Raw genomic sequence first — 288,358 nt, forward strand, 5'->3', positions numbered from 1 at the left:
GTTTCCTGAGTATACTAACCATAATCAAAGCCAAAATCACTTTGAGGCTCACCAAAAGACTTTGTTTCACGACCTTGCCAAATTCTTTCCACACCTAGGTTTTTGCTTCAGCTACTGCCAGGGCCACTCTCCACTTGTCCTGCAAGTCTTTCTTAGCTGCCTCTGGAGTCCCACAAGCTAACTAAGCTTGTGGGACTCATTCAACTTGATGACTCCCTTCAGCACTTCTCCATTACTTGGTTTGGAGAAAACTGCCACAACAGACACTTAACACCTGCGCTGAGATTCGTTTATCTTTTACCCAGAGATCTATAAGGCGTAGAAGTCCAAGAACAGAACAGCACTTAATTCTAGGGCAGCACGATTAATTGTTAGAAAATCGCGATCTCGATTCATACTTATGTGCGATCTCATTTCCAAATGACAACGATTTAAAAAAAAAAAAAAAAAAAAAAGACAACGACGATTGTACCACATTTTGATCCGGGATGTACTCTGCATGAAAACAAGCGCTCACTCTTCCTGCTCAACAAATGACAAGGGCGGAGCCTTATACCACGTGATACAGAAGCTGTGCCGTGTGATGCTAAAATTAGCAGGGAAAAAACAATGGAGAGCACGACAGGGATGACGAGAAAGTGACAGGAGAAAATCCGTCCTGGTCCACCACCCAAACATCAATAACGGGAACCTTATACAGCGCTTCGCTATACACGTCGAACTCCCGCAGGCACAAAGAAATTACGGAGGCTATCACTTATCACCTGACCAAAGATATGGCTGCCATCAACACTGTGCAAAACGAGGGATTTAGGAAAATGATCAACACCCTAGACAAACGCTACACAGTGCCGTCCCGCAACTATTTTTCTATTGTTGCACTACCTGCTCTATACACGCAGTGTCGAGCAACGGTGGAGACGGAATTTCAAGCAGTACAACATTTTGCGGCAACAACAAAACGTGAGACATTTGTTGTTTTATGTTTATTTATTGTTTTTATGTTCAGTCTCAACTGTTACGAAGTTGATGTGCAGTTAATAAGTGCAATAAATATTTATACTGGAAAAGAAAATCGTGAGGGAATCGTGATCTCAATTCTAAGCCAAAAAAATCGTGATTCTCATTTTATGCAAAATCGTGCAGCCCTACTTAATTCCACACTGGGCATTCTGGTTCTTCTAGCTATTGCCCCCAGGTTTTACCATCATTGCCCATGGGAGTGTTGTGGTCCCCAAGCAGAACACTGAAGTCCTCAGATGGGATACTATGGCGTGAATAAGGCACAGCAGGACCAGCTCTCTGCTGGCAGCCGCACATAGATCAAACCACAATCCTCACCAACCCCTGACTCCCCGTGTTTTAACAGGCGGGCGTGATTGCGGATGCCATGCAGGTGCGTCCGCACGGCACCACTGACCATGCCTCACCACAGACACTTTCCAGCACCCCACCCATTGACTTCCAGAGGGTGATGAACTCTGTGTATTTGTGCAGAAAGACAATTCAAACAAGTCAAGATCTATTTCCTGACACACAGAGAAGCAGGGAAGCAACCCCCTCCTCTATTTGCAGGCTTCAAACTTACTTGATACCAAGAATGGACCCACCAGGGCATTCACCTCTAAATGCTATCTGATCCACATTGCACCACACTTCTACAGCACCTCCGAGGTAGGGATGGGTATCGTTTAGGTTTTATCCGATACCAGTACCAAACCGGTACATTTGAAATGGTGCCGGTGCTTAAACTGTGCTCGAACCGGTGCTTAAAGAATGGAGAACACAGACTTTGTCCAAAAACCTCTCATGTTCAGCTGGTTTTTTTTGTAAAAAGATAACAATGTTAGCCTGCTGTTTTTGTTTGTTTTTTTTGTTTTGTTTTTTTTTGTAAAAAGATAAAAAACATTGTAAAAAGATAACAATGTTATGTAACAAGGGAGCATCTGCCATCAAACAAGAAGACAGCCTCATGTAACTACGCCGGTGTTTGCTAGTTCACCTTGCATGCATTAATGTAACAATGTGGTTAGCCTACTCAACGTAAATTACACACGGACAACATTAAGCTACTCGCCCAGAGAAGAATGGCTGCTGCTGCCATCATCATCCGTCATCACTTCTGCTACACTGGCAGGGCTAGGGGCCAGGACTCTCCTCTTCGGGTTTTTGGGGGATGTTGCAAACTCTGGGTCCGATAACAGGTAACAGAAAATGTGAAGAGAAAATTATTAGAAGGCAAAGAAACTCAAACTCAGGATATCTTTTTCATGCACACATGGACGATCCCCCCCCCCTCATCGCCTGATCCATCCTGCAGCAATGTGTGCAGGACAGATGTGACACAGAGGAAAGACTGCCCAGGGCTTTCAGAGCTTTCTTTATTTATAAAACATTTCCATAAAAGGAGAGACTGTTCGCTTGTCAGCTGAAACAGGAGATAACTTGGTATGTATAGAAATGCAGACATTCCCATATATGAGAGAGAGAGAGAGAGAGAGAGAGAGAGAGAGATAACACAAACTAAAAAATCTTATATCACACCTGCAGTAGATGTGCTCGGTGTGAGGTCTTGCAGCAAGCTATCAAATATGGCGCATTTCTCGGCTTTTAACAAAATGCTATACGTTGCCAGGTGTTTCATCAGATTCGAGGAGTTGCCTCCTTTGCACAGTATCACCTTAAAGCACTTGTTGCAGGCTGCTGAGTTTGCATCTTTTGCTGTGAAGTACAGCCAGACTTTAACCGCTTCGCCTTGGGCATTTTTAATCTGTAGCTCTGCTCTAAAAGAACGTACGTACCTGGGCCCGCCTACTACACTTGCAAAGGTAAAATGATTGGCTAGAATCCAAAGTGTATGACATCTCAGGGAAAAAAAAGCACCGAAATAAAGCACAGAAATGTGGTCTGGTTACTACCGTTTATGTCAGAACGATACCGGTACCCATCCCTACTCCTGGGTCCACAATAGGGCTGGCAAATGTGGCTTGTTTTGTTTTAGTCTCAAGTCTTAAAGCATGTCTTCAGGTTTTTGCAGATGATCCCTTCTCCCGGCTCCAGGGCATGCCCCTTTCAACCAGATTTGGGGAAAAGTAGTATTATCAATTTAAATAAACTAATGACCAATTTTCTAAAGGGTTTTCAGACAAGTATGGCTGCTATGACTCAAAAGTCGCAACATAAAAAAAGGAGACAAATACCAGAGTCTTAGTAATAAGAGGTTTTATCTTAAAATGGCATAGTAGGTTGGCTAAAACTGCTGAGCCACCAAAGCAAAGACTAGTGAGCCTTCTGGAAAGCCTGTCTCAGGTATGCTTTTATCAACACCTGACTAGGTGGGGCCAGTTAGCACCAGCTGAACACACTGAGGAGATTAGGGTTGCAGATGGGTGTTACACCACCTCCCTCAAAAAGGTTCTTCTAGGACCCCTAAAATAAATTAAAACCCACTCTGAAGCTTTCTGGTCATTGATCCCCAAACCTGAAAGAAAAGTAAAAGCTAGCAGAAGCTCAGCGTTCACATTACTATAGTTCGCATCTTTAAGCATGGATGCCCCTGCATGAGGATTTGAAGTTGCCACACTGAACGTACAAAAACTAATATGACCCAACACAAAGGAGGACAACAGTCAAACCCAAAATGATTACTTGACCTGCTACAACACAAAACAAAAGTATCAGCTGTTAAATATAAACACTTCACTGCATTCTTCTGATTCCTCATCCAATGGAAGACAACACACACACACTGCTCAGTAGACCATTTCACACTATTCTCTTACACAATTGCTTCTAAAAGGGAGATGCGTCCTGCATGACACGTTGCTGCAGATCTCAAAATGGAGACGGCCCTTGACAGTTTTATTACCGGGCACCCTGTTCTAGTCTAAACAACAGCATTTCACCAAGTTTCCACTAGAAGATAGTTCCCTGTTATCTACTGTTCTGCAGGCAAACGTGGGCGGGAGTCTACAACTGAAGGACATGTATTCTAATGCCTTTATTGTTCTGGGCTGTGTCCACTTAATACTACAATATATGATTATATGGCCGTTTTGATTAATATGAGATTAATGTAAGGTACAGTATTAAAGCACTTCAGATAATACCATTCTAACACAAAAGATAATAACCACAACCAAGTGATCTGTTGTCTCCACCACACAGGTGGTCACATACCACAACAAGTTACTTTAATCTCCAAAGTTCAGTAAAGCAAGCATGCTAGTGACCAACCACAAATGGAGAGCTATGTCCACAGAATGATCACAACAAGGCTGAATCACCACCCCACATTGTTATTGCCATCACCTGGCCAACAACACTCACAAGTGTTCCAACTAAAGTAGCCAAATTCTCCACAACACTAAAGGTCACAGCACAAAACACTCACCTCCTCATTTGGCATCCATCAACACTGATATATTAGATACAAACACAACATAGTGATAGAATGACCCACGTTTCTCTTTCTCTCACTGTCCTTTAGATCTGCAGTTTGAAGATGACTGAAACCAACGTGGTGATACACAAAACTTCACAAGCTTCATTCACCACTGAAACACTTCACCTATGAACTCAAACTAGGTTACCATCTACAAAATAAATGCTCACACACCTACTGTCACTGAGAGGATAAATGGCACAGCAAGGAGTTCAAGTGGATCGAGAAACCATCACTTGTTCCATCTGTTTGGATCTACTGAAGGATCCGGTGGCTATTCCCTGTGGACACAGCTACTGCATGAACTGTATTAAAATGTACTTTGATGAAGAGGAACGGAAGGGAATCCACAGCTGCCCTCAGTGCAGGAAGATTTTCATACCAAGGCCTGTCCTGGTTAAAAACATTGTGTTAGCAGATTTAGTGGAGCAGCTGAAGAAGACTGGACTCCAAGCTGCTCCAGCTGATCACTGCTATGCTGGACCTGAAGATGTGGCCTGTGATGTCTGCACTGGGAGAAAGCTGAAAGCCATCAAGTCCTGTTTAGTCTGTCTGGCCTCTTACTGTGAGAAACATCTCCAACCTCACTATGATGCAGCTCCATTAAAGAAACACAAGCTGGTGGCCCCCTCCAAGAAGCTCCAGGAGAACATCTGCTCTCGTCATGATGAGGTGATGAAGATTTTCTGTCGTACTGATCAGCAGAGTATCTGTTATCTCTGCACAGTGGATGAACATAAAGGCCATGAAACAGTCCCAGCAGCAGCAGAAAGGACTGAGAAGCAGAAGGAGCTCGAGGTGAGACGACTAAACATCCAGCAGAGAATCCAGGAGCGAGAGAAAGATGTGAAGCTGCTTCAACAGGAGGTGGAGGCCATCAATGGCTCTGCTGATAAAGCAGTGGAGGACAGTGAGAAGATGTTCACTGAGCTGATCCGTCTCCTCCAGAAAAGAAGCTCTGATGTGAAGCAGCAGGTCAGATCCCAGCAGGAAACTGAAGTGAGTCGAGTCAAAGAGCTTCAGGAGAAGCTGGAGCAGGAGATCGCTGAGCTGAAGAGGAAAGACAGCGAGCTGGAGCAGTTCGCATACACAGAGGATCACAACCATTTTATACACAACTACCCCTCACTGTCAGCACTCAGTGAGTCTACACACTCATCCAGCATCAATATTCGTCCTCTGAGCTACTTTGAGGATGTGACAGCAGCTGTGTCAGAGACCAGAGATAAACTACAGGACATTCTGAGAGAGGAATGGACAAACATCTCACTGACAGTCACTGAAGTGGATGTTTTACTGTCACTACCAGCGCCAAAGACCAGACCTGAATTCTTAAAATATTCATGTGACATCACACTGGATCCAAACACAGCAAACAGATATCTGTTATTGTCTGAAGGAAACAGAAAAGTAACAGTAACAAAACAACCATTACATTCTGAACATTCAGATAGATTCACCTTTTGGTATCAGGTCCTGAGTAGAGAGAGTTTGACTGGACGTTGTTACTATGAGGTGGAGTGGAGTGGGAAAGCGGGAATTTATGTAGCAGTTGCTTACAAAAATATCAGTAGAGTAGGGCGCTCAGATGAAAGTGGATTTGGATGGAATGACAAATCCTGGGCTTTAAGTTGTAAAACAGAGCGTTATCAGTTTTTGTACAACAAAAACAAAACTCGCCTCTCAGGTCCTCGGTCCTCCAGAGTAGGAGTGTACCTGGATCACAGTGCAGGCATCCTGTCCTTCTACAGTGTATCTGAAACTATGACCCTTCTCCACAAAGTTCGGGCCACATTCACTCAGCCGCTCTATGCCGGACTTTTTCTTTTTGACTGTGGTGTTACTGGCGAGTTTAGTAAACTTAAATAGAAGGCTTTTTTGGTTTTAACCTTGTTAATCATGTTATGTCTACATGAAGACTGCATGCTGTTTTGGGACCAAATATAATGTTGAAGCAAATGCTTTGAGTTCTTCTGAAATGATGTGATGGTATAGTTTATCTGGTATAGTGTGCTACAGCTGCACTCTTTACAACACTGTCAGCATTTACTGCAAGCATGTGTGTCAATATATGCATTACAACTAAGTAGACAGTAGTAAAGTGACTTCATAATACTCAACAAACCATCGTTCTCTCCTCAACTCCAACATCTTCGTAAGGCCGAGGAGGATGCCTACACAAGTGGTGACAGGGCCCTGTACAAGCAGGCCAGGAACACACTGACCGGGGTGAAAGCAGCTGAAAGGATCTACTCCCAGAAGCTGAAAGAACAGCTCTCAGCCAACAACCCTGCGTCAGTGTAGAGGGGCCTGCTGGAAATCACCAAATACAGACGTCCCCCACCCCCTGTTGAAGCAAACAAAGACCTGGCCAATGAGTTGAATACATTCTAATGCAGGTTTGAGATGGACAGACTCCCACACCTCACCCTCCCCTCCCCAGAGACATTTTTTCAGACATTGACCCCCAACACCTTCCCCCCTCCCACCTCACATTCCCCAATGCAGAATCAACGTCCACCACCACCCTCCCCAATGCAGAATCAACGACCACCACCACCCTCCCCAATCCAGATGCAACGACCACCACCACCCTCCCCAATCCAGACTCAACGACCACGACCACCCTCCCCAACCCAGACTCAACAACTACCATCACCCTCCCCAATCCTGTCTCAACGACCTTCATCACTGCTCTCACCCCCCTTTCCTTCTCCCTGAAACTCAGAATACACACTCAGGATGTGAGCTGACTGTTTCAGAAACAGAAGTCCAGGAAAGCCCCCGGACCAGACGGTGTTTCACCCTCCTGCCTCAAAACCTGTGCTGAACAGCTGGCTCCCATCTTTACTCGCATCTTCAAAAGATCCCTGGAGTTGTGTGAAATTCCCTCCTCCTTCAAACACTCCACCATCATCCCGGTCCCCCAAGAAACCCACCATTACAGGACTGAATGACTACAGACCTGTCGCTTTGACGTCTGTGGTCATGAAATCCTTCAAACGACTGGTGTTAGCCCATCTGAAGGACATTACAGGCCACCAGTTGGACCCTCTGCAGTTTGCCTACCTGGCAAACAGGTCGGTAGATGATGCAGTGAACATGGGGCTGCATTACATCCTGCAACACCTCGACCACCTGGGAACTTATGCCAGGGTCCTGTTTGTGGACTTTAGTTCGGCTTTGAACACCATCGTGCCTGAACATTTCTCCTCCAAACTCTCCCAGCTCACCGTGTCACCAGCTATCTGTCAGTGGATCACCAGCTTCCTGACAGACAGGAAGCAGCAAGTGAGGCTGGGGGAGATCACCTCTGAAACCCGGTCCCTCAGTATTGGTGCCCCTCAAGGATGTGTACTCTCACCACTATTGTTCTCCCTCTACACCAATGACTGCACCTCCAAGAACTCTGCTGTTAAACTCCCAAAGTTTGCAGATGACACCACTGTCATTGGCCTCATTCAGGATGGTGATGAGTCTGCATACCGGCAGGAAGTTGAGCGGCTGGTACTCTGGTGCAGTCAGCACAATCTGGAGCTGAACATGCTTAAGACTGTAGAGATGACAGTGGACGTCAGGAGACATCCCTCAACTCTGCTCCCCCTCACCATATCAGACAGCCCGGTGTCGACTGTGGAGATCTTCAAGTTCCTGGGTACCACCATCTCCCAGGACCTGAAGTGGGAGACCAACATCAACTCCATCCTCAAAAAGACCCAGCAGAGGATGTACTTGCTGAGACAACTGAGGAAATACAGTCTTCCACAGGAGCTGCTGATCCAGTTCTACACTGCAGTCATTTACTGTCCTGTGCTCCTCCATCACAGTCTGGTATGGAGCAGCCATCAAACAGGACAGGCGCAGACTGCAGCAGACTGTACGGGCAGCAGAAAAGGTCATCGGCACCCCCTAGCCCTCCATCCAGAACCTATACCTCTCAAGAACCAGGAAACGGGCAGGGAAAATCATCACAGACCCCTCACACCCTGGACACAGACTTTTTGACCTACTGCCCTCTGGCAGACGGTACAGAAGCCTGCAGACCAGGACCACCCGACATAGGAACAGTTTCTTTCCCCTCGCCATCTCCCTCCTGAACAGTTGAATTGTCACACTGCTCCCACTGCCAGAGTGCAACTGCACCTTATGTGCATTCTGTGGTATTCATTTCACTTTGTTTCACTTCTGTCATCCTGTATTTTATGTATTATTTATGGTTGGTTTACACAGCTTTGTGTATGCATGTGTACATGCATATATCCATACGCGTGTGTTTTTTTTTTTGGGGGGGGATTGTGTTGCTCTTACATTGTTGAGATTTATTTACACTGCTGTGCTTGACAGTCACCATCTACTGGAACCAAATTCCTTGTATGTGTGTGTGTGCATATACATGGCCAGTGAACGCGATTCTGATTCTGATCAAAAAGTCCCCATTAATATAGATTGTTTACTGTGGTATTCAAATACAAGAAAAAACTTAAGGTTACTCTTATAAGTAGGGAGTCACCAATTGTGTAATTGTTTTTTTTTCTTTGTCATTGCTCGTGTTGGAACTGTTAATATTGTTCTGTTGAAAAATGAATTTTAAAAGGGAGAAAATGTACTCAGGATGCTGTAGTAATAAAATGTCATTTTAATGACAGGCTGCATGTAAAAGATGGACGTTACTTGGAGTTCTACGAAGTGAATGCCGTAGATCTGCTTTGTTTTTAATGGCCAACAGGGGGAGTCTTAGGTGGACGTCCACGAGAAAATGAAACAAAGATTTATGAAAACTCATCATGAACACTCTATTATGAACACCCTTTTCTGTCTTGTTGGCCATATGAGTGATTTACAATATTTTTACAATGTTTTAGATTAAACAAAACACTTTCTTTAAACTACACTTCCCAAATGTTTCATTTGAGGACATAGAACATTGTTACTGCTAAATGAGTGAGAACTGCATGGTTAACATGTGTACAGAGGTTTGGTTTGCAAGCTAAACTTTGACCCTTTGTACAGGGTGGGCCATTTATATGGATACATTCTAATAACATGGGAATGGTTGGTGATATTAAAGTCCTGTTTGTGGCACATTAGTATATGTGAGGGGGCAAACTCCTCAAGATGGGTGGTGACCATGGTGGCCATTTAGAAGTCTGCCATCTTGGATACAACTTTTGTTTTTTCAATAGGAAGAGGGCCATGTGACACATCAAACTTATTGGTAATGTCACAAGAAAAACAATGGTGTGCTTGGTTTCAACGTAACTTTATTCTTTCATGAGTTATTTACAAGTTTCTGACCACTTATAAAATGTGTTCAATGTTCTGCCCATTGTGTTGGATTGTCAATGCAACCCTCTTCTCCCACTCTTCAAACACTGATAGCAACACCGCAGGAGAAATGGATCCAGGCATCCAGTATCCGTAGTTTCAGGTGCTGCACATCTCGTATCTTCACACCATAGACAAATGCCTTCAGATGACCCCAAAGATAAAAGTCTAAGGGGGTCCGATCGGGAGACCTTGGGGGCCATTCAACTGGCCCACGACGACCAATCCACTTTCCAGGAAACTGTTCATCTAGGAATGAACGGACCTGGCACTAATAATGTGGTGGTGCACCATCTTGCTGGAAAAACTCAGGGAACGTGCCAGCTTCAGTGCACAAAGAGGGAAACACATCATCATGTAGCAATTTCAAATATACAGTGGCCTTGAGGTTTCCATTGATGAAGAATGGACCCACTATCGTTGTACCCCATATACCACACCAAACCATCACTTTTGTTGTTCCAACAGTTCTTGGAGGGATCCATCCAATGTGGGTTAGTGTCAGACCAATAGCGGTGGTTTTGTTTGTTAACTTCACCATTCACATAAAAGTTTACCTCATCACTGAACAAAATCTTCTGCATGAACTGAGGGTCCGGTTCCAATTTTTGTTTTGCCCATTCTGCAAATTCTGTGCGCTGATCTGGGTCATCCTCGTTGAGATGCTGCAGTAGCTGGAGTTTGTAAGGGTGCCATTTGTGAGTAGCTAATATCTGCCAAAGGGATGTTCGACTAATGCCACTCACCAGTGACATGCGGCAAGTGCTACGCTGTGGGCTCTTGCTGAATGAAGCTAGGACAGCCACTGATGTTTCTTCATTAGTGACAGTTTTCTTGCGTCCACATTTTGGCAAATCCAACACTGAACCAGTTTCACGAAACTTAGCAAGCAGTTGGAGCATGGGAAATGGGTGGTCTCGTAGGGTGTCTTGCATTGAAATCTGCTGCAATGACCCAGTTACTGCGTTCATCTGATATCAACACAATTTTGATCCGCTCCTCATGTGTTAACCTCTTCGACATGTCAATGGCTGTGAACAAAGAGAAACTTGTAAATAACTCATGAAAGAATAAAGTTACGTTGAAACCAAGCACACCATTGTTTTTCTTGTGACATTACCAATAAGTTTGATGTGTCACATGGCCCTCTTCCTATTGAAAAACAAAAGTTGTATCCAAGATGGCTGACTTCTAAATGGCCACCATGGTCACCACCCATCTTGAGGAGTTTGCCCCCTCACATATACTAATGTGCCACAAACAGGACTTTAATATCACCAACCATCCCCATGTTATCACGGTGTATCCATATAAATGGCCCACCCTGTAGATTTCAACATGTCCAGTGTCCATCATGTTATCAAAGTGTCAAGCTGGTCCAGGTCATCATAATTGTGTTAAAACTTAGCGGCGAAGAAGAGAAGAAAATCTGAAGGGTCAACACCAAATGCAAAACATGACGGGCCTGGATACCTTTAACAAAAACAGACAGCCATTGGCTGTGGGCTCCAGAAAGAGAGAGAATGATGGAGCAGTCCCCAGGTAGCATGATAGAATGAAGGTAAATTTTTACATAGCTTAATTAAGTATGCTACAATAACTATACAAATAAATATGCTCATTCCAAAGGCATCAAGTGGTAACTTTTATTAGGTTTGACTGATTATGATGAGATGTGTTATGACACACATGTACACTGAGCTATACAAAATGTAATTTAAAAAAGCAAAAAAGAACTTTATAAAATGACAAAACAAGCTATTGTTTCTGTGTGAACTGCACATAGAAAGGCCCAGCCAGCAGGCAAGTCCCTTGTGAGGCAACCATGCTGTTGGTCCTTTGGTCCCAGGATCCATTTATTACGTTTTACATTTTATTTTTCCATTTTTCATTCTCCTGCTGGTATATTACTAGCACTCCAGCTATAATGGCCTGTTACGGTCACCAGTAGGTTTAACTTTTAAGAATTGGGAGGTGTTTATTGGCAAAACGTCTATAGACTGCAGATTTCAGTCAACTGATATCTGTTTGTACCCCAGCAAATCAGCTGCATAATTCTAGCCAGGATTATGCAGTTATGCTATATGACATATATTTTTTTTTGTCAACCAAGAGAGATTGAAAACAATTTAGATGTAGACTGTTTACCAAATTGGCTGCCCAGTGTATATCTGCTGTTATTTGGAGTAAATTGGGATCTGCCCTGGAGTTTTCACCCTATCTGTGGAAGGCTGTCACGCCACCATTTACCTCAGCTGTCAATGCTGTGTGAGAACTGCCCACTTTTATTTAGTCAGTAAGAAGCTGTAAAGCTCTAAGAAAGGAGTCTGATATGAGTTGATGAGTCAGTAAAGGTCACGTCTGGCCGATGACAGCCAAGTCAAGGTTTTCTGTTGGTAAGCGCTGCTGCTGTCAGCCTCTATTACTTGCTGTTCGCCAGTGTTAGTGACTGTTTCTTTACAGAGAATCTCACATTGTGCTCTGATGATCAGTGAATAAACTTTCAATTGATGTGATGATGTAATCAAACTGTTTATCAGAAGGAAAGTGAGACACTCAAGCCTTAGCTAAGATTATGTTAGCCTATAACCAAATGGTATTGTTGGGATTTGCATGTGCTAGAGCTCTGACATCAGTTCAGGAAATGAGGCTTGAGGTGAGGAGGAAGTGAATGACATTTTGTTAATAGGAATAAATTAACCTATTAATAGGTACAAGTTTTCATTTCTTTGATGAAGAGAACCCCTGGCATGAGGATGAAAAGTGGAAGACAGGACTTAAATACACAGGAGGGTAATGAGGGAAGTGGAAACACCTGAGGAGACACAGCTGACAAAAATGATCATGACGCCACAGGGAAAAGTAAAACTAAACACACTGAACATGGAAACACCAGAGCTTTCAAAATGAAACAGGAGACAGGAAAGACAGATGTGATAACACAAGCTTGACAACATGGAACACGCAGACATGAAACACATGACAGAGTGGACAGGAAACATGACATATAGTCCAGGGAGCACGGATGATAAAATTAACTAAACTAAAACTGACCTGGACCCTAACTAATAATGACACAAGAGCCTCACATTATATCAATGTAACATAAGAAATCAAAATCAATTGAAAATTCTGGGTCGCAGACCCAACCCCCTGACATGCCTGTGAACACAAACGTGAACTCAAAAACACTGCTTTATTGCAGGCTTAAATACACACATGAAGTGAGAAGTGGCAATACATGGGGGAACAGCTGAAACAAATGAACATAATGTCACAGGGGAAGTGTAAAACTGAACACAACGAACACAGGACCTCTTTCAAAATAAAACAGGAAACATAATGAAACGCAGACATGACAACATGAATTTGACAACAAAAGACATGAAGACATGAAACACATAAAGGACAAGGGAGACTTAACACAGGGGTTGAAAACACAAGGGGAAACTAATAAATAAGTGAACTTAGAAAACCCAGTGAACTTAAACATAAACCATAAACATCAAAATAAACTAAAACCCAAAACGCTGGGTCAAAAGATCCAGGATCGTGACAGTCACTCAGCTTATGAGTTAACAGTTTTTGAGAAGAATTGTCATATACAAAAACAAAATGCACTAATGTAGTCTGACTTCTGATCACTCTGTAATGTTTACATTTTGATTCAGAGAAATTTTGATGTACAGCTTGAAACTCTTTTCTACTGTTCATGCTGTGGTTCCTGAATGCAACATTAGCGTTGTAAGCCGTGAACAAATGTAAGATGGTTCTTTTTTTTCTCTCTTTTCTCTTGAAAACTGAAGCTGCCAAAGTGTCAGTGACATTTTTTGTAAGTTAATCTAAACCCACTTGCTGTAACTTTGAAAACAAAGAGATCTCAAGATTAACCTTGCACATGAAGAGAAATCTTAAAATTTGTATAGAATGTGTCAAAACCTGAAAACTACTTCAGATTCTTGATGAAATAAGGCACTTCCTCTCCGTACAAGTTTCCTCTTTGCCTTCCTCACAGATCTGCAGTTTTCAAGATGAATGAAATCAACATGCGGTGTTGTGTAAGTGCTCAGAGGCTCCATTTCCTACAGAAACACATGTTGTTCAGATCAGCGCTCAGACTAGTTTCACTTCTACAGAACAGAAACTCCCACAGTCACTGACACTGAGAGGAGAAATGGCGCAGAAAGGAGTTCAGCTGGACCGAGAAACCTTCTCTTGTTCCATCTGTTTGGATCTACTGAAGGATCCGGTGACTACAGCCTGTGGACACAGCTACTGCAGGAACTGTATTAAAGGTTTCTGGGATGAAGAGGACAGGAAGGGAATCCACAGCTGCCCTCAGTGCAGGAAGACTTTCACACCGAGGCCTGTCCTGGAGAAAAACACCATGTTAGCAGCTTTAGTGGAGCAGCTGAAGAAGACTGGACTCCAAGCTGCTCCAGCTGATCACTGCTATGCTGGACCTGAAGATGTGGCCTGTGATGTCTGCACTGGGAGGAAGCTGAAAGCCATCAAGTCCTGTTTAGTCTGTCTGGCCTCTTACTGTGAGAAACACCTCCAACCTCACTATGATGCAGCTCCGTTAAAGAAACACAAGCTGGTGGCCCCCTCCAAGAAGCTCCAGGACAACATCTGCTCTCGTCATGATGAGGTGATGAAGATTTTCTGTCGTACTGATCAGCAGAGTATCTGTTATCTCTGCACAATGGATGAACATAAAGGCCATGAAACAGTCCCAGCTGCAGCAGAAAGGACTGAGAAGCAGAAGGAGCTCGAGGTGAGACGACTAAACATCCAGCAGAGAATCCAGGAGCGAGAGAAAGATGTGAAGCTGCTTCAACAGGAGGTGGAGGCCATCAATGGCTCTGCTGATAAAGCAGTGGAGGACAGTGAGAAGATGTTCACTGAGCTGATCCGTCTCCTCCAGAAAAGAAGCTCTGATGTGAAGCAGCAGGTCAGATCCCAGCAGGAAACTGAAGTGAGTCGAGTCAAAGAGCTTCAGGAGAAGCTGGAGCAGGAGATCGCTGAGCTGAAGAGGAAAGACGGCGAGCTGGAGCAGCTCTCACACACAGAGGATCACAACCAGTTTCTACACAACTACCCCTCACTGTCAGCACTCAGTGAGTCTACACACTCATCCAGCATCAATATTCGTCCTCTGAGCTACTTTGAGGATGTGACAGCAGCTGTGTCAGAGACCAGAGATAAACTACAGGACATTCTGAGAGAGGAATGGACAAACATCTCACTGACAGTCACTGAAGAGGATGTTTTACTGTCACCAGCAGAGCCAAAGACCAGAGCTGGATTCTTAAAATATTCACGTGAAATCACACTGGATCCAAACACAGCAAACAGACGTCTGTTATTATCTGAGGGGAACAGAAAAGTAAAAAGAATGAAGCAACAACAGTCTTATTCTGATCATCCAGACAGATTCACTGACTATTCTCAGGTCCTGAGTAGAGAGAGTCTGACTGGACGTTGTTACTGGGAGGTGGAGTGGAGAGGTAGAGGAGTTGGTCTCGCAGTCGCATACAAGAATATCAGCAGAGCAGGGAGCTCAGATAACTGTGGATTTGGATATAAAGAGAAATCTTGGGCATTATATTGTGACACAAATTATTTTCAATTTTGGCACAACGATGTCCAAACTGTCCTCTTAGATCCTCGGCCCTCCACAGTAGGAGTGTACCTGGATCACAGAGCAGGTATTCTGTCTTTCTACAGCGTCTCTGAAACCATGACTCTCCTCCACAGAGTCCAGACCACATTCACTCAGCCGCTCTATGCTGGACTTTGGCTTTTAGATTATGGAGCCACTGTAGAGTTGATTAAAGTCAAATAGAGAAGACAGGTTCATGTTGATCCCTGACCATTATATGTACTTGTGTATTTTCTAAATGAGGCTTTACATTTTATCTCAATGACCTTGTAGTACCATATCACCCTATTAGAGCACTTCGCTCTCGCTCTGCAGGCCTACTTGTTGTTCCTAGAGTATTTAAAAGTAGAATGGGAGGGAGAGCCTTCAGTTTTCAGGCCCCTCTTCTGTGGAACCAGCTTCCAGTTTGGATTCGGGAGACAGACACTATCTCTACTTTTAAGATTAGGCTTAAAACTTTCCTTTTTGCTAAAGCATATAGTTAGGGCTGGACCAGGTGACCCTGAATCCTCCCTTAGTTAAGCTGCAATAGATGTAGGCTGCCGGGGGATTCCCATGATGCATTGAGTTTTTCCTTTCCAGTCACCTTTCTCACTCACTATGTATTAATAGACCTCTCTGCATTGAATCATATCTGTTATTAACCTCTGTCTCTCTTCCACAGCATGTCTTTATCCTGTCTTCCTTCTCTCACCCCAACCGGTTGCAGCAGATGGCCGCCCCTCCCTGAGCCTGGTTCTGCCGGAGGTTTCTTCCTGTTAAAAGGGAGTTTTTCCTTCCCACTGTCGCCAAAGTGCTTGCTCATAGGGGGTCATATGATTGTTGGGTTTTTTCCTCTGTATCTATGAAGCGCCTTGAGGCGACTTATGTTGTGATTTGGCGCTATATAAATAAAATGGAATTGGATTGAATAGAAGCTGAGAAGTTCAGTGGTCCATTGATGTGTGAAAATAATATTGCACTGATTCAAACTGTACTTACATTTATATACCTTACATCAATATAAATCTGAATTTGTTCTTATGGCTGATAATCATGTGAGTTTATATGATACTACTCTTCATATTCAGCATGTTTGAAATCTGTCATCAGTCTGGTTAGTGGTTTTATTCTGTAGTTGCTGTAGTGGGTTGTCAAATGCAACAATATGTTGGAGCTGCAGTGATTCATCAGTTAGTCAATGATTAGAGAATTGATTGTTTTATCATTATTTTAGTCACATTTAAAGCTGGTTCCAGTGTCTGAAATGTGAAGATTGTTGGTTTTCTTGATCATATATGACTGTAAACTTAATGTCTTTGAGCTTTGAACTTTTAAAATGCAACAAAAAAATTAATCCTTGAGGTTTTTGATATTATATTATCATTATTATTATTATTATTATTATTATTGTATCTACAGTGATGACATTTAATGTCTTTTTGAGATGAAAAGCTTGATCACACTCACTTATTTATACATTTAAATATAAAAAACCAAATCAGTGTTCCCCAACCCCCGGGCCCCAGACAGACCAGGCAGCAAGAGAAGAAAACATTTTTTTGTACCGATACTGGTTTTATTTTGTTGTATTTATCAACAACACCTTAATAGCCGGTCGGTGACACACAAAAAGGTTGGGGACTGTTGAACTAAATAACACAGGCCTGTATGTTGTGGAGGATAGACATGTTTCTTTGCCCTGAGCTGTGTCTGGCAGGCAGAGCGTCTCCACAAATCTGAAGCTTCTGATTTGGAGAAAATGAGCTGAGGGAGACACCTGGTGGACAAACACAGACATGACAGGAAGAAAGACTAAAGTGCAGAGTGGAGACAAACAGCTGGAAACACTTGTTGGAAAGGATTGTCATGCTTCAGACAAACACACAGCACACACTCTAACAGTCCTTTATTTGCACTGAAGGAGACACGTGAAGAAGCCAAATCACACAATAATGAAGTGAACACATTTATAGTCAGTGTTCAAGATGATGGATAGAAATGAGAATCATGAAGCATTTGTTCACTTTTAGGTCTGTTTCTTACAGCAGAAGCAGCATTTACATGAACTCACTGGCCTTTTTCCACTGAACGCTCTCTTCTTCATCACCTCATCTTCCTCTTCTGACTGATGCTGAGCTCCAACCCTTTTTACTTCCTGGAGATGATTCATACTCACTGAAATTTCACTCATGACACAGAAACTGTTCAGTTATTCTTCATTTATTAGTCTGTTTATCAGGAACCTCTGTTGATTTTATATGTAAAGGATTTTTCTTCTATCACTGAGCCTTTTAAGGGTTTTCTCTTAGTAGTTTTGGGGCGTTTTTAATTAGATTTACAGCTTCAGAATAACTTTGTGATGTCAGATTAGAAAGTCTGTGTCCAACCCTGGTGTTTGATCAGATGTTTGATCCCTGCTGGGCTGGATTTTTTATATGAATGTTGAATTTGTTGTTTTGGAACTGAGTTAGATTTTTATTGATGGATGATTCGTTGTAAAAAGTGGATCTACCAACAGTTTATTTCTTTGTTATTAACCAGCAAGTAGACTTTTCCCCAGAAACAGAGTTTTGATTAGTGGAACTGACAAACAGTTTGAGGCTGATTTGGCTGATATGGGTGAATATTGAGCAGATAATGATAATGTGAGACACTTACTGACATGTACAGATGGATTTTCCAAGTATGCATGCAGGTGTCTTCAAACCAAGGCAGCAGCATCTGTTGCATCTGCTTTTGAGGATGTTCTGAGTGAAGGACGTGTACCTGTTAAACTTCAAATAGATGAAGGCGAGGAGTTTAATAATAAACATTTCCATCAGCTGAAGGTTCAGTTTAACATCACACATTGATTAAACCAAGTTTTGTGGAACGTTTTAACAGAAGCTTTAAGGACCGTATGTGAAAATACTTCACATCTGTTAACTTATGAAGACGTGTAAACGTGGTCCAGGACCTTGTGCTGTCAAGGCCAAGCAGCCGGTGTAAAGAGGTTGGAGCCAAAAGCTGACTCAGTACATGTTTGTTTGATTTGAATGAAAACTTGATTTATAGCAGGGATCATGAAGGTCGAGGCGAGACATGGAGGGAATGACATGGGAGCAGGACTCACTCACTATTAAATGCTGAAGCAAAGCTACAGAGAGGGGCGTTTCTCCAGGATTGCGGTGGAGTGAGGAAAAGAACAACATGTCTGAGGTGAGTTTCTGGACTTACACTAGGAAAAAGGCTCTATTTTTTGTTGCCTACATCGTAGAAGGTGACTTTGTCTCTAAACAGGAAAATGAGCAGTCAGGGGTTAAAGTGGATTCAGCAGGTGGAGGAACCCTAAAATCAGTTGCAACAGCTCAGTGTGGGGAAAACATTCACGACTCAGTATAATTACTGCTGAGAGCTCCAGTAGATTTTCTGAATGGACAGGCTGTGATCAGCTGACCTGCTGCTCTTTGTGGATTTACACAAGTGAATTCAACCAGATGTCAGCAGATGTTTTATGAGTTGAACTGCTTTCCATCCTCTACACTGACAGTAAACTGTTTATGCTCTTTTTATTAGACACTATTCAGCTGGTATGAAGGTGAAATTCAGTGAATCTTAACTGCAAATTCATCTCTGCTACACTTGATGTAACCAAACTCTGAGCATGAAACCACAGCCACTGTGCAGCAGTCACACACTGTTCTGCAGCAAACTAACCTGTTTATCCTGCACTAACCTGCAACCTTTAAATAGCACAGTTAGTCTGCCTCAGTTTGTTTAGCAGCACGTTTCAGGATATGAAAAAACATAATGTCACATGTACAGAACCAATATCTGATTTAAAAACATGAAGACTTACATGTGAGCTTTACAATCAGTCGTTGGGCCAAAAGCAAGAAAAAGGAAACACTTTAAGCCCTGACTATGACACATAGTTTTGCCACTTTTATTTCTTTTTCTGTGATATTGCTGGTGATTAATACACCAACAGGAATGAATTTCATGTGTTACTGTTTAATCTCAAAGCAGTTTGATTTGAGGCTCGCAGTGACAAAATAATAACTCCCCTTAAAGGTGTTAAACCTAAAGTAATGAAGGTCTCCTAAAGGTCTCTTAGCATTAGACTCTTGCTATTTCTGTGCCTTCATTCTAATGTGTACACTCTGTGTTTAGTTCCCCTGGACGTGGCCCTGTTTTCCTGGAGCAGATCCTTAGTTTTGAATGACTGGAGAGTGGCTATAGCGAGCAGTGAGTGAGCGAAGAGAAGCTTTCCCTGTCCTCCCCACCTTGGATTTCCTGGAGCCTGGACCCCGTCACACTTGTATATAGCACAATTCCCTGCACTGTCTGTACACATACCTGGTGTAATAAACTATTTCTCCTCAAAGTGAAGAGTCCTGCGTGTGAGTCCTCAGTGAACGGTGACATCATTACAGTAACAAAGTATTTGTACTTCATTACTTCCTTCCTCATGCTGTAACCCTCGATTTCATTTGGTGTGTTTTTTTGATGAGATGCAGCTTTCCACACCATCTTTTCACCTATTGCTGATCACCACACTGTGTTTGTGTGCTAAAAGAGAAATCATTTCCTGCATGGAGACTAAACGGAAGCACAATTACATTAACTCAGAGGGTACAGCAACTGTTGCAGTTTGTCTTGAAACAACTGTAATCTCCACATCTGGACTTTTTTCTCAATTGAATTACGATTTTAATCTCAAAATTGAAACTTTATTTTCAATGTTATCTATAATAGTTTTTCTTAATGTGGCCGTAATACTCATTCGTACAGCAACATTGCCAGCAAACTGAAATTGGAAAAAAAGATGTAAGCAAAAAAAACACAAAGATGTAGGTTTCAAAACTTAGTTAATAATAGAAAATAAATTTATTCGCACATTTTACAGTTTCAATTCACCTTTTTTTCAGTTTCATTTTTTCCCCTTTCGATACAACATTTTCGTGTTAATTATTCTCAGTTTCATTTTAAGGTGGCATCATTTTAACTCCACGCACACACAGAGGGTCCATAACACTCACATTTCCAGAGTGTAACAACCAACCACCTGTGTGACATCTGAAATGCCCATGGTGTTGATTCTATAATATATATTTAGCTAAAATCTACACATTTATTTGGGGGAAAAATGTTATCTGGCTGTGGTTCTAAAGATCTGTGATCTTTACGTGTTCACTGACACCTGATTTATGCACACACCGTTATTGTGGTTCATTTCATTATGTCTTGGATTTGTCTGAATGTTGTGCCTGCTCCTTTATCAGTCTTTGCTTCCTGCATGTACAGCTTATGTGATTATTGACCAGGAGGGTTTGCAGTTTCATCAAAACATGAGTTGTTTGTTGCTTTCATTATGACTTGGCTGACTATGGCTGCTTACACATTGCAGACTCAGACTATTACATTAATAAGCAATTATTGAGCCTGGATAGCTCAGTCGCTAGAGCATCAGACTTTTAATCTAAGGGTCCAGGGTTCAAGTCCCTGTTTGGGGGCCGATCTTTACAGAATTTCGCAGAGGAACCCACCCGAGAGATTAATAAAGTTTTATCTTATCTTGTGTAATGTAGGGGGGGAAATTCTTATAGTGAGAAATATTTGACATGATTGCCAAGTTGTCAAAGCACCGTGTCAGGTCTTTGAAAACTGTAATGCCCTTTCAGCTTCCCGCTGGACTAAACATGCCTTGTTGTTTCTTTCAAATCTGTCTAAACACATGCATCTTGTATTAGTTGATGAATTAAAATGGAAAATGGTGCTTTTGCCACTGAAGTCTGAATATGTGCCACTGACAATGCAGTACTAGTTGACTTCTTTTTGCTTTCCCCCCAGTATGCTATGATTTGCAGTTGTTGATTTTCGGGTGGAGGTGGATCCAAAATTATTTGCAATTGGTTTACAGGACTGGTGAAGGACTCTTGTTTCTGGTCACCAGGGAGAGTCCGTATCACAAAGGCTGTGAAGGATGCAGCTGCTCTAGATCAGAGGTGTCAAACTTAATTGTACAGGGGGCCAAAACTCAAAGCACACTTTAGGTTGAGGGCCAAACAGGGTAAGCATTTATTGAAAACACTAAAACAATGTTTTTTGAACATAAATATGAATAAAAACAGACAGGAATATTGTTTCAGAATAAATAGACTTAGAATAAAGAATAACTTCTAATAACCGTCGTAAGTTTTCAAACATGTCTTTTCCTGTCGTTGCATCGATTTAATGTCCAATATTTCCTCTGAAACGGGCATATTGGAGTTCAGTTCATGGATGAAGATGGCCAGCTGTGTAATGTCCATCATGTCTGTACTTTTATCCACAGCAAGACAGTATGCTATAAAGTATTTGCTTCTTTCACACGACTGTGTTCTTAAATCAGTGGTCATCTCACAAACCCGATCAGCAACCGTATTTCTACTCAAGCTCACATTTGCCAATATCTGGGTTACCGTTACAGTTAACCCTAACACTAGCTCTTCTACTTTCTGTATGAGAACTATGACTACATGGAAGGAGGTAACACAGACGATCCGACAAAGAAAGAAGGCACACAGACTAAATACACACAAAGGAGATTAGGGAAAGTGGAAACACATGAGGAAACAGCAGACACCACAGGGAAAGTGACACTAAAACACGCACACACACAGCAAGCTTGTCAACATAGGAAACACGGACATGACGAACCAACAAGGGAGACTTAAACACAAGCATACTGAAAGTAAAAGACAGACCGCATAATGCTGTGAACAAGAACAGACACAAGGGCATAGAAGAAAATCTAAACCATGATGAAACTCAGCTAAAACCTAAATGATGATCAACACCAGAACTTAACATATGTTCATTATCATGGGAGAGAAGAAAAAACTATAAAAAGAAATCAAAAAGATGGGTCGCAGACCCAGACCCTGACACAGAACAGAGACTGGACTTGATTGACACTCTGAATTATTGAATCTGTAGCTTTTGTCTCATTAGCGCTTCATTTTGCCGAGCCATGAATAACAATAATAACTAGAAAAATTTACATTTCCTGCAAAAATGCTGTGTGCATGCCATAACGCTGAAGCTGTCTGCTGAAAATAGCTGAAAAAGATGAAAAGTTGCAAAAATTGTATGGCGGTGAAGAAACTGAAAATTCTGCTGAGCACAGGTGAAGAAGCAGAAATCTTTGCTGAAAAGTGGTGAAAAGCCAAAAATTCTACTGAAAGGGGTAAAGACGGAGAAATTTTTGCTGAAAAGTGGTGAAAAAAAGTTGCCATGAGCAGGATTTGAACCTGGCCGTCCTGGTCTAAAGGCAGCTACTCATCTCACTGAGCCAAACTCATTCTCACAAAGAAGAGGTGGAGTGACTGACAATTCTACTGAAATGAGCAGAAGCTGCTGAGAATTGTGCTGATAAGAGTTGAAAATTTTGCAGAAGAGGTGAATGAGCAGAATTTCTGAAGAAAAGAGTTTTTTCTGAAAACAGCAGAAATAACTGAAAATTTTGCTGAAAAGGGGTGAAAAAGCTGAAATTTGTGTTGAAAGGAGTTAAAAAAGTTATAGTGTTAACTGAAAGAAATGCTGCCATAAGCGGGATTTGAACCCGGCCTCCCAGTCTGAGAACGGCTGCTCATCTCACTGAGCTAAAACACAGCTCAACCAGGCAAGGAAAACTAGTGACCAGACTGATAATGTGGAAGAAATGGGCAAAAAATATTGCATAAAAAATTCAATATCTCAAAAAGTATAGAAGTTATGATTACCAAAAGTCATAGCACACATTAGCAGAAAGAGCAGAATTTTTTGTTTGAACGGTGAAAATAGCATGAAAACTGAGGGAGTAGTTAAGCGGTAAAAAACGTACGGAAGCAACCAGAAGTCAAGTCAAGTCAAGTCAAGTCAAGTCACCTTTATTTGTCAATTCTGCCACATGTACAGGACATACACAGAATAGAAATTGCGTTACTCTCAAACCCTAGTGATTAGAAAAATGCAAATAAAATAATTAAAAAGTAAAAATTTAAATAAATACAATACAATTTTACGTATAACAAAAAAAAGCTATGCAATATACAATATACAATAGAATAAAGTATAATAAAGTATAAAGAGAAACAGGAACTCAATAGTGTGGATCCTCAAAGGCATCCACAGAATGAATCTATATAAAAAGGATCTTGCAGGCATATAAATGTACGCTGGGCTGGATGTGGCCCACGGGCCTCGAGTTTGACACGTATCCTCTAGATACTGAACAACTACAGAAAACTACATTTCTCCTGTGGCCTGCAGGTTCTGCATCTCACCGTCTGAAATACACAACGTAAACATCACTTTAATACTTTTTGCTTGTTAGAATAATGAACTACAGAAAGACGTCATCTTACCTAATAACTGCTGAGCACTGTTTGACTGGGACACAATGGGCACCTCTGCAGTCGACTCTGAATCTATATAGAAATGATCTCGTGGGCCGGATATAAATATACGTTGGGCCAGATGTGGCCCGCAGGCCTCGGGTTTGACACACATGATGTAGATTGCAGTTGTCCAAGCATTTCACTACATATCGTACTGTGTATGACTGTGTACGTGACAAATAAAATTTGAATTTGAATTTGATTGATGGGTTTGTAAACGAGATAATGAAAGATTATATTAGGTAAACCTGTACAACTGCTCACCGATGCAAATATTTAATTAGCCAATCACATAGCAGTAGCTCCACGCATTTATGGACGTAGAGATGGAAAAGAAGTTTAACAGGTTTGGTTGTTGGTATTACACAGGCTGCTCTGAGTATTTCAGAAACTACTGGGATTTTCTACACACAGCCATCTGTAGGGGTTACAGAGAAGGTTTTAGACTTGACAAATATTCAGAGAACAGCAGTAACACCTGAAAGCACAATTCTTATTACAGTGTTTAAAGAAATCAAAGATACTTGTAAAGGATTTTTTTAACTCTAATAACACATTCAAGATGAACACGTTGGCAGTGATGTTGCCACAGAGACGTTTTCCTCTACACAAATCACTACAGTTACTTTAGCTTCAGCGTTGTTACATCACTACAGAAAACCTAGAAGCAAAAACACATTTGTGCTTGTTTCTTGAACTCTAAGAACTATAAAAATGGATGATTTTGAGATTGACGATGGTCTCGATTGCTTTAGTTTCTCTGTTTTAAATATGATACAAGACCAGAATTAATGAGAGGTGCAGACACAAAGAGGTTCTGCTCAAGATTAGATACAAAATGCAGCTGTAAGAATAGGAAATGTGGATATAGTTTCAAATGTGCTTGGTTTTAAAGTGAATGTTTCCAGACATTCATCCACTTGAAGCCAGATATTTCAGTCTATTTCAATTAAAACATTGTCTTCTGGCAGGAAAAAGTGCAATACAGTCTTTGAATGAAGTGCGCAGAGTGACTGAGGAACAATGCTTTATTAATTAGTAGGGAAACATTACATACATACATAAATAAAGACAGATCAACATAAAAATGTCCTCATATGAAAACACAACTTGAATTTTCCAAGTCAGACAGAAAGTGTCTGTTTTTAATCAGAGTTATAAATATCTCCTTGTTTAAACTGATTGTGTTTTTTAAAAAAGACACCACCGCTCTCAAAGATTAGTTATGTCAGGCTTTATAAAAACACAATTAGTAATATTATTATTTCTATATAAGTCCAGCCTGGATTAAAGAGATTCTGCAGCACGGTTCGTGCAGTTAAAGGTGCTTGTGAATCGAAAAGGCATTCAGTCACATGACCTTTAAAAACTGCAGAATTTTCAGGATACTCCAAAGATGTACATCTTTATAGCTGCAGATATTTCTCTTTCAAAAAAGAAAAAAAGTACCACAGGAATAAATCAAAGGGAGTACAAATAAAATGAAATTAGATTTTATTCACTCTGTTTTTTAGCTCCCCTCCTTTCAATTCAGTGTTTAACTTTGCAGTTTGTATGTTGGTCGTAATAGTTTCTGTCATACAATACGGCGTACCCCTTACTCTCATAGTAGGAGCCTTTAGTCTGTGGATTAACGGACAGACTGACTCAAGTGTCTGTAGGCCTAATAGGAGAGATCAAGTCATGGCTACGGCCACCAAATTATTCAGAACTGCTAGTGTTAGTGTGGTTTTGACTGAAAGCTTGTTAGCAATCACGTCACAGGCTGTAGTCATTTCCCGACTCATCCAGAGATCTCAGAGCTTCACTCTGACCAAAACAAAAAGGTCTGTGATTTCTGATAAGACATCGGCTTTCCTGAGGTCGTGAGGAGAGGTCATTATTGTCATTAATCTTGGAATGTACTCTCAATTAATAGATTTAGAAAGAATACAAATATACCTTGAAAACAAGTTGTTTTTCCCCTCTGTGGTTGTTTAAAGTGCATTACAAGGACAATATAGTACAAAGAAAACGTAGTGAACTTTTCAGCTCCGCTGCACTTAAACCTTATAATAACAAACAAACAAGGTAACAAACAAGATTTAAATCCATACGAGACAATCACATTGTATCTTCCTTTGTTACTCAAATTAAACTTGAACATTTTAAAAGGTATCTACATTTCATAATGGAGTGTATCTCCTGGCTTTCCTGAAGGAGGAGTGATTAGGAAAAAATCCTCAAAATGGTAAAAATGGCCTGTATTTATACATATTTATACTTTACTAGTCCCTAAGGACCCCAAAGCGCTTTACATATCCAGTCATCCACCCATTCACACACGCATTCACTCAAAACAAAACAACCAAGAGTTTATCTCCAGCGCGGCCTTGTGGGCAAGACCGAGTCCTGAGAATGAGCGGACTTGTCACTGTCACTGTCATTCCGTCTGTGGCCTTTAGGGGGAGCCAGCAAGTTGTGGCGCGATGCACGAGGAGATGATTTGACGCTCTGAGACTTCCTCTGTGAGGAGGGGGAGAGTTTTTGGACATCTGAGGATCTTGCTGACGCATGGACTCTTAGTGATCTTGATCGCGTAATAGGCAAGGAGGTGCTGGATGGGGTAACAGGGGAGGAGGTCTTGGAAGAAGGTTTGGGGGAGGGGTCTGACCCAATGTTGGGGGAGTGGGAAGCAGCAGGAACAGCAAGGTTGGTGTGAGTACGTCTGAAAGAAGAAGAGGCTGTGCTCCGTGCAAAACCCGGAAACACGGATGATGAAGAGCTAGTGGCTTTGCACAAAGGAGTGGCAGGAGCACTGACGCTGCCTCCCGCTCCACTTCTTCCACCCTGAGAGAGTGCCCGCAGTGTGGAGCGACAGATCTTCTCCTCCTGCTGGGCTTTAGGTTTCATTAAGGGCTTTTGGCTGGACATCTTTCCTTGAAAGTCCTTGTTCTGTTCTCAGGCAGATGGCTGAGTACCTGAAACATTCTGGTTCTTTGAGTCCTTTGGATCCAAAGTCTTGGGGATCCCAGATTGTTGGGATGAAGGAGCATTTGCAGGCCTCGCTACTCGTCGAGGGGAAGCACTGCTTCGTTTTGAGGGAGTCAGACTGGTGGGCACTGCGGTGCTGGAGGAGCCTCGATTCTTCTCTGTATGTTTGATTCTGGATGGACTTCTGTTGGTCCTGGATATTGGCACAACCCTCCTCATGTCCTTGTTCTCGGAGGTTGTGAGGGTCCGGATAGATTTGGATTTGCCAGATGCAGAGATAGTGTTTGGGGTAGGTTTCCTCCCATTAGTTTGGACTTTAGACGTAGGAAGGCTCTTGCTGGGTAGTTTAGATGGAGTTGCTGGTTCTGCTTTTACTTTGGTGGAAGAAGCTGCTTTTGCAGTTTTACTGGTTGAGTCTTTAGAAGCCATGTTGTTTTTGCTTTTCTCTTCTGTTGATTGTTTTGAGACGGTCACTCCATCACTGTTCCTGTTGGTGGACACTTCTTCCTCTTCCTCCAGCTCTTCATCTTTCTCAGAAGCATCTGCTGTGAGAGCAGGCACTACATTAGGTGTTGGAGGTTCTTTCAGGCGCCACACAGAGGAAGAAACAAGCAGTGATGTGTTAACACAGCGGGGGACAGGCACTGGTTGGCTGCTGATGGGTACAGGCACTGGTTTTTCATTGGCCGGTTGAGGTTCTGAAGGCATGTCATTGGCTAAAGCAGAGGAAGTTAGTTTGTTTCCTCCTTGGTTGTCACCCTTATGCTGATCTTTTTCAGTTTCTGCATAGGTGCTTTGTGTGTCACGTGTAGCCTCGCACACACCCGTCACACACCATACAACCACCTTATCCTCTTGCCCCCCATCGCCCTCTCTTGGTGTTGAAGAAGAGCTGAGCTCACCGACTTGCTCATCAGATTGTTTTGGATTTACAATCAGTTGGCAATTATTATGCACCTTATCAACTTGCAATTCATCCCCTTTCTCTTCTTCCAAATCTGTGATTGTCACATCATCTTGATGAAGACCGACATGTCTGTTTTCGCTATGACTTGTGAGGGTGTCGTCACTGCCAAAAACTTTTAGCTCAGGAACCAACGTGCATTTGTCTAAAACCACCACCATGTTTCCTGTAGCAGTGGTGCTCTGCTGAAAGCTCTTATCAGTGCAGTCAGTCTGCTGAGTTAAAACCAGTTCAACATCTTTTGGTTTGCTTGTTGTAAGTGTTGCATGGCTGCTTAAACCCATGCCAGGTTGATCACTGCTGCTTTTGTTGTTGTGTTCAGATTGCTGGTTTGAGTCAGAGGTAGGTTTGACTGCAAGTTCATTTGCAGGATTAGTGGCATTTGCACACGTCTGGGTAGCATTTTGGCTGAGGTAAGTGGCAGTTGCATGGTTTTTGTTTTTTGGACTCCTTTTGGAAGGTGATGAGGAGTTTTGTGGTGCCGTCTGGGTGGACACTGGGAATCCTGGACTTGAGGGAGATGGAAAACTGCTCCCTTTGCCTCTTTGCTGAATGTTTTTGCGATCAGTCGCCTTTTCCAGGAAAGTGCTTAGTTCCTGCTCAGCAGCAATAGATGGTGAGCAGGATGGAGACTTTCGGGAACGACGTAAGCTCACAGCACGTCCTAGAGGACTGTGGGAGTTGTTCACTGGTGAGCGAGGGTGGGACCTAGGGGTCAGGAGCTCCATCAACAGTCCGGCCTCGTCATGCCGCGACAAAGCAGTGGACATGTCAAGCTCACTGTGGCAGCGCAGCCCAAAGACTCCATCCACCTATAACGGGAACAGAGAGTGGATCATCGTTAGACATCTTTGATTGATTTTGTTTTACAGTGTCTGCGTACGTCATCCTACCTTTTCTCCTCCAGCCCAGGAGTGCCTCTTCTTCTCCTCCAACTCTTGTATCCGCTGACGACGAGCCGCCTCCTTCGCCTCCCTCTCCATGTTCTCCTTCAAAAAGAGAAAGAGAAGTTATTTTCCTGATGCACGTGACTCTTCTGGTCCTCCATAGCCTACAGATATTATGCATGTTGAAAAAAAATTCAGATCCTGATGGACAAATCAAAGCAAACAAAACAAAAAAATAAAACAAACTGTGAACTCTTGGGCCTTAAATACAACATCTCCTCTTATGCCTGATTTATGGTCTGGTATTTGTGTCTCTGTCATGCCCCCAGAAATGTGTTCTTTGTGTTCTCTTTATCTCGCTATCGTAGCTTAGAGCGGTGTGTGTATTTTCGTAACCATGACAACACGAGAGCAGTTTACGCTGAGAGTCAGAAAGTGAATCTACTGTGTGACTTGGGATATTAGCGTGTGGGCTCATTCAACCGCCGTTACAGGATTAATCCTTTTCTCTTCGCTAAGGCATAGTCTGTGAGTATAATTCATTTTGTACAATTAAGCGGTGAAGCGTTTTGAACCGTTGTCTGTTATTCGGTTAACTTTATTGTGTCTCATATAAGCTATGCGGCTAGGCTGTCAAGCTGTGATAATTAGCCAGATGCTTTGAGCTTATTGCATCTATAATACATTTCATATATTTCATTGTATTGTGTTTACAGTATATTTCATTGTATTGTGTTTACAGTATATTTCATTGTATTGTGTTTACAGTTTCACAAAAAGTGCCCAGTAAAAACTTCTGGAATCCAATCGTCTGAGTCCTGGAGATTTTCTTGGGAGTGTTTAAGCTGAATGGAAACTTAGCCCATTACAGTGAAAAGACTGCAACGCAGCTAATAGGGATACGAGGATCGCCGCTGTACGGAGCTACTCATTATCGAGAGATAAGCAGCCTCCAATATAGCCTCGGAAAACTTCGCCGCAGCCGACATCTCCCGATACTGGAGACCCAACGACACGCAATGTCACAACGTAGCAATGCTGACAAAGGAAATGGAGACAACCAGTCAGAGTGTGTGCGCTCAAGGAGCAGTCGCTCATCTGGTACATCGTCTGGCTCAAAAATCAGCATAGCCATTGCCATGGCAAAAGCAAAGGCTGAAGCCGCGCAAGCTAGAGCGGCACATTCAAAAAGAGAAATCGAGCTTAAAGTGGAGCAAGCACGTATTCAAGCCAGCCTCGACGCACTAATCGATGAAAAAGAAAGGGATGCCGCCGTTGCTGAGGCGAACTCCCTAGTAGCTGGTCTGCAGGATATGGGTCTCGAAGTACGCAGCGAAGTTAACAGCCTGGTCCGCCAGTCTGTCAAAGACCAGCGCGTAGCCGCCTTTGTCTCCGAACAGGCCAGCCTGAGCGCCAAGGGTCTATCGGCTACAGAAAATAACCTTCCCCCTTCTCAGCCAGTCACTCACCCGCATAACGCGGCTCAGACCCAAGCTGCCGCTCCTGCTGCTATTACGCCACACCAAGCTCTTCAGGGCCCTTGGAGAAGCGACGCACCAACACGACAGAGCTCCAAGTCACCCTTCTACCCCCCTCCAACTCCACTCCTACAGCAGAACCTCAAACGAGATTCTACGTTTCCCACGCATCAGCCCATCCACGGGACACTCTACGGAGGTGATTACGACCATTCTACAACCACTGACCTTATCAAATATCTCGCTCGTAACCACTTGGTGACTTCAGGTCTCACCGCATATGACGACCAGCCAATAAACTATTGGGCCTGGAAAACATCATTCCAGAACGCCATTGCCAATCTAGACCTGTCTGCTGCAGAAGAACTCGACCTCCTAACCAGACACCTGGGAAAGGAGTCAACAGAGCAGGTAAGAAGAATAAAAACGGTCAACATCAGGAATCCAACTATTGGACTGTGCTCAGCATGGGGGCGCCTCGACGAACTATATGGCTCCCCAGAAGCCGTCGAACAAGCTCTGTTCAGCAAACTAGAAAGCTTCCCAAAGCTCACGACAAAAGATCCACGGAGACTCCGGGATCTAGCCGACCTGTTGTCAGAGCTACAAGCCGCTAAAGAAGATGGCTACCTCGCGGGCATGTCGTACTTGGATACCTCCAGAGGAATTAAGCCCATCATCAAGAAACTTCCATACAGCATACAAGAAAAGTGGCTATACCACGGGACGAGATACAAACAAGAACATTTCGTCAGCTTCCCACCTTTCTCCGTGTTGGTGAACTTCATCCGCACCGAGGCGAAAGCACGTATGGACCCAAGTTTCAACCTCTTCACGCCAAGCCCCCCAAACGAGAGAATGAATAAATGGGAGAGGCCCACGAAGACGTCCGTTCACACCCACAAAACACAAGTCTCAGGCACTGCCAAGTTCGAGTCTAAGGAAAGCAGGGAACGTATTGACCCGAATAAACATTGCCCCCTGCACAAAAAACCCCATCCTCTGAGGAAATGCAGAGGTTTCCGCGAGAAGAGCTTAGATGATCGCAAACAGCTTCTGAAAGAACACTACGTCTGCTTTCGCTGTTGCTCGTCAACAGAACACTTTGCAAAGAACTGCACAGCCAAGATAACATGCACCGAGTGTGGTAGCGCTGCCCACGTGACAGCCCTCCACCCTCACCCACCTACCTGGAAATCTAAATCGTTCCCCTCCATCTCAGAGGATAGCGGGGAGGAGGACAAAGCTGATAACCAGGAGGTCAACGCAACGTGCACACAGGTATGTGGGGAAGGTCTGAGTGCTAGAGCGTGTGCTAAGATCTGTCTCGTCAGGGTGTTCCCAAACGGACGAAGAGAGGAAGCCAAGAGAATGTACTCTATATTGGATGAGCAGAGTAATCGCTCCCTCGCGCGGTCAGAGTTCTTCGAAGCCTTCAAGATCTCCGGGCGCTCGTACTCATACACACTAAAGACCTGCGCGGGACGTACGGAGACATCAGGAAGGAGAGCCAGCGGCTACACCGTAGAGCCGTTGGACGAGAAACTGAGTATCTCTCTGCCTACACTCCTCGAGTGTAACCAAATTCCCAACATCCGCGCGGAGATTCCCACCCCCGGTGTGGCCTATCATCATACCCACCTAAAACGCATCGCTGACAAGATACCACCTCCGGACCCAGACGCCAGCATTCTTCTCTTACTGGGCAGAGATATCTTACGGGTCCACAAGGTCCGAGAGCAAATAAGCGGCCCAGGAGATGCTCCCTTCGCCCAAAGGCTTGACCTGGGATGGGTCATCGTCGGAGACGTGTGCCTCGGAGGTGCTCACAGACCACCGGAGGTGAGAAGCTACAAAACAGCCGTTCTAGGGAACGGTCGTACAAGCCATCTCCAGCCATGTAACAACCAGATGAAAGTAACAGAGGTGTTTGAACAAGCACGTGACTATCAACAACATCCAGCGCGAACCCCGACGACGCTAATCGGAGACAATTTGGGGCAAACCGTCTTCGCTCGCACTCCCAACGACCACAAACTTGCTCCATCCAGGGAAGATTTGGAGTTTCTAAGGATAATGGAAGCCGAGTGTTGCCAAGACAGCTCCAACAGTTGGGTCGCACCTTTGCCGTTTAGGTCACCGAGGCAGCGACTCCCTAACAACAGGAAACAGGCTCTCGAACGCCTCGTCTCACTTCGGCGCTCACTGGAAAAACGACCACGGATGAAAGCCGATTCCTAGAGTTTATGGAGAAGACGCTCAAGAAGGCGCACGCAGAAGCTGCCCCTCCCTTGCAACCCGGTCAGGAGCGTTGGTACTTGCCCCTGTTCGGCGTGTACCACCCCCGGAAGCCGGACAAGATCCGCGTGGTCTTCGACAGCAGTGCATCCTATGAGGGAGTATCGCTCAACGATGTCTTACTCATTGGTCCCGATCTTAATAACAGCCTACTAAGTGTTCTTATGAGGTTTAGGAAGGAACAGGCTGCGATCACCGCCGACATCGAGCACATGTTCCACTGCTTCATCGTGAAAGAAGACCACCGGGATTTTCTCCGCTTCCTGTGGTATAGAGACAATGACCCTACCTCTGACGTCGTGGATTACAGGATGCGGGTGCATCTCTTTGGTAACAGCCCCTCGCCTGCCGTCGCAGTGTATTGCCTGCGGCGGGCGGCTAAGGCAGCAGAGGCCGACTACGGCAGCGATGCTAGGAGATTCGTCGACCGCGATTTCTACGTCGACGATGCCTTAAAGTCTTTCAGTACAGAGGAAGAAGGCATCGCAGTTCTCCAGCGAGCGCAGAAGATGCTCGCGGCTTCCAACCTCAGGCTGCACAAGGTTGCATCAAATTGTTCCGCGGTCATCAGAGCATTCCCCTCCCAGGACCGCTCTCAGGATTTCAATGGCCTGGATCTCTCCATCGATGATCTGCCTATCCAGCGTAGCCTGGGACTGTTCTGGAACATGCGCACGGACACTTTCACGTTCCAGATCGAGATCGATCAGAAGCCGTTCACCCGCAGAGGGGTACTCTCGACCGTGAACAGTCTATACGACCCCCTAGGGTTTCTAGCACCCATCACAGTTGATGGAAGACGGATCCTAAGAGAACTCACCTTGCAAGCGGAAGATTGGGACGCACCCCTTCCCAAAGACATGGAGACCGAGTGGACTAGATGGAAACAGTCTCTTCAAGACCTGGAGGGGCTCCAAATACCACGGCCTTATACGTCCCTCTCCACCACAGGAGCCCTAAGGAGAGAACTCTGCGTCTTTGCCGACGCATCCGTCAGAGCAATAGCGGCCGTAGCCTACATCAGGGTAACTGGCAAGCAGGGACAAACTGAGATTGGGTTTGTCTTTGGGAAATCGAAGTTGGCTCCCCAACCTAGCCTAACTGTCCCTAGACTTGAACTTTGTGCTGCTGTGCTCGCCGTCGAGATCGCCGAGATGATAGTCGCAGAGATGGACACAACGTATGACAACATCACCTACTACACAGACAGTAAGGTCGTACTGGGATACATCCATAACCAGTCAAGGAGATTTTATGTCTACGTACACAATAGGGTCCAACGTATCCTTCAGTCACCCTGTCCCGGCCAGTGGAAGTACGTTCCAACGCATCTTAACCCAGCTGACGTTGGGTCAAGAGCTGTAGCATCAGCCCTGCTCAGCAGTACACCATGGCTCAAAGGACCAGCCTTTCTTTGCGACGCATCAGGGCATCCATCCGAGCTTCAAGAGACGTACAATCTTGTCGACCCCGACATCGATGCCGAAGTGCGTCCACAGGTGACAACGAAACTCACCCATGTTGCTAAAGGCGTGGTACGCCCTCAACGCTTTGAACGCTTCTCCAAGTTCAGCACACTCCATGCAGCCATTGCACATTTGATCCACGTAGCTAGCTCCTTCGCTCGCTCGACGCAGGGCGAATGTCGAGGCTGGCACATCTGTCGTCCTACAGAAGAGGAGCTGCTGAAAGCCAAAGTGTGCATCGTAAAGAGTGTCCAGGGTGAGTGCTACGCGGAAGAGCTCAAGTGTATCGGTTCTGGAGTCGACATACCATCTTCCAGCAGCTTGTGGAGATTGCATCCCATTATGGACCAGGATCGACTACTCAGGGTAGGAGGTCGGATCGAGCAGTCAGGCTTAGGCATGAACGAGACTCATCCCATCATCATTCCTGGCCGGCATCACCTCGCAACTCTGCTTGTGTCCCACTATCACGAAGCAGTAAAACACCAGGGGAGACATCTTACTGAAGGTGCCGTTCGGGCCGCAGGTTTTTGGCTCATGGGAGCCAAACGCTGTATCAGCAGTCTGCTCTACGGATGCATCACTTGTAAGAAGCTGCGAGGGAAGGCCGAACATCAACGGATGGCAGCCCTGCCGGCAGAACGGTTACAAGTAGCACCTCCCTTCACCTACATAGGTGTCGATGTCTTTGGACCGTGGGGCATCGTTTCACGCCGCACAAGAGGAGGAGTTTCGAACTCCAAGCGATGGGCGGTGATGTTCTCGTGTATGTGTTCCAGGGCAGTGCACATTGAGGTGATCGAAGCCATGAGTGCCAGCAGCTTTATTAACGCCTTGAGGAGATTCTTTGCGGTCAGGGGCCCCGCGAAGCAGATACGCTCGGACTGCGGAACTAACTTCGTCGGCGCTTCCCGTGAGCTGGGGATGGACAAGGAAAACTCAGGGTTCGACAGGGTGGAGAAGTACCTCAGTAAACAGAGCTGCACCTGGGTGTTTAACCCACCCCATGCATCCCATATGGGTGGCGCATGGGAGAGGATGATCGGCATTGCCCGCCGTATCTTGGACTGCATGCTGCTTGAACAGAGAAAGTCTCGCCTGACGCACGAGGTTCTGACCACGCTTATGGCCGAGGTAGCAGCAATTATGAACGCAAGGCCGATCATTCCAGTGTCATCCGACCCCGAGTCGCCCTGCATCCTCACACCAGCCATGCTCCTGACTCTCAAAACAGGCCCCGCGCCTCCTTTGCCGTCAGGCAAGTTCGAGGAAGCAGATCTCTTCAGGGAGGAGTGGAAACAAGTTCAGGGCCTGGCAGACATGTTTTGGAACAGATGGAGGCGTGAATACCTCAAAACACTGCAACTTCGACACAAGTGGCAAGGGAAACAGCCGAATCTTCAAGAAGGGGACGTAGTTCTCTTAAAGGATGATCGGGCAGAGAGAAATGAGTGGCCCATGGGCATCATCACGAAAGCCTTTCCAGGGAAGGACGGTCTGGTCCGGAGAGTCGAAGTGGAGGTCGTTAAAGATGGAAATAGAAGAGGATTCTCTCGTCCCATTACAGAAGTAGTTCTGCTTCTTTCGCCAAAGTCTGACTCTGCCAATTGAGGTGGGCTCTTAAAGACCCCAAGCGGGGAGTGTTATGCCCCCAGAAATGTGTTCTTTGTGTTCTCTTTATCTCGCTATCGTAGCTTAGAGCGGTGTGTGTATTTTCGTAACCATGACAACACGAGAGCAGTTTACGCTGAGAGTCAGAAAGTGAATCTACTGTGTGACTCGGGATATTAGCGTGTGGGCTCATTCAACCGCCGTTACAGGATTAATCCTTTTCTCTTTGCTAAGGCATAGTCTGTGAGTATAATTCATTTTGTACAATTAAGCGGTGAAGCGTTTTGAACCGTTGTCTGTTATTCGGTTAACTTTATTGTGTCTCATATAAGCTATGCGGCTAGGCTGTCAAGCTGTGATAATTAGCCAGATGCTTTGAGCTTATTGCATCTATAATACATTTCATATATTTCATTGTATTGTGTTTACAGTATATTTCATTGTATTGTGTTTACAGTATATTTCATTGTATTGTGTTTACAGTTTCACAAAAAGTGCCCAGTAAAAACTTCTGGAATCCAATCGTCTGAGTCCTGGAGATTTTCTTGGGAGTGTTTAAGCTGAATGGAAACTTAGCCCATTACAGTCTCTGTCAACAGCTCATCGTGAGAGAAGGGTTTGGGAATTCAAACTACTCAGAGGCAATGGAGACACACTTGAGCCAAAAAGCCAACAATGGTGAAATTGTTGGCAATCACATAAAACGGAAGGTTTAGAAACTAATATGTTTCACTGTAAATCAGAAGCGTTATGAAATATGGGATGAAGACTAATGTATCAGTTGAAGTATACCAACAGTTTTAACCACATCTACTGGATCTTGTGTGGATTGTTGTACAGCTCGTGTTATGGATTTGCATTCATAGTTGTACCTTGACAGCATTTGTGAACCTGGAGCAGAAGGTGTGGAAGATGCTGAAACAGTCGTCCAGCCTGAAAGTGTCTCTGTCCTCGCAGAAAAAGTCGATCAGCTCGCTGCCTTCCCTCTTTAGCTGTTGCCGACTGCCACGGAGTGAGCAGAGAGATGATGTGGCATGCTGAGACAAACATAATAGGCACGAAATTACTTTTTAAACTACACACTTATTTAAAGATTATATAAAACTAAAATACTGTTATGTGTGTTACCTGCAGAAAGCTGTCCAGTTGCTGCAGCAGCTCTGTGTCTCTCTGGATGCTCTCCTCCACTGAGTGTGTGCGAGATGTCAGCAAATGCAGCTCAGCATCCAATGTTTCCAATGAGATCCTACCAAAGGAAGGAAAACAAATCCATGTAGCCTCATTTCTGCTTTGGTTTCATTCATTTTGTGTCTGGTGTAATTTAAGTATCAAATGAAGGACTGAAAAGAAACCAGCAGGGGGCGGTGTTCACTCAGATTCTGTAGAGATGTAATAAAATGATGGAAAGAAGGAGTATAATAAATAAATCCCCACCAAACAGGTTGATGGAGAAATGTAGTGGTGTATGTGGACAACTGTAGTATTTAATATGTGAATAATATGAAGTGATGTCTGACCTGGCTGCAGCCTGGATGTGACTCAGCTTGAGAGGAAACTCCAAGAGCTTCTCATCTTTTTTATGGGCTTCCTATAGAAAAACAAAAAAACAAAACATGAGACCCCCTCTTTCCAGCTACCTCCTCTTGCTCATTTTGGTGGTACAGAGGTGCTCTCAATCCACATAAAGAGACCCATTCTCTGTCCCAGGGTCCCCTTCTGGTAGACATTGCATGAAATCACCTTAAAGACATAATCTCACCAGCATGTTTAGGCCTTCTACCAGTAGGACTTGCCTGCAGCTCTATTCTGAGCCCCTCCTGAACTACTGAGCATCTCACTCTCTGAAGCTGAACCAACAACTTGTCAGAATAAACTAATTTCCACCTCTTGTATCTGCAATTTTATTCTGAGGGTTCAAATTTATATCAACTAGTTACTCAACAGCTTCCCCTTCAGCTTCAGGTCTCTCTTCACCACTCAAACCATTAAGACGTGGATCTGCTAATTTTCATTGTAACCACTTCACACTGAGCTTCAAACTCTCTCAAACTGTCTCAAGAGCTGATTTCATTAATAGATTAATCAAAAAAAGGATTGTATCATCTGCAAAAAGGAGAGACGTGTTTCTGAGACCACCAGATCTGAAAGAGTCTGTACAAAACCAGCAGTGGCGGAGTCCACCACTCTCCAGGAATAAGTATGACTTATTGACTGTAATGTGAACCAAGCTCTGGTTGCAGTTGTCCAGGTACCAAGTAGCCTGTAACAATGGCAAACACCCAAAGCAACACCAGGATGACAACCACATCATAGCATAGATCTTCCCTGGAAACTCTAAAGGTGTGATTCCCCATGAAAATAGGGTCTTTAGGGTCTTCCTCCCTAAAAAAAAAAGAAAGAAAGAGGGACCACATCTCCAGCCTACCCATTCGGAAGTAGTGTCCCTGACCTCCTGCCAATGAGTGCCAACCAGCACAGCCGACTACATCCAGAACCTTGATCAAATTCAGATGAATCTCATTCACCAATGGTGCCTGACAACCAAAGAGCACTTTAACTGTTTTTGTGACTTCAGCCACACTGGCGTATGTGCAAAAATGAAATGAACAATGATGTTACTCACCAGAGCGACAAAGTGCAGCAGGTTCATGCCTGGTTTGTTAGCTTTGGTGTCAGCCAGAGACAGGAGGGACGACAGCTTGAAGCCTACTGCGTTTCCTGCATAACCTCCCTGCAACGCACATAGCACAGAAATTAAACTCATAGTGGTGAACATTCAAACACTTGAACAACAGAATCTGAAGCTATAAAACTACATTTCCCACAAAGCAGTTGGTCTCCATAGTCTACCTGATAAGAGAGAGTAGAGACAGCAAGTCTCCAGTTTGACTGTACACCTAACATGTATCGCCCAATTATCAGCTCATTCTGTTAAACATTTATCAATTAAATGAACATAAATACACTTTTTCTGCAATCATTGTGTCATGACAGTCAAATGAGCTCATGCATTCAGACCCTGAGATTTTAAATGACAGATACTAAGATTGTGTAAATAAGCTAACACTAAAATACAACTTCTGCTCAAACTAGCAAACTAAACCATCAGAAATAAAAGTAGTACTTCAACAGCAGAGTGACTGGCTGTGATTAAAACTGCAGATCAACCTCCGAACAATTTAACACAGACAAACATTTTTAAATGTGCTCTGCTGTGTGAAAAATGACCACACGCTGTCTGCTTGAAACCACTTCTCCTCTTGGAATAAGTCAAGGCCTCATAACCACTCCCACTTCCTGTTTCTGAAAAACACCCAAATCTTTTCCTGTATTGCATCAGTATTAGAGAAACTCACACAGTCACTGACACTGAGAGGAGAAATGGCACAGAAAGGAGTTCAGCTGGACCGAAAAACCTTCTCTTGTTCAATCTGTTTGGATCTACTGAAGGATCCGGTGACTACAACCTGTGGACACAGCTACTGCAGGAACTGTATTAAAAGTTTCTGGGATGAAGAGGACAGGAAGGGAATCCACAGCTGCCCTCAGTGCAGGAAGACGTTCACACCGAGGCCTGTCCTGGAGAAAAACGCCATGTTTGCAGCTTTAGTGGAGCAGCTGAAGAAGACTGGACTCCAAGCTGCTCCAGCTGATCACTGCTATGCTGGACCTGAAGATGTGGCCTGTGATGTCTGCACTGGGAGGAAGCTGAAAGCCATCAAGTCCTGTTTATCTTGTCCAGCCTCTTACTGTGAGAAACATCTCCAACCTCACTATGATGCAGCTCCATTAAAGAAACACAAGCTGGTGGCCCCCTCCAAGAAGCTCCAGGAGAACATCTGCTCTCGTCATGATGAGGTGATGAAGATTTTCTGTCGTACTGATCAGCAGAGTATCTGTTATCTCTGCACAATTGATGAACATAAAGGCCATGAAACAGTCCCAGCTGCAGCAGAAAGGACTGAGAAGCAGAAGGAGCTCGAGGTGAGACGACTAAACATCCAGCAGAGAATCCAGGAGCGAGAGAAAGATGTGAAGCTGCTTCAACAGGAGGTGGAGGCCATCAATGGCTCTGCTGATAAAACAGTGGAGGACAGTGAGAAGATGTTCACTGAGCTGATCCGTCTCCTCCAGAAAAGAAGCTCTGATGTGAAGCAGCAGGTCAGATCCCAGCAGGAAACTGAAGTGAGTCGAGTCAAAGAGCTTCAGGAGAAGCTGGAGCAGGAGATCGCTGAGCTGAAGAGGAAAGACGGCGAGCTGGAGCAGCTCTCACACACAGAGGATCACAACCAGTTTCTACACAACTACCCCTCACTGTCAGCACTCAGTGAGTCTACACACTCATCCAGCATCAATATTCGTCCTCTGAGCTACTTTGAGGATGTGACAGCAGCTGTGTCAGAGACCAGAGATAAACTACAGGACATTCTGAGAGAGGAATGGACAAACATCTCACTGACAGTCACTGAAGTGGATGTTTTACTGTCACCACCAGAGCCAAAGACCAGAGCTGGATTCTTAAAATGTTCACATGAAATCACACTGGATCCAAAGACAGCAAACAGACGTCTGTTATTATCTGAGGGGAACAGAAAAGTAACATTGATGAACCAACAACAGTCTTATTCTGATCATCCAGACAGATTCACAGGATGGTTTCAGGTCCTGAGTAGAGAGAGTCTGACTGGACGTTGTTACTGGGAGGTGGAGTTTATGTACCAGTCGCATACAAGAATATCAGCAGAGCAGGGTTTGGCAATGAATGTTTTTTTGGATATAATGAAAAATCTTGGGCATTAGATTGTGACACAAGCAGTTATACATTTCGGCACAACAATATCCCAACTGTCCTCTCAGGTCCTCGGTCCTCCAGAGTAGGAGTGTACCTGGATCACAGAGCAGGTATTCTGTCTTTCTACAGCGTCTCTGAAACCATGACTCTCCTCCACAGAGTCCAGACCACATTCACTCAGCCGCTCTATGCTGGACTTTTATTTTTTGAAGGCGTCTCTGCAGAATTCATTAAACTGAAATAAATGTCACTGAGGGACAGTTGATTAAAATGTGATTTAGTTTTGACTTTCCTTTGGTCTCCATCATTGTTAATCAGACCACATTGTCACTAATGCCCACTTTGTTGCCTCTGACATGGGATCCCTCTCTACACTAGTCCATTTACATTTACATGCTTCCCTTAGGCAGTATTATTAGAGTGGATAGCATGTGGGCATATTCTCATTATTATGCAGTGAAATGTTGATTTACTTACAAAACAATGTTGGTTAAAATGTCTGTTTTAGTTTGCAGTTTCTTTGGTCTCCACATTTTTGCAGAGCACTCATCGTTGTGCAGTTTCCTGTCAGTCACACTTTACAGATACTATTTTGATATCTTATCATTTATTGTTTAATTAATAACTGACTTTGTTTGAACAAAGACAATTTTCATTACATTTACATATATTTGTTGTTGTTGAAATAATCAATCAGTTCAAGAAACAGCTTGCTTTGGGTTTTTTACATTGATAAATGCAGCTTTTTATGCTAATTAATGAATTTGCAGTTATTTGGGATCTAATTTTCTTTCACCTTTAATTATACCTACATATACATACAGCATACTCTGATTTTATTAATTGATGTGTAGCTGTGTTGGTCATATCGTTATTGCCATGTCGTTCAAAATTAATAACTTGATTTAAATATCCTCTTTGGAGGCTGCTTAATTTAGTGCACCTACCTGTTCTATGCATAAAATTTTGTTTAGATCCACAATTTGAACTTTTACTCAGATTCATAAATAGTTTTTGTCTGATTTTCTTTCATCATTTTCAGTCACTGTTACATTTTGCACGAGTCTGATTTCTGCATCTGTTCACCAATGAATGCATGTCATTGGTCCACACTGTGTATAAGACAACCAACAGTTATGAATTAAAAACAAATCATTTTGAAATTTAAAACCTTTAGAAGACATTATATTATTTCCAATCAATTTGTGAGTGATAAATTGTTCAGTGATAACCTGACTGTAATTAAATGATGGATTTAGCCACCATGCTGTCACGCATGGTTTTGGCCGCCATCATGTCAGTTTTTAAAACAAGAGCCTATATTTGGATGATAACTTGAAGTCTAAGGCTACGTTCACACTGCAGGCGAAAGCACATCAAATCCGACTTTTCTGACCCTCTGCGACCCATATCCAATCGTGGTATGACAGTGTGAACGGCACAAATCTAATATTTTCAAATCCGATCTGGGTCACTTTCGTATGTGGTACTGAATCCGATACATATCTGATGTTCTAGAAAGCGACTGCTGTTTGAACGGTCACGTCGCATTAAATCCGTCTTTTACGTCACTGACACAAGACAGACGCCGATTATCAGCGCCGGAGAAGACATCGCGAACGCTTCCTGGCCATCCAGAGAAACTGTTGGGAAGACAACGTTGGAGAAACGTGAACATTTTATTTGTACTGTATAATCTGCAGATTCTGACAGAAATCTGCAACTTTCCTTTGAAGCACCGCTTCTCTAAAACAGCAATAAGGATCATTATTAGGCCATATGTAAATAACAAAATAACTTTATAATTTAAAGCAAAATTGGGAAACGTAAAGTCTGAAACAAGTCTTTATATTAACGGCCAACAGTCAAACAATACTGTTCAGTCTGGGTGTAAACAGAGCGCGTTGTGTGAGACGTCTTCTTTTGCACATGCGGGCCACTTTGAGGGTTCACACTAGAGCGCGTTTGCTGTCAGATTTTATCTGCAGTGTGAACAAGCAGGCAAAAAAATCAGATTTGATCAAAAAAATCAGAGTTGAGCATTAATAAGACCTGCAGTGTGAACATAGCCAAAGTTACAGTTAATCTCATGGTTAAAACTGTAGATATGAATCTAAATCTACTTGTAGCAGTAAACATGTTTAATTCTGATCTAAAGTTGAACATTTAAACATGAGTTTTTTTGGGACTGACTCAATTTTGGAGCCAGCCTCCAGTGACCACTTGACACTCGTATTAATATATGTGAGTGTTTTTAAAAAGAGTATATTACGTCTGATTATAATAAGGAAGAGAAGTTCTATGAAAACACTGCTTTGTTTTAGTGTCGTCTTAGCATTTCTTTTTTAATTTGCAGCTCACCTTTTCATCTTGACTCACTCTAATAAAAAGTGTCCATGCAAAGTTTTAGGTTATGTACAGAAACAGGAAATAAACCAGAATTCTAATATTAAATTACTGTCACGGAAAAAAAGGGTGTAAACTAAAAAGCCTTTTGTTGCCTCTTCTTCCTTCTTGTATTTCTTTTTCTTCTTCCACCATCTATCCACTTTTTTCTCCCTCATCTAATTATTCATTGATGCTGTACAATGTTTTTTTTTTTCCTACTCACAGCGTTAAGGAGGTTTCCGGCCTGCAGCACCAGGTGGAGAACAGCATGGAGCTCCTCGCAACACATTAATTCTGGAGGACGGAGACAAAGTAAAAGAAATGATGTCTTCATTTGTGTCAGTACATAAAGGATAAACCAATGCAAGAGCATCACCTGCTGGAAATAACTGTGTAAAAAGAGAGTAAAGAGAGAAAAAACACAAAACCTGTGCAGTAAAGATACAGATAACATAAGCTTATGATGCTAAAATCCCACTGGGTTTGCTGTTTCATCACATGCAGTGTTAGCATGTGGAAGGTTAGTTAACAGTTCAGGCAGTTATCAAGTTCACACACACACTGCTAAAAATACTGAAGGTGTTAGTCTGTATTGGGTGGAGGGTGTAAACGAGGAGGAGAAGGCTTTACTGCAGGTATTTCTGCACCAACGACATTCAGTCCAGATTTATTGCGTTTTATTTCTTTTCATCTTTTTTATTATTATTTTATTCCAGAGTTTCATACACAGATCTCTTTTCTTTCTTTCTTTTTTTACAACTTCTGAATCAAACGGCTCACTCCTTCACTTAAAGGTGAAAGTACTGATTCTGAGACATTGTAACACAATCTGTGTAACAGAATCTGCTAAATCTGTGAAAGTGTTTCTAGAAGCTTCTTGGTTACACCTCTGCGTGGTGATTCTGAAGCTAAATGAATCCTCTGAGATCGATGTCATCACTGATGACGACCCCAAACAGAACCTTATGTTTGGAGTCAAGAAAAATAACTTTTCTGGAGGTTTTTAATGTTTTTGATGGATGTGAGTCGGTGTGATTTCTTTGTTGTTTGTTCATTGCCGAGACACAGAGATAAGGTTCATCAGCAGCAATGAGCTGCATCTCAGAGTAACTATTAACATGCTCTATGCAACTTTTAACACCTATTATTTATTGTATATTTGACCAAACCCTACTTTACCTCAGTGCCCTGATCCCAGTGTCAGGAGTCAAACGTTACTTTTTTTTTTAAAATGTAAAATTAATTTTAAAAAGTTGATGAGTTTGCTCTAAAAACTTTTACAGCTCCACCACCATCGTTGGTGTTCATGCCATTCTCTCAGTAACTTCAGTTCATACAACACAGATAGAAGCAGTCTGGCCACACAATCTCTACCTGCCTCCTGCAGCACATTTGCTTGTGGTAAGGAATAAAACATTGTAACACACTCAGTGTTGGTTCTGGTCCTTCTCTGCTCTGCGTTGACACTGAGACAATAAGTAAGAGAAGAGAAAGCAGAGCTGTGGCCTGTGTGAGCTCCCAACAGCGGCTGCATGCAGAGAGCAGCTCATCCGTGTGCCGCTGATGCTGCGAGCGTGTTACCTTTGATGGCGGCGCGAAGGATCTTAATGTCCCGTTTCATGGCCTCGCACGCTGCCGGAAAATCCTCCTTTAAGAGCATGGATTCAATGCGGACTGTGTAACTGCAGACCGAGAGAGAGAGGGGTGAAAATGAATTGATTAATACATTTTTATTTTGCATCCAAGCTGGTACACATCACTAAATACAGCTAATGCTACTACTTTACATACTCTCGTAGTAACTGTATACCAGCAGCTGGCAATTAGTTTGAACTGTGGGACTATTTTTAGCGCATCTCATTAAGGAGATGTTGTTATTGGTGTGTGGGGGAGCTGCAGGCATGTAATTGATTCAGCTTGATGTTTTTGAAATGATCTGAAGGCAGATGTCACATTACCAGCGCTCCAGCAGCAGCTACTTACTAACATTTGTTTGTTTTGTTGAGCACAAATTGATGCATTAACGGTTATGATTCCTGAGTCACTGAGTCAGCTCTGTTAACTGTCACAAGGTCCTGTTTAGTGATACAAAAACATTTTCCCCCACTTAGAGCTAGAGCTGGTACACAGGCCACTTTTACCCAACACTGTTTCACACCAGTGCATCATGTTTTCAAAAATTCAAAGTAACCACTGTACAGCCAGTAAAAGTATTTATGTTTAATGTTGTAAGTATACAAGTACAAGTACTACAAAAATGTACTGTTTTGGTGCAGTATTTCAGTGAATGCAACGGTGAAACTGTACAGACAGTGGAAGCATTTTCAGTGTAAAACTGTTTCATGGATCTTGCATGAATATCGGAAATGTTAAAAAAAAAGATCATAAAGGTTTAATTCTAATTTCTGAAACTTGCAGTGAAAGTTGAACGCAGCATAAATCGGAATAATTAAGTAAAAGTTCAGCGCTCACCTGGGCACCTGAATCAGCCGGTACATGAAGGAATCGGCCAATGAGAGCTGAGAGACTTCGCCGCGGTGTGCCTTCAGTTTCTTCACCTTCATGAGTGCAAAAAGATGGATCAGATAAAAAAAACACATCAGTGTGTGTGTGTGTGTGTGTGTGTGTCTCACCTCTTCAGACTCTGGCAGCAGTTTCAGCATTTCTCTCAGACGCTCCACCCCAAAAGCCTCACTGTTGCCATGGCAGATTTCATCTACTATAGTCTCATTGGACCTGGAGGAAGAAGATGTTTAAATTTAGTGTGAGCAGCGATATAAAAAACAAACACTCATTGTGCTGAAGTTAAGAATTAAAATGGCATCAAAATAACATTACACTAAGCTGATCTGGGTTTTCCCCCCACAGAGATTTAATTACCATCTGCACACGTACAAGGTACACTCAGTTCACTCTGTCAGGTTAAAATTCAAACAAGAAAATGAATAATTTAAGACAGTTTTATCACTTTGTGAACTCCAACCTTTTGCTTTTAAATGATAATTTCATTTTCAACATTGAAACAATGTTATATATTCATTCAGGAATTAGCCTGAGACGACATTTATAGTTATTTTTCTGTTGACTGGAAGCACCTTCCCTGTTACTTAAAGTAAAATAAAATGGACAAAATAACTTCTTTAACTAATTAACTTCAGTGCCGATACACGTCCAGTTTATTTTAACCTACACAGTGGATGAAGAGAAACTCAAAAACTCAAAATTTAACTTATTGTACTGTTGTCAGGAGATAGAAACTTTCTTGCACAGAGTTATTGTGCAAAGCTGCTTTCAAGGTCATGAGGAATTCCATAAACTTGAGATTTTCCTATTTGATATCCAGTTTTTGTATTTTTCGCTGAAACCTTCAATTTGTTCAATGAGTACAGAGCACACTTTCACAGTTAAGCCAAGCACAAAAAGACTGAAATTCTGATGTCAGAGTTCATTAAAACCGTTTCTCGACTGAGTGAGCTGAATAAACTGGACAGGCATGTTCTGTCAGATCATCCCACCAAGTACAACTTCCTTGTACATATTTTTACACTCTGTTATAAATACAACATGATGTCACAGAGTTTGCAGATGTATTAACAACAGTTTCAGTAACATGCTCTGGACATACTTTTAAAATGGGATTTTCTAAGCAACAAGCACTAAAACGAGAAAAGCAAAAATCCCACAATTGAAATTTTGTTTCCTTAATTTTATGACAAAGAAAATTAGTGTTTTCTGAATACTGTCTGTCAGTGCTGTTTACATCTGTCTAAATCTCAGCCAAGGATATCTGAGAGTGGATTTGTGGGTTTAGAAGTTGTTGGCGTTCTGTGTGTGTGTGGGGGGGGGGGGGGGTTGTTGGTCGGAGAGCTGTTTGTCACACATTAAGTGGTCGTTCAATGGAATCCGCTGTGACGCTAATGATTGTCTCCCCTGCTCTCTTACCTGTCTGAGAAAAGTTGGCTTTAAATTTACGGCAGTGATTTATCAGAGATGTGCGGAGCATGGAAGGAGAGCGTGAGAAATAGAGACAGGTGGTTAACAGTGAGTCTTTACAGTTGCCTGCACAACCTGGTGGAGTCTTTCATGTTTTAAGGCTGCATTTCAGTAAATGGTGTTGGAGATCTTGTTAAAAATGGAAGAACTATGAACAAAGAAAAGTCCGATTTTGACACACTGCACAAGTCTGGAAGGCATTTGATTGGTAAAGACTTCATTTTTCAACATCAGAATAATCCCAAACACATTGTCAATTACAGTAAAAGAACACCTTGACTGTACCTGGACCTGCACAATAACATGGTATCAGTCATGGACTGGCCTGAGCCCAAATCTCAACATTACTGAAGCAGTGTGAGAACAGAACAAACAAAGCAAAACAACACATCCAAAGAAGAGTTTTGAATGTCCTTCAAGAAGCCTGGAGAACTATTCCTGAAGACTATTTAAAGAAAGTACAAGCATGCTGTTTAAGAAAGTTCAGGCTGTGCTGAAGAACAAAGGCGATCCTGCTAAATATAGATTTTCAGGCTCATCTGAACTGTACAAACTCTGATTTGTCTTATATACTGGTTTTCCATGTATGTTTTCCTCACGTCTTAATAAATCGCTGCACCTTTGTTTGTTTTTTTAACCATTTCCTTAGAAAAGTATAAAGAAGTGCAGGGCAACTCGAACATTTTGCACAGTCATCCCAAAGTATATTTCCTGGAGCAGATGGCTGTGTCTTTTACTTCCCACTTCTGGAAATTGTTACTTTGTTGTTGGAAAAGTTAAAAGTACTTATACTAAAGTCATGATGCATGCTTAATCATCCAGGTAAGGAAATCCTGATGAGTGACGAAACTTTTCTCCACCTGGAAACGTTACGTCCGGATGAACAGAACTAACTTTTGGGTACTTTTAGCTCGGTGTTAAAGCAGCTGCAAAACCTTCAGCTTAATTTGAAACTGAATGACAGAGTTTTTGTGGATATTTTACATCGTGAACATAAAATGATGCAATACAACTCAGAATCTTCTCCAATTGATTTCAGGTATAGTTGCTGTACATTCCTGCTCTCCGTCTCCCACATGCCTGTATGTCCCTCAGTGTGTTTGGTAAGCACTAAGTCTCAACATGGTGACCTGAATGGTTCAGCACATTCATTCAATACATTCTCTAAGCTTAGCCAACTGACTCACCTTGTGGACACTTTTTACGTGACTTCCTATCTCTATATTAAGCTGTGGTGAAGATGTAAAATCCTCAGTGAGGTATAAATGTAAAAAAGGTGAAGGGAGGTTTAGATAAAGCAAGTTTTTTCATTCTTTGAACTACATTAAAGCTTCATGAATACGTATCTATGAACAATATAAATGCAGTAATTCTGTCAAGCAGCATTGCGGTGACCTTACCATGAATGGGTTACAAGACAGCAGGCCCCTGGGGACAAGACCACCAACCCTCCTACAGAGGATTAAGACGTCAGGCTCAAGGACACACAAACCACAACTGCGGTGTAGCCGAGCTGTTTAGTGTCTCTTTGGAGCAGCGCTGTGCTTTGATTTGAATGTAGGATATCACTTTCTTGCTGTTTTGTCCCATTTTGTACGCTTTTTTTGTTCATTTTATGTCCCTTTGTAGCCACTTTATGCCTGTTCGTTACCATTTTGTATCTCTTTATTTCTATTTAATCGCTCTTGTAGAGATTTTCATCTTTTTGTCATCAAATTATGTATGCTTGTAATAATTTCGCATTTCCTCGTATTCTCATTTCGTTTCCCTTCGTCACTGTTTTTTCTCTTTGTGATCAATTTTAGTTTCTCAGTCTTCATTTTGTATCTTTTCATGGCTAACATAAGTTTCCTTGCACCTATTTTGCATCTTTTTAACCATTTTACACCCCTTTATTGCCACTTTGCACCTCTTCATGCAAGTTAAGTTCACTTTCAGCCATTTGGCCTCCTTTGTCACAAGGTTACACCATTCTCATTTTTCTTCTTTTCTCCTCAAGTGGTTTAATTCTTCTTATTGCTATTTTGCATCTCTCAGCCTCTTTGTTGTCGGTTTAAATCTTTTTGTTAATAATAGTCAATAATCAATGACATTGTAGTTATTTTCTGTCACTTCTGTAGCTCTTCGTTGTGAATTTAAATCTTTGTTTAGACAGTTTGTCATTTGTCAATTTAAGATCAGTTTATATCCATTAAGTTATTCTAAGGAGTTTGGAAAGAAAAGCGTCTGGACTTCTTTAAGTTTCCTTGAAGACGTTTCACTTCTCATCCGAGAAGCTTCTTCAGTTCTAAGAGCGATTGGTGGAGAGTCCCAGATTTTAAGCCCTATGGGAGTTTCCCCCCAAGAGGGACAAAGGACCCCCTAATGATCCTCTACCTAATCACATGAGCCAAGGTGTGAAAACTGGTGTAGGTCACAATCAGCCAGGGTTTCAGGTGAGCTCATTGTGAAACTTGGCCCCACCCCATCGTGTGATTTCCTGAGGTCAGATGGCCCAGGATGTGAGTGGGCGTTAAGGCGTCTGGGAAGGGATCTCAGAACTGGATTATAGATGGCAGAGAGTTGATGTCGTAAACCACCGCCTCTGTTCAAAGACGGTCGCTCACAGTGGACATAGATGAATTATTTTACTCCTCTTTCAAACAGTCTTCTCTGTCCAAAATGTGAACATTGATATCCTCGAAAGAGTGACCTTGGTCCTTTAGATACAGATGGACAGACGATGGAAGCTTCTCGGATGAGAGGTAAAAAAAAAAAAAAAAGGTCTTCAACTAAGCTCAAGTCCTTTTTTAAGCTCCTTAGACTACGATGACCCAGATGACTGAGAACCTTCACATTCCATTAAGTTATTATTTTACATCTCTTTTTTTGGTCAACTTGAATTTGATTGTTGTCATTTTGCTCGCTTCATCTCTTGCGTCCCTTGTTGTATTATCTCCGTATACGTCAGTCTTTTCCTCTAATCTGACATATGGTCACATGTCTGTAGTGTGTATTCAATCAAGTATAGCCTGCCCACATCACCACATTTGTTTATTCAACACTTCAGGATGATGGTGAGGAAACACACTACAATACAGCATCGCTTTGTGACACGCTATCAGCTAATACAATTCCCATCTCCGTCTGACAGTCATTTTGTCATAGTCATGCTGTGTCATACCCACATTATTCTCAACAAACACCGACATGACAACACTGTCTGCATTTAGCATTCCTGTTCATGACTTTCCTTTTCTTCTTTTCTCTGGGAATCAAATCCGTGACCTTTAAAGTGAAAGCTTGCCTATCATAATTTAATCCACTCGACATAACAGTCAGAAATTATCAGTTCGATGCTCTGATGCTTCTTATCATGGAAATCAAACAGAGGCAGCAATGAACAACCAAATACATAAAAACATATTTTGTCTTTGTCTCTATGTTTTCATGTTGGGTTAAACTGTGTGTGTGTGTGTGTGTGTGTGTGTGTGTGTGTGTGTGTGTGTGTGTGTGTGTGTGTGTGTGTGTGTGTGTGTGTGATCATGCTCAAGATCAAGTGAGATTATTTACCTCTTGAACTGTTTGAGAAAAATTGCAATGTTCATCCCTCGCTTAGCATCTAGGATGGAAACCTGAGTGTGAGAGAGAGAGGGTCAATCTGAGGTCAAAGCCCTGGTGGAAACTGTCACACACACTTCACTCCATCTCCCATGCCTTCAACAAACAGCAGCACACGCAGCCCTGCATCAAAAACACACCTCCTGTTTGGTCTCTCTAAATGAGCTGCTGGTTTTCCCTCCCCTGGCGGGCGTTGCCAGGGTTTTTGATTGACCGTCATGTTGACCGAACAGCTCTTCGACAGTCTGAGCGTCAATCTCGTATTTCTGTTTCACTTGGCCTTGAGTCCATAGGTTGAGCCGTCCCTTTACCTGAGACACAGACTTTAGTAATGTAATAGCCGTTTTATGAAAGTTGTCGATTTCTCTTTGGACTCAAGCGTTTTCAGAGAGATGCTTAGTCATCATTTACGTTTGCCAGTAAGTAAAACAATGTAATATATATTAAAAAATATATATGTTAAAACGATGTGCCGAGACAAATGTAAAGCAGGAACTCTACCTGCTCCTCTGGAATCGTTTTCCAGAAAAAACTCCTCACCCTCCTTTTCTTCTTCAGCCCACCAGCGGGGTGTCCAAGCTCTGGTGGCAGAGGCAGTAGGGGAGGAGGAGGTGGGGGAGGTGGTGGAGGAATGTCAGGTGATTTCATCTGCTTATCTTCTATGTCAGCATACCTCGATGGAGGACGAGGAGGAGAAGGGAGAGACATTGTCACGGTAACAGCTACATCCTCTTGTTGGACAGAGAAATCTTGGCTCCCAGTGGCCTGCGAGACGCTGCCCATCACATGCATCCCTGCTGCTGATGGGGCAGTCGAGGACAGGGGAGATGGTGGGTTTGGAGGCAGACTGTAAGATCAGTGGGCCGATTAACTGACCATTGTGAAGGGTATAGTTACGAGGATGAAGATGGGTCATAGCATTTGAAACATCGGATGACACCAAGGTCAGGTTACGAGATCTAAAGATGCTGGTAAGCAAAAGAAAGGAGAAAATTAATGTTAGCTTTAAGTGAGAGAATTAGCTAAGCTTGTTATTAAATCTAAATATACAAAATCTTTGTGACCCATAGGGAGAACCAGAAACAAATTTTGAGTTTACAGTAGAAAACACATTTTACAGACGCAGCAGTTCCACGTTTGTGAGAGAAATGCAGTTCATTGCCCATCCACCAACGGCCATTTGAGGCTGGTTCCAAGAGGGAGTCAAGCCACACAAACTCCCACATTACATTTTCAACCTTACAGTACCAATAGACATGTCCACTTCTGGCTCCAACTAAATCTCATGGTAGCAGCCGACGAGCTAACAACTGGTGAGACTTCAAAATTGAGAGTCCAAAGCCAGGTGTGGATATCAAATGATTATATTTATTCTATGGGAAAAACTTCAATAACTAATCAAGTTATTGCAAAAGAACAAAGTAAAGAGACCGGCCAATAACCCTCTGCAAAAATATGTATTCCCCAGCTGTTTGGCTAATGGTTGCTGAAAGGTGCTTTCGACTCGACTCTCAGAGGACTGCTGCAGTGGCATTTATGCACTGGAAGACGATGACTTGTCTGGAATTACTCACCAACTATTCACCAAACAGCAAAAAAATAAATAAAACAGAAACAGTGGTTTTCAAAGTAGAGGTTGGCAAGCATTTGCAGACAAGTTATTGTATTGGCTTTTGACTAAAGCAATGACAGGTTTGTTTTTGGTGCTTTACGACTGAATGAAACAAGTGACAACCAGCAAGCTCTAACAACCACTCGCTACCATTCAAGGAGACACTAGCCGTTCTCTGGGTCTGTGTTTCTGAAGCTACCGTTTTTTGATCTTTGACAATTTTTTTGCACTTCTTCCTTTTTACAATAATCTCAGCTGATGTTCTCTTTCCTGTTCATGATAACTTTTCAAAAAAAAAAGTGTTTGACCTCCACGTGGTGCCAATGTGATAGAGCTATGCCTGTTATTTTATATTTGCAAGGTCTGCCTGTAGCTGAATTTCTATAATCTCTATAATCTTTCTCTTTACATAGCCAAAGAGCTAAGCAAAAAGATACACACAGATAAACATTACACACATTACGTGCATTACACAATCAACTCCAAGTCCAATATAAGGTTTTTTAACTCTCCACCAACTGTTGAAGGAAATATCTGGAATTTTAGGACGCATGTCGACTATAAGAAAATTACTTTTTCTTTGTATTGGGTAATTAAGAAAGAAAACCTCAAGTAAGCTGAGAGCATTTTTTATATTTGGTATGACAATAATCAACAAACAGTGTCACTGTGATAGGACTGATAGGACTAATAGGAGAAATTGTGTTCACTGGAATGCAAAATGTAAAAAGCTGCTGCAGAGAGAAAAATGACTTTGGCACGTAAGCATGTTGGTCTCATGCTGACATTCATATGTATTATTCATACTGTGGGTGTGTGAGTGTAATTACATGAAAAGCAATTAAACATTTATAAAGTTAAACATTTGCTTTTGAGTCGTGTATGTGTTTCTACCGTTTTTGTTAAGCCTTTTTCCTCTATTGAAAATTGTTGTGTTTGTTTTTTCAAACAATTAAACACCTCCAGCAGTTCTCCGACCTCCTTCTCTTCAAACATCACCAGCCTCACATGGATGTCAAAGCATCTGCTGTACAAAGGTACGCTTAGAAATTGAATATATTGTGACCTATCTAATAAATGAAGAGTCTGGTTCAGACATTGAAGTCCCCCATAGGATGAATCCTGCTGGTTTTTGGGGTTTGAGTGACATAACTAAGGTTTGATGCTATATAAATAAAATTTAATTGAATGCGCTTTAGATATACACGCTCCTCAGAGGATGAATCTTCTTGACTTTTTTCCCCTCCCACTGCCTTTTATTCCTAGGACCACCATGAACAGGATTATTGTTGTTTCAACTAATGCTGTAGATGGATTGCTGTACAATCTGGCTTAGACGTTCATGTTCCCCAGAGGGTGAATCCTTCCTCCAGCAGTATCTCCCCCCTGGTTTAACATTTGTGGTTTTGAGTGGAATCTCTCTACAACTGTTAAGTGGATTGCACTGAATATGGATGAGACATTCACATTCTCCAGCATATCAATCCTACTGATTTTATTAATTCTCTTTGTTTTTCTGTAGCACCACCATAGTGTTGCCATGTGCTGCTTAACTATTAAACTTCGGTCCTCAACATGTCTACCATCATCGTGGGATTTATTGCAATCAAAACCACCAAAGTATCTCAGGATATGTTACTGGAAACTGATTGCTGTAAAATCGAGTTCCTCTAAGGAGGATGAATCCTAAGGTTTAGATGATTGTCTAACTTTCCTAGCAGTAAAATAAGATTGAAATTTTTGATTTTGAGTAAAATATCACAATTACTGAGTGGACCTCTCTCCAAAGCAGGAATCCCGCTAACGGTTTTGTTCACCTGATTATCATCATGGCACTGGACCTTTGTTGTTCTATTACTGTACAAGGATTGATGCAAAGCCTAGGTTTAGCATTCATTTAGACACTAAGGATCGAGCCCACTTTTTCTTTTATTAAATCCTTATTGACATTTGTGGTTTTGAGTGAAATAACAGTTATTGAATAAACTACGGTGAATTCTGGTTTAGATGTTTATTCCTCTCCGGACTGAGCAGAAAACTTCATGGTTAATGTAACTCTTACTCACCATGATGAAGAGCATTGCTAATTGCAGTTTTTCTAATAACAACTCCTTTGGCGTTTTTGACAGCACCGGCAGGAAGCCCACGAATGAATTATTTAATACATACAAGATTCCCCAGTGTGAAGTTCTGGATACATGTCGACAGAGATACACACTTCCTGCTGTTGAATTAGAGATGAGTGTGTTACGTAAGTTAATCTCACAACATTGTTTTTCAGCCAAATTTCATTTATGTTGATTGTGTGTAAATGTTTACAATTAGTCAAAAATGAGAAAAATATTTTCTTTAATCTCTCGGGATATTAAGTTAGTTGTTTGTTTGTTTTATTTGTTTTCCTAGAGCATATCTTGTATTTTAAAAACATTTATATTTCGATTATTATTTTATTAAAAATGTAACAAATGAAAATATATTTATTAATTTTAATAAATTAAATCTAATAACATTTTATAAATGTAATAAAATCAAATAAATGAAACCCACAAATGAACAAAAATTATTAAGAAACTAATGTTGCTGTGAGCAGCAAACTTTCCAGTAAAAACGTGATGTGCTGGCTTTGCTTTACTTATTTGGAGTCGTTAGTGTTTTTCAGTTGCAGAAGCATGAGGGTTTGGGTCGGCATGCACGGCTGTGCAACTAGTCATAGTATTGCTGATTGTCATGGTAACACAAACAATGACAGTTTGTATACTTGGCAGAGAACACATTTAGGTCACGATGTGCACGTGTGTTAAAACTACACATACATTATCCTTTTCTCCTGAACACCCTGAGATCTGTTTTTTTCTCTCGCATCTCTTCATCCTCAAAGGACCACAAACAAAACATTTTGACAACTTTCTCTCTTTAAACAGTTTCAGGCAGTTGATTTAAAATGTGAGTGATGATGAGGTCCAATCACATAACTCAAAATGCAAAAATGCCAAACTGTTGACCTGGTTCTCATGAAGGTTTCTAATTGGACAATGGGGTTGTGCGGTAGAGGAGGAGCCACAAAAGTACAAACAAGAATGGCCACACTCACACAAATCAACAAAAATAAGAGCAGAACAGCTCCAGAGATAAAGAAAGCGCGGAAAAAACGCAAAATGTAAATGGATGACAACAAAACAAAAACATGACTTTAACGTGGCATTAAAAAGCCATAAAGACCAACTACAGTAACAAGAACAGGAAACTACAAACAGGAAATATAGCCACATGCAAAGAACTACAACAGTCCACAAAAAAGCTACAAACAGATGCAAAATGACCAAAAAACCCAAAATGTTTAACAATGACACAGAAAACATTAACAAATAGACACAAAAAGCAAAAAATGAACACAAACTACCCAAAAGGTAGCAGAAAATATTCACAAAAAAATAAAAATCACAGAAACAAAGTGACTTAAAGACCACAAAGCGTTAGCATAGCCCAACAAATAGTATAATACCTCAAAGACAGACACAAAAACAGCAATGCACAAAAAGAAGAAGAAGATTCAGACAAATGGATAAAAAACAGCCACAAGCCGATTTAAAAAAAATGAAAACAATTAAAACAAAAAAGTGCACATAAAGAAAAAAGACATACAGCTGATCAAAACAACCACAAAGAGACACAAAATCACCCATAAAAAGTAAAATGTCACAAATAAACAAACATAGGTCACCATGGCAGGTACCAATAGGTGACTGTGATAGTAAAACATGCAGAAAAACAGCAACAACAATCCTCAAACAGCTACAAAAAGAAAAACTAAATGTACAGAGACAAAGACATGGAAAAAGGCTGCTAAGAAACAAAAAAGAAAAACAGCCACAAAGAGACACAAATTATCCACAGATATATTTTAAAAAACAAATAAACAAAAGAGACATAAAAATAGCAACAAGGTGACAATATAACTGAAAATAAACAAAAACAGCAACAAAGTAATCAAATAACAACAATAAAAGAGTCATAAATATAAAATACAAACAGAGAAACAAATCGCTCACAAAGTGAAACAAACTGAAAAATGTAAATTTAAAAGAACACAAAAAACGAGCCAAAAATAAATCCAGGAACAAAAAAAATAAATAAACAAGAAGATTAATAAGTTGTGCAGGAGGTGATCTGAGTGATGAAAGCATCCCCCGATTTACATTTAGTGTCTAAATGTTTTATATACAAATTTATTTGAATAAAAATCACAAGTGTGAACCCCATCGTGGCACTGGAGAAAGGTCAGTATGGGGCTCATCCTCTGGGGAACATGAACCTGAGTCAGCCTGTGTAATGGTTATTTAATAATGGCTATAAAAAGCCTTACTTTAAATCCGCACCAATGGCCCCAGGTGCTATCGAAAGCTGGGAGATCCACTGCGTGAGTGAAGCGCACTCATTCAGAAAACCCTTCTAGTGGCTGCACGCTCCTTCTTAGTTTGCCTTTCTCGGCTGACCCACTTATGATCTTTCCATACATCCAGCTCTAGCATTTGCTCCAGATTCCAGTAGAGTCGGCTTGACCTCAATACCGAAGCAGAGAGAGAGAGCTCGGCTCAGACAAAGTGTGAATGAGTAACTGACAGAGACTCTGATCCACCATGAAAAATCTCTCCTCCTCCTTTTTTTCTTCATCTAATGATTTCCCGACGAGTAACTCGCTGCTTTGGTCACATCAGAGTACAGAGACGACGTCTGAGTGAATAATAAGCAGAGAGCTGGTGGAACGGGGCGGTCTGGATGTGGGTAACAATTAACCTCACTGGTCACACACTGGAAACTTAAACTCATCATTTAAGCAGCAAGTCTTCCAGCTGGACTTTGTCTCAACTCTGAGTGTCCATGAAACTGCACCAGACTTCATTCACAATTTTGACAATTTTAGATTCAAGTACAATTTAAGAGTACTTGCGTCTGTATTTAAAGAGTCTAGTGTGGTCATGTTAGTGCCCGTGAGACAAACATAGAGTACTGTGTTTGCAATCTTGTGTGTACTATAAAGCTCGACACGGCCGGGCACAGCTGAGCACCACAACAGAGCTTCTCGCTACCCCAGGCTTCCTGCACCAGGCTCTGAGCGTGCTCACAAAAGACGGGCCTGCCTTTCATGTGATCCATTATTTCTTCTTCTGGTCTAAATGGACTGAGGAGCCCCGCCTACTCCAGTCAAAGAAATCATCAGAGGGGAGGTGAAAGATCCACAAAGAACTACAGATCAAGTATATTGTATATGTTGTAGTACGTCTTTAAGCTCGTGAGTTTGTGTTTGTTCTTCCACTCTCAGAGCTGCTGTTTAATTCTGGCGTGGCAGCTGCATGAGAGCAGTGAAACTTTAAAGGCTGCTCAGTGTCACAGTCAAACAAAGGAGACGCAGAAATCTCTCTGGGAGCAAACTCCCGGCCTCCTTCATTGGCTGGGAGTTTCATTGTTATGCTCTATGATATGCTGAGGTATCCCTGCTGTCCCTTTCTGTGATCCAACAGACTTTGATTAAACAACACCAGACCTCATTCATAATTTGGGGGGTTTTAGAACATTTAAGGATTTGAGGATACACTTAGACCACTAAACACTTGTTGAGTGCAGTGGTGTTGGAGCCGACATTAAAGGCACCTCAACTTGTTCTTCTCGTTTTAAAGTCTGGGATCTGAAAGTGGATTTGCTGACAGCTGTTGGCCTGCTGCTGTGCCTACGCATGGGGCGTCTTTGAGAATATTAAGAGACTGCAGTTTATACTTGAAGTGAGGTAATAAAACACTAAATGACTTCTGTAACAACTCCTCATCATAACAGTTCCCACTATGACTTCTGAATGAGAGTCACTGATTTACATTGGAAAAGACATGCAGCCAAGCTGGGAGGCCTAAATGGCAGTGCAAGTCTACAGTAAAACACGGATACACAAAGACACACAAAAGTTCCCACAAACCTGTCTGCAAAATAATGGTGTGACAAATATTTACACAAATTCATCTGACCTCCCCTCTGTCACAGAACAGATGAACAAAAGAAAGAGAGCATGCAAACATTTAACTGAACAAATAACATGAACTAAAATGCTCAGACACGCACACACACACACACACACACACACACACACACACACACACACACACACACTGCTGGTGGTGACTAATTCACAGTGACTCATGCCATTTAACAAGATATTAATAACCAGCAGATGATGACACCGAGATCATCAGGATGGACGCCAGAGCGTCACTGTCTCCAACATCCTTTGATTAAAATATCAAATTAAACTTTGTTGTCTGTCAGTGTTACGTGCCAAGGGGTGTGGCTTTGCTTTTGTACTCTGTTTTGTGTTCTATTCATCTTTCAGGCATCAGGCCTCCCCTGATTGGCCAGTTCGAAGTTGATTGGCAGGTGTCTATTGGCTGGACTGGGCTCAGTTGGCCAATCACACTCCAAGGAACACTACAAATGAGCCGCTCCCTGGCCAGCTGGTGGCTGCTGGCTTCTGCTTTGACAAACATTTGCGAACAGGCATCTTTATGTTGTGTGTGGTGGGAGGCTGGACAGGTAAGCCGGGGTACCCTATACACTGGTTGTAGATTTTACTCTGTTAGTCACACTAGGTTATGCGGTTGATGCCACCCTTGTATGTTTTCACTGACTTTTATCGAGTAGCTAGGTAGGCCTTTTGTTTTGCATTTTTCTTTCAGTTAGGCTAGGCCCTGGAAGCTACTGACCTCTTTTTGTTTTATTACTTTCTTTGATTTGGATCAACCGCCCAGTCCTCCTCCCCCACCTCTTTACTGTTGTTAAATTTGACTATCCAGGCAAGCACCCAATAAATCCTGCCTGATACTTAACTGTTCTGTGGTCTTCCTCCTTCATTGATTGTGGTTGTCCAGTGTTGCTGTCTCCTTCCTAACCTTGCCTCCGCCATGGTGGGGGGGACGTAACACAAGTGGGGGCTCGTCCGGGATCGTTGTATGTGGTGGACAACCTGTATTAATGAGGACGGTGCCGTGATTTTAGGGTGTCTACGTTTCATAGTATCAGCCGGAGATGAGTTTCGACCTGCCTGGTTTTGTTAGTCACCCTAGCGTTGACAAAGTTGACTTGTGTCGCAAAGACGACCTGTTGAGTATTGCTGCCCAGTATAACCTTTCCGTACCAAAGTATGGAGTGAAGAAGGATATTAAGCAGGCTTTGTTGGAGGGATTATTCGAGTTGGGGATTTTAATCAGCCCTGTTCCAGCTGGGGTGCCTTCTCAGGACCCTTCAGTTTCCCCTGGTGCCTCTGCTGATCTAGCTTCTCCAGAGAGAACTGATGAGCAAGCGCTGCCTGCTACACCTCCGGGTGCCCAAGTTAACTCTGATGCGGCTCCCCAAACTCTGCCTCGCTTTAAGCCTTTCACTCCAGAATCCCAAACATCTAGCAGTGATGCAAAGCTTAAGGTTCGCTTACTGCGTTTACAGTTGGAGGCACAAGAGAAGGATAAGGTGCGTAAAGCGGATTATGATCTCCGGCTGGAGGTCCGTAGGCTGGAGATAGAAGCTGAAAAGGAAGTCAGGTTAAAGCAGCTTGAAGTAGAAGCACTGAGGGTGTCATCAGGACAGAAAACAGATGCCACTAAAGAAATCCCGAAAGTCTCCCTGGAAAGTTTTAACGTTAGCAAACATATTGCCCTAGTACCTACCTTTCGTGAGACTGAGGTAGATTCGTACTTCAACGCTTTTGAAAAGGTGGCTACTGCTCTGAAATGGCCAAGAGACATGTGGCCCATATTACTTCAGTGTAAATTAGTGGGCAAAGCTCAGGAGGTAGTAGCTTCACTTTCGCTAGAGCAAAGCATGAAATACGACGTGTTGAAGGAAACAATTGTACGTGCCTACGAACTGGTACCTGAGGCCTACAGGCAGAAATTTAGGAACCATAAGAAGTCTAGCAGTCAAACATATGTGGAGTTTGCACATGAAAAAGGGGCTCTTTTTGATAAATGGTGCGCTGCTAACGGAGTTGGGGATGAGTATGACTCGCTGCGTGAGTTAATGCTACTGGAGGATTTTAAAAATTCATTACCTGAGAGGCTCATAATGTTCTTAAACGAACAGAAGGTGACGTCCATGTCCAAAGCAGCTGTGTTGGCCGATGAGTTTGTGCTAACTCATAAGAATGTTTTTACCCCTGTTTCCCATCCAGATAGGCCCACAGCCATGCGCTCAGCACGGCTTGAGTCTAGTTGCTCTGCTGCGAGGCCAGTGAGGCCAAAGAGGGGGCCCTCGCCTCCCCACGGTGAGCGTGAATGCTTTTATTGCCACAAGAGGGGTCATCTCATCGCAGAATGTCAGGCATTAAAGCGTAAACAGCAACTATCCTCACAACCAAAAGGGGTGGGACTGATTAAAGCCACAGAGGCTGGGAGGGCATTTCAACCAAACACTAACCACCCTGACCCCTGTTTCAAACCATTCATTCTAGAGGGAGTGGTTTCGCTGACTGGGAATCCAAATGATCAACAACCAGTAAAAATACTGAGAGATACAGGGGCCTCTCAGTCCATCATTAGAGAAAACGTCTTACCGTTTTCTGAGGAGTCATTTTGCCAGTCCAGTGTTATTGTCCAGGGAGTAGAACTCGGATTTGTATCTGCCCCTTTGCACACTATCCACATTCAGTCTTCATTAGTCAGCGGAGTTGTTAAAGTGGCTATTCGTTCTGCGTTGCCCATACCAGGCATTGACTTCATCCTAGGTAATGACCTTGCTGGAGGCAAGGTCATACCCATTCCTGAAGTGTTAGACAGACCCGAGCTGAGCCGGGATTCTGACTCAGCCCAAGACCAGCCTGCCATCTTTCCAGCTTGTGTAGTTACGAGGGCCCAGACAAAAAAGTATGGTCCTGACTTGGCCGATTCCTTCATGAGGTCAGATCCCGTTGGTGACGTGATTAACTTTACCTCTGGATCTAAGGTTCAGGCCACAGTTCCACCTGCCGGCAAAAAACAACCAGTTCTGGATTTGCCAGTCTCCCGAGAGGAGTTCATTATTGCACAGAAAAATGATATAACCCTGTCCAAGTGTCATTCCTCCACTCTCAGTCAACAGGATGCCAAAGGGAAAAAGCTGGCTTACTTCTCTGACAAAGGTCTTCTGATGCGCAGATGGACAAGTGAGGTCTCAGAAGACGCTGACTGGTCTGCAGTATATCAGGTGGTGGTACCTACTGCTTATCGTACCCAGGTACTGTCCTTAGCACATGACCATCCATGGTCAGGACATTTGGGGGTTAATAAAACATACACCAGAATTCTGAAACATTTCTTCTGGCCCGGACTGAAATCTGATGTTGTTCAATACTGCCGTACTTGCCATGTATGCCAAATGACCGGCAAGCCAAACCAAGTAATCCCCCCTGCTCCTCTCTGTCCTATCCCAGTAGTAGAGGAGCCATTTCAAAAAGTGATTGTTGACTGTGTGGGGCCTCTACCTAAAGCTAAAACTGGAAACCAGTTTCTGTTGACGATCATGTGCGTTTCGACCAGGTTTCCCGAGGCAATCCCACTACGGAGAATAACAGCTCAGATTGTTGTCAAAGCACTGTTGAGATTCTTTTCAACCTTTGGTCTGCCTAAGGTTGTGCAAACAGACCAAGGTACTAACTTTAAGTCTAGAGTGTTTGCCCAAGCCCTGAAAACATTAGGCATTGAACACATAACCTCGAGTTCTTACCATCCTGAAAGTCAGGGGGCACTAGAGAGGTTTCATCAGACTTTGAAGTCTATGTTAAGGAAACACTGTTATAGTTCCCAACGGGACTGGGATGAAAGTGTTCCACTTGTTTTATTTGCCTGTCGGGAAGCAACCCAAGAATCTCTGGGATTTAGTCCCAGTGAGCTTGTGTTTGGGCGTGAGATGAGGGGTCCTTTGAAGGTTTTTAAAGAGAGGCTGGCTACACCGGTTGACAACACCAAAAGCCTTCCAGAGTACGTCAAGACACTGAATGACAGGTTGAAGAGGGCTTATTCCTTAACCAGGAACGTATTAGCCACGTCACAAGCGAAAATGAAGAGACACTTTGATCAGCGGGCTGTTGACCGTTCATTTCTGCCAGGTGACAGAGTGCTCCTTCTCCTTCCGGTGCCCGGCTCCTCTCTCTCCGTTAGGTTCTCTGGTCCTTATGTTGTAGAGAGAAAACTCAGCAAGACTAACTACATTATTCAGACCCCGGATCGCAGACGTCCCACTCAGGTGTGTCATGTCAACATGATGAAGCTGTACAACTCTCGTGAACCTTCAGCTGTGCCATCTGTGGTCCAAGAGCAAGTGGTTACGTCTCCGATGGCTTCGGTGACCAAGGTGGAGATTACTCCAGATGAAGATGGGTTGGTGTTACGAGGTGCTGAGCCTCAAAGTGCTCGACTAGGTAATTCTGTGATATTGTCAACCCTAACACGATACCTGTCCCACCTTCCTGCTGAACAGAGCAATGATATTATAACACTCATATCGGGATTCCCATCTCTGTTCAGTGATATCCCGTCTCAAACCACTGTCATAAAACATGATGTGGTGCTCACTAACCCTACACCAATCAAACAGCGCGCTTATCGGGTTAGTCCTGCAAAGAGGGAAATCATAAAACAGGAGGTTGAGTATCTTCTTCAGAATGGATTTGCAGTGCCAAGCTCCAGCTCTTGGAGTTCACCATGTCTCTTAGACACTAAGTCAGATGGAAGCCCAAGATTCTGTACAGACTTCCGAAAGGTGAACTCTGTCACTGTACCCGATGCACATCCCTTACCCCTTATCGATGACTGCATTGATGAAATAGGGCCTGCAAAATACATCACTAAACTCGATATGTTAAAAGGGTATTGGCAAGTGCCTTTGACACAGCAAGCATCTGAGATTTCAGCTTTTGTCACCCCTGACCACTTCCTGCAGTATACGGTTATGCCTTTTGGCATGTGCAATGCCCCTGCAACGTTTCAGAGACTGGTTAACAAAGTGTTGGGAAACATCCCTAACTGCCGAGCATACTTAGATGACATTGTTGTGTATAGCAGTGACTGGTCCACCCACATAGCTACATTAAAAGAAGTCTTCATTAGCCTAGACAGTGCGTCTCTCACTTTGAACCTTGCCAAATGTGATTTCGCTAGAGGCAGTGTCCTCTACCTGGGCCAGCAAGTTGGTCTAGGGCAAGTGCGCCCTGCAGATGCCAAAGTCATTGCGATTAGGGAGTTCCCCCAACCAACCACCAGGAGAGAACTGTGGCGGTTCCTTGGGATGATAGGATATTACCGACGGTTTTGTAAAAATTTCTCTTCTGTTGCTGCTCCTCTCACTGATTTAACCAGCCCCTCAAAGCCATTTATTTGGTCTGGGAGTTGTCAGCAGGCTTTCGAAAGCCTTAAGGGCTTACTTTGTTGCACCCCTGTTTTGTCTGCTCCTAACTTCTCTTTACCATTCAAACTGGAAATAGATGCCAGCGCAGTTGGGGCGGGAGCGGTGCTTCTCCAGGAGGATACCCAGGGCATTGACCATCCTGTGAGTTACTTCTCTCGGAAGTTTGACAAACACCAGCTCAGGTATTCTACCATTGAAAAGGAGACCCTTGCTTTGTTGTGGGCCTTGCAACATTTTGAAGTTTATACAGAGTCAGGTCAGAGGTCAGTCCAAGTATTCACAGATCACAAACCTTTAGTTTTCCTCTCCAAGATGTATAATCACAACCAGCGGCTTATGCGTTGGTCACTGATTATTCAGAATTATACCCTCAAAATCCATCACAAAAAAGGTTCAGAAAACATTGTAGCAGACGCACTCTCCCGTGCTGTTTAGAGAGGTCACCAAACCCTAAGTTTGGTTTTTTGAAGGGTGAGAGTGTTACGTGCCAAGGGGTGTGGCTTTGCTTTTGTACTCTGTTTTGTGTTCTATTCATCTTTCAGGCATCAGGCCTCCCCTGATTGGCCAGTTCGAAGTTGATTGGCAGGTGTCTATTGGCTGGACTGGGCTCAGTTGGCCAATCACACTCCAAGGAACACTACAAATGAGCCGCTCCCTGGCCAGCTGGTGGCTGCTGGCTTCTGCTTTGACAAACATTTGCGAACAGGCATCTTTATGTTGTGTGTGGTGGGAGGCTGGACAGGTAAGCCGGGGTACCCTATACACTGGTTGTAGATTTTACTCTGTTAGTCACACTAGGTTATGCGGTTGATGCCACCCTTGTATGTTTTCACTGACTTTTATCGAGTAGCTAGGTAGGCCTTTTGTTTTGCATTTTTCTTTCAGTTAGGCTAGGCCCTGGAAGCTACTGACCTCTTTTTGTTTTATTACTTTCTTTGATTTGGATCAACCGCCCAGTCCTCCTCCCCCACCTCTTTACTGTTGTTAAATTTGACTATCCAGGCAAGCACCCAATAAATCCTGCCTGATACTTAACTGTTCTGTGGTCTTCCTCCTTCATTGATTGTGGTTGTCCAGTGTTGCTGTCTCCTTCCTAACCTTGCCTCCGCCATGGTGGGGGGGACGTAACAGTCAGGTTCATGCAGCTGCGTTCAGATAACAGTCACACGCTGCACACTGAGCTGTTTAACTCACTGCAGCGACTGTAAACTTTATGAACATGTGAAACAAGCTCCACACCTTAAGTGTGTCTCTTATAAAGGTAGCTCTCAAAACCACTGCTCGCTGGATACAGTCAGCAGTCATGTTAATCCATCCATTCATTCTCTTCCACTTATCCAATCCTAGATTTGAGCTTTTCCACAGATACTAACTGGAAGTACAGTTGTACTGATATATTGTTTACTTTTTTTAAGGTTAGCCTAACTTTAATGAATGTTTCAGTGTTGATACATATAATTGCATTTGTAGAAAATTCCTTTGATTTCCATCCATGCATTCACCCGCTTATCCTTAGAGCCCATCCCAGCTACCATAGGGCAAGAGGCAGGGTACCCTCTGGACAGGTGGCTATTCTGTTGCAGGGCTAACACAGAGAGACAGACAACCATTCACACTCACATTCACACCTATGGGTAAATTAGAATCGCCAATTAACCTAACTTGACTAACGACATGTCTTTGGAGTGTGGGAGGAAGCCGGCGTACTTGGAGAGAACCCACGCTAACACAGTGACAACCTGTAAACTCCACACAGAAAGAGCCCAGGACCTTCTTTCTGGGGGGTGCTGACCACAGAGCAAGCAGTGCTAACCACTGCTCCACCGTGCTGTCCCAGTCATACTAGCTTGGGCAACAGTGGTTAGCACTATTGCTGTAACACTGTTAGCTTAACACAGTCATGCTAGGCCCTTATGTTTCAGGGTGAAGTAGTGAAAACATCCTCTAGTTGTTCTAATAAACAGCAGAGAAGCAAACCAACTAAGTGTCCTGTGTGATTATAGGGGGAGGAAGTCGATCTGGATCGATGGACACAAACAAACAAATTAATAACCTTAAACATGGCGAATGTGCGCGACTGATGAAGGACAGAACATTTCCAACTCTGTCAAACTGGATAAGAGTTTAAGGCCAGTAAATGTGCAGGGATGTAGTTCCAGTCTGACACAGATCTCAGAAAAAAGGCAGGCGAGACTTTAATATCAGGGCCGAGACTTTCTTTCAGCTCAGTGCCATCAGCGTTGTCATGTTGAGGGTTATTTTGTTCCAAAACGCAAAAGATTTTTGTTTTTTCAGCTATTCTGTGGAAAAAAATATCTCACTGACATCTTAATGTGAAGTGTTTGTGAGAATGGACAAAATAAGTGCTGGTTTGCTGAAGGAACCGCGACAAATAAGGCGCTCTAATCCCCCGGTGGTTTGACACCGAGGCTGAGCTCAGAGAGTTTCCAATAAAGCCGAATGTCTGCACATGAAAATCTGCACGTCTGCCTGAGTTTCTGCAGGTGATGCATTTATACAGGCCATCTCTTCTGGTTTCTCTCCATTTTTTGCTCGAAGAGTGGATCATAGCACCATCACAGATGACTTTTCCCCGCATTTTCACCTTCGTGCAATTGTTCAATAATGCAATTTACTGTACACCCGCCCGTTTATGTTATGCTAACCACGTTTGCTTGGTGCTAATTCTGAATCCAGCAAGATCGTCTGATTTAACTTGATTTTATTGATGTTTTTAATTAGATTATTGCATTATTTGTTATTTGTGCACAAACTGACAGCTTATGTATGTGTTTATTTCTTTATTTTATTAGTAATTGATGTTAACATTTTTTTTTAAATCACTAGATGTTTGATCATCTCTGCTGTTGCGTCATTTTCAGGTGATTTAAATGCATAATGTTACAGTTTTGTTTACCTACAAAACTCCTGATTTTACTGACAAATAATTAAAAAGCAGCTTTCACAATTATAGCCTTTCTAATTATAACATCTATAAAAAGTTAGCCTATATAATAGGCTGTCTTTATTTGTCTTTGTACTCCAGCTGCTGTTCGCCATTTCAGATTTATACTGATTAACTAAATTCTTCCTCAGAGAAACTTTTATTGATGCCTCTGCAATTATTATTTTTTAAACACACCTTTAATGTGCAAATTGAACAAATTCACTTGCTAAAAAACGCAATATAAATAGGTTTAATTTGTAGGCACAGAGTTGTTTCTGATTATTAAAGAAAGCCAAATTCCTCTCGGCTCTGCGTGCCTGTGGACTGAAACAGCCGATGTAATGACAATCGCAGAGATAAAAAAAGAAAAACATATTGAGATAATTACAGGCTGTTGGTACAGTGTGATGAGCAAGCTGACAGCATCATTGTGAAGCTGTTGCCACAGCTCTGAGGGCTAAATTAAACTGAAAATGGAGGGGAAACTGCTCCAGACTGCAACATGTGAGTCACAGCAGGCTTTAAATACATACGTATTTGTCCTCCCTCCTGTGATTTCTGTAGGTTTACAGGATGGCTGGTTGTTGCTCAGCAGTCTGACAGATTAGCTCCCACACTTTCTCCAGCACTGACAGATCTAACGCCTCAGTTTGAGGATTACAGCAGCAGGTCGGCGGACTGCGCTGTCACACTAAATATATGAGGTTCAGGGTGGAAGAAGAGAATTTGAAGCCCTCCTGAAACCACCGAGTCCAACAGTATCGAGGAAGTGTTTCAGAAGTAGAAGAACAAACTGTCCAAGAATGTACTCGTAAAAATGAGCCATCATTTTTCACTGAAACCACTTTTAAATACTTGGACACTAACCATAAATCTATAATGATGCATGTATATATACACTTATATGATAACAAATTATAAATATAAATTCCCTTGGTTTCCTTATATGTTGCGTTCCCGCCATCGTCGCCCTGCAAACACAGTGCTACTCTCTCTTTAGAAATAAAGTCCTCAAACATCACAAACACATCGCTGCTAGCATCCAATAAATAACCAAAAGTTTAACTGAAAAAGCATCCATAAATATGTAAACCATTCAAGAATCTGCAAAAGAATTACCAGTACATGTAACACAGAAACCACCAACACAGTTTTAGAAATGATCCCCCTTACTTGTCCAACATCCAATTAACAAGCTAATGGCATTACAACAGGAGAAGTGATCAGTTACTATAAAACAGGACAAATGATTTCAGAGCGCGCAGCAGACCTGCCACAAAGACTCGCTCTTAGTCACTGTGGAAACCCCAGTAAAACCTGCTGATGAGCAGAAGGCCTCTGTCTCATTGAGCCGGGAAACAACAGTAAACACATGTGTTTGTCTGTATGGCTGTGAGGGGTGGTGAAGAAGGACCCCCCACACTGATCAGTCTCGGAAAGGAATCTGAGCTGCTTTTAAAGAGCATTAGCATGAAAAACACTCCACTTCTGGATGTGGGTTTGAGCTCCGTTGTGCCAAAAACAAAAACAAAGCAATAGAAAAAAACGCTTTAACAAAAGAGAATCTCTTTCACGGCTCTGCTGATGGGCTGATGGTTGCTTTCTTTATCTGAGGAAGAGCTTTACCGCTGTGTTTTACAGTCGGGGAGGGTCAAGCAAAGCAAAGAGCTGGCTGAGCATCCCTCGTCTCTGGGGTTACCACGGTGACGGGGACATACGGTGACAAACAGAAACCCATTTGTTAAATGTCACCCGGTGGTGTCGTCACCGGAGCTCCTGGCAGGTCAGGGGGTCAGGTGGAACGCATAACCCGCAGAGAGAGCAACGAGGCCTGGCCACAGTCTGCGGGGAGGCTCGGTCAGAGAACCAGCTGTTTGTCTGCTGCACACAAATTATCCAGATAAAAGGACAAGACAGGATGTAATGCACAGTGCTGTGAATTAAATCTATTGATTTGTTATGTTTGTGCATATTTTTTTACTTAAATATTTTAGATCATCACCTACCATCAGGTAGGTTTGGATCATTTTTCCCCCAATAAAGGAAATCGTCATTTGTATTTACTACTCATTTTTGTTTAATATTAAAAGCCAAGAAATGAGAAGCTAACAAATCCTTTTTCACAGCTCTGCACCTTCACATTAATGATGTGTGTACAGTAATCACACAGAGGTTGGACAGGTTCTTAGAGATTCAAAGAAACTTTCTGACACATTTTAAAACTGCTTGGTGGTTTCAAGGGTGCAGATCTGACCATGAGCCTGTGCTGAATCCAAAATAAATCAAAGCTGTATTCTGTGTGCACCGCTAAGCAGCAAATTAAACGGAAGCATACTGAAACATATCTCCTAAAAAGACGAAGCTCGTTTATTAGAAGTGGTACCATTTAATTCAGACCACAATAAATACCAAAAGAAAAACAGACAATCTTACAAAATAAAAATAAACCTTCTATTTTGAATATTATTAGAAGACTCCGTTTAGTGTAAAGCAAGGTCAAAAATCAGGTGGCACAAGCTGTTATATAACAAAAGATTAAATTCACAGATTTCTGAATGTAGTCTGGTTTACTGAAATCTTATAAAAAGTGGATAAACTAAAAGTAACATAGTTGTTTAAAAAAATAAAGATATCAACCAAAGACTTAAAAACTGATTTTTCTGTTTCATTTTTTGTATTAATATATAAATTGAAGAGGTTTTCTTTATATACCAGTGCTTGGTAGATGTATTGATGTGATAGGCAATGATTTAGAAGCAGCTATAAAAATGAACATTTTTGATATATATTTAAAACATGCGCTGCTGAGTTTGTCTATTTCCTCAGAGAAAACCATCGAATGAAGGACAAAAAAGGATCTGAAGGCATGTTCTAGACAATTAATCACACAAAAAACAGTTTAATGATTAATGAAAGCAGCCAGAGCCACAGCAGACTGCATTTCACTGTATTAAAGTGTGACAGCACTCATGGAAAAGCACCAACAAGCACCAATCTGTCACAGCAGCTATGACTGCAACAATGACTGTTTTGGATCTACTAGAAGTACTGAAGTGGGGCTAAAGTATTCTTGTATCCGAGCAGATTTATCCTAAGAAACAGCAGCACTTTAACCTCACTGTCACTAAATTACCATTATAGAAATATTATGGGACATAAGCACCACAAGTACACTGCAGAAAACACTCTAAATACTGCACCAAAACCACAGCAAAGGCAGTAGACCAACAATCAACTTATCAAGGATACTAAAAGCACAAACATAATGAATATTCCAGAAATCTCACTGCACAGCAGAATACCGGGAAACCCCAATAAAAGCTCAGTCCAAAGAATCTCACCAGCCACCGGTATACCTCGAAACCGGGGGTCGTTTTAATTTAAGGTCACAAGCAGCCCAGTTTAATGCTAAGGTGGGAGGATTACATTTAATGAACCCTGCATTTAAAACACAGGATGAACAGCCTGAGGGGGGAAAGCTCCGTTTCAATAACAGGTCTGCATTTTTCCACATTTCATCAGCTGACTGAACAATGTGTGTGCAGCACAGTTACGGCGTCTCTGTGAAGGCACAGGACACCGTAACTGTGCAGGACTTTGACTTCCCTGTGAGGTAACATGTATTTTAATGGAAAGCTGCTATTCACACAGTTTTACACCTGCTCCAAATGATTGGTGTGAAGGTGTGAATATATCAGATTAAAACATTAATGTCAGTGTGAGTATCACATGAACCATGCCGGAACACTGTCAAGTTTGAACACCACTTAATTAATCATTATAGGAATATTACGCCGCTGGCTGTTTGTGTTGATCCAAGAATTTACAGAAATTTGCATGTAGTCTGGTTAGCGCAAAGCGCCCCCCCTATTAAACAGCTCGTTAGTCTGTCAGATAACTTATATTCAGCTCTGAAGTTACATTTCTGGCAAACTAAAATCAATTTAGTTAGTTATAAACCAGCGGTTAGTTTTCTGTTAATATAACTCACCCCACTGCGCGTACTCAGCGGCGCTGCGGCTCCTATGCAAAAGTCCCGTTTAAAAAATGTCCAAATATACAGCAAAGCGATGTCAACTGATCCCGGTCGCATCCACATGAAGGGTGCTGCTTGCAGCCAAGTTCTGGACTGACAGAAGCAGGGAGAGAGGAAAAGGGAGGTAGGGATCCCGAACGCTGCGCATGCGTGTTTACTCAGGTGAAAGGAAAAGCGCTGTCTCTGGTGCGTGCGTGTGTGCAGCTCAGATAAGCTCAAACAGCCCCTCCCTTGGCAAACAGTCAGGCTTCCCTTCTCATGGTTATGTTTATTTATGAAAAATAAATAAAAACACATCATATCAGTGTTAAGCAGCACACTGGGTGACAGCTTTTTTCAGTGAGTTTACCTTTGGTAGTTCATTGCTACTTAAGGCTCATTTATTCTGCCATAAATATATAAAATATGACTGGATTTTCTGAATTTACCTGCTTTTACAGGGGGAGACTCTTTAGGTTACAAAACGTGTACAGAGGTCTGTGGATAAATTAGAGTACTCCAGACTGTCATTTATTTGAAGAGTTTATGGTTTAAATCACTGCATTAAAGTCTCATTGAATAGGACATGACAATTATGAGAAAAATCCTCAGTTTCTTACAACCTTTGGATTTCTATTTTTTGGGGGGAGTTTTGGGGGTAAGGGATTTTTTCCTGACAATTTTCATCATGTTTTTATATAGAAGGTGTTATGACAGTAACATTTCTTCTAATTTCAAATGTGTAGAAATAAACTTCTGTGAGGGCTGATGAGGTCCTACCTCCACAAGCCACTGCAAACACAGCATCCACCCTTTTGCACCTCCTCGTAGCAGTCAGGAGCTATAATGATTATGCTTTATTGTGCCTTTTGACCCTAATAGTGACCATCATTTCCAAAGTAAACCCCATGTTAGATTCAACAACACTACAAATTAGTGACTGAGACCGTAAACTCCCAAAGAAAGTGTTTACTGAGGCGCCAAAGCAAAGAAGCTGAAGGCCTGCTCCTCCACAGACTTCTGTACAATCACTTCTTTCTGCAACTGCCCCTAGTGGTCAGCAGAAAAAATACAGCTTTAAAGCTCTAATGTATTTAATGACAGATTGGGTCTCGATCAGTGGTATCCTGCACTGTCATTGGCCATCGCTTAAAACGCTCACCTTACTGTTGAGAAAAGTTTATCTCGGGTTCCACAGAGAGCATCGCCTGTGTTCAGTTAGCCAATCAACTACATACACTACTAGCTTTCCACTTCTCACTTGGTACATTGTCTCCTTACTTTCCAGACGCTTTCTTCTTTTTGTTTAATTTTTTCCTCATGTATGACCTTTCCCTGTTTTTGGATTTTTGCCCTTTGCCAGCCTCTTGTAGGAAGTGTTTCCTTGTGAGCGCTTTGGATTTAGGGGTTTACTGCATTTGTGTCTTCTGCTCCTCCTGTAAACACTTACAGTGATTTGTTAAGAGATTTCAGTGACCTACAGATGGACACCCTCCCTACAACAATGTGACAAATTCATCACTAAACGAATATTAAAGTAATACAAACGCACATCTATGTTAGAAAGACACACCTTCAAACAAATACGAGTAAAGCAAAGCTGAAGCTACTCAGTGCGTGCTTCAGTCTTGACAAGTTAATCATCGAGTTTGTGGACGAACCTCTTTTAAAAAAAAACCAAAAAAACAAAACTGGAGCTGAGACAAGAGAGGTGGGAGTCTTTGTGAGAAACTCTATCCCGCTGGTGAAATGTTTGGGAAAATGAGCCTGGATGCAGGAACACACATTCACAGACTCGCTCAGACAAATAGTAGAATCAGTTTTGTGTGCTGGTGTTGCCAGGTGAGTAATTGCCTCTCTTTAAAGCAATCAGAGCAACAGAACCACAAACAGACCAGGGTCTTATTCTAAAATCGCTTCACTGATCCCCTCCATTTAAAGCAAGAATCACAACACTGCATACTAATGCACCCTGCTTCAAGTCTAGTCCTTTTATTCTTGGAAAACAATTATAATGACACTGTGCACACGTAGATTTGATGTTTTAAGGTTTCTTGTTGCTGGTGTTAAGTTGAGCTTGAAGGAAAGTCAAGGTTAGGCCAGCATCTGTCATCATTAAAGAGTCTGCTGAGTGAAGGACATATTTTGCTTGCATAATATACACATTTTTTTCTGGAATTCAGTATATTAAATATTAAAATGATGGATGGTCAAAATTTTAATGGTCAAAATTTTAAATACTTTGATACAAATGCATAAATGTGAGTCTTTCTGAGTCTATAGCTGATGTTTTATCTGCACATCCAGAAAGTAGTTTAACAATTTACAAGTGCTGGATGCTGCCCCTCGGCAAGCTTCCAGATGCTGGTCAATGAGATGAAAGTGAGCTTTTAGTGCAGGGATTTAAAAAAAAGGGAACTAAATTGGAGTGTTTCAGACAGCAGTTGTATGAAGAGCCAAACTAAATCATGTGAAGCTACTCAAGTAAAGCCACAGACTAAAAATGTAGCAGAGGATGAGCTGTTTGTATAGCTAAACATTTCTTAAACTCAAAGATTAGGAAAAAAATCCATGTCTGTTTTTTATGCTTCACATAATTATTTGAAGCATAAAAATCGGTAACTTTAAGTAAATATAAAAATACATAACCATAAATAAAGATAAAAATACATGACCTTATTTATGACTTTCTATCCACAAAGGAGGCAGGCTTAGTCTCGCTTCCACAACAGGTGCAGATTTTGGAAAGCATCTAAAAATCATTCAGTTAATTTAATAAACTGAATATTTTTATTGAGTCTCTCAGATATTAAACCTAAGTTCAATAACAATTTTCAATTTTAAGAGGTTTGCATACATAATTATACTTCGAGTTACAAGATACAAACACTTGCAAACTGCTTGCCAAAGCGTAGTAATGTTGAAGAGCATGATGTAAATTGTGCTACTTCAAAGTTAACTTTGAAACTTTTAATATGTGCTAGTCGTAGCAGTATTGTGTTGCACTTTTTCAAGTTTGACTACAGCTCAGAGAGTAAAGGGGCAGGGTTTGTACAGTGGTCAAGCTGGTATCTTCCATAAAACTACAGCTGGCTGCAGAAATTTACTAGAAATCAAGTCACTCTTTGTAACTGATTTCACCTGATGATAACCAGCCACCGAAAATACTTTTCAGTCTGTGAGGATAAAAAAAACAACAACAACAAAAAAAACAAAGACTTTGGCAAAGGAAAGAAAAACCAAAGCACCTGGCAAAATCTGACCGGGAATTTGTGAAACTAAAATGAAAAGATTTGATGAATCTGAGTAAAATCTGAAATGATTACAGAGTCAAACTGTCAAAATCAAGCCAGAAATTCATGAACAAAATCTTTTATATTTGTACACTCATCGATTTTATTTCATAGGTTTATTAACACATACAGAGTAAAATAATTTTGCCTTGTGTCTACATACATGTTGGTCCTTTTTCTTCACGTCTAATAAAAAGCAAAATTTGTATTTTCACTTTCAGTTTTACTTTAGCCCTGTGGGTAAAATCCTGAGAAAAAGCTGACTGATAATCAAACTGCTGAAACAAAGCCAGTTGACAACAAACTGTGGTGGTGTTGGGGGAAAAATCCCCAAACTTTCATTTGCCTGGTGAAAACCCCAACCTCTTTCTGCTTCAATAAAAAACAAGCAGACAAAGTCAACTCAATTCAGTCAATTCAAGGCAATTCAAAGACTGTGGCTTATCTTTTCTAGACATATTAGATTTGGCAAGTTGGGTGTAACCACCATCTGACTTAATGAAAGAAAAAATATATATATACACACACATCAAATACAAACCCACAAAAACAAATTCAAGGTCATCTTATTAGATTTTCTCCTTAGCTTTCAACTTTATCTTGCAGATTTCCTACAACTGATGACTGCGCAATCCCAGAAACCTCTCTTTAAGCTAATATTAAGGTGTTCTACCAAATGCAACTGAAAGCTCAAGAAAAATAATCTAGTAAATGGACCTTGAGATAAGATTACTTTTCAAACTACTCTTTTTTTTTTTAATTGTCGAAAAATAAATTAGCAGTCAATCAATATATTCACCACACACAAACAAGAAGTAATGAGCTTGGATCAAAAGTGTGGATTCAAGCTCAAAATATAATTTAAAACAATCAGAATGTTGCACGGTTTCCTCTAACAATCTAAAGTCAAACCAAACCATTTCTTAAAGATGTCGAGCCTGAAAGTGATTTTGGTCACCAAACACATCACAGGAGTATCAGTTTACACCCAGTGGAAATTCCCTTTAAAGTCACAGATACATCAGGAAAGGGGAACTCAAGTCACTGGCAGTTTACACATTTACATGCAAGAAGGTCGTTGGGACATTATTGCACTGCATCTTACAGTCATTGCATATTTGGTCTTGTTGAGGTATACAGACACAAACATAAGAGTATTCATACATGCCAACATAACATAAGGGAGTCGTTCAATGAAGATTACTACAATCTTATGAGTAATGCATATGGCAGACTATGGTTTGGATAGAGTGCAAAGTGTGCAAGAAAATATGGTAGATGGACAAAATAACAGGAACAGGCACGAGCAAATCAAAGCCCCCAATATTATTTCAACACAATTTTACCATTTCATCTGCTTTTTTGTCCATCAATGGAAGAGTCCCCAAATTTTTGGTTTCATTTGGGAAAATACAAAAACAACAAGGTAGCAAATGTGTTCATCATCCTCAAATAATGCATATCTACGAATATAAAAGTAGTGCATTGGCTCCCGAGTCGCCCCCGAAAATGCTAACTTCAGCTGACCTTTCCTCACCAAAAAAAATTTTCTTGAGCTCAGAAAGTAAACAGCCTAAAACTGGAACTTAACTGGTTTCATTAGTCTTTATTTGGTTGTGTAGCTTACAGATGAAAATAATAAAACAGAAGTGTGCAGGAACCTGTACATTAATAGGAGTGTTAGTTCAACTCTAATATTTGGCTGATGGTTAAATATTGCTGGAAAGTTGTTTTTAGCCAACATTTCTATACTTATAAGGCACCATAAAACACTTTGCTCAAATGTTCCCTAAAAGTCTGTCTTTCTCTAAAAAACAAACAAACAATGTATTATGACCAACACACAGCAAGATGAATCCTACTGGAAAAAAAACAGTGCTTGTGTTAAACAACAAGCAGTGCTAACATACTAGATAAACACCAACATTTTTGGCTATTAGCAAACCATTGGACCAACATGTTTTTGCACCGTGAACAAGCAAAGAACATGACCAACAGCCAATCAGACCAGGGGTTTAAACCAAAATCTGTGGCATACTGACAACCAACGCTCACTATCGACATCACGATCACTGTTTTGTTGTGACTGACCTTTAGAGGTGACAGAGTTGCTTGTGATGTAAACCAAGTGGCAACCAGCCAAGAACAGTGATACTGTGATAGCTACATTTGGAGGTGGCCATTCTTCAGCAGTCAAAATAAATAAAACACAAAATCTGAATCACACATAACCAGTTGCTGGATTTGAGTTTGGCATTTTGGTTTTTATCGATATACAAATACGCACATCAAATCCAAAGGTCACTGACTTGTTTTAGGTTTAGCTTTCAGCATCAACAGAAGTTGAAAATGACAAAAACCCCCAAAACAATTAGCTGATATTTTCACACCAGTTAGATTCTGCTGATATCTGCAGATATTTGACACTCAGATTTAATTTGCTTAATGTTGCTGGTAGAGACAAGAGAACTGTAGCAGCCTTTTTTGACTATGAAACTGTTTTCCAGCAGTGGTGTTGAGGCACTTTCGGGAGCTGTGAGCTTGTGACTGCAGTGGCTGAGGATTTTGGAAGTTCAAAGAAAGGCTTACTGACTCCTGGAGGATTAGATGGATTTCCTCCCCAACACACTGAAACAGAGGTAAGAAACCCAGGAGAGTGCGAATGTTTGTATGTCTATGAATAAATGCATTTTACTGAATGAATGAGATGATATTTCTCTTAAATCAGAATTATTTTTAAGACTTATTACAGACTCACATTTTGAGACCTTTTCAAGGCCTTTCCATACCTCCATGAGTTACACCAGAACCCATGAAACCCTTTCTACATCCCAAATAAATTATTTTTGCTAACTCCCAATTTTCTGTAGCGAACACTCAACTTTGTTTCCAGAGCTCTTTGTGAGGCTGGAAATTCATCCCAAATCTAACAAATTAAATTCCACTCTGGTATAAATGAATTAATCACATTAAACATTTCTAGCTGAGTACTCCCAAACTTTTCTCACAGAGAATCCATGAATGCCAAATGTTCCTCTGACTCCCTCCGATTCTGCCTTACAGCTCTATTGGTTGTTGCTTTGCTGTGTCAACTTTCTTCCAGGAAGGAGGGGACATCGGTGCTGACGTTGTTGAGATGTTCTCCGGCCTCTTGGATGTTTTTCTCCAGGAAATTCTGACAGGACAAGCTGTGAGCTGCAAAGGCGCAGTGGAGCATCCACAGCTGATTATGGAGGACTTTGACCTGCATAGGAAAGAAAAAATAACACTTTTTTATTAACTGTGTTAGATGACACTACAATAATTTTACTCAATTCACATGTGGTTATTTAAGTTATTGTTATTCCAACTTAGAAACACTGCAGATTAGAAAGTTAGCTAAAACCCTAAACTATAACAGTGACACTGGATTGGGAATTTGTTGTACCAGGTATAAAAACGGTGCACATCGCTTTGTTTTAGCATCGTATTGTCATTTAAATAAGAGTATTTTACTGGGGAAAAACTGATCAACTGTTTTTATTATATAAACATTATTATTATCGTCATCTCCTAATAAAAAGTAGTCATATCAACAAAATATGGCTTAATGTGACAGAATATTTTATAGTCGAATAATTTGGGGAAAAAATGCATGGAAACGATGAGAAACCTTAAAAGATGCTAAAAACTATTTCACTTGTCACATGGTTTCAGTCATACGTCATCACCTCCATCTTTATTCCCTAACTTCAGATGCACAAGGTAAAGATCAATCCAATACTGTCACCTTGTTCCCCTCCAGCAGCTTGACTTTGACTGACAGGTCGTCTCGGAGCTTCTCGTACTTCTCCCTCTGAGTCTGGAAGTCTTTCTGGGCCTGCTCCAGTTTGGGCACGGTGACAGCATCACGGGGGCCCATGTTCAGCTCCTCCAGATCGACTCGGAACGCATCATACTCGATCCTGGAAGACAGGAAATTGACACGGATGTGTGCACTGAAGCTCCCTGTTGTATTGTAGTGGTTAGGCATCTCTCATTTGATCTCAATTTCCTGCTGCGTGGGTGCAGAGATTGACCTCCCTGCTTCTTTCTGGTTGGATGTTAGTTTGATTGCAGAGTCACTGTCACAGCACATGAATTTATTGAGAAAGGGAAAAAGGAAGTGTGCTTTTTAACCCACCTGACAGTCTCATACTGCTTAGCATTGATCATTGTGTCTTCAATGGTTTTGTTGACCAGTGTGTTCATGTCAGATGTGAAGGCGTTGATGGCTTCCGTCAGCGTTTCGCCGCTCTTGGAGAGAAACCTCTGAGCGTCTGCATTTATGCCAAACTCCAGCTGGTATTTATATTACAAAGAAAATGCAAGGTAAGCATGACGCATAGAGACATAAAAGCCACATCAATGGGAACTATAGCTGGTTAAATGAACCTGAATCATCTGTTAGGTTAGTTTACAACCAGAAAAATGGAAAATCATTTGAACCCGAGATCTTTAATGGCGATATCGTCCTCTGGATTCCAGTTTATGACTGGACAAGATATCAAAACATTTCTTAAAGATTTCTTAAGGTTTACATGGACTCTGTGTAGCTTTTTCCATATATTAAAGCCTTTTTATCACCAATTTCTTAAAATGCTGTAAGCTTGTCTGACTCTCCCTGTAACAGCTTGAGAGATTTCAGTGTGAAGGACTCTGAAAATCTAATTTATGTGACGTTTGTGCTTCTTCCAAGTGCCCACAGTGAATAACGCTAGCTCACGCTAGTTATGTAGCCAGTGAATATTTGGAAGTCACAGCTCTCTCATTACATTTGGTTTCAAGATACCAAGATATTTAATGACGAAAGCTCTCCGATCTGGGCGTCACAGGATTTCACTATTTAATTATTATTATCATTAATATTATTTAATTAGTGAGGTCTTTCATACTGTCTGTGGTGGGGAACCAAACAATCTGTCTGCACTAGCAGGTAAACTCTGACGTCTTTACTTGTGAGTTCGACTTTTACTCCTTTATTGGCACTAATGTGGAAGTTATACCCGAGTGTTGACATCTATCATTCGGGAAAATATTTCAGCAAGTCACAATCAATATGACGACCAAAAACAGTAAACAATCAGGAGATTGTGTTTTTACAGCATAACTTGGGGATTTTTATATATAATCTTTGGACAAAGAAACTTAGAGTTCAGCATGTCACCAGCGCTGGATCTAGTAATTCTAAATACATCAAAGGTTACTGTATGTAATCCTGTTAGCATTAGCAGGTAGACTTAAAGTAGCAGCTTGTATCCCCAATACTTACGTGCAGAGTTGGGGTTTTGACGCTGAGTTCTGTGAAGGCATCCCCGAGGTTCTTCTGGGTAACTGTGAGCTGAGAGAGCTGACTGGCAAGCGTCTGAGCCAGACTGGTCATATTTTCATAGCGCTGTCGGTCGTCTTTGAGCAGCTCGAGGCGGGGCTCCAGGTCCAGATCCACGGTACGAGACCCACGGCCAAGCTTCTCCGAAAGAGCCTGCCTGGTATACTGTGGGGAGACCAGATCGATAGTAAAAGATTATATCTGGCACCAAAGTACAGTAACAGGAAGTTTAGTCAAAATCCTCCAACCTTATATTTGGTGATGCTCCAGTTGCGAACTCTTCTGAACTTCTCGCTGGCAGGGTTGCTGTTGTTACCTTGAATCACCACACCTTGGGGTATCTCAGGTGTGAGTGAGAAACCTGGAGTTGGGGTCAAAAATTTCTATAATCATCAAGTCATATTCACTTGCAATGAAAATACAATGGAGTTCATCTGATGTTTTTAATGTTAATTATATTTAATGAACCTACCATTTACACAACGCATGACAAAGAAAAAGAAGTAATCATAATATTTCAATAATCTCTTTCAACTATTAAAATGTATGGATCAGACTGGATCTACAAAAGCTGTTAAAGTTATTAAAATGTTAACTTGTTGGACAGACACATAAATAATATTGCACTTCTCTATGAAAACACTTCAAATGTGCGTACAGTTACACTTCAGTATAGTGATACTTGTATCAGCAGCAATAACAGTGCATTTGATTGGATGCAACAGGAGTCTAATGACTTTGCTGCAGTTTTCACACTCTGGAGCGCCCTCTAGTGGACAAAGCTGAGCATCAAAATATCCTTAAAATACCTCAAGTAAAAATATTCTGTACATGGAATCATATACATTACATTACTGGATGATTATTATTATTGACTAGGCAACATGTATATCACTTGAATATTGCAGCTAGAGAGGATTTGAATTACCTGCACTGTGCTGGGTACATTTATGTCTAATAATATTTCTTCCCAATTTATTGGGAGAGTTGTATTTAAAAAACGCTAAATAAGAGTAACTAAAGATTTAAAATACGTGAGATGAGGTACAAAGCACAATAAAAGTACATTAAAACTTTATGCAAAGTACTTGAATAAACGGGCCAAATTATAGTCTACCAATGGACTGGAATACCCTACACCACTGGCATTAGAGGTGGGTGGTGTTCAGCTGTAAGTCCTACACTTCTTTACCTTTGCTCTGCTTCTGTTCCTCTGGAACATCTGGAGTGGTCTCAGCTGTGGGGGCAGTAACATCGTTGCTGGCGTGGCTGCCATTACCGTTTGCTTCCTGTAAAAAACATCACTGTTTAATTAACGGCTTCTATCATTATACGGTCTACTGAGGACATGATGTGCCCAAGCAGCTTGTTGTATCTAAAAGTTACTTGCAGATCTCTTTGACCTTCTCAAAATTCAAATTTTGACTGGTCTGTGGGGTTAGACTGGTCTCAGTTATACTCGCAAATTAATGCAAATCAAGCAGTTTCAAACAATTGTTTTTGCTAGCAATCGATCACCTCCTTGATGCAAGGTTTTGGCATGTCTATGAATAACATGCACCTTACCCCATAGACTAGCTTAAGCCAAAGGCCCAGTGTTGAAACTTCTAACAATCTCCATTAACCAGTAGCACCCAACAGCAACGAAAGGAAATGACACGGCTCATAATTAGCTACCAAAAATCAATTAATTGAAACTTTTCAGTAGGTTTGCTATAAACTGCACGATTAAATAATTATCCAGTGAGCTACAGACATGCCACCCCTGGAAAGTAAAGCATTTCTTTTGACTAATTTCACACTGGTCACCCTTATCTGCCAAAACAGAGGCAACTGACTAACATACAAGGGGCAGTCGTTTAGTGTGGTCTCCTAACTTTGACAAAGTGCCAGGGTGTAGATTCTAAGTTACTGTACCAGTAAGCATATCTTACATATGTTTTCTAATGGAATAATGACTCACTTTCCCAAAACTCACTCACACGCACACACACACACACACCTGGAAGGCTCACCGTGCTGCAGGAAATTAGCTCAAAGGTTTCGTGCCACATTGAAGTGACAGCGAGGCACACAGTGACGCAAATCAAGCCTCTCAGTGCCCACCTTGGATTTTTCCAAAGGTTAGAGGAGCTTATATGTGACTGTAAGGGTCCGGATTTCTGTGGCAAGTTATTAAAGGTCCAATAACAGAGGTTTATCGAGAAATTGTTTCTCCACTTATCAGTCCTCTATAGATATCCTCTCTATCTATTAACTATAGGCCAGACATGCTGTTATTTTTTGTGATTTAAGCTGTGAAGAGATCTGGGTTCAATGGTTCATACCTTTTCTGAAATACTTTCCTTCTTTTACTAATGGAGTCTGTAGTAGTTTCTACCAATGTTTGGTAAATAAAGTTAACACATGACATGACACTGAATTGGATAAGTGAAGATGGATGGATGGATGGATGTCTGGATGGATGTCTGGATGGATGGATGGAGGCATTTCATTTATTCTTTTCACCATGTTTAATGTTTATTCCTGAAGAACTCTGGTGCTACCAATGGTCTCCATTTATGTGTATAACATTTGAATCGAACAGCAGATTTTCAAATCTGAGGTTTTCACAGGTGGCTTGAGCCATCAAAGTTTCCATGACTGGTGACCCACCAGATTCTATGTTGTTTTTAGACAACAACTCAAACCATCAATCTAGTTAATATATTTTACAGTGTTGTTATCAAATTAATCGAACTAATTTATACATGGAAAGAAAAATGAGAGATTAAAGAGACAGTTTAATGTGGAATGAATATGATTAACCAGCACAACCACCACTGGGACTGAAGCACAAAATGTTCACTTGAGGTTGGCTCCAAAGTGCTCCCCAACTTTATATCCAAAATAAACATGTTTGCAAATAAAAAGCTGTTTTGGCCTCTATGGATGGTTCCCTCCATCATAACTGCACAAAGACTCATGTTTTTATAAATCATCCATTTGGAAACCTCTAAGGCATAAAGTTAGGAGTGCAGTCAGATACAGAGCTGTGGTAATCCATCATCTCTTAGTCACTGAACTGGACCTCCTGACCATGTTAATGGTGGGTTTTTTGTGGAGAATGGATTTATGTGATGCATGGATTGTTGTATGGTACAGACCATCCAACAAGTTTGTATTCCAGGTTTGAGTGAAATGGAGGATCCACCATTTTTGGGACTTCTGTGTTCTTTTCATTTATTGAGCTGTGGCGGTGGCAATAGAAGAAACGTTTGTGTTTGGCCCTCATAACATCTCAAATGAGGTAACATCACATCAGCCCCCCTGAGAACAGAGTTTTATAGATGAACCTTTCTCCCATTATTCTTGTGTTTGTGTGTATGCAGGAGAGAATGTAAGACCGTATGTTTGAACACTTATGTGTAATGTAAGCTTTTATTCAGACGCTTTGCAAAATTGTATTTTTTAATTGTGCTCTACAGCCTACATTTTCTCCACACACGCATAAACCCTGAGGTCTGTCTAGCAAAGGTTCATTTTTAGTGGAATGTAAAGAGTATGAAAAGAAAAGGTTTCACAAGTTTACTCGTATTAAAGTGTAACGTGTGTGGCGTCAACCTTCTCATGTGACCACTGAAAGCATGAAAAAAAGAACCATTGTTTTATTTCAGTCAGTCACCGGTCGTGAAAACAAAAAAGCAAAACAACAAGCTGCTGGATATTCACGAGCAGCAGCTGAAACGTTTCAGTTTACAAAAAGCAACTACATGTAGATGCAAGGAGCACCACTCCTGCCTCCCGCTGTCACACACTTAATATTAACCACAACAACGGTCTTCGAATCACTGATTCATCTGCTCACTGTGAATGTTCATCGCACCAGTTTGCCTTTGTTGTCATGGCAGCAGCTAATAAGATTACAGAATCTGCCCGCTTTTGTTTTTACCTGCCAGGTTGCACAGCCACATGCATTAGATGTAAAAACAAGTGCACTAACCACAGGTCTGTTTTAAATCTACACATCGCTCTGATGCTTTGCTGCTGAGCGGCGGCAGGAGCAACGGCATGTCGTTTGTTGTCCTTCACATGAAACTTTTACTGGTCGTTTAAGATTTTCCAGTATTTTAATTGAGGGCTTTAAAGTAGAACGTGCTAGTTTGTACACTGGACATTTTTAGTTCCAATGAAAAGCGTCCACAGTGCTGTTTGTGGATTATACAAATGAGCTGATGTTTACTCTACTGGAAACCAGCAGCATTGGGGTGTGGTCTTTCAACCACAGCCTGCCCTGTTAAAGACGAGTACAATCAGTTATTCAGGATGGCTACAGCTTACATGAGTTGATAAACTGAACACTTTTTTCCAATGATTATGAAACACTTATAATTTTCTACTTCTTTCCTTTCATTTTCAGCACAAAGCTCTTGTTTGTTATGGGTTTTAAGTCAAGCACAGACCTTCTGTTAACAGCAGCGTATTTTCTGTACTTTCTAAAAGCCCTGACTCACTCGCTGTTTAGTTCAGCTCAATACAAAAAGGACAAATTGGTCAACAAGATCCAGCTAGTACAAGTACCAGTCTGAAAATGCCTCTTTGGGGGAACCTGAAGAAGGCTTGTTAACATCCATCTCCCTAACACTTTTTTTGATAGTGATGTGATATGTTAGTGCCACTTCAAATTGCCATCGCTCTCCCAACAAGACCTCACAATACAGCCTTTACACTCACTGTTTGTCCTCCATCATCTTAACCAATTTTGTCTCTAAACTTGTCTTTTTTTTTCTATTTTAATTATATTTAAATTCAGTGAAATCCTCTGTTAAAAGGCATCTACTAAAATTTTCAGATCCAGCATTATGTGCCATTATCTGCATGTATATATACACATGTCCATGTTTCTGCCTCCTACCACCATCTGCACAACAATATTTCCCCCCTTCTTCACAAAAAGCAGGTCCTACTAAACTCTTATTGCTCGTGCCATCGAACAGGCTCACCTTTGGAGGAATTTCTTCCTCTGTGACAGCGGACGCCACGGTGACACTTCCTCTCTGCTCCACCACGGCCATCCTCCTCTTCCTCCCTCGCTCCTCTTTTACTAGACAAACAGAAAACAATCATCTGTGCTGTTAAAAAACTTGTTCACGTGATTGTTATGAAAAGTTTTTCAGAGTGGTGTTTCTACCCAATCATTTCACCAGCTGTTTTTATTAGAATGAGCTCTTTAATAGAAGCTAAGCTACACCTGACTATTACTTGATTATTGATTAATTATTATTATCAGTAAAAATGCTGTTTTTCATCGTGTTCCATAAAATAAACAAAAAAAAGTAAGTGAACTCGTTTAAAGTCAAACTATCTTTGGATGTTTAACCAGGACAACACTGACGTGATGCAACTGTACACCTTTTGTTTAAGCCAGTGTGAATATGACTGGTTTTTATGCCTGGGTGGCCTCTTAAACAAAATGTGTGTATGTATTGCTTATATATTCAATATTGCTTTAAAATAACGGTCAAAATAAATGCCATGCAGTGTGAGACTTGCTTCTAAGATTACTTTAGTTAAAGGAAAACATGGTAGAATAAAAGCACAAACAGGATCAGCATCTCTTTCAGTCTAGAATCTAACGCCACCTATTGGTCACAGAAGTGCACAGCTCTAAAAAAATGAAAGTCCGCAAATGAAGGCTTATCTGACTTCCAAATGCTTTAAACACACCCTGCATCCTGCAAAACAAACCTCGTGCCATCTTAAAACAGACTGACAACATTACAGAGGGAGTTTAAACACATGCTGACTGAACAACTTTATCCAAAAGCTGCATGAATCACTCACGAGCTGGGACGTGTTTGCCATTTACGGGGCCTGTGAGTCAGTCACTCTTATGACATGGACAAGTAATAGCCACTGTAACACAGTAATAAAGTTAAATCTTCTAAAACTTTACTTAACTTTACTTAAAGTACAAACCTCTCATTATAAGTGTGCGATAAGACAGATCAGCAGGTAAACGGTGACCTTTGACCTCACGTGTAACATCACAAGGCAGAAATGATCCAGACAAAGTTATTATGCAAACGTCATATAAAAGGCCGCATTTAAAAAATAAACAATGCAACAGGAAAAATTAAGCTAATCTAAACGTCTGCTTATTAAAAGGGAAATATGCTTTACTTCCACCAACAAGTCGGTGAACACAAAATTATCATTTTTGTTGCTCAGAGTAGAGCCAAATAAAAGCCAGAAATGTAAAACATTTGTTTAAACTACTGTTACGCATATACATTATTTTTAAATTCATTTTAAGTTTTACAAAACCTCGAAAAAGAAATTCATGAAACAATTAGAGTTAATTAAAAATTAGAATGAATAAAATGTAGCCATATTTACCCATTTACCGCACAACTTCATATGCTTTACTTAAAAATGTTTACATTTTTAATAATGAAATCTTCAATAAAAAAAATAACAATGACACTAATATAAAAAAAAAAATAAAGAAATCAATTAAAACTGTATTAAAACACACACACACCAAATGCCTTCGTAATTTTTATTATTTAATTCTAAAGATTTTCTGCAGCTGGATTAGTGAAAAGTTTGCAGGTTAAAAATAGAGAGGAAACCTAAACTAACAACGATTAGGTAAAAAGCAAACAAACAAAAAAACAGAAAAAGAGAATGAATTTCTGCATCATTTTACGACATTAATCTTAGTAATAGCCTGTATGTGTAGTAATAGTTTCCTGCTGTATTCTTATTCACTCAGTTTCCAGTTTATTGCTACATCGAGCTGGAAGTTGAAAGCCTCATACAAGTAGAGTTTTTTAAAGGTTTTGCAAGAAACTTCTGAAGTATTTTCACACATGACAAAGTAACTAAATCCAGTTTTTACATCAGTTTATGCGCGTTAAAGGCGGATTAAAGAGTGTTTAAGTCCCTCTTGTCATCAAATAAGTTAAACAGAAACAGACAGCGCCCATTCGAGACACTGCAGACAGTTTTTACCTTCACAGCTTTGAAAGAAACTCTGCTTTTTCTTCTTCCGGGCTTCTGCTTTTTTCCCTGCCGTCAGCTCCGCATATTTAAACGTTACAAGCTGAAAACTGGACTAATTAAAAAGTTGTGAAGCAAAATCAAGAACGAGGAAAAAAAGTCACACACACCCGGAAGTTTTTTCGTTTTTCTGTAGGGGATGCTTGCGTTAACCTCCTGTCCTCACCTGGAGGGGCGGTGATAGCAATATGAGGTATTAGAGAATTTCTAAATAGTCCTCAACGTCCTAGAGCACATCGTCTACAGCCATATTAGCACAGCCAGTGTTAACGCTCTAACGTTCAGAAACACAAGCTTTCACATTTTTAACAGTAAATCGATAGGATATAATTCAACTGACTAATGATGTTTTTCTCGCGACATATTTCAGTTCCACGTTAGTAGCGCAGCTGGGAAGACAGACAACTCTCGCGATACTTGATTCGATCAAACGTTATTTCGCTGTGGCGTTGGCTAAGTCTATCCAAACACACCGCGGCTGGTAAAGTTGGTCATTACCCCTCCAAAACCCACTTTCTGTGCCGGTAAGAGACACGGAAAAAGCGGAAAACACTTGTGAATCACTTTATCTCACGTGCGGATATTTAGTCGAGTTTTCGGTTGTTTTTATAAACATTTTCCCGTCATGTCAACAACTAATGTCAAGCATTAACTTGGTGTGGCACCGTGCAGGTGCACTTGTTCCGCTTTATGTTCATGTATTTGTTTTCACAAAGCCTTAGCTTAAGGATGTAAGTATGTAAACCGTGTGCGGTACTATTACTACGTAAATAATATAGCCACAGTACTCAGAATATTCCAGTTGTTTTTGTAGTGCAAACTTTAAACATGTTAATGAGAGTGTGGGGAGTGAGCTGGAGGGTGGGGTGGGCTGCTTTTAACCATGTAAAGCACTTGGTGCTACATTTTTTTTGTATGAAAAGTGCTTTATAAATAAAGACTGATTGATTTGTTCTGTGTGTTTCTGTTTAGAAAGCAGTGACGCTCACGGAACCCTGATGATGCTGAGGATAGTGATGAAGAAGAAGATCATAATGGCGGGGTCAGCAGGCAGATGATGATGAGGAGGAGGATGAAGCTGAGAGTGAACCGCAGCCAGCTGCTGTCTCTGTCCAAAGAAGAAACATCTGGGAGCTTCCAGAAAGAAGGGACGCTGCAGGTCGGACGGCAGGAGGCAGGTAAGAGATTCTGATCAGTTCTATTCTCCTTTATCATAACCTCTATTAGGCTGATGGAAATAATCTTTATTTTTTTCATTTGTTCTCTTTTTTATTTATTTAACTTCACTTTCACTGCAGTGTTTTCTCTCCTTTGTCGTTGTCTTCTTTGCTATTTTCTTCTCCCTTATTTGTCCTAATATTTATGCTTCTTGTTATCTTCTGTTCTATTTTGTTCTCTTTTATCTTTTGCCTCTCATCTTCATTTTCTTATTTTTTCTCTTTAATTATCGTCTTTATTTTTTTACTAGTTCTCTTTTTTGATCTTTAGTTCTGTTTGTTGTATCCTGATCTCTCATGTTTCTGTTGTTTTCTTCTCCTTTGTTTTGTATCTCTTTTCTCTTCTGCTCTGCAGTCATCTTCGTCTGTTTCCATCTCCTGCCTGAGTCAATCTAACTTTACTTCGTGGAACCTCTGAGTCTCCACCGGCAGAGCAGTTTCCTGACTCACAATCTAAAGGTCATGAAATAAAACGCCGTTATTTAACACGCTCTGCAGAGCTCCCTTTAGACAGATTTTTCCATCTTAGTGTTCAGAAATCTGTGAGCCGTTCTGTGCTTTCACAGGTCTCACAGAGCGGTTCTGCCGTCTGAGAGGAAACCTGCTGTTCATCCTGAAGAAGCAGGTGAGAGTCAACATAGAGACACCAAGAAAACCAGGAAACGTGTCTTTTTGTTCTTTATTAAAGAGAAAATGTGAAACTTTAACACAGGCTGGTGAGCTGGAGGAGGTGTTGCTGCTGGAGAGATGTAACGTCATGAAGCTTCCACACAATAGCAGACTGCTGGCTGTCAGTACGTAACACACGCACAAACACGCATTAACGAACCTTTTCGCATACTATGTGAGCACAGTAAAATGCGTTAGTGTGTGTGTGTGTTCAGGCTTTGAGAGCGGCGACCCTCCCGTGTTCCTGCAGTCGAGCAGCTCTGCAGAGTGCACGTCATGGCTCATCAGCCTGAGAGACGCCAACATCGAGGAGCTGAGGAGACGCATCACACACCTGCACACGCTCATTAACACACACACGCAGGAACACACACAAACCACCACGGATAGCCCTGACAATGATGGAGGTGCAGGTGAGCATGTCGGTCAAAGAAGTTTTTGTTGTTTTAATTCAGTGTCAAAGAGACGTTATACTTTTTATTTTATTTATTTTATTTATTGCTGCTCACATGACCTGAACCCAGATAAGCAGTGGACAAATCCATCCATCCATTCTCGTCCACTAATCCTTATCAGGGTTGTGGTTGGGCTGGAGCCTATCCCAGCTGCCACAGGGTTTATAAAAATAGCACATGGATGTGTGTTAAACTAACAGGTTTGAATAGTTCACAGCTGATGTAATGCTGTTCTGTGGCCACCAGGTGGAGCAGAAACTGCTGCTACAGTATCTCCGCTGCACCTGACAGTGGGTATGTCCACACACACACACACACACACACCGTTAAAGCTTTCATTTATAACACTGCTGATTTTCTGTGTCATACCGTGTGTTTTTGTTCCTGACGTCTTTCCCACGGCCCTTCTTCTCTCAGAGTGTCACGGCTTGGATATCATCAGAGACAAAATCCAGATTCACATCTCTGTCATCGACACACACACTCACACAGTCAGGAAGCACTGCAGCGCAGAGATAGCAGAGGTACACACAGACACACACACAGACTGCCAAGTCCTGTTCTTCGCTTTTATTGCTATTTTTGTGAGAACCTCTTTCACACACCATTTATGGCACATGAGCTGCGTTATATTAAGGCTAAGCTCAAGTTAGGCTTATTATTTTCCTCTGAATTGATCAAACTGCATTCTGTGTGTGTGTGTGTGTGTGTGTGTGTGTGTGTGTGTGTGTGTGTGTGTGTGTGTGTGTTTCAGGGATCAGATGATGGTGTGTTTCTGACATCAGTGTGCTTTTGTGATGACTTCCCGTTATACCGACACTGCAGGATCAAAGTCACCATTTACCATGGCGACGACTCCACAACAGTGAGTGTGTGTATATATGTGAGTGTGTGTTTCCAGGTGTGTGTTTTTCCTGTGTGTCTGAAAAATTGTGTGTTTAAGAGGATTAGTGGTGCGGTTATGTGCATGTGTGATACCAGCAGTGGTAGCTTTTCAGCACACTCACTTTCTCTTTTGGGTCACTTAATCTGTCTCTCTCTCACACACACACACACAGCTGGTTGAAAGAGTAACACTCGAACAGCCACAGATGCTGAGAGAGAGAGTGAGATTACAGAAAAGCAAATATTTCCGTTTTCAGCTCTTTTCCCTCCGTCCTCTTTGCCAAACTCCAAGCTGCCAGCCAGTTCAATTGTTTCCCATGATGCTCAGGGGCGTGTGTTTTTAATCCAGTCGGCCATGACGAAATAGGTGGCGGAGGGAGCGGGAGGATACTCGGCCGGTGTGTGTTGGTCTTTTCAGCTGGAGACGGATCAGAAGGGACAACCAAAGCCGACACTGAGTTTATTTTTTGTGTTCGATGTTTTCTGAGACGCTTAATTCCTGGACCAATGGATGAACCCGCTCTCCTTCTGCTTCACGTTTCTCTTGTTTTATCCACAGTTTTGTTGAACGCCTGCTTGGAAATGCATCACGAGCAGGAGAAATCTGCTCGTACAGCTGCTGCCAAAGTCAGCGTTAAAATATCAAATAGTCTTTAACATCGAGGATGCGTTCAGGTGCAGATGAGTGTTGCAGGTGCTGTAGCTGGGCTGTATTTCTGATTGTCCAGCAGTGTGTCTGTGCAGCAGCTTCAGTTTAGATTTGTAAAACTTTACCTGCTTTTGTTTTGGGTTCAAATTCATTTCAAATATATTTGTTAATAATGAGCGTACAGTTTTGAGATTGCAACCAAATCGCAGCATTGTACTGGCAGTAGGACCTGGGTAAATCTAAATGCATGAAACTGCAGTAAAAGCTGCCTGCACGGAGTGAGCACCTGGCAATATGGAATCATTACATTAGAAAAGTGACATTAAACTATTAATAAATGTCCTTAAAGACTGATGAGCAGACACAGGTGAGGTGGCAGCAGCTGACAGAAGCTTATTTAAAAAGTCAGTTTGATATTAAGAATAAAGAAAAGTTTGATTGTTTTAAAAGTTCACATGCTTAATGTATTGGGATGTGTACCTGTGACTCACTTCCTTTGTGTGTCATTGTATAGATTCAGCTGGTTAATCAATTCTTCAGCTGATGTTAGAAAGCAGGAAATCCTAGAAAGAAATATAGACTGAAATAGTGAGAGTCAGAGCAGAAACAGGAAGTCACTTTTTAAAAAACCAACTTTCTGAGGATGCAGAGGGCCATGAAGGCATGCACCGACTGTCTCCGACCGCCAGGAGATGGCCACAGCATCTCTGCTGGACAGGTAGGGAAAGTCCACATGCATCAAACCCCGTAGATTCCCATGTTTAAAACTCCTTACTAGCAGCAGAAATAAGCCCGCTTACAGCCCTACAAAAATCTGCTTCAGTCTCTGTGGATAGTTTCAACTGTAAGGGATTAAATATAACTTTATTTATTTTGGTATTTGTTAAGGTTTAAGTTTAGAGATGTGTCTGCTTTGATAGCTAGCCGTCCATCCCTAAGCTACAGTCAGCTACTTTAGCCACAGACCTGACCGGCCAGGCATCAAATGCTGGACGATTACAAAATAGAAGCAAAAATTTATCGCAGGTTTCCGACGATGGTCTTTGAGGCAGAGATCAAAGCCTTCTACGAGCCTTCAGCTGAGTTTAGAGACCGGAAATTTTCAAAAGTAGCCCTCAGCACACTTACACAGCGGCTAAGACCACGCTAAGTGAATGGAAACATGCTCTGTATGTGTAGAGGAAGGTTGACAGTCTTGAGTGGCTTTTTAACTTTAAGGGATATTCCAGAGGAAATTGGTTTTAGACAGGGGACTTTTTTTGATAAAACACTGATACATGTTTGGTCTCGCAGCTGATGCTTATTCAGGTTTATATGTGAACCTTAACTTCCTCGTCTTTCACACTCTGCAATACAGGGTTTTGCTTTGGCCCTGTTTGTGATCGCTGCATAACCCTGATGCTGTTTCCTGATAAGCTGGTGGTGCAGATGATGCATCAGTTCAATGTCATTGTTGTGGAAATAACACAATAGAGATGTTTTATTGTCATGTGTGTCAAGGTTTGATGGTGATTTGCATTTAATCTTAAAAGCCTCTTGCTTTTCCCAAGAACTGAGTGAGACAGATTAGCTCGGTGTGTGTTTGCATGTTTGCGTGTTGTAACCCTAACCTTGAGCTGCAAACGAGGAAATGAGGCAACTGTTTGCATGACTGAAGTTAACCCATCAATATCCGGTTTCCTTCTGTCTGTCTTCAAGTGGTTTTCTCTTTTCAGCGTCCTACAAGGGTCTCTGACAAAGATGAATTTCTACTTATGAAGAACGTTTTAAGGCTTTCGGAAAAGTTTGTTTGCAGGCTGGCTCTGCTCTTGGGAAGCAATGAGGACACGTCATAGCGTGTCTGCTGTAACATGTCCTGCATTGTGATAATTTAAATATAGTAATCACACAAATAAGTGTTGTTGTTTTTTCTAAACAATTAACATTCAGAACTTTTAAAAAATGACTGCCTTATTCTGACCGACCAGTTTTCACTGCACAAACTCACAGACGAATTCATTTGATCCAGAACTAACCAGCAAATAAAAGGAAGGTAAGAACTGAGTAAGAAACTTAAAAAGCAAATCAGCATGTTTAAAAAATGAAAAGGTTAAACCTCCTCCTATGTCTCTCGGCTAGGCGGCCAAAATTGATGCAAGTTGATGCATCAGTACGCCTGCACTGCTGCTCGCAGTGGACCAGATGCATCTGAAGCTATCGGCCTTACATTACACACAGAAATGAAAACCTGTCACAAAATGTTTGGCCAGATATCCAAATTCATTAGATGTTTGTACAAACATCACTCAGATGAATGAATCCTCACGTGGGAGCTACTTTCTGTGTGGGTTGGTGTCTTTTTATATCTGCTGTTTTTATTTATTTGTGTATTTTTAGTTTTTTGATGGTTGCCTCTGTTGAATATCAGCTTAAAGTCTCAGACTCAGTGAAATGAATGCATGTTTGATGTGATAAAAGATATCAGACAACTGAAGTAAATGCAGCTTCATTCACTTTGTCTTCACTGTGGTGTGTGTTTGTGTGTGTTTTGGGTGATTTGAGTGCTTTTCACTCGTCAAGGTAATCCTCTGAGTTTCCGATTATCGTCATGGCAGCCGAATGATTTCAGTGTCGTTGCCGTGGGGATTTTTGATAACAGGGCCGTGACCTTGTGGAGATGATGAGTTTGGATGTGTATTTGGTCCTTTATTAATTGGTGTGACAGCTCTGTACATACCTTGGAGTGGAATACGTCTTCCCTGTGAGGGCTGTTACGTCGGGTTCAGACTGCATGATATCAGCCTGATTATAGCCTGGCTCTGACATCGTAGGGCACGTGTTGTACAGCTTTAATCTGGCCTGAACATCGCTTTAAGTTCTTAATAAACTTTGGCATGTGCAGTTGCAGCTGTGGTTCGTGTAGTGACGGGCACAAGCTGCCTAACACAGAATTCAATTAAAAGGAAAGATGCTGTACGCACATAGTCTCAGCTGAGAAGACTGAGTACCTCACATCTTTATCGAGTGTAGATTTTATCTTGATTTTGGTGTTTGAATCCACCCAGCAGTAAGAGTATGTAGTCACAGAGGAAAGAGAGGCTTTCAATAAGTAGCCTACTTTGGAAAGTTCAAGAGCTAAAATAGGCCAAACATGATGGTGCTGTACAGGTCTGTTTCATTTTTAGGTGCAGAAGAAATGCACAGTGAAACCATAGCACTGGTGCTACTCTCTGGCTCTGTCAGTGTCTGGCTCCATAGTGTAGTGGTTTACAATCCAGATCCCTTTGGGGCCATTCTGTGTAAAAATCTGCCCAGTCAAACACAAGGAGATGCATGCTGCAGTAGGTGACCCCTCGTGAAAGACGGGGCAGCTGGAAGAAGCTTTTAGTCAGTGACTATATTTTGCTCACAAAACCAGTTTGTGAAATTCCCCGTGTGCTCTGGCTTCTTCCCACGGTTACGTGCTGATTCCAAACTGACCTGTGAAAGCTTTCTAGGGTGTAAGAGTTCTGAAACTGAGATCGTGACCGCACTACAAAGGTCCTCTTTGTGGTATTACTGTAGCTTGTAATGCCTGGTAAAGGCCTGCTGGTCTGTTGGAAGCTGTGGAGTCAGCGTGTCAAACCAAAACTGTGCCTAAAAGTCGAGTTTTGAACCAAACTGTGAGTATTTTTACTCTGGTTCACGCTGGCTCTCAGCCAGTGTTTGCCACGATAAGCTTCAATCTCCAGTGACTTGAGATATACAAGTAGTGCTGCTTCTTATTTGTTATTAAGGAAAACCATCAGGCCTCTAAAAGAAGAAGGTTTTGTCCTTGAGTCTCTCAGACTGCAGCCACACTGTCAGATGAGGCTATTAGAGTTCACGTTATGGTTAAGTGTTGATGTTATACATGGTTTGAAATGTGAAACTGTGTAGTCGATGTTTTTGACCTGATTCTAAAAAACACAAGTTGAAACGCGTCTTATCATCATAATCTACTTTAAAGCTGATGTTTTCACATAGAGCTTGTTGTCAGTGGAAATTGGATATATTTATATGGCTATGATGTGAGCCACAAAGAAAATTTAAACAATGAAAAAGCAGTTTGATGTGAGATGAAACAACTGTCTTGCTCTGTTTCTGTCTCAGAGGAGCTTCCTGGGTTTTACCTCGTTCTCTATCAGAGATCTGCTCAGGGTCAAGGAGCCTCACGTCTCTCTTAGCCTCAGGTAAACACACTTAAATCTTCCCCTTTTAACCATATTCATCACATCTTCTCTTAAAATAAAGTTTATAATTACTCTGTGTCCCCCTTATCCAGTTTTACTAACCTTTCGTCACTATCATGCATCCGAAGTTCATTTTAAGTTTACCTGCTCTGCACACACTCTTTTCCTCACCATGCATGCTCTCTCCCAGCTTTACCCCATTTCCTATCATAGAAATGTTTTGAAGTCAACGAATTGCACGTCATAAAAAGCTTCCAGGATTGTCCGTTGCTTAGATACTGTAGACCACAAGAGGAAGTGAGGAGAGAGCGTGGGGCTCCACCTCTGTAGAAAGTAGAAAAAGGCAGCTCCTTCCTGTTTTGTCACCACAGCATCTTTAGAGAGACAGACGCGCAGCCGTAAAGACTAGATTAGATGAAAAAGCAAATTCCGCGAGATCGAAGGAGGACAGGAAGAATGAAGACGAGGAGAGAGAGGCATAGATCCAGAGCGCGGTCCAGGCATGAGCAGGCGGAGTGCAGTAGGTGTGTCTGTGCTGGCATGTTGTATCCAGGTGTGCCTCACTACTAACGCATACCTCATGCAGGCTGGCAGAACTGCAAATTTTTGTGACTTCATAAAGAAGCATTTCAAAAAAACTTACAAAAGCAAGGCATCTTTATCCAGAAATATTTGTTACCACCTTAATGGAATTTCTTAGCTAGTCTTTCAGATGTGTGTTTGTTGGTTCTTCTATCATTTAGAGGTGCTATTTTGTCTTTAGTTAACTTTTCCTGGTGCTTATTGTGTAATTGGTAGCCATTACTTCATATTTATGTTGGTTCCTGGTTACCTTAATGGTGATTTGTTTCTTAGTACCTTTTTTTTGTCTTTCTGTTGTTAATATTTAGCTTTATTTTTAGGGTTATCAGGGGGTCAGGAGGTCCCTGACTGGTCCCTAGTCCTGTGTAGTCCTGTGTAGCTGAAGCTTAAGGAAGGATGTATATTGGCAAGCGGTTGCTGGTGAATACGGCTTATCTAGAAAAGAATAGTCCGTTATTGTCTTTGCACATGTACCATGAAATTGTCTAATTGAAACTGGTCACAAAGAGCTTGCAATGACCTACTTGTCGTTGCTTTGGTTGTTCTAGTTTGCATTGAAGATGGCAACTTGTTTGCAAACACTCTCAAAAACTCAGCTTGAAAAACTGTGATGCAACCCTGCAAAAAGCTAATCCTGGTGCAGCACCGTGCGCCTTACTGCGACAAGTGTCATGTGAATGACCTCAACCAGTAAGGGAATACACATTTTCCCCCCTCATGTTGCTTGTTGCCAGATGTTATCCAGTCAGTCTCTGGGTTGATTCAATGTTTAAAACTCTTTAAATAAGAATTTTCTGAAGCATCAGTGGGGAAAAACAACAGGAAAATTAACGCCTGGAGGCCATAAAAGTGTGCAGCATCTATTTCTACTCCAGTTCTCTTGCTCTTTAGCATTGCCTCGTTGTTCTGTTTAGCCGTGTATTGCTTGTAATTGTTTCTAGTGAGCTTCAGCTCTCTAGTTAATAATTAGTCTTTACCTCCATCTGTATTTTCATTTATTGTTTCTGTTTTTACCATCTAGTCAGTTATTTTGTTTAACTAACTTTTCATTTCCAGCTAATTGTTACTATCGTCTTAAACATGTTCCCTCCTGAACTTTTCTTATGTTTCTAGTATGTTTGTTTTTTTCACTAGCTTCTTTTTGTTAGTTAGTTTGTTTATGGTTAGTGTTGGATTGTTGGTTCTCTGGTTTCTGACCACCTTAAGTTGTCTAGTAATCTTGTTTTGAGTAACTTTTGTCTTCTCTGTAGTTGCTTCGTCTTTCTCGTTAGCTGATTGTGGCTCAGGTTAGCCTTGTATACCTAACTTTCTATTTCTTTCTTCCCGTTTGTTTCGTTGGTGAATCAGGTAGCAGGTGATTGAAGCTTTGTGTTGCTAGTCGTTGTATTTTTAGTTAGCTTTTCATTCAGTCTCTCTAACTTTTCCCACTAGTCGCTCTGCTGTCTTGTTTCTCAGAAAGCTTGGTTTGAAATATTTTAATATGTCCCCCTGTGTTCACTGGTCCGTTCCAAATTATGAATTTAAACTATGAAGAGGAACTGAAAAGTGAATCAGGTTTTCTTGGCTCACAGTGGGCCTCTCAGGAGTGACTGTCCATGTGAGCAAATCCACATACAAGCAGAGTCTGTGTTCCCACAGCGCTGTACTTCCCATATTTCTGATATGTTCATGAATTCTGTTGAATTAATTAGCATCAAATGCCCTACTCATGGTACCCTTACCGCTCAGTCTTTACATTTTTGTGATTTTTTTCTTTGAATATGAAGTGTCCACTCTTTCTTCATCAGGACGATGGATGGCGTGAACGAGGTGGGGGAGGTGCGGGTGTCCCGCGTGCAGATGGAGGGAGACGGCGAGAGTCAAACTCCTTCTGAACACAAGGTAGCACAAAGTTGTCTTTCTCTTTCAGTGGTGCTTGTTTGATGCACCGTGGACTCGTCTCAAGTCGACAATTGGCTCTGTGGTTTTCTTTCTGGCACATTTGAGGTCTAGGTTGGTAGATGAGTCACAGTGAAGCTGCTTTAGCACTGTCCAGTCTAGCTTTCATTTTAAAGTGCAAGAAAAGAGATAAATAATAACAAATTATGTTTGACCTACTTTCTCTCTTTCCGTTTTCCTGCCCCAGTGTTCCACGCTGTGTGACAGTATTCACGGCTCTGTCCACGACAAAGACAACAGTCCAATGATGAGAGCATGTGAGGCACACAGTTTACAGGATATGGTTTTCTGCTTTTATATCAGTTTTCCTTCCTTAACCTGTGTGTGTGTGTGTGTGCGTGCGTGCGTGCGTGCGTGCGTGCGTGCGTGCGTGCGTGCGTGCGTGTGTGTGCGTGCGTGCGTGTGTGTGTGTGCAGTGCTGTGTGCTCAGGTCTCTAAGGTGAACAGGTTTAAGACAGAAGATCAGAGGTGGCTGCTGGTCAGGGAACAGATGTCAGAGACGCCGCTTTCTTTCTCTTTACCCAAACAGTTGCTGAGCTTGCTCACACAGGAACATACAAACAGGTATGCAGGGCTTGTTCTTTGCTCAGACTGGGCCTTCAGGGGGTGATTACTAACATTTGAGTCTTGTTTTATTTGACAGTATATGCATTTCTGATGATTACATAAGTGGACATGTTTACTATACTTGTGTAAATAAAATGTACATTTAAACAACTTGAAAAAGTTTTTAGTTCAGGATCACCTAAACGATGTTGTTAACTTCCTCCAAGCTATGTTAGCTCTCTGCTAGCTACATGCTGAAGTAAACACAAGACAACAGAACTGAAACGGACGTGTCCATAAGTCGGCATGCTGACACAGATCCAGCACGTTGAGTCAGGACTGGATGGATATGCGATTCTAACGTTAGATTAGTGCATCCCTGCAGAGATGAGATAATGTGGTCGTGCATGTTTTCACACTGTGCTTCCTGGAAGTTGTTCATGATGTTATTTTTGGCTGGGTTTACATATATATGTAAATAGAAAAAAAAAACAAAAACACAACCTATGCAAAAATAAAAGTCTGTAAGAAAACGACCCTTCAGAACTAATCTATTATCTCAATAACCTGAACTCAGGTACCAGATCAAAATCACCTTGAAACTGCAGTTTATTCTTTAGTAGTTCAAACTCTTCCTTGTTTATCTTATTCTGGGCGTTGGTGCAGCACCCCAGGTCATCCTCTGTAAGGAACAAGATGTTTTAGCTCCTCCCTCTGTGGACCTCCCTCATTTTATCCAGAGGGCGCAGAGCAACTGCACATATGAGATGAACAAGCAGGGAAAACGTGTGGAGGGACATACGTGTGGGTGTAATGTTATTACACGCAACAAAAGTTAGACAACCACTGTTTTCAGCTGCCCCTGACAACAGCAGCTGGGCAGGGCTTCTGTGAGATCGTCAAGGATATCACCTGCCTATGACATCATAAAAATCCAAGAGTAGAAAAAACTTTGTTTCTTTCAGCCTGAAGTTTTTTTTTTCCTGTTAGAATTCAGGAAGTGAAGGAACTCGGTGACCTTTCACCCCACTGGGATGGCCTTCGCCATGATGTCGTCAGCCACTGTAACCACGTGACCGGCTGCTATCAGGAACTGCTCGCTGAGCTCGAAAAAGTCTCAGGTGAGGTCACGTGATCTTCACGCGGATTTTAGCTTTTTCCACAGATACTATCTGGAAGTACACAGAACTGATATATCCTGATATATCCGCAGCTTCATCCTGTTTTAAGTCGAGCACCAGTAAGTCAGACAGACACCTTCAGTTTGTTCCGACCAACCTACACACGCAGAGGATGGAGGTCACCAGTCCCGACAGCACAGGTACACCCGGGAGCCTCCTGCTTCTTAGAGATGAGCATTTCAAAGCTAACGTGTGATTTGGTGTCTGAAACCACCGCTGGCCTCACAGAGACTCTTTAATGCAGGGAAGTCGAACTCATTTTAAATCATGGGCTCATACAGCTTGCTGAAACTACATGAGAAATATTTAAAGTTACAGAAAATGTTCTGATAGCGGCTCATCCAGATTGTCCTTTAATTAAAGAATTTAAATTAATTCACAGAAAAGGTTGTTTTTTGGGGCTTTGTTTTCCCCCTGTTGACTCAATATTAAGAATAAAAAAAAGACATTTCTGTGGTAAATAATAAAAAAACAGGAACTTTACTGTCATTTCCTTGTTTATCGATTACTTAATTACTCTGCTGTAGTGTGTGGTATGAATTCATACTACCCCAGGGGTGCGGTCCCTTATCAATAGAAAAAGCTGTAAAACCAATGAAAATGCAGTTAAAAGTAAAAAAGCTAGCTTATTTTCAAAGTCATCCAGTGGGCCAGCTTTAAGTCTTTTCAAGGCCTATTCTGGCTCCCGGGCCTCGTGTTTGACACCCCTGGTGTAAAGGTTGGAGCTACATATTTGGATTGTGATTTAAATTCTCTGCAGATGCGGTCACAGGTTACAAAAACATGTGGACATCTGCACAGACTCGGACCAAAGTGCACCCCATGAATGTATCTAATCATAGCTTAAGCTATACACGTTACCTGTAAAACTGAACATCTAGAGGTTTCAATAAGACTGTTGTTGGTTTAAAAGCTGTAGCATCAGTCTCTAATTGTAGTTGTGGCTTACGAGTCAAGTCGTAACAGTATTCGGTGGTAACCGCTCCACACTGACTGTGGTTAACTGTGGCAGAACTGTATCATTCTAGCGTTACGTAGCAGATTTGCCCTGCAGAGTACCGTACAGGACTTTCTGACAGCGGTAGCCATCTTTGATTCTGTGTCCTGTTTGCACGGTATGAAGCGTCTCACAGCGCAGCACGCTTTCCTGCTCCCGTTTGCAGCAGTTACCAGTGTGTCCCTCTAATTTCAATGTGTTTTGTGAACAGCTTGCAGGTAAATTACTGCAGGTTTTAGTTGCATCCCAGTCGATGCTGATAAATAAGAATAAAAAGATGTATTTGCTATGTTGACATAAATTAAAAATGCTCAAATATTTAAATATTATTTAAGTGTTTCTAAATCATAACCGAACTTTCTTTAACTGCTTCTTATTTCTGTTGTGTATTTTTTATCGACTTTTGACGACACTTTACAATAACCATCAGACATACATGTAAGCAAACAATCGTGGTTTAAACTTTATCAAGTAGTTATTTTACTGTTAATAATAAATGATGTTTGCCATCATTAGTAGTGGTGTAATTCCCCTTTATGTTGGTTGTGTGAATAAAAGCAGAAAATAACATTTTATGTCAACGCGGCTGTTGTCTCAGTCTGCGGCTTCCTTCTTCTTCAGGCCTGTGGTGCATGTGTGGTATGAACAGCGAGACAGCGCTCAGTCGAGGCTGTTTTATAGTAACTCACACCACAGGTTTTCCTAAAGTAAAGGTGAAAGCAAAAGTAAAAATGAAACGGGGTACAAAGGTTCACAGACTGGTACTTCTGCCACTCCACCGGCTTACTTAAACATTCCTAAACATCATCTATTAACCTTATGTGGCTGGTTAAACTGGTTTAATTGGAATTGTTTACCAGTTTGTAGGCATTATCATGTAGCAGCTGTAAACACCACATTATGATTCACTGATGATGTTATTATAAAGTGTTTTGTTTCCCATCTTCACCTTTCTCTCTCTCTCTGTGCTTTAGATGCTACAAAGCTCTCTCACTCACTCATCTCTGTCCTCAGGTGTTTGGTATGACGTTATAACCTTTGGTGCTCCGGCCGATCATCACCAGGCCTTTAAACACGGAGGGCTGAAGAAACTCCTCAGGAAACATACAAACCTCAGGGAAAGGTAACGTCTCCACCCTTTATTTTCTCTTCCTCCTCCTTCCTCCAACAGAGTCACACTCAAACATAATATTGTTGGCTGCTGTCGGTTAATCTCTATAATCTCGACTCTGTCAGGATTAGCGTTGCTGCATTGTGGAGTCGGCGCACTGATGCTTTAATTTTTATGGAATTATCTCAGTCTGCACACAGCAGAGGGATGAATGGCAGTGATGTACGTTTAGAGTTAAAGAGATTGTAAGCGCTCGCTGTAAATTAAATTGAGCTGAACACAAGTTAATATCTATAAACATGAACTCATGAATAAAAAGTTTTCTCATTGCCACAAATTGGTGACAATTTATCGCAAATAATTGGTGACGATCGTTCCTGCATTAAGTAAATCACACTGTGTGACACTAAAAACTTCTACGAGCGATTTTCCAGCACAATGTAAGATTGTAACGAGGCAGAAGGTCCAACCAAGGGACACAGAGATCATCGAATGAACATTTTGGATTCATCCCCAGATCTTAATGTGATTTAGTGTGTCAAACACCAAATTTGTGCCACTAACAAAACTTTTGTCCATTGCTGTAGAGAGATCAAATATAAGAACGTGTTAGTCAGTGTTATTCAGCGGCCCCTCGTTTATCACGGGAGTTGCGTTCCAAAAATAACCAGCGGTAGGTGAAATCTGCGAAGTAGCCACCTTTATTTTTTACAGTTATTATAGATGTTTTAAGGCTGTAAAACCCCTCACTACACCCGTTATACACTTTTCTCAGACAGGCTCGAACATTTTCACACTCTTCTCTCTTGTTTAAACTCTCTCAAAGTTCAAACCTTTGTAGAAAAATAAGTCCAGTATTATGAACTAAAGGAACCTGCAGGTGTCTTTGACGCTGCAAAGGTTTGTGGACATTGTTGTGTTTGTTGGGGAGAAAACTTACAAACATACAGTACAGCACTTCAGAGTCACACTGCTAGCGATCAAAGATTTCAATAAATTTGACAAAGTGAACACTTTCACGCTCTGTACTGTGCAGGAGACACGACATGAGATTGATTGACAGTGGTCTAGAGCCAATCAGGACGCAGAACATAATGTGCTAACAAAAAACCCCCAAAAAAAGCAAAATTGCACACAAACACAAAAAAAATCACCGAAAAGTGATCCGCGTTACTGTGAGGCATCACTGTATTGCATAAAGAGGCATCTCAGAGATAAAAACAGATTTGTGTGTCCACATGTGAAAACTGGAGACTGTGCAAACCAATCAAATCAAATTTGCTGTTTTTTCTGCATTGAGGTTTAATATCAGTCACTGTTGTGTCCAACAAGCTTGTCATGAAGGATAAATACTTAAAGGTGAACTTTAACTCTAAATGCTCAGCTTGAGGTTTAAGGACAGAAATGTCCTGACCACAGGGGGACATCACGGTGCTCGTCGGCTGAGCACGTTTTCAGGCAGAAATAATCCTACTTCTCACTTTGACCCCAGTAAACTCTGTGATGAGTTTATAGCATCAATCATCTTTCTGATTACAACATGTTTCGTTTGGAAATAATGGCCCCACCTAGAGTTAAATCGACCGCCCAGGCTAAAGCTGCTAGATTACGAGCGCGCAGTAGTCTTGGATGTAACCCATGTCCTTCACATCTGGTTTTAAAAAGCCAAAATGTTGCAGTCAAGGATTCAATACAAATTCATGTTGTTATCTGTTGTATAACAGATACAACAGTGTGTAATCTACACAGGTGGACTTGTTGGACTCTTCAGTCTCTTTCAGTTTAGCTTGTTGGTAAAGTTTTCCTCGTCCTCCTTTCTTTCCTCTCCAGATGTGTCTCTTACTCCCAGGAGGAGAGCTCTAGAGCCAAGGAGCTGCTGGCAAGGATGGCCCAGCTGCAGCCGTTGGTCTTCGGGCTCGCAGAGGAGCTGCTCTCCGTCGCGCAGGAGCTGAACGCCGCCCGGCTGCGGCAGGTCCTGGGCAGCCTGACGGAACAGGTGAGGAAGGAATAAGAAGAATACAGCTAACCGGCAGTCGTTTGGACACCAAGAAATCTGACGTTTCCTCATACTTTGTCGTCCACCAGACCGAGCAGTTTGTGCACGCGCTCAAAGAGGAGTTGGTAAAATGCGCCCTGCTGGAGATCCACAACCAGTGCATCGCAAACGCCAACAGCAGCCACGTGCACAGCAACGGGCTGCTGTGTGAGAACTGTCCCGCCGATCAGGAGCAGGATGGTGGCCGACACGACACGGAGTACGACGACGAGGAGTGGGCAAGTTGGAGTGTGTGTGATGTCTGCGTGTTTCCGACAGCGTTGTATGATTCCAGTTTTTATATGTGCTTGTTTTTGTGTAGGACAGGGTGTGGGTGAATGTCGGAAAGAGCATCAACTGCATTGTTGCCATGGTCGACCGACTGCAGCAGCAAGAGGAGCAGACGGTGATGTCACCAGAGCCGCAGGAAGGGGACACAAACTCTCAGAACGCAGGTGACGGTAAATCACGTCTCAGAGTTCTTATTCAGACAAGTGCATGTTTCTGCTCCTGTTTGTGTATAAAATCATTTTTATATGTTTTAATATATTTGAAAAATTCTACATTTAGCATTAAATTAGCGATAAAAAAACAAATTTGTCAATTGATTATTCTGCAAAAGGTTTTAGTAGATTCAGCTGTTCAGTCCATAGTTACCTTGGCTGTCAGTATGCTGTGTGTCCACGTGTATTTACTCTGGAGGAGGAAGTCTTGAAGTATTACCTGACATTGTGCACGTGTTAATATCATGGATTATGCTAGCTGATAATCTGGCAGGCAGCGTTCTCACTGAGATTATGCTTGCAATAACGTTAATAAGCTCGATACAGTTTTTCAGCGATGTGCATCTTGGCTGTGCATGAATCTTGTGATGGTTAATTTAACCTCGGGATTATTTCATCTCGAGTCCTTTAAATCAAAATCAGTCCGTGTGCTGAGACAGTCGGAGAATACCTCCGTTTTTAAATTCCGATCAGACTTTGACAGTGAACAGGGTTTAATACATGCACAGAGCACGTTTGAATAACAATTTTTAATGCTTCACTGTTTTCTTTCTGTTTGAAAGATCACTTCATCTCACTCATCAGTGCTGCATTTCCTGTTAACTTAGATTTGCTAGTTCTTCTTCTTCTTAGATATCTCATTTTCAGATACCTGTTTTTTGTTTTCTTAAAGTAAATTTCTGATTAAAACACCAAACTTTCTCACGCTCTCCCTCCAGCCTCTCGTTCCTCCTGCTCCTCCTTCTCTGGGTGCACCTGGCAAGAGCACCTTCTCCCTCTGGTGGTCACTCTTAGGGACTGCGTGCGTGAGGCAGTGGGGAAGGCCCAGGTAGCAATGACCTTTGTGGTGCTGCAGGAGGCAGTGGATGTGACGGTCGCTCAGGGCCCTGCACACATAGCCCAGAGACGTCACGCTGTCTTCAGCCAGGCGGTGAGGATGACAGAGATTTAGAAGGGAACATGTTCTGGTTTTTATTTATTTTTTATTGGGGGGGGGGGGATTTTAGTGGGAGTTTGTAGTTTTCTGTATTAAAGAAACTGTGTTTGTCTTCCAGCTCTCAGCAGTAGTTTGTGGTGTCATGCTGAAGCTTTACAGAGGCCTGGAGGATCCTGACTTTCTACGGCAACTTCACACTGTAGGAGTATTGGCTCAATTTGAAAGCCTGTTGAGCACCCACGGTAAATACACACTAGTCACACACAGTCACACTATGGAAAACAGTCATTGGTGAGACCAAATTGTTGTTACCATGTTTGAAGAACCTGTGATCTTATTGCCTTTGACATGGTTGCTTTAAAGACGGGGACCAGGTCTCATGATTGAGTGATTGATGTGTTAAAATGGCAATTGTGGAGTTATTCGGCTATCAGTCTGCAATTAATGTATTTTTCGGTCCATAAGGTGAATTAAGCAAAACAAAACAGTCAGATGAGTCAAACTTTATTCAACTCATTCTTCTTGCTTCCTCCACTTCCTTACCATTGATTCATTAATGTTGAATTCTCTGGCAGCTGCTCTATTCCCGTGTTGTTGCAGTATATTAATGACTAACCTTGTATTGTGGATGGATTATCTCAGTTGTTCTCCTGACTGAAGTTTGATCCATTTACAGCATCCTGCCATGCAATTGCATTTGTCCCTGACCATCAGGAACCCTCGCTTTAAGGGTTAAGGGGAAAAAGTTGGCGTTCATCCTCCAGCTTCACTGTGCTAATGTTATGCTAACATAGCTGTGTCGCTAGCGATCATGTAGCACATCATTATATTCCAGCTAGCCAAACCTCAGTAACCCGACAAACCTCACTGCTGTTGAGTTTTCTGTCTTCATGTCTTCTGAATGTTAAACTTAATTGTTACACCTGTTAAAGCAGCAACACTGATCATTTTATTAAAGATGAAAGAATTTAGATAATTTTTAACTCTCAGTGATGCTGCAGTGTTCGTTTGACTTTGGGACCTGAAGAAGACGGAGTTTTGGACCCAGATTTCTCTGCGAGGCTCCTGACTATGGTAGCCATAATGCTCCGATAAAGCCACGTACCACATAAAATCGGTTCGAGCTCAGTAAGCACAACCAAAATTCATACATAAGGCGCATTGTCGATCTTTGAGAAAATTAAAGGATTTTAAGTGTGCCTTATAGTCTGAAAAATATGGTACGTACAATCTGTTTGTGATGATACAGTGATTAACTGTGATTAATCTGGGAAAATTCCACAGATTTATTTGGGAAAGTACCCAAAAAACAAAGAGTTGTCAACCAGTTCATTCGAGTTTCTTATTGCAAGATGTGTTGCAAATAAGTTATTGGTGCAGACTGACTGAGACTGATGGCAGTGTGTTGGCCGTCTGTCTGTGATTTGGAAATCTTCGCCACTCTGTCTGAGAGTGATTGCAGTAAGGTGTGTGTCAGGCCTTCACTGAAAGTGAAAGTTTTAGTGCAATCACGGGGCATCCACTCTCAAGGAAGCTGCTGTCCTTTATTTTAGTGTGACACATGCAGTGCTTACACATTTAAGGTGTGTTTGTGTGTCAGGTGATGAGATTGGGATGCTAGAAGACATGGAAGTGGGTGTGGCTGACCTAAAGGGAGTAGCGTTCACCATCACCGAGGCCAAAACGGAACAACCAGACGACCTGCTGCCGACACTCAGTGGAACATGGTGGGAATACACACACAGACACACACATCTATACACGCAGTGAGTGTGCAGCTTCCTCACTTTGTGCGTTCATCTCCAACTAGGGGCAGTTTTATTGTTGAAGTGCCGTTGCCCCCGGAGACCTTCAGCTCACTTCCACAGGAACTGAAAGATGGACTGTTGATTCGAGTCGATCCTGTTCTGTTTAACATTGGAATCAACCAGCATCAGAGTTACGCTGAGAGGTAAACAAACCGCTTTTCACTCTTTAATGAGCAAAATTAAAACTCTTGTGAACATCAATATATTTTTCTACCTCTGAATAAAATTGCTGGAAGTAGAGGTCTTATAGGAAAAAAATATTAATGTGTCAGCTGTTGGTGCACATCTTCATCGACAGCTTAATCTTCATTAGAGATTATTAATCAGATGACTTTAAGCTGCATCTCAAGCTGCACATTCGTCTTTTAGGATTCGACTAGCTTTGGTTACTTCTCTGTAGGCGCTTAGCTCATCCTCCATTTGAAACAAGCAGCCCTTTTAAGGCACACCTTTTTAAAAGTCCACTCTTTTCTGATTGGCCGGCGTCTGGAATGGTTCAAATTAAAAGCCCAAATAAGAACCCAGAGGAGTTTCAAGATGTAGTGGTTGAATTTTGTGAGAAAATCTGCAAGTAGAGATCAGGTTTAGGTAGAGAAAAGGCTTTGAAAACAACATTTACTGTTCATACCTGGCTTTTGACATTTCCCTCATTATTTGAAACTTTAGCCAACTATTATTATGAACATTAAACATTATAATATCACAACAACAAAAAATAGAAGGTTGCTTCCTGTAAGCTGCGAAATTTCTCTCCATTTTTGGTAAAAATACTCAGAAGCTGATGTTTGTTTTCAGGTTTGGTGACTGTTCGTTGCAGGAGAGAATAAACCAGCAGAGCTGTGAGCGTCTCAAAGCTTATTGTAACACACTGAGGGACAGACTGCCGGACATGGGTAAGGCTTTTTTATCACTACTGCGGTTTCTTCCTGTTAAAGGGTGCTTTCCTTCCCACTCTTGCTAATTGCTTGCTCACAGAGGGTTGTCTGATCGCTAACAGTGAAACAATGACTGAACTGAACTTCCTTCTTCTTCTGTCAGCTGGTATCCAGTCGCTGGCAGACTTGTTGTCTTCTCTGGAACGCAGCATTGAGGCCAAGAAGAGGAAGAACGTGGAGGTTCTGTGGATCGCTGCTAAGGTAAGCACCTGAAACAGACTTACTCATGTAAGATTTTTAAGACCTGACTCTGTGGGGATCACCTGGTGGGAACCACCGGCAAATATCCCAGTGCTCCCGATGGAGACTCCTTTACTCCATGTAACCAGTTTAGAACCACAAATTAACCTCACAAGCAATAATATGCTTGTACAGGCGAAGAACGTCCAAGCCCCACAGAAAGAGCTCAGCTGACTGTCAATGTTGAACTTACTCAAGGGGCATTTACACTAGGACCTCTGCTACAACACTTCCCATAATATTAATGTGTTTTCTCTGCTTTGGGCCTTTGAACAAAGTGTTTTTGTCACGTGCAGGTGTGTCGTAAGGTGAACGGTGTGCGGCTGACGAGCTGTAAGAGTGCGAAGGACCGCACTGCGATGTCGGTGACGCTGGAGCAGTGCGCCTTACTGCGGGAGCGACACACACTCAGCCAGCAGCACTTCAGCACCGCACTGGACTGGATGAGAAGGTGTGTTTTTGTTTCTCCTGAAAAACACAACAATCCTCTTCCTCTTGCCTTCCTTTATTTCTGTTTGTTCGCCTCGTTTGTTTTTCCTGTTTCCCCGTTTTGTTCTCCACTTATTGTAAATGTTGCAAAACTTTTTCAGTTTAATCTTTTTCTCTCTTTGTTCTTTTACTTCATGCCATCAATTCCCTCTCTTTCTCTTCACATCTCTTCCTTCTCTGCCCCCCCTGGCTTTCATTCACACTTGCACACAAACACCCCTGCTCATCCTCCAGATCTCGTCTGTCCTGGGGGCAGATGCTTGGCTGTTACACCCAGTCAGGGTTCCCTGTCTCTGGGTTAGATCCAGGGGAGACTCCCTCAGAACTCCCACAGTGTTTGGCCCCCAAAGCCCCCAGACGGCACCTTTACCCAGTGGCCTTTCTCCTGGTGACCTCTCACCTCCTGGTTCTTTGGCTCATCCTCAGCCTCGTTATACTGCTGGCAAAATACCAGTAGAGCAGCACAGACTGGGAACACTGGGAAGTGGACTGCATCACTATCACTCTTACTATTTTCTGTCAGGTTTGTTCAGACGAAGCGTGTTCATGAGATTTAATTCAGCTTAAGGAGACGAGAGGCGGCTTTCTTTATTTTTCTCTTTCATTTGTTGGAAAGTTTTATTCACAAGAATGATACCAAAGACTAAAACAATATGTCAGTCAGTAAGTATCCTCTAATGTAAATCTGGACGTGTTTTAGAGTTTGGGGGGGTATTTACATTTTTAGGGAAATGTTCTTGCTTATTTATAGCTGTATATGTGTATATATACAGTCATAGGAACCATATGTCTACAAAAAAAAGAGTAAATTAGATTCACTTTAATAAAATATAAAGTTACAAATCTTGATAAAGTAAAATTTTTAGATGGTGCTCAAGTGTTCACTCAATAATGTGCACCCCTCCTCAAAGTCCACCCCACTCTTCTTCCCTGTCGCACATCATTTCTCTGCTATGCTGCTCATTCTGTTTAGAGACCAACAGAGGAACAAGTTTGAATGAAAAGCAGACGGTTATTTGTTATGGCTTTGAAATCTGAAATTTGACTTTATTATTACCAGACCACAGTTTGTGACTGACACAAGGTTGATAATGCTTTTTTTTTTTAACCCTTCAATTTATAGCGAGGGTTAGGATACAATTAATTTGTAGCACAAACGTTTACTCTAGTACTTTACTGAAGTGCAAAGACATGAACAGTCTGTAATTTTAATGGAGAGAGGCAGCATAACAACCACAACATAAAAGTTATAAATTAATTTTCATGTCACTGAGTGAAACAAGTGTTTGAGAACATGCAAAACAGGACTTACTACTTGGTGGCGAAACCCTTGTTGGCAAGTTCAGCAGTAAGATGTTTGTACTCCTCTTTACAGAAATGCTCTAAATACTTCAGGTTTCTTGGCTGCCACTTGGCAACTCAGAGATTTAACATGCTAACTGAGGCCTGTAGAGTCAGAGATGTAGCTCTCTGTTTTTTGGATGGTCTGACATTGCTGTGAATTTACTGAAACATTCACTGCTGGGAAGATTGTGGCATTGTGCTTTCATTCAGCACAAACACGAATGTTTGTGAGCAGCACACTGCCGAAGCTTCTGCTTTTATAGAGGTGATCATACTTGCTGAAGATCAGTTACTGTAATCTAATGAGTACTTTATATTTTGATCCTAAAACCTTAGTATACATACTTGAGTAAGATTTATTCAGCACAACTAATCATAGTTAAGATCTATGTGTGAACTTATTTTGCAAAACAATAATTTAATAGAAATTTCTGTTGTGCAACAATGTAACACATTGTCTGTCTTTACTAATCAAATATTGTGATGCCCTGCGGGTCCTCCTCACTCTATTTAAAAAGTCCTGTAAACCCCCTGCGGGTGGTAAGTGTTAGTAAAAAACGAATGCATAAAAATACACAGAATGCAATGAATAAAGTGCCTGACACATATCATCTCCATATTTTAGGCTCATACACCTCATTTTAAACCCTTTTATTTGTGTGTGTTTTCAGTCATAATAAATTCATTAAAATTATTCATATTAAAAATGATTATTATTTCTTGGCCTTTCATTGTTTTATGTAACTGCACAGCACAGGTGGAGGATGAAGTTCATGACTCATTAAATCACAACAGACACATGATGGGAAATACAGCAGGCTAAAATAAAGCAGAATCATCCTTTAACATGAAGTCGTCTGTATCCTATGGTTCACTCTGACATCATGTGATGTTTACATGGAGTAAACTTTTAGATTCACGTCATTCAATTTGGTTTAAAGTCAAAACAGTTTTTATTTATATAACACCAAATCAGAACAGTCACTTCAAGACTTCAACATTCACACAATCAGTGTGTATGACTCAGGATATGAGCTGTGAATAATCAAGTAATGACGAGAGACGATCACAGTGAACAACAAAATCTAAAAATAAATGTGAATGTAATTCTAAATGTTTTTTTTTGTTTGTTTTACAAAATGAGAACAAATTCTGTGCAATGAATTAATGAATCTGCTGGTTTTTCTATTACGGTCCATGAATAAATTGAATTGAATTTAAAAAATATACATTAGCCAAAATATTCCTGAAACATTTGGAGAAGAGAGAAGTTCACATATGTATGTGGTTTCATTCAGTATTGCTGAAAAAAACTCACCACAGGGCTCTAGAGTGTGACCAATTTGGTCGCAAATGCGACCAAATTTTTCAGTGGTGCGACTAAAAAAAAAAATTTGGTTGCACCTGTGCGACCAACTGTTCAAGTGGCAAAAAAAAAAAAAAAAAAATCTGCAACCTTCCCTGTGGTCAACAACAGACACACATTTTGCCCCTATCGTGGACTAAACCAATCAGAGATAGTCAGGGGCGGGACCTCTCTGATTGGCCGTGGTCCAGTTGAAAGTGCAGGTGGAAGTGGGAGGTGAGTAGCTTGAATAAAGCGATATCAATTCATTAAATCCTGAATCGACTTTTAAATATAACTGTGTTTTGCCAGAAACGCCAGATTCTCAGATTAAAGCTCACAAAACCATTTCAACAACAACCAAACAGCAAATGAGAGCAGGTACACGCACTCCACACACAGACGTAAACACAGAGGACCAACGCATCAGAATCAACTTTGTCTTTCTCGGCTTTCTCACCCGACGGCCCGTAGACGGACACGCTGTCGGAGCTTAGCGGTTCTGATGCGTCCGGTCCGCGCTGTGATTACGTCTTTTTGCGCTGATTCTGAGCTGCAGGTTTTGTCTCTCTCCAACCAAAATTCACCGAGCCAGCAGCAAAAGAAGCAGCAAACTGCGCTTCACATTTGATCAATGTCGTCATGAAATTTGCTGTTTTGCTTCCACGACTATTAAAAATCAGACTTCATGCACAGCTAGCTCTCTCTCGATCTCTCTCTGTACTTCAAGAACAGTTTCCCGTCTCCAATCTCTGTTTTCTGTATTATTCATTCGCTTATTACCCACCAGTCTACCGTTGTTTCAGTATCAGTGATGATACCCAGCCCTAGTGAGCAGCCCAGGCACGACAGAAGTGGATGTAGCTCAGGTGGCAGAGCAGGTCAGCCACTAATCAGAAGATCGGTGGTTCGATCCCAGGCTGCACCCTGGCTGCATGCCAAATATCCTTGGGCAAGATACTAACCCCGTGTTTGCCTACTGGTAGTGGTCAGAGGGCCCGGTGGCGCCTGTGTCCGGCAGCCTCGCCTCTGTCAGTGCGCCCCAGGGCAGCTGTGGCTACAATGTAGCTTGCTATCGCCAGTGTGTGAATGTGTGTGTGAATGGGTGAATGACTGAATGTAGTGTAAAGCGCTTTGGGGTCCTTAGGGACTAGAAAAGCGCTATACAAATGCAGGCCATAATAGGAAAAGAACTATTGCTAACTTTTCTGTTAACTGATCCTTCTGAAATTCATAGCCAGTGCTCTGACACGGTGTCATCAATCTTTGAATGCTGAAAAAGCACAGTGTATCCAGAAAAACACATTATATTATATAAATTATTATAAAATTTGTGTGCGCCTAACTTTTGTGCCAGTACGCCTAACTTTTTAAAGTTAGGCGTACTGGTACGCCCATGGCAAAAAGTTAGTCTAGAGCCCTGCACCATGAGCTTTGAGAGTCTTAATGGTTAGAGACACCGGAAGTAGAGCTATCCAGACAAAGTCAATCATTATCTAAATGAAACATGATAAGACATCAAAGTAGCGCACATGAAGTGTGACTGACAGATGATCTCTGTGCAGAGAAGTAGCACGACACAGAGTTCACAGCAACAACAATGGAGACCGAAGAAACTGGAAACTAAATCACACATTTTAACCAATTGTCCCTCAATGACTTTTGTTTATTGCAGTTTAATAAAATCTGCAGTGACTTTGTAGTCTAAAAGGCAAAGTCCAGCATAGAGCGGCTGAGTGAATGTGGTCTGGACTCTGTGGAGGAGAGTCGTGGTTTCAGAGACGCTGTAGAAAGACAGAATACCTGCTCTGTGATCCAGGTACACTCCTACTCTGGAGGACCGAGGACCTGAGACAGGAGTTGAGAGATTCTTGAAGTGAAAATCATAGCTATGTGTGTCACAACGTAATGCCCAAGATTTGTCATTTCCTCCATAAACACATTCATGTGAGTACCATGCTCTCCCGATATCCTTGTATGCCACTGCTACACAAACTCCTCTCCCTGTCCACTCCACCTCCCAGTAACAACGCCCAGTCAAACTCTCTTTACTCATTACCTGATAATAGAAAGTGAATCTGTCTGGGTGATTAGAATAGGACTGCTTTTGTCTTTTTACTGTTACTTTTCTGTTCCCCTCAGATAATAACAGATGTGTGTTTGCTGTGTTTGGATCCAGTGTGATTTCACGTGAATATTTTAAGAATCCAGCTCTGGTCTTTGGCTCTGCTGGTGACAGTAAAACATCCACTTCAGTGACTGTCAGTGAGATGTTTGTCCATTCCTCTCTCAGAATGTCCTGTAGTTTATCTCTGGTCTCTGACACAGCTGCTGTCACATCCTCAAAGTAGCTCAGAGGACGAATATTGATGCTGGATGAGTGTGTAGACTCACTGAGTGCTGACAGTGAGGGGTAGTTGTGTAGAAACTGGTTGTGATCCTCTGTGTGTGAGAGCTGCTCCAGCTCGCCGTCTTTCCTCTTCAGCTCAGCGATCTCCTGCTCCAGCTTCTCCTGAAGCTCTTTGACTCGACTCACTTCAGTTTCCTGCTGGGATCTGACCTGCTGCTTCACATCAGAGCTTCTTTTCTGGAGGAGACGGATCAGCTCAGTGAACATCTTCTCACTGTCCTCCACTGCTTTATCAGCAGAGCCATTGATGGCCTCCACCTCCTGTTGAAGCAGCTTCACATCTTTCTCTCGCTCCTGGATTCTCTGCTGGATGTTTAGTCGTCTCACCTCGAGCTCCTTCTGCCTCTCAGTCCTTTCTGCTGCAGCTGGGACTGTTTCATGGCCTTTATGTTCATCCATCAAGCAGAGATAACAGATACTCTGCTGATCAGTACGACAGAAAATCTTCATCACCTCATCATGACGAGAGCAGATGTTCTCCTGGGTCTTTCTGTAAGGGTCAACAAGTTTGTGTTTCTTTAACGGAGCTGCATCATAGTGAGGTTGGAGGTGTTTCTCACAGTAAGAGGCTGGACAAGATAAACAGGACTTGATGGCTTTCAGCTTCCTCCCAGTGCAGACATCACAGGCCACATCTTCAGGTCCAGCATAGCAGAGATTAGCTGGAGCAGCTTGGAGTCCAGTCTTCTTCAGCTGCTCCACTAAAGCTGCTAACATGACATTTTTCTCCAGGACAGGCCTCGGTGTGAAAGTCTTCCTGCACTGAGGGCAGCTGTGGACTCCTTTACTGTCCTCTTTATTAAAGTGGGTTTTAATACAGTTCCTGCAGTAGCTGTGTCCACAGGTTGTAGTCACCGGATCCTTCAGTAGATCCAAACAGATGGAACAAGAGAAGGTTTCTTGGTCCAGCTGAACTCCTTTCTGCGCCATTTCTCCTCTCAGTGTCAGTGACTGTGTGAGTTTCTCTTTCTCTTTCTCTTCCTTCTTTTACGCAGAAGAGGGAGGGACTTTGAACTATTCCAGTAACACAAGAGGCAGTTCAGTCAGTTATGTGATCACAAGTGGTGACAGAGGATAAACCTGGCAGTAACCTCATTACCGATCATTAAGATTTCTGCTTTAGGTAATTTAAAAATCAGATGAATGACCTTCCTGAAGTTTTTGTCAAAGTTAAAACTTTAAAAAATTGATCAAACATGGTCACTGAAACCTATCAAAATCTCTCACTATGTCAATATCCAAAAGGGCAAACCCGAATCTTTAAAGGATATTCAGGGAGACTTTGGCACCTTCTGACTTCATCAGGACAGAAAAGTTTAAATGTTTGAGGTTTATTCACAGGTGTCTAACCTGTATAAGTAATGATGCATCCAGGTGCTACAGCACAGAATGCAGAGAGGACTGTCGGGCTGTGCATCAAAAATGTCTTTGAACCAACATGAAATTACTTGAAATAAAATATTATTGAAATCAAAGTTAGTATTTTAATTCAACATTTTATAGCTGGATTCAGTCATTTTACTTGTTTCTGAGACAGATTTATGTGATCTGATAAGAAAATTTTGTTCAGTTGCCCTGTGGTGCTCCATCCTTTATATATATATATTTAAAATTAATGATTGGGGCACCTTCCATCATTTGCAGGTTGTAAAAAAAGTCCAGTTTTCTTCAGCTCCTCCAGTAAGTCTGCTAACATGGTACTCTTGACCAGTACAGGCCTCGTTGTGAATTGCCCCATGCACTGAGGGCAGCTGTGTATTCCCTTCCTGTTCATCAAAGTGTGTTTTAATCCGGTTGTTCAGTCTGACGTCACTAGCCGTGTCTGGGTCTAAACTCCGCTGCAGGTCCATATATCAAACGATCACTGTGGCATTACTGAGAGTTGAAAAACTGTCTAAAGTCTTTCATCTTTAATAAAATGATCAGCGTTCTGCTCTACCAGGTGTAACAATTAAGTTTAACATCCAGGCATCCATGAAAATGGAATTTATGACATTTAACGGAGTTAGAAGTTAGCAGGAAGTTAGCTCGCTAACTTCTATCTAAATACAATATAGCATGTCCTGACTGCGGGGTTTTGGAAACAAATTAAGACGTACAGCTCTGCTATCACTTCCAGCATAAATGAAGACAGAAAACTAAACAGCAGTGAGGTTTGTAGGGTTACTGAAGTTGGGGTAGCTGGTATATAATGATGTGCTACGTGACCGCTAGCGACACAGCTATGTTAGCATAATATAAACAAGCTAACTTTTTTTCCACTTGATAAAAGTTAACGTGAGTGTTCTCGGTGGTCAGGAACAAATGTAATCGCATGGCAGGATGCTGTAAAAGGACCAAACTTCAGCCAGGAGAACAACTGAGATAATCCATCCACAATACGAGGTTAGTCATTCATATACTGCTGCATGGGCTGGGCTGTAGTTACATCCTAAGGTTTTAAAAACTGAGCTTAAATAAATGATTCGTGGTAATAAACGCCGAGGGAGGTCAACAGTGATCACTGACTGTTTTAGGAGCTTTTTGAGATTAAATAGAAGAAAATACATAACATTAAACATGTTAACAACACAAAAGCCATATTAAACGCAGACTACTTTAGACCCGGAAGTAGGATTCGTCGCGTCATCACTGAACAACCGGATACAGTTCCTGCAGTAGCTGTGTCCACAGGGAATAGTCACTGGATCCTTCAGTAGATCCAAACAGATGGAACAAGAGAATTTCTCTGAATCCAGCTGAACTCCTTTCTGCTCCATTTCTCCTCTCAGCAACACTCGATATTTTAATAAGAAAGAAGCTGTCAGACAAGTTGTTTCATTTAGACTACAGAACAGGGTGCAGTTTGAACTTTAGCAGCATTTATGAGTTTACATTTTTATTATCATCAGTTTGAACTTTGCTGGAATGTTTTACCACTCCTTCAAATTGTAAAAGACTGATGCTTGGTCATATGATCATGCTCCTATGGACCTATTTGTGATTGCCAACCAGTCACATTGCAGTTCATAGCCCTGACTATTATAAGATATCCTGTATTGCTAAAAGTATTCATTTTATCCTTCCAAATCAATGAATTTGGGACACCTCCAATCACTTCCAGGCGTTTAAAATTGAGCACTTAGCCAAGCAAACTGCTTCTGGAAACATTCATGAGAGAATGAGTGCCCCTCTGGAGCTCAGTTAATTCCAGCTGAGTCCATGTGTTTGGCCAGCTCATCCCATGCTGTCACATATCCTGTACTACTGAAAAATTCTTGAACTATACATTTTTTTTCCTTTTTTTTTTTTTTTTTTTTTTTTTTTTTTTTTTGGATTGGTGTGAACACCACGGACCCACAGCATTCAGTCACTGTTCAGTCATTTATTCACAGCCCTACATCATGCACACCCACTGCCAGACTGAGGTCAGGGCCATATCCGGCTGCACCTACGGCAGTCAACCCCCCTTACCTGCTGGGACAAATTGGCTCCAGCTCTCCATTTGAGGCGTCCATCTGCAAGACACCACCTGGCACCGCTTCGTCCACTAGACAAGATCTGACCAGCCCCCATGAGATGGGGGGCTGGTCAGTTCCGCAAACCCAGGCACAAACCGGCGACAATACCCAACCAGCCCCAGGAACCTCCTCACCTCCTTTTTGGTCTTGGGGCACAGGCCAGATGCAATGGCGGCTGTCTTCTCTGCCTGTGGATGCACCTGCCCACCCCCCAAGTGGTACCCCAGATACTGTTGGCTGTGAGCCCTGCCTTGATCAGAGACTCCAGAACCACGCCCACCTTCTGCACATGCTCCACACAGGTGTTACTGTGAATGATAACATCATCCAGGAAGGTGGCAGCCTGTGCACTGTGTGCCCCCCTACCTGGTCCATTTGATGCTAGAAAGTGTCAGGGGCTCCAAACAAGCCGAACAGAAGGCCATCTTTTGCCTGGACTGATGCCCCAGTGCATGGTAGACATCAGACCGCTGTTTCCCTGGCAGACCATCCACAAACTGCTCCAAGACCACCTTTGCCAGTATGCATGCCTTCCCCTCCAATGGTCCGGGCTGCAGCCATATAGCCCCTGCATCGTGGAGCTAATAGGCCCACACAAATGACCGATCTTCCCCCACCAGCTGACAAACCCAGAAGCGCCGGCAGTGATTCTCCGGGGAGAGGTCCAAGTAATCGAGCCCCGCATGGCTGATGTCCTCAAAACTGCCCTGTAAAGCAGATGACAGGCTCAAAGGCGCCGTCTGAGCCTCTCCCGACAGCATTGGCAGCAACCACGGTGTCCATTCCGTGGCAGGCCACTGGCATGCCTCTGCTGTGGCCCGGAAGGTTTCCAGAAATGACTGCGGGTCGTTGCCCTCCCCAATGCATCAACACCGCCAGTGCCTTTCCAGCACCTCGGTCTGTCGCTTCTGCAGCCTGTCCAGCTGTGCTTTGTACACCGCCACCTCTTCATGGTGCATGACCACGACATTCACCAATATTCGGACTAACAGCTGGAGCAGCTGTACTGGTTGTGCAGGCTCGGAGTCCAACATGGAGGCTGGGGTTCGGCACCATTGTTAACACCACGGAAAATGGGAAACAAATGCAGCTATTTACAGTAGAGATGGGGAAAACAGAGTTTATACAAGTGTGCAATCTGAACTCTCTTGGGCAACTTTCTTGTAATTTCTGTAAAGTCTTCAGGAATCGTTCTCCAGGCTACTAAGGACATTCAAAGCTCTTCTTTGGATGTTTGCTTTTGTTCTATTCTCTGTCTGGGTGATCCCAAATTGGATTTGAGTTCCATGTGTGATAAGTGTGTTAATTTATCCAGAGGTTCAAGGTTCTTTATTTGTCACATGCATAGTTATACAAGTATAACACACAGTGAAATGTAGCCTGACACGCTCCTCGACATGTGCAAAAATGGGGGGGTAGAGGAAGAACATTATATATATATATCATTATATGGCTATATATGTATCTGCACTGCTCTAGTCCGGCATCTCCTGGTGTAGGTGTCCTGAAGCGGGGGGAGAGCAATCCTGCAGCAGCGTTCTGCTGTACGGATCACTCTCTGGAGAGCTTTTTGGTCCTTAATACAGCTGTTCCCAAACCACGATGTCATGTTCTGTGTGAGGATGCTCTCCACAGCGCCTGTATAGAAAATCCTGAGGATCTTTGGAGAGACCCTGAACTTCCTCAGTTGTTGTAGGTGGTACAGGCGCTGCCTAGCCTTTTTGGTCTGGACCTGAATGTGGGCAGCCCATGTCAGGTCTGAGGAGATGTGGACACCAAGATACTTGAAGGACTGCACCCTCTCCACTGGAGCTCCATTGATGATAATAGGCTTGTAGTCTCTGTGCTGACTCCTTTCTGAAGTCCACCACCAGCTCCTTGGTCTTGCCGACGTTCAGCTGGAGGTGGTTGTCCTGGCACCACGATGCCAGATTCTTCACTTCATCCATGTAGGCCGCCTCACCGTTGTTGGAGATGGCGCCCAACACCACTGTGTCGTCAGCAAACTTCACAATGGTGTTGGAGCCAGATATGCTTTTACTGCGCTGGTAGTATGTTTGGGATCAATGTCATTCTGAAAAATGAAGGAATTGCCAATCAGATGCTTTGCTGATGGTATCGCAGGGTGCAGTGAATCGAAATCTGAAGGTATTTGTATTTCCAGCAATTTTGCTGTGGACACTCATTGTTGTACTTACACACTCTCACTAGATCACTAAGGTCTGCTGAGAAAATGCTCCTGGCTGTCTCCCAAGATCCAGATTAAAAGAGGAGATGGGTTTGTAGAAGCGGTTGCTTCTGAATTAGGGCACAAAATGCCTCTTCACATCAGGAGGTCGTCAACATTAGATATCTTTAAAACAGTTTGAAAAACATTTTTTTTGTATTTTAAACCAGTGGTGTTCTAATTTTTTTTTTTTATGTATTTTGTTTTCTCCTCTTTTCTCAATTATGTTATCTTTATCTTTGGAGGGGGGGGGGGGGGTTAAACAATTTTATTTTTAAGCGATTTTATTATTTTATGTATTTTTCTTAACTCAGACATGATCAGTATACACCCTTCACACTCCCTCTTCAGCCTTCGGAGAGGATGTACAGGAGTGTTCAGGCTCGCTCCACTGGACTGTTGAACAGCTTCATTCACCAGGTTGTCAGAAGGCTGAACTCTGTTCATTACCATTCCCCATCAGCCCCTACCCCTACATTGTAAGATTGTACCCCTAGATTGTCTCTCTCACACAAGTTGGCTTCTTACAATTCTATCCTTGTACATTTTACAAGCTGTTCTATTTATTTATTTCTTATTTCTTACCCATCCTATAATTGCAAATGCGAAGACATTGTTGTGTAAATTACATAGGGCGGGTCGCTGGGACTTTATTAAATCTCCTTCGGCAACCCTATGGGGGAATAAAAGAATTTTAATTGGAGGGACATCGGTTGACTGGTTACAGTGGCGTAAGGCAGGCATCCTTTATGTATCAAATTTGTTTGACTGGGGGACCAAATGTTTTTTTTAAGCTTTGATAAAGTTGTGGAGTTATACAAGTTGCAGCGTAATCAATTCTGGAGATATGTCCAAATACATAGTTCATTATCAAAGTGGCTGGGAACCCTTTTGAGTTGTCCTGTGGGCAGCCCTATGGAAGTCCTGCTCTCAAGATCACCCTTGGGTAAAGGTATCACTTCTAAAATTTATCATTTATTGCAAGAACGGTCAGCTGACCCTCTCCTTAAAGTTAAGGGCTATTGGGCCCAGGACATGGCATTGGACATATCTTCAGTTGAATGGGATTCAACTGAAGATTCATTCATTCATTCATTCATGTATTCATAATGTTAACACTGTGTATAAAGAAACAGGCAGTAGATTTATTCAACTTAAGATAATCAATAGGTGGCATCAAACACCGCAACAACTGTATAAATGGAACTTGGCCCCCACGGACGATTGTTGGAAATGTGATGGTCAAAACGCTTCGATTTTACATATCTTATGGAGCTGTTCGGCACTTCGGGATTGGTGGGAAAACATAATGGAGGTAATTTTCAGTGTTTTCAAAAGGAGATTTGGTATCTCACCAAAACTGTCCATACTTGATATAACCACAGAAATTTCTGATGGAGACTTTTCCAGTTATACAAAAAGATGGATTATTCTGGCTCTTACTACGGCCAAACAGGTCCTGCTAAGACATTGGCGGTAAAAGAAGACCCCCTCCCTATGAAGAGTGGCCAATGACGATGGCTAAGTTGGTGTTTTACGAAAAAGCGACTTATGGTTTATTAGATAAATTGCATCAATCTGATTGTATTTGGTCCCCCTTTACAAGCTGGCTTTCTGTAACTTGAAGAACAGAGTAATGAGAGAGTGGTGGTGTGGGGATTGGTGTGTGAAGAAAGAATAGGATAACCTCTCTTTGTCTTTGTGTACAGTGGGGCAAAAAAGTATTTAGTCAGCCACCGATTGTGCAAGTTCCCCCACCTAAAATGATGACAGAGGTCAGTAATTTGCACCAGAGGTACACTTCAACTGTGAGAGACAGAATGTGAAAAAAAAATCCATGAATCCACATGGTAGGATTTGTAAAGAATTTATTCGTAAATCAGGGTGGAAAATAAGTATTTGGTCAATAACAAAAATACAGCTCAATACTTTGTAACATAATCTTTGTTGGCAATAACAGAGGTCAAACGTTTACTATAGGTCTTTACCAGGTTTGCACACACAGTAGCTGGTATTTTGGCCCATTCCTCCATGCAGATCTTCTCGAGAGCAGTGATGTTTTGGGGCTGTCGCCGAGCAACACGGACTTTCAACTCCCGCCACAGATTTTCTATGGGGTTGAGGTCTGGAGACTGGCTAGGCCACTCCAGGACTTTCAAATGCTTCTTACGGAGCCACTCCTTTGTTGCCCGGGCGGTGTGTTTTGGATCATTGTCATGTTGGAAGTAGGGTGGCAAAGGGGAGGAAAATTTACGGTAAATTTCCGAAAAGTTTCCGGTAAATTTCCATGGTAAGTTAAGCTTGGGAATTTTGGAAATATTCCATATTGGAAACTTTCCATGGAAATAATGGGAATTATGGAAATTAATGGGAATTTAGGAGAACTAACTGGGAATATATTATTTCCAAGCATAAATATAAACAGAAATCATAAGAAAACCTCCATGCAAAATGTTTTCAACAGATATTTCAACAGATTTATTTGTAAGTACAGTAGAATAGAACACGTTTCAATAACTTGTTTCATGGATGAATAAAAACAGAAATGTTGAGTTCAATATTACCATCCCCTAACCCCGCTCATTCAAAAATGCCCCCTGTCCAAACATCTCCACAAAGTCCCATTCAAAAGGTTAAATGAAAAATGCCACTTATCCTCCAAAACGTCCCATTAAACATGCAAATCTTCCTTCAAGCAATTCTCTTTGCTCATTTTTGCTCAGTCAATAGACTCTTCCTGGACCTCATCATTATCCAACAACATGTCCACTTCCTCAGCATCCAACTCTGAGTCTTCCTCTTCAGTATCACTTTCCAGCCTTGTTGAGGATGGCTCTGTGTCAGGCTCAAAGAGCCGTAGGTTTGCCCGAATGCCGACTAGCTTTTCCACTCTCACATTTGTGAGCCTGTTGCGAACCTTTGTGTGGGTGTTCCCAAACAGTGACCAGTTGCGCTCTGAGGCGGCTGATGATGGTGGGATTTGGAGGAGGATGGAGGCTACATGTGCAAGGGCCTCAGATTCACATAGTCCCTTCCACCAGGTGGCTGCAGATATGTGCTGGCATGACTGCCATATTCCATCCCCTTTCCAAAGGCCTTGCTTTGTTCGATACTTTGCCAAACTGCCTAGAACTTTGCCTTTATCGAGACCCAGGTGGTCAGACATGGCTGTAATGACCGCATGGGCACCGTTGATCTCTTCCCCAGAAAGTATGCCCATGTCATATTTGGGGTCCAGCATGTATGCTGCTGCATGCACTGGCTTCATGCAGAACTCCCTCCACTGTTCCAATGACTTGACCACAGCCGTTTCCTCTGCTTTCAGTAGTAGGGAAGTGGGCAGTATTGTCTGGATTTCTTCTTTGAGTTCTGCAAAAAGGCACTGGACATGTGACAAGATGGCATCATCCCCCTCTATCTTCGCTATTGCTGCTGCAATAGGTTTGAGGATTTTCCTGCTGCTAGATACTCCTTCCCAGAACACATCATCCAAGATGACCTTCTTGATGTCACTGTCGATGCCTACAGACTGGGATATGGCCATCTCTTGCAGAGACTCCTTTCCCTCCAGAAGGCTGTCAAACATGATAACAACACCACCCCATCACGTTATGCTGGGAAGCTTCAGTGTAGTACTCTTGTTCTTTAACTTTTGCTTTGACAGAAATGTAGCGGAAGTTACTTGTTTGCCTTTAACATATTTCAGAACTTGCTTCGCTCTCTTATTCAGAGTGTCCATTGTTTTTAGTGCCATTATGTCTTTTAGGAGAAGATTTAGTGTATGGGCAGCACAGCCAATAGTAGTTATATGAGGGTAGGTCTCCTCCACATGTGCCCAGGCAACCTTCATGTTGGCTGCGTTGTCAGTGACCAGTGCAAAAACCTTATCTAGTCCAAGGTCATTGATGATCACTTTTAGCTCATCTGCAATGTATTGGCCTGTGTGTCCGTTTTCCTTTGTGTCTACACTCTTGTAGAACACAGGCTGAGGAGTGGTGATTATGTAGTTAATAATTCCTTGTCCCCTGATATTGGACCATCCATCAGTGATGACTGAAATACAGTCAGCTTGGTCAATGGTCTGTTTCACCTTTGCTTGAACTCGACTGAACTCTTCATCCAGTAGATGAGTAGACAATGCATGTCTGGTTGGGGGAATGTATGCTGGTCGGAGAACATTCAAAAATCTCTTCCAGTACACATTGGATGTCAGCATCAGGGGTGAGCCAGCTGCATAGATTGCACGAGCGAAACACTCATCTGCGTTTTTCTGGCTAGTGTCATCCATAAAATCAAAGAATCCTCTGATGCCAGAGGGACCAGGAGCTGATGAGTGGGTATCTGACTCTGATACAGCTGAAACAGATTCATTTCCCCATAATATCATCAAAACTTACCTCACTTGTTAAGTCCACAGGCTCAAATGTGTGCCTTCAATACTCTTTGTCCTTCAGGCTCAAAAGTGTGGTCCATGTGTACATGTGATGGAGGCATGCACAGTGCCAGTAGGTGGTCTCAATAGCCATGCAGCAAGCATGTGCTATGTACATGTGATTAAGGAATGGCATGGATATTCAAGTGTATTTGAATTGCATTTGTTTGTTTTTGTCAATATTATGCTAAAATATACTTTGCTCAACTATATTTAAGTTCCCTAAGAAGAGCCAACCTTCAAGTTTGAAAATTCCCAGTTTATTCCCATAAATTCCCGTTAATTCCCGTTTATTCCCATGGAAAGTTTCCATCTTTGAAAATTCCGGGAATTTTGCAACCCTAGTTGGAAGACCCAGCCTCGTTTCATCTTCAAAGTTCTCACTGATGGAAGGAGGTTTTGGCTCAAAATCTCACGATACATGGCCCCATTCATTCTGTCCTTAACACGGATCAGTCGTCCTGTCCCCTTGGCAGAAAAACAGCCCCATAGCATGATGTTTCCACCCCCATGCTTCACAGTAGGTATGGTGTTCTTGGGATGCAACTCAGTATTCTTCGTCCTCCAAACACGACGAGTTGAGTTTATACCAAAAAGTTCTACTTTGGTTTCATCTGACCACATGACATTCTCCCAATCCTCTGCTGTATCATCCATGTGCTCTCTGGCAAACTTCAGACGGGCCTGGACATGCACTGGCTTCAGCAGCGGAACACGTCTGGCACTGCGGGATTTGATTCCCTGCCGTTGTAGTGTGTTACTGATGGTGACCTTTGTTACTTTGGTCCCAGCTCTCTGCAGGTCATTCACCAGGTCCCCCCGTGTGGTTCTGGGATCTTTGCTCACCATTCTCATGATCATTTTGACCCCACGGGATGAGATCTTGCGTGGAGCCCCAGATCGACGGAGATTATCAGTGGTCTTGTATGTCTTCCATTTTCTGATGATTGCTCCCACAGTTGATTTTTTCACACCAAGCTGCTTGCCTATTGTAGATTCACTCTTCCCAGTCTGGTGCAGGTCTACAATACTTTTCCTGGTGTCCTTCGAAAGCTCTTTGGTCTTGGCCATGGCGGAGTTTGGAGTCTGACTGTTTGAGGCTGTGGACAGGTGTCTTTTATACAGATGATGAGTTCAAACAGGTGCCATTCATACAGGTAACGAGTGGGGGACAGAAAAGCTTCTTACAGAAGACGTTACAGGTCTGTGAGAGCCAGAGATTTTCCTTGTTTGAGGTGACCAAATACTTATTTTCCACCCTAATTTACGAATAAATTCTTTACAAATCCTACCATGTGGATTCATGGATTTTTTTTTCACATTCTGTCTCTCACAGTTGAAGTGTACCTCTGGTGCAAATTACTGACCTCTGTCATCATTTTAGGTGGGGGAACTTGCACAATCGGTGGCTGACTAAATACTTTTTTGCCCCACTGTATGTGTGTGTGTTTTTGATTATTTATTTATGTATTTATTTTTCAGTTCTGTTATCAAAGTTTAAAATGAAATAAAAATTGTTGATGAAAAATAGTTTAATAATCCCTGAGTAAATAATGAGGCTACAGTTGCTTCAAGATGGATGAGAAAAGTGGTGAAAGTCTCCTAAATCTCTTGTATGTCCTACAAAACATAAATAGAAGTGGCTCTTCATGTGGTCCAGTGTCCTTAACTATTCTCTCCTGAAAATGTATTCATGGTTGAGTGATTATTTACTTTTCTAATTTCATTTATTCTTCCTATCCTTCAGCAATTTACATTTTATTTTATTTTTCCTCTTGATTTTGGATCTTTTAAACAAGCAGCGCTAAACAAAACTGCCACTGGTTTTAGATATTTATGAAAAATGCTAATCTTAAACCATTGCACGCCCATGCCTCAATATTAATTTGTGTATTTGTGTCTCTTTCTGCCCTGCTCTGTATGTATGCAGGGATGGCTGCAGGATGGAGAACGTGGAGAAAAACATTGGCAGCAGGAAGTTCGCCTTCAGCAGCGTCCAGCTTCTCACCTTCCCCAAACTCTACAGACCTCCAGATGGCAGCTATGGATAAGAATGCATAAAATGTATCTATGTACATATGTGTATATAATTTCTTTTATCATTAATTTGTTTTATAATGTGATGACAGTGTTATTTTTATTTCTGTGTTCATAAAATGTTGATTGTGGGTGTGGAAATTTGAATGACCAACATTTTTCTGCAATAAACACTTAAACGCTCGACTTATTTCTGTCTAATATTAAATTAAACCAAATGGGTAATGATATATGCAGCAGCACAAGTCATTGTGGTCTGGGACTCCAAAAACACATGAATCTGCTAAATTGTCTCCACTTTTTCATTTACCCCAGAAACAAATCTGTAAACTGAAAACATTAAATATTGATAAGTATCAAAGTTCAGTATCTGATCAAATGTGAAAAAATTACTAAAATCATCCCTGCTTTTAATAACTTGATATCATTGATCATAAACTCTTCCTGCATTGACCAGAATACAACACTGGTGTTAAAGTAAATCCCTGAATTATATGCATCTTATGAATTCCATTTTGGCCATGTAGGTCAGGAGTGTTTGTTGTATACAAGTTTAGCCATGGAGACGTGCTCGGGCCGATATTTTTGTAGTTTTATTTCTATGCACACAAAGACTTCTGTGTAATCACTGCTTTCACTTCCACTAATATGCAGTTAATTCCCTGTCATAATATTGAATCCATCCATGGACTGTTTAAGGATTGGTTAAACTTTTTTTTTTAACTTTTGTTGTGAAGAAGAAAAAATTTTTCTCGAATAAACAAAATGGACTGAAACATTTTGAAAATGGGAAGTAAGTCACACCTGCTGTTTTTGTTTTCCCACATTTGTTTAACCTCCTAGGACCTGGGGCCCGTTCTTCGTACCTCGCTAAGTAAGTTAGCTGGATTAGATTGTTGACGATTTCGCGTGATCCTGGATCGTTCGGTTCCCCGAAGCTCATCCGGGACTTGCTGTCATAGCAACAGAGCCGTAAGCGTAAACCTGCTTGGGAGCAGGCTTACTTTATGTAAACAGGATTAGATCGCGGCCACGCAGGTATGTCCGCTTCATTTATACGAAAGCAACAGCGATATTTTACCACTGTTTCACCATAAATAAATATTATCAATGTAACTAAAGATAATGCAGCACTTGATCCTTTTATTGATGTCACACAGATACATACAGGTCATTTCCTAAAAAAGGGAAATGTACTATTAACATTCTATCACATGTATTTGATTATTTCAGATGTAATTCATATTTCAGAGTAGTAATAGTAAATTACTTCGTGTAATCAAGATGAGAGACCACGGCTATAAAAGCGAAGGTGGATTTGGGAAGCCTGTCGCAGCCGTGTCCTGTCCGTTTACGCGAGCCACCCATTGCGGAAGGTGCAAGATTGATAAGGAGAGTTTTCAGAATTCAGCGTATATTGCGGGACAGACAGGATCCTTTAGCTCAGCGCGACAGTGTGCTCATTGAGAGATATCGATTTTCCCGTGAGGGTATTATTTACTTAACCAACTTGTTGACGAGGGGGTGCAGGACCACCACCTGTCTTTTGTTGCTCTGCCCTTTTCTTGGTTGCTGTTATAAACAAACAGATTATTTCAGGGTCTCTTTCCTAGAGACGAAAAGCAATATAAGTGATAAATATTACCATTCTGTAGAATATTCTTATATTTCACTTTTACTTGTTCCCATGTTCTAGTGGGTCCTGTTGTGGCTCTAATGTGAAAGGGGATATAATATAACATAATATAATGTAATATAATATTGGATAATATGGTGTGATATGATAAATCTACCCTACCACCTACTGGTGTTGGCCAGAGGGGCCGATGGCGCAATATGGCAGCCTGGCTTCTGTCAGTCTGCCCCAGGGCAGCTGTGGCTACAACTGTAGCTGCCTCCACCAGTGTGTGAATGTGAGAGTGACTGAATAGTGGCATTGTAAAGCGCTTTGGGTGCCTTGAAAAGCGCTATATAAATCCACTCCATTATTATTATTAAATTACTTACGAGTTTAATTTGTCAGCAACTTTCTGCCAGCCCTCTCTCCTTGCTTTTGCAGCCTTTGCAGTGTTCCCTTGCGTTCTAATTAAACTCTGAATCTCCTGAAATCCCTCACTCAGGAGTTCTTGCTCTGCTGCCGAAAAATACTGAGCGCGCTCCTTTGACATTTTCGCCGACCAATCAGAGGGTTGCCGATCAATGTTTCTACTATCGATGCGTAGCCCCTTTTACGACACCCAGTGATCTCACATTACTTCATCCAGCTGTACTAATCGTCAACAGCAGGTGTGTTCGGGGAACCGGAATAGCGAGCTCAGAGTTAGCGCGATGATTTGGTCTTGGATGTGTCATTTGATCTTGGATGTAGTAAGCGACGTACGAAGAACGGGCCCCTGGGCCCTATTTCAGGAAGCCGGTTTAGTGCAAACTCTAAGTATACCCTGAGTTAACGAAAACTCTGGGTTTTCGGTTTCACAAAGCGAGTTTAGATTAATCCTGAGCAGTGTTGGGTAAGTTATTTTAAAATAGTAACTTAGTTACATTACTAGTTACTTCTCTCAAAAGTAACTGAGTTACTTCAAGTTACTCGTTACTTTCAAAGTAACTAGTTACTAGGGAAAGTAACTTTGGTTTTACTCAGAATTCTCTTGTTAATGTGTTGCTTCCATAACTTTGCCAGTCTTCTAGCTTGCTTACTTGCCACAAGTGCACTGTGCCACCTACCAATAGAAAGGAAAAGATAATGTGTATATTTCCACGAGAGAAATCCCACGCCTGGACCGTCATTGACCGCTGCCATGATTCTAGCCTACGTCACAGCGTCATGTGCGCCTTTTACATCCAACACAAAAACTGCAGTCGTGGTGCTTTCAATTGTACTCAGAACTCGGAAATTCTGCCTTCTGAATAGGAAGATGTAGGCAACACCAGACTGCAGATGAGCTGCATACAGGGCTGGACTGGGACAGAAAATTGGCCCGGACATTTTGACTAGAGACTGGCCCACCATTATAGGAAAAATTATAAAGCCTTTGAATGAAAACAAATGCTGTTGTGACTGTGATGTACACTGTTTTGATGGTATATATGCATCAATCTATCAATCGTTTGTTGTAAGATTCAGATAATTATTTTTTAAAAGCTAGACATTTTAAATGAGAATAAGAAAGAAAAGTATTTCGTTGTGCCCACCTCTCCCTGTTAATGCCCTACCTGGCCCCCTGGCAACACTTTGCTAGACCCGCCCCTGCACAGTTACCAGCTGTCAGCTACCTAAAAAAGGATCCTGCTGTTATTTGTCTCTCAGAAACAGTTCATAACTTCCCTTCAACTCATTCATGTCACCTAAAAGGTAAACCTGTTTCTCCATCACCTGTTCAGCTCTGATGATTCAGTAAGGACATCTCCTGGTTAGTCCCAACACTGATCCTGAGTGAGTTACTATGACGACACACTCCGTGAAGCTAACCTGCCCCCTAGCAGGTTTACTTCAACTAACCCTGACGTTCTCCGCCTCTTTGTCGGAAACCTGACTGTAGGAAGTGTCAGACATGGCGTGCTCCAGTAGATGTTGAAGCCCAAATTCTCCGCAGAGCTCTCCACCGGGAGAGAGTGATTAGAGCGCGTTTGGACATTTTATCATTTCCTGATGATTTCCTGTGTGAACGTTACCGTTTTTCAGCACAATCTATAATTTATTTGAATAACATCCTCAGGCCTAATATTGCTCATGTGACACATCGCGGACATGCTCTCAGTTCTGTACATATTATTCGTATTGCACTTCGGTTTTTTGCGAATGGGAGCTTTCTGTATAATATTGGTGACGCTGAGCACGTTTCCAAGGCTACCGTCTGTCGGGCAGTCAGGAATGTTACAGTTGCACTGAAACGTCTCCTGTACTCGTCTGTGGTGTTCCCCGGTCATAGACCCACAAGATTTATCAAAGAGGGATTCCACAAAATTGCAGGTATCAGGATGAACGAAACTTAATTCATGATGTGGTGATATTTGAACTACTACTTAAATTTTACATTTATTTTCACGGTTCCCAGGCGTGATTGGCTGTATAGATGGCACTCACATTCCAATCATTGCTCCTTCAGTAAATGAAGGAGACTATGTGAACAGGAAGTCTTTCCACAGCATTAATGTGCAGGTACATAGCTCCCTGTAGCATTTCAAACTAACAAATTAGAACCGGCCCAATGAGCTGAATGACTTCCGACCGGTGGCACTGACGTCACATCTTATGAAGACTCTAGAGCGGCTCTTCCTCAACCTCCTCCGACCACAGGTACAACATGCCCAGGACCCACTACAGTTTGCATACAAGGCGGGTGTCGGAGTGGAGGATGCCATCCTGTACCTCCTACACAGAGCCCACTCACACCTGGATGGGGGAAAAGGCACGGTCAGGATCCTGTTTCTTGACTTTTCCAGTGCCTTTAATACCATCCGGCCCTGTATGCTTCAGGAAAAACTGAACAGGATGGAGGTGGACCCCTGCCTGGTGGCTTGGATCTCCGACTACCTCACCAACAGACCACAGTACGTCAGGCTGAAGGACATCACGTCTGACACAGTGGTCAGCAGCACAGGAGCACCACAGGGAACTGTGCTGTCCCCTCTTCTCTTCACCCTGTACACCTCTGACTTCTGCTACAACTCTGAATTATGCCACATTCAGAAGTTTGCAGACGACACAGCCATCATGGGGTGTATCTGGGATGATCAGGAAGAGGAGTACAGAAGTCTGGTGAGGAACTTTGTCGCATGGAGTCACACAAACCACCTGCAACTCAACACCTCAAAGACTAAGGAACTGGTTGTGGACTTCGGGAGGTCTAGAGCAGGTCCACTGCCGGTTCAGATAGAGGGGGAGGAGGTGGAGGTGGTCAACAAGTACAAGTACCTCGGGCTGTGGGTGGACAATAAACTGGACTGGTCATGCAACACAGAGCACCTGTATAAAAAAGCCCAAAGCCGACTGTACTTCCTCAGGAGGCTGAGGTCTTTTAACATCTGCAGGAAGCTCCTGAGGATGTTTTACCAGTCAGTGGTTGCTGGAGTACTTTTCTATGCTGTGGTGTGCTGGGGGAGCAGCACAGCAAAGAAGGACTCATCCAGGCTGGAGAAACTGATCAGGAAGGCTGGCTCTGTGGTCGGCATGAAGCTGGACACTCTGGTGACAGTGGCAGAGAAAAGGACATTAAAGAAACTGATGGACATTATGGACAATGCTGGGCATCCTCTGCACACGGCCATAAACAATCAGAAGAGTCTGTTCAGTGACAGGTTGCTTCTCCCCAAGACAAGAACTAACAGACTTAAAAACTCCTTTGTCCCACACGCCATCAAACTGTTTAACTCCTCTCTGGAGGGGAGAGGGAGGGGAAACAGGAGGACAAAGGAGGGGGGAACAACTAAGCTGTAGTGCCTCTTCACCTCACTGTACAATACCTTTTGTGCAATACTTTTGTTAATAGTCAACAGTGCAATAGACTCAATACTTGAAATGTGCAATTCACTTGTATTTTTATTTTTATTCCTATTTATTCTATTTATCCCCTTCGTATATTTTATTTATATTGTCTCTGTATTTATATATGTGTGTGTGTGTGTGTGTGTGTATATATATATATATATATATATATATATATATATATATATATATATATATATATATATATATATATATATATATATATATAATATTCTGTAACTCTGAAACTTCTGTCGGTGCTGTGCTTTTTGGAAATCGAATTTCCCAGAGGAACCCACCCGAGGGATTAATAAAGTTCTATCTAATCTAATCTAATTATTTCATTATAGTAATGGATGCTAATTTGTGTTCTCTGCACTGTGAAGTTCATATGTGATGCTGCCAACATTATCACAAATGTGGAAGCCAACTGCTCAGCCTCTGCGAGTGGTGGTGGTGGAGGACCCCCACCTGTTTTTCGGGCCTCCGCTTTTTTTCTGTTGGCTATAACGGGCCACATTTGAGCATACAGAGTAAGCAAATATGTACTTGTAATGTGCTCAGATAATTTCAATAAGTGCTGACAGAAAGAAAATTAATGTAGCCTCTAACTGCAATCGATTTACATCGGACAAACAGACCAAGCACTATGGCTCATAATACAATTACACCTTACCTGTTTGGACTATATTTTTATATTTCATTTTTTCTTGCTGCCAGGAACGTTTGGGGCCTGTTGGGTTGCACCTGCGCCATTGCTCCTGGGAGGAAACACTTTGCTCCATGTGAACAACTACAGTAGTTCATAGCAGATGTAAATTTAGTAACACTTATTACCTTCGTACTTATTGTTATAACAGACTGATCTTAAAAATTAAAATTTAGAGTCTTCCCAAGTTATAAACATTAAAATCTCGAGCCTGAGATGTTAATGTTCCCCGAGATGAAATGTAGAAAAAACTTGTTTTCATAATTTTTAACAATATTTTTGTTAAAACGTTTAAATCAACCCTTAATAGGTACTTAAAAAAGCATATACCGCTTCCCTGTTTGCAATTTTCAAGACGGTTTAAGAAAGCGCAAATGTAGTAAAGACAACGCTGGAATCCACATAAAAAAAATCTGATTGATTCAAATGTTGAAGGGACTCAACAACTATCAATTTATTTCACTTTCTTTTATTTCACAGAGTTGTCTTTAAATTTTCAAACAGGGATTCAATCTGTTTAAATATAATTGTTTGTACTTTAGATTACATGTTTTTCTTCTTGTGTAAGTTTGACATTGTATTTCTAATCCAGTGCATAACATTTGGTCTGAGTGGGGTTTTTTTGGCTGTAGCAAACAAATTATTTTGATGTGATTTTGCAAGCACAGAAGTTGTCAGCTGATAATTAAAAAAAAAATCCTCAAAACAAAAACTGTTGGAGTTTAGTTTAATTATTTTCTTACATCAGATCAAAATCTAATCATGTATTTAACAATTGCAGTCTGCCTGTTCAGTTTTTCTACTGAGTATAAACACACAGGAAGAGATAGTTTGAGACCATAAGAGTACATGTATGACCAGTGAGGGATATCATGTACCGTAATCGAAAACATAAAGCTCTGTAGACCAACTATAGAACAATAAATTTGGGAATTTTGAACCTCGCATAATCAGACAACACGTTTAGTAGAGCCTGGCTTTTCATGTTTTCCATCTGAATCGCACCCATATTTAAAATTTTCCCGAACAATGTTTGGACAAAGATAAAGTTTTGATATTTATTTCATAATAAACACAATCCCTCTGAAACATATGGTCATAGTTTCTGCATTTAAAGTGCCCATGTAAGATGAGAAATATAATGTAATGAGAGGGTGCGGTGGCTGAGCTGTCCTGAAGTGTGGTTAAGTTTGTTCATATAGTTTTGGACTCCACGCCTAAATCCTTTGTTCAAAGATGTCTCACCTATTTACCTATGAACAGACTTCACACTGTTAAGGATGCACCATAATCTTTCTTTCATCAAAAAATATCAAAGAGTAGAATGATAAATAAAGTTTCACGTGATATAAACTGCATGTTTTATTGCAGATGTGTCAAACTCATTTTAGTTTGTGAACCACATGTAACCCAATTTAACTGCAAGTAGGCTAAAGAAATAAAACCACAATAATGTATATTTAGAAAAATAATCCACTGCCTACCACTCCACACTGGTCATTGCTGCTTGTATAACCACAAAGGTAAAAGAAAAGAAACAAGAGGGAAGAAAAGACTAACACTAAGAGCCTATAGAGAATCTTCAGTGCTCTTCTTGGCAAATGAAATGTGTTTGGGACAACAAAGTGTTTAGACCATGACTCTGCTTGAAAAAAACGATGGCTAGAAAAGATTAAACTAAGAAAAAGAAATAGTGGCTATAAGTCATAGTATTGCCTAACAATCAAAATATCCCTAGCCTGATCCTGGGAGAAGGTACAAATCCTTTGGGGAAGTCTGAAATCAGGAAGAGCAAAAAATTAATTATAAAATGAAATATCAAATGCAGCCAAACAGCCCCTTGACATTGATCCAAACATTTAATCTAGAAATGTTTCCAAACATTTCTACTTCTCAGAAATAATGCTGCCATCACTTCACTTTTCTCCAAAGGCCAGTAGGCTGCATGTTTGACACTTCCACTATGCCCCCAATTTGTGCACATCTCAGGAAGGATATTAGCCCACTCCTCTTTACAAAAGTTTTCTAAATCCTGTAGTTTCCTTGGCTGCCACTTGGTGGAGCTTTTGCTCCTTCCTCAGTTTTCATATAGGACTGAGATGTGGGGACTGCGTGGGCCACTCCATGATGTCAATGTGCTTCATCTTTACCCAATCTTTTGTTGGCTTGATGGTACGTTTTTGGACCCATCCATCACTCATCTTCCGTGTTCTGGCTGAGTTCACGAACACTGAAGATTTCATGGTGCAAGATCCCTGTACTTGATTTTGCTGTCATCTGACCACATCACTTTCCATCAAGCTTTCACTGAATCATTTAGATGTCACTGGCAAACATAAGTTGGTCTGTACGTGTGCCATCTGGAGTAGGGGAACCTTGACCACCTACAGTGACTAGGTGACTATGGTCCAACACACATTATTAACAAGTTCCTGCTCTTTAGTTTTGGGCTATCCACCACCTTTCTCATCCTCATGAGTTGGGAGAAGGAGTCTCTACTTCTTGACACTCTGTGACATGCAAATTGTTTTCTCACTTTGATGTAATGTTTTTTCTGGATTTTTTTGGTTGATGTGTTTCCCCATTAAAATGACCATAATAATAAAATAATAAAGCATAAAATAGAGATTGTTTACTTCTATGTAAGTGAGTAAACATTCAAATTAAACAGGAGATCAAATAATTATTTCTGTTACTGTAAATGTACATGCTTAGAGTCTCCATATGTTAAAATATAATGAATTAGCCACATTTATCAAAGTAAAAGTAAAACACAAGCTAAGCTTTTATTGATCTATTTTGATTGAATTTTGCAAGCTTGTAAGCTGGAGGAAGTGAACTCGAGTAAGCCTGTTCTTGGACCTGTTCTAACAGAGGGCAGATTGCCAGCTGCCAGCCCTTTCAAATCAGTGCTCGATGAGCAAAAAGGATCAGACACTCACTAAATGTTTTAAAGGGGTAAGCAAGGTAACAAATAATAAAAAGGCACACAAGTTTTATCTCGAGGATGGGTTACTGCTGAGGAAATGGGTCTCAAGACCTGCTGCACAGCAGAAGGGGATCGATGAAGATTGGGGGGTGGTGCATCAAGTAGTCATTCCTAAGGGATTCCGTGATGGCATATTGCAGCTTGCGCATGAACACCCACGGTCAGGTCATTTAACAATCACTAAAACCTATGAACGCATTCTTCAGCATTTATTCCAGGTCTGAAGAAAGACGTTGCCAGATTCTGTAGAAGAAGCAGGGTTTGCCAAATTGTGGGTAAACCTAATCAGATAGTACAACCTGTTCCCCTTAATTAGGGATGGGTACCAGTATCCGGTGCCATGATGGCACCGGTTCTGTCATAAACGGTAGTAACCAGACCGAAAAGCAGCGCACATTTCGGTGCTTTATTTTGGTGCTTTTTTTTCCTGAGCTGTGATACACTTTAGATTCTAGCCAATCATTTTACATTTCCGAGGATAGTAGGCGGGCCCAGATACGTACGTTCTTTTAGAGCAGAGCTACAGATTAAAAATGCCCAAAGCGAAGCGGTCAAAAGTCTGGCTGTACTTCACAGCAAAATATGCAAACTCAGCAGCCTGCAACAAGTGCTTTAAGCTGATACTGTGATACTGTCAAAGGAGGTAACACCTCAAATCCGATCAAACACCTGGCGACACATAGCAGTTTTTTTAAAGCCGAGAAATGCGCCGTATTTGATAGCTTGCTGCGAGACCTCACACCGTGCACATCTAACTGTGGGTGTGGCGCCTGTTATCGGACCCGGAGTTTGCAACATCCCCCAAAAACCCGAAGAGTACAGTCCTGGCCCGTAGCCCTGCCAGTGTAGCAGAAATGATGACGGATGATGATGCAGCAGCAGCCGTTCTTCTCTGCGTGAGTAGCTTAATGTTGTCCGTGTGTAATTTACGTTGAGTAGGCTAACCACGTTATTACATTAATGCATGTAAGGTGAACTAGCAAACACCGTCGTAGTTACATGCGGCTGTCTTCTTGTTTGATGGCAGATGCTCCCTTCACCCTGGCCAAAAAAGCTAAAATGACCAAAGAAAAAGTGGAAAACAGTTAAACATGAGAGGTTTTTGGACAAAGTTTGTGTTTTTTCCATTGTTTAAGCAGTGCTTCCAGCCAAGAGTGATATCATATATGCCCTCTAGCTGCAGAAAAGGCTAACATTGTTATCTTTTTACAAAAAAACAGTTGAACATGAGAGGTTTTTGGACAAAGTTTGTGTTTTTTCCATTCTTTAAGCACCGGCTTCCAGCCAAGAGTGATACCATATATGCCCCATAGCTGCAGAAAAGGCTAACATTGTTATCTTTTTACAAAAAAACAGTTGAACATGAGAGGTTTTTGGACCAATTTGGTGTTCTCCATTCTTTAAGCACCGGCACCGTTTCAAAAGTACCGGTTTGGCACCGGTATCAGATAAAACCCAAACGATACCCATCCCTACCCTTAACCCATCCCAGGACTTGGTGGGCCTTTTGAGCGTGTCTTGCTGGATTGTGTGGGTTCCCTACTAAGAACAAAAGCTGGTAATCAGTTTCTCTTGACGATCATGTGTGCTGCAACCTGTTTTCCTGAAGGCATTCCTCTTCAAAAAATCACTGCTCCCACCATAAGGCCGTACTAAGACTCTTCTCAACATTTGGTCTGCCCAGAGTTATTCAAACTGACCAAGGCAGCAATTTTCAGTCAAAACTGTTTAAGCAGACTTTACAAACATTTGGCATTTTATATATCCTCTTGAGCCCTTACCACCCTCAGTCACAAGGAGCACTAGAAAGATGGCATCAGATTATAAAGGCGATGATGCAAAAATACTGTCTTGAGACTGAAAGGAACTGGGATGAAGGGCTACCTTTCCTACTTTTGCAGCTCGTGAAGCAAAACAAGAGTCCTTGGGTTTTAGCACTGCTGAATTGGTTTTTGGACATAGTGTATGAGCACCACTGAAAGCTCTAAAACAACAGCTTTTGTCAGCTACAATCAAATGGGCTTGAGTTTTTTACACAGTGTCAGGAAAGTCTGTACCAATCTTTGTCAATGGTGGCAATATGACAGAAAGACAGTGCAGAGTTCTTTTAAACCTGGTGACAATGTACTTATGTTGGTGCCCACACCTGGTCCAACTCTGTCAGCCCAATTAGCAGGTCCACACATTGGTTCATCCTCATGAAACTGCGACACGAATGAGGACTTACACAGCTTGCATGTTGCTACACGTTTTATTGCTTTAAACGCCACCAACACTCTGTTCCACATTTCCAGCTGCTACACAAACCCAACACTTCAGGTCCCGGCACAGCTGATCACGGGAGACATGATCAGCTGATGGAGCTCAGGTGTGTCGGCCTCCCCTGACTAGGGCTGTGTCCCAATCCAGCGACCACACGCTTCGTAGTGCGCATTTGGAGACCGATTACATCACAGGGACGCAACGAAGGGTGTCCCAATTCGAAGTGTACTCCAAATGCGGTTGACAAATGTGCAGTTCATTTCCCCAATTGGAAGGGTGGATCCAGTGTAGACTTTGTGGTCCCATATAGCCACAATTCATAGCGTGGCAGTGGGTGTGGATATTTTTTTCGGAAAAAAACAGCGGATGGCTGAAGCGTGGCTGCTGAAGAGTAAACTTTCAAAAGTAAGTGCTGAATATTATGTCACAGTAGTTTGATGTATCACAAAAAACTCACACAACTGAGAAGCCAGAGGCTCATAAAACATTTCAGTGTGAGTAGGAATGTGATAGACTGCATGAGAACTCTCACAGGCTGTTGTTTTCCAGTAATAGTAATAATTCCAGTCTTTTATGCTGTCTCACAAGGTGCTCCATCTCGAAAGGCACCTGGTGCTCCCTCTATGAAGACAGCCAAAGTAATCGCTGTGGCACAGTCGAAGCTGAGCTTTATCAAGCCTGCACAAACAGCTTTACCCAGAATGTTGAATAATGAAGAACATTAAAACATTACTGTTGGCCACATGTCGACAAAGTTATGTGACATTAGTGATGTTTGTACTTTCAGCGTTAACTTGGTTTTAAAGCCTTTACTTTAAAATATACACCGTTCAATAGTTCTCCTTAATCTTGCAGAGAATGTGATGATTTTATGGATAATTAAAGTCAGTCATATATCCACAAACACAACAAGCTGAAAGTCAGTGATGCTGCTCGGTTTGCAGTCCTGAATATCACGGCACCAGCAGGATTCACTGCACTGTTAATGTTATCTATGTTATATTGCTGCCTCTGTTCGGTGGTGTCGAGCCAAACGGACTTTAACGTGTGTTTGAACGAGCTGACGGTTCACTTGTTAAGCTGAAAGAAAGATGCTTTAATCACAGGAGTCACACATGTGTCCACTGCACCATCTGGGAACTCTTCTTGTTTAGCACTCGTAATAACACAAACACTAAATCCTCCTGTTTGTAGCAGTGTATACACCTGAGACTGTCACCTGTCTGTCTGTCTCATCTGGCCTTTGTCGTGCTGTTCAGGTTGCCTAGCAACCATGATACTAACCGCGAGAAACGATTCATACAGCATGGTGTGACAGAAATGAAGGAGAAAAAAGGTTTTTGTGTTCATTTGTTTTTGTTTTTTTTATGAGATCACTGTACTGAACAGTCTTTATAAGATTAGTTAGTAAATAACAATTAGCTAATGTTGTTCATGAGACCAAAGTCATGATAAATGATAAATGAAAGTTCGTCAATAGAGAAGGAAGGAGTGAACAGGACTTGGACCAATTGGTTAGGCAGAGGGATCGGGTTGGAAAGAATGTGCAGCGGGTTAGAGGAGGGTGCCAAGAGAAGAAACGGCACAACAATGAGCTCTCAGCAACAAAGATGGAGACCAAAGAAACTGGAATCTAAAATATATTTCAACTAACATCCATCCATGACTTCTGTCTATTTTAGTGTAGTGAACTCTGCAGTGACTCCATGATATAAAAGAAAAAGTCCAGCATAGAGCGGCTGAGTGAATGTGGTCTGGACTCTGTGGAGGAGAGTCATGGTTTCAGAGACTCTGTAGAAAGACAGAATACCTGCTCTGTGATCCAGGTACACTCCTGCTCTGGAGGACCGAGGACCTGAGAGGACAGTTTGGAAGCTGTTGTAGAAAAATTTATAACAGGTTTTGTAGCAACGTAATGCCCAAGATTTGGCATTGAATCCAAGTCTACATTCATTTAATTTCCCATTTCTGCTGATATTCTTGTATAAAACTGCAACACAAATTCCTTCTCCGCTCCACTCCACCTCCCAGTAACAACGTCCACTCAGGCTCTCTCTACTCAGGACCTGATAAAAATAAGTAAATCTATGTGGATTATCGGTATACTCTGCTGATGAGTACGACAGAAAATCTTCATCACCTCATCATACACCTCATCAACAGTTACAGAAAAAAATATTCACAAACGAGTAATATTTTCACAAATATACTTAAATGGTAAATGGCCTGTATTTGTATAGCGCTTTTACTAGTCCCTAAGGACCCCAAAGCGCTTTACACACCCAGTCATCCACCCAATCACACACACATTCACACACTGGTGGAGGTGTAACCCAGATCATTGTTTGAGTATGGGATTTCTGATTATTTGTGGTCACTGAACGCACCACTGTGCCGTGCGCATAGCCACTCTCTAGTCCAGCTACAGAGTTTTTCCTTCCGTTCGTCCGATGAGGCGCATGTATGGAATCAGAACGATGCCACCTTGAAACGAAACCGAAAAATGGATTGAAACCGAAAAAAAAATATTGTAACTGAAATAAATGTACTGAAAAATCTTGTATTGAAACCGAAAAAAAAATTGATATTGAAAAACAATTAATTGAAACTGTAATTTTTTTGTTTTCGCTTACAAATTTTTTTTTCGGTTTCAATCCATTTTTTTCCGTTTTCAAACCATTTTTCAGTTTCAAACCATTTTTCAGTTTCACTCTGCTGGCACTGTTTTGGCGTCCGGGGGCGCGCTGGGGGGCGGGGTTTCCGGCCCGCATGTATTTGCATACATTATAGAGGCCACTAGTGCTGACCAAGCTGCCATGTTTCTCTCTTCCCGTTTTTCAATGGCTGCTTCGATTTCAGCTTGAACCTCCAAACCGCAAGTAAGTAATCATTTTTTGTCATCTTTTCCTGCTGTCCCACTGGACTGGACATTAGTTTAGTTTTTTTAGCTACATCTGGTGAAGTTGTGGTAAAATGCTGGTATTAGCCTATTCGTCGTAGCAAGCTAGCCTGAAGCTAATATTTGCTAAATTTAGGGACACCCGTGTCTCTTCAGGAGTTGGAGGCCGGTGTTCTAGGAGCGGATCTCAGGATCTCAACAGGCAGTGTTGGGCAGTAACATAATACATGCACCGGCGTTACGTATTTAAAATACAAAATATGAGTAAATGTATCCGTTACAATTACTGTTCAATAGGTGATATTGAGAATACAGTTAGTTTGTTGAAATAAATGGATTACATGGCGGTATTTACCTGTTTCATATGTTAGGCTATGGTCTCTCTATTTTTTGGTAATTCCACGCCGGTGGAAACTCAAACAAAACACGCAATAAGAGCCTCTAAAAATTATTATACAAAAATGATTTAATATGAAGGCAATAGCAGAGTGTTACAGGCATCGCCCTAAACAATGTAGCCTCATGGGCAGTGTAGTCCGTGCTGCAGGGAGAATGGACTGCCATACCCGTTATGTGTCTGTGAGCGAGGGAGGGAGAAAAAGTAAAAGTACAGCTGTCACGGAGCAGAAACGGGAGCTGGAAGCATGTAAATATAATAATAACCACTAAAGCCAAGAAGAGTGCCTGACGAGCCCAGCTGTAAGTAAGCTGTTAAGACTCGACTGTACACCATGTTCGTGTTTTCCTCCGAAACAATAAGCAGCCTTTCAACTCCTCTCTCTGTCTCTCGCTAGCAAACTTGACCCAGACAACAAAGTAAAGCTAGTTTTCAGCTATGAGCCCGACACGAACCGGATGTATTAGCCAGAGGTCCCTTTACTACGGTTCGGAGCCGCTGACCTGTTGCGCTGAATAGTTTTCTACACGAGATCGCTGCAGCCTTACCTAATGTCCACCTACTGTTACTCATTTATTTTAAGATTTTAACATCTAGTTGGTGTTGGTATGGCGAGTAGCCTTCAGTAATAGTAATAAATCACACAGCAATAGCACATTCATGTAGTTGTAAAGTATTCAGAATACATTACTTCTATAATCTTTGGTGGAATACATTTTAAAATCAACCTTCCCAACACTGTCAACAGGTTAGCACCTCATACCACAGTGCATCAAAGCAGTCTCATGAGCGCTGGGAAGGAGGAGCCCAGAGCCCAAAACAGACAGTGCAGGAGATGACAAGGTTAGTAATTGTATGGTGAAAATTATACTTTGTTATCTTGATTGGCAAAAGAAAAGTAAATACAAAATCTGCTTCTCACATATAGGGCATTTCCAAAACTTCAATTTCTTTCATTACAGCTGTCCTGTGCCAGAAGTTCTGTTGACCCACAGTGAGAGGCATCATTTCAGAAACACCAGGAAGACTGAAACTCATCGCCGGGATCAAGCAGGGCTCGTGATCTTCACCAGCAGCTCCCTCACAAGAAGGATAAACCCAGCATTTCATGAACACTGATGGAGACCTTTGCTTTGTGTAATGTTAGAAGTACTCAGATAATCCTCAGAGGGTCTGGACTTTTACATAATATAATAGAATAGAATTCAACTTTGTTGTCATTGCACATGCACAGGTACAGGGCAACGAAATGCAGTTTGCATCCATCCAGAAGTGCTTTAGCCATGATATAGATATATTACAATATATATTAGCAATAATATAGATATAAGTATATTACAGAAATGGGTCTATTATGGTATGTTACAATGTACACGGTATGAAGTATGTTGTGAATATTCTATAACTATAAGTATGTACAGGCTGTAGTGAGTACAAGCTATGTACAGGATATGAACAGGATATAAATATGAAAAACTACAGAAATCTGAGATATACAGTTATACAGAAATGTGAACTATGCAAATTATAAACAGTTGTAGGATTAAAAATCATATGTACAGAATGATTATTTACACAGAACTATACAGTAGTGCAGTTAAGTAATAGCTATAAGCTATAGTAATAGCTTTAAGTCCTGTAGAAAGTTAAATATATGTTGTGCTCACTGGTTACTCTGGTATGAATGACTCTGAATTACTTTATGATAAATAACACACTATTGTCAAAAAACAGTGAAAGAATTCCAGATCACAAGTTTTTAGTTCAAATACAAGTAACAACCTTTGACTTTTAATCAGGTTTTATTTAATTGTGTCAGAGAAAACATCACGTGCTCTTCATGTAGCTGAGTACATTCAGTGTTTAAAACAGAAGTTGTGCAGGTCTGAGATCAGCAGTTTTCTGAAACACCAAACTGAGGTACTGTTAATGCTAATGTATAGTGACACAGTTACTGGGGTGATTAATCCTTTTGACTTTTTGTCTTTAAATTTATCAATAAAACAGCTGCAGCTTTCACTGACAGCACATGTGGTACTTTAACCTTTGTACTGTTTTCTTCAGTTAATTTTGGAGTTACTACAAAGATTGAAGATATAGGATGATCTGTCTGCTGTCACCGGGTGGTGCTGAGGTCTGAATCTGACGACAGCTCCTGTAATCACAAACAGAACAGAATCATCACAAACTGAAATATAAAGTTTATCTCAAATCTGAAATACAGCTGATCCTTCTCCGGCCTCACACACTCGGGATCTGAAGTTGTTCAGTCCTACAGTTCTGCCGACAGCTGTTTATTTTTTTTATTTGTTTTAAAGGCTTTACTAACACATTTTCTAATATCATGTTTACCTTTGAGTTGTTGATGCTTTATAAATGGACATCTGCAAAGATGAGATGATGGAGCAGGTTTCAGTCGAGGTTCAGTCTGCTGCTGCATCCTGGTCACAACATACAGAGGTGTTATCAGCTCAGTATTGAACAAGAAATATTAACGTTTCAAATTATTTGTCCTAAAGGATGCAAGCTGTACAGAGTACTGAACATGTGACTTTGTGAACATAATTCATTAAAAATAATTTGGACAGTTTTTTAACCTGAATATTTGTAACAAACTCAGTAAAAAAAAAAAAAAAAAAGCTAAAAAAAATAATCAGGGGAAAAATGTAACATTTTAAGTTAAGCTGACAAGCGGAAGTAGTTGGTTTCAGTACATAAGTATCGGGCTTTGCTATTTAATCCGTAGCTATTGACTAATGAGGGGAATTTAAAAGTTGGCGTTAATGTCCTTCCACATGTGGAAAGCGACAGAAAACATGCTGCTGTTTGCACATATTTAATAATCAGCTCTGCACAGGAGCAGAAGCAGAGTCCAGCCTGTTGCTCTTACAGTATAATACTCATAATAAAAGTACAGTAACCGTACCGTGGTTAGTCACTGAGCAGCCCGGTGCGTTTCTCTTGATTTCTTTAGTCAGGGTAAATTCATTCACCTGCACGGGGTAGCTAAACGAACTTTACAAAACAAGTTTCCCCGACAGCCGAGTGCTCATTTTAGCTAGCTAGGTCCTTAGGTAGCTAGCTAAGGACCTAAATTACGGATTAGCTTACAAACACATTTAATTTACCAAAAATAATGCGGTGGGGCCTCAGGTCCTCCTGTCCGGTAGTCCAATTTACTGAAGAACACCTCAGGCTGTCACTTTGAAATAGTCGGTAATGTAAACGCTGGACCTCTCTGCATCTGCCATTCCCGAACAGACACGTGCGAGTTTGTCCGTGACCGCAGCCGCGTCGTCAGTGTTTTCTCCAGTCATTGGTCAGCATTATAATATATGCAAATACATGCGGGTCGGAATCCCCGCCCCCCCAGCGCGCCCCCGTACACCAAAACAGTGCCAGCAGAGTGAAACTGAAAAATGGTTTGAAACCGAAAAGTGGATTGAAACCGAAAAAAAAATTGTAAGCGAAAACAAAAAAATTACAGTTTCAATTAATTGTTTTTCACTATCATTTTTTTTTCGGTTTAAATACAAGATTTTTCAGTACATTTATTTCAGTTACAATATTTTTTTTCGGTTTCAATCCATTTTTCGGTTTCGTTTCAAGGTGGCATCGTTCTGATTCCATACGCATGCTGCTCTCGTGCCCTCTACGAGCTGGAAATTCGGGAAAAAGTCTTGTAGCAGTTACAAACGTGAAGCGGAGCTGAGTCCGACAGCATTCGCAGCATTACACGAACTCCTCTGGTGAGTTAGCGTGCAGCTCATGTTCGTATGAAATGTTTTGTGCCTTATTATACTGCAGCGAGGTATCAAATCTACCGCTGTCATGTTGTTAAGAAAGAGGCTAAATATTGTATAACGTGTGTTATTGGCTGACTGTTAGCAAGCTAGCCGTTAAGTGAGCCTAGCTAATGTCCTAAAATGGCGGCCGACACGAGGTCAGTTACAGTGTTATTATGTTATGCCTAAGAGAACAGCATTAATAAGCATTGTTAACAGCATTTATGTTCTGTTATATTTTTATTTTGACAAACCTGTATTATTATAATGGTAAGTCTGTTAAATAAGCCATTAGTGACATGGACACTGAGTCAGTGGTACTGAGACTTATGAACATTTTAGTTAATTCTTCTGCACACTTGTGTGTAGGCTGGTTTGTTTGCCCTTTTGGTGCCCTGGATCCTACTGGATGAACTGCCTTGTGGAAGTCCTCATCTGATGACTCTGCCGAACCGTCCTGGCAAATAGATGGTCGTTGCTGCTTTTCTGGATGCTATTATTGGATGCTACACCGTTCCAACAGAGCGGTAGGAACAATTCAAAGGGCCCCAACGATGCGCTTTATTTTTCCCTGAGCTCAGGTGATTTTCTTTTGGCCAAAGGACCTTAAAGGATACATATTTGATTTTATTTATTTATTTATTTTATTTTTCTTATGACACTGAGTGGAAAGACACTACAAAAGAAGGGTTTATTATTTAAAATTGTGTCTAATAAATGTGTTTATGTTAAGTAAGTGTGGTGTCCATTGTGTGCTGGAAGCCTTATTGTTCCTGTGGTGGAGCAGCTACTACCAATCTCCTTTACGAAACTAGCTTCTGACAGGATATAGATATTTGGGATACATTTGATTTCTTGTAACCTATTTTTAGAGAAACTGTGATTCTGGGTTAAACATCGGGGTGAAATTGATGACACCGACACCTAGTGAACTGCCCAAGGTCAACAGTCCTGATTTCCACGCATTAAAGGTTTGGCGTAAGTACAGATTGCGTTACAGAGGCAAGCTACAGTTGTAGCCACAGCTGCCCTGGGGCAGATTTAGAGCTGCAAACTTGCAATTTTTAAATATTTCATATTTATCTATTATTTTTACTACTTAGAACCACAACTCTGTTATTCCAACCTCTCAGATGAGTGAATACAAGTGCTCGTGTCATGATCCGGAGTGTTGGTGTTGTTTGGGGAATATTTTCTTACTCTTTTCAAAACTCAGGCCCTGCCTGTGGGTGAAGTTTTAAATCGGCCTCCATGTTCTACTTGCTCCAAGTGTTTCCCTGTTTAATTTCGCCTTCTTTTTGGCTCCAGTTCCCTGCACCTACAGATCATTATCCACTCAACTCCGCTCTTATCTGGATTTCTTGTGACACTGGTCCTTCCCTCCGACCGACTGCCTATCCCAATCTTACCTGTCAGGAGCCGTCCCTTCCTGTGGAGAATCTGGAAACCCACCGGCCTGCTTTCCTGCTCACTGTAATCATCCATCAGTCCAGAAAAGAAGGTCTCCCTCCCTCCAAAACCCAGATTCACCAGCCTGCCAAGGAAGCAATCTTCTTTACTCTCCTTGCAATACAACTCACCTGCACTGGAAATAATACCGGTCTCCTCTGTTACAATGGATCCAGCCTCTCAGACGTTTCCTCCTTGTAACATTTTACAGCTCTTTATCTCTGTATTTAATAAAATCAGCTTGAGGTTGAAACAGCCGTGACTTGAGTCTGCTTGTGGGTTCACTTTCATGCTGGCCTCTCGGCCCTGACAGCTTGACTGCCTCCTCTGAAATCACAAATTCACACACTGTGCTTTGACTTTTGCAGCTCTTCTTAAGAGAAATCTGGTACAAAACTTGCACTTCTAGCTGAAGGGGGACAGGGGGGTGGTGAGGGAATTTGTGTGGTTGAAAGCAGAGACAATAGGAATGGAGGTCAGCCAATCAGAATATTGATAACTGGTACGTATTGCAGCTCTTTGTATTGTGTCTTTCTGGGGGTGTCGATCAGAACAAGCAGCAGCCAATCAAATGCAGTGCAGTCATTTATTTCGTTGGCTCAGATATTTACACAGCACAGTAATGAAGGGCACAGCACAGGTTTTACAGTCTTTGTAATCTGTGAGTGTGCATTGAGCTTTGCTCTGAAGAGGAAATAAAAAACAAGAAATAACATTTAGTTTCATGTCACGTCTGTAGGTTTATATAACAGTTATAATTAATTAAACTAAAACACGTACACATATTTCTGTGTTAAACTAAGTACATCCTAACTTCACAAAGACAAACACAGTCCAACATCACCATCTACTGACTACACGGGTTTAGAGCAGCGTGATCATGTGACTCCACATTTGCACAAACATGAGTATCAAGCTAGTTGCAAACTGTCTGTATCAGTGTTTCCATTCTGAAAGATGTGGAGAGGTTTTAAAAAATGAAATACATATGAAATAAAATAAATTAATAAATCATAACACTTTTAGATTCAAATATTTGTTAATAAAACAATTCCAGATTCCCAACTTGTGAGGACAACATAAAGTTTATTAATATATTTTATATAACAAAATATATCTATAGTCTGAATAATTATAATCATCAATATTTAAAGACATGATTAGAGACGAAAATAAACCAATTCCAACTGTGAAACTTGTTACGAGTTCAAAAATTGGGGATGGAGACAAGAGGAAAAACCACAATAACAACACTGGTCCGGCCGGGTTAAGTCAAACGATGATTTTAATGATCACACACGTGGGAGATGGACACTGTATGCAGACAGCCTCAGATCTCATCTCAAAAAACACATCTCCATAGTTTTATGAAATCAGGGTATTAGAACGCCCCTTCATGCGTAGTGACAGGTGTGATACAATCGATGTTGACAGTTTTATTTAACACAGAAAATAACATTATCTCCTTCCCGAGGGCAGACGCTGACTGCCCCCGTCTCCTGGAACCATCTGTCCCCTGCTGAGACATAACATTGCAGCTACAAGGACTTCCACATTGATTAAGATGATCAGTGTGTACTGCTCTGAAACAAGTGTATAATATTAAATGAATATTGCTTGATCAGCTACCACTACTTAAAACATAACAGAAAACATAACTGAGCACAAGATCACCAAGAATAACATCGTATAAGTGCTGTGTAAGCACGTGCGGCCTTCTAAGCTCGAAGCCTTTTCCCCTCCATAGATCAGCCAGACATCGCGCTGACTGTAGCTTCTAACCCTTAATTAACTTGAGCACAACTCTAGAATAAGCAACAAACTGAAATATGTATAAGATGATCATGGTTACACCTGCAATGAAAGATCATATTATTATTCTGGTACCTGTAAGTAAAAGATCAATCTAAAGTTATAACAATCACTGTAATACAAAAGATACTGTAAGGTCAAAAACTTCAATACATGTTTAATGCAAAGCTGATTATCTGATTCTAATGGACTAATAGTGCCATATTAAAATAATGAGACCAAAAAGACAAAAACATCCCCTTTTTATCCCACAAACTGTATCTACAAGTAAGCTTAAGCTGCATTTATTAAATGGTAAATGGCCTGTATTTATATAGCGCTTTACTAGTCCCTAAGGACCCCAAAGCGCTTTACATATCCAGTCATCCACCCATTCACACACTGGTGATGGCAAGCTACATTGTAGCCACAGCCACCCTGGGGCGCACTGACAGAGGCGAGGCTGCCGGACACTGGCGCCACCGGGCCCTCTGACCACCACCAGTAGGCAACCGGTGAAGTGTCTTGCCCAAGGACACAACGACCGAGACTGTCCAAGCCGGGGCTCGAACCGGCAACCTTCCGATTACAAGGCGAACTCCCAACTCTTGAGCCACGATCGCCCATTAAAGGAAACATCCTGATTGAACTTCTTTTATAAAAACGCTGCAGATGTTTGCTAAAAGTAGATCAACAATGACTGCATCCTTGCATCTGTTTCCTTCCTTTCTAATATTAAAAGTAAGAATAATGATGATACAGTTAACAATAGTTATAAAAACAGAACCTGCTTTTTCTTCAAACATGAAACCAATGACTAGTCACAAAGCATTTCTGGCACAGAAATTTAAATTTTCATGAACACGAACAACAGTTTAGCTGAATGAAAATCATCGTGAACAGTGACAACCTCAACAGCTAAAGTCATGGAGGCTAAACACACATAAGATGGAGGGCCCCTCAAACAAAGTCAGTCATTAACTAGATAATAAATAATAAGATGTCAAAGTAGCAAAGATAAAGTGCGACTGACATGTGATCTCTGTGTGAACAAGAGACAAGGGAAACTGGAAACTAAAGCATGTTTTCAGCAACTTTCTGGCAATGACTTCTGTCTACTTCAGTTTAATAAACTTTGCAGTGTCTCCATCTCCATAAAGCCAAAGTCCAGCATAGAGCGGCTGAGTGAATGTGGTCTGGACTCTGTGGAGGAGAGTCATGGTTTCAGAGACTCTGTAGAAAGACAGAATACCTGCTCTGTGATCCAGGTACACTCCTACTCTGGAGGACCGAGGACCTGAGAGGACAGTTTGGACATTATTGTGGAAAAATTTACATCTGTCCTTTTCACAACGTAATGCCCAAGATTTGTCATTGTATCCAAATTTGCATTCATCTGAGCGCCCTGCTCTTCTGATATTCTTGTATGCAACTGCTACATAAACCAGTTTTCCTCTCCACTCCACCTCCCAGTAACAACGTCCAGTCAGACTCTCTCTACTCAGGACCTGCCAATAATATACGAATCTGTCTGGATGATCAGAATAAGACACTTTCTGTGTCATTACTTCTATTTTTCTGTTCCCCTCAGATAATAGCAGATATCTGTTTGCTGTGTTTGGATCCAGTGTGATTTCTTGTGAATATTTTAAGAATCCAGCTCTGGTCTTTGGCTCTGGTGGTGACAGTAAAACATCCACTTCAGTGACTGTCAGTGAGATGTTTGTCCATTCCTCTCTCAGGATGTCCTGTAGTTTATCTCTGGTCTCTGACACAGCTGCTGTCACATCCTCAAAGTAGCTCAGAGGACGAATATTGATGCTGGATGAGTGTGTAGACTCACTGAGTGCTGACAGTGAGGGGTAGTTGTGTAGAAACTGGTTGTGATCCTCTGTGTGTGAGAGCTGCTCCAGCTCGCCGTCTTTCCTCTTCAGCTCAGCGATCTCCTGCTCCAGCTTCTCCTGAAGCTCTTTGACTCGACTCACTTCAGTTTCCTGCTGGGATCTGACCTGCTGCTTCACATCAGAGCTTCTTTTCTGGATGAGACGGATCAGCTCAGTGAACATCTTCTCACTGTCCTCCACTGCTTTATCAGCAGAGCCATTGATGGCCTCCACCTCCTGTTGAAGCAGCTTCACATCTTTCTCTCGCTCCTGGATTCTCTGCTGGATGTTTAGTCGTCTCACCTCGAGCTCCTTCTGCTTCTCAGTCCTTTCTGCTGCAGCTGGGACTGTTTCATGGCCTTTATGTTCATCCACTGTGCAGAGATAACAGATACTCTGCTGATCAGTACGACAGAAAATCTTCATCACCTCATCATGACGAGAGCAGATGTTCTCCTGGAGATTCTTGGAGGGGGCCACCAGCTTGTGTTTCTTTAATGGAGCTGCATCATAGTGAGGTTGGAGGTGTTTCTCACAGTAAGAGGCTGGACAAGATAAACAGGACTTGATGGCTTTCAGCTTCCTCCCAGTGCAGACATCACAGGCCACATCTTCAGGTCCAGCATAGCAGTGATCAGCTGGAGCAGCTTGGAGTCCACTCTTCTTCAGCTGCTCCACTAAAGCTGCTAACACGATGTTTTTCTCCAGGACAGGCCTCGGTGTGAAAGTCTTCCTGCACTGAGGGCAGCTGTGGATTCCCTTCCTGTCCTCTTGATCCCAGAAACGTTTAATACAGTTCCTGCAGTAGCTGTGTCCACAGGCTGTAGTCACTGGATCCTTCAGTAGATCCAAACAGATGGAACAAGAGAAGGTTTCTCTGTTCAGCTGAACTCCTTTCTGCGCCATTTCTCCTCTCAGTGTCAGTGACTGTGTGAGTTTCAGTTATAAGGAAGAGAAACTCACACAGAGCTCTGATCTCAACAACATGTTTCTGCAGTGAATGGAGCCTGTCAGCTCTTACACGTCACCACATGTTGATTACACCCATCTTCAAAGTGCAGATCTGAAGGGGAGTCAACGACAAATGAGAGAAGAGGTGAAAAGGGAAGAGCTTTCAGGCTTTAACTGAATCTATGAAGAAGAGCAGTTTAAAGCAGACAAATGGTGTACAAAGAAATTATGGTTATCATTACTAACTAATGAAAACCATTAGTTACTAACGATAACCATTAGTTACTATCATTAGTAACTAATGATAACCCAAAGAAAGTTAAATATATCAGATAAAAACAAGAGCAAAGAATTTCAGCAAAGCACGACAGAAAATACTCTGAACAGACGTAAGCATAATTATTTCCACACACAACAAAGGGGGGGAGAAGTCAGGCCACCACCTGTGGAACATGAGGGACTTATTACATAAACATAACATTGTTGAAAACAACTTAATAAAGGTTTTGCCACACTACACTAAGCCTTTAATAATAGTTGTTTTTCTTTTGTTAGTCAGGAGGATTGTTTGTTGTTTTCTTGAGTGTCAGAGTTCCTCATATTTCAGTGGGGGCTCATACGATGTAAGGACAAAGAAGATGTAAGGTCTTTAAACCAAAAATGGCTGGAGAGTGTGGGATTATAATATTATTTTATGCCATGTTAGACCCCTAATTAAAGATTGTGAATTATTATATAGTTTTAGTTTGCATTATTCTCCTGAATTAGAAGAAGGTAATAACTATTACATTTGTTAAACTGATTTGCATTACATTAGACTGCTGATTTATTGTGAATGAATGATATTGTTTTATGATGCATTATACTGCTGAGTTATAAGAAATACTGTTTGCAGAAAGTCATCGCCTTATTTGTCTGATTAGAAGAGAACAGAACATACTGGAGTTTTCTGCCCCATCTCAGCAGGAGCAGATAAACAGGGAGCCAAGGTCGTAGCTTAGGCGCTGAGTGAGAGAAAGAATGTGAATGTTTAGGCTTTTATGATAAGGTGGGGGCACCAGAGGCTATAAGAGTTTGATCAATGCTCCACCATTTTGAGATCTGATGCTGTCTGCGTACGGTGTCCATCTCCCACGCGTGTGATCATTAAAATCATCGTTTGACTCAACCCGGCCGGACCAGTGTTGTTATTGTGGTTTTTCCTCTTGTATCCATCCCCAATATTTGAATCCGACAGGCAGACATTTGATACACCCGGGGCTTAGCCCCAAAGGGTAGTATGCATGTGGGATTGGGGGGGGGGGGGGGGGTTGGAAATGACTAAAAGATTAATTTGCTCTGTTTTGAGTTTTGTTAAAAAAAGAATGACTTCATATAGGGAAAAATATATATCACATATGCAGGACACCTTAAACTAGTTTTTTAATTAAGCAGCAATGCAGAACAAAATCAGGGCTGTATCAAGACACGAGGACTAAAGCCCAATTCAACCAGACCCAGAACTGATCCGGAATTAAAACAGGACTACAACAGTAACCAAGACAGAACCAGAATCAAAACTAGATGATAGTAGCACTAAAAATCATCATAGACCTGCACTACACTTATTTTTTTAATTCTACCAAAGTCCACTATTTAGATTGAGAAAAGTTTATATAATTATTTAGCCTTGTTGTGCAAACAAGCCAGCAAAACTTAATAAATATAGAATTTGAAAAATAACAAACCTAAAAAGAAACACTAGGTACGAGATACATGAGTACCTATGATACGGTGATACTTTTGGTAAACAACCATTTGACTAACATGTGTGTCTTACCTGCTCTTGTTCCATCTCTCTTCCTCTCTCTCCCTCTTTATGCTGATAATCAAGCCAAACACCGACATCATCAAATATACAGTTGAAATCAGATATTTACATAATCTTCAGATAAAAACACAAACACTTTTTTAACTGTAACATCAAATCAGACTAATTGTTTATTTTTTTAGGTTGATAAATATAAAAAACACATTTATTAACTTTAAGAGTAAAGAGAGAAACTGTCTGTATTTCTTAATTGTAAATGGCACCAAATTGTATTCACAATTGAGCCACACTTATGGAGCTCCACAATTCTTTTCCTGGTGTTTTGGTTTATATCAAAACACAGGCTCTGTGTTTTGCCTTATATGCATCCACAGGTGTGCCACCAATTTACTCACATGAACTCTACTAACCTATCAGAAGCTTCTTCAGCTCAGAATGGAATTATCTGGAGTTTTCTTATTAATTAACAATAAACTTAGTGTATATGTACTCCTAAATGTGGACAAAATTGTTGGTACCCTTCGGTCAATGAAAGAAAAACTCACGATGGTCATAGAAATACATTAAATAATTGTGAGTAAATTGAGAGCTTCACTTTTACACTTAGCTACATCTTCACCACAACAGACTGGTACAGCACCCGCATCACTGCAGCCGCAGCACCAATCTGTCGGTCGATCTCCAGCTATCTTCTCCCATCACTCGTGAACAAGACCCCGAGATACTTAAACTCCTCTACTTGGAGCAGGGACTCGTCCCTGACCCAAAGTGAGCACTCCACTCTTTTCCCCGGCTGAATACCATGGCCTGAGATTTGGAGGTGCTGATTCTCAGTCCCACCACTGCACACTTGGCTGTGAACTGTTCTAGTGCAAGCATTAGGAGATCACCTGATGAACAACAGAACCACATCAATTGCGAAAAGCAGAAATGAGATTCTGAGACTACCCAAATTAAAACCTTCAGCCACTTGAAAATGCATATAAATTCTGTCCTTTAAAATTACACACAGAATCAGTAACAAAGTGCAGTCCTGTGAGAATCTATCACCCACCGGAACTTGTATAAGGATCAAATGGCCCGTAACAATGGCCCAGAGACCACTCTTGAATCACCTCCCACAGGACACTTCGAGGGCCACAATCAAATGCCTTCTCCAAGTCAGGGTAAGAACCTGGTCCCGTGTTCCACGGCCAGGACGAAAAACCTCATTGTTCCTCCTGTATCTGAGGTTCGACTAATGGATGGACTCTCATTTCCAGCACCGTGGCATAGACTTTTCCAGGGAGATTGAGGAGTGTGATCCCCCTATAGTTGGAACATAACCTCCAGTGCCACATCTTAAAGATGGGAACCACCACTCAGGTCTGCTAATCCAGAGGTATTGCACCTGATCTTCATGCAACAATGTAGAGGCGTGTCAACCAAGACAGCCCTATAATGTCCAGAGCCTTCAGGGACTCAGGGCAAACTTTATCCTCCCCAGGGGCCCTGCCACCAAGGAGGTTGTGGCGGAGGTGTGGTCCCGGGCGCGGCTGCAGGGGAGGAGTGGTGCGGTGAGCTCAACGGGGCGGTGCTGGAGACACAGGTCAGAACAGCTGATGGCGTTTTGGACTGATGATGGTTTCTTTCCCTTTTATAGTGAGACGGGAGAGGAGCGGAGGAGCGGGAAATCAGCTGAGACCGACAGCTGTCAGACTGTGGCCGGTCATAACACAGGACGCTATAAATAAATGTGACATCTGGAGACAAAGACCTGTGCGTGTGTGTCCCTGTGTGTAGTGCATTTCACAAGTGGTGCCCAAACCCAGCTGGCGTGGGGATGTCTGACCCACAGGCTGCGCCACCCGCCCAGCCTTTGCACTTCCTGGCGCAGATGCTGGCGGGGGTGGCGAAGATGAGCCAGGACCAGGCGGCGGCCCAGCGTGCTCACCTGGCTAAGCTGCAGGAGCAGGTGGACCGGCAGACCCAGGTTCTGGAGCAGCTGGTTGGGGCCGCTGCTCCGCCGAAGCCCCCCCCCCACCCCCGCTGTCGGTGGCGATGCCCCGGATGGGTGACGGAGATGACCCCCAGGTTTTCCTGGAGATTTTTCTTGTCACGGCGGAGGCCTGCCAGTGGCCGCAGGTGGAGTGGGCTCCGCGTTTGCTTCCTCTGCTGTCGGGGGAGGCTCAGACGGCGGCCCTGAGTCTGCCGCCGACCTCGAGGGGCAGCTTCCAGGACGTGAGCCGGGCGGTGGTGGACAGGATGGGACTCACCCCTGAGGCTCATCGCCGGCGGTTCCGGGCCTGTCGGCTGGCCGCGGAGGATCGGCCGTTTGCTTGGGCCCGGAAGCTGCACGACGCAGCGGTGCGCTGGCTGCAGCCGGGATCGTCAGAGGGAGAGAAGCTGCTGGTGGACAAGGTGGTGCTGGAGCAGTTCGTGGAGGGATTGCCTGCGGAGACGGCAAGATGGGTCCGGTGCCACAGTCCTGTGAGTCTGGAGGTAGTAGTAACGCAGTAACGTTGGCGGAGGACCACCTTGCCGCTAGAGCGGGGGAGCCCGGGGACGGCGGCCGGAGACCGAGCAAACAAGCCCCAGTGCCGGCACCGAGGCGCCGGGTACCTGCGCCAGGGAAGGCAGAGCAGGCACTGGCGCTGAGCCCCACTAATCCGTTTGCTTCGTTTGTGCCTTCCCAGGGATCCGAAATGAGCGGTGCCGCCCCTGAGCCACGGAGAGCAGCACAGACGCTGGGGCAGGAGTGCTAGAACTGCGGGCAACCGGGACACCTGAGGAGGGACTGTCCTCTGATGGAAGTGGGGCAGGTGTTCCGCGTCACCGGTGCCCTAGCACCCTCTCCCGGTCCAGGAGGAACGTACAGCATTCCGGTAAGGACTCGAGGGGGTATACGCCATGCTTTGGTGGACACGGGCTGCACGCAGACCCTCGTGCACCAAGGCTTGGTTCGCCCCGGGGCATTGCAGGAGGCAGAATGGGTGGAGGTGAAGTGTGTTCATGGTGATGTTCACAGGTATCCCATGGTGCCGCTGTTATTAAAGTATAAGGGCAAAACGCATAGAGTAACGGCTGCGGTTAGCCCGCGCCTGTCGCATCCCCTAATTCTGGGCACGAATTGACCGGGGTTTCATCATCTGTTAGGGCAGTATGCGGGGATGTGATCACGACCGTTAGTAGCGTGTAGTGTCTGCGCGGCGCTCAGGGGTGACGTGGGGTCGTCCGACGCTGACTCCGGGGAGGGGGAAATTTCCCCCACGAGTGATTTCCCACTGGAGCAGTCTCGTGATGACACCCTACGCTCAGCCTTTGACCAGGTGATTGAGATTGATGGTCACGTGGTGCGCCCTGAAGCCGTGCGGACCTACCCGCGCTTCATTTTATTAAAAGATAGGCTATATCGAGTGAGTCGTGACACTCGCACGGAGGAGACACACACCCAGCTGTTGGTGCCGCAGGGCCGCCGAGAAATGATTTTACAAGCGGCTCATTATAACCCCATGGCAGGGCATATGGGATACGAAAAAACTCTGGAGCGAATAACGGCCCGATTTTATTGGCCGGGCATCCAAGCGGATGTGCGCCGCTGGTGCGCGTCCTGCCCGGACTGCCAACTTGTTAATCAGCCGGCCATACCAAAAACGCCTTTGCGCCCGCTCCACTCGTAGAGGTCCCGTTTGAGCGCATTGGTATGGACCTCATCGGGCCGTTTCATCGGAGTGCACGCGGCTACCGCTTTGTATTAGTCCTGGTGGATTATGCAATGCGGTACCCGGAAGCAGTCCCGCTGCACAACATCTCTGCAAAGAGTGTGGCGCAGGCACTGTTTCAGGTCATCTCCCGAGTCGGAATCCTGAAAGAGATACTGACTGACCAGGGCATGTCGTTCATGTCTCGTACACTGCAGGAACTGTACGAATTACTGGGCATTAAATCTATTCGGACCAGCGTCTACCACCCTCAGAAGGACGGGCTGGTGGAGCAGCTGAATAAGACTTTAAAGTCCATGATTCGTAAGTTCATTACAGAAGATGAACGCAATTGGGATCGCTGGCTAGACCCTCTGTTATTTGCAGTGCGGAAGGTGCCCCAGGCCTCCACGGGATTTTCTCCCTTTGAACTGCTGTTCGGCAGGAAGCCGCGTGGGGTGCTCGACCTGATTAAAGAAAGCTGGGAGGATGGTCCGAGCCCCGCCAAGAATGAGATTCAGTACGTGTTGGACCTGAGAGCGAAACTCCACACTTTGGGGAGGTTGTCACAGGAGAATTTGCTCCAGGCTCAGCAGCGTCAGCAACGCCTGTATGACAGAGGGGCTAGACTCAGGCAATTTTCACCGGGAGAAAAAGTGCTTGTATTACTCCCTTCTTCTAGCTCAAAGTTGCTCGCCAAGTGGCAAGGACCCTTTGTGGTCACATGGCAAGTCGGGGACGTTGACTATGAGGTTGCTTGGTCGGACAGGGGAGGGGCCACGCAGATTTATCACCTCAATCTCCTTAAAAGGGTGGAGAGAGGTTGAAACCGCTTCTCTGGTAAGCCTGGTTAAGGAGAGAGATGAGTTGGGGCCGGAGGTACCAAATTCCATCATCCCCGCCTCCCTCCCTTGTGATGACCATCTCACACAGGCCCAGAGAGCGGACGTTGTCGCGTTACAACAGCGTTTTGCTGATGTGTTCTCCCCCCTGCCCAGCCGAACGTCTCTCATTGAGCACCATTTTGAAACGCCTGGTGTGACGGTGCGTTCACGTTCCTGAGCATAAACAGCAAATTGTTCAGATGGAATTGGCTGAAATGCTGAAAATGGGAGTGATAGAAGAGTCGCACAGCGCCTGGTGTAACCCCATCGTTCTTGTGGTGAAGAAGGATGGGTCTATACGGTTCTGTGTCGACTATCGCAAGGTGAATGAAGTGTCACGCTTTGATGCTTATCCCATGCCCCGGGTCGACGAACTCCTGGATTGGTTGGGCATGGCCCGTTTTTTCACGACACTGGATTTAACCAAGGGCTACTGGCAGGTTTCCTTTGTCTGCCGAGTTCAAGGAAAAAACGACCTTCTCCACTCCGTACGGGTTGTACCAATTCGTTACGCTTCCGTTCAGCTTGTTCAGAGCCCCTGCCACCTTTCAGCGCCTCATGGACCGGCTGCTGCGTCCACACGCTGCATATGCTGCCGCCTATCTGGATGACGTGATCATCCACAGCGACACCTGGGCGGAGCATGTGCAGCGGGTGGCCGCGGTCCTGGAGTCCCTGAGGAGGGCGGGGCTCACGGCTAACCCGAAGAAGTGTGCGGTTGGACGAAGGGAGGTGCAGTATCTGGGGTACCACTTGGGGGGCGGGCAGGTGCATCCACAGGTGGAGAAGACGGCAGCTATCGCATCCTGCCCGCGCCCCAAGACTAAAAAGGAGGTGAGACGGTTTCTGGGGCTCGCAGGTTACTACCGCCGTTTCGTGCCGGGGTTTGCGCAGCTGACCAGCCCCTTGACCGATCTCACCCGAAAGGGTGCTCCGGATCTTGTTCAGTGGACGGGGCCGTGCCAGGTGGCGTTTGTGCAGGTTAAATAATCTCTCTGTGGGGAGCCGCTGCTTCACACTCCTAACTTTTCCCTCCCTATTGTTCTGCAGACTGACGCCTCAAACAGGGGGCTGGGGGCCGTTTTGTCCCAGCAGGTAAGGGGGGCCGACCGTCCCGTTCTTTACATCAGCCGGAAGCTGGCAGAGCGTGAAAGACGGTACAGCACTGTGGAGAAGGAGTGCTTGGCTATCCGGTGGGCGGTCGACTCCCTCCGCTATTACCTCCTGGGGCGCTCATACACTCTCTGCTCGGACCTCGCCCCGCTGCAGTGGCTCCACCGCATGAAGGACGGCAACGCCCGGATCACCCGGTGGTATCTGGCTTTACAGCCCTTTAAGTTCAAGGTGGTCCATAGGCCGGGGGCGCAGATGGCCGTGGCCGATTTCTTCTCTCGCTCGCGGGGGGGGGGGGGGGGGGGTTCGGCCGGACAGCTCCCCAGCCTCAGTCGGGCGGTGGGGGTGTGTGGCGGAGGTGTGGTCCCGGGCGCGGCTGCAGGGTAGGAGTGGTGCGGTGAGCTCAACCGGGCGGTGTTGCAGACACAGGTCAGAACAGCTGATGGCGTTTTGGACTGATGATGGTTTCCTTCCCTTTTATAGTGAGACGGGAGAGGAGAGCAGGAGCGGGAAATCAGCTGAGACCGACAGCTGTCAGACTGTGGCCGGTCATAACACAGGACGCTATAAATAAATGTGGCTTCTGGAGACAAAGACCTGTGTGTGTGTGTCCCTGTGTGTAGTGCATTTCACAGAGGTGTTTAAGGGTGACCTCACCCCTGCAGTTAGATGAGCTATCCCCCTCATTCCCAGACTCTACTTGTTCTATGGGAGACTTACCAGTTTCATTTCACAGCACGACAATGTTCTTAGTCGAAGTCAGTAGCACTTCACCCACACTATACACAGTGCAGGTAGAGCACCATTTTCTCATCCTTAGTTGCCTGATGGTTTGCCAGAATCTCTTCGAATCTGAAAGACTTTTTCCATGGCTCTCCAAACTGTGAGCCACTGCCTGAGCCACATTCTACTTGTACTGTCTGTACCTATCAACTGCCTTCAAAGTCTCACAGGCTAACCTGTCATGTTTCGGCTGTGTGCACGAGACACAACCTAAGAGCTAATCCCTCACCAAGAATAACTGAAACAGATCTATAATAATTATAATAATAATAATAATAATAATAATAATAATAATAATAATAATAATAAACAAAGCACCGGAACATCAGAAAATAATCCATAATGCAAAAATAAAACCAAAATATAAGAAACTCAAAATGCTGGGTCAACACTGACTCAGAACCATGACAACAATGAGACACAGAAGGAGAGCACAACTGGGGGAAATCAGAACTGATGAGACAAGGAAGAAAAATAGGATACACTCACATGAGACACAGACCTTCAAAGTAAAACAGGAAGTAGCACAGACGCAGACTCGACTAGGGGAGACAGAGCAACTAAGAAACACAACAAAGAGACACAGAGGGCAGCTACTAAACAGAAAACAAGAAAGCCAAACTAAGACGCTAGACTATAGAATAAACTGGGGCAACAAAGAACTCACATTATAATACAAAAACTCCGAGACACAAGAAACTCAAAACACTGGGTCCGACCCAGGACCGTGACAGTACCCCCTCCGTAAGGGCTGGCTCCAGACAGCCCAACAGGAAAAACAAAAACAGTCCCAAAACAACCCGACCAGGGCGGGCAGGGGGGTCCAGGATGGAGGGCTTGGAATGGAACAAAAAACAGGAGCACAAAGAGGGCAAAAACAAAACGTGCACAAAAAAAGAAAGCACTGGCACACAGAGAACAGTTTACAACTAATTCAGGGGGCCGATCGTGCGGATGGCAACTGCGGCAACAGGGAAACAGTTCCAGGGGCTGATCCTGCGGATGGCAATGGCGGCAGTGGGCAAACAGTTCCGGGGGCCGACCGTGCGGACAGCAACTAAGGCGGCGGGCAAACAGTTCCGATAACCGGCCACACGGAAGGCAGTGGCAGCGTTCAGGAGGTCATCCACAGTGGCGACGATGCCCAACAAGCGGCCTGGCAGATGACCGACGATGTTGAGGCTGCGTGGCCTCCGCAGCACCAGGTGAGGCACAGGCTGGACCAGGCGAGGCAGAAGCCGAAGATGAGGAAGACGACACAGGGGCTGAACTTGACGGCAGCGTGACGGCTGCGGATGCTGCAGACGGCGATGCTGCTGGCAAGGACGAAGACTCGGAGGCTGGACCAGACCAGCGGAGACAGTTTGCTGGCCGGGCTCAACAGAACCCCCAGCGAGACGAGAAAGTGCTAGCCGGGCTCTCCAGACCCCCCGGCAGAGACGAGGAAGTGCTGGCCGGGCTCACCCGAGCTTCCAGCAGGAGCAGATGCAGGGCCAGAGGGTATTGGGACCCCTGGCTGAATGTGTAGCCGACCAGGTGGGAGAGTGTGCAACAGACTAGGGGACTGAACTGAAGACTGAACTGGCACAGCGGATTGAACTGAAGACTGCAATGGAGGTTTAGGAGACTGAGCTAGTGGCACCTGGGCAGGAGAGAGAACAAAAGGCAGTTGAGCTGGGGACTGCACTGCAGGTGACACTGGACACTGAACTAGTGGCTGTAGTGGTGGTTGCGGTGAGAGTGGAGTTGGTGGTTGAGTTGATGACTGGGCTGAGGGAGACTTAGCGGCAGACTGGGCTGAGGGAGACTGAAGTGATGGTTGAGGTGAAAATGGAACTAGTGGCGGAGTTAACGACTGTGCTAGCGGGGACACAGGAGACGGAGCTAGCGGGTGCTGTACTGGAGTATGAAGTGGTGGGAAAGCTGATGCCTGAGCTAAGAACTGGGCTAATGACTGAGCAAGGGACTGTAATACATATTGTAGGGGCTATTGTAGCGATGGCAATTATGACAGAGGCTGAGCTAACACTTCTGAGCTTTCTGAACACGAAGAAGATGGCTGGACAGACTTGCTTACGCTTACAGTGGACATGGGAACGGGTGCAGGCTTCCTCCAGACATGAGCTGCTCCCACCTGAGGAGTAGGTACGGGTGCAGAGGTAGGCTGTGTACTGGCTGCCCACACCTCAGGGACCGGCACTGGTGATATGGCAGACCAGCCAGTCCCACCTGAGGAGTAGGTACGGGTGCAGGAGAAAGCTGAGTCACGGCTGCCCTCACCCTCGGGGCCAGAACAGGCACTGGCAATGGCTGAGCAACCATGAAGGTGTTTCTGCCACCCTTCTTCGAATGAGGCAAAGAGGCTGGATAAATCGAGGTTCCAGGATTGTATGGAAGGTGATTGATTCGTGCATAAGTTGCAGAAAGTATAGGGCCAAGTTATGCACTCAGGTGATTAGTGATCTTCCTCTTGTATGTATTACACCAGCAGCCCCTTTCGAGTATACACTACTTTGGACCTGTTTGGTCCGTATTTTGTCAGAGACTCAGTAAGGCGACGAGTGAAGAAAAAAGTCTGGGGTGTAGTTTTTAGTTGTATGGCTTCAAGAGCAGTTCATGCAGACATAATTGAAGGTCATTCCACCATTCTCCACAGGGACGTAAGGAGGCTGGTGGTGTTAATGCCAGTAAAGTAGCTAGAGGGATGTGGTTCGTCCCCCTGACTACCCGAGAAATACTTACATACTGTGGACTCTTTGGTGTGGGGATCAAATCTGGTGACTTTCTGTGTTGATTAAAAACGTGTTAAAGTTATAAACATGACTATTACCAAACTGTACTGTCATTAATAGGGTTGCTTTATTACTCTTGTATGGTTGTTTTATTTAGTGTCTTTCAGTTGATTACCTCGCTTCTGTAAAGGCACAGTTACTGTAGTGGTGTTAGCTTATACTTGTGCAATAAAGCTTGTAAAAGGCAGCAATCAGATGTCCGAGCCTGAGTATGGCACCGTTTCATCAGTTAAAACACACCCTTACAGCACCCACATATCTGAGGACCTATCTTGGTCCACAAACACATCAGCCCTAGTAAAGAAAGCCCAGCAGCACCTCCATTTCTTGAGGGTTCTGAGATGGAACAGGCTGCAGACTGAACTCCTAGTGTCCTTCTACCGTGCCAATATCAAGAGTGTGCTGGTGCATGCCATCCCTGTGTGGTATGCTGGTTGCACAACAGCTGACAAGAAGAGACTACAGAGGGTCATCAGAACTGCAGAGAAGGTGATCGGCTGTCCACTCCCCTCCCTGGACTTAATTGCCAGCTCAAGATGTCTCTCCAGAGCCAGGGCAATTATAAAGGACCACCTCCATCCTAACCACCACCTCTTCAACATCCTGCCCTCTGGAAAAGGGCTCAGATCAATCAGGTGCAAAACCAACAGACTAAAGAACAGCTTCTTCCCGTGGGCTGTCAGAACTCTTAATGCAAACTAAGAGTGTGTACAGACTTCCCCAACACATCCACTCTGACACTGCTGTTGATCATCTATGTGCAATATCTCAGTATTTCCATGTTCTGTGGAATATGTTTGGCCCATGTGCAATATGCTTGGTGTGTGCAATATTTTTCAGTCCCGTGAAATATTCTGGTAGAAGTACCATCTCCACGCAAAATGACCATGGCCTCTCCATACTTTTTTATTTATTATATAATGGACATTTTATTTATGTTTCTGTTTCTGTTTCAATGTTTCTTGCACATACACTATGTATAAAGTGTCACTCTCATATATGCTTTTTATTTAATTTAATTTATTTATCCCCCCCCCCCCCCCCCCCTTGTTGCATATTGGTTTCTCTTCTTCTTACTTTTGCACATTTGTGGTCCAGCTGCCCAATTTTGCTGTGCAAGAAACTGCACAACGACAATAAAAAGCTCTAAGTCCAAGTCTCTAAGTCTATTAAATTTATTGCTCTTGCAATCATATGGCACGTTGACTTGTGAGGGAATTTTAGATGGCACTCATCATCAGAAAGGTTGCCGACCCCTGGGTTAAAAAGACAGTATCACTCTCAAACTGCTCCTCTTCCTGGAATGAAGCACAGCCTGAAAATCCTCTTTTTCCTGCTTAAACACAGGAACTCCTCTCTCTCCAAATGTTTCCTCGTTCCCTCCCCTTCAGATCTGCACTTTGAAGATGGGTGTAACCAACATGTGGTGACATGTAAGAGCTGACAGGCTCCATTCACTGCAGAAATACAGGTTTTTGAGATCAGAGCTCAGACGAGTTTCAGTTATTACGAAGATAAACTCACACAGTCACTGACACTGAGAGGAGAAATGGCGCAGAAAGGAGTTCAGCTGGACCGAGAAACCTTCTCTTGTTCGATCTGTTTGGATCTACTGATAAATCCGGTGACTACAACCTGTGGACACAGCTACTGCAGGAACTGTATTAAATCCCACTTTGATGGAGAGGACAGGAAGGGAATCCACAGCTGCCCTCAGTGCAGGAAGACTTTCACACCGAGGCCTGTCCTGGAGAAAAACACCATGTTAGCAGATTTAGTGGAGCAGCTGAAGAAGACTGGACTCCAAGCTGCTCCAGCTGATCACTGCTATGCTGGACCTGAAGATGTGGCCTGTGATGTCTGCACTGGGTTGAAACTGAAAGCCATCAAGTCCTGTTTATCTTGTCCAGCCTCTTACTGTGAGAAACACCTCCAACCTCACTATGATGCAGCTCCATTAAAGAAACACAAGTTGGTGGCCCCCTCCAAGAAGCTCCAGGAGAACATCTGCTCTCGTCATGATGAGGTGATGAAGATTTTCTGTCGTACTGATCAGCAGAGTATCTGTTATCTCTGCTTGATGGATGAACATAAAGGCCATGAAACAGTCCCAGCTGCAGCAGAAAGGACTGAGAAGCAGAAGGAGCTCGAGGTGAGACGACTAAACATCCAGCAGAGAATCCAGGAGCGAGAGAAAGATGTGAAGCTGCTTCAACAGGAGGTGGAGGCCATCAATGGCTCTGCTGATAAAGCAGTGGAGGACAGTGAGAAGATGTTCACTGAGCTGATCCGTCTCCTCCAGAAAAGAAGCTCTGATGTGAAGCAGCAGGTCAGATCCCAGCAGGAAACTGAAGTGAGTCGAGTCAAAGAGCTTCAGGAGAAGCTGGAGCAGGAGATCGCTGAGCTGAAGAGGAAAGACGGCGAGCTGGAGCAGCTCTCACACACAGAGGATCACAACCAGTTTCTACACAACTACCCCTCACTGTCAGCACTCAGTGAGTCTACACACTCATCCAGCATCAATATTCGTCCTCTGAGCTACTTTGAGGATGTGACAGCAGCTGTGTCAGAGACCAGAGATAAACTACAGGACATTCTGAGAGAGGAATGGACAAACATCTCACTGACAGTCACTGAAGAGGATGTTTTACTGTCACCAGCAGAGCCAAAGACCAGAGCTGGATTCTTAAAATATTCACGTGAAATCACACTGGATCCAAACACAACTCACAGACGTCTGTTATTATCTGAAGGGAACAGAAAAGTAACATTGATGAAACAAGAACAGTCTTATTCTGATCATCCAGACAGATTCACTGGATGGGAAGAGGTCCTGAGTAGAGAGAGTCTGACTGGACGTTGTTACTGGGAGGTGGAGTGGAGAGGGAGAGGAGTTGGTGTTGCAGTCGCATACAAGAATATCAGCAGAGCAGGGAGGGACAAAGAATGTGGTTTTGGATACAATGACAAGTCTTGGTCATTATATTGGTACACAAACGGTTATAGATTTTGGCACAACTTTGTCCAAACTGTCCTCTCAGGTCCTCGGTCCTCCAGAGTAGGAGTGTACCTGGATCACAGAGCAGGTATTCTGTCTTTCTACAGCGTCTCTGAAACCATGACTCTCCTCCACAGAGTCCAGACCACATTCACTCAGCCGCTCTATGCTGGACTTTACCTTTATGGACTTGGAGCCACTGCAGAGCTGGTGTAGTCTTTACATTTTAGAAGCTGAGAAGTTCAGTGGTCCATTGATGTGTGAAAATAATATTGCACTGATTCAAACTGTACTTACATTTATATACCTTACATCAATATAAATCTGAATTTGTTCTTATGGCTGATAATCATGTGAGTTTAAATGATACTACTCTTTATATTCAGCATGTTTGAAATCTGTCATCAGTCTGGTTAGTGGTTTTATTCTGTAGTTGCTGTAGTGGGTTGTCAAATGCAAAAATATATTGGAGCTGCAGTGATTCATCAGTTAGTCAATGATTAGAGAATTTATTGTTTTATCATTATTTTAGTCACATTTAAAGCTGGTTCCAGTTTCTGAAATGTGAAGATTGTTGATTTTCTTGATCATATATGACTGTAAACTTAATGTCTTTGAGGTTTGAACTTTTAAAATGTAACAAAACATTGAATCCTCAAGGTTTTTGATATTAGATTATCATTATTGTATGTAAAGTGATGACATTTAATGTCCTTTTTCGTATGAAAATCTATTCACATTTGATCATTTATACATGTAAATATCAAAACTAAATGATACAGGCCTGAGCTGTGTCTGGCAGGCAGAGCGTCTCCACAAATCTGATGCTTCTGATTTGGAGAAAATGAGCTGAGGGAGACACCTGGTGGACAAACACAGACATGACAAGAACAAAGACTAATGTGCATAGCGGAGTAAAACAGCTAGAAATATTTGTCATGCTTCAGAAAAAAGAGTTGGAATTTTTTTTTTATATGAATGTTGAATATGTTGTATTGGAATTGATTTTTACTGATGGATGATTCGTTGTAAAAAGTTTATTTCTGTGTTATTATGATTAAAAGTTAAAACAAATATATTGTACACTTTTTGAGTGACAGAGGCAGAAATGTCTCTGTCCTGCATGTAAATTTGTCCTGTAAAGTTGTTGAAATAATAAAAAATATAAAATACAACTCAGTGTTGCCTGTTAAGCTAGAGAGGTCTTTGTTGGGAAGATACTTACACAATTCATAAACCAGCAAGAAGACATTTTCCCAGAAACAGAGTTTTGATTAGTGGACTCAACAAACAGTTTGAGGCTGATTTGGCTGATATGGGTGAATATTGAGCAGATAATGATAATGTAAGATATTACTGCCATGTATAGATGGATTTTCTAAGTATGCATGGGTCAGATGTCTTCAAACCAAGGCAGCAGCATCTGTTGTAGCTGCTTTTAAGGATGTTCTGAGTGAGAAACTTCAAACAGATGAAGGCGAGGAGTTTGGTATAATATCACACATTTCTCAGCATAAAGCTTTTACTGTTTAACCTCAAAGCGGTTTGATTTGAGGCCTGCAGTGACAAAATAATAACTCACCCTTAAAGGTGTTAAACCTAAATTGACGAGTCTGTTTTGAAAATGTAAGGAGTAGAAAGTAAAACGTCAGAAAAATAAGTACTCAAGTAAACGCTACTGCAAATTCTACTTAAGTACAGTAAAGAAATATTTGTACGCTACTTCCTTCCTTCTTCTCAAGGCCCTGATGCTGATTGCCACACTGTGTTTATGTGCTAAAAGAGAAACCGTTTCCTGCCTTGTTACTAAAACTGATTCTGAAGCACAACTTCACTAACTCAGAGGGTAGAGCAACCATTGCAGTTTGTCTCAAAACAACTGTAATCTCCAGATTTTGACTTTTTTTCTAAAGTGAATTACGATTTGAATCTCAAAACTGCAACTTTATTTTCAATGTGACCCATAATATTTTTTTTTAACGTGGCCCTAATACTCCTTTGTGCAACAACAATTAACTCGAGAAGCTTTATAAGGTAAAGACCCTACAATAATGCGAAGAATACAGAGAAAACCTAAGAGTCACATGACCCATTATGAGCAAGCACTTTGGCGACAGTGGCGAGGAAAAACTCCCTTTTAACAGAAAGAAACCTCCAGCAGAACCAGGTTTACCAAGGGGTGGGAAGTTTTAAGCCTGATCTTAAGATAAGATAAGATAAGATAACCTTTATTAGTCCCACACGTGGGAAATTTGTTTTGTCACAGCAGGAAGTGGACAGTGCAAAAGTTATGACGCAAAAATTAGAATACAATAAGAATAAATACAGTACACAGCTGTACAGAATAGAATAAAATAATATACTATATACAGTAGAATAAAATAGAATAAAAATATACAATAAGATAAAAATAGAATACGAATGCTATATACAACTGAGTAAAAATACAACGATGCCAGAAAAGATTATTGCACTTAGTGTTATAGCTAGAGAGGGGCTCTAACTCCTGAATCCAAGCTGGAAGCTGGTTCCACAGAAGAGGGGCCTGAAAACTGAAGGCTCTCCCTCCCATTTTACTTTTAAACACTCTGGGAACAACAAGTAGGCCTGTAGTGCGAGAGTGAAGGGCACAAATGGGGTGATATGGTACTACAAGGTCATTAAGATAACACCGGGCCTGATTATTTAAGGCCTTGTATGTGAGGAGCAGGAGTTTGGATTCGATTCTGGATTTAACAGGAAGCCAATGAAGGGAAGCCAATATAGAAGCTATATATATACTGAGCTCTAAGACACTTTATCGCTTAAGGATTTGCACATTTCACGAGGGGTGGGAGCAGCTTGAGCACCTGAGACTTCCTCCTCAGACTCATCACATGTGTCTGTGTCTTCTGATTGATGCTCTATACCGTTGTCCTTCTCAGAAACTGGATCATGCATATCGCTATTCTGACCTATGTCCTCTGCCTCATTAGGAAAGTTATGGTCGAGAACCTGGCTTATTGTGTCTTTATTTTCTCTTGCTGAAATCTGGAGTGTGTACTCTGTAAGTCACCATCCAATCCTAGCTGGCCTGTACATGCCTTACATGTCTGCATATTTTCTTTTCAGTCTTTGGAAGCAGAATATTAGTGACTACCTATATATAAACAGGCAAAGAGAGAAGGTCCTGAATAAATTCTCTCTCTGTGTGTCAGAGAGCTTTCAGTGTGTTTATGATATCAATTTTGGTAGTACGTGTTGTTTTATAGTAACAACAAAGATCATTATTTTTGTCAGACTATTTTATAATGTTGTAAAATTTATTTATTTATTTGCTTTGTTTTCTTTAAATAAAAGTTCCATACAAAGTCATAAGGCCTGGATGGAGTGGATGCAGTTAAACTGTACCTTTATACAAACCAGGTGAGAAATTTGGGTGTAGTGATGGACGCAGACCTAAACTAGAGTTCTGATGCCGGTCTATAAAGCTCTGAATGGTTTAGGACCAAAATACCTCAGTGACCTCCTGACCCAGTATGAACCTTCCAGATCCCTCAGGTCATCTGGATCTGGTCTTTTATCAGTTCCCAGAGTCAGAACCAGACACGGAGAAGCTGCATTCAGCTTTTATGCTCCTTATATCTGGAACAAACTCCCAGAAAGCCTCAGATCAGCTGAAACACTCAGTTTATTTAAATCCATGTTGAAGACTCACCTGTTCTCAGCTGCATTTGACTAAAACACCAAATCCACACTTTTAAGCTTAAATTTCAAAACTTATATTTTAACTACTGATTTTATCTACTGTTCTGATTGTATCTACTGTTTTTTTAATCAATTTTAAATCATGCTTTTTTATTTGTTTTTCAATGTCTCTGTAAAGCACTTTGAATCACCTTGTTGTTCAATTGTGCTATATAAATAAACTTGCCTTCCCCTGCCTTGCCTTATACCATACAGTCAACAAATGTGAATATAATTTTAAATATGGCTTTATTGAAGATTATATAAAGATGAACATGAAAGGTTATTTGCTGAAGAATGCAAAAGATAAAAAGACAAAAATATAATGTACAGTTAATTTGCTATTAATTAGCCCTCTTCCGAAAAAATAATAAAGGCATTATAACTGTGACTCAGTTTTGTAACTATAATCAGAGTGTATATTTCGCCTCGTGTCGCTTTGTGGCGCTGTTTAGAATTGATTTCTTTAAATCCAACAGAGCGCTTTAAATCCTTCAGGTAAACAACGTGTGGTGACCTTCAAAATAAAATACCTTAGAATTTCTTTGGTAAAGGTTGACTGTCAGAACACCTGCTGGACATTATTTATTATTGAATTAAAGCGAATTATTGGTGAATTAAAGTTTTAATCGAGCATCACAGACTTATAATTAAAAAAGTAAAATGCTTTTATGTCGCAGAGTAATAACCGGAACTAACAGTCCACATTTCCGTAACTTTACCAGTGGACCGTGGCCCAGTCAAAACAATGCAGCCGCGCTGGCCTGCTGCTGCACTTAGCTTTAAATCTCCAACAACTTATTAACGTGTGCGCGCACTCAGCCAACCGCCTGGTGCTTCACTTCGGTGGGCTCACGTCGCGTCACTCCTGTGGTGATTTCTCCTTTCAGTTGTGTGCATTTAGGAGTTTTTTTCGTGGGTGTTTCTCATCGAGTTAACGGTGGAGGCTGGAAATGGAGACTGCTAACAGGCGTCTGCTGCTAGGTAGCCCGAGAGTAGTGGAGGGGAGCGGCTAAAAACAGCCTTTTTTTCTTTGGTGTGAACAAAGGGGAGTATAAGCGAGTTAAACACGCTCCTGGTGGTTTTGCCTTGTAGCATGGTGGAGTAGGAGGCTCCAGTGTTGAAGCTACCGGGCTCCTCCGACCTACCGACACACAGCTCGCTCTCACCCCGGGGAGGCTCGTCATGGCCCCGGGCTCGCTGGTGGCGGCCTGCCGCAGCCTGGCCCTCTCTACGTGGCTGCTCTCCTTCTGCTTCGTCCACCTGCTGTGCCTGGACTTCACCGTGGCCGAGCGGGAGGAGTGGTACACCGCCTTCGTCAACATCACCTACGTGGACCCGGCCACCTCGGAGCTGCGCACCGAGAAGACGGAGTGCGGGCGATATGGCGAACACTCTCCGAAGCGGGACGCCAAGGGGGTGTTGGTCCTGCCCGCAGCACCGCTCGACCGCCAGGCCTGCGACCCCAACACCCGCTTCGCGGTGCCCGCTCAGGCCGGGGCCTGGGTGGCGCTCATAGCCCGGGGCAACTGCACCTACAAGGACAAGATCCGCCACGCTGCAGCCCACAACGCCTCTGCGGTGGTCATCTTTAATGTGGGCTCCACCAACACGAACGACACCATCACCATGCCAGGTAGATGATGCTCTGCTTTATTCACCCAAATAAATGCGCATTTAACTCGATTTCCTCCCTCTGTGAAGGAGGCTTTGCTTAGCTTTTCTAAGTTGGGTAGTTTGCTGCTGGGGTGAGCTATGGGGATTAAAGGTGACGTGTTCAGTGTTTCTCTTAATTTCTTAATAAAAATGTCATGGAAAGAGTCCAACTCACGAGGTCTTTCTGTTATACGGGATGTGTTGCATCTTTCAGAGTCATTTAGTTTTATGTCAAGTCCAAGGACGAGTGCACTCACACTGGGGACTGCTTTACTATGGACACTGAGAAATAGTTGAGTGGAAAATGTAGATGTGTGTACAGGTTAAGTTTGTGTCAAGTATAAATGTAGAACATAGCCACACTCAGGGGCGGAGCGGGGGGGGGTGGCTTACGGGGCTTAAGCCCGGGTTGTTTTGTCAGAAGCCCGGGGTATTTTGGAGTGTAATTTTTTCATAGTTAGATGCCTGGCTGACAACTGTATAAAACAAAAAGTACACACAATATTCGAAGCACATAGTGCACACTGTGGGAATTTACGACTGTGCGTGAATCCCCCCCTGATATTGGTATGATCCAAGCTCAGGCACTAAGCGACTGAGCGAGGGGGCGGGGGGAGCTGCTGCCTGTGAGTGCGCTGTTGAAGAAACGGAGCCAGCCATACTAAGGAGAGCTTAAGTTTGAGCAGGTACCAAAGCAAATCATTCGTACCGTACAAATAATGTAAATATGACGGTGCATCACGAAAGATTGATATGAAACTGATCACTTGACCAATATTATTTTACTTGCTCTTCAAGTGAATCAACAAATGGCGAAATGAAAAGCCGAACAAATGCTATTTTTTAGAGAGTCTTATCTTACGTGTGTTTATTTCATATTTTCAGTTCTTACCCTCCCCGACTAATTCGGTTTCAGTTATGTATTGAAATATAAGAATGGACATTAGAGGGTTCTTTCAAAGAAAAAACTCAGGTAAATGTTATTTTATATATTATGCTTTGTATGTTGTTCAGTATATTTCTATGCAAAACAAGAGGGATTTCAGTACACAGCAGGATATTCACATTTGTAACCAGATATTTACATACACTTTAGGGAGAAAACATAAAACATTTTTACTGTACAACATCAATTTAGAGTAAATTTTTGTTTTAGATAAATATTGAAATATATTTTGAATTAGTTAAATTTCAGAATAAAGAGAGACAGAGCTGTCTATTTTTTATCACTTTCATTAAATTTAGGAGTACATGTACACTAAGTTTATTGTTAATTAATAAGAAAACTCCAGACGATTCCATTCTGAGCTGAAGAAGCTTCTGATTGGTTAGTAGAGTCCATGTGAGTAAATTGGTGGCACAGCTGTGGATGCATATAAGGCAAAACACAGAGCCTGTTTCTTTGACATGGGAAAATCAAGAGATGTCAACCAAAACACCAGGAAAAGAATCGTGGAGCTCCATAAGTGTGGCTCAGTTTGAATACAATTTGGTGCCATTTGCAATTAAAAAACACAGACAGTTTCTCTCTTTACTCTTAAAGTTAACAAATGTGTTTTTTATATTTATCAATCTAAAAAAATAAACATTTAGTCGGATTTGATGTTACAATTAAAAAAGTGTTTGTGTTTTGATCTGAAGAGTACATAAATATCTGGTTTCAACTGTATATTTGATGATTGTCAGCACAAAGAGGGAGAGAGAGGAACAGAGAGGGAGAGAGGAGAATAAGGACAGAACAGAGATGAACAAGAGCAGGTGAGACACACATGTTAGTCAAATGGTTGTTTACCAGAAGTATCACCATATCATAGGTCCTCATGTATCTCGTACCTAGTGTTTCTTTTTAGGTTTGCTATTTTTCAAATTCTATATTTATTAAGTTCTGCAGGCTTGTTTGCACAACAAGGCTAAATAATTATATAAACTTTTCTCAATCTAAATATTGTACTTTGGTAGAATTAAATAAATAAGTGTAGTGCAGGTCTATGATGATTTTTAGTGCTACTATCATCTAGTTCTGATTGTGGTTATGTCTTGGTTAAGTCCTCAGTAATCCTGCTTTTGAACTGTTGTAGTCCTGTTTTAATTCTGGATCAGTTCTGGGTCTGGTTGAATTGGGGTTTAGTCCCTGTGTCTTGATACAGCCCCGACTTCGTTCTGACTTGCTGCTCAATTAAAAAACTAGTTTAAGGTGTCCTGCATGTGTGATATATATATTTCCCTATATGAAGTCATTCTTTTTTGAACAAAACTCAAAACAGAGCCAATTAATCTTTCAGTCATTTCTAACCCCCCCCCCCCCCCTCTACACCCCCCCCCCCCCCCCCTCAAAAAAAAAAAAAAAATCCCACATGCATACTACCCTTTAGGGCTAAGCCCCGGGTGTTTCAAATGTCTGGCTCCTCCTCTGGCCACACTGACACCACCCATTGGTTTGACTCATTTTTATATGTTGTTGTTACGACCCGGCTCAAAAGCCACAACATAACAAAGGAGACGAATACCAGCGTGTAGGTGAAAAGAAGTTTTATCTTAAAATGGCATAGCAGGTTGGCTCAAATGGCTGGGGCCACCAAGGCAAAGACTAGTGCACTCCCCGAAAGCTTGCCTCAGGTATGCTTTTATCCACACCTGAGTAGCACCAGCTGAAAACACTGAGACGATTAGAAGCTGCAGAGGGACGTAACAGTTGTGGTTGGTGTTTTGGTCTCACCTGTTGGGGCAAGAAATTGCCCCATTTAGATTAGAGTAGGGATGGCCAACTCCAGGCCTCAAGGGCTGGTGTCCTGCATATTTAAGATATCAGTTCATTACCAGAACTTCAAGACATGTTGAGGAGGTAATTTAGCCATTTAAATCAGCTGTGTTGGATCAAGGACACATCTAAAACCTGCAGGACACCAGCTCTTGAGGCCTGGAGTTGGCCATCCCTGGATTATAGGGTGAAGTGAATGGCTAGAACACTTAACAAGTTAAGTCTGAAGTAAACACACTCATGAAATCTCACGGTTGCACCCACCAAACCACCCGTCCGTCCATTTCCTGCTGCTTTTCTAGGCAGTGGCAGCCTGAGTAGAGGAGCCCTTCCTCTCCTTGTCCACCTTCTCTGGCTTTCTCAGGCCAGTTGAGAGACATAATCTCTCTGTCATGTCAGGACATGACATGAGCCTACCCAGGGCCTCCTCTTGTGAGGGCATACCGAAAACACCTCACCCAGGAGGCATCTTAATCAAATGGCTGAACCACCTCAGCTGGCTCCTTTTATTGTGGAGGGATAGCCGACCCTGAAGCAGGAAACTTGTCAATTCACCCATAAAAGCTGTTCTTAAAAAGAAAGTACTCTCTCAGTCTCTTGAATACTTCGAGTCATGCTATCGTTTCCTTGTGACAAGGAATAGCATAGACTCTGAGTTTCTCAGACTCACTGAGGTCTTCACATCTGAACAAGGTCCAGCATCTTCAGGGCGGTGGAGTTGGCGAATTGCACAGTCTGATCAGCGTACTGGCAGGAAGCACAGGCGCTAAATGATTATCGGCGTTTGACCTTTCAAAATAGTCCCGCAAGGATTTTTTGGGTCGTAAATTGGAAAAAAATAATAAAAATTAGAAAATTTTGCATTTCCTGCGAAAATGCTGTGTGGATGCCTTAACGCTGAAGATGTCTGCTGAAAAAAGCTGAAAAAGTTGAAAAAAAAAAAATGTTGCCCTGAGCAGGATTTGAACCTGGCCCTTCAGGTCTCAAGGCGGCTATTCATCTCACTGCACCAAACTCTTTCTCACACAGAAGAGGTGGAGAGACTGACAATTGTGCTGAAATGAGCAGAAGCGGCTGAGTATTGTGCTGATAAGAGGTGAAAAGGCTGAAAACTTTGCAGAAAAGAGGTGAATCAGCAGAATTTCTGCTCAAAAGAGTTCAATTAGCAGAATTTCTGCTCAAAAGAGTTCAATTAGCAGAATTTCTGCTCAAAAGAGTTCAATTAGCAGAATTTCTGCTCAAAAGAGTTCAATTAGCAGAATTTCTGCTGAAAAGAGGTTTTTGCTGAAAACAGCTGAAAAAGCTAGTATTTGTGCTGAAAAGTGGTGAAAAAACTTAAAATTCTAATGAAAAGGGGTGAAAAAGCTAAAATTTGTGTTGAAAAGAGTTTAACTGTTAACTGAAAGAAATGTTGCCATAAGCGGGATTTGAACCCTCCCAGTCTGAGAACAGATGCTCAACTCACTGAGCTAAAACACAGGTCAACCCGGCAAGGAAAATCAGTGAGGCCACGGATGAAATGGCAGAAATGGGCAAAAAATATTGCAAATAAAATTCAATATCTCAAAAAGTATAGAAGTTATGAGCACCAAAAGTCATAGCACACATTAGCAGAAAGAGCAGAATTTTTTTTTAAAGTTTGAATGGCGAAAATCGGATGAAAACTGTGGGAGTAGTTGAGTGCCAAAAAGTGTACGGAAGCAACTAGTAAATAGTGGAATAAAGAATAAAGAGAAACAGGAACTCAATAGTGTGCCTATTCAGGCATCCACACAATAAATAAAAAAATACACACGATGTAAACCAAAGTATGGGACCTTTCCTCTTAATATTTGAGTTCAGTCTTATTGCCACAGACGTATGAAATCAGGCACCTGGCCATGCAGTCTGCTTTACAGAGTGGCTCTTTTTAAAGACCTCGCTGAATTATGAGCGTGGAGCTGTAATCTGAGTCCACCGCTGCAAGAAGTCTGCTCAGTAAAAGTTTGAGTTGGCTACACGGGTAACAACTCCCCAGTTCAGGACAGAGTGTACAGTTATTTGAGTTCATTTATATTCATGGTTGTGACTCTATATGTTTATATTGTATGTCTATGAATATTAACATTTTCCTCATGAACTGATGCGGGCGGGCATGCATTTGAATATCTAAAAAGTGAGTTGCACAGCAGATTCAGGCAGGAAATCCAAGATTTTCTAGCAGAAAAGTTTTGGAGTTTGGAACAAGGATGCAGGTTTGTTATAAAGAAGTCCATCATGTCTAAAAACATTAGTGGATTTGTAGATGACCTGTATGCAGAAGGATCATTAATGTTGCAGTCATCTTTGTCTCCAGGTCTTTGATGCTCAGATTTGTACCATAAACACACCAGGATACATCTGCCTTTCATCTCCTTTGACATATGAGGTGCTTATTCTGTTAGTTCTGTACAGACTCTGCCCCCTCATGTCTTTATATTTTGCTAGAAAAATGGGAAATACCTGCCTTACATACTGTATTTCCATGTATTGAAATACAGTATGTAACAGGTGGTACAAATTAAGTGAAACTGAAAGTCAGTTTTTGATATGACCTTAATTCGTCAACACAACCTGAACTTTCTTGTAATTACTTTAAGTAGTCTTCAGGAAAGGTTCTCCAGGCTTCATGTTTTGGGTCCTTTTAGTTTTGTTCTTTATCGCGATGATCCAAACGACAATGCTGAGGTCTGGGCTCTGGGACCAGTCCATGACCAATAGTTTTCAACTATGTGTGTGCATTTTTTTCCTTCCTATCTATGTATGCTTTTACTGTATTGGCTGTTTGTTAGGTAAAACTGGCATGCTGAAAAATAAAGCTGTCATCAATCAAACGCTTTCCTGGCCGTACTGCATGGTGGGTTATAATTTGACAGTACTTCTCTGTGCTCATAATTCCATCAGCTTTGAGAAGATGCCCAACACCACTGGTTGAAATGCAGCGCCAAACTGTGGCAAAGCCTCCAACCTGAGATCAACTGAAGGGTTAGATGTATCTCGCAGATCCGGAGTCGGGTTTTTGCTGCTTATTTCTGTTCTGTTTTGAAGCCGGCTACTTCATCTTTTGTCCGCCACTTGTATCGTTTCCAAAGCATCTGTAAGGACTGAGAGATGCTGATTTTTCAGCTAATAACTCTTTAGGAATCACTTTGTTGGTGCAAAAATATTTAACGTCTGTCAGACTGTATTTTTCAAACTAAAGAATTGGGAACAAATTATGTACTTGTGCAACAGGCTGCTAGTAACAAAGTGCATAAATACAGAATTTAAAATATTTGATAACTTGTGTTATTTATTGACACAACATTGGTCCTGTGAGTTAGGTGGGTTTTTCATGCTTAAATGATTCATAGGTCAGTGTTAACAAACAACAAAACATTCATGTGAAACTGGTCTGTTGCAAGGACTGATCTGAAAATAGGTGGAAAGGCAGCCAAAGTCATAAGAAAAATGTTGAAAGACCTTCAGAGAGCCTGCAGAGCTGTTGCTCAAGACCAGTGTAAACAAATTAAAGGGAAATCTGACTCAAAATGTAAAGAAATGAGGGCAGGACTTGTGCACAGTGCTGTATGTGTGGCACAGTGGTACTTACAGGCATAGTCGCTTATCGAACAGACCATTTTGAGTCCGAAGATCCCCTCTGTGTAGTAACGATCACAAATGCAGACTCGTTACAGGTTGAATGGGCTCAACCACCAAGGGCTCTTTCTGTGAAGCTGTATTTTGTAAAGTTTTATCAAGTCTTTTGTTTGAGATTTAAGTTTTCAGGATTTAGCTCATAGAAAAAAAGAATATTTTGGAGACTTAACAAGAAAGTAGTAATTTTTTGACCTTTTATTTGCATCCACTGGATTGGAAGAGATAGAAATCAGAGATATTCTCAGAGTTGCTGACTGAAGGTCTGTGATGCTTCTTTATCAGTTTATTTCCATTTGTTAAACGATGCTGTCAGTGGCCGTCATCCACACAGTGCCTCTCTGACAGAAACAGTCGTGTGGATCAGGGATTCCCAGCCCCGCTGCATCTACAGTGACTGATTATGGAAAACAGGCTCCTGTCATTCGATTATGTCCAGAGAAACTCCATGTGACGTTTGATGTTGGTCACGACTTAGCGCTGAGTTACATAACAGGGCTGACTGCTCTGTAGCACCGTAAGTGGTCTTCTTTTGAGTCACTCTGCTGCTGAGTGAAGTAACAGCTGTTTCTCTGACAGCTGGAAACTCCTTCAGGGATCCCTGGCAGGCCTACACACCCACATTTAGATGCCATGAATTCAGGAAGGGGAAAAAAGCCCTGAGTGGTTGGTTTGCTTTAAACAGTTCACGTTTTTCTGTGTCCAGGTTATTTTCTGCAAATCAGTCTTTGCACAGTCGAGTGCCCGTTAAATAAATTTTCCAGAAGTTCAACAGCTGGCCGGTCATCCACAAGTTCAGCGACGCTGTGTTGTTTGGACATGTAATCATTTGGCTTCTTATTAAGAGCTGACTCATGTACTTGGTGAGGGCCATCACATAGCTTTTTCTTTAGTTTTTGCCAGAAAGTCAGATTCAGTTAGAGCAGGGGTCAGCAACCGTTAACACCCAAAGAGCCATTTGGACCCGGTTTCCACGCAAACGAAAACACTGGGAGCCGCAAATACTTTTTGACGTCTAAAATGCAGATATCACTGTATATATTGTTTTTTACTTTTATGCTTTGTGTGAACAACTAAGGTGTGTTGCTTATGAAATCCACGAAGTGCTACAGAGAAAATTACATTTTATTTATGTAATGAACACATTTTGAACTCTTAAAGAAATATAACAAAAGGAAAGACACTCAGCTGAACTACAGTGATCATTATTAAAAATAAATTATTGTTTTTTTTTATATTTCAATATCACAATAATCTTCCAACAAGTTTAAAAAGAACTAACATAAATAAAATACACTTCAGCTAAATACGTCTAATTTATTTCCCCAATCCACGCGGAGCCGCACTATACGGACTAAAGAGCCGCAGGTTGCCGACTCCTGAGTTAGAGCACTGCTGCTGAGACTTCACCGGGTGCCGGTTTATCTCGCAGGCTGAGCAGGCGACCATGTGCCACAAAGGCTAAATGCAGCAGCCTGGGTTTGACTCTGACTTGAGGCCCTGCTTGGTTTCCTCCACTCGTTCTCTCCTCCTGCTCTCCTGCCTCTTCACCACATTATATAACAACACAGTAACATTTTTGACTGGAAACTGACTTCACTGATCAGCAGAAAAGCTGCAGATTAAATACTCGCAGTAGGTGAGGATGAATCACGATTAATCTGCTGATTAGGTTTATCATGAATCATCTGCAGAAGGCAGGCAACTGTGCAAAATGTTTTTGTTTAGAGTGTGGTCTTGAACCTTTGTTCCTTTATCAAACAGTCGGTCCTAAACCAAAAGATGCTGTTTACTGTCCAGTCAGCTGCGACCAACAATTATTTGCAGGGTTTTTGCTGCACAATAAAGAAAAATTAACTTTCTCCAAAGGAAAATCATGAGAATTGCAGTTGAACTGATTTCAACTAAACTTTTCTGAGTGGCATTTCTTAATTGAGCAAAAAACTTTGGTTCTGTTTTGTGTGTTATTAAATGGATTTGAAACAAGCAGGAAAATTATTTGCTTGCTGTTAATAATTCCAGTGTAGTGCTGACATATTTTAACTGACTCCTGCACACTATTAGAGCAGCACGGCATCGACGTGCAGCCTGGACAGCACCAGCAGCTCTCTCTGCCTCTCCAGGCTTTTGCTGCTGTTTCAGGAAGTCTAGCAAACGCAAACAAGCCTCAAAAATGTGAAGTTGAAGGTATGCAAACACGGGCAGCCAATTAAAAATATGAGTGTAAATAAGCTGAAGAGGATCCTGTTCAGCATGCTGAAATGACAAACAGTGAAGTTAATGTTAGAAACATGAGTCCTGAGGCTCTGCAGAGAGGTAATGCAAACATTAGTAAAGTGAAGCAGCGGTCCGAAGACAAGTTTACCTGACTGGCTCATGATGTGTGGATGGCTCTGACTTACAGTGGTCAAGTTTGTTTATAAGCACATTTAAAAATAACAAGTGTTAACCAAATAAGAGTAGCACAATAGGAGCCATAAAGAAGCATAATACAGAAAACGGACTGATCAGGCCACAGACGGGTTTTGGTGAAGTTGTAAATTGAAGGGCCAGACTGTAAAGGCTGTAATCTGAGTACAACCAGAAGCATCTGGTCAGCTGACCTCAGTGATCTTTTAGAAGATCAGAAAGGTAACAAGGTGCAAACACAATTTAATGACTTAAAAACAAAGTCTTCAGATCGTTTCTAAAATGTATCGGGAGCCAGTGTTAAGAAGCCAAAACGGGACGTGTGGTCTGATTTGCGGGCGCCTGTCAGGCGTCGAGCCAGCGCATTTCGAATAAAACGGCTGTCGATGAGAAATGAGTGTGCTGATTTGTAAAATACTCAGTAATGAGGTGCTGATGTGACAGAGACAAGAGAAAAAGGGAAGAATTTGCTCCAGTTTTGAAATGTGATTTTGAAACTCTGCGGTAAATGTTTTAATTTTTAAATAGTTCAACCAGCAGGACGGATGGCTTCATGCCTCTGTCCAGAAGTGTGCACAGTGATCACGTAACAGGTCCTCTCCTACATTTTGCCCAAAGCCGAGCTCACATTTGTCCTTTTCCAGGCAACTTTTTTTAAAGGCATGTTTATTACTGAGCCTGCAGTCATAATACTCCTCAGTACAAACACTTTGTTTTTGGTGATTCGATTAATTCGTCCTGGATGTGGTTGCTTGTAGCCATTCTTGGCTTCTCAGCACAGCCAACCAGTGACAACAAAACTTCCTATCTGTACATCACCCATTACTATAACCTGTGAACTGTGTCATGAGCCACTGTGTCCCTGCCATTCTGTTTCTCGCCTAAATAATGAAGTTCCACATGAGGAAATCCCAGTCACAAGGCCTTAATGTTTTCTCCTGTTTTCTATCTCTTCTTTTCTGTCACACCACAACCGGCAGCCGACCTCTTTACAATTTAATGTATTTAGAAATTAAATTGAATTGATTGACGTGGACAAAATAACATTAGTTTAACTTTTTATCTCTTGAAAGCCTACGAGAACCCTGCTGAGAGGTTTCTGTCACATTTCTGACCTGCTTATAGAAGAAAATGAGGTGTGGGTGGTCTTTGTCTGCGCAGCCACCCTTGGAAAAACCCAGAAACTATTCCAGTAGTCATGATTGGATGGATGGATACTTTATTGGTCCCATAAGGCAAATTGTTGTTGCAGCAGCATGATAAAGAGTAAAAATAACACAGCCTGCAATAAACAACAATTATTTGTTGTTTATTGCAGGCTGTGTTATTTTTACTCTTTATCGCAGTTGAAATAAAAGTGACTCTGGCACTCTGGAAAACTGAGACTTTATTTAGCTTTTTGGTCAGTTTATGGCAAAATAAGTTGATGTGGCAGGAAAGTGATGCCAAAACATCCACATGCAGGATTTCTGGTTGTAGAGGGGCTTTAAAAATCTCTGATATCGATGGAAATCAGTACTGTCAGAGTGAAAATGAAGTTGGTGAATTCCTCGGTTGGTCAGGAATTCACTCTGCTAATCCACCTGGAAAAAAGGTCTATGTGGAATCAGCTGCTTTATCGTCCCGTTTATCCGGCAGATTAGTTGGGAGCTGCTGATGACTGCGAGCTGAATCGGTCTCGCTGCGTTCTAAAGTTAGAAAAATGACATAACACCTGAAATACAGAAACATTTGCAGAGGAGCTCAAAGCCTTCACAGATCTGAAGCTTGTCTGCTATTGGACAATTGGACATCTCTGCTATTGTAGAGATTTACTTGAGTTTTTAAAACAAAAGAAACCTTACTAAAGAGACTGACCAAATTGCAGTTATTTATCATGTAGTTTGTAGGTTTAACTGGAAAATAAAAATCTCATCATAACATAACGATCCCAGGGGATTATTTTTAGGGCAAGACTAATCAATTTTTGTGTTCGTGTGTTAGTTGGGGTCATGTGAGTTCAGTGCAGGCCTCAGGGGACTTTTTCCTAAACTGTGGTCAGCTAGACTGTGCTTACTGAGCAAATATACTGATCTTTGTGTAAACATTAAAGTTCAGCCTCAGCTTCCTTAAGATTATAATCTGAAGTATCTGCCATCTGTGTTTATCCAGGTCAAAGCCGATGGACATTGGGCTTTCGCGTTGGAAGATTCCACATTAACGTAAACTGTTTCTCCATTATTTAGTCTATAATAAAAACCCTAAAACCTTCAAGTTACACAATAAAATAAACAAAAATTAAATTGATCAGATATTCCTGTTTTAATGAACCAGCAGGCAAAATGCTTGAAATGCATTTATGAAATGGCAGCAGTCTGAAGTAATTGATTCCTTTCATCTGTAGTAATTATGCTGCTACTTTAGTTTTTAACATCCTTTTTTTTTTTTTAGCAATGTATCAACAGATCAGAACACATGTGTATGCTACCATTGTATATAGTGTATTATCTTACTTTTTTTCATTGATTGTACTTATTTGTATTTTTGTATTTCCTTCTGATATCTGTACCTGAGCTGAGGTGACACAAAAATTTCCCTGTTGTGGGATCAATAAAGTCTTATCTTAACAATCAATTCTTGTAATATCTCCAACAACACTGTCTGCAGCATTAGCTCCAACCCATGACAGTTTTTACATACTGAAAATGAATTTTAAAGCAGAAATATAAATTTGTGTTCATCCCTCCATCAGACCTGTTACTGCTGATTTTTCAGTCCCGTTGTGTAATTTGGCTTCTTGAGAGCCACTTTTTCACTGACAGCAGCTGGATCAGCTCAAGGGTCTGATCTTTGTTGGATTCCTCCCCCCATGACTTTCAGGTGCCCCTCTCCCCATATCTGATATGAGGACTGCCCATAAAATTTGTAAAGAACTTCAGAAAGTCTGGAAAACTAATCCTCAACCTCACTTTAAACAATCTGGCTTCTTGGAAGCAAAATATAAAGAAATAATCTGCAGCTAAGTGATTTTGCACAATATTGTCAAAGCACACCAACTATTGTCTTGAGTGGATAATCTTGGCTAATTTATTGAAATTCTGGGGCAGATCTGGTCTTTTTCTTCACTGTTTTCACATTTCTTTGTTGCATCAATCATCACTAGATTCTTGTAGCACGGGTTGCTATCTGTTTGTGATGTGCAAATTTTAATGCAAACTCATACTGGAGTTGCTGATGTGATTTGTGTTGCAAAAGTCAAACAAGCTTTTAGCAGTCAGTACGTCCTGTAATGGCACAGAGCAAAAATGTTCAAGTAAACATGTTTTGTTCTCTACAATAAGAACAGATTGGTCTCTGCACATTAGGAGTTCTGAGGTTCGAGATTCAAATATAAATATATCTGTATAAACCAGCCTTATGTTTCTGATGGTTTTGATCTGTGTGTAAATGAAACGTGTGGACTAAGCCTTGAGGAACTCCTTAAGCGAACTAAAATAGAAAAGAATTTACCTTTATGATGGCCACACAGGAATAACTTGCATATCCATTTGCATGCTCAGGATGGTTTGTTTCCATTATTTTTGAATAAAGTTACTGTACAAACTCTGACACCAGCCTTTGCTCCCGGTTTCTCCTGCAGTTAATCCCCAGCTTGTTGTGAAACGTTTGCCTAAATGTGCCAATGTCTGGCCATAAACTTGTAGCGAGACATTCTTGTACCACCTGTGAAAGAGTTTTTCCTTTGAGTGCATTTTTGTAGTTAAACACTTCAACGTTGCAGATCAACTTGTTTTTACTTGTCGAATCTTTATTGTTAAATGGAACTTTTTCTTCAAAGCTGCAGATAAGTCTTAGTCTGGTAACAAACCTTCCTCTGGGATATTTTTCTGTGCGTTCAGGGTGACACGAGGGTGCGTTTGCACTGAGTCAGGTCTCAGTCACAAGGATGGCCTCAACTCTAAATCAAAACAGCCAAAATGACAGGCAAACAAATTAAATTTTCTCCTCAGTTGTGCAGAACTGAACTTGCTGTATTCATGAGTCTTTGTGCATTTGTGTATTTTCAGCTTCAGAATAAGCAGCTGTTGAAGCTTGGTGTTGTGGTTTGGCTCGGAGGTGCAGCTCACAATCCAGCGCCATGAGCATCCTTTAGCAACACACCGAATCGTTACCAGCTGCACACCCTGATCTGACCTCAGAGCTCAAAAATGTTGCTTTTTTTTCCCCCCCAAGTCTCCTCCAAGCCCTTCCAGCCCATAAAAGTGTCCTAGATCAACACTTCAGGTTGTAGGTTTAACAAAGTTGGACAGTTGTGCAGATCACTGGATATTTGTGATCCACTAACATTATAAAATGTTTTGGCCTGATGTTTGTTTCTGTTGTTTTGCCCTCTGTGTGGTCTGCCTTCTCGAGAAGTCAGCTTGGTAAATTGGAAATGGAAATTATGTAAAGAGGAGACGTGGTGCTCCAGTGAAGAAAATTAACAAAGAGTGCATGTGCACAATAGTTTCACAACATTTCAGCTTTGTGGTGGCAAGTATGCCTGCTGGGCGTGGAAGTAAAATGTCAGATATTTGTTTTCTTCCCATTCGTTAAGATGGAGGCTTCAAAAGATTGTTGGAAGCATTTCAAAGGAAGCTGCTAAGGGCATGACTTCTGGAAGAACTTTGGCGTGAACCAATGAAAGCTAGAGTCTGATTGGTTATCCTGCACCATACATTTAGATATTAACACCTTCTAATGTGAGTGGTAAATGGACAGATTTTTGTTTGTCTTCTTGAGCACTCAAATGCAGTTAACGCTTTCTAACATCCACACATGATGAACAGATCAGAGAGCAACTCAGGGCTTAGTGTCTTGAACAAAGTATGCAGTCAGGGATCAAACTGCCAACCTTCTGGTTAGAAGATGACCGTGCTCTATGTCCTGAGCTATAGCCATCCCATTCCTTTGCTTAATCAACCAAACCTTCCCTTTTCCTTTTAAAGAGGTTTTCCTACTGAAAAAGTCAGTTTAGTTCAGCTCAAGCCAACGAGAATCTTTGATCAACAAGTTTGATCTAGAACTACTTTTAGGAATAATGTTACTGCCTTCAAACCTCTGACAGGATCACTTATGGCTGTCTGCAGCTGCCTACACCCACAGATATCTCCACCACTGTCCTTTAATGAGATGGTGTTTTTGGTGAGAAACGCCCCACCTCCTGGGCTTAACTTCCTATCAACAACCCCGCGTGTCCAACCATTTCCACTTTTTATTTATTCATTTTAAAAAAAACATCTATTTCAAGAAAAGCTTCTGTAACCACACAGTTAAACAAATTATATTAAATGCACGATGATTAAGTTGATGAATAATCATGTAAAATAAATATTGATCAGATAAATCTGACTGTACTGTTTGATGTCAGTATCACAGTAATCTGGTCCTCTGGACACATGTGAGTGCACTGGAAACAGGAGCTTTCTAAACCTGCACCTTTCACAGAGCCTTACAGGGTCACAGAGGCCGGTGCGCTTCTGTTCTCTTTACCTTCACTCCCCTGGTCGTTGCTGATTGATGGCCTCCCAGAGCCCGTTACAAATGGAGCGCTCTTCATCTTAAAAAGGAGCGTGTCCCACCCATAGCTTCTGGGTTCTTATCAGGAATCATCTGTTTGTTGGGGCTCTCTCTCTGTACGGTCTTTACCCTGCAGTATAAACAGCCTCCAGATGACTGTTGTTATGAACTGGTGCTGGGGAAAAAAAAACATAACAGGCCCAGCCAGCTTTCCTACTTTTCACTGCATTTTATTGGGGACCAAGCACACTCCTGTTACTGTGAACGTTTCTGTCAAAGAAAGAAAGAAAACAAAATCTCTGATAAGAGAAACTGCCTGTGATTAAGAGGTTCCAGATCTGCTGTAGGATTATAGAAATCCTGCAATAATCCTATAGTAGTCGCAGAGTCACTTATATAATCTTGTGTTCATCCCAATGCTGAATATGCCGTGCATCACAGATCGTGTATTCGGAGTATTTTTAGAGAGGCAGTCCCTTGTGTGTGGGAGAGGAGCTGGTCTCCATAGTGATGGGGGGATTTGTTGAGCAGAAGCTGTTATTGGATCAATAAACAGGCTACTAGTGCGGGTGTGTTTGTGTCGAGTACAAACTCTGCGAGGTTACCTCCACAACAAGGAGGTCGAGTGAACAGTCAGTTTTCCGGACACTGAAAAGGTAAATAAATAAAAAGCGGATCAACATTTCCATGTCCATAAATGGTGTTAAATAAATATTAAAGTCTGGCTAAACTCATTGCATAACATGCAAGTAAGGTCATTTGAACACTGATAGTCGATTAGTTGATTGGAAGTTATTATTTCTGCACAGAAAAACTGAATGGTCTGCAGCTTAGCCTGAAATGTGTTGTAAATGACTGGAAAGAATAGATTTGAGTCTTAGATGCTGTTCTGGTAAAACGATTGCTTTTCAAGGACTTTTCTGACAAAAACTAAAGTTTTAGCTTTTAGCTCAGGTTTAGCTTTGACTGGAATTAAGAAACTTATTTTTAAGGACGCATAAAATCCAAACTTGAAATCAATGTGAGAAACACTAATGAGCTGAAGTCGGCACATCTGTTCATTATTTCAACGGCCCCCAACCTTTTTTGCACCACGGACCGGTTTATGTCTGACAATATTTTCACAGACCGGCTTTAAGGTGTCGTGAATAAATACAACAAAATAAAACTAGTACCAAAAAAAGACGTTTTATTCATAGCACACAGGAAAAGACCCAGGGAAACAGAGTTGAGGATAAAAATGATTTAATAACAACAAAAAAATAACACTAAAAGCCAAATTAAAAACCATAAATTCCACACCCCGGTACCGGCCCAGGGGTTGGGACCACTGCATTATTTAGTCTGTTCAACATTTAATGTCTATTAAATTAATTTAACAAGTTTTGTTCTGATTAGCTGCCCCTCATAAACTGAGAGTTTGAACAGCAGGTGGGCGGAGCTTCTATTTTTATAGCCATGTCATGCGAGGAGTAGGAAAAAAACTTTATCAAACTGAGCGTTTAGAGCAGTCTAAAGCTTTGTGCTGATAACTGAGCTCATTATTTGAGCTGGTACTTAGATTCCCAGTTTAAATGTTTGTTAGACCCTGAAAAGGAAACACTTAATTTTTTTTCCTCACAGTGAGTGGAAGTAAAGTTGGCCTGAAGCTAAGGACAACTCTTCCTTCCTTCATTTATACTAAGCACAGTTAAAACAAACGATAGTATGACATTGTCTGATGCATAAATAGGATAAAAACTAATTGGAGGAAGTGGCAACTGTGAGTAACAGATAAAGTAGGACTTGCTGGTCTCAGGTTTATCCTACAGCGAGCTGAAGGTTTAGGAGAAAATGGTCAAACCATGTTAGTGAGGAGGGAAACCCTTTTGGTTTGGGATGAGTTAGAAAGAAGTTTTAGAGCAAATGAAAAAGTGTAGCACATTTGTGTTAGGTTGTGCAACCCTGTTGGGACAAAGTTTCCAAACAATGTTTTATTTGTTTTTTGAGAAGAAAGCTTGGAGTTTGTGACTTTTATAAGACTTAAAAATGCACTTGTTCATAAGAAGGATCTGCATAAGAAGTTAGTGAGGGTGATCTCTGCCTTGGAAAAATCAAACATATATTCTAATGGTCATCAAAACCACGTCTTTATTTATTATATGTACTAAAATGTAGGGCAGGGCAATATGGCCAAAAATATTTCTCACTATATACATTTGAAAATTTGTGATAACGATATAACTGACGATATAATTGACACGAGACAAAATACTTTACAACTCCACAACTTTATTACTGCAAAAAAACCCTTCAATGTATTTTCACTTAAACAAGCAGCTGTTTTTTATGTGCATTAAAGCTATATAACATTTAACAGTGCAAATGCAAATTGTGTGTATCTGACGGACGAAAGCCAAACCAGTTCCACACCACTGAAGTTGCAGCATTTTTACAAACCAGTTCTGGTTCATCCGTTTCATTCAACAGTCCACTTTCGTCCTTCTCATTTTCCATTGCTGTCATACTTTTTCCGCCATGTGCGTATGAAAACAAAGGCACTGCGCATGTGTGTTTTACTCTATCGCGTTATTTCCTTTTATCGTTGCCTAACATTATACCAGCATTACCGTGAGCGGTATGATATGGCCCAGCTCTACTAAAGGGCGTTAAAGTTTCATTGCAGGTTCATCGACCCAAGGAGTAAAATTTAAATACTTGAATGCTTTTATATTTGTCACTGACTTAGTGCTTCTCACCTGTCCTCATCTTCAGGTGCGAGCGAGGTCGTCGCCATCATGATCCCGGAGCCAAAAGGCCGCGAGATCGTATCGCTGTTGGAACGAAATGTGATGGTCACCATGACAATCACCATCAGGACGAGGAGCCTGCAGAAGTACGTGAGCAGGACGTCGGTGGTGTTCGTATCGATCTTCTTCATTGTGCTGATGATCATCTCCATCGTCTGGCTCATCTTCTGCTACATCAAGAGGTTCAGATACACCAACGCGGGAGACCGGAACCAGGCGCGAACACGGGTCTGCGTCTCCTGCTGTTCTGCTTAGTTTATGGAGACAGAAGGAACAGCATCATATAACTAGAGCCTATGTTAATGAGGTGGTTCAGAAGAGGTTTATCTTTTACAGTATAAGAGTAAATACTTACATTTTTAGCACTTTGAAACTTTGAAAATGTATCGTCAGTAATGTAGTTCATCTCTGCTGAATAACGAGCCCATTATTGGAAAGTGTTCTGTTTTCAGCTTGTAAAACATGAATCACATTTTACAAGCTCGAAGTAAAGACTCACTGTGTCTCTCCAGCGGCGTCTTGGTGACGCAGCGAAGAAGGCCATCAGTAAGCTGCAGCTTCGCACCATCAGGAAGGGCGACCAGGAGACCGAGCCCGACTTTGACAACTGCGCCGTCTGCATCGAGGGCTATAAGGCCAACGACGTGGTCCGCATCCTGCCCTGCAGGTAACCACAGCCTCAGAAACACCTCACGCAAATGTGGAAGTAAGGACTGAAGGATGGGGATCGTATTATGTTTGAGGACTGAGTGCTGCGTTTGAATGAAGACCTTCAGGATAGTATCTTCTATACAGTGCCAATTATTCTTTTTTTCTTTTTGGTGGGGGCTCTTTAGCTAATTTAGTATTTTCATGGTGTTTTTGAGTCAGTTGGTGTTCGTGAGGCCACTGTAACCTGCAGGAGCTTAGCTGCCACAGAACAAACAGTCATCGAGACTGAAAAAGACCTCAGAGAGTCTCCTGACGTCTTCACGCTGTAGCTGTCGCAGGTTATGAGCTCAGTGTTAGTCTGTGCAGGGAAATGACTCAGAGCGGACACGACTGTTAGACAGGGATAGTGTGTTTGGGTTACTGAAAACAGCTGATTTTTAATGCTTTATTTGCTGGTGGGTTGCGCTGTCTATAAGAATATACCATGTTTTAACTAGCAGTGATGTGAATAATCTATATCAGTGAAATAATTACAAAGTAATTACTTAGTGCTTTGAAATAAATATAGTGCTGCAGGTGTCAGTGCTAGAAAGAGGAGGACAAAGATTAGAAGATGTTTAATAGTAATGGAAACTAAATAAGACAGCTGTGGTTTTAACTTCTTCTCACTTCAGTTGGGCTGTTTCTGCAACACATAGTGGGCTTGGACAGCAGCTGAAACAAGGCCTTTCTTCATGTTTACTGGTTTGTGCTGCTGCTGTCGACTACAGGAAAAACATGTTGGCTCCACCGCGGCTCACTGACTGTTTTTTCTGCTTGTGTGTCAGACTACACAGTCCCACCAGAAACTGTGACCGCATCAGTCTTTGTTGTGATATTAACCTTTTTTCTTGACAACAGCTGAGCCTGCGGGGGCTACACTTTAGCCCTTAAGCTGGTTAGCAACCAGCTGACAACCTACAGTGACAAGAGGAAAGAGGGATTTCTGGTGATATTCAGATGAATTCAGTTGCACCAAAACTCTGCTTTTGAATGCTTTAATCACAAGCAGGTTGCCACAGTCGTCTGTAGTGTCCTTGTCTACAAACACTCTGCATTTCACTATTTAAGCTGTAATGAAACTGGAAAAACTTGGACTTCAAGGTAAAAGTTGTGCCTTACTGTTAAAACCAACACTTTTAAAAGGGTCAGCTTTTACTTTGAAGGCCAATGGCATCTTATCCCTTTTTGTATTGCACTTCTGACTTTTTCACTATCACTCGATGAGTAGTTGCTGGATGTTTGCAGCCAAATCAGCAATCTGCAACAGTCGGCGACATGCACTGCTAAATGCATTTTACAGTCCTTGTACAAAGAAGAATACCTGTTTTATGTTATGAGGGTCACTAAACAGTCTGTTAACCTACAGTATCCTCATGTGATTGATTCTAATGTGAAAATACTTTAAAAATATAAATAAAATTAATTATTGCGGGTTCAGCCTCCTTTAGTTGCTTCACAAGTAAAGCTGTTGTGGACTCTGATGGAAACCCCGTCGGCTTTAACTTGACCATCAGGCTGTTGTCTGTGCTGAACCCTGGCATGTAGAATTTTATCTTTCTTTGTGAAAATGAGGGAAAACTGAGAGAAGAACGACAAGCATCCAAATATTTAAAGACAATGATGACCATCACTGGTAAACTGTCAAATACCAGCGAGAAAACGCCCCGTCGAGTGTTTGTTGTTCAGCCCTACCGAACTTGTTGAATGGAAGCCGTGATCGTTGCGGGCAGAGTCTACCTTTTTATTAAATTGTTGCCAGTCTTGTTTTTCTGTGATCACAAAACCACTTTGTGCCGATGGAAGCTGCTGAGTTGAGCTCAGGGCAGATTGTTTTCTTGTGATCAGAGGAAATGTATTTTTGGTTGTGACTACAATGACTATTTGTTTTGACCTCACAACACTCTGGCTGTGCGGCGCACTGTATGAGATTACCAACCAAGTTTCATAAAGCATGTTTGTGCAGATTCTTGTGTGCCGGCGCTAAGTGAAAGCGGGTGTGATGTTTGTCTTTCCTCACAGCATTTTTCTAATGTTTTCAGATCCACAGTAGAACGACTGATTTCACCATATTTTATTGTTTTTCTTCTTTGCAGACATTTGTTTCATAAGAGCTGCGTAGATCCGTGGCTGCTGGACCACCGCACATGTCCCATGTGCAAGATGAACATCCTGAAAGCTCTGGGCATCGCTGTGAGTGTGAAACTGGGTTTTATATTTCCTAGAGTGAGCACAGAGCAGGATATGCAGCCCTGAAAGGAAGTGATTTTATAGTTTAGGACTGTACAAGAACGTTATGACGTGTTTACGGCTGCTTAAATAACAGGTGATGATAATATCCTTCCTGGATCTTTTCATATATTTTCGCTGATCTATCATAGCAGCCCCAAGTCATGCATCCTCTGATCCGTAATGGTAGCTGAAGATAAGACACGGGTGTCAAACATTGGGCTCGGGGGGCAGAATGAAGGCCGCAGTCCTACCCACTTTTCAGAGTGTGAAAATTGCAAAGAAGGAAATGAACTTTTTAGTGAGTTTTGTCCTTAAGAAGGGATCACGTCCCAAAACTCCAAACTGTTCATTTAATCTAAGCCAGACGTCTGAATCATGCTCAGTTTTTACAGCTGTCTTACCGACAGAGACGTAACCCACTGTCTGTCTGCGCACACCAGAATGTGAGGTGTTTTCCATGAAAGTGTTCATCATCAGTTTTGGAAATGCACAATTCATTAAATGAATGTTTTCTGAGTCTGTTTAAACGTTCTCACTTCTAAAGAAAGACAGCGACTTGCAATTCTTTGAGACACTCGTCAGATAATATCCACTGTAGACCAGAAGTTGGGAAATTCCTCAAGCTGCAAGAAACCGTTGCAAAACAGAAAGTGTTCCTTTGTTCAAAAACTGAAGGGAGAAAACATACAATCCTGTATTCGATGACTGCGATTGAAATCATCCTTTACTAGCTTTACTAGAATTATTTCTTTTAAGGTTGTGTAAATGTTTTGAAGCTCTTCTCTGAACCGAGGGGTTTCTGCCATGTTTCAGGTCTGCTTAGAAACAAAATGACTAGGTTTGCATCAAGGGTTAGTGAGGGTGGTCTCTGCCTATGGAGCTACCCCTGGAGAAACCCAGAGCCTTTTCTAATGGTCATCAAACCATTAGACCACGTCTTTATTGAGATATTGTCAGTTGTCAAAAGTCGACTTTAAGGGTAAAAGCAAGGTCATCATCAAAGAGAGGAAAATACTTCATGCAAATGACAGGCTCTTTCTTTCTTCTCCTTCTTTAAAAAAAATACTGGAGTAGCTTTGAATGATTCACTCCAAATAATCCTCGTTTATCTTACACTGGGCTCTGGGCAGCTCCTCGGTCTCAAAGATCCACTTAGCTCAGCACCCTTCATGGACACGTCCCCGTCTCAGTTTTAATGACTGATTGCCGATTCCATTACCCAACCTGTTGATGCCGTTTATCATATTTCCCTTCAGACTGGTGTTTTTAACTATTATTTGTGTAGTGTTTTTTGTATTTTCTAACTATTATTGAGGCGTATTTCTCAAAATGAAGAAGCTTTAGTCCACCACCGCAACAACAGAAAAACACAGTAAAAGTACAAACGGACATCTCAACCAAAGGTCACCCCACTGACTTACATCTGCCAAGAAAATCACGTTAACTTGTATCAGTGGAGAGTGTTTGTCTGACAGTTTGTTGTTAAAAACACACCATGGCCCGATGTTGGACCGGCCATTAAAGCAACAAAAATGAGTAGAAGCCTAGTAGAAAATGTTAAATACTGACAGTTATGTAATTGGTACTGGAACTGTTTACTACATTAGACATCTGTTTTGTATTGCGTTTAACATTTAGGTTGAATTTGTTCAGTAAAAATTGCTTTGATCATTTTCCAGTAAAAAAGTATTTTTTCTGTTTGTAACAAAACTCAGTCATTCAGACTGTGACCCTCAGTGTTCAGAGCTAAAACGTTTTTAAGCTTAGAAGTACAGGTTAGCTTGTGTCTCAGAACTAAGGTGTGAAGTCTGACATAGGTCAAAGAAACTTTTAAAAATGGCTGTCACACATGTTGATTAGTTAGACCCTCACTGTATCGTAGGTAGAATGACACAATGTCAGTCGGCTCCTGCAGCTGGACAATCACACTGTGGTGTTCTTTCATGTCGCTCTGCTACAGCTGAACGCAGACTGTCTCGACGACCTGCCTCTGGACTACGACCTGGACCTGGGCCGTGTAAGTGGGGTGGGCGGCGTTGGGGTTCTGGCCCTAGAAGCTGTGGTGTCCGGGGCGTCCAGCGACGGCACGCTGAGCGAGGGCGGCTCCTCTGTGGTGCTGGACCCCGGCGTGCGGCGGGTCGGCCTCCCACAGGACTACCAGGACCCTGACACCCTGAGGGACAGCCCTGTGACCACCACCACGGACACCCACACAGGTGACTCTCACACTCCATCTGATAAGTGCTCGTACACTGACACCCAGTGGTGTCTGTGCTCCATAACTCGCTTCAGTCATGGCTACTGCAGTCACACTGACTATGTGATGCATCTTTACCCTGATCACATTAAACTTCCTCTTTATTTCATAATGAGGAAGTTTAAGTGACTGCAAAAGAGGAAGCAGAAATACAATTTTAGCTTAATTTTATTGAATGAAAGGGTCCCATACCAACCATGCTACAAACTATTATAGAAACATAAAGCTAATGTGACACTTTTGGCAGATGTTTGGGGATGTTTTCATTTCTCTGTAGAAAAACGTTCTCTTGTCTTGTCCTGGAAGTATTACTGCCATGTCTGTATCATGCTTTAATGTCATCCTTTCTAACATTCTTTCGACTGGTTCTTATATAGCACTATTCTGCTCTACTTGAGCACTCAAAGCAGTCTATACACAACATTCACCTACTCACACATACAGTTATGTAAGCAGTTTTTTCTACTTCTAAGTGCTTTCTAACATTCATACTCCAATGAACACATCAGAGGCAACTTGGTTTTCAGTGTCTTGCCCAAGGATACTTTAGCATCCAGACTGGAGCAGGGCTCAAACCACCAACCTGCCAATTAGATGACCTGCCTGAAGTCCTGAGCCACAGACATTAACACAGTCTTAATTCTAGGTTCTGTTTAGCAAAACCGAGATTAGATTGCTCTCAAATGTCTTTGCATTGTTATTGTAGACTAGAACAGCTGGCTTCACCTGGCCAAGTTTGAATTGAACTTATTTATCGTTATTATTGGAAGGAGTTTCACACAAGACTTTCAGACAACCGTGAAACTGAAAAGAGCGAACCCTCTCTGTAATCTGAATTAAAAACAAAAGTTACGTCTCCAGAAACTCATGAATAGCCCTCTTTTTCTCTCTTTCAGGTGAGCTTCAGCCAATGGCGAGCAGCGCCTCAGTGGCATCATTTGTCATCGCTGTGGAAACGGGTCTGTCAGACGAGGAAGTGTCCTTGGAGCAACCTCAGTTGGTGGACAAGTCCTGAGAGCAGCACAGCAGAACCTAACCAGAATCGGCCCAAACCAGGCTCTAATCAGGTTCAGATTAGATAAATAACAGACCTGACTGTTATATTTAAAAAAACAAAAACAAAATGATGAAAAAGAAAAAAATATCTGAACCAAACCTGACCGCATTCGACTGAGCAAAACCTGAGCTAGGCCTGGGATCTGGTTCTGGTTTTCTCTGGTTCCAAGTGGATGCTAAAACCCAGATCCAGCACCAGGGTTCTTCTTGGCTCTTCTACATGGATATGTGATACAAGATTTCGCCAAACCAACTTGTCTGGACCAGACGTATTGAAACTAAGTGGGTCTTTTCCAGTGTGTTCACCTCAGTCCTTTCCTTGGTTCTCGAGTTAACCAGGATTTTTCTCCAGTGCAACTCAGTCTACAGATGTCTTGGTTAAATCCAGTTCTGCCTCAGTCAGACTCGCATCTTGTTATCCTTACAAACCTTTCATTGACCCTGACAAGCTTCTGCAGTATAGATCGAGTCCTTCATTTCAAGACTTTTTTTTTGTCTCCTGACTTTGAGGACTTCCAAGAAGCAGTAGGCTGTATTTCTGTATGCAGTCCGTGAATATAGATTAAGCTTTTGTTCTGTAACTTTTCTCTGGATCTCCTGGAATATTCTCTTTTACCTGGTTTTCCCAAATAGGGAAGCACAACAGCAAAAACCAATCATGATGGACTGCTCGCTTCCTCTCCAGGTTCGCATTATTGGAAAACTCTGTTAAATAAGCTTATTTTAATTTGCCTGCCAAAAGGCCAGGCAGAGCCTGTTCCCTGATGTGTGTGTGAGTATCTGTGGTGGATGATTTACATTTTGCAAAGGTGGACATTTACTTTGAAAGGACACAAGCTACTCTGAGCAGTGGTTTTCTTTAGTCTGTAGTTTATGTAAAGAGGTAGCTTTGTCCTGAAATAATTACTACCACAGTTTGACTGCAGTTTGAACAGCAATTACACACAGTATTGTTTCCTTTTAATCCCCCCCCTCTTTTTCCCTGTCTGTGTTATTCTAGGCTTTGTTATCTTAACAATACTCTGACAGTATTTAGTTTGGTTGCTTTCTGTCCACAGTTGGGTTTCCAAACAGGGTTCCTATGTTTGTCTGCAAGAGCGATGACATTTAAACCACTTTTTCCCATTTTTTTTAAATTTGTTTGTAGATTACAGGGCTCCACAGAAAATTAGAGGATTGATATGGTCTGGCCTTTCTGTACAAGAAGTGCATATGGAGGCAATAAATCCTGCACCTTGGGTAATCGGGTCGATAGACATCCCGTCATAATGTATCAATCATCTTTCTAAATATTTAAAACGCTTCCAATGCTGAGCAGAAACATTTCTGTCGATCCTTTGTTGTGTTAACCCGAGATAACCGTTTGAACCATCTGCATGGCCTACACATGCAACTTTTATTCTCAGCAAAACAATCAATGTGTGCACATGTCAGCTCTGGTCTGTTCTGATAAAGTGGACAGAAAGAATGAAGAGGAGTCAGTTTAGTTCAGACTGTATTTTTGTCCACATGTCAAATTCCATTTTCTTGATACGAGTTATGCAGAAAATTGCAATAAATTAATTAAGAGGGATCCAGTCAGACCTTAGAAGCTGAAAACAATTTCAGAAAATGGGATGAAAATGTGACAGTTTTGAGATTTCTTCTTCAAACCCATAATCACAAAATAAAAGTGCAATAAAGATGGCTGTCGAGTCCATAGTCAGTGCCAGTTTTTTTCCACATACGCCATTTGGAAAATTTCTATCACCAAAGTGCACGAGAGGGAAGTTTAAAAACTCCAACGCTTGCAGTTGCTGTGCTATGTTACTTAAACATCAGATGTTCGAGTTGGGATCCAAGCTTAGAGTTGACCGCGCTGTAGTCGTCTGAATGACAGGCTTATTTTGTTCCCTAGCAAGGTAGAGTTATTTGGCCACAAACAGTGGATTTGCAATCTCCGACTTCCCTGAGGTGGTCTAACTGAGGTGTGAACTTGAGATTTTCAGCTTCAGGTGGAACACAGCACGGGGCCGGTCTGTTGTGGTTTGTGGCCTCTGACGAACTCGGATGTTGGAGATTCCTACGTTTTGTTGCAATTTTTGCACTGATCATTTGTGCAATTAATGTAGAACTGATTTTAATTAGGAACAAGATATCAAAGTCTGCCCACCCTTTAAGGTACACAGTGGAAACACTTCCCTTGTCCTTCTTCCGTCACCTTAACCTTAGCTAAGCAAACTCTCTGTGGCAGTCATACATCCAAATGCCACGTAGGAACCCTGTCTATAGCGTTGCCTTGTTTTGTTTGACTGTCCAGCCGTCTGTCCGTCTGCCTGACCACACGTGTCTGTTACCATGGCCTCATGCTGCCTTTTTTTTTTTTTTTTTTTTTTTAATGACACATTTACCTTTAACCCTGACAATCAAGGATTGGGTCCTTTACTTGCTAGTCAGGGATCCTCTCTCTGAACCTTAGGAAACCTAAGAAGCGCTTTCAAATCTGCAGTCAACACACCACACAGTAGAGGTTAGATGCTATTACTACTTCCACAGATCAAGAAATTATCACCACCTCCTGTGAATTAAAGTACCTGGGATAGAGAAATCCTTTTAGAGCTTTAGAGACAGATTTGTGGAAACGCGTTTCATCAGGATGTGTTCGTCAGCTCGAAGCCGAACATGTAAATAAGTATATAACACAAGTCCACTTTGCCACGTGGCATCACTGTCAGTTTGTCAAATTGGTACGCAGACTGTGTAGGGCTGCGGTCGCATTGTGGTGTCGGTGGCACCACAAGGTTCCCGAAAATGAGAAAGATGAAAGATTGTCGTCTATTTTGATACCAGAGGAGACATTTATTTTTGTAAAAAAGACTGATTTCCTTCCCACTCTCCCGAGTCTACCTGTTGCCTGGATGATTCTCAATGTGATTGAGCATTGACCGATTATTAATGATTATTTGTATAATTGTACATACACACAGTTTGCAAAGGACCTTGATGCTATGAGCCTAAACTGTTGTTATTATGCTTCTCTGTAAAAGGTTTTTGGGTTTTGTTTTTTTCTCCTCTTTGCTGTAACCTGATGAAAAATGAGAGAAATGAGACCAAAGGGCAGACTGGAAAACCAGCGCTATACTGGTCCACCAGGCAAACTGGATCTTATGAGAACTTCCAATGCTCAAATAAGAAGACATAATAAATATAAATGTTGTGCAATGAAAAAATAAAATATTCTCCTAACAAGGCTAAATTTAAGTGGTGTGTTTACTGTTTACTTGTACTTTAAAACTAATTAAAAGCAAATGTAATTTGGAGTTTTCTGATGAGCAGACTGATATTTGGACATTCAAGCTGGTACAAATTTGCAGCAATCAAAGACACAGTGGTTGTGTGTTGCGGTCTTCAGTCCTCCCAGTGGCTTCTTTTTCTCTCAGATTCTCAATGAAACCGAATTTATGTTGTGAAATTCTCCGACTTTGCTTCCAAGACTTCACCTTTCCTGTGTCTTCATGGTTCAGCTTCAAACCTGAGAATTAGTCCACACTAAGATCCACCAGTCACCAAGTATCCTGTTAACACTGGCTGACTGAATCTAGAACGGTCGAGGGCTGATAACACATGAAGACGATTGATTTGTATGCCTTGTCCTCCTGGCCTGTTTTCAGTGAGTGATGTTTTAATTAAAGTTGCTTTGTGTTATAAGCTTGAACTGCGTATCGATATTTGCACTTTCGTCCTCTTCCTGTGTGACTGCTGCCATACAGTGGAAGTGAGCTGAACTCGAGCCTACTTTGAATCAGCTTCTCTTTTCTTTTTCTAGTAGAGACTGATGCTGCTGTGGCGTAATGTTCGCCCACAGAACATATAATGGAGGATAGACCTCAGGCTTCATAAGGGGCTGTGGGGAAAGACTCAAGATGGTACAGAATGAACGTGGTCCACTGGAGCTTTTCATTTTCAATAGATACAGTATAGGTTGGTTTGTTTTTGTTTTTTTAATATCTTTTATGGGTGTTAGTTGTAATGAAATAACTTTAAAGCACCATGATCTGTTTTAAAACATCCAAAATTTAGATTTTTAAGGATGGAAGAGCAGCAGCAGAATTTCTGGCAGCACCATATTAATAGCCTCTTAAAGGCCCTCCCGTCATGTACCCAAATGTTTAGAGAAATATCTATTCATTTTATGTAAATGGCATTTTAGGTCACAGAAAACTGAACTTTTATTAAATAAATAAATAAAAGCAGGATTTCTGCTTTTAGGTGTTGAGAAGAAAAACAGACTTTGTCTTTTGGCATCATCATGTACTTCTGATCCCCTGTTTCGACGTCAGATCGGCCAACTTTTTTTTATAAAATTCGGGTAATATCACCACAGGTTACTTTGGCATGCTCTCGACAGCGGCGCGGCCTTTTCATAGGAAGGAAAATGTTTTTTTTAGATTAATAGATAAAAAATAAAAATAATAACTGTGCATGCAGTGCTTTACATTTTTTTTATTTTGCATTATCACTAGAGTCAAAAAGTATTTTAAATGATGCCCACCTTTCATTTCCCATTAATACATTATTTCAAATTAAGAAATATTTGGGAAAATTAAGTTTTCTTGCTCACATTAAATTTAATATGAATGCTTTAATAAAGATTATTTCCTAATTAAAAATGATGACTTGATTCATCATCAGACAGGGAACAAAACCCGAAAACTTCTGGAGCTTTGAAAATTGCAACTCTCATTTTGGACCTATGTTTTAATTAATAATAAATTTTTGTAATCAGCTTCATGTAATTATTTGAGAATACAAAAGAAACAAAGTAATCTCAATAAACTTGCTTTTTGTGATCACAAAGGTTTAATTTAGAGGTAATCATCTAACTATGAGAATGTTGCACATTGATGTGAAATGGTGAAGACTACCAATCATAAATGAGATTAGGAGGCTGTGATTCCACGATACAAACCTTGTGATTGGCAGTAATTATACGTATAACACGGGGAAGTTGAGATCCTTTAGAAGACTGACGGGGGGAAAAGGAGTTTTTCAAAAAGTCAAAGGGGGGACTGTTGTGTCACTGCCAGTAATGACGTCCGATTGGCTCTTTTGTTTAGGTATTTTTCTTGTACGCTGTGGTTTGATTGGTTGCCCAGTTTTTGTTTTTTTTGTTTTCCCCCCCCTTCTCGCGTTGCATTTGTTTGGCTTCTTTACAAAAGTCTTCTCCTTCTTCTTCAACTTTACCTCACTTCTGTTTTGTGTCTTTCCATGTTTCCTGCTTCTGTTTTTGCCTTTTTTGTTATCTGCTCTTTTAGATTTTGTGACTTTTTGTTCCAAGTCCCTAACCTTCTTTTTATTTTTTCAGGACAGAATTGCCCCAGGTTTTTGTTTCAGTTATATACTAAACAAAACCCAAACCAAACCATGCATTCGCCAAACAGACTAAACCCCTCACCTTCTAATGTTGATCTGTGCATCCAGATGTTATAGTTGGTTTAATGCATGCAATAAGGTGTTATTATTTAGATGGCCCGTTGGTGGTTTTCAAGTCTGAACAAGGACAATAGCCAACATTAGTATCTCTAATACAAAGAGTTAGTACCATATAATTTTTATTTTCCTTCATTTTACTGGTTTGGTTTGTTTCCTGCTTTTCAAGTGAATAGTATTGTTTACAAAACACATAATCCAGTTAACTATTTTTATTATTATTTGTAATTATTGTCGTTAGATTTTTTTTTTTTTACATTAAGCATTACTTTTTTGCTATAATTTTGTTTTGTTTCAGATGAAAATAAATGGAAGCTCATTTTTATGCTTTTCAAACAAAGTTAATGAACAAGAACCACAGACTTTATTTGGTTTCTGTTGTACATGAAACTACAAGGGGGTGGTTTGACTTGTTTTTGGTAGTTCAATTTTAAGACTGGAAGTAGAACAGAAACTGTTAAGTCTAATTGCTGAATGTTGCCATTGTGTTTCTTAAATTTGTACAGTCTTAGTTCAAGCAGTAGGATCAAAGCCATTCCTTTGATCCTGACCACCTCTCCAACCACTCTGTGCTGGGGGAGGTTTTATTGTAGATACATCCTATCTGAAAGATCTGTTTCTTTTGACGTAAGCTTCCTGGGTTTACGACCCTTTGGTCAGCAGGAGGTCTGACACACACACACACACACACACACACACACACACACACACACACATTCTTACAGAACTTCACACATATACATAAAATGCTTTGTCTTAGAACCAAGGGGGCGTGGCTTTGTTCTGACGTGTTTTGTGTGAACTGTCTCTCATTAAAAGGCAGCAGGAGGAGGTCAGATCTGGGGGTCATTTTCGTGGTGGACACAGACGAGGCCTCCCTTGCGCAAATAATCGATCGATCGACTGTCTTGTTTTCTTCATGATGAATAAGTCTCTAGAATTAGTGGGGTTTGTGGAAACACAGACCCAACAGAAACCGTACAGAACTACAAAGAAACTCTAGTCACAGCTTTCCTCAAGACTCAGCATGGCAGCTGGTTGGTTTCCACTGGTCTTCAGGTAATACAGAATCAGGCATTCCTTATTGCTGCTCTGTAAGGAAACCTCTGCAAGAAGAAAATAATTTAAATCTATTCAAGGTAAACATTAAGAATTTTGGATGTCATTGGATAGCATTTTACTATAACTTGTGTTCACCTTTACTAATTCACTACTTGATGTTAAGTGTCTTACTCAGTATGAAAGGATGCAAAGGAAACAAAACTTTTTTTTCTCATTTTAAATAAGTTAAAATGGCAAAAAAGCACCAATGATTGTATGACATCAAGGCAGCACAACTGTCCTGAAATTAAGCCTTTACATAGATAAAAAGCCAGCACTCCTTTTATTATTTGCTTCATGTTAGCCAGTAGATGGTGTTGTACTTTCAGTTTTTACCTCCTCATTTCTCTTCTGGCTTCAGCAAATTCATCTCCGCACGAATGTGGCCATGGTTTCCACCACCTACACACACAAGTGCCCACATGTGCCCCATTAAGCATCACATTGTGCGAGTAAAAAAAGGTACTGATGACATTTTACCTGCTATTAAAGAAGGCGACAAATGACATACATATATTGCCTGGTAAATGACTTAAAGCTCAGTGAACCTTTCAGAACTTTAGAAGTTTGAAGATTTGGGTTGTTTTTTTTTACAATTACGTTTACAATCGATTAATTTACCACTAGTTTATACACCATTAGAGTAGAGGTGGGAAAATAATTTTCCCATGAGAAACTGGGATTGTTTGGGAGTGCTGGACTTAATGGTCTGTATTTATATAGCGCTTTACTAGTCCCTAAGGACCCCAAAGCGCTTTACATATCCAGTCATCCACCCATTCATCATAGAATGAACCTAATTCCAAATCCTTCCTGTTTCTGTGAGCTCATTTTTCTCCAGTCATGTCAGAGCCAAGGTTGCATCTTTACAACTACAGCTTAAGAAAACAGATTTCCAGAATCGTTGAAGCCCAATATGAATAGAGAGTCACAGGTGAGGGGAGCAAGAAATCTCTGGCTTTGTTTCCAAGTTGCAGTACACAAACAACGACCATGTCCATTACTTTTAATTCCACAGTTGAAAGTGTCTATTAATGGATGTATTGGACCAACAATTCACCCTTCTTCTGGACAATGGTCTAATCTCTATCCAACCGGTCAATTCATGGAAACAGAAATGACAAGTCAGGATGAGTTAGTCTGAAAATTAGTAATCTGGATTCGGACTTCTCTGAGCTGAGGCATTTAGACAATTACGATGTGTTCCAATATTGTATGTGCAGTGTTTTTGGACGAATATGAGCAGAGTTAGTGACTGAAAACACAATTTTATCACTGATTAAAGAATATGCATCATGAGCCCAGCCTTGTTTTTCTGTGCGACTATGGCTTCAGTCTGAAGTAAAGTTGGCCGTTCCTTTCCTTTTATATGAGTATATGAATTACACTGTTGCACTTAAAAGTATCTGTTTGAAATAATAAACATACTTTTTTTTATTCACACAATCAGACCCTTTGTGATTGTTTTCAGACTTACAAACCAAAAACTCTCAGACTTTTTTTTCATTTTCTTTTGTTAAATTCAGTGTTGGCAAAGGAGTGTCTGGAAAGTATGAATATATACTTGATTATAAATGTTGTGTTAAATATAAAAAATAGAGTCCCAGATTTGAAAGTAACTTGAATTAGAATAAAATTTACCTAAAATATGGTCGCTACTGGGCAGTTAGGCTAGAACATTTGGATTTCCTACTGTGCTTAAACCTATCACAATAAATTATAGGGGGGAAAAGAACAACACCATTATGAATTTATGGTTATGATTTTTTTTAAAAAACATTTTTGGTGCTGTTAATGGAAACACTGAAAATGATGTAATAAATAAAACATGTAACTACTGTCATGTAAAAACATTGTTTTGCCTTTATTACAGCTTTACCATGTTGCTATGTTATAACACATATTATCATAGCATTTCTTTCAAGCATATCAATGATGAAAAAAAGTTTTATTTATACTTTAATGGCAAAAAAAGAAAAAGAAAAAGTAAATAGCACATTCACTCCAGGAAAGTCCACCAGACCAGAAAGTGTTCACTGAGGTCACAGGTCAAGGCAGCACAGGGCTGTTTTCCCTTTTAGAACCATTGAAATTGAAGTGAAACTGGAATGCAGTTTGTTTGCAACAAGCTGGCGATGGCTTCCCCCCATTGCATGTCGCATCCTTCTTACATGGTATAAGATGTGAAGATTCATGTGCTTTTCTGCGCTGAGGTGTTTTTTTTACTGTCCTCAAACTGCTCTACCAGTTAGTAGCTCAGTTTGAGTAGAGTTTGTTTTTCCTCCTTTTGTCCCTGATGTTATTTTTCATTGTTGTTCTTACCATTCTACCTCTCTCCAACCTGTCTTCCAATGTGATGTTTGTGCTATGTATCTATGGTCGGAAGGGGTCCAATTTCACTGCATTTTGACTTGATTGATTGATTGATATATACAATCTATGATTTTTCCACCTCGGTAAATCTCACTGGATGACTCTCTGGTAGCCAGTGAGGAGGCACCTGTGCTCAGCAGGGTTTTCTTCTCTCTTGAGAGCTTGTTGTATTTTCTGCCAGAAGACTCCAGTGTGCTGAACAGCCTGTGGCCAACTCAGGTAGCTACGCTTCTTCACCAGACTCCTAATTTGGTAGTATGGAGACAGCTGCTTGGCTGGTATGTCCTCCAGAAACACCATGATCAACACATCCTTATGTTCATCAAACAGACGGTAGCTAAAGACACCACACACAGAACAGAACAGACAGTTGAATAAGCATAGGAGCATAGTGACATCATCGGGTGCAAGGACAAAGATGTTGACAATACCTGGCCATCTGGATTTCTCTGGAGCACCACTCACTCTGCAGGTAATGCTGGCTGATCACACAGATAGTCTTCCTGCTGTTATAGATGGCATCTGTGATGTTTTCTACAATGGGCTTACCTGTTTTAAAAATGCACAATAGAAATGGCAGGTGAATTCTTTGTGAAATTAAAAGAATAATTCTTGGTCCTGATTAATTTGTGTCTGCTGGTTTTGGAAATTCTGCACTGGCTGTCGTGCTGATTTCACATTATTTGGTATAAAAACGTAACACTTAACAAATATAGAAATGAAAAACAGAAATGGGTCCAAACCAAGTCTGAAAAAAAGAAGTTTAAATTGCTGACAAAGATATTAAGAGGAAGTGAGCGATGCAGAAGAACGAGCAGGACTTTGACTCAAACAGTCAGAATCAACATTTCGGCTTCTCATTTCCAGCATTTCATAGTCATCAGAAAAGCATCTATACCTGGTTCAAAGTCTCTGTGGTGCAGACAGAGTTTCCAGCCCTGTTGACCCTCCAGCTCTGGAAGCAACTCTCCACAGACCCAAGCTTCATCATGAACATTGTAGGAGACAAAGGCATCGTAGCTGTGAGGAATACCTTTCTTCCTCCTCTTATTATCATAGAGGAAGGCCAGGAAGAGGTAGTAGGTATAGGTGAGGTGCCACCTCAGGAAGTGGTGAATGAAGGATATAAGAAGAGTAAGCACAACTAGAAAAAAGCTAGAAATGAAGCAGGGAAAATTAGCATGCATCCGACAGGAGTCGATTTCAAAGTCCAGGAATTTTTTCCCCTGTTGGCTCACAGGAAATGCACAAGTGTACTGGTGAGCATTAACGATCTGTGTCTGGCTGCTGTTTTGAATCCACTCATTAAAATCAATGCTAGAGCATTCACATGTTAGGCGGTTGGAAGCTAGATCCAGATAGGTCAAAGCATGGAGGGAGTTAATCACTTTCTGACTGACTAGTGTCAATGTATTGTCGCTGAGTTTCAGCCAGGTGAGTGCCTGCAGTTTGGCATCAGCCAGGAAATCCAAAGATCTGAGTTTGTTGTTAGAGAAGTCGAGCATTGTCAGGTTTGGGACAGGCCAGAACACTTCAGATGTTAAATTTGAAATCTCACTATTAGATATCTTCAGAGACTTCAGCTGGGGGGTGTATTTAAATGTGTCGGGGTGCAATGACCCCATAAAAAATTTCTCCATCCATAAGTACTCTAAAGATGTCAGACCACTAAGTACGTCTGACGGAATATCCTCGTGAGTTTCCCTTTTATCAAAGATAATAAGTTTCTTCAATTTGGTTAAATATGAGAAAGGATGTGCATGATGTTGTATGTTCTGATTTTTGGTAATATGGAAGACCAGAGTATTTAAGTTTGTTAGTCCCCTAAAATACTCTTTTACGTAACCCCTACATGACACTTTAAGAGTTTGGAGACTTTTAAGTTCTTCAAATATTCCCGAATGATCAATGCAACTGTCGTCTGATTGTAATTCCAAGTGATCGAGGGAATGGAGTTTTTTGAAGTCTCCTTCCTGTAAATCTGCCAAAGTGTTGTTGTTCAAATACAAATATTTTAGTTTTTCTAAATTTCCTTTGAAGCTATGCTCAAAAGAAAAAATTCCATTCGTTTCTATTTTCAGGACTTTCAAATTAGGCAGATTTTGAAAAATATGCGGTGTGATTCGGGAAATGCGATTGTGGTTTAGATTGAGGTGTCTGAGTGCCCTCAGATGATTAAAGTCAGAGCTGTTGAGTTCGCTGATGACATTGAAGCTCAGGTCCAGAACTTCCAATTTGGAGAGTCCCCGGAGAGCAAGCGGCACTTTGGATAAAACGTTCTTCTGCAGGTCCAGGTGCTTGAGCTGTGTCATTGATTGGAGTGCATGATCAGACATTGTTTCCATCTTATTAAAAGGTAAACTAAGCTCAGTAAGTTGGGAGCAAGACCGCAGCAGGTTATCATTTGCGTGGGTAATTTTGCTACTCCCTATATCGAGAATGTGTAGAGAAGGAATCTGGCAGGCAATATCTATAAGACCACGTTTTATCGGAATTTTCATGAAGTACAGTTTAAGATGTTTAAGTGAGGCAGCAGTCTTTAGCATCTTGCTGTATGCCTCAAAAGTAACATTATTCCCATCCAAGTAGAGGGAAGTTAGGCTCCTCAAGAATGTTTTGTTTGTTACATTCCATTCAATCTTACTATTACATCTCCTGAAGTCCAGTAACTGCAGATGAGGAAACATGTCTTTTGTAATACTGAATTTTCTGAGTTTACACCAAATTATATCCAGTTCCCTAATGTTTGAGCTATTTAAAGGCAGGTCGGAGGACTGGAAAGAAGTAAAATCATTTCCCCCAATGCACAAATTTTGTAAGTGTGGAAGTGTTAATACTGGAGCAATAATTGCAATTTCAGACAGAGAATTGTAGCTCAGATCTACTGAGATTATGTTGACCAGGGACTGAAAGGCCGCCTGCGAGATGGATGAGATCAGGTTTTTATTGAGAGATAATTCTTTTAATTGTGAAAGACCCCGAAACATATTTTCTGTCACCTTTGAGAGGTTATTTCTAGCCAAGACTAGAACCGTTAACTCTGCCAAGTCTGCAAAAGCTCCATCATCAATGTGTACAATCACATTACTTTCAGCGTTTAAAATTTTGAGCTTAGCTAAATCTCTTAAATCTTTGCAGGTGATGTTTGAAATCTTATTTGAGGAGAGATTCAGTGATGTTACATTTCTGGGAATGTCATCTGGAATAGCAGTGAGGTCATGGTCTGTGCATAAAATGGATGTATTATTTTCCTCTTGAGGATAGGGAATTATGCAGTTTTTCAGTGAAAAAGCATGTGAGGGGTTATAGAAACAGAAGCAGAACAGAAATGAGCTGAGTAGCAGAGACACACTTCCTGTAGCTAGCATGTTGAAATGTTGTTTACTTCAGTTTCAGTTTTCTGACAAACTTGGAAGGGGCAAAAAAAATAGTTGTTCATAACATCTGAAAATGACAGGAGAAGAAATTACTCTTGACCATTCAGCGTTCACACCACAGATAGCAACAACATGACGTCTGGTATTCAAAGACACTTTGTATATAGTTTTTATATTGTTTATTTTATGTAATATTCAATAATGATCTGTACATTTAGTCTTTTTCAAGGAAGCAATTTTTTATTCAGTGTTTTCATAAAAGCCTTTGTATACATTTACTACTACTAGGGGGAACAAATGAGATTTAAGGCCTGGACAAGTTTGAAACCTTTTGTTCTTCACATTGGAAAATGACTGAAAATAAAAATAGCCAGCTCCTAATTTGATAAATTCTGCACCCAGCTTTGAAGTCTGCAATGTCACTGAATTGCAGCCAGATGATGCTCACTTTACGTTTTTACATTTCTTCACTTTTTCCCAACACATATGCATTCCCCTTCTCTCTGTCTACCTGGCCTGTGCCACTACACTCGGTGTCTTCAGAATGTCTACCCCCCTTCCTTCTTCCACATATTGGCATGACCCCAGTCTGTCTTTGCATGTGATTGGCTGCATGGTGTGCCCATAAAAAAAATTCTCTCCCCTGTCTGCATGGATTTTTAGCAGGGCTGAAGTTTCAAATCTCACATACCAACGAGCCATTAACAACACATGACACATGAATTTATCTCAAAGGCCAGATATAATTGTGTCAGGAGCTGGGTGTGGCCCAGGGGCCGTATATGAGACGTCCACAGTCATCCATTTGAAGCTTCACTGTTCACATTTAAAAATGATGCTTAGCCAGTGTATTTACAGTCATGGCAAAGGGTTAGATTTACAGATATCCATAGGTGATGGCATGGACTTAATAAAAAATGTACATACCTACGTTAGTGTCACTTTAATATACAGTCAGTTTCTTTTTTTTTAACAGCCCCCCCCCCCCCCCCCCCCCCCCAAAAAAAAACCAAAACTATTTTGATTAAAAGAACCCCCAAAAACTCTTTTCTTGACATTAGTGAACTAGCAGAGCTAGGCCAAGCAGATGGCCCCATTTTAGGGAACAAATATGAAGCAGCAGAGATGAGGTGCTACATAAAGGTTTCCTTGTATGTAACACTTTTTGCTTGCTTGCTTGGTAACCTAGAGCAGTTGCTGTTCAAAATGAAATAACTTGCCTGCTTTAATACTGCTTAACCTCTACTTTCTAGTCACTCATCAGCCTAAAGTTATTTCATGCTATGGATTCTCAGAAAACATGTAGTGTAAAGTACATGGAAGTAGATACCCAAACTCTGAAAAATACAGAATTGCAACTACCATACCCACAAACCATAGATAACACAATACAAACCTGCATACTGCTTAACCTATAGTTATTTACTGTTGTTTGTGTCATATGACGTGTAAATGTACCAACACAGTCCAACAGTTTACACTTAAATTAACTCCACCTGAGGATAATTTTGAATTTTCTTTTTTCATTAGAATTGCAGTAATTCAGTAATATAATATAAATAAAATCAGACTATGGCTAATTTGTTTTTAATATACCATTTTTAGAGTTAAGTTGTTCCATGTCTAATAAAAAAAAGTCCAGTTTAAATTGTTTTTGCAAAGTAAATGTTATTTGCATTAAAACTGACCATATATATATATATATATATATATATATATATATATATATATATATATATATATATATGCAAGGTCAGTGGTTTTTCATTAAACAAGATAAAAGAAACTTACCTATTCCAAAAAAAAGTTGTTTCTGTCACCAGCTTGATAACAGAACAAAAGAAAAAACCAAGCTGTAACCATTGAGGTCAAACCGACAAAATATAATGGAGTAAATTCAGAGTGAATCACTTGTACAAGGAAGAGGAAGTTGGATGGTTCACTCCCACAGATGCTGCTACTTCTGCAGTCTGTCTACTCAAACCCAAGTATGACTGGTCCATGAAATAAAACACCACAATGAAAAAAAATATACTTTCTGCAGCTTGCATGCTTGTCTTCGTTTTTCCTTTTGTTTTTTCATGGTTTTTTCCCCAGTATTTTAGATGAGCCTCGACCGTTGTCAAGTTTTATTTATTGAAAGGGATTTTTCAAAGAGATCTTTTAATTGATTTAATCATTTTAGCATTTTTGAAGTCCATACAAGTTGTGCTCTGCAGCCATCCTCCCTGCCCTCACATCTTAAGTGAATATCTTAAGGCTTGTGTGCACAAGTGGGTTGCTTGCTTCCTGTTTCTACTTTGTGGTCTTTAAGAACACTCACTAATAATACTTCATGTTTCTGTATATCCTGTGTGAAATGTCATGTACATTACTGCACAAAAGTTTCCTCACCCAGGGGTGTCCAAGACAATGGTATGTATCTATCCCCATTTGACAAGGATGATGCCATTATTAAGCTTGTCTAGCCACAGAAAATGGCAGCATGTGAGTCACAAAGGTGAAAAAAAAATGCCTGAATCCTTTTAAAAGCTTTATTTTTTGCAGGTTTTATAAATTTAAGGTTTTACCAACAAATAAACTTAGATTTTGTTTTCAAAACTGTCAAATTGTTCAGATTTTGAAAATGTAATTGATTTTCAGTATGTTAGTTCGCTGAAAATGTTGAAGCTCAGGTCTAAGAGTTGAGGTCAAAGAGAGCAACTGGGACCAAGTAACTGAGCTCAGTGAGATTAGACCAAGACTTTAGCAGGATGTCATTTAGAGCGCCAGTTTTCGCAAATATTACATCAAAAACTACTAGAGGAGGAATTTGGGAGATGACGTCTGTGAAATCAGGCATTCAGGGTTCTGTCTTCCCTCCATTACTTGAATTTAGTATAAGACAAATGATACAATGTTCATAATGGGGTGTTCAAACCCCCAGCTGTTCACAGAAGATGACTGTTCCTTCTTCAGCCTGGTTCTGCTGGAGGCTTATTTCTATTAAAATTGGGTTTTTCCTTTCCACAGTCACCAAGTACTCGCTCAAAGGGCCGGTCACCAGTCAAAATGCCCAGGCCAATTTTTTGTCCCAGTCCAGCCCTGCTCTGAACTAGCGGGCCTGCTGAAAGCACAGACCCAACAGCTTGCTCTTCTACTGCCTGGGTTGGTACACAGGGGCCACGAGGAGAACAGGAAGGCCACACAAAGTGTAATTAACATTGCCCAAAAAAATCCGCAGATCCTCCTATCTCAGGAAAAACAGTGCTGTCACAGGTGACCCCTTACACCCCTTACCCCCCCCCCCCCCAATGCTACCCCTGCCCACTCACCTCACCAATCTGTGCCACAGTCTGACTAACCCCCATAACTCAATAACTTGTACTACTTCCAAACACTTTGTTCTCCAATGTGTCTTTCTCTTGATTATATCTACATTTCTCCTGTTTGTTATTTATTCCTGCTGTCTATTTATATTTTATTCCTACACAGATGTCGTGGAGCACCCATAATTCCATAATTTAGTTGTACATGTACAATAAAAGCGCTATTCTATTCTATTCTATTCTATTCTATTCTATCCTTTATTAGAGAAACTGCATTTCCAGACGACAGGGGAATTAAAATCAAACAATCAAGATGTAATTACAGTGCAGTCTTTCACCTTTGATTCAAAGTTTGACTAAAGTATTGCATTAAGTGTTTAGAAATTAGAGACATTTTAATATACAGTTTTCCATTTTCAGGGGTTCACAGTTGATAAGAATCGACTGACAAGCTGTTCGATGGCAAAAGTAAGGCCTGTGACCTTATTACCATTATTAAGTTTCACTTTGTCAAATTCATTTGAGTCACTTCAGATCAATGTTTAATGAAGCACTTCATGAGGAAGCTGTACAGTTTGCACCCAAGACTTCTGCATTCACACAGTGCATTGCGGTCAGTATCATAAACTGATACCCTCCCACCACACAGGCAGGAGGCTCTAAGGCCGTAAGACTGATCAACTCCATTGCTCACTGATAACTCAGTTGTTCTGATGCGCTGCACTGTTTTTGTTCGGTTTTATTTTATTTACTATGCTTCTACTATGCTACTATTCTTTGTATTTAAGCACACTAATCTGTTTTTTGTGTGTTTTTTTAAATGCTGTCACTGTGCTGCTATAATTTTAAAATGCTGCTCCAGTTTAAATGTTTCAATATGCTGCACTATAGTTGTTTTATGTTGGTGACAGGCAGTTTATTTTATTGTTTATTATTTATCTTAATTTTCATGAGGATAATGGAACCTTGAACCTATTTCAAAACTCTGAAACTTCTGTAAAGAGACAAACCACTGAATTACCTTTATTTTAAACACACTTTCCACATGCCAGTAAAATGATATAGTACAAAAACTCATACCATTCCACATCATCAGAGCATCAATAAAAAACAACAAAAAAGCATGAGCTACCGAAACACTGCTGCTGCTGACTGTCACTCCAGCCCTCAGGTAGTGTGATAGTCAGGTGACGTATCAAGGAAACCAGCAGTGTGCTGCCTAAGCATTAGCACAGCAAGGATACATCCATGTGACCGTGTGACAGTTTAGTACAAGTAACAAGAAACCATACATGTTATATTTTTTGTAACACACAATTAATTATATCTGTAAATACAAATAATATGAGATGATAAACTAGAAAATACATTTAGTCTTCTAGCAGAAGGCTGTTCACCAGTGTGTTGAACAGCCTGTAGCCAGTTCAAGTAAGTGCTCCTCTTCATCAGTCTCATTATTATTTTGTTATATCAGATTATAATAGCATTTCATTTCTAAGCACATCAACTATGAAAAAAGTTTATTCACACTTTTATGGCAAGAAATGTCATTTAGTATATTTACTCCTGACAGGATGAGCACAACAAACACGTTAATATGTTACAATTGTGTACATGTGTTAATAAAAATGCACATATAGTTCTTGTTACATTGAGTTCTACATTTATAAAACAGACAACATGAAATAAGACTTGACACTTTTGACTGAGTCCATACACTCCAGGAAAGTCCACCAGACAACAAAGTGTTGCTGAGGTCACAGGTCAAGGCACCATAGGGCTGTTTGCCACTAGACACCTACAAGCAACCTTATTGAAACCACAGGAGCCCTGCTGGGCATTAGAAGTACTGCAAGTTTATCCACTTCTGCAGAAGCTTCACCTCTCTGATCCAGAAGCTACCATGTTTACCCATACACTTCGACAAGCAACCTTATTGAAGCCAGAGGAGTTTCCCCCTGCTGGGCATTAGAAGTAATGCATTTTAGCCACTCCTGCATTAGCGTGACCGCTCTGTTTAAATATACACAATATATATATACAATCTGTGATTTTTCCACCTGGGTTAAATCTCACTGGATGACTCTCTGGTAGCCAGTGAGGAGGCACCTGTGCTCAGCAGGGTTTTCTTCTCTCTTGAGAGCTTGTTGTATTTTCTGCCAGAAGACTCCAGTGTGATGAACAGCCTGTGGCCAACTCAGGTAGCTACGCTTCTTCACCAGACTCCTAATTTGGAAGTATGGAGACAGCTGCTTGGCTGGTATGTCCTCCAGAAACACCATGATCATCACATCCTTGTGCTCATTGAAGAGACGGAAGCTAAAGACACCAAACACAGATTAATCAATGTAGAAACTGGTGACATCATTACATGTAAGAACAAAGAGTTGGTAACCATACCTGGCCATCTGGATTTCTTTGGAGCACCACTCACTTTGCAGGTAATGCTGGCTGATCACACAGATAGTCTTTCTGCTACAATAGATAGCCTCTGTAATGTTTTCGACGATGGGCTTACCTGTAAAAACAAAAATCTGACACATCAAACATGTCAGCATTGTGTTCTAAAATGACACAAGTTACATAAAATTTATCTTTGTACAAGTTAAAAGATTTCAAAGGTATTCTCACTTCAGAGAATAGTGGGGCTTAAATTCCATTCACTCCAACTTTGGTTGTACTTTTTTTTTTTTTTTTTTTAGCAATGGTGAGTAAGCAAAAAACTATTTTTTAAGTCACTGAGGCGTACTGTCAGGGGTTGCTGAGTGGATGTGGAGAAAAGGACTCAAACGCAGGACTCACGGTGAAGATTCAGGGTGTTTATTGTGAGGGACGAATGACGAAAACAGGAGATGGCTGACTGACTGAATAACTGACTGAACGGCTGACTGATCTGAACTTGGAAGGCAAACATGGGGCATAGACAGCAGTGACAACATCAATGACGCGACGCCGACCAGGAGAGAACTGAGGACTTAAATACACTGGCTGAACAATGACTGATAGGTGACAGGTGAGTGAGCAGCTGAACACAATTGAACTAACGATGCATGGAATAAGAACTAGAGCATAATGCACACAGAGTAACGTAACACAAAACAGGAAGTGGAACGTACAGAGGATAAACAGTGAACATGAACTGAAAATACTGGGTCAACGACCCAGAAACCCTGACACGTACACTGATGCTGAATCAAATTCCAGCTAATGAGAATCTATAATTTTCTTTTGTGAAATTCTTAAGTCTATACTTTGTTAATTGGGCAGCTACATATATTTGTGTTGGATTGGAACAGTTGACAAGCTCAATGGAGAACAGTGGAGATGGATGATTGTCTCTGGCTAAACATTTTTAAAGTCTGTCTAAAAGTGCCCAATTTACTAATGGCAGCTGCTAAAAGATTCTACAATATTCAACTTTTACGTTTGCCAAAATCTAATTTAGTGAAGATTTTCTTACAGGCCTGTAAGTGCAAAATACATCTTTGGTGCTTTTCTCTTTTCAATGCAGTAAACAAAATCAATGAAAGTAATTTCATGTTTATAGATTTTAAATATGGAAGAAACTTAGATGTTTTCAATTTAATTAAAGCTTTGGGTACACATGGCCTTCTAGGGGCTTGTTCATGGTTTCAGCAAAAAAAAAAAAAAGTTCTTCCAGAGTAAACCTTTCATTTTCCCAGATGTAGGATGCTTTGTCAGCTGAGTAGCACATCTATATACTACTTTTTGAGGTTTAAAGATCAGTTTGTAGCGTTTCTCTAAATGGTCAGTCTTTTAGATCTAGCATTCAAACTGCAGTTTGTGAGTCACATGTCATTGCTATTTTTGTTTTGACACTGTAGACGCTGTTTATATTTTTGCAGTGCTGTCAAAGAGAAAAAAAAGATACTGTGGTGTTAAAACTTGATCTTTTTCGGTACCACTGAAAAGCGGAACAAAAAGAAACAATTGTATTTATAGGAAAGAAGACACAGAGTTTGTGTGCTAGCTTCATTAAATATTGAGCTAAAAGTAGAACAGAGGCTAATGAAAAGCATCTATACCTGGTTCAAAGTCTCTGTGGTGCAGACAGAGTTTCCAGCCCTGTTGACCCTCCAGCTCTGGAAGCAACTCTCCACAGACCCAAGCTTCATCATGAACATTGTAGGAGACAAAGGCATCGTAGCTGTGAGGAATACCTTTCTTCCTCCTCTTATTATCATAGAGAAAGGCCAGGAAGAGGTAGTAGGTATAGGTGAGGTGTGACCTCAGGAAGTGATAGATGAAGGATGCGAGGAGAGTAAGCACAACTAGACTAGAGCTAAAAAGGAAGCAGAGCAATGCAGCATCTATCCAACAGGAGTCAAAACCAAAGTCAAGGAATTTGTTTCCCCGTTGGCTGACAGGAAATGAGCAAGTGTACTGATGTGCATTAACAACCTGTGTCTGTTTGCTGCCTTGAATCCACTGGATAAGACCGTAATTAGAACATTCACATGTTAAAAGGTTAGCAGATAGATCCAGATATTTCATGGTTAAAAGGGATTGGATAACTGTTTCACTGATTACGAACAATTCATTGTTGCTGACATCGAGCCATCTGAGTACTGGCAGTTTGGCCTCTGCTAGAAAATCCAAAGACCTGAGTTTATTGTTGGAGAGGTCGAGTGTTATCAGGTTTGGAATTGGCAAGAACACGTCAGATGTTAAAACGGAAAGCTCGCTGTAAGTAATTGTGAGACGTTTCAGTTGCGGTGTGTGTTTAAATGTGTCTGGATGCAAAGATCCCATGAAGTATGCCTCTGTTATTAAGTACTCTAAAGAAGTCAAACCACTGAGAACATCTTTTGAAATATCGTAATATCCTCTATGAACCTTGATATGAAGCTTCTTCAGTTTCGGTAAATTTGAGAAAGGGTTATCGCTTTGTTTGGAGCTGTTATGTGGCAGGCTAGAGACAACATTTAAGATCAGAGTGCTTAAGTTTGGCAGCCCACTGAAATGCTCATAAAAATAAATATCACCTTGCATAAGAAGGAACTGGAGGTTATAGAGTCCCTTTAACCCTCCTTCCTCAACATTGTTACACATGCGTACATCTAAATTCAAATAACGAAGGGAAGACAGATTACTGAAGACTCCTTGAAAGAGATTTATAAGCTCATTGTTTTTCAAATACAAACACTCCAGTGTCTGTAATTTAAATTTAAAAGAATAATCGAATGATGAAATCTTATTGTTTTCAAGATTTAGGATTTTCAAATTGTTTAAATTTTCAAAAACACACTCAGAGATATAGGATATATGATTGTGGCTCAGATCGAGTATTGTTAGGCTTGTTAAATTCCAGAAGTAAGGACAGTAAAGTTCACTGATGTCATTGATGCTAAGGTCATAGACTTCCAATGTGGTGAGTCCTTGGATGGCAACTGGCAGTTCGGACAGTTCATTATTTTGTAATATCAGGCTCCTGAGCTGTGTCATTGACTGGAGTGCATTATCAGCCATGCTTTTTATATTGTTAAATGATAAGTTGAGGTTAGTTAGGTGAGAACAAGACTGCAGCATGTTCTCCTTTAAGGTGTAAATCTCACTACTGCTTACATTCAGAGTTCTAAGAGAAGGAATTTTGCAGGCCACGTCTATGAAATCATCATCTATCCACTTTTTCATGTTATCCATCTGAAACTCTTGAAGAGAGTAAGCAGTCTGCAGAATCACTCTGTACACTTCAAAGCTAAGAGAAGTTTCACTCATTTGCAGTCTCGTCAGGCTCTTTAAAAAAGTCTTGTTTGACACTTCCCACTCGATGTCCCCGTTCCAGCCTCGCAAGTCCAGAGACTGCAGATGAGGAAAAATGTCTCTTGTAATGCTGAACTTTTTCACTGAATCCAAACACAGGGTGAGTAGGTTTGAGGTATTTACATGGAGGTCATTTGACTGAAAAGAAGTAAAGTTGTTGTAACATACAAACAAATGTTGTAAAGTTGGGAGTCTAATAATGTGATCAATATCTGAAATTTGATGCAGAAGGTTATAGCTCAAATCTACTGAGTGTACGCTGACCAGGGGCTGACAGGCCACAGGGGAGATAAATGAGATCTGGTTCCAGTCCAGAGACAGTGTCTCTAACTTGGAAAGACCCTGAAACATGTTTTCTGTCAGTGTTGCGAGCCTATTTATACTCAAGATGAGAACCTTTAACTCTACCAAGTCTGCAAAAGCTTCACCATCAATTTGTGAAATCCAATTTTTTTCCAAATTTAGAACTTCAAGCTTGAATAAACCTTCCAAATTCATCCTGGTAATATTTGAAATGTAGTTTGACTTGAGATTTAGCAATACTGCATTTTTGGGAATGTCATCTGGAATAGCAGTGAGGTAACGCTCTGTGCAAGTGACTAACACATTAGATTTTTCTGTATAGATAATTGTGCAGTTTTTCAGTGAAAAAGCAAGTAAATGTTCACAATGAAAGAAACACAAAAGAAGTGAGAAAAGCAGCAGAGGCCAAACTCCTGTAGCTAGCATGTTGATCTTGGGAAGCAGTACTGTTTCCACTTAGAGATGGGGGTATTCTGTTGTTCAATATACCTGAGTTGGGCAGGATAAAAAATAAAATTGAAGGTGTTAGTCTGATTACATTACCATGTCATCATTTTAGCACAGAATAAAACAACGTGAGATTTGCTGCAACTAGTGATGAAAAATTCGTGATTTTGATTTGTTGTTCCAGTAAACCTCTGAGACACACCTCTAATCGGTATGTCTCAGAGGTTTCACTGGAACAACAAATCAGAATAGTGAACTGCTGGAATCCTACTATACATTTAACTTCAGTGAAAGCTTCATCTAATCCAGAAGGTTACATGAAGAGGATACAAATTGAAACCCACCTAGACTAACATCAAAACAACTAGTAGCTCAGTGATACGCAAGTAACTGCTATCACAGCTGGAGAAGGAAGAAGTAGAACACAAATGCTATGGCAAGGTGGAGCCAGGATTTAAAATCAGGAGTGAGATATAATTATCTCCACCCTTCAAGATCAGCTGGCAAGCCCCATAAACAACTGGTATGTTGAATGTGAGAGCAGTTGACCTGAAAGAGAAGATCATGGCTAAGTTGGCTAAACCTGGACCCTCTGTGCTTATTACCAAGATTACGTGAATTACCCTGTAAATGTCTACTAGCAGATGTGAATGCAGCATTACCGTTACTGAAACCAACTAGCTGGTCTATGCCACAGCTACAGTGATCCCTGATATGCTTGACTAATAACAATCACAAAGAACAGCAAGACTAGATGACAACATCAAGGCAGCACAGAGGGAAGTTAGACAGATTTCAGAATTGCAGAAAGGTCAATCCATCCATCCTTCCACCCAGTCTCCTCTGGTTGTCTTTATCATCATCACAGGGGGTGCTGGATCTTGTCCTAGCTATCATAGGGTAAAACGCGGGGTATACCCTGAACAGGTTGTCATGGCCTTTTATGCTCCAAACACCAAAAAAGTCCAAGAAAAGGCCATGGGTGGCAACGGAAGGTTTGTTTTAGAATGCAATTCTGACTTCATTGTTTAAAATTATATGGCGTTTATTTTGTGGAAAATTCTAAACAAAAATCAACCAAATAACTTCTTACAACTTAAAATTAAATGAAAGTTAACTTAATTTGCTTTCACAACTTCAAAAAGTGGTCAAATTTTTTTTAAACCCCCCCGTCGTCCCATCTGACACTTGGCAAACAAAAAACCTCTTTACCACACCCCTCCAGGGTGCTCTTAATCCCTTGATTAATGCGAGGGTCCATATGCTAATAAACCAATCACTTTCCAAAAACTGTTCCAAAAATTAATTACAAATTTACATAACAAAACTAGGTCAGCATATTCCTACAACTTTAAAGAAAAAACAAAAATTAGTAAAAATTGAGATTTATAAGCATTCAACATTTCTTCCTGTTAAAAGGGAGTTTTTTTCCTTCCCACTGTCACCAAAGTGCTTGCTGTTCAGGGCTTGTCTGAAAGTTGGGGTAGTATTATGTATTATTGTCTTGGTCTTTGTTGTAATTTGACAGCATATAAATAAAACTGAATCGAATCAAATTCAAAGGGTAAATCTCTGAGATGATTCGCTGTGGGAGAATCGGTATGTTTGATTTGGCACAGATTTTGCATCACATGTTCTTCCTGACACAGCATCTATCTGGGCCTAAGAACATCATTATGAGTCAACCGCATTATAACTTGACTTGAAAGGGAAATGAGTTAACCATTACAAAATGGAGCTACTTGCTTTGGTGACAGTATGGGCTGGATTATCTAATGGACACTGGCTCAGCCAGCTCGAGGGTTTCATCTAAGTAGCACAAAATTTTTTTTCCTTGAATTGTACAAAATTTGATTTGTATTTTCAAAACCAATCATCTATAGCTTTCTTATAAAAAAAAGCATTTTCTTGGCCATTGACATCAATATTACTCTCAAAAAAACCAAAGAGCAAACAACATATAAATGCAACATAGATAATAAAAATAAATATAAGACAGTTCAGTGTGCTAGGTTTCCATCATTACAAAAGCTAGTTCTGAGAAAAACCTTGATACTGCTTAACTGATTTGGATTTTAATCCTGAGATTTTTTTAAGTGTGTGTTTTAATGTCAGCTACATCTCAACAGCTTTAAAGCAAAATAACAGATTTTTTGATTTAATGTGACCACATTTGTGTCATATTTTTTCTCTCCAGTAAACGCAAATAATATTGTTAGGGTTTATAAACAGAGTCTTACCTCTTTCATAAGTTTTTCCTTGAGACATGAAAATGGCCTGAACTCAGAGTGGATGCGCTTCAAGTGCTATTAATCTGAGGAAGACAACAGTGGAAATTGTTTTGTTTTTCCCGTCTGACACATAATGGGGAAGTTGGACTGCTAAATCACAAAAGGTTTTAGCTCTCACTGCTGTATCGTATCATTTCCTGTTTCTATTATGATGCTGATGTTTTGTGTAGGCTGTTTAATTAAAAACTTTTTAGATAAAGACTTATTTCATTGTGTAATCTTCACTGTTTTTGTCCAAAACACAATCTCTGTTGCATCACCGGACTCTTGCTTGCAACAAAAAGGAGTTTACACAACGAAGATATGAACAATATAAAGATATGATTATTTATTAAAATTTATTTACAAAAGGTGGAAACAGAAATGTCAGCAAGTCAGGGGTGAAATGAGAACAATTGACAGCGCTACCCATGAGTCACATGAAGTTCAAATGTGCTTATCAGTGCACCAGTGAAAACTCAGTTCCTATTTACACCAACTCTGCTACTCACCAACATCCCTCACCAAGGAATAAAACTTGTGGGAGAAGTAGCTCAATACCTGCTCCATCCTGATGCAACAATACTGCCCCAGCATCCACTTTGCTAGCGTCTACCTTCAGCTTGAAAGAATCTCTGAGATGGGGTCTCTCAAGCCCTGGAGCAGAGGCAAGGATAGCCTTGATATCCTCAAAGATTGTCTGATAATGATCTGACCATTGGAACATAACCTTGGGGTTTAAGGAGTCAGTTAGAGGAGCAACCACTGCAGAGAAATTCTCACAAAACCCACAATAATAACCCACCATTCCAAGAAAGTGTGGAAGTTCTTTCTCAGTAGTGGGAGAATTGAAGTGATCAGTAGCTTCCACTTTAGCTCTTACTGGATGTACCTGTCCCTGTCCAGCCACCTTACCCAAGTAAGTCAAAGTGGCCCCAGAAGTTTGCAGATGACACGGCCATCATGGGGTGTATCTGGGATGATCAGGAAGAGGAGTACAGAAGTCTGGTGAGGAACTTTGTCGCATGGAGTCACACAAACCACCTGCAACTCAACACCTCAAAGACTAAGGAACTGGTTGTGGACTTCGGGAGGTCCAGAGAAGGCTCACTGCCGGTTCAGATAGAGGGGGAGGAGGTGGAGGTGGTCAACAAGTACAAGTACCTCGGGCTGTGGGTGGACAATAAACTGGACTGGTCATGCAACACAGAGCACCTGTATAAAAAAGCCCAAAGCCGACTGTACTTCCTCAGGAGGCTGAGGTCTTTTAACATCTGCAGGAAGCTCCTGAGGATGTTTTACCAGTCGGTGGTTGCTGGAGTACTTTTCTATGCTGTGGTGTGCTGGGGGAGCAGCACAGCAAAGAAGGACTCATCCAGGCTGGAGAAACTGATCAGGAGGGCTAGCTCTGTGGTCGGCATGAAGCTGGACACTCTGGTGACAGTGGCAGAGAAAAGGACATTAAAGAAACTGCTGGACATTATGAACAATGCTGGGCATCCTCTGCACACGGCCATAAACAACCAGAAGAGTCTGTTCAGTGACAGGTTGCTTCTCCCAAAGACAAGAACTAACAGACTTAAAAACTCCTTTGTCCCACACGCCATCAGACTGTTTAACTCCTCTCTGGAGGGGAGAGGGAGGGGAAACAGGAGGACAAAGGAGGGGGGAACAACTAAGCTGTAGTGCCTCTTCACCTCACTATACAATACCTTTGTGCAATACTTTTTGTAAATAGTCAACAGTGCAATAGACTCAATACTTGAAATGTGCAATTCACTTGTATTTTTATTTTTTATTCCTATTTATTCTATTTATCCCCTTTGTATATTTTATTTATATTTGTCTCTGTATTTATATGTGTGTGTGTGTGTGTGTGTGTGTGTGTGTGTGTGTGTGTGTGTGTGTGTGTGTGTGTGTGTATATATATATATATATATAACAATTCTGTAACTGTAACTTCGGTCGTTGCTGTGCTTTTTTTGCAAGTCGAATTTCCCAGAGGAACCCACCCGAGGGATTAATAAAGTTCTATCTTATCTTATCTTAGTAAACTCACACTTGGCAAGGTTCGCTGTAAGATTTTCCAAAGTTATGCAATCAAGGAAAGCACAGATGGACTTAAGATGATCTTGCCAGGTGTTGCGATAAATACCACTATATTATCTAAAAGCACAGCCCACCCTTCCACACCAGAAACCACAAAACTCATTAGGCGCTTGATTGAGGGAAGACACATAGCATACAGGCTTAACCCTTAACCAACACAACAGGCCTAGGCTAAGCGTGTACCTTCTTCAATCACAATTTGTTTATACACCACATTGTATTTACCCACATAGCAAAATTGGTATGGCCCGGATCTTGCCGTCACTCCTAAAGCTTCCCCCTCTTTCTAATCAAATCAAATCAAATCAAATCAAATCAAATCACTTTTATTGTCACATCACATGTGCAGGCACACTGGCACAGCACATGCGAGTGAAATTCTTGTGTGCGAGCCCCACAAGCAACAGAGATGTGCAAACACAACAACACAAACGAGCAAAATACAAGAATGGCCAACCTGAAACTAATAAATATATGTACAATATATAATAGTGTATGCATTTCTGGATGTGTATACTAAATATTTTCCTACGTGTGTGTGTGTGTGTGTGTGTGTGTGTGTGTGTGTGTGTGTGTGTGTATACACATTTTTACAAATTAAATAGTAAAAAAAAAAAAAATAAAAAAATAAATAAATATTAATAATAGTAATAATAAAATATATAAAATATACAGAGTTGAATATGTGCAAAAACAACCAAATGTCATGTCACCATATCATTTTTGATTGGTTGACATGCATTTTCCACCAACACGAAAGGGCAGTTTTTTGTTTTGCAGCAAAAAACCAGCAGGCACAGAGTCCTCTGGCCAACACAAAGAAATTGATGATGGTGGCCGAATACGCGACTGAGCTAATGATTGAACTGAAGGTTGAGCTGCAACCTGACCAGGTAACAGAACTGCAGGCTGCACTAAAGGCCAAGTAGAAACACAGATCGACAGAGGAGCAGGCTCATTGAAAACAGTCTTTGTCAAATTAGCTCTGCCTGCGCTGCCTCCGTAGGAGCTCGGAGGTCCGGAGGGACCCGCTCAGCCAGAACTGGAGGTCAGCGAGTCAGAGGGACCTCCACGTCTGGCGTGCCCTCCACGCCATCCACGTCCAGCACGTCCACGTCAGCGACCAGCGCGTCATCGGCCATGTACCACACCTCGCTGTTGCTCACCGGAGCAGCGCCGCCACCGTCAGACCCGGGGCAGGCCGCCTGGGGAGCAGCGCCGCCGCCGCCGTCGGACCCGGGGCGGCCACCGGAGCTGCTGTGTTTCCACCAAGGGGTTGGAGGTAGGCCACCTGAACTGTTTTTCCGCCGCTGCCTAACCGACCGCAGGTCCCGCTTGTTTTTGCCGTCAAACAAGTTGTTGTGTGGTGGCTGTTTAACGGTGAGGTTTTGGGGCCTTCCGTCCTGGACCCCCCGCCACCCGCCCTGGGTTGGTTGTGCTGTACTTTTTGTTTGTTTTTTTGTTTTGGGTCGTCGGGAGCCGACCCTTAGAGGGGGGGTACTGTCAGGGTCCTGGGTCTGAGCGACCCAGGATCCCTGGGCAGTCATGGATTGGTGATATTATATGTATTTTTGGTGTTGCTGCTGCTCTTCTCCATGCTTGTAGATGTGTGTGTGTGTGTGTGTGTATGGGTGCAGGTGTGTATGTACACTGGTTTACAGGTGCCTTCAGGCCTGGTGGGTGTTGCCCGGGTAGGGGACTGGCCACACCCGAAGCTAGACACCTGCCGCTGATCAGGGCTCGTCGGGGGAGCTACTTAGGAGAGTCTTGGAGCTCCCACCGACGCGGGATCGTTCCATGAGACTCCACGTTAGTCATCCAGTTGAACTGAGTTAGTGTGTGTATGCCCGCGGTTATATGTGTCCTGGCGACTGCGTCTATTGTGTCCCCAGGAGAAGTGTGGAGCGCCAGACAGCAGCCAGCATGAGGGGTGCTGAGACACGGGAGCGGAGAACATGGAGCACAGACTTTTTGGGAAGACACGACACGGGAGTCAGGGGAGAGCACGGGGATTTACTGTTATTGTTTCCATCACTGTAAATAAACGCACTGTTTATACACAGAGCACCGTGCCTGGGTCCTCCTTCCCCACACCTACGGTTTGCCATGCCGAACCGTGACAGTAACGCACATACAGTGGGGCAAAAAAGTATTTAGTCAGCCACCAATTGTGCAAGTTCCCCCACTTAAAATGATGACAGAGGTGAGAGACAGAATGTGTCTTCAACTGACAGAATTTGCTTCAACTGTGAGAGACAGAATGTGAAAAAAAAATCCATGAATTCACATGGTAGGATTTGTAAAGAATTTATTCATAAATCAGGGTGGAAAATAAGTATTTGGTCAATAACAAAAATACAACTCAATACTTTGTAACATAACCTTTGTTGGCAATAACAGAGGTCAAACGTTTACTATAGGTCTTTACCAGGTTTGCACACACAGTAGCTGGTATTTTGGCCCATTCCTCCATGCAGATCTTCTCGAGAGCAGTGATGTTTTGGGGCTGTCGCCGAGCAACACGGACTTTCAACTCCCGCCACAGATTTTCTATGGGGTTGAGGTCTGGAGACTGGCTAGGCCACTCCAGGACTTTCAAATGCTTCTTACGGAGCCACTCCTTTGTTGCCCGGGCGGTGTGTTTTGGATCATTGTCATGTTGGAATACCCAGCCTCGTTTCATCTTCAAAGTTCTCACTGATGGAAGGAGGTTTTGGCTCAAAATCTCACGATACATGGCCCCATTCATTCTGTCCTTAACACGGATCAGTCGTCCTGTCCCCTTGGCAGAAAAACAGCCCCATAGCATGATGTTTCCACCCCCATGCTTCACAGTAGGTATGGTGTTCTTGGGATGCAACTCAGTATTCTTCGTCCTCCAAACACGACGAGTTGAGTTTATACCAAAAAGTTCTACTTTGGTTTCATCTGACCACATGACATTCTCCCAACCCTCTGCTGTATCATCCATGTGCTCTCTGGCAAACTTCAGACGGGCCTGGACATGCACTGGCTTCAGCAGCGGAACACGTCTGGCACTGCGGGATTTGATTCCCTGCCGTTGTAGTGTGTTACTGATGGTGACCTTTATTACTTTGGTCCCAGCTCTCTGCAGGTCATTCACCAGGTCCCCCCGTGTGGTTCTGGGATCTTTGCTCACCGTTCTCATGATCATTTTGACCCCACGGGATGAGATCTTGCGTGGAGCCCCAGATCGAGGGAGATTATCAGTGGTCTTGTATGTCTTCCATTTTCTGATGATTGCTCCCACAGTTGATTTTTTCACACCAAGCTGCTTGCCTATTGTAGATTCACTCTTCCCAGTCTGGTGCAGGTCTACAATACTTTTCCTGGTGTCCTTCGAAAGCTCTTTGGTCTTGGCCATGGCGGAGTTTGGAGTCTGACTGTTTGAGGATGTGGACAGGTGTCTTTTATACAGATGATGAGTTCAAACAGGTGCCATTCATACAGGTAACGAGTGGGGGACAGAAAAGCTTCTTACAGAAGACGTTACAGGTCTGTGAGAGCCAGAGATTTTCCTTGTTTGAGGTGACCGAATACTTATTTTCCACCCTGATTTACGAATAAATTCTTTACAAATCCTACCATGTGAATTCATGGATTTTTTTTTTCACATTCTGTCTCTCACAGTTGAAGTGTACCTCTGGTGCAAATTACTGACCTCTGTCATCATTTTAAGTGGGGGAACTTGCACAATCGGTGGCTGACTAAATACTTTTTTGCCCCACTGTATGTCAGGTTGGGTATCAGACGCCACCTCTCTGGGGACATCTCAGGCCCTCCAAGGTTTGGAGGCCTATCTCCCCCTACCACCACTTCCCCTGCCAGTGGCGGACTCCCTCAGGTGTCGGTGCGTTGGTGGTTCTTTGTGTCCGGGGATGGGCGTCCAGGTACACACCGGCTCACTCCTTGGCGGCCGCTTATCGGGGCCTGGAGCCTGGGGCTCGCTCGGGCCACTTCGGAGGTGGGGTGCCCCCGGCCTCTCGGCCTGGGGCTCGGTCACTCAGGCGCGGCTGGCTGCCGGCGGAGCTCACGGGCGCGTCACTGCAACCTCCCCTGGCTTCTGCTCCGCGGCTGCTGAGTGAGCCCTCATCTGGGACTCTCCTCAGCTCTTACTGGGACAGTGGCGCGGATGCCCCTCTGTTGGTCTTCCTTGGTCTCTTGTGTTCTGGGGGCCTCTGGATGTCTGGAGTTTTGATCTCCTCCATACCTGCTTCATGCCCTGGAGGACGGGGCTGTGGCCCCCCCACACCCTCTAGCAGATCATTACATGAAGGAACCTTTTAAAAAAACAAAACAAGCGCGTCCATGCTCACAGGTGTACACACGGGTGATCACACCCACAAACTACACCCTTTTTGGCTCCTACCTCAAAGCACACTTTGTTCTGTTGATCTTATGTGCTGCACAATAATGTTTAACATTTAGTATTTACTGTCATATTCCCATATATCATTGTGATGTTGTTTATTCTATTACTCTTGTTCTCTTCTGCTTGTTTTCTTTTTTCTTTCTCAGCAGGTGATCCAGGTGATTGATATATGCATTTTTTATTTCTTTTTCTTTTTTTTTTCTGCTCATTCTGTTGGTTTTTGTTTTTTGCCCTTCTCCCCCGTCCCTCTTCTCAGCTGTTTCTCTTTCCCTCTTTCTTTCTCCCCTTCTTTCCTCCAGTCAAGTCTGTCCCGTATTCAGTAAGTGAAAATAAAATAAACAATAAAAGGTGAATCAAATGGACCATTACGGCAAGGCTGGGATGGTCAATTTGGTAAAGTAAATCCGTTGGGCATCTTTCTTTGCCTTTAGACAACAATTCTGATGGCAAAAGAGCCAAACGGGACAGGCAAAAAAGAAAGAAAGAAAGAAAAAAAGAAAAAAAAAAAAAAAAAAAAAAAAGTTTATTTGGTGACCCAGAAAGGGTAATCTGGAGAAAAGGAGGATCGCATTTGTTGGCTGCGGTTGTCGGAGCCTATGCGTACTTGTAAGCACGGCAATGGCAGAGGAGCGCGGCTAAAAAACCTTTAAATATTACATTTTCTTGGTCACAAAATAAACTTTTAAGATATTTTCAGGCGAGAATGTAGCTGTGTAAAGTTCAAGTATCAGTTCAAGCTCGATTTATCAAGACATTGCATATTTGCAAAAATGCTCCGACGTTTTCGGAGACGTCTATTTTTTTTAATGCTTTGTGGCAGCTTTTGAACATCTGTGGCATCTATATCTAATGTCAAATCTAGCCTTTATTTAACAACATAAGCAAACTGCTTTTATATTTAACCGACTTTTCTGTTGAATTACATTTTAAATAATAACATTAACAATAGTATTTGTTTTGTTAAAACATGTGTTTAAAAACAAGTTTTGTTGTGAAAGCTATAATCCAGATACATGGCCTGTTAAATGCTTAACATCTGGGTTGGCTTTATAACTGAGAATAAAGTAATATAGCTCGTCCTTCTAAAGAATTAAGTTAAATTACACAGTTGAATCATAAGAAACATGTTACATATAAACCCTGTCATAAGTTAACTTTTAACAAGCATGCAATGATTATATTTAAATTAGGTGGTCTTTTTTTCAAAACATATCTCTTTAGGCCTAAAATGTGCCAATACTACACATTCAGACACAGTAGTAGATGGTGTTTTTAATACTATATGTGTTAGTCTAATTCGGTTGTATGGGGTCTACATTGACCCTCTGTGTTGTAAGTTATTATGATTGCACAGCCATTAAGGATCAAATCAGCTTCTAAAAATGTTCTGTTTTTTCTCCCTCTGCTTGCTTCTTTCTGTCTTTGAGGCTCGGGACCAGCACTCCTGCTGTTGAACAGAAAGACATCAACTCATTGGTAAGTATTTTTGGTCAAGTTACTTGAAAAAAGTAATCAGTAACTAATTACCAATTACTTCCCCCAAAAAGTAATCTCATTACTTTACTGATTACTTATTTTCAAAAGTAATTAATTACTTAGTTACTTTTTAAAAACACGATTTACAACCTGAATAGGTGATAAAGCGATAGATCTTTCAGCCCAATTCTACTTTTTCTACATAATCCATCATACAAAATGTAATCAAATGGAAAAGTCTTTTTTGTAACTTGTTTTAGTAGTTTTAACCTTTTAACTTTATGCATCAAGGTCAAAGGAGCTTGCAAAGAAAAGCATCTGGACTTCTTTAAGAAGAGAACCTTCACAGACTTTATGCATCAAGCAAAAATTTAATTATATGCAACATTCTCTGACTGGAAGAAATTTGTTTAACATTTAAACCTATTTTCTGCACATTCCAGCACATAAAATATATATTTTTTGTGTTTACACTCAGTCTTTCAAATAGATGCAAGTAAAACACAGCAGAAAATAAATAACATCAAAGACACAGCGGTCCTGTTGCTCTATTTTCAACTGTAAAGCAGGAGTGGGGTAGGTGGAGGTGTGCTCTGGTGCAGGTGTGCCGCAGCGGTCAGTGGAAGAATCCGTGAGTTTCTCTGTGAATTTCCCATTACGTGGTAGCGCACTCCTGGTGCTTGCTCGGAAGTTTAGGGGGATTTTTTTCGCTGTAAAAAGAAGTTTTCTTCCTACGCACAACGGACATTAATGTTTTTGTCACTTTGTATGGAATCAAACTCAAAGTAAGGTCAGTACTTCCACGCTTTAAATGCTGCACGCTCATACTCTCTCCTGCACTCGATATATGATCCATTGTTGATCTGCACACAGCTGTTGTCACGAACGTCACACTCACTTACGTCACTGTTGTGAGATATTCTCGCAAAAAATCACGGTTTTAGTAACGCAGTAACGCAGCGTTCCTACGGGAAAGTACCGTTACGTTACTTTCCCGTAGGAACGTAGGAAGTAACGATAATCTAATTACCGTTTTTGCAATAGTAATCCCTTACTTTACTCGTTACCTGAAAAAAGTAATCAGATTACGCGTTACTGCCCATCTCTGGTGCCGACCTGGGGACAGTTTCCACTTTTGTCGTACTATTGTACTAGGTAAGACTGTGCAATGACAATAAAGAGTTATCTCTTATCACGCTATCTCTCTCTCTAGAATTGAGTTTTGTTTTCAGGAGGAAACATGCAAATGACAGCAACTTGAACCTTTTTCAAAACTGTGAAACTGCAAAGAAAAAAGCCATTTTCACTGAGCAATAGACCACTCTCACACAGTTTTTACAGTAAAATTATATAGTACAAACACTTATAGTGTGCCATTTAAGATTAACAACCATATCAAACTGTTAGTTACTCCTATTCTTTTGCTGTTTTGAAAAATAAGAACCAAATGAATTGAAATGACTGATGTGTCTAAGATGAAAGTACTGTCTCTCACTCAAGCCCTCAGTTAGTGGTGACAGGCAGGTAAAGCACTAGGGAAACTTGCTGTGGGCTGTTGTGAAGATTAAACCAAAGATTAAATGTAACTAGAAAAATTTGCATTTCCTGCGAAAATGCAGTGTGGATGCCTTAACGGCTGAAGATATCTGCTGAAAAAAGCTGAAAAAGTTGAAACAAAAAAAAAAAAAAGATGCCCTGAGCAGGATTTGAACCTGGCCCTCCTGATCAAAGGGCAGCTATTTAGCTCACTGAGCCAAACACTTTCTCACAAAGAAAAGGTGGAGAGATTGACAATTGTGCTAGCAGAATTTGGGCAAAAAAAAAGGGGTGAAAATTCTGCTGAAAAGAGTTCCATCAGCAGAATTTCTGCTGAAAAGAGGTGAATGAGCAGAATTCTGCTGAAAAGAGTTTTTTTCTGAAAACAGCAGAAAAAACTGAAAATTTTGCTGAAAAGAGTTGAATGAGCAGAATTCTGCTGAAAAGAGGTTTTTGCTGAAAAAAAGCTGATAAAGTTTGGATTTGTGCTGAAAAGGGGTTAAAAAAACTGAAAATTTTGCTGAAAAGGGGTGAATAAAATGAAATTTGTGTTGAAAAGAGTTTAAAAAAAGTTTAACAGTTAAGTGAAAGAAATGTTGCCATAAGCTGGATTTGAACCCAGGCCTCCCAGCCTGAGAACGGATGCTTATCTCACTGAGGTAAAGCACAGCTCAGCCCATCATGCAAAATCAGTGACCACATTGATAATGTGTTCCATTCATTTCAATGGTCAAAAGTCATAACACACATCAGCAGAAATAGCAGAATTTTTTAAAGTTTAAACATAGCATTTCTGCTAAAACTTAGTATTTATACTAAATAATATTTTTTTCCTGCCAAATCATAGCATTTGTGCTGGAACACAGAAAGTTCCACCAAATCATACAATTTGTACTAAAACATTATTTATGATTTAGCAGAAACATTGGGACTTGGTAGAAATACTATGATTTACATGAAATACTTTGACTTAGCAGAAGTACTACAATCTAGGAAAAAAGTACTAAAGCATAGCAGAAATTCTATCATTGAGCAGAATTACTAGGATTTAGAAGAAATACTAAGATTTGGCACAAACACTGATGTGGCTCAAGAACCTTTATTGTGCAGTTATACTATGATTTGGAAGAAATACTATACTTTGGCACAAATACTATGATTTGGAAGAAATACTATGTTTTAGCACAAATACTATGATTTGGCTCAAATACTATAACTATCCTCGGTCAGAAGGAGAGGCTGACATCCAGGGATTAGATTACCACAGGTGGAGTTTATTGCGGTCAGATGGATGGCACAGGGAGGTATGGCATACAGTAGGAGGATGTGGAGAGGTGATATGGTGTGGTTTCTATGATTAAGAACAGGGTATGCATTACAACATGCATACAGATTAAAGATTAAGAAAACTGGTAACAAATTCCTCCACTACAAATCAGTCTGATGCCACTTTTTACAGGGTTCCCGTTTACTAAGGCACTACCCAAAAGGCGCCACAAGAGGGCACTCCAACACAAGAGATGACCTATTTACACTGATGCACTTAGTAAACAGCCCCTACTTAGCCACTACATAATACAGTGATATTACAGTATACAAATTCACACGAATACTATGATTTGGCAGAAATACTATGACTGAGTAGTAATACTATAACATAACAGATTTCCTTAAAAAAAACTATTAAATTGCAGTAATTCTATGACTTGGCAGAGATACTACGTTTTAGCACAAATACTATAACAACGCAGAAATACTATGACTTAGTAGTAATACTATAACATAACAGTTCAATGTTCTTGCACAAATACCACAATATGGCAGAAATACTATGTTTTAGCACAAATACTGTGATTTGGTATAAATACTATGATTTGGCACACATACTATATTCCGCAGATACACTATAACATAACAGATATGCTACAACTTAGTAGTAATACTATAACATAACAGAATTATTATTTGGGCACAAATACCACGATTTGGCAAAAATACTATGATTGGGTACAAATACTATGATTTGGCAATAATACTGCATTTTAACACAACTACTGAGATTTAATTGAAATACTATGATTTAGAAGAAATACTATTACTCCATACAAATACGATACTTTGGGACAAATACTATGTTTTGGTTCTAATACTATGATGTGCAACAAATACTATGATTTGGCACAAGTACTATGATTTAGTACAAATACTATGATTTGGCAGAAATACTATGACTTAGTAGTAATACTATAACATAACAGATTTCCTAAAAAAAAACTATGAAATTGCATTAATTCTATGACTTGGCAGAGATACTACGTTTTAGCACAAATACTATAACAACGCAGAAATACTATGACTTAGTAGTAATACTATAACATAACAGTTCAATGTTCTTGCACAAATACCACAATATGGCAGAAATACTATGTTTTAGCACAAATACTGTGATTTGGTATAAATACTACGATTTGGCACACATACTATATTCCGCAGATACACTATAACATAACAGATATTCTACGACTTAGTAGTAATACTATAACATAACAGAATTATTAATTGGGCACAAATACCACGATTTGGCAAAAATACTATGATTTGGTACAAATACTATGATTTGGCAATAATACTGCATTTTAACACAACTACTGAGATTTGATTAAAATACTATGATTTAGAAGAAATACTATTACTCCATACAAATACGATGCTTTGGGACAAATACTATGTTTTGGTTCCAATACTATGATGTTCAACAAATACTATGATTTGGCACAAGTACTATGATTTAGTACAAATACTATGATTTGGCAGAAATACTATGCCTTAGTAGTAATACTATGACATAAAAGATATACTATGGTTTTGCAGACATACTATGATTTTGCACAAATACCATGATTTGGCACAAATGCTATGATTTAGCAGAAATACTATGATTGGGTACAAATACTATGATTTGGCAATAATACTGCGTTTTAACAACAACTACTGAGATTTGATTGAAATACTATGATTTAGAAGAAATACTATGACTCCATACAAATACGATGCTTTGGCACAAATACTGTGATTTGGCAGAAATACTATGACTTAGTAGTAATACTATAACATAACAGATTTCCTAAAAAAAACTATGAAATTGCAGTAATTCTATGACTTGGCAGAGATACTACGTTTTAGTACAAATACTATAACAATGCAGAAATACTATGACTTAGTAGTAATACTATAACATAACAGTTCAATGTTCTTGCACAAATACCACAATATGGCAGAAATACTATGTTTTAGCACAAATACTGTGATTTGGTATAAATACTGCGATTTGGCACACATACTATGATTTGGCAGAAATATTATGCCTTAGTAGTAATACTATAACATAAGAGATATACTATGGTTTTGCAGACATACTTTGTTTTTGCACAAATACCATGATTTGGCACAAATGCTATGATTTAGCAGAAATACTATGATTGGGTATAAATACTATGATTGGGCAGAAGTACCATGTTTCAGTACAAATACTATGATTTGGCAGGAATACTCTGGTTTAGCAGAAATACTCTGATTTAGCAGAAGTACTATCTTTTGGTAGAAATTCCTGCTAAAAGGTACTATTTCTGCGTTTTAGCAGAAATACTGTAATTTGGCATAAATACTATAATTTGGGATAAATACTATGATTTGGCACATATAATATATTCAGCACATATATTATAAAATAACAGAAATATTTGGCCCCAAAACCATGATTTTGCACAAATACCATGATTTTGCAAAAATACTATGAATTGGCAGAAATACTATGATTTAGCAGAAATACTATGATTTGGCAAAAGTACTTAGATGTAGTAGAAGTACTTTGCTTTAGCAGAAATACTATGATTGAGGAGTAATACCTAAACATAGGAGAAATATTGATACACAGACACACATACACAGACAGTAAAGGGAACAGGAGCTGTGGAGAGTCTGGGCTTGGTATATGTAGGTCAGTTAAATTAGCTGTGTGTGTAAGGGCTGACTACAGCAGGTGCAGCCCTTACACACACAGACACAGAGAGAGGTGTGAGTTTTCTTCAGTGTATTTCTGACATTCAGGATTCCCCTCGAACAAATGGCCATAATTTCCTAACCGTAGAGGCTAGAACGGTCATTCAGGCATCGTTTTATTCAGAAGAGATGGGGGAATCTTCAGGTCTTCATAATTCAGAGATAAAACATAAATTATTAAAGATATATGACTTGTAATACACTGTAACTGAGTAGAGGCGAAGCAAAAACTGCCTTGACTTGCGCTCAAACAACCTTTGGTAACTCTAAATCTATATGGAGCATCAAAATCATTCTTTCACCGTAAGAAACAGCAGGCTTTGGTGAACAGTCATGGAAATTTTCAGGGCTCTGTGGAAATCCATCAAAAAGATATGACGAGAGAAAAAAGTGGTTCATTTCCAGAGATTGAAATCTGATGAAATCTGAGCGAGGGACAAATTTCCTACCCTCAAACAAGTCCAACTCATTTCAGAACGGTAATAGGTGAGAAAGAAATTCTTGAATTGTGAGCGTCAGGAGTGTCTGAACATATACGGGGACAAGCCTCATGTCTTAACTTCGCTTCGTTAAGGAGATATGACAATTTGAAAATGCCTCTCATTAGAGAAATCCAGCGGTGATTTTGAACAAACTCTCCATTGAGTTTATATGGAGAGTTTTCTGACTTTGTGTTACTCTGAGGAGATTTGCAAAATATCTATGAGTCCCACAACAATGATAGTGACATTTTCTGAAAGCCAGCAAAAATACCTACGTTTTGGTGTATAATTTGTGGGGCTTGAGTGGAAATTGAGCGAGTAGCAAGAAGTTGTTTGGACATGAAGAGAAAATTCAAACAGTTTCACTGTCCCCTCTGAGTTAATTGCATAGCAACCATAGCAACGCATGTATTTTCTGAAAAATCACAATTTTGCAACTGAAAACTCAAAGAGGGATAAGATTAAAACGGTAGAAGATCTGAAAAAGCTGAATCATACAGGAATAGCCAAATCATTTGAGAACATTTTAAAGTTTGAATGAAGTTTCTAGGTGAAAGTATGAGGCAGTAGTTAAGTTTCAAAGACAAGAAAGTTTTAGCAGAATTGTGGAAGTTTCCCATTCATTTCAATGGGACAAATTAAAGGAAAAAAGTGTAATATTTTAAAAAGTATAATAGTAATAAACACCAAAAGTCATAGCCGGCATTAGCAGAAAGAGCAGAACAGTTTAGAGTTTGAACGGTGAAAATAGCACAAAAATTGTGGAAGTAGATCCACGGCAAAAAGTGTACGGAAACACCCGGAATAATAAAGAATAAAGAGAAACAGGAACTCAATAGTGTGGATGCCTAATTCAAACAGTTTCACTGTCCCCTCTGAGTTAATTGCATAGCAACCATAGCAACGCATGTATTTTCTGAAAAATCACAATTTTGCAACTGAAAACTCAAAGAGGGATAAGATTAAAACGGTAGAAGATCTGAAAAAGCTGAATCATACAGGAATAGCCAAATCATTTGAGAACGTTTTAAAGTTTGAATGAAGTTTCTAGGTGAAAGTATGAGGCAGTAGTTAAGTTTCAAAGACAAGAAAGTTTTAGCAGAATTGTGGAAGTTTCCCATTCATTTCAATGGGACAAATTAAAGGAAAAAAGTGTAATATTTTAAAAAGTATAATAGTAATAAACACCAAAAGTCATAGCCGGCATTAGCAGAAAGAGCAGAACAGTTTAGAGTTTGAACGGTGAAAATAGCACAAAAATTGTGGAAGTAGATCCACGGCAAAAAGTGTACGGAAACACCCGGAATAATAAAGAATAAAGAGAAACAGGAACTCAATAGTGTGGATGCCTATTAAGGCATCCACACAATTAAGGACACTGAGTCCTGTAAGCATTAGGACACCAAAGACATATTTGTGTCACAGTTGTTAGTATGAATGTTAGTAACAGGAAAACATACTAGTTATTATTTTCTAACACTTCTTAAATAAATCATACGTGTAAATACAAACAATGTAAACTGAGAAAAAAGAACAATACATTTAGCATTTGAAATAGAAGTATAATTTTAATTCCTAACAATTAAAATTTTAAACGTTTCTTTTTTCCCTATTTTCTTATTATCACGAAATATACAACATACAGAGTAGAGGAGAACAGATTAGGGAACTTACAGAAAAATACCAGTATGAGTACATTAATTTCTATTCAGTCCAGGATTAATGCAATTGAGGAAAGAATTATTACAATAATCAGAATAATACTCATCACCAGTAATCATAATAATGACAATGATAGCAATAACACAATTATAACAAGAATATGGGAAATAACTATAACTCATAGTCACTCAAACAGAAATTTCCAGCAGACTTTGTCAAATGCTTTTTCTGCATCGACTGATAAGATTATAGTTTTCTGATACTCTGAAAGCTGCATGGAGTTGAATAGTTTACAAATATTTATAGTGGGATGTCTGCCTTTAATAAAACCTGTCAGGTAAGGATGGATAAGGGCTGGAATTACTTTTTCTAAATGGGATGCAAGAACATGGCTTATAATTTTAATGTCTGTATTTACCAGAGAAAGTGGCCTAATTTGGCTGATTGGGATTTTTCTCTGGTTTTAACAAAAGGTTAATTATTGCAGTATTCATGGTTGGAGGACTTCTAGACATAATCATAAATTCTTTAACCATTCTTATGAATAGCGAGGACAGGGTTGGCCAGAAATGTTCGTAGAACTCAGCAGGGACGCCATCTGGGCTAGATGCCTTGTTACAGAGTATTTGATTAAGAATAGTTCTTCTAGAGCTATAGTTTATCCAACATCGTACCTTGATCTTGTGTTAAAATAGACAGATCTATAGCACTCAGAAATTTGTGAATGTCTTCCATATTTGGGTCATGGTCAGAAGTGTATAGATGCATGTAAAACGTCCTAACAACATTATTTATATCTGGAAGATAATGAAAAGGTTTCCCTGCTGAGTCTTTGATAACTACATGTTTTTTGTCTTTATTTTGACTAAATAGCTTTACTAGATATTTATCTGATTTATTTATTATTGTATTCAGATTTCTCATGTGTCAACCGCTGTATAAGAAACTGTGATTTTGTGTTTAACAACACATTTAAATCAAGTCTGTGTTTTCTTAAATCACACACTAGCTTTTCAAAAGTGTTGCTGTGCAATTTCTTTTCAACATTTTAATTTTTTCTTCCAAATTGTGTCTTTTTCCTTTTTATAGGATGAGTATGAGATAATCCTGCCCCTTAAAACAGCTATGCCAGTTTCCTATAATAAAGTTAATAAATATTGGGAGAATCATTTATATCCAAAAAGGATGTCCATTCTCTTTAAAATATTATTTAAGTCCTACTTTTTTAGCAAAGATGTGTTCAAGCACCATCAGGTGGTCGATTTTTGTTGCCATTTTTTATTGAGTTTCAAAGAGACAGGTTTATGATCGCTTAGTGCCCTTGAGTGGAATTGTGTTTCTGATGTATTTGGATGACGGGAATTACTAGCTGGGGGAAAAATATATTCTCGATGATGAATGATGGACTTGGAAAAGTAAGTGAATTCTTGATCATCAGGGTGGTTTAAACTCCAACTGTCACAAAGGCCATAATCTTCCATGTATGGTTTAAAAATGACAGTCGATTGATATGTTCTATTATTAGGACTTATTGATTAGTAGTTAAATATAACAATATAAAAAATATGTACAACCCTAACCACATTTTTATATTTATATTTGCACCTCTAAACACAACTATGCTTGTTTTTTACATAAACTGTATATGAAAGATGGATGGAGCCACCACAGCATTATCCACCAGCTGGAGAAGTCCCATTATGAAGCCTCAAGTTGAGCATGTCTGCAATCTTCATTTTGGTATTTTGAATGTAAGGGGGTGAATCTGACATGGATACCAAAGGATATCCTGGGCCATCTGACCTCAGGAAATCACATGATAGGGTGGGGCTAGGTTTCACAATGAGCTCACCCAAAACCTTGGCTGATTGTGACCTACACCCATTTTCACACCTTGGCTTGTGTGATTAGGTAGAGGATCATTAGAGGGTCCATTGTCCCTCTCGGAGGGACACTCCCACAGGGCTTAAATCTGTGACTCTCCACCATTTGACCCTAGAACTTAAGAAGCTTCTCAGATGAGAGGTGAAACATCTTCAAGCAACTTGAAGTCCAGACGCTTTCTTTCCCAAGCTCCTTCGAATACAAAAGGATAAGAAGAGCAACTTGTCAGTCTCACTGTAAAGCATACCCTGATTTATTCTCATTTGCAATAATTATATCTGCTTTATACAAACAAACAATGATTTTTCCACCTCAGGTAAACTTCAGTGGATGACTATGGGCTGTCCAGTGTGGAGTCACGTGTGCTCAGTGGGGTTTTCTTCTCTCTCGAGAGCTTGTCGTATTTTCTGCCAGAAGATTCCAGTGTGTTGACCAGCCTGTGGCCAGCTCAAGTAAGAGCTCCTCTTCACCAGACTCCTTATTTGGTAGTACGGAGACAGCTGGTTGGCTGGTATGTCCTCCAGAAACACCATGATCAGCACATCCTTGTGCTCATCGAACAGACGGTAGCTAAAGAGATCACACGCAGATTAATCAGTGTAGAAGCTGGCGATGTCATTACATGTAAGGACAAAGAGTTGGTAACCATACCTGGCCATCTGGATTTCTTTGGAGCACCACTCACTCTGCAGGTAATTTGGGCTGATCACACAGATAGTCTTTCTGCTCCTATAGATGGCATCTGTAATGTTTTCTACAATGGGCTTACCTGTAAAAACAGAAATCTGAGACGTTAAACAAAAATCTCACACATCAAACATGTCAGCATTTTTCTAGTTTTAACATTTACTACTTAAAACAGCACTGGTGAATAACATAAAATGTATGTCTGTGAAGGTTCTCAGTCATCCAGGTCATTGTAGTCTATTGTTTCCAAGCTCCTTAGACAACATAAAATGTAGCCTTTTCTATGAGTTAAAACATTTCAAAGGTATTCTCACTTTTGAGAAGAGCAGGATCTACAGTAGTGTCTAAATTCCAGTCACAGCCTTTGGTGGGACTTTTTGTGTAATGGACAAGCAAAGCACAATTCAATAAGCTTCTGGGGTAATAACTGGTGCTGACTCAGACTTTAATTTTAATATTTTCTGTAATTCAATATTTTCTGGAATTCAGATGTTTTTGTACGTCTATATTCTTTTATGTGAAACCCATTTCATGATTTCAGGAAAAAACTGGACCAATCTTAACTGTATATTTTCCAGAGTAAATCTTTCATTTTCCTACATGTAGGATGCTTTGAAAGTTGAGCAGCACATCTAAAGTCTACTTTTAGAGGTTTAAAGATCAATTTGTAGCTCTTGTCCAGATAGTCAGTCTTAAAATATCTAGATCTAGCACTCAAACTTCGTTTTGTGGGTCACATGGGATTGGTATTCTTGTTTGACTTCATATCAGCCATTTATATTTGTGTAAAGATATTGTATTAAAATTTTGAACAAAACAAAACAAAAAACAGTTGTGTAAACCCCGATCTTTGTCAGTACAAGTTTAAGGAAAGCTGAGGCAGTTTGTGTGGTAGCTTCATTAAATATAGATCTAAAAATAGAAAAATAGAAAAAAAAGAGGCTAATGATAATCATATATACCTGGTTCAAAGTCTCTGTGGTGCAGACAGAGTTTCCAGCCCTGTTGACCCTCCAGCTCTGGAAGCAACTCTCCACAGACCCAAGCTTCATCATGAACATTGTAGGAGACAAAGGCATCGTAGCTGTGAGGAATACCTTTCTTCCTCCTCTTATTATCATAGAGAAAGGCCAGGAAGAGGTAATAGGCATAGGTGAGGTGTGACCTCAGGAAGTGATAGATGAAGGATGCAAGGAGAGTAAGCATAACTAGACTAGAGCTAAAGAGGAAGCAGAGCAATGCAGCATCTATCCGACAGGAGTCAAAACCAAAGTCAAGGAATTTTTTTCCCCGTTGGCTGACAGGAAATGAGCAAGTGTACTGATGTGCATTAACAACCTGTGTCTGTTTGCTGCCTTGAATCCACTGGATAAGACCGTAATTAGAACATTCACATGTTAAAAGGTTAGCAGATAGATCCAGATATGTCAAACCTGGAAGGGATTGGATAACTGTTTCACTGATTACAAACAATTCATTGTCACTGACGTTTAGCCACCTGAGTGCCGACAGTTTGGCCTCTGCTAGAAAATCCAAAGACCTGAGTTTATTGTTGGAGAGGTCGAGTGTTATCAGGTTTGGAATTGGCAAGAACACGTCAGATGTTAAAACTGAAAGCTCGCTGTAAGATATCCTCAGATGTTTCAGTTGCGGTGTGTATTTAAATGTGTCTGGGTACAAAGATCCCATGAAATATGCCTCTGTTATTAAGTACTCTAAAGAAGTCAAACCACTGAGAACATCTTTTGAAATATCGTAATATCCTCTATGAACCTTGATATGAAGCTTCTTCAATCTTTGTAAATTTGAGAAAGGCCTATCCCTTTGTTCAGAGCTGTTATGTGACTGGCTTTGAACAACATTTAAGATCAGAGTGCTTAAGTTTGACAGTCCACTGAAATGGTCGTAAAAATAATTATCACCTAACAAATAAAGAATCTGGAGGTTATCAAGTCCTTCGAACCCTCCTTCATCAACACTGTCACACTTGTCTAAGTCTATACACAAGTATTGAAGGGAAGACAGACTATGAAAATCTCCATGAATGAAATTCATGATATCAATATTTCTCAAATTTAAAAACTCCAATGTCTGTAATTTATCTTTGAATGTATCTATAAATGACATAATCTTGTTGTTTTCAAGATTTAAGCTTTTCAAATTGTTTAAATTTTGAAAAACACAGTCAAAGATATAGGATATTTGATTGTGGCTCAGATCGAGTATTGTTAGGCTTTTTAAATTCCAGAAGTAAGGACAGTAAAGTTCACTGATGACATTGTCACTAAGGTCATAGACTTCCAATGTGGTGAGTCCTTGGACGGCCACTGGCAGTTCGGACAGTTCATTATTTTGTAATATCAGGCTTCTGAGCTGTGTCATTGACGGGAGTGCATTATCAGCCATGCTTTTTATATTGTTAAATGATAAGTTGAGCTCAACAAGGTTAGAGCAAGACTGCAGCATGTGCTCTTTTATGGTGTGAATTTCACTATTTCTCACATCAACTGTTCTTAGAGAAGGAATTTGGCAGGCAACATCAATGAGACCATCATCTATCCACTTTTGTATGTTATCCATCTGAAACTCTTGAAGAGAGTAAGCAGTCTGCAGAATCGCTCTGTACACATCAAAGCTAAGAGAAGTTTCACTCATGTGCAGTCTCGTTAGGCTCCTCAAAAAGGTCTTGTTTGACACTTCCCACTCGATGTCCTTGGACCAGCCTCGCAAGTCCAGAGACTGCAGATGAGGAAAAATGTCTCTTGTAATGCTGAACTTTTTCACTGAATCCAAACTTAGAGTGAGTAGGTTTGAGGTATTTACATGGAGGTCATCGGACTGAAACAAAGTAAAGTTGTTGTGAGTAATAATCAAATGTTGTAAAGTTGGAAGTTTAACAATATAATCAATATCTGAAATTTGATGCAGGTAATTATTGCTCAAATCTACTAAACGTAAGATGACCAGAGGCTGAAAGACCACAGGGGAGATAAATGAGATAATGTTGTTGTCCAGAGACAGTGTCTCTAACTTGGAAAGACCCTGAAACATGTTTTTTGTCAGTGCTGTGAGTAAATTTTCACCCAAGTCGAGAACTTTTAACTCTACCAAGTCTGCAAAAGTTCCATCATCAATTTGTAAAATCCAATTATTTTTAACATATAGAGCTTCAAGCTTAGATAAACCTCTTAAATCCACCTTGGAAATATTTGAAATGCCATTTAAGCTGAGATTGAGCGATACTGCATTACCAGGAATGTCATCTGGAATAGCAGTGAGGTGACGCTTTGCACATGTAACTGATATATTCTTTGAATTTTCAGAATACAGGATTGTGCAGTCTTTTAGAGAAAAAGCAAGTGAATGTTCACAATGAAACAAAAAAGACAAAAGTGAGATAAGCAGCAGAAGGACTCTTTCTGTAGCTAGCATGTTGATCTCAGTGGTGGTTTTCACTTTCTTTAGGGAGATGGAGGTGGGAGCATACTGTTGGTCAATACACCTGAAGCAGACCAGAGAAGAAAGAAAATATAAGGTAGGTTTTGATCACATCACAGTGTCCACAATTTGGCATGAAATAATGTGACATCTGGTGCAGTCAGTGGTGAAAACTGGTGATAGTCTGAGAGTTTATCTACCTATCCATGGGTCAGTGGCTCAATCCAGTACATATATCAAAATTGGGACCTGCAGGCCAGAGCCCACTCTTTACATATTTCAAAGAGACATGCATATCACTTAAGATTCTCCATATATTTTGTCCTGCACAGTTTTACTTAGATTAGATTAGATTAGATTAGATTAGATTAGATAGAATAGATTAGATAGAACTTTATTAATCCCTCGGGTGGGTTCCTCTGGGAAATTCGATTTCCAAAAAAGCACAGCACCGACAGAAGTTACAGTTACAGAATATTATATATATATATATATATATATATATATATATATATATATACACATACACACACACACACACATATATATAAATACAGAGACAATATAAATAAAATATACGAAGGGGATAAATAGAATAAATAGGAATAAAAATAAAAATACAAGTGAATTGCACATCTCAAGTATTGAGTCTATTGCACCGTTGACTATTTACAAAAGTATTGCACAAAAGGTATTGCGCAGTGAGGTGAAGAGGCACTACAGCTTAGTTGTTCCCTCCTTTGTCCTCCTGTTTCCCCTCCCTCTCCCCTCCAGAGAGGAGTTAAACAGTCTGATGGCGTGTGGGACAAAGGAGTTTTTAAGTCTGTTAGTTCTTGTCTTTGGGAGAAGCAACCTGTCACTGAACAGACTCTTCTGGTTGTTAATGGCCGTGTGCAGAGGATGCCCAGCATTGTTCATAATGTCCAGCAGTTTCTTTAATGTCCTTTTCTCTGCCACTGTCACCAGAGTGTCCAGCTTCATGCCGACCACAGAGCTAGCCCTCCTGATCAGTTTCTCCAGCCTGGATGAGTCCTTCTTTGCTGTGCTGCTCCCCCAGCACACCACAGCATAGAAAAGTACTCCAGCAACCACCGACTGGTAAAACATCCTCAGGAGCTTCCTGCAGATGTTAAAAGACCTCAGCCTCCTGAGGAAGTACAGTCGGCTTTGGGCTTTTTTATACAGGTGCTCTGTGTTGCATGACCAGTCCAGTTTATTGTCCACCCACAGCCCGAGGTACTTGTACTTGTTGACCACCTCCACCTCCTCCCCCTCTATCTGAACCGGTAGTGGACCTTCTCTGGACCTCCCGAAGTCCACAACCAGTTCCTTAGTCTTTGAGGTGTTGAGTTGCAGGTGGTTTGTGTGACTCCATGCGACAAAGTTCCTCACCAGACTTCTGTACTCCTCTTCCTGATCATCCCAGATACACCCCATGATGGCTGTGTCGTCTGCAAACTTCTGAATATGGCATAATTCAGAGTTGTAGCAGAAGTCAGAGGTGTACAGGGTGAAGAGAAGAGGGGACAGCACAGTTCCCTGTGGTGCTCCTGTGCTGCTGACCACTGTGTCAGACGTGATGTCCTTCAGCCTGACGTACTGTGGTCTGTCGGTGAGGTAGTCGGAGATTCAAGCCACCAGGCAGGGTCCACCTCCATCCTGTTCAGTTTTTCTTGAAGCATACAGGGCCGGATGGTATTAAAGGCACTGGAAAAGTCAAGAAACAGGATCCTGACCGTGCCTTTTCCCCCATCCAGGTGTGAGTGGGCTCTGTGTAGGAGGTACAGGATGGCATCCTCCACTCCGACACCCGCCTTGTATGCAAACTGTAGTGGGTCCTGGGCATGTTGTACCTGTGGTCGGAGGAGGTTGAGGAAGAGCCGCTCTAGAGTCTTCATAAGATGTGACGTCAGTGCCACCGGTCGGAAGTCATTCAGCTCATTGGGCCGGTTCTTTTTGGGGACCGGGACGATGCAGGACGTCTTCCATAGGGTGGGCACTCTCCCCAGTCGCAGACTGAGGTTGAAGACTCGTTGTAGCGGCTCCCCAAGTTCAGCAGCACACGCCTTTAGCATCCTAGGACACACCTTGTGGTTAACAAGATAGATAACACAGAATGAAGTTTAAAGGAAAGGCAGGCAGCTGAACTACAGATGGGCAACTGAGTTGTCTTGTCCCAGCAAATCACTGTTTTCTATGAAAAACCCATATAGGAACCCCAAAGGTCAAACCTGGTGTTGAGCACTTGTGGACACCCCCAAGTGGGATAAGTATAGGTTTGTCCTGCCCACAAAGTCCCACAGTTCACCCACATCTAGCCACAATAGGTAGTTGCTTCCCTATTATTTATAATAATAGCTGAATAATAATAGCTACCGACTGTGCCAAGATTGCTCTCATTGTTCAGTTATTGATGGGTAGGGCTTTGAAGTGGGCTCAAGCTGTTTTAAGCACCAATCCTAATGCTTCCTACCCAGATTATAAGTTTAGGTGTGTTTTTGACAAGTGCTCCAGCCCGGAGATGGCTGCCCATCGTATGTTCTCTCTGAGAACATACGATGGGCAGAAGGAGTATGGCTGATTTCTCCATGGAGTTCTGGACCCTGGTAGAGGAGACGGGCTGGAAAGAGAAGGTGCTTAGAGGAGCTTTCCTGAACGGCCTCAATGAAAGGATAACACGTGAGTTGGCAATTGGATTAGTGTTTAGTAAGAGTCGAGCACAGTCACTCCCACCCCACTGTCCCATGACTGCGGTATTGATCTACTCCCTGGCGCATCTCTGCCCACCAGCCGTTTGTACAGTGTTTCTAAGCCTGAGCGCAAGGCCATAGAGCGTTACATCACAGATTCCCTTGCATCGAGCATTATTCGGCTGTCCACGTCACCCCTCAGGACAGGATTCTTCTTTGTTGAGAAGAATCCTGCCATGAGGATTAAGTCCTTCGGGACTTCATCTCACCTCTCCCAAACAGCAGTTCCTGTGGTCATCAGCAGCGCAGCAGGCCTTTGACCTTCTGAAACGCCTGTTTTCCTCTGCACCTGTTCTATTTCAGGCAGACCTTAATCAAGCATTCGCAGTTGAGGTGGATGCCTCGGACTCTGGTGTGGGGGCGGTCCTCTCGCAGCGATTTGAAGGTAAATTGCATCCACGTGCCTTCTTCTCACGTTGTCTGTCTCAGGCCGAGTGGAACTGTGATGTGAGGGATCGAGAGCTGCTTGCCATCAAACTTAATTTTAGAGGACTGGCATCACTGGTTGGAGGGGAGCGAGCACCCAGTTCTTGTTTGGACGGATTACAAGAACCTTGCCTATCTTCAAGCGGCTAAACGCCTCAATGCCAGACAAGTCAGGTGGGCCTTATTTTTTTTCCTGTTTCAGCCTTGTGATTACTTACAGGCCAGGCTCACGCAACACTGAACCCGACGTCCTCTCATGTCAATTCTCACTGGTGGAGGATGCAGAGGAAAAGGACAAACCCATTCTTCCTGCTTCCTGTATCATCGGGACAGTCACCTGGGAGATCGAGAGGCTAGTCATAAATGCCCTGCAGCAGGATCCAGACCCTGGGTCAGGGCAGGCAGTACGTCCCTGTGGTTGTTCGGGGCAAGGTGATCCACTAGGCACATACGGCAAAGTTCTCCTGCCATCTGGATCGGAATCTCACACTTAGATTCCTCCAACGTCTATATTGGTGGCCTTCCCTTGCCAAGGACGTCCGGGAATATGCGACGGCCTTGGCCAATTTGTGCTCAAAACAAGGCACCAAGCTCTCAGCTGTTGGGCCACCTGCGACCACTCCCATGGCTCATGGTTGCACATTGCCGTGGATATTGTCACTGGACTGCCGCCGTCAGCAGGTAATACCACCATACTCACCATCATAGTGGTTTTCACCCACAGTCTAACGGCCAACCTGAAAGGGCTAACCAGTACCTGGAAGCCATGTTGCGGTGCGTTGCCTCTTCCAACCAGTTCTCCTAGAGTGAGCATTTGGCCTGGGTGGAGTATGCCCACAACGCTAGCACCTCGACGGCCACAGGGGAGTCTCCCTTTGAGGCATCGATGGGATAACAAGCCCCACTCCTTTCCATCACGGAGGGTGAGTTTGCAGTCCCATCAGTGCAACATCACACGCGTCATTGCCGGCAAGCATGGCGGGCTACTAGGACAACATTGTTTAGGACAGCAAAGTAGAACAAGAGACTGCCGGGCCATCATCGTGTTCTGACTCCTGTTTACGAAGTTGGCCAACAGGTATGGCTCTCCTCTAAACACATACCACTGAGGACGGAGTCTAAGAAGCTGGCTCCTAGATTCATCGGTCCTTTTCCTGTGCAAGAGGTCCTCAATCCTGTGACTGTGCATTTGACCCTCCCTCGAAATATACGTTTCATGTGTCTCAGGTGAAACCAGCCAGTACTGTTAGTACTGTTAGTACTGTTGAGATCATGTATTGTTTCTGATGCCCTTTTGGATACCACTACCTAAAGATTATGCACTGAACTGTTGTTTTTTTTGCACTGTAAATAAATTCATCGCAAAGGAGATCTGCGTTCAAGTCTGCTCTCTGTACTGAGAGTCTGTACTGAAATCTGCACTCCTTGACACCTCTTCCATGTTTTTCCTTGTTTCATAAGCTTCACCAGACACAGTTTAGGCTCAGTCTGCTGGTAGTGTCTGACAAAAGTGAATATATGTTATATCATTTTGACTCATGATCAAACTGGACTGGAAGTGAAACTTTACTGCCTTGTCAAGAAAAATACACTGGCCACTTCATTGGGTACACTTGGCTAGTTCCGTGAGCAGGTTTCAGACCCAAACGCATCACAAAGATGAGTTCTAAAACGTTATTGCTAAACTCCTCTCAAAACACAAAAAACATTGGTCAGTAGTAAGTAATGATGTTACGTCTGACACTGGAAGCCCCCAGGCCTGTGTCGAGCAATGGAGGCATATCTGAATGAAGCCCAGTGGATACCTGTATCGTTCTTCACAACCAAAGAGAAACGAGGCCTCATTTCTCTGAAACGACATCACTGTCTCATTGTGTGACTGGAGTTGCTGAAAAGATGCAGGGATTTGATTTATGCGTGAACTGTATCTGATGTGATTTTCCAGATCATCACAAGCTTGCAAGGAGAACATAATGGAGCCACCAAAAAGGTGAAATATATCAGGAGTTGGGCAGTATTTTGATATGATATCTCCCAATAATAATACATGTCTTCTCAAATCAATTAGAGAGGAGGGCCAGTTCGCCCCTCTACGAATCACTACCTGGGATCCCAGGGATCCCAGGTGCGATGTTGTCCGGGGGTTTTTGCCCCCTGGTAGGGTCCCCCATGGCAAATTGGTCCTGAGTGAGGGACCAGACAAAGAGCGATTCAGAAGACCCTTATGAGGAAAACATCGAGGGACAGTTTACCCTGCCCGGGATAGGATTACCAGGGCCCCGACCTGGAACCAAGCCTGGGGAGGGTGCCCGAGGGCGAGGGTCTGGTGGCCGAGCCTTAGTCCATGGGGCCCGGCCGGGCACAGCCCAAAAAGGGGACATGGGCCCATCCTCCCTCAGGCCCACCACCAGCAGGAGGTGCCGTAAGGGTCTGGTGCATTGTGTGCCGGGCGGCGGATCCCTGGCTACCAAGACTGGCCATTGGGACATAGAATGTCACCTCTCTGGTGGGGAAGGAGCCTGAGTTAGTGCGTGAGGTTGAGAGGTACCGGCTAGATATAGTCGGACTCACCTCTACGCCTGGCTTGGGCTCTGGAATCAGTCTCCTGTCTCTGTCTGGAGTTGCCCCTGGTGAGAGGCGGGATTCTGGGGTGGGTATTCTAATATCCCCTTAGCTTACTGCCTGTACGTTGGGGTTCTTCCCGGTTGACGGGAGGGTTTGTTCCCTGCGCCTTAGGGTTGGGGATCAGGTCCTGACTGTCATCTGTGCTTATGCGCAGAGTGGCAGTTCAGAGTACCCAGCCTTCTTAGAGTCCCTGGGTGGGGTGCTGGAAGGTGCTCCACCTGGAGACTCTGTTGTCCTACTGGGAGACTTCAATGCTCACGTGGGTAACGACAGCGAGACCTGTAGGGGCGTGACTGGGAGGAATGGCCTCCCTGATCTGACCCGAGCGGTGTTTTGTTATTGGACTTCTGTGCAAATCACATTCTGGCCATAACAAACACCTTGTTCAAACATAAGAGTGTCCATAAGTGCACGTGGCACCAGGACGCTCTAGGCCGCAGGTCGATTTTGTAATCGTATCACCAGACCTGTGACCATATGTTCTGGACACTCGGGTAAAGAGAGGGGCTGAGCTGTCAACTGATCACCACCTGTTGGTGAGTTGGACCAGGTGGTGGGGAAGACACTGGAAAGACCCGGTGCACTTAAACGTGTAGTGAGAGTGTGCTGGGAACGCCTAGCAGAGGCCCCAGTCTGTGAGATCTGCAACACACACCTCCAGCAGAACTTCAACAACATTGAACAGACATTGAGTCCGAATGGACCATGTTCAGCATCTGAAATTGCCGAAGCTGCTCCATTGAGCTGCGGCCGCAAGGTGGTTGGTGCCTGTCGTGGTGGTAATCCCCGAACCAAATGGTGGACACCAGAGATGAAGGGAATCCACCAAGCTGAAGAAGGAGTCCTATCGAGCTTGGTTAGCCTGTGGGACTTCGGAGGCAGCTGACGGGTACCGACAGGGCCAAGCGGAATGCAGCTCGGGCAGTGGCTGAAGCAAAAACTCGGGTGTGGGAGGAGTTCGGAGAGGCCATGGAAAAAGACTTTCGGACTGCCTCGAAGAGATTCTGGCAATTTAGGCATCTCAGGAGGGGAAAGCGGTGCTCTACCTCCACTGTGTATAGTGCTGGTGGAGCGCTGCTTACTTCGACTGAGAAAACTGTCAGGCGGTGGAAGGAATACTTTGAGGACCTCCTTAATCCCACTGACACATCTTAAGAGGAGGAAGCAGAGTCTGGGGATGAGGGGGATGACCCGCCAATTTTCGGGGGTGAGGTCACTGAGGCAGTCAAACAACTCCTTTGTGGCAAAGCCCCTGGTGTGGATGAGGTCCGCTCCAAGTTCCTAAAGGCTCTGGACATTGTAGGGCTGTCCTGGCTGACAAGCCTCTACAATGTTGCGTGGAGATCAGGGGCAGTACCCTTGGACTGGCAGACCGGGGTGGTTGTCCCCATTTTTAAGATAGGGGACCGGAGGGTGTGTTCCAACTACACGGGGGATCACACTCCTCAGCCTCCCTGGAAAAGTCTATACCAGGTTGCTGGAAAGGAGAGTTCGTCTGCTAGTTGAACCTCAGATACAGGAGGAACAATGCGGTTTTCATCCTGGTCGCGCAACACTGGACCAGCTCTTTATCCTCTCAAGGATACTTAAGGGTGCATGGGGGTTTCGATCCCTATACAACCGTTGCAAGAGCTTGGTTTGCATTGCCGGAAATAAGTCAGACTCGTTCCTAGTGGGTGATGGGCTCCGCCAGGGCTGCCCTTAGTCACTGACTCTGTTCATAATTTTTATGGACAGGATTTCTAGGCGCAGCCAAGTGGCAGAGGGCTTTCACTTGGGGGGCCTCAGAATCTTATCTCTGCTTTTCACGGATGATGTAGTTCTGTTGGCTTCATCAGGTGATGGCCTCTGGCTTGGCTCGCACCGGAAGGGTTCGCAGCCAAGTGTGAAGAAACGGGAATGAGAATCAGCACCTCCATATCTGAGGCCATGGTTCTCAGGGTGGAGTGCCCACTCCGGGTCGGGGACAAGGTTCTTCCCCAAGTGGAGGAGTTCTAGTATCTTGGGGTCTTGTTCACGAATCATGAGAGAAGGGAGCCAGAGATTGACAGACGGATTGGTGCTGCGGCCGCAGTGATGCGTCGTGGTGAAGAGAGAGCTGGGCATAAAAGTGAAGCACTCAGGGGCTTCGCTTTTACAGGATCTACGTAGGTATGTAGATCCCTACGTCCCTACCCTCACCTATGGCCACGAGCTGTGGGTATTGACCGAAAGAATGAGATCATGGATACAAGCGGCGGAAATGAGTTTCCTCCGAAGGGTGGCCGGCTTCTCCCTTAGAGATAGGGTGAGATGTTCAGCCATCCGGGAGGGGCTCGGAGGAGAGCCACTGCTCCTCCACATCAAAAGGAGTCAGATGAACTGGTTCAGGCATCTGACAAGCATGCCTCCTGGGCGAAGTGTTCCGGACATGTCCCACCGGGAGGAGGCCCCGGGGCAGACCCAGGACACACTGGAGAGGTTATGTCTCTCAGCTGGCCAGGGAACGCCTTGGTGTTTCCCCGGACAAGCTAGAGGAGGTGGCTTGGGAGAGGGAGGTCAGGGCTTCTCTGCTAAGGCTGCTGCCCCTGCGACCCGGCCACGGATAAAGTGGAAGAAGCTGGATGGATGGATGTATGGATGGATAGATGGGTCAGTTAGAGGTGTGTGTGCATGTATGTATTTAATAGAGGATCTCAAAACAGGGAGTATGAGAAACACAGAAACAGAGATCGAGGGCCCTGTCTCAAAAAGCATAGTTGCGTTCTCGTATACTCGTGATACTTCATCAGTTCGAGACCAAGTACTGTTCCAATTCAAAGTAAGCATCAAGCCGAGAACGCGAAAAATTCCCGGATGTGTTCGTGCGCCACCTGTTTTACTGAGCATGCATAGGTGGTGACTTGTGTGTATCCCAGTCGTCCCAGAATGCATGTTGTCCAAAACTCAAATGCGGCAATGCTGGTGGAAGGCAGCTAAAATCTTTTAAATATTACTCTTTCTGGTTCACAAATAAACCTTTAAGTTATTTTCAGGTGAGAATCTAGCTGTGTAAGCTTCAAATATCTGCTCAATTTATCAAGATATCACATATCTCCAAACGTGCTCTGGTGTTTTCGGAGATGTCTGTTACCCACCAGCTCGATAGCAGACTGGGAGGTCAACGATTACTAGAGCACAGCAAGAGCAGCGGATACCCGGCACATCGTTTTTGATATAATATATACATATGATAACTGACACCTAGATAACAAGACTAAGGCCAGACAATACAAACACTGAGCATAGCAACATGATAACTATAAGAACCAAAGCCTGGAACCCAAACTTAACTTTAATATCAACAACAATACAAATACGCCACTATAACATAAGGATAACAAGCAAGCAAGCAATTTATTTATGCAGCACTTTCAAAACAACTCTCAGCTGAAAACAAAGTGCTGTACACATGACACAACAAATAACAATAGTGAAATAGTATATGTAAAAAAAAAAAGCCAATTTAATTAGACTAAGACCATATAAAAAGTCCGGGTCAGACTGTGTCATAAGCCAGGGAGTAAAAATGAGTTTTAAGACGGGCTTTGAGATGGACAATGATGGAGCCTCTCTTGTGTGCTGAGGCAAATTGTTCCAGAAGTTTGGAGCAACCATAGAGAAGGCCCTGTTCCCCCTGAGCTTCCTCTTAAACCTGAGTACCTCCAGGAGCAGCTTGTCAGCCGACCTGAGAGACCTAAGAGATGAATAAGCACGAAGAAGCTCAGAGAGATAAGGTGGAGCAAGACCATTTAAACATTTAAAAACAAACATTAAAAATTTAAAAATATACTCTAAAATGAACAGGCAGCCAATGAGACTCTAGCTATAGGCTCTGCACATGCGCAGCTCAGAAATAAATGAGCTCCAGCCTGAGCAAGACGCTAACTTCGGTGTCCTCTCTATTAATCCACAGGTACTGACAAACAAACTTTTATGTTACCGAACTGGTTCTAAATGTATGGAAGCCCGTTTCCGCCACTAAAAAAAAAAAAAGCTAGTATCCATAACTCGAAATTTCGAGTTATTTTCTCGAAATTTCGAGTTATTATCTCGAAATTTCGAGTTATTATCTCAAAATTTCGAGTTATTATCTCGAAATTTCAAGAAATATAACTCGAAATTTTGAGTTACTTTTCTCAAAATTTCGAGTTAGCTCTGCCAATCAAAAATATACGTGAATGAGGTCGCTTTCTTGTTACCCGGAAGCATATGGCGCAGGACCGCGCACTCAAAAACGGATCCCAACAAATTAAAGTATGTTTGCTGATAGTAACACCATGTGATTCAGCTAATAACACAGGGATTTCATCATTTGTGAAGCCAGGCTGAAAACACTCAGCAATCTGTGCATTCACGACTGGATGTAATACCGGTAGCTTAGCTGTAGCATTTGTAGCTGAGGGCTTCAGCTTCCGGGTAACATGGAAATGACGTCATTCACGTAGATTACTGATTGGCAGCGCTAACTCGAAATTTCGAGTTGCTTTTCTCAAAATTTTGAGTTAATATGTCGAAATTTCGAGATAATAACTCGAAATTTCGAGAAAATAACTCGAAATTTTGAGTTATGGATCCTTTTTTTTTTTTTTTTAGTGGCGGAAACGGGCTTCCATATAAATGTCATGTAAGTTGAGTAACAACTGTTCGGCTATATTTTGAGATGATAGTGATGATGTTGTTTTGTGATATTTTGTTGTAATGAGTATTAGTGTATCATCGGCATAATGCTATAATGCTACGTAGCACTATAAGTATATGCTATGACAGTGGCAACCTGCGACTTCCGAAAATGTGTTGTAGTGTTTGTTTTTGTGTTAGCCAAGCAGTACTGAGTACATTTATTAAGGGGAAAGCTTTTTGTTGGTGAAACAACGTTTGCAGTCGTCTGCCGCCATGTTGTGTTGCGTTCAGGGGACGTCATGTTCAAAAGTAATAGCGTATATGGCTATGGCGCGAATGTGGGGAAAGGCTGTGTGAATGTGAGATGGGTTATTTTGGTATTTTGTTATGCTTTAGCTGCGAGTGTTTTGTTTAAGTTGTGAGTATGTAAAGTCATTTTGAATTAGTTTGTATTTATTTTGCTTTTGAGAGAATGCTTTTTGTAACTTTATGTTTATGAACTCTGTTATTTTATGGGAAGAATGCATGGTCTAGTATGATTTGTATTGTGTATATGCAGAAATAAATGAGCTCCGGCCTGAGCAAGACGCTAACTTCGGTGTCCTCTCTATTAATCCACAGTTTGCTCATATTTGGCTATGCAGTGCTCTCTAGCCTGTGTGCCGCTTGCTGCCGGTCCAGATTCCCCTAGGTCTGGTGCCGGTAACACTGGCAGTAGTTAAAGCTTTACTTAAAAAGCCATCTCTAGACCCAGCAGTCTTAGCTAATTATAGGCCAATCTCCAACCTTCCTTTCATATCAAAAATCCTTGAAAGAGTAGTTGTCAAACAGCTAACAGATCATCTGCAGAGGAATGGCTTATTTGAAGAGTTTCAGTCAGGTTTCAGAGCTCATCAGAGCGCATAAACAGCTTTAGTGAAGGTTACAAATGATCTTCTTATGGCCTCTGACAGTGGACTCACCTCTGTGCTTGTCCTGCTAGACCGTGCAGCGTAGTTATTATAGGTACTGCACTGCAGTAGTTTGCATCATATCTATCTAATAGACTCCAATTTGTTCATGTAAATGGAGAGTCCTCTTCACACACTGAGGTTAATTATGGAGTTCCACTGGGTTCAGTGCTAGGACCAATTCTGTCTACATTATACATGCTTCCCTTAGGCAGTATCATTAGAAGACATGGTATACATTTTCACTGCTATGCAGATGACACCCAACTCTATCTTTCCATGAAGCCAGATAACACACACCAATTATTTAAACTGCAGGAATGTCTTGAAGACATAAAGACCTGGATGGCCTCTAACTTTCTGCTTCTTAAGGTTATTCTATTTGGTTATTCAACTCGGCCCTGAAAATCTTAGAAATATGGTATCTAAACAAATTCTTACTCTGGATGGCCTTACCTTGGCCTCCAGGAACGCTGTGAGGAACCATGGAGTCATTTTTGACCAGGATATGTCCTTCAATGCACATATTAAACAAATATGTAAGACTGCGTTCTTCCATTTGCGCAACATCTCTAAAATTAGAAAAATCCTGTCCTGTGATGCTGAAAAACTAGTTCATGCATTTATTACTTCCAGGCTGAACTAGTGTAATTCATTATTATCAGGATGTCCTAAAAACCCTGAAAAGCCTCCAGTTAATCCAAAATGCTGCAGCAAGAGTACTGACAGGGATTAGAAAGAGAGAGCATATTTCTCCTGTTTTGGCTTCCCTTCACTGGCTTCCTGTTAAATCCAGAATTGAATTCAAAATCCTGCTCCTCACAGTAAAGGTCATAATCAGGCCCCATCTTATCTTAATGACCTTGTAGTAGGGCTACACGATTTTGCATAAAATGAGAATCATGAACTTTTGGCTTAGAATTGAGATCACGATTCTCTCACGATTTTCTTTTCCAGTATAAATATTTATTGCACTTATTAACTGCACATCAACTTCGTAACAGTTGAGACTGAACATAAAAACAATAAACAAACATAAAAACAACAAATGTCTCACGTTTTGTTGTTGCCGCAAAATGTTGTACTACTTGAAATTCCGTCTCCACCGTTGCTCGACGCTGCGTGTATAGAGCAGGTAGTGCAACAATAGAAAAATAGTTGCGGGACGGCACTGTGTAGCGTTTGTCTAGGGTGTTGATCATTTTCCTAAATCCCTCATTTTGCACAGTGTTGATGGGAGCCATATCTTTGGTCAGGTGATAAGTGATAGCCTCCGTAATTTCTTTGTGCCTGCGGGAGTTCGACGGGTATAGGGAAGCGCTGTATAAGGTTCCCGTTATTGATGTTTGGGTGGTTGACCGGGACGGATTTTCTCCTGTCACTTTCTCGTCATCCCTGACGTGCTCTCCGTTGTTTTTTCCCTGCTAATTTTAGCATCATACGGCACAGCTTCTGTATCACGTGGTATAAGGCTCCGCCCTTGTCATTTGTTGAGCAGGAAGAGCGAGCGCTTGTTTTCATGCAGAGTACGTCCTGGATCAAAATGTGGTACAATCGTCGTCGTCTTTTTTTTCTTTCTTTTTTAAATCGTTGTCATTTGGAAATGAGATCGAACATAAGTATGAATCGAGATCGCGATTTTTTAATGATTAATCGTGCAGCCCTATTCATAAGTAGAGTTGCCAACGGAATCGCCCCGCATTGAGAGAAAATATTACGCGTTTCGCATTGAGGTGAAAAGGAACAGTTTGTCCCGTACTTCAGATAGAATGGAAAAGACACAAAGCTGGAGTTATTCTGTGTTTACGCTGCACAGCTGCCTCTTCTTCTCTCATTCTCTCCCCCCTCCCTCTCCTGTTTCTTCTTCAATCATGAAACTGATCAATGATCAGCTGATCGGCTTTTCTCTCTTGCTTGTTTATCGCCCACTTTGCGCCAGAAAGAGGAAACCGGCGGATGTCGCGCTAGACAACAGCAGCACGTTTAAGCTTGATCAGCTGTTGTTAGAATGTATTTAATATTAATTTCTAGTATCAGCTGATGTTTGCTGGAGCCACAGCTACAAAAGCTGCTGGTCATGATATGGTTTGGTTATCTGGTGAGAGGGAAACATGAAGATGAAACCAGGAGATGTCCTTACTGGATCATCAGAGCTGAACAGGTGATGGAGAAACAGGTTTACCTTTTAGGTGACATGAATGAGTTGAAGGGAAGTTATGAACTGTTTCTGAGAGACAAATAACACCAGGATCCTTTTTATGTAGCTGACAGCTGGTAACTGTGCAGGGGCGGATCTAGCAAAGTGTTGCCACGGGGGCCAGGTAGGGCATTAACAGGGAAAGGGGGGCACAAAGAAATACTTTCTTATTCTCTTTTAAATGTCTAGCTTTTATTAAATAATTATCTGAAGCTTACAACCAAAGTTTTTATCTGACGTAAAATGTATAGAAATCATACCATATAACAAAGAAGCAGCTGGAATCCACAACTGTGCGTGTTCATGGAGCTGCATTTTCACCTGCTGGACATCACTACCTGACAACTTTAACTGTCTTCAGAACATTGCAGAGGCCTTATTGACAGTATTTGGCTCTACATATCTGTGTGAGTAGATTTTCTCTCACATGAGTGTCCTCAGGTAGCCGTCTGAATGCTGGACACTTGTGTCTATGAGTGGGAGACCAGAGATCAGAGTGTATTAACAAACATGCCATATTGGCCCAGTTTATTTTTCTTATCATTGTTGTGAGGAGACCATAAATAGCATTTGCATTTTCTGTTGTACAGTTCATTTGCTGTTATGGAGTACTTGTTATGGATAAAAAGTGTCTTTTTTTGTTTCAAAATAGCTGATAACTATTCGCTGATAGCTGCCAACATTTGCGAACAAATATAATTCTATAAAGTTGTTCTATATAGTGTGTAACCATTAATATAGAGCGTTATTAAATTTATTGCTAATGCAATCATATGGCACACTGACTTCTGAGGAAATTTTAAATGGCACTCCTCATCAGAAAGGTTGCCTACCCCTGTATTATTGTATGATCTAGTGCAGCGGTCTCCAACCTTTTTTGCGCCACGGACCGGTTTATGCCCGACAATATTTTCACGGACCGGCCTTTAAGGTGTCGCGGATAAATACAACAAAATAAAACTAGTACCGGTACCGAAAACATTTTTATTCATAACACACGTGAAAAGACCCAGGAAAACCGAGTTAACGATAAAAACGATAACAAAATAACGCTGAAAACCGATAAAAACCCTGAAAACCATACATTTCACACCTGAGCCTCAACTCTCGCGCCCGGTACCAAACGACTCACGGACTGGTACCGGTCCGAGGCCCAGGGGTTGGGGACCGCTGATCTAGTGTACAATATAAAGCCACCTTGAGGCGACTATTGTGATTTGGTGCTATATAAATAAAATTTAATTTAATTTAATTAATAAATGCTACATTATAGTATATGTACATGTCATTGCATAGGGTTAGATTTACATTTATGGATATCCATATGTGATGGCATACTCTTAAATAATGATGGACATACCCAAGTTAGTTTCACTTTAATATACAGAACCAAAACCATAAACCAAACAATTTTCATTAAAAGTCCCCATCACTAAACTCTCTTCTTCACATTAGTGAATTAGCAGAGCTAGGCAAGCAGATAGAGCCATTTTAAGTTCGTCACACCTTTAACTCCAGTACCTACATGGATAACTTATAACAGTAGTCATCCTACCTGCATCTGCATTGCGATCGTTGGCAATTAAAATCGACGAGCTCTCAGCACTGGTACGGAGTCAGAGGGAATACCGAGAGTGTAGCCTGATTTCACCGAATCATGGCTGCACCAGGACATTCCCGACAAGAATGCTTCCGTGGAAGGCTTCCACACTGTTTGAGCGGACAGGGACAGCATCGCTAGCGGTGAGCGGAAAGGAGGTGGGCTTGGTGTTTTAGTTAACAACCGGTGGTGTAACCCTGCCAACATAACAATCAAAGAAAAGATTTGTTGCCCGGACATTTAACTGTGTGCTGTTGGACTCAGGCCGTATTATTTACCCAGGGAATTCTCTCACGTCATCTTGGTGGCTGTTTATGTTCCTCCCTCTGCTAACCCCACAGCTGCATGTGACACTATCCACTCTACCATAGCTCGGTTACAGACTCAGCACCCGAGTGCCTTTATTGTGATCTCGGGTGACTTCAACCATGTATCACTGGACAATACACTACCAACATTCAAACAATATGTGGACTGTCCCACCAGGGGAGAGAAAATTTTAGACTTACTGTATGCTAACGTCAAGGATGCATACAGCTCCTCCTCCCTCCCCCCACTTGGTAGGTCAGATCATAACCTGATTCACCTCACCCCCCGCTATGTGCCAATTGTGAGGAGGGAACCTGTGACCACCAGGACTGTTAGGAGGTGGTCAGAGGAGGCAATAGCGGAACTACAGGGCTGTTTCGAGGTGACCGACTGGGAAACACTCTGTGAGCCTCACGCCGAGGACATCAATGGGCTTACTGAGTGTATCACAGACTACATAACTTTCTGCACCGACTCCATTGTTCCAGCTCAGACTGTTCATTGTTACCCCAAATAACAAGCCGTGGGTGACTAAGGACATCAAAGCCCTCCTCAACAACAAGAAGAGGGCTTTCAGAGGGGGCAACAAAGAGGAGGTGAGGAAGATCCAGGTGTTACTAAAGGACAAGATCAGAGAGGCTAAGGACAATTACAGGAGGAAGCTGGAGTGGAAACTCCAGCAGAACAGCATGAGAGAGGTGTGGAGGGGCATGAAGACCATCACTGGATTCAGGCCAACCAACAGCAGGGGAGCTGAGGGAGGTGAGAATAGAGCCGACGAGTTGAATCTGTTTTTCAATAGATTCGACACCACAGTGTCTGCTCCCACCCCCACAACCTCACCTGTAGTCAGCCTGGAATCCAGAGCCACACCACTGTGCCAGCCTCTCTCTTCACATGTTGCCTCCTGTGAGATTCCTGACACCCCTCCCCCACCCATCACCTTCACTCAATACCAGGTTGAGATGCAAATGAGGAGACTTCACTCAGGCAAGTCTGCTGGACCAGACGGAGTGAGTCCCCTCGTCCTCAAGACCTGTGCCCCCCAGCTGTGTGGAGTCTTTCATAAACTGTTTATGCTGAGTCTGAGTCTGCAGAGGGTCCCGGTGATGTGGAAGACATCATGCCTCGTCCATGTACCAAAGACGCCTCGTCCCAGTGGCCCCCAGGATTACAGGCCCGTGGCATTGACCTCCCACATCATGAAGACCCTGGAAAGGCTCATCCTGGACCAGCTGCGACCCATAGTAAGACCACATCTGAATCCCCTTCAGTTCGCTTATCAGCCTCGTCTCGGAACTGAGGACGCCATCATCTACCTGCTCAGTCGTGTCTACACCCATCTGGACCAGCCGGCGAGCACTGTGAGGGTCATGTTTTTTGACTTTTCTAGTGCTTTCAACACCATCAGGCCGACCCTCCTGGGTGATAAGTTAGCAGTGATGCAGGTGGATACTTCTCTGGTGTCCTGGATTGTTGATTACCTGACAGGAAGACCACAATATGTACGTCTCCCACAGTGTGTGTCTGACAAGGTGATCAGCAACGCAGGGGCACCACAGGGGACTGTCCTCTCCCCCTTCCTCTTCACCCTCTACACCACAGACTTCAGCCACTGCACGGAGACCTGCCATCTTCAGAAGTTTTCTGATGACTCTGCGGTGGTTGGATGCATCAGCAGGGATGATGAGACAGAGTACCGGGCTGTGGTCGACTCCTTTGTCACGTGGTGTGAGCAGAATCATCTGCAGCTCAACGTGGCAAAGACCAAGGAACTGATCGTGGACTTCAGGAAGACCAGGAAACACTTGACCCCTGTTTCAATCCAGGGGGTCAGTGTTGACATTGTGGAGGACTATAAATACCTCGAAGTATACACTGACAATAAACTGGACTGGGCTAAAAACACCACAGCACTTTACAGGAAGGGCCAGAGTCGTCTCTATTTTTTGAGGCGACTGAGGTCCTTCAACATCTGCCAGAAAATGCTGAGGATTTTCTATGAGTCTGTTGTGGCCAGTGAGATCCTCTATGCTGTTGCATGCTGGGGGAGCAGGCTGAGGGTCGCAGATGCCAACAGACTCAATAAACTGATCCGTAAGGCCAGCAATGTTGTGGGGATGGAGCTGGACTCCCTCAAGGTGGTGTCGGAGAGGCGGATGCTGTCCAAGATAAAGACAATGTTGGATAACACCTCCCACCCACTCCATGACATGCTGGTCAGTCACAGGAGCACGTTCAGTGAGAGACTGAGATTACCGAAAAGCACCACTGAACGACACAGGAAATCATTCCTGCCTGTGGCCATCTCCCTGTACAACGCATCCACTTAACACACTGGTTACTGCTATAACTACGCATGTTTCTTGTTCAGCTATTTATTTATGAGTGACTTATGTATGTATGTATATATATATATATATATGTATATATTGTACTATTCTTAGTTAGTGTATTGTCTGTCTTGTCTTAATGTTGGTTTATAATGGAGCACTGTAACAAAAAATAATTTCCCCCAGGGATCAATAAAGTATTCTGATTCTGATCTGTTGTGTAAACCTTCTCTTCTTTGTATTACGGGTAAATAGATGAGGGAAGGGATACTTTAAGGATTTCATCAACCACACTGACATGCTTCTAAAGAATAAGCAGAGTCCAGGGATGAATTTAAGACTTGCCTATCACTGTGTCTGTGCTGCGGTGCTGGAAAGGAGAATCGGGTTAACGGGAGATTCAGGACCACTAAATGTGGTTTTTGCCCTCATTGTTAAACACAACCAGGCACCGGTAGCCTAGAGCAGTTACTGATTAAGTTAAAAATAATATCTTGCTTGATTTAACACTGCTTAACATCTACTTTCGAGTCACTTCTCAGCCCTAGAGTTATTTCATGCTATGGATTCTCAGAAAATGTGTCAGGTAGAGTACATGAAAGTAAATACCCAAACTCTGAAAAATACAAAAATGCACTACAATATCCACAAACTATAGATAACACAGTACAAACCTGCACACTGCTTAATCTGTCCTTTCTGTCCTTTGTGTCATGTGACGTGTAAGTGAACCAACATAGCAGCTTATACTTAAATTAACTCGACTTGAGGGTAATTTTCAATATTTCTTACAAAACTATGATCAGAAATGCAGTAATTCAGTAATAAAATATAAGCATAACTATTTTAGACTTAAAGTAGATCTTACAAGGACATTCAGTATTTAAAATAGGTAATTATTCAATTACTGTAGATTTTTATGTGCCTTCAGTTCTCTAATAAAAAGTCTAGTTTAAATTGTTTTACAAAGCAAATGTTATTTGCATAAAATCTGACCATCGATTTTTATATACAAATAATATATGTGGTCAATGGTTTTTCCATTAATCAAGATAAAAGAAACTTACCTATTCCAAAGATTGTTCTTTCCTTCACCAGCTTCACTACAGAAGAAAAAACCCCAGAGGCAAATCATACAAGAAAGAGGAAGTTGGATCGTTTCCTCTCACAGACGCCACTACTTCTCCAGTCTGTCTAAACAAGCCCAAGTGTGACTGGTCCATGAAGCAAAACAGTCTAATGAAAAAACATTGCTTTCTGCAGCTTGAACCGATGTCTTCTTTGTTCCTTATATTTGAGATGAGCCGCGAACAATGTCCAATTTCATTTATTGAAAAAAAATTTCTTTTAAATTTTTTTTATTTGATTTAAACAATTTAGGATTTGCCAAGTCCAAAAATGTTTTGGTCTGTAGTAAATAACAATAATTCACTTGCAAGCAGTGACAGCATGCCTTCCTGCCCTCACATCTCACAGTGAATATCATTGGGCCTGCGTGCACAAATTGGTTGCTTGCTTCCTGTTTCTAATTTGTGGTCTTTAAGAACGGTCACTAATAATAGTTCATGTTTCTGTATATCCTGTGTGAAATGTCAAGTGCACCACTGGGAAAAAGTTCCCTCACCCAGGGGTATCTAAGACAATGGAATGTATAATCTAATGTATAATCTACTTAATCTCTCTTCCACAGCATGTTTTCTATCCTGTCGTTCTTCTCTCACCCCAACTGGTCGCAGTAGATGGCCGCCCCTCGCTGAGCCTGGTTCTGTCAAAAGTTTCTTCCTGTTAAAAGGGAGTTTTTCCTTCCAACTGTAGCCAAACTGCTTGCTCATAGGGGGTTATATGATTGTTGGGTTTTTCTCTGTATGCGTTATTGTAAGGTCTACCCTACAAAATAAAGCACCTTGAGGCGACTGTTGTTGTCATTTGGTGCTGTATAAATAAAATTGAATTGAATTTATGACATCCCATTTGAGGAGGAGGATGTCATCATTTAGCCCATTTACAGTTTGACATATTTTCTTTTTTCTTTTTTTGGATTAAACTGAACAAGCCATAGAAAGTGGCAGCAATATTTATGGTGAGTCAAAAAAAACAACAAAAAAAACCCACTGCTCTTAGCCTCTGCAACTCATTTAACTTCTGTTTTTATTTCATTGTCAGAAATAAGTGAAGGGTTACTTCACTTGCTTTTTCACTGAACAACTGCACAATTCTTTATACTCAAAATTTAAATGATGTGCCAGTTGTATGTGCAGTGCCGGACCTGAGTGACATTCCCAAACTAAACCTCACATCAAATTGTATTTCAAAGATTAGCTGGACGGATTTTGCTACCTGCCTCTCATGTTATCAGTCCATTGAACTGAGGTCTAAGCTATAACCACTGCTCAAGTTTTAATATGTTTCAGTATGCTGCACTATAATTGTTTTATGTCGGTGAAAGGCAGTTTACTGTATTTTGTATTATTTAGCTTCATTTTTTATTTTACTTTTACACTTTAATTCAAAACTGAAACTTCTGTAAAGAGAGAAACCATTGAATTGCCTTCATTTTAAATACACTTTCCACATACCAGTAAAAATCATATAGTACAAAACTCACTCCATTCCACATCATCAGAGCATCAAATAAAAAACAACAAAATATTAGTTACCCCAATGTCACTCCCAGCCCTGAGGTACTGTGTCAGTCAGGTGAAGTATCAAGGAAACCAACAGTGCACTGCTAGAACTAACAAAAAGATGAAATGATGCATGCTCAGTCATCCAGGTAAGTGCTTACTCGTCAGGTCAGGACTGTACACTCTATTCACACTTACAGGCCAGTGGACACTTTAATTGATGAGGATGTACACAAATATTTCTGGCACAACTTCACCTACTGAAAACCATACCCTGCTTTATTCTCTTGTGTGACTATAACTGAGAACCATTATTTCCAAATAAGAACCATGTTGTATTTAAGACTCATCAGGAACGCTTCACTGAGGTTACAGGGAAAAGAAGCTGAGGACAGCTTTCCCAAAGACTTCAAACAACTGGATATCTATTAGAGCCACAGGAGTTGCCTCTAGACAGATGCATATTTAAGGGAACTCCGATTAGCTTGACTTTCTGATAATATAAACTTGAAAATCCTAGATGTTTTTCAGAAACGTTGACCTCTGACCTTGGACCTTGGCGTTGAGGTTAGTGGAATTTAGTTGATGTGGGTTTTTTTAGGTATTGCAAGGAAAAATCATTCATTGGTTTCAGGTTGGGTTTCATCAGTGTTATCAACTAACAGTGCTGTTTCTCACTCTTTGTCACAAACAGAGATGGGCAGTAACGCGTTACTTGTAACGCATTACTGTAATCCGATTACTTTTTCAAGTAACGAGTAAAGTAAGGGATTCCTATTGCAAAACGGTAATTAGATTACCGTTACTTTCCTGTCAGCACGCTGTGTTACTAAAACCATCTTGAGGTCTTGAAGGTGCATGGGAGTTTACCCAACCAGTCTACATGTGTTTTGGACAATTGGAGAAGGCATACAACCATGTCCTTTGGAGTGTTCTGTGTAAGGTGCTTTAGGAGTGTGTGGTGTCTGGACCACTGCTAGGATCAAGCCATTTGATCCTTTTACAACCATTGCAAGAACTTGGTCTGCATAGCCGCAAGAAGTTGGACATTCCAGTGGGTCCGCCGCTGTGGCAGAATCCATATCTTAATTTGGCACAGATTTTGCATCACATGTTCATCCCTGACACAACACTGTCATCTATCTGGGTCCAAGGCCATCATTATGAGCCAACCATGTAATGACAAATTACAGATTCTTGACTTGAAAGGGAAATGAGTTAGCCATTACACCATGGAGCCACTTGGTGACAGTATGGGCTGGATTATCTCATGGACACAGGCTCAGCCAGCTCGAGGGTTTCATCTATGTAGCACAAATTTTTTCCCTTGAATTTTACAAATTTTGGAATGTTTTTTTCAAAATCAATCATCTATAGCTTTTTTTTTTAATACAAAAGCATTTTCTTGGCTGTTGTGTCAATATTACTCTCAAAAGAACAAAGAGCAAACAACATATAAATGCAACATAGATTATAATGAGAAATATAAGACAGTTAAGTGTGCTAGGTTTCCATCATTACAAAATCCAGTTCTGAGAAAAACTTTGATACTGCTTAACTGATATTGATTTCAATCACTTAACGTCAGCTACATCTCAACAGCTTTAAAGAAAATTACAGATCTTGATTTAATGTGACCACATTTGTATCATTTTTTTCCAGTAAACCTGAATGATATTGTTAGGGTTTATAAACAGAGTCTTACCTCTTTCTTTTCTTTTTTTTTTTTTTCTTTTTTTTTTTTTTGCCTGTCCCATTTGGTTCTTTAGCCATCAGAATTGTTGTCTGAAGACCAACAAGGATACCCCAATGGATTTACTTTGCCAAATGGATCATCGTGGCATTGCCGTATTGGTCCATTTGGTCGATCTTTGTTTTTATTATTTATTATATTTTATTTTCAGATGTTACAGACGGGACAGACATGAGTGAGGGATAGGAAAGGGAGAAAGAAAGAGGAAGGAAAGGAAAAACAGAAGGGGAGAGGGACAGTGAGAAAGGGGGGGAGAAAAAAAAATCTCCTGGATCACCTGTTGAGAGAAAATAGAAAACAAGCAAAAAAAACAAAGCAACATACTAAACACAACACCATCGCATTAAATCTAGCTAAGTGTAAACAGCAGTAAATACTAAATATTCAATGTTGTTGTGCAGCACGCAGGACAGACAGCGCACAATGTGCTTTGAAGTAGCAGCCAAGAAAGGTGTATTTAAGTCTACAAACAGTGAACACCGTGTGTACACCTGTGTGGATCAGCATGCTTGTATTCCAAGGTTTCTCCATGTAACGATCTGCTAGGGAGTGTGGGGGGCCACAGCCCCGTCCTCCCAGGGTGTGAAGCGGGTATGGAGGAGGTCAAACTCTCGACATCCAGGAGGCCCCCAGAACACAAGAGACCATGGAAGACCAACAGAGGGGCAGCCGCGCCACTGTTCCAGTAAGAGCTGAGGAGAGTCCAGATGAGGGTCACTCAGCAGCCGCGGAGCAGAAGCAGGGGGAGTTGCAGTGACGCGCCCATGAGCTCCGCCGGCCCCCAGCTGCGCCTGAGTGACCGAGCCCCAGGCTCCAGGCCCCGATAAGCGGCCGCCAAGGAGTGAGCCGGTGTGTACCTGGACACCCACCCCCAGACACAAAGAACACCAACGCACCGACACCTGAGGGAGTCCGCCACCGGCAGGGGAAGTGGTGGTGGGTGGAGATAGGCCTCCAAACCTTGGAGGGCCTGAGGTGTCCCCAGAGAGGTGACGTCTGATACCAACCTGACATATAGACACAGACATACAGGCACACCAGACACAAACATTCATTCCCACCCTCATGCTCTCATGTGCACTTACTCCACACTCAACCAACGTGGAGACAGACATAAAGAGACGCTGTACACACGATCACACTCCCCAAGCGTACTCTACAAACCGGGTCTAGGTACCCTTGCCCCTGGAGGGGGGAACTGCACCCAGACCCAGGTGGTGTTACCCTTTTCCCTGCGGTGGGGAGAGGCAGACCACCCCGACTCCGTAGCAGCAGGGAGGCCCACACCCAGACCGCAGTCGGACGGCCAACTCCTCCTAGCCCTCCCGCTCCAGCAGGCCGCAGAGAACGGGGGTGGGAGAAGACTCCAAACCTCCCTCCACCCGCTCATTGTAGTGTTGATGCATGTGTGTTCTAAGGTGCAATTAAAACCCAGGAGGGCATGGAGCTACCTGCCAAGGAGCAGCAGGTAAGCGCATAGTCCCTCCTGATAGCCCTTAATGTCTAAGTGTATTTAAAATTGAGAGGTGGGCAACGACGCCAGGGGTGAGGTGTACACCCTGATGGTAATTTGGACTCCGTGATTGTTCCCACCCCCAAGATCCTAAATGTATGTGTAATGAGAGTGTGAATAATGTGAATGTCTAAGTTGTGGGATAAAATTGAGGCAGAGGCAGCCAGAAGGGGACGGGGGGGGACGGGGGTAGCCTCCTCCGCACCCTGGTGACATACCCCTACTCCAAGGCCTGCATGTGTGGGTGGTTGTGGTGGAGCGGGAAGAGGGAGGCAGCTGGAGATGGGGAGGGAAGGAAGGGAGGGGCAGGTAACCCCTCCCTGGGGCCAGCTCCCCCGCTGACCCCAGTAGGCACTCCCATACTCCGCGACCCGCCAGGGAAAGGGGGCCCAGGCCCAACCAGACCGGGGCCCAGTGCAGCAGCGCCCCCTGGCCCCACAGAGCCCGGGACAGTCCACCCAACCCACCACAGAGAAAACTGCACCCACCCCACCATCCACTCATCTTCCAGACTACATAAGACAGTAAACGCCCAGGTTGAGATCTTCCTCCACCTCTCCTGTATCTCCCCCTCCTGCAGAGAGAGTTCCTGAAGAGAGGAGAGCTCCTGCAAGATGTGACCATCTCCCCCACCAGTTGAAGAGCCCCCCAGGTGGCTCGACGCACCGGCGGCACCCTGCCCTAGGGCTGGGCCCCCATGCACCCACCCGCCCACAACCCCGGCAACACACCAACCAGGACCCAAGCCCCCAAGGCCCGGCCCGGGCCCCAGCCCAGAGACGGAGCACCCCCAGAACCTCACGCCCATCCCGGACCCACCCAGGGCCAGCCAGGCTACCAGGTCAGTACCCACGTCCATCAGCACAGACCCTCCCCTAGCCCCGCTGCACGCAGCCGCGAGGAAACAGTCACCTGAGAGCCAACAGAGCCCCCAACCGGACATGACCGCTACCCCCGGGTTGAGCCCCCCAAGGAAGATGCCTCCGGGGAACCCCCCGACGCCCTAAGCCTGTCCCTACCCCCACACCAATCACAACATTGAAGGCGGGACCAAACTATGACCCCCCACCCCCACTAGGTGATGGAGCCGATCAAAGGAGCCCAGAGCAATTGATCTGATGTGGTGGCAGAGGCTGTGTCAAGACTAATGTAATCTAATAGATAATTTCTATATTGGTTAGAATTAAGATTATTTTATTTTTCCAGTTCATGAGGACTGTTTTCTTGGCTATGCATAGGGCAGTGAAGATCATATGGGCTATATTCTTTTCTGAAGTGACATTATCTAAGCTGCCCAACAAACACACTAAGGGGGAGGTTGGAATGTTACATTTCAGACACTTTGATAAGTCTTCACATATCTCGCGCCAAAACTTTTGCACTGGTGGACAGAACCAAAGAGCGTGGATGTAATTGTCTGGTGTATTGCCTTGACAGTGTGAGCAGTTGTTGGAAGATGTAAAGCCCATCTTGAACATCCGATGATCTGTATAGTGCACTCTATGTAGTATTTTGTATTGTATTAATTGCAGACTGGGATTTTTAATTAATTTAATGGTTTTTGAGCAAATCTGAGACCAGAAGTTTTGGTCTAAGCTGACTGATAAATCTGCTTCCCACTTTGCAATAGGAAGGGATATTGATTCATCTAATTTAGAAAGTGTTCCGTATATTTTAGATAATAATTTGGGGGATTTAAGAGTAAGAAAATGTGCCGCACTTAGTGGTGTTTGTAATTCAACTTGACTGAGGTTAATTTTTTTTTTTACTATGGATTTAATTTGTTGATATTCTAAAAATCTTGTCTTGTTGATCCCATATTGTGCAACTAGTCTGTCAAATGGAATAAATTCTGTTCCCTCTAATATATGTTCTAAGTATTTAATTCCTTTACAACTCCATTCTGGGAAATTAATCATATTATTGTTTTGTAATATGTCAGGGTTATTCCAGATAGGTGTACGTTTGCATGGGATTAATGAAGACTCCGTTATTTTTAGAAACTCCCACCATGCTGTCAGAGAAAAGCTGATGTTGATACTTTTAAAGCATTCATGTCTTTTGATGTTTGAGCTAATAAATGGTAGGTCTGAAATCTCTAGATCCTTGCATAGTGCCTGTTCAACATCTAGCCAAGGCTCAACTAAGAAGGTATGTTTTAACCATTCTGAGATGAACTGAAGCCTGTTGGCTAAGAAGTATTGGTGAAAATTAGGCAGATCTAATCCTCCTCTATCCTTGGTTCTTTGTAGCGTTTTTAAGCTGATATGCGGGGGTTTATCTTTCCAAAGGAATTTGGAAATATATGAATCCAGAGATCTGAACCAATCTTGTGATGGTTTGTTAGGGATCATCAAAAATAAGTAATTTATTTTTGGCAAGATCATCATTTTTATAGTGGCGACCCTTCCCATGAGTGATATGGGTAAAGATTTCCATCTAGTCAGATCGCCTTCTACTTTCTTTAGAAGTGGGATGTGGTTTAATTTAGTTAACCTTGGTAGGACCTCAAAATCCCATCCTTTCGTGAACCTCGGGACCAAAAAATGGTCCCGCCCCAAAAGTGCTCTAAAAATGTTATATATCAATATTTTTTTCTACTTTAAATTAGTCAATCTTTTAAAACTACTTCTGCTTAAAATATCCATGTCAAGTTTTAATTATATTTTCATTGTTTTAACCCTTTAAATCCCAGTTTTATTACATGAGCGCCCTGTTTTTTTAGCCCCAAAAAACAAAAAAACTAAATATTTTCCAAAAAAAACATTTGAAGTAATATTTGTTTGTTATTATAATTAGGCCTTTAGATGGACTAAAGATTGGCACCAACAGTCATTTCGATCGCCTTTTTTTTTTTTTCCAGGAGCGCATTTCATAAAATGCACACTATCGACCACGCCCAAAAAGTGCAATAAAAATATTAAATATTAATTTTTTTTTTCACTTTAAATTGGTCAGTCTTTTAAAACTACTTCTCCCTGAAATATTCATATAAAGTTTTAATTATATTTTCATTGTTTTAACCCTTTAAATTACAAAAAAACTAAAAAAAAAAAATTAAAAAACTAAATATTTTCCCAAAAAAACATTTGAAGTAATATTTGATTGTTATTATAATTAGGCCTTTAGATGGACTAAAGATTGGCACCAAGAGTCATTTCGATCGCCTTTTTTTTTTTTTTCAGGACCAGAAAATGGTCTCCAGGCGGCAAATGCTCCTCCTCTAGGCCGAAATAAGTGCATGTTGCCGGGGTAAGTCACGACGATCACCGGGGCACGATCACAGGGGACTGCTTTTTCCAGCCCACACGTCCGATACCACGTGACAACAAATACGTCATTTCCTGTTGACTAAAAAGAAAATGCACCCTCTCATGGTCCTAGGGACCAAAAAATGGTCCGCCCGATCAGCGGGCAAAGCCGCTGCTGCACGCCGGAAATGAGGCTTCATTTCCGGCAGGTCTGTCCAAGCAGCCCGCTGTTTTCCAGCAGAGGTCAAATGTGAAGCAAGGGCGCCACCCGGTGGACAAATAAAAAAATTACAACTCTAAGGCCTGTAGTCCAAAACGAAACCTAAGCTGGAAACCTGACGATCCCTTTGACCGTAATTTTTCTGGCGTGAAAAATAGCGTTTATAAGGGTTTCAATGGGGCAGAAATCGGCCACGAGGTTCGATAGTGGATGTATGTCTGAAGCTCAGCCATTTAAGCTCATTTAAGAAACTCAGACTGAAATTTTAAAATAAAATGAAAAAAAAAATACATTTTTGAAAATTTGGCTATACTCCATTAAACACAGTGGAAATGGCGTGGAATTGAAAAATGCAAAGGCCACGAAATGGTCCCAGGTTTTACTGAGGGTTAAGTCTGAAAGCTTAGGAGAGACATTAATACCTAAATATTTAATATTTCCGGACTGCAGTGGGGCAGAGGAAGAATTATGGAAGGAGCAGTTAATGGGGAGAACTGTAGATTTTGGCCAGTTAATTGAATAATCTGAAACTCTTGAAAACCAGTTTATTAAAGTAATTACCTCAGAGAGGTTGGCTTGTGTGTTTTGCAGAAAAAGCAACACATCATCCGCATAGAGACTGATTTTATGTTCTATGTTCTTACATTTTATGCCCTTAATTGTTGTAGCCTGTCTAAATGCTGCTGCTAGAGGTTCGATAAAAATTGCAAAAAGTGAAGGGGAGAGTGGGCATCCCTGTCTGGTGCCCCTCAGGAGACAGAAGCTGGAGGATGTCTGGTCATTTGTTCTGATACGAGCCGTTGGGGAATTGTATAATATTCTTATCCAGTTTATGAAAGAGTTTCCAAAACCAAATTTGTGTAAAGTTGCGAATAAAAATTTCCAGTTAACTCTGTCAAATGCTTTTTCTGCATCTAGAGATAATATTATGGTTTCGATGTTTTTATCGTATGAGTAGTCTATTAAATTAAGTAATCTACGAGTGTTTGTTGAGGAGTGCCGACCTTTTATGAAACCAGTTTGGTCAGGATGAATTAAGAGGGGGGTCATTTTCTCTAATCTCTTTGAGAGAGCTTTGCAGATTATTTTAAGGTCTACATTTAAAAGAGAAATTGGACGATAGCTTGAGGGAAATAAAGGGTCTTTGCCTGGTTTTAGCAGGAGACTAATGTTGGCAGAATTCATATTTGGTGGTAGTCTGCCATTTTCCTCGATTTCCTGCAACATGCTGTGGAATACTGGTGCCAAAATTGTCCAGAATTCTTTGTAGAATTCTGCAGGGAAGCCATCTGGACCTGGAGCCTTATTATTGGGCATACTTATCAGGGCTTCCTGGAGTTCACTTGGCGTCAGTGGCGAATCCAGTTCCATTGCTTGACTGTCTAGTAATTTTGGAAGAGTTACGTTGTCAAGAAACAGATCAATTTCATTTTTAGATGGGTTTATTTGTGGTGAGTATAAAGTTTCATAGAAATCCCTAAAAATGTTGTTTATTCTTCCAGGATCATATATTGTGTTCCCCGATAAATCTTTAGCAGCACATATAGTTGTTTTTTCTTTATTTATTTTTAGCTGGTTAGCTAGAAATCGACCTGATTTGTTACTGTGTTCAAAATTCTGCAAGCGAAGTCTTTGTATAAGGAATTGTGTTTTTTTATTAATAATTTCATTTAATTCTAGTTTTGTTTTGCGTATTTTGTTCAATGTTTCCTGATCTTGGTGGCACGCGTAGGCTTCTTCTAGTGATTTGATGTTTTTTTCTAATTCCTGAATATTTTTGTTTTCTTCTTTCTTTTTGTGTGATGAGAAAGAAATTATTTTACCTCTCATCACAGCTTTCCCTGCTTCCCATAGAACAGAAGCAGATATTCCGGGAGTGTCATTAAAGTCTAAATATGAAGTCCATTCCTTTTTAAAATATTTAATAAAGTCTTCATCTTTAAGTAGTGATATATTAAATCTCCAGTTTTTTCTTGGCGTAGTGTTCTTCTTGTGCATTAGTGTTAAAGATACAGGAGCATGATCGCTGACAGCTATAGGATGAATCTCAGTGTCTGAAATGTCACACAGCAGTGAGCTGCTGACCAAAAAATAATCCAGACGAGAGTAAGAGTGATGAACATGCGAGAAAAGTAAAAGTATATTCCTTACTGGTGGGGTGAAGAGAGCGCCATGCATCGCAAAGACCAAAGTCGCTCATATACTGTTTGATTATATTTGTGGACTGCCAATTGCGCTGAGTTCCTGTTGTGTTGAGCCTATCCATGTCTTCATTTAGTCCAAGGTTGAGGTCACCGCCAAGAATGAGTGTGCAATCAAGGTGTTCAGAGAGTGCACTAAAAAATCCGTGGAAGAATGAGGGTTCATCAACATTTGGACCGTATATACTAACAATACATAGTTTTTTGTTCAATATTGATAGTTTAATAATTAGAAATCTACCCTCTGGATCTATAACTGTATCGAGTACTGTAAAATTAACATTTTTATGTATTAAAATTGCTACTCCCCGTTGTCTAGAATTATAACCGGCTGCAAACACGTTAGGAAACTCAGGTGTTTTAAGTTCGTTTAAACCTGTGACAGGTCTGTGAGTTTCTTGTAATAAAACAACATCTGCCTGTAGTTTTTTAAGCTGGTTAAATATCTTTAACCTCTTTCCTCTGGTGCCAGCTCCATTTATATTCCATGTGACAAACCTCAGCATGCCCATAATTGTGTGTGTATGTCTAATGATGTACGCTGGGTGTTTCGTTTAGACAGGTGGAGAGAATGTGGAAACATCCCTTGTTTGTAAATAGAAAGAGAAAAAGAAGTGTGGTGAGAGGCTCCATAAGTCTGACTATGTGTGTGAATATTCACTAATATGAACAAGCGTGGCTTGCTTATGTGTCCTGCAAGTCTGTGCGTGCTGTGAGGCTGTTGTGAATGTGCTGCCGTTGAGCTGATGTGTTTGCGTGATCGTGGTGTGAAAATATGGAGAAATAGAGGTTGTTGTTTGTAGGTGAGTGGGGAAGTAGGTGGCCACAGCAGTGAAAGACAAGAGAAAGAAAGAAACCACATGAACTGTGAGCGACAAAAAAAAAAAAGAAACGAAACGGAAACATTCCAATTAAAGCAATGACGGAGGGTGACGGTGTTATATCTGCTATGACATCATATTGATATTACTAGCTTAAACTCATGTTAAAGGAGAAAGTGTGAATGAATAAGAAAAGAGTCTAGCGGGTTCTTATCTGGAGTGCAGTCAATATAACCACGGTGTGGTGCCGGGGTCGCGGTAGAGCTGTCCGTCCACGTAGAGCCGGTCCACGGCGATGACAGCACGGGAGCCTTTCTGGATGAAGCTACGTCGAACTGGGAACAGGACCTTGCGTCGTTCCAGGATCTCTTTGGGGAACTGGTCGTTCACGCTGAAGTCCGTTCCTTTCAGCTCTCTGCCGCGACTCTTCACCTGTTCCTTCTGTTTGAATTGACTGAATTTGGCCACAATAGGCCGTGGTCTCCCGGTCCGCGACCGCGCGCCCCCCAAGCGATGTACTCTATCGAAGTCGATGTTCTTTACGGTGTCCTCCGGCAGCTTCAGGTGGATTTTAATGAAGCTTTTCACCGTTGCCTCTGCGTCCTCTCTGGCAGTTTCTGGAATACCAGAAAACACAAGATTATCTCTCATGCTACGGGCTTGTAGATCGATAACGGACTCTTTTATTTTTTTATTTTCAATGTTTAGCTGGGTCACGTTATCGGTGAGAGATTTGACCGACTCCCGTAGCGTGGCATTTTCAGCGGCAAGCGTTTCCACCTGCCACTGGCTGAATTCCAGGGATTCTCTCAGAGATTTAAATTCCCGGTGTAAAATCTCCACCAGGGACAGCCTCGCATCGAAACTGGACAATCGTTTGTCGATTGACTCCAGGATGTCTGCGATGTCTTTGCCGGCAGGCGATGTTGTACCGGGGGAGTCTGCCGGGCGATATCTCTTCGATGACGGCGTCTCAATTTTGGCCGGGGAGGATGTACTCTGGGCCTTCTGCATTACTAAATTTTGAAAACAGCGGTCGATGTAATCTTGGAGAGCGTCTAAACTCTCCCCGTTGTCCTCCAGGGTGTTAGAGATGATAAAACAGATGTTGTTAGTTATATAACAATTGATTAGTATATTTGGTAATACTGAAGCTTGAAAAACCTTTGTTAAACTCTATGCTACCATTTGCTTTTTCTCCGCCAAAATCTCCGGCGTCTGACTTCACCTACAACATGGGTCGCTTACCTTGTCCGTCACTTCCGTCACTTACCAGCAAAGACTTGTGAAAGAGATTACCTCTTTCACAAGTGTTTCCTTGAGACATGATACTGGCATGAACTCAGAGTGGATGCGCTGCAAGTGCTATTAATCTGAGGAAGACAACAGTGGAAATTGTTTGTTTTCTGTCTGACTAATGGGGAAGTTAGACTGTTAAATAAGAAAATGTTTTGGTTCTCACTGCTGTATCGTATCCAGTTCCTGGTATGATGCTGATGTTTTGTGTAGCCCATTTAATTTAAAAACCTATAGATAAAGACTTATTTCATTGCGTAATTGTCCCTGGTTTTGTCCAAAACACAATGTCTGTTGGATCACCTGACTCTTGCTTGCAACAAAAGAGGGAGTTCACACAAGTAAGATATGCATTAAGAAGTTTATTTACAAAAGGTGAAACAAAAACGTCAGTAAGTCAGGGATGAGGTGAGGACAGTTGACAGCTCCACCCATGAGTCACATGAAGTTCAAATGTGGTTATCAGCGCACCAGTGAAAACTCAGTTCCCATTTACACAAACTCTGCTACTCACCAACATCCCTAGCAATAATTTGGTAGTTATGAAGCATATTTAAGAGAATGGAAGATGGAAACACCAGAAATTGTTTAAACTAAAAAAAGACATACTATGATGAACATTAAGTTCTAGAAAGAGCGTCAGCCGTCACATTTTCCGAAGCCTTCAGGTGTCAGATGTGCATATGGTAAGGCTGTAAAAATAAGAGCCATGTCATCAAGTGTTGAGTTGGATTCTTATGCCACAAGTGGACTTCTCGTGGCATAAGAAGACAAAATTGAAGCAAGAGTTTCCTTCTACAAAATAGACTAATTTAACTGGCAGGAATAAAACTTGTGGGAGAAGTAGATCAATACCTGCTCCATCCTGATGCAACAATACTGCCCCAGCATCCACTTTGCTAGCGTCTACCTTCAGCTTGAAAGAATCTCTGAGATGGGGTCTCTCAAGCCCTGGAGCAGAGGCAAGGATAGCCTTGACATCCTCAAAGATTGTCTGATAATGATCTGACCACTGGAATATAACCTTGGGGTTTAAGGAGTCACTTAGAGGAGCAACCACTGCAGAGACATTCTCACAAAACCCACAATAATAACCCACCATTCCAAGAAATTGTGGAAGTTCTTTCTCAGTAGTGGGAGAATTGAAGTGATTAGTAGCTTCCACTTTAGCTCTTACTGGATGTACCTGGCCCTGTCCAGCCACCTTACCCAAGTAAGTCAAAGTGGCCCTAGCAAACTCACACTTGGCAAGGTTCGCTGTAAGATTTTCCAAAGTTATGCAATCAAGGAAAGCACAGATGGACTTAAGATGATCTTGCCAGGTGTTGCGATAAATACCACTATATTATCTAAAAACACAGCACACCCTTCCACACCAGAAACCACAAAACTCATTAGGCGCTTGATTGAGGGAAGACACATAGCATACAGGCTTAACCCTTAACCAACACAACAGGCCTAGGCTAAGCGTGTACCTTCTTCAATCACAATTTGTTTATACACCACATTGTATTTACCCACATAGCAAAATTGGTATGGCCCAGATCTTGCTGTCACTCCTAGAGCTTCCCCCTCTTTCTAAACAACCAAATGTCATGTCACCATATCATTTTTGATTGGTTGACATGCATTTTCCACCAACACGAAAGGGCAGTTTTTTGTTTTGCAGCAAAAAACCAGCAGGCACAGAGTCCTCTGGCCAACACAAAGAAATTGATGATGGTGGCCGAATACGCGACTGAGCTAATGATTGAACTGAAGGTTGAGCTGCAACCTGACCAGGTAACAGAACTGCAGGCTGCGCTAAAGGCCAAGTAGAAACACAGATCGACAGAGGAGCAGGCTCATTGAAAACAGTCTTTGTCAAATTAGCTCTCTGCTCTGAGTGAGCAGATGCAGATCAACAGAAGTCCTTAACATTCTCAGTTTTTTAATTAACAGTCCTGGTGATTTTAACTCCAGGCTTGGAAGAAGCAGAGTGACTACAGTTTTTCACACTCAATGTAGGCTCAGAAAAGGCAAAAACAGCGAGCCGGAGCGGGAGCAGTTCAGCGAGCCACCGGCTGAGGAGCCAGCGCCGCTGCTGGAGGACCTCAATGAGCCGGAGCGACCGTTGCCAGCAGAGGAGCTCGGCGAGCCGGGGATCGGCGAGCGGGAGGAGCTCAGCGAGCCTGTGGAGCCTGCGCTGCCTCCGGAGGAGCTCGGAGGTCCGGAGGGACCCGCTCAGCCAGAACTGGAGGTCAGCAAGTCAGAGGGACCTCCACGTCTGGCGCGCCCTCCACGCCATCCACGTCCAGCACGTCCACGTCAGCGACCAGCGCGTCATCGGCCATGTACCACACCTCGCTGTTGCTCACCCGGGGCAGGCTGCCTGGGGAGCAGCGCCGCCGCCGCCGTCGGACCCGGGGCGGGCCACCGGAGCTGCTGTGTTTCCACCAAGGGGTTGGAGGTAGGCCACCTGAACTGTTTTTCCGCCACTGCCTAACCCACCGCAGGTCCCGCTTGTTTTGCCGTCCTGCGGGTCGGCCGCCAGAACTGTGTTTGCTGCCACTGGACCGGGGGTTTGCCTTTTGTACTGGGTTTTTCTTTTGTTGTTGTGTGGTGGCTGTTTAACGGTGAGACTCCATGTTAGTCATCCAGTTGAACCGAGTTAGTGTGTGTATGCCCGCGGTTATATGTGTCCTGACGGCTGCGTCTATTGTGTCCCCAGGAGAAGTGTGGAGCGCCAGACAGCAGCCAGCATGAGGGGTGCTGAGACACGGGAGCGGAGAACACGGAGCACAGACTTTTTGGGAAGACACGACACGGGAGTCAGGGGAGAGCACGGGGGATTTACTGTTATTGTTTCCATCACTGTAAATAAACGCACTGTTTATACACAGAGCACCGTGCCTGGGTCCTCCTTCCCCACACCTACGGTTTGCCATGCCGAACCGTGACAGTAACGCACATACAGTGGGGAAAAAAAGAATTTAGTCAGCCACCAATTGTGCAAGTTCCCCCACCTAAAATGATGACAGGTCAGTAATTTGCACCAGAGGTACACTTCAACTGTGAGAGACAGAATGTGAAAAAAAAATCCATGAATCCACATGGTAGGATTTGTAAAGAATTTATTCGTAAATCAGGGTGGAAAATAAGTATTTGGTCAATAACAAAAATACAACTCAATACTTTGTAACTTAACCTTTGTTGGCAATAACAGAGGTCAAACGTTTACTATAGGTCTTTACCAGGTTTGCACACACAGTAGCTGGTATTTTGGCCCATTCCTCCATGCAGATCTTCTCGAGAGCAGTGATGTTTTGGGGCTGTCGCCGAGCAACACGGACTTTCAACTCCCGCCACAGATTTTCTATGGGGTTGAGGTCTGGAGACTGGCTAGGCCACTCCAGGACTTTCAAATGCTTCTTACGGAGCCACTCCTTTGTTGCCTGGGCGGTGTGTTTTGGATCATTGTCATGTTGGAAGACCCAGCCTCGTTTCATCTTCAAAGTTCTCACTGATGGAAGGAGGTTTTGGCTCAAAATCTCACGATACATGGCCCCATTCATTCTGTCCTTAACACGGATCAGTCGTCCTGTCCCCTTGGCAGAAAAATAGCCCCATAGCATGATGTTTCCACCCCCATGCTTCACAGAAGGTATGGTGTTCTTGGGATGCAACTCAGTATTCTTCTTCCTCCAAACACGACGAGTTGAGTTTATACCAAAAAGTTCTACTTTGGTTTCATCTGACCACATGACATTCTCCCAATCCTCTGCTGTATCATCCATGTGCTCTCTGGCAAACTTCAGACGGGCCGGGACATGCACTGGCTTCAGCAGCGGAACACGTCTGGCACGTGTGGTTCTGGGATCTTTGCTCACCGTTCTCATGATCATTTTGACCCCACGGGATGAGATCTTGCGTGGAGCCCCAGATCGAGGGAGATTATCAGTGGTCTTGTATGTCTTTCTGATGATTGCTCCCACATAGTATAATAATAAAATAAAATTTCTTTTCTTAGGCAGTATTATTCAAAGACATAGCATACAGGTTTAACCCTTGACCCTCTTTTAGTTATGTCACAATAGGCCTAGGATAGAACTGTATCTTCTTCACTCACCATTTGTTTATTCACCACATTGCATCTAACCATTAGCTATTAATCTGTGGCTCTCTTTCACAGCACGTCTTTTTTTCTGTCTTCCTCCCATCACGCCCAACTGGTAGCAAAAAACGTCTGCCCCTACATGACCAGGCAGCAGCTCCCTGAGTGCCACAGGTTTCTGCTTGTTAAGAGTCTTTTTCATCTGAGTGTTGCCATGTGCCTTCTCAAAGTGGGTCTCTTGATTGTTCAGGTTTTTTCTGTATTATTATAGGGTCTTTACCTTACAATATAACATGCCTTAAGTTGATTGCAATTGTGATTTAGAAATATATAAATAAAACTGAACTGAACAAGTTGCTGGGTGTTTGGGTTTTTTTTGTCTTTTAAGGTAAAGTAGACCGGAAAGGAGAGAGAAAAGGGAGGTCCATTGAGTGGACAGCAGGTACAAGAAACGGTAGCCAAAGAGTAGAAAAAAAATCACTTTATCAGTTTAGCACATTTGATTCGTTTACAATAAAACAAGCCCAGGGTATTAAAGAAAAACAACCAAAACCAAGCTCGCAGTCCAAGCCTAATGCATTATGTGCCCAGTGTTGATGCATGCTCAATCATCCAGGTAAGGAATCAGCATCTGGATGCAGCATTTTCAGTAGAAGAATAGTTTTGTTGCACATCCAAGTCACTTCTTCAGTCTCAGCTATAAGGCTGGGAAACCCTCAGTCAGCTGAGACCAAGGAAGTCACTTGCATGAGTGACGAAATGTTTCTCCCACTGAAAATGCCACGTCAAGACAAACAGAATCAAATTTTGGGGAGTATGTGCACAGGTTCAAGAGTCTAAAGTACTAACCATCAACGCAATCAGTCTTTCACTGTTTGTGTCTCACTGAGAAAGGCCTCCTCCACATCCAACACCAGTTCCACAAGCAAATCCATGCTGAATCTCGGGTCTCCTTGGCATCCAGTCTATACGGTCCATCTTTTGCTTCCCTCTGCTCTGCTATAGCTCTGCTGTGTGCCTGCTCTGAACTTTGCTGATATCCCTCACTTATATCGCGACTTTGCAGGTGCTGCTAATTTACTTCAAGAAGTGGCAGCTTTTAAAAGTTTTTGAAAACATTAAAACATAAAAACAGGAGGCAGGAGATGGAAAAGAAGGGGAGGAGAAGGAAAGGTAGGTGGCAGAACAGAAATGCAGTAAGTGACGTAAGATGTCAGAGACTTGAAGGAAAAAACAAAACAAAACTGAATAGTCACCTAGAATTAAACATTTATTTTTTTGAAACTTCAAATTATACCAATCAATTAACAAATACCTAAATGATATGATAACACACTCAGCGTCAGCACATCCACTACTGACTCACAGCGCACAAAGACATATTGGACACAGGTGCACAAACACCCCCCCAGCATTAACTGTAATCAGTAGCGGTTTTTGATACGGGCGACACGTGCCCGGAGCGGCATCGTGGTGGAGGGCGGCATCACGGGCATCGGCAAAAAAAATTGCTCGTACTCATGCTGCCCCGACATCAGCCAGCGCATATTTGGAATGTCATAGGCACCGATCGGTTTTCTATCGCCCATTTGCTGGGAGTAAAGGCGCCCTCCGTTTGTGAGGTGCGCCTGCTGCTTGCGGCACAGGGAGGAGAGGGCGGAGCGGCGGGGGATTCTCTGGCTGGCTGAAGCAGCATCTAATAACCAACTCGCAAAATAAAATCAAAAAAACAAACACGAAAACACCAGACATTATGATACAGACTTATAATATGCGCCGATGTTTTTTCGAAATTCTGTACGCGAAAAGTGAGCGCGAGAGCCCTCGGTGCGCCTGCTCGCTGCTGAAGTCAAAGTAAACTTTATTGTCAACTCTGTTACAGTCCAGTATATAGAGAGACGAGACGACGAGGCTCCAGTTACAGCAGTGCAAGTAAACAAACAATATATATAAGAAGAGTAAGAAAATAAATATACACTTTAGGACTAGAGGTAAAGGGATCAATAACAATTTAAAATTTATAACTTACAGTTTGATGATTTAAAGTCTCACACAACCAGTCGAAAGGGGAGGGGGGCCCTGCTGCTTCCAAATAGAGCACATTTCATTCATAATGTTGTAAATCCAAGCCCATTATGTATTCATGATTTGAATCCTGGGTTGTGTGAAATCCCAGAAATAAACCCTAAAGTGAATCTGTGAACTAAGGTGTAGGTCTATTAGGTTATGTTGTGGCAATCCTCGAGTTGGGGGATTTGTGTTCATACTGGAGTGCAAAATTAAAACCAATGGAAGATGGACAAGAAAAGTTCAAAGCCATCAGGTGCTCAGTTTAGAAAAAATAGAAAAGAAGAGGAGGAGAAACGAGCAAAAGATACAGGTAAGCAGATGTGTCGTTGGATAATGGCAGGTCATCCTGAAACAATCTGAATACTTTATTAATCCCTAAGGAAATAATGTGGGTTACAGTTGCTCCAAGAAGAAATGGTAAAAACCAGAGGTGGGACCAAGTCATTGTTTTGCAAGTCTCAAGTAAGTCTCAAGTCTTTATCCTCAAGTCTCAAGTCAAGTCTCAAGTAATGTCAGGCAAGTCAGAGTCGAGTCTCAAGTCACTGGTGTAAAAGTCCGAGTAAAGTCACAAGTCTGAAATTTTTAATTTCAAGTCCTTTCGACTCTTTAAAAAAACAAAAAACGAAAAAAAGCAGGTTGCAGTTATATGCTAAATGTAAATATTAGACCATGTAAGTTTTAAATCTGTGTTTTTCTCAACACATGACAAAATAGTGAACTTAGAAAATATACACAAATTGTGAAATTGCACCTGTTTAAAATGCAGCTCAATTAAACCTAGCTCCAAGAATAATTTTCACCGACAGTTCTGAGATAAGCTGCATGTTATTCTTGGATGCGGTTGTAGGACCAGCTTTAAAATCGCATGACAAAAATATCATACACATTAAAAAAAACTGCATCACCAACGTAGCCTGGACAACATTTGCTAGTTAGATGAAGTCAGCTATCTCATTGTAGCATATTTATATGCATATTTATAATTATACGGTTCTTGGAGTGAATGCATACACTCATGAAGTTTAGTAACTTCAGGTCACTGCAACAAGCCCAGGTACAGTTTACCGACGGATGGGTGCAGCACCTAGAAATGCACCGTGTAGAACGAAAGACCATCGTACGTATCATAAGTTTACCAGTCTCACAAATTGTCATAAATACACATTCGTTAACCGTTTATTAATAGGACCTTTGAGCTCAACGGTAATTAATTAGTAGTGGAAATAATTTCTGGTAGCATTACAGAAATGTAGCAGTGACAATAATATTGTATGCTGTAATCGTACTGGGCAATTAGTGATACAAAACAACTGTTTTATCCTGTGAATAAAAGTATATTTTTTTGTCAATGTACCATAATAACAGAAGAGAAACACAATATCATGTCAGGACAATTCACTATTTATGCACAATAAACACAGGAGCATAGCGCGACAATTTCTGTTCAGCGCCAGACTTGCTTGTAACCTATATCACCAATTATGTTATGAAAATGACGCATTAACTACAACAGCAGACTGACCTTCGTGTAAATGCTTGGAGCAGACTAACCTGTGAGCTGGAGGGTTCTGGGACGTTATATTTGGTCTTTGAATGGCTGCAATCCAGGCCATCCGTCGCCTCTTTGTTACTTCGGAAACATGGCTCGAACAATTTCTCTTCAACGACGTAATCCGATAACAACCGATCTCTTTACCCGTCGGCTTCCCGTGGCTGTCATGCGACCGGCTATTGCAGTTAATAATACAACAGCTTCTTGACATTTTTGTGTTTCTTTTTATCGCTGTGTGACTGATTTTAATTGAAAGCCTGCGTGCGCTAGTACCTCTTGCCACGAGTTCCCAGAATCCTTTGCGGTTTTACCCCTGAATGACGTCACATTTTCAATCTCTATATAATATGCATGTTAGATTTTATATTTGGGGTAAAATATCAAGTCTTTTCAAGTAAACCGGTTCAAGTCCAATTCAAGTCCCAAGTCATTGGTGTAAAAGTCCAAGTCAAGTCACAAGTCTTAGAACATTTTTTCAAGTCAAGTCTAAAGTCATAAAATTAATGACTCGAGTCCAAGTCATGTGACTCGAGTCCACACCTCTGATAAAAACAGTAACAGTAACAGACTAAACTTCAAACAATACATTATGTTACAGATTTTAATATTAATTAGTCATTGTCAATTGTTGATTCTTCCTGTTCTCATTGTATGATGAATTATGATGGCTGTTTCATAGCTGTTTGCATACAATGCATACTCTCTCTCTCTTCATATGTGTGTGTGTGTTTCTCTGGCGAAATTCAGTATGGTTCCGACAACAGTTTTATCTTAATGTATAATCCTTAATATGTTTTATGTGTGCGTGTGTGTGTGTGTGTGTGTGTGTGTGGGGGGGGGGGGGGGGGGGGGGGGGGAGAGGGAGTGTTCGCCCGGGGCGCCAAACAGGCTAGGACCGCCACTGACTGTAATAACCACTCTCTCTGAGGTTATTACGGTAATTACTCCTTCCAGAATTCTTCTACTCCATTTCAATCTGGAAATATTAATGTTGTTCCTAGGCTTGCAGAATTAACTAAATAAAATCACATCCCACTTTTGAGGGAAGCTAAAGACAATTTGGCTATGTGGAAGACTCTACCCATATCAGTCCTTGGAAAGGTTGTTTTAATAAAAATGATGGTTTTGCCAAGAATCAATTATTTATTCTTGATGATCCCAAGCAAACCATCACCAGACTGGTTTAGATTTCTGGAATTGTCTATTTGTTCATTCCTTTAGAATGAACCCCCTTGTATTAGCTTAAAAACACTACATAGGAACAAGGATAAAGGAGGACTACATCTGCCTAACTTTCAACACTTCTTCTTATTCAACAGGCAACAATTAATCTCAGATTGGTTAAAACACACCCTCTTAGTTGGGGCCTGGCTAGACATAGAACAGCAGGGGTAGGCAACCCTTCTGATGAGGAGTGCCATTTAAAATTTCCTCAGAAGTCAGTGTGCCATATGATTGCATTAGCAATAAATTTAATAACGCTCTATATTAATGGTTACACACTATATAGAACAACTTTATAGAATTATATTTGTTCGCAGATGTTGGCAGCTATCAGCGAATAGTTATCAGCTATTTTGAAACAAAAAAAGACACTTTTTATCCATAACAAGTACTCCATAACAGCAAATGAACTGTACAACAGAAAATGCAAATGCTATTGATGGTGTCCTCACAACAATGATAAGAAAAATAAACTGGGCCAATATGGCATGTTTGTCAATACACTCTGATCTCTGGTCTCCCACTCATAGACACAAGTGTCCAGCATTCAGACGGCTACCTGAGGACACTCATGTGAGAGAAAATCTGCTCACACAGATATGTAGAGCCAAATACTGTCAATAAGGCCTCTGCAATGTTCTGAAGACAGTTAAACTTGTCAGGTAGTGATGTCCAGCAGGTGAAAATGCAGCTCCATGAACACGCACAGTTGTGGATTCCAGCTGCTTTGTGGACTTCAGCTCTGCCTTCAACACCATCCTTCCAGACCATCTCCGAGGCAAGCTTTCCCAGATGAATGTGCCTGATCCCATCTGCCGGTGGATCACTGACTTCCTGACGGACAGGAAGCAGCACGTGAGGCTGGGAAAGAATGTCTCGGACTCCCGGACCATCAGCACCGGCTCCCCTCAGGGCTGTGTTCTTTCTCCTCTGCTCTTCTCCCTGTACACCAACTGCTGCACCTCCACCCACCAGTCTGTCAAGCTAATCAAGTTCGCAGATGACACCACCGTCATTGGGCTCATCTCGGACGGGGACGAGTCTGCCTACAGGAGGGAGGTTGAACGTCTGGTGTCTTGGTGCAGCCACAACAACCTGGTGCTGAATGCCCAGAAGACAGTGGAGATTATTGTGGACTTCAGGAAGCACACAGCCCCACTCCCCCCCATCATCCTGACTGACACCCCCATCACCTCTGTGGACTCATTCCGCTTCCTGGGTACCACCATCACCCAGGACCTGAAGTGGGAGCCCACCATCACCTCCGTCATTAAGAAAGCCCAGCAGAGGATGTACTTCCTGAGGCAGCTGAAGAAATTCAACCTGCCAACACGGACGATGATGCAGTTCTACACTGCAATCATCGAGTCCATCCTCACCTCCTCCATCACCGTGTGGTACGCTGGAGCCACTATCAGGGACAAACAGAGACTGCAGCGTGTTGTGCGCTCTGCTGAGAAGGTGATTGGCTGCAGACTCCCATCTCTGCAGGACCTGTACACCTCCAGGACATTGCGGCGAGCAGCTCGGATCTCAGCTGACCCTTCTTACCCTGGACACAGTCTGTTTGACCTGCTCCCCTCAGGCAGGAGGCTCCGGTCCATTCGCACCAGAACCTCTCGCCACAAGAACAGTTTCTTCCCCTCTGCTGTTGGACACATGAACAATAACCACATGATTGTTCCCGCCACTAACACATGACCCTACGCTGTGTCACTGCATCATTTCATGTCTGGCACTGATCACCACCTGCACTCATGTATATATCTTTCTACGTAGCACTCATAATTCTTATTCTCATGTATATATCTCATGTATATCTCATGCACATATCTTTCTTTCTACATAGCACTTTAATTCTTATTGTCTGCACTGAAGCACCGCAGCAATTTCCTAATGTTGTAAACCTCAACATCTGGCAATAAACCCATTCTGATTCTGATTCTGATTCTGATTCTGATTCTGCTTCTTTGTTATATGTATGATTTCTATACATTTTACGTCAGATAAAAACTTTGGTTGTAAGCTTCAGATAATTATTTAATAAAAGCTAGACATTTTAAAAGAGAATAAGAAAGTATTTCTTTGTGCCCCCCTTTCCCTGTTAATGCCCTCTACCTGGCCCCCTGGCAAAACTTTGCTAGATCCGCACCTGCACAGTTACCAGCTGTCAGCTACATAAAAAAGGATCCTGGTGTTATTTGTCTCTCAGAAACAGTTCATAACTTCCCTTCAACTCATTCATGTCACCTAAAAGGTAAACCTGTTTCTCCATCACCTGTTCAGCTCTGATGATCCAGTAAGGACATCTGGTTTCATCTGCATGTTTCCCTCTCACCAGATAACCAAACCGATATCACGACCAGCAGCTTTTACAGCTGTGGCTCCAGCAAACATCAGCTGATACTAGAAATTAATATTAAATACATTCTAACAACAGCTGATCAAGCTTAAACGTGCTGCTGTTGTTTAGTGCGACATCCGCTGGTTTCCTGTTTCTGGCGCAAAGTGGGCGATAAACAAACAAGAGAGAAAAGCCGATCAGCTGATCATTGATCAGTTTCATGATTGAAGAAGAAACAGGAGAGGGAGGGGGGAGAGAATGAGAGAAGAAGAGGCAGCTGTGCAGCGTAAACACAGAATAACTCCAGCTTTGTGTCTTTTTCATTCTAGCTGAAGTACGGGACAAACTGTTCCTTTTCACCTCAATGCGAAACGCGTAATATTTTCTCTCAATGCGGGGCAATTCCGTTGGCATTTCTACTTATGAATTAAGTAAAGTTCAACATCAGTAACAAGCACCCACCCAGCTGTATAGAAACTCTGTCATGCTAGCAGGTACCCAGTACGAGTTATTGTAACTGACTGTAAAAAGTCAGCACAACGAAAATAAACTCCACCTAAACTTGGTTTATATCTGACCCAGACAGACTGCAGGTCATAACTTCTTACCTGAAGCTCAGTTCACCTGACATTCGGACTGGCGGCTGCCTCGGGTCTCTCCTCCTGCCTCCCCTTTCTCTCATCCACCTGCTGGCCTCCACCACTTGCTAATTTTACTGAATCTGAGGAAGCTCCCATAGCCACCACCAAACAACTGCGTTATTTTTACACACCGACCAGCATCTGGCCAATCCACCACCTTTCATTGTTTATACCGTTATAAAGAAAAAAAGAGTCACCGGGCCACCGAGCAAATGCCCAGTATGCCGGATGACCAGTCCAGCTATGGTCGTGTGTTAGGGGTGAACAGTTATCAAACACTCAGGTGAAGAAATGACACTCAGACAGTTCAACAGTTAACGTGCACGGGTGAGCTCAGAGAGAGTCACACACCCCACACTTGTCTTGCATCTTTATATATACACTCAGTATAGTGATGTCACATGGCAAAGCAAAGATAAAACAGGAACTTAGCTGCACGCTCTTCACTCGTGGGGAGAGAACATGCAGTTTCTGGAACTTAATCTAACAATAACAGCTTGTTTTCACAACTCATTGTGGTGTTGTGATGTGACTGTTCAGAGAGTTCATGATAGAAAGACGTTTGCATAAGCAGAAATATTAAACACTTATCAGTATATCACTCAGTTGCATTTCATGACAATAAAACTTAAAAATCCTCTAACATCGTGCCATCAGTTAACCCTTCAACCCAGTCAACCCTAGGCACGCGTGCCACAGTTGGCACGCGTGCCTACACTCAAAAAAATGAAATTGGGTGGTTGTTACGTTTACAAAATTCAAACTTGTAATGTGAACAAAATAATTTCATGTTTCTGTGGTTAACGTAATTAAATCATGTAGGATCTGCATGAAATCCAGCAACTTAATTTATTCTTGTTGAGATGACATGATACAATCTAGTAAGAGTGGTTAGTTGCCTGTATTCACCAAATTCACAAGATCAGACAAGAGTACAAACCACAGGAAAATCACTAGGGTTAGAAGAGACAGACAACCATACACACACTATTAGCTATTTATTGTGGTTTAACCTGTAAAGGACAAAAACGTACAGAAAATTCTATATAAAGCCTTGTAATCATAGTTTCCCTATTTTTTTAACTCTAGATTGACAGCTCGGTGGCGCAGTGGTTAGCACTGTTGCTTCGCAGCAAGAAGGTCTTGGGTTCAAATCTGCAATCTGGCCAAGTTTGCAGTGGGTTCTTTCTGGGTACTCTGGTTTCCTGCCACAGTTAAAGTCATGCATAAATTAGGGTTAGGTTAATTGGTGTTTCTAAAATATCTGTGAACGTGAGTGCAAATGGTTGTCTGTCTCTCTGTGATAGACTGGTGACCTGTCCAGTACTCTGACTCCCACCCTATCACATCTGGGATAGGCCCCAGTGTCACTGCAACCCTGGTAAAGATAAGAGGAGTGCAAGTTATTATAAATCCATTAACATTTTATGTTAACAAGACTCTAGACTTTGTTACACTTTGTTGAACACTCCAAAAATAAATAACTTTATAAATGAATGTAAAATAATCATGGAAAGGATTTCCACATTAATAAATGGCTTTCTATCACAATTAAGCATTTTTGTTGTACTAACGTAATTTGCATTGGTTGGATCAACTCAATTAAATTAAGTTGGACTCAACTGTAGTAAAACAGTTGATTCATCATAAATTAATCAAGTTAGTCCAACTCAACTACATTAAGTTGGATTAACAGAATTGCTTAATGCTAAAATAAAGCAATATAATTACGTGGAAATTCTTTCCATGATTTTTTTATGTTCATTCAAAGAGTTATTTTTTTGAGTGTAGGTTGCCAACCCCTGCAATAGAGATTTCAAACCTACCATTCATTAGCTAAAACAAACAATGTGTATGCTTTAAAAGCATCAATATCAGCTCCTCTCTCACAGCATGGTGAGAGTTTCTAAAAAATTATGTAGTCTTCATTAATCCCATTCAAATGTACATCCATCTGGAATAAACCTGACATAATACAGAACAATAACATGATTAACTTCCTTGATTGGAGCTGTAAAGGAATTAGATTCTTGGAACATCTATTCAAAAGAACAGACTTTATTCTATTTGACAGATTTGCTAAAAAAAAACATGGAATTAAAAAGAATAGATTTTTAGAATATCAACAAATTAAATCTATAGTAAAAAAGACATTTAAGCCTAATCAAGTCAAATTACAAACACCAACAAATGTGGTACAATTCCTTGGTCTCAAAATCCTAAAATTACTCTCTAAAATATACAGAACACTCTCCAAAATAGATGAATCAATATCCCTTCCTATTGCCAAATGTGAGACAGAGCTATCAGTCAGCTTGCACAACAACTCCTGCTCTAAGATATTTTTAAAAAATCTTGAAGTTGATTAGAAATCCCAGTCTACAATTAATACAATACAAAATACTATACCGGGGACTGAGGTCCATACTGCTGCAGGACTGGGGGGTGGTCTGCTTGTCTCCACCCCAGAGTAAAGGGGACCATTTCCTGCATCTGGGGGCGATTATTAACCATATAAAACCGTAGTGAATTACTTTTTCTAAGTGTGATCCAAAGACTTTGCTTATAATTTTAATGTCTGCATTTACCAGAACAAGTGGTCCATAAGTAATTGCCTGCGTGGGATCTTTATCTGGTTTTAACAACAGGTTAATCATTGCAGTTTTCATGGTAGGAGAAATTCTAGACCTTATCACAAATTCTTCAACCATTCTTATGAATAGCGAGGACAGGGTTGGCCAGAAATGTTTTGTAGAACTCAGCAGGGATGCCATCTGGGCTAGATGCCTTGTTACAGAGTATTTGATTAAGAATAGTTCTTCTAGAGCTATAGTTTATCCAACATCGTACCTTGATCTTGTGTTAAAATAGACAGATCTATAGCACTCAGAAATTTGTGAATGTCTTCCATATTTGGGTCATGGTTAGAAGTGTATGTATAGAAGCATATAAAACATCCTAACAACATTATTTATATCTGGAAGATAATGAAAAGGTTTCCCTGCTGAGTCTTTGATAACTACATGTTTTTTGTCTTTATTTTGACTAAATAGCTTTACTAGATATTTATCTGATTTATTTATTATTGTATTCAGATTTCTCATGTGTCAACCGTTGTATAAGAAACTGTGATTTTGTGTTTAACAACACATTTAAATCAAGTCTGTGTTTTCTTAAATCACACACCAGCTGTTCAGAAGGGTTGCTGTGCAATTTCTTTTCAACATTTTAATTTTTTCTTCCAAATTGTGTCTTTTTCCTTTTTATAGGATGAGTATGAAATAATCCTGCCCCTTAAAACAGCTATGCCAGTTTCCTATAATAAAGTTAATAAATGTTGGGAGAATCATTTATATCCAAAAAGGATGTCCATTCACTTTAAAATATTATTAAGTCCTACTTTTTTAGCAAAGATGTGTTCAAGCACCATCAGGTGGTCGATTTTTGTTGCCATTTTTTATTGAGTTTGAAAGAGACAGGTTTATGATCGCTTAGTGCCCTTGAGTGGAATTGTGTTTCTGATGTATTTGGATGAAGGGAATTACTAGCTGGGGGAAAAATATATTCTCGATGATGAATGATGGACTTGGAAAGTGAGTCCATCTGATGGTGGTGATGATGGACTTGGTAAGTGAATTCTTGATCATCAGGGTGGTTTAAACTCCAGCTCTCACAAAGGCCATAATCTTCCATGTATGGTTTAAAAATGACAGTCGATTGATATGTTCTATTATTAGGACTTATTGATTAGTAGTTTAAATATAACAATATAAAAAATATGTACAACCCTAACCACATTTTTATATTTATATTTGCACCTCTAAACACAACTATGCTTGTTCTTTACATAAACTGTATATGAAAGATGGATGGAGCCACCACAGCATTATCCACCAGCTGGAGAAGTCCCATTATGAAGCCTCAAGTTGAGCATGTCTGCAATCTTCATTTTGGTATTTTGAACGTAAGGGGGTGAATCTGACATGGATACCAAAGGATATCCTGGGCCATCTGACCTCAGGAAATCACATGATAGGGTGGGGCTAGGTTTCACAATGAGCTCACCCAAAACCTTGGCTGATTGTGACCTACACCCATTTTCACACCTTGGCTTGTGTGATTAGGTAGAGGATCATTAGAGGGTCCATTGCCCCTCTCGGAGGGACACTCCCACAGGGCTTAAATCTGTCACTCTCCACCATTTGACCCTAGAACTTAAGAAGCTTCTCAGATGAGAGGTGAAACATCTTCAAGCAACTTGAAGTCCAGACGCTTTCTTTCCCAAGCTCCTTCGAATACAAAAGGATAAGAAGAGCAACTTGTCAGTCTCACTGTAAAGCATACCCTGATTTATTCTCATTTGCAATAATTATATCTGCTTTTTACAAACAAACAATGATTTTTCCACCTCGGGTAAACTTCAGTGGATGACTATGGGCTGTCCGGTGTGGAGTCACGTGTGCTCAACAGGGTTTTCTTCTCTCTCGAGAGCTTGTCGTATTTTCTGCCAGAAGACTCCAGTGTGTTGACCAGCCTGTGGCCAGCTCAAGTAAGAGCTCCTCTTCACCAGACTCCTTATTTGGAAGTATGGAGACAGCTGCTTGGCTGGTATGTCCTCCAGAAACACCATGATCAGCACATCCTTGTGCTCATCGAACAGACGGTAGCTAAAGACACCACACGCAGATTAATCAGTGTAGAAGCTGGCGATGTCATTACATGTAAGGACAAAGAGTTGGTAACCATACCTGGCCATCTGGATTTCTTTGGAGCACCACTCACTCTGCAGGTAATTTGGGCTGATCACACAGATAGTCTTTCTGCTGCTATAGATGGCCTCTGTAATGTTTTCGACGATGGGCTTACCTGTAAAAACAAAAATCTGAGACGTTAAACAAAAATCTGAGACGTTAAACAAAAATCTCACACATCAAACATGTCAGCATTTTTCAAGTTTTAACATTTTCTAGTTAAAACAGCTCTGGTGAATAACATAATGTGTAGCCTTTTCTATAAGTTAAAAAATTCTCACTTTTGAGAATAGCAGGATCTACAGTAGTGTCTAAATTCCAGTCACAGCCTTTGGAGAACAAAGAACAATTCAATAAGCTTCTCGAGTAATAACTGGTGTTGGTCTTAACTTTAATTTTTATAGTTTCTGGAATCCAAGGCTTACAAAAACATCGGGAGTACAAAAACAGCTGTCTTTCTATTTTCTTTTATGCAAAACACAACTTCATGATTTCCTTTTCCTACATGTAGGATGCTTTGACAGTTGAGCAGCACATCTAAAGTTTAATTTTAGAGGTTTAAAGATCAATTTGTAGCTCTTGTCCAGATAGTCAGTCTAGCATTTAAACTTTGTTTTGTGGGTCATGTGTGATTGGCATTCTTGTTTGACATCATATCAACCATTTGTGTTTGCGTAAACGTAGTGTAGTAAAATTTTGAACAAAACAAAACAAAAAACGGTGGTGTGAAACCCTGATCTTTGTCATTACAAGTTTAGAGTGGCAACAATAGTGTTTAAAGGAAAGATGAGACAGCGTTTGTGTGGTAGCTCCATTAAATATAGATCTAAAAATAGAAAAATAGAAAAAAAAGAGGCTAATGATAATCATATATACCTGGTTCAAAGTCTCTGTGGTGCAGACAGAGTTTCCAGCCCTGTTGACCCTCCAGCTCTGGAAGCAACTCTCCACAGACCCAAGCTTCATCATGAACATTGTAGGAGACAAAGGCATCGTAGCTGTGAGGAATACCTTTCTTCCTCCTCTTATTATCATAGAGAAAGGCCAGGAAGAGGTAATAGGCATAGGTGAGGTGTGACCTCAGGAAGTGATAGATGAAGGATGCGAGGAGAGTAAGCACAACTAGACTAGAGCTAAAAAGGAAGCAGAGCAATGCAGCATCTATCCGACAGGAGTCAAAACCAAAGTCAAGGAATTTTTTCCCCCGTTGGCTGACAGGAAACGCACAACTGTACTGATGTGCATTAACAACCTGTGTCTGTTTGCTGTCTTGAATCCACTGGATAAGACCGTAATTAGAACATTCACATGTTAAAAGGTTAGCAGATAGATCCAGATATGTCAAGCCTGGAAGGGATTGGATAACTGTTTCACTGATTACAAACAATTCATTGTCACTGACATTTAGCCACCTGAGTGCCGACAGTTTGGCCTCTGCTAGAAAATCCAAAGACCTGAGTTTATTGTTGGAGAGGTCGAGTATTATCAGGTTTGGAATTGGCAAGAACACGTCAGATGTTAAAACTGAAAGCTCGCTGTAAGATATCCTCAGATGTTTCAGTTGCGGTGTGTATTTAAATGTGTCTGGGTACAAAGATCCCATGAAGTATGCCTCTGTTATTAAGTACTCTAAAGAAGTCAGACCACTGAGAACATCTTTTGAAATATCGTAATATCCTCTATGAACCTTGATATGAAGCTTCTTCAATCTTTGTAAATTTGAGAAAGGCCTATCCCGTTGTTCAGAGCTGTTGTGGGTTCGGCTTTCAACAACATTTAAGATCAGAGTGTTTAAGTTTGACAGTCCACTGAAATGGTCATAAAAATAATTATCACCTAACAAATAAAGAATCTGAAGGTTATCAAGTCCTTCGAACCCTCCTTCATCAACACTGTCACACTCGTCTAAGTCTATATACAAGTATTGAAGGGAAGACAGACTATGAAAATCTCCATGAATGAAATTCATGATATCCATATTTCTCAA

The 288,358-nt window shown here is 41.9% G+C and overlaps 14 protein-coding genes, 2 long non-coding RNA genes and 1 other non-coding gene across 26 annotated transcripts in view; 9 read left to right on the forward strand and 8 right to left on the reverse strand.

Annotated features, from left to right (window-relative positions):
• Nucleotides 1-4,565: 4,565 nt before the first annotated feature.
• Nucleotides 4,566-6,313, forward strand: LOC113017183 (tripartite motif-containing protein 16-like). Its single transcript, XM_026160338.1, has one exon. It carries the CDS (start codon nucleotides 4,640-4,642, stop codon nucleotides 6,311-6,313), a length of 1,674 nt encoding a protein of 557 aa, XP_026016123.1. The 5' UTR covers nucleotides 4,566-4,639.
• A 7,586-nt stretch (nucleotides 6,314-13,899) lies between these two features.
• Nucleotides 13,900-15,714, forward strand: LOC113017184 (tripartite motif-containing protein 16-like). Its single transcript, XM_026160339.1, has one exon. It carries the CDS (start codon nucleotides 13,944-13,946, stop codon nucleotides 15,615-15,617), a length of 1,674 nt encoding a protein of 557 aa, XP_026016124.1. The 5' UTR covers nucleotides 13,900-13,943; the 3' UTR covers nucleotides 15,618-15,714.
• A 2,018-nt stretch (nucleotides 15,715-17,732) lies between these two features.
• LOC113017185 (uncharacterized) lies at nucleotides 17,733-19,782 on the forward strand. The gene is made up of 2 exons (XR_003271410.1): nucleotides 17,733-18,614; nucleotides 19,569-19,782. It is a non-coding gene; the product is annotated as an uncharacterized LOC113017185 (long non-coding RNA).
• A 1,056-nt stretch (nucleotides 19,783-20,838) lies between these two features.
• On the forward strand, nucleotides 20,839-20,911 carry trnak-uuu (transfer RNA lysine (anticodon UUU)). The gene has a single exon. It is a non-coding gene; the product is annotated as a tRNA-Lys (tRNA).
• Nucleotides 20,912-26,126: 5,215 nt separating this feature from the next.
• LOC113017154 (FH2 domain-containing protein 1-like) lies at nucleotides 26,127-70,449 on the reverse strand. The gene is made up of 14 exons (XM_026160310.1): nucleotides 70,234-70,449; nucleotides 50,770-51,236; nucleotides 50,409-50,579; nucleotides 50,221-50,282; nucleotides 45,309-45,411; nucleotides 45,148-45,233; nucleotides 44,257-44,357; nucleotides 42,899-42,969; nucleotides 38,119-38,226; nucleotides 37,013-37,083; nucleotides 36,624-36,741; nucleotides 36,368-36,532; nucleotides 28,649-28,744; nucleotides 26,127-28,567 (listed from the first exon to the last, which is right to left on the reverse strand). The coding sequence occupies exons 2-14, from the start codon at nucleotides 51,058-51,060 to the stop codon at nucleotides 26,759-26,761; spliced, it is 3,252 nt and encodes a 1,083-aa protein (XP_026016095.1). The 5' UTR covers nucleotides 51,061-51,236; nucleotides 70,234-70,449; the 3' UTR covers nucleotides 26,127-26,758.
• Nucleotides 38,853-40,354, forward strand: LOC113017155 (tripartite motif-containing protein 16-like). The gene has a single exon (XM_026160311.1). The coding sequence runs from the start codon at nucleotides 38,877-38,879 to the stop codon at nucleotides 40,293-40,295; it is 1,419 nt and encodes a 472-aa protein (XP_026016096.1). The 5' UTR covers nucleotides 38,853-38,876; the 3' UTR covers nucleotides 40,296-40,354.
• Nucleotides 70,450-73,628: 3,179 nt separating the features above from the next.
• Nucleotides 73,629-86,054, reverse strand: LOC113017159 (arfaptin-1-like). Its single transcript, XM_026160321.1, has 8 exons — nucleotides 85,894-86,054; nucleotides 83,880-83,980; nucleotides 80,090-80,186; nucleotides 79,146-79,258; nucleotides 78,841-79,062; nucleotides 77,713-77,870; nucleotides 77,320-77,494; nucleotides 73,629-76,794 (listed from the first exon to the last, which is right to left on the reverse strand). Exons 2-8 carry the CDS (start codon nucleotides 83,949-83,951, stop codon nucleotides 76,639-76,641), a joined length of 993 nt encoding a protein of 330 aa, XP_026016106.1. The 5' UTR covers nucleotides 83,952-83,980; nucleotides 85,894-86,054; the 3' UTR covers nucleotides 73,629-76,638.
• A 299-nt stretch (nucleotides 86,055-86,353) lies between these two features.
• Nucleotides 86,354-124,787, forward strand: LOC113017156 (type II inositol 3,4-bisphosphate 4-phosphatase-like). Of its 7 annotated transcripts, none has more exons than XM_026160314.1 (26): nucleotides 86,354-86,465; nucleotides 86,914-87,119; nucleotides 87,725-87,783; nucleotides 87,871-87,952; nucleotides 88,043-88,240; nucleotides 88,529-88,576; nucleotides 88,700-88,806; nucleotides 89,037-89,147; nucleotides 93,927-94,006; nucleotides 96,376-96,469; nucleotides 96,714-96,783; nucleotides 96,943-97,090; nucleotides 98,063-98,193; nucleotides 98,286-98,393; nucleotides 100,265-100,373; nucleotides 102,192-102,357; nucleotides 102,447-102,635; nucleotides 102,719-102,857; nucleotides 103,619-103,830; nucleotides 103,955-104,078; nucleotides 105,437-105,563; nucleotides 105,647-105,787; nucleotides 106,440-106,537; nucleotides 106,683-106,780; nucleotides 107,116-107,270; nucleotides 124,497-124,787. In XM_026160314.1, exons 2-26 carry the CDS (start codon nucleotides 86,996-86,998, stop codon nucleotides 124,615-124,617), a joined length of 3,039 nt encoding a protein of 1,012 aa, XP_026016099.1. In that variant the 5' UTR covers nucleotides 86,354-86,465; nucleotides 86,914-86,995; the 3' UTR covers nucleotides 124,618-124,787. The 7 variants fall into 7 exon arrangements, with proteins under 7 accessions (XP_026016099.1, XP_026016101.1, XP_026016097.1 ...); XM_026160316.1 differs by having other exon boundaries at nucleotides 102,719-102,851; XM_026160312.1 differs by lacking the exon at nucleotides 124,497-124,787 and adding an exon at nucleotides 107,543-109,683.
• On the reverse strand, nucleotides 111,410-113,348 carry LOC113017158 (tripartite motif-containing protein 16-like). The gene has a single exon (XM_026160320.1). It carries the CDS (start codon nucleotides 113,335-113,337, stop codon nucleotides 111,664-111,666), a length of 1,674 nt encoding a protein of 557 aa, XP_026016105.1. The 5' UTR covers nucleotides 113,338-113,348; the 3' UTR covers nucleotides 111,410-111,663.
• Nucleotides 124,788-138,861: 14,074 nt separating the features above from the next.
• Nucleotides 138,862-140,582, forward strand: LOC113017272 (uncharacterized). The gene is made up of 3 exons (XR_003271436.1): nucleotides 138,862-138,927; nucleotides 140,093-140,187; nucleotides 140,307-140,582. It is a non-coding gene; the product is annotated as an uncharacterized LOC113017272 (long non-coding RNA).
• Nucleotides 140,583-146,947: 6,365 nt separating this feature from the next.
• On the reverse strand, nucleotides 146,948-149,185 carry LOC113017265 (tripartite motif-containing protein 16-like). Its single transcript, XM_026160437.1, has 2 exons — nucleotides 148,666-149,185; nucleotides 146,948-148,626 (listed from the first exon to the last, which is right to left on the reverse strand). Exons 1-2 carry the CDS (start codon nucleotides 149,156-149,158, stop codon nucleotides 147,485-147,487), a joined length of 1,635 nt encoding a protein of 544 aa, XP_026016222.1. The 5' UTR covers nucleotides 149,159-149,185; the 3' UTR covers nucleotides 146,948-147,484.
• Nucleotides 149,186-161,562: 12,377 nt separating this feature from the next.
• On the forward strand, nucleotides 161,563-163,908 carry LOC113017203 (tripartite motif-containing protein 16-like). Its single transcript, XM_026160361.1, has one exon. It carries the CDS (start codon nucleotides 161,815-161,817, stop codon nucleotides 163,477-163,479), a length of 1,665 nt encoding a protein of 554 aa, XP_026016146.1. The 5' UTR covers nucleotides 161,563-161,814; the 3' UTR covers nucleotides 163,480-163,908.
• Nucleotides 163,909-167,666: 3,758 nt separating this feature from the next.
• Nucleotides 167,667-193,727, forward strand: rnf150b (ring finger protein 150b). Its single transcript, XM_026160322.1, has 6 exons — nucleotides 167,667-168,625; nucleotides 185,759-186,009; nucleotides 186,306-186,460; nucleotides 188,580-188,676; nucleotides 190,676-190,931; nucleotides 191,869-193,727. The coding sequence occupies exons 1-6, from the start codon at nucleotides 168,175-168,177 to the stop codon at nucleotides 191,985-191,987; spliced, it is 1,329 nt and encodes a 442-aa protein (XP_026016107.1). The 5' UTR covers nucleotides 167,667-168,174; the 3' UTR covers nucleotides 191,988-193,727.
• Nucleotides 193,728-201,526: 7,799 nt separating this feature from the next.
• Nucleotides 201,527-212,467, reverse strand: LOC113017217 (toll-like receptor 13). Its single transcript, XM_026160373.1, has 2 exons — nucleotides 211,697-212,467; nucleotides 201,527-201,863 (listed from the first exon to the last, which is right to left on the reverse strand). Exons 1-2 carry the CDS (start codon nucleotides 212,427-212,429, stop codon nucleotides 201,829-201,831), a joined length of 768 nt encoding a protein of 255 aa, XP_026016158.1. The 5' UTR covers nucleotides 212,430-212,467; the 3' UTR covers nucleotides 201,527-201,828.
• LOC113017218 (toll-like receptor 13) lies at nucleotides 209,162-210,796 on the reverse strand. Of its 4 annotated transcripts, XM_026160374.1 has the most exons (3): nucleotides 210,459-210,796; nucleotides 210,057-210,174; nucleotides 209,162-209,975 (listed from the first exon to the last, which is right to left on the reverse strand). In XM_026160374.1, exons 1-3 carry the CDS (start codon nucleotides 210,568-210,570, stop codon nucleotides 209,729-209,731), a joined length of 477 nt encoding a protein of 158 aa, XP_026016159.1. In that variant the 5' UTR covers nucleotides 210,571-210,796; the 3' UTR covers nucleotides 209,162-209,728. The 4 variants fall into 4 exon arrangements, 1 of the variants encoding a protein (XP_026016159.1); XR_003271422.1 differs by lacking the exon at nucleotides 209,162-209,975 and having other exon boundaries at nucleotides 210,108-210,174; nucleotides 210,288-210,526; XR_003271423.1 differs by lacking the exon at nucleotides 209,162-209,975 and having other exon boundaries at nucleotides 210,127-210,190; nucleotides 210,288-210,526.
• Nucleotides 212,468-234,227: 21,760 nt separating the features above from the next.
• LOC113017244 (toll-like receptor 13) lies at nucleotides 234,228-257,126 on the reverse strand. The gene is made up of 5 exons (XM_026160401.1): nucleotides 257,085-257,126; nucleotides 235,711-238,250; nucleotides 234,713-234,830; nucleotides 234,373-234,631; nucleotides 234,228-234,253 (listed from the first exon to the last, which is right to left on the reverse strand). The coding sequence occupies exons 2-4, from the start codon at nucleotides 238,178-238,180 to the stop codon at nucleotides 234,418-234,420; spliced, it is 2,802 nt and encodes a 933-aa protein (XP_026016186.1). The 5' UTR covers nucleotides 238,181-238,250; nucleotides 257,085-257,126; the 3' UTR covers nucleotides 234,228-234,253; nucleotides 234,373-234,417.
• Nucleotides 257,127-285,888: 28,762 nt separating this feature from the next.
• Nucleotides 285,889-288,358, reverse strand: part of LOC113017243 (toll-like receptor 13) — a 6,047-nt gene continuing 3,577 nt past the window's right edge. The window contains exons 2-5 of the mRNA XM_026160400.1: nucleotides 287,248-288,358; nucleotides 286,369-286,486; nucleotides 286,029-286,287; nucleotides 285,889-285,909 (exon numbers count right to left, since the gene is read on the reverse strand). The exon at nucleotides 287,248-288,358 is cut by the window's right edge and continues 1,429 nt beyond it. Of these exons, the coding sequence (XP_026016185.1) occupies nucleotides 286,074-286,287; nucleotides 286,369-286,486; nucleotides 287,248-288,358 (1,443 nt within the window). The 3' untranslated portion in view covers nucleotides 285,889-285,909; nucleotides 286,029-286,073. The remainder of the gene's footprint in view (nucleotides 285,910-286,028; nucleotides 286,288-286,368; nucleotides 286,487-287,247) is intronic.

Source organism: Astatotilapia calliptera, unplaced genomic scaffold (genome assembly GCF_900246225.1).
Source record: "Astatotilapia calliptera unplaced genomic scaffold, fAstCal1.2 U_scaffold_1, whole genome shotgun sequence".
NCBI classification, from domain to species: Eukaryota; Metazoa; Chordata; class Actinopteri; order Cichliformes; family Cichlidae; genus Astatotilapia; species Astatotilapia calliptera.

Coding starts and splice junctions, on each gene's coding strand:
- LOC113017183 (XM_026160338.1), top strand. CDS start 4,640: ATGGCACAGCAAGGAGTTCAAGTGGATCGAGAAACCATCACTTGTTCC.
- LOC113017184 (XM_026160339.1), top strand. CDS start 13,944: ATGGCGCAGAAAGGAGTTCAGCTGGACCGAGAAACCTTCTCTTGTTCC.
- LOC113017155 (XM_026160311.1), top strand. CDS start 38,877: ATGGCACAGAAAGGAGTTCAGCTGGACCGAAAAACCTTCTCTTGTTCA.
- LOC113017154 (XM_026160310.1), bottom strand. CDS start 51,060: ATGCATGTGATGGGCAGCGTCTCGCAGGCCACTGGGAGCCAAGATTTC. Junction 50,283..50,408: donor TTAGAGAGACCAAACAGGAG/GTGTGTTTTTGA, acceptor TCTCACACTCAG/GTTTCCATCCTAGATGCTAA. Junction 36,533..36,623: donor AACTGGACAGCTTTCTGCAG/GTAACACACATA, acceptor TGTTTGTCTCAG/CATGCCACATCATCTCTCTG.
- LOC113017159 (XM_026160321.1), bottom strand. CDS start 83,951: ATGGCCGTGGTGGAGCAGAGAGGAAGTGTCACCGTGGCGTCCGCTGTC. Junction 79,259..80,089: donor GGAACAGAAGCAGAGCAAAG/GTAAAGAAGTGT, acceptor CCCCAACTCCAG/GTTTCTCACTCACACCTGAG. Junction 77,495..77,712: donor AAGCAGTATGAGACTGTCAG/GTGGGTTAAAAA, acceptor CCTGTCTTCCAG/GATCGAGTATGATGCGTTCC.
- LOC113017156 (XM_026160312.1), top strand. CDS start 86,996: ATGATGATGAGGAGGAGGATGAAGCTGAGAGTGAACCGCAGCCAGCTG. Junction 103,831..103,954: donor ACGCTGTCTTCAGCCAGGCG/GTGAGGATGACA, acceptor TTTGTCTTCCAG/CTCTCAGCAGTAGTTTGTGG. Junction 107,271..107,542: donor GCACTGGACTGGATGAGAAG/GTGTGTTTTTGT, acceptor CTCATCCTCCAG/ATCTCGTCTGTCCTGGGGGC.
- LOC113017158 (XM_026160320.1), bottom strand. CDS start 113,337: ATGGCGCAGAAAGGAGTTCAGCTGGACCAAGAAACCTTCTCTTGTTCC.
- LOC113017265 (XM_026160437.1), bottom strand. CDS start 149,158: ATGGCGCAGAAAGGAGTTCAGCTGAACAGAGAAACCTTCTCTTGTTCC. Junction 148,627..148,665: donor TGAGGTGATGAAGATTTTCT/GTCGTACTGATC, acceptor ATCTCTGCACAG/TGGATGAACATAAAGGCCAT.
- LOC113017203 (XM_026160361.1), top strand. CDS start 161,815: ATGGCGCAGAAAGGAGTTCAGCTGGACCGAGAAACCTTCTCTTGTTCG.
- rnf150b (XM_026160322.1), top strand. CDS start 168,175: ATGGCCCCGGGCTCGCTGGTGGCGGCCTGCCGCAGCCTGGCCCTCTCT. Junction 186,461..188,579: donor GTCCGCATCCTGCCCTGCAG/GTAACCACAGCC, acceptor TCTTCTTTGCAG/ACATTTGTTTCATAAGAGCT. Junction 188,677..190,675: donor TGAAAGCTCTGGGCATCGCT/GTGAGTGTGAAA, acceptor GCTCTGCTACAG/CTGAACGCAGACTGTCTCGA.
- LOC113017218 (XM_026160374.1), bottom strand. CDS start 210,570: ATGTTTGCCTTCCAAGTTCAGATCAGTCAGCCGTTCAGTCAGTTATTC. Junction 210,175..210,458: donor AAACACCCTGAATCTTCACC/GTGAGTCCTGCG, acceptor TTGTTTTTACAG/GTAAGCCCATCGTCGAAAAC. Junction 209,976..210,056: donor AAAGAAATCCAGATGGCCAG/GTATGGTTACCA, acceptor TGGTGTCTTTAG/CTTCCGTCTCTTCAATGAGC.
- LOC113017217 (XM_026160373.1), bottom strand. CDS start 212,429: ATGGGATCTTTGCATCCAGACACATTTAAACACACACCGCAACTGAAA. Junction 201,864..211,696: donor AGACTTTGAACCAGGTATAG/ATGCTTTTCATT, acceptor AACCAGGTATAG/ATGCTTTTCTGATGACTATG.
- LOC113017244 (XM_026160401.1), bottom strand. CDS start 238,180: ATGCTAGCTACAGAAAGAGTCCTTCTGCTGCTTATCTCACTTTTGTCT. Junction 234,831..235,710: donor CCACAGAGACTTTGAACCAG/GTATATATGATT, acceptor CTGTTTTTACAG/GTAAGCCCATTGTAGAAAAC. Junction 234,632..234,712: donor AAAGAAATCCAGATGGCCAG/GTATGGTTACCA, acceptor TGATCTCTTTAG/CTACCGTCTGTTCGATGAGC.